Consider the following 244,313-nt stretch of genomic DNA (forward strand, 5'->3'; position numbering starts at 1 on the left):
CCATTCAAAATGCCCATAATGTGAAAAAAGGGTCCCCATTAAGAGCATGTTTTCGCTCAGACAGTCCCAAAGGTAACTGGGAGGGAAACAAATTTCTACGTATCTGATATTGTATTCCTTGGTTTTCTTTAAAAAATATTTGGCTGTGTAAATTCATGACAGTTTCTTCACCAGGTTTATGTTTCTAATACAAGGTATATAGCACTAACCAAAGGACCATTGCAAAGATGAAAAAAATTCATCACTTTAACGTTTTTCATCTTCCTAACAAATACGGAATTCTACACCTGCTTTTTCCATTAAGAGACGGCCAACAGAGAATAGCCAATATTATCTAAAATTGTACACTATGAGAGTTTTACTCCAGAACTCTGTCCCTAAATGTCTTAACAAAACCGAACCGATACGCTTTGCCCTTAAAGTCCCAAGATTTTTTCTGCTTCTGATTTTGTTGTGTTTTAGGCTCATAGCAAGAGCTTTTTTAACTCAAGTTCATCAGCTGCCAGAGCTGCACTTATATGCCTGTGGGTCAACAATGCAGTCTAAAAGTAGGACATTTCTGCAGCACTTCAATCTGGTCCATCTTGCACTCAAACAGAAATGGTACTTGAATCCACAGACAGACTATGACCGTATCATGTCTGGATAAATTCTGAACTCTCTCTCCAAGTAACTTTATCAGATCCAGAGCTCCAGAAAAATGCTCACTGGGCAGAGAATTAAAAGGGTTTGGGCTACAAGATGATGGAGTGTTCAGGTCTACCTGAGCACTAAACTGTAAACACTGATGCAACAGATCGACAGGATCTTCTTTATGTCCGATCATCTCAATTTCTTATGCAAACAGATTTTCTTCTTCCTCAATTTCTAAAGGAAAAGGGAGGGAGTGAGAATGGGTGATGTACGTTTCCCCAAGGAACCATCAGGACACAGCCGGGTTGAGTACCCTCACCTGGGAGCTCGGAGCCATTCTCACATCACACAGGACAGTCATTACCACCTGTAGCCAATTCTGTACTTTTGCCTTTTTAACCTACAAACCATTTGTTTTCCAAGAGTCTCAGTCAACAAGTTTTACTCAAAATTTTCAGAAAAATTCTTATTTCCTTGGCAAAAGTTATCCTCTCTCAAACCTGGAATTATTTAGACATCCCACCTGTTAAGTAAGCAAGTCTGCTTAAGACTTTTTTCCCCTGGAGAAGACAAACATTTTCCAATTTCATGTACATTTCTTTCGACCATCATAAAAAACTTCTTCTTGTGGGGTGCAGAAGTACTGACATATTAAGGACATCATTTGGCAACTCTGGATGACAGTTTTCACTTTTTGCAAGGCATCTCTGCATGTAGCACATAGCATCCTTTCCTACAGTTTATGAGTTATCATGACTCTGTTTCTTATTCATGGCCTCTGAAATCAAGCTGTGGATGCTGTCATGTCTGGCTGCTGCCTTCCTGATCCCCTTGGCTATTGGTGCACCTATGGACAGAAGTTTCTGCAAAGGTTTCCAGATGTTGAGCAGCAGCAGAGTTAAAGGTCTTAGTGGTGTTTTTCCTTCTCTGATTTTTGCTTGTGCATGAGTGTGTGCTGTGTGAGTGTAGGGTGTGAGCGTACATATGTATACACATGAAACACGAACACAGTAAAGCTCAATGGACTCGGGTGTTGCCAGAACTGCAGTGATTATCTTACTATGTATAAGTAGATCTCAAATAATAAAACATATAGAATAGAGTATTATAAACTTTCCATCTGGAAGGAAAACTTTTACTACCCCTCACATTATTTATCACCCAGTCCTCAACAGAAATGGGAATGTAAAAACACTTGAAAAAAATGTACCATCAGCATTTACATCTTTACAGAAATGAATGTAATAGTCTTCTTTTCCCTTCTATTGAAGCACCCATGCACATTTCATGCATTGTGCCTCTTACATTCCTTCCAGTGTTCCTCCTCTTATTTAAGCCTTTTGTAATAAATAGAGTATAATGAATAAATGACAGAATAAATGCTACCTGTATCAGCTGAAGTTTCTGTAATTTTTCAAGTAGCATCAAAATGCTTGACAGTTTCAAAACATGATTGCAAAGTGGTTTTTCTTGCAAAGTCTGTTATGAGGAAATTTGTCTATCCTGGATGATTTACAGAAGATCACTGGCTTTCATCATTACACAGAAAATTCTATAAGCAAGACACAGACCCTAGTTATTAAAAGGCATATGGCTGAAACAGAAAAACGGGCATGCTCATTTACCATTATAAAATAATTTATATCTACTTCATGTCTGTAATTGCCACTCTGTCCATGGGCTTTTTACATGAAAAAAAAGGTTAAATTCTGATGGTTTTATGTTTTTATTTTGTTGCAATTAAATGAAACCTTAACTTTATATATCACATCATACCTCCTACTATATGCAACACAAAAAAGAACTATTTTGCAACATTACAATGAAATGAACATTCTTCCAACAACAATTTTACACCAATGTACAACTGAAAGTTTTCTCCTCTTCCTTTCAAACCACAAATTTCCTTTCTTACAACTTCTAAGAGCAAACATGAAAACACACTTTCTGGAAATGAGCCTCACGTTCTGTTCATCTGTTCTGAGATTGGATTTTCACTGTCATCATGGGAGCTTGAATCTTTCTTTAAGAAAGGATAATTGAGGTGCTTAAAGTCACAGGTGTCCTGAACCTCTGGTAAAGGAAAACAACCATTGATGTCAACAGCACACTCCATGTCAAAATGTTAGTGGTGAAGTGGTGGCAGCTGGCAGTCCTGCAGCTGCTCCCTAATCACCCCTACTAGTTACCTGGGGGGATCGCTTTGTGCTTTGGGATTACACCACAAAGCTCCCGTGAGCATCCTAATATGCCATGCAATGGCTGTGACATCTGTTTTTACATTTCCAGTTAGCAGAAGACATGCTAGAAAAGATCCCTGTTTGGCTTCCATTGCAGATGCAAGACACTTCCCCAGCAGTCCTGTAAGAGAATTCAAGGCCTTGTCAGACAAAGAAAAATGATAATTTAGATCAGTGATTGATGAGATCTCTTTACATTGACAAAAGCATTCGAGTCCCCTCTGTCTCATAAGCTCACGGCTGTCTGCTTTCAGTTGTTTATTCCTAAACACAGAATTTTAATTTCTATCAGAGTTCTTTCACAAACACGTCATCTCTTACTTCTGCAAAGCCCTTTCTGCGCTGAAAATTCCTTCATGTTAGGCACACTGCTTTATCGTTAAAAGATTCCTCTCTGCCTTTTCCTGCAGCCAACATCCATCCACATCTTTTATTAGGGCTGCATGCAGATTTCGGTGTTTGCTACATGTGCCTTCATAGTTTACACAGCATCACAATTTTCTACCTATGTTTTTCACATATTTGAGGGCCTCAATCTAAAATATATTACCAGAGCTGAGTTGTGAATGGTACAAACTAATTTCTGTCAGACTTTAAATGCTCAGACATGTATTATTCCTACATAAAACCTTCATGCAGCTACCCCAGTAACAAAAATATAGAGTATTTATAGAGATAAAATAGAGAGCCATAGAGTAGATGTCTTCAAGTGATGATGTAGGACTGTGGACACTTTTTATTATGTTACAGCTTGCATGAATTCCTCATCACCTTCCAATTTTTATTTTTATTTTCATAAACAGCTCTTTAGTTTAGAAATGTGTTGCAGTCTATGTCACAAAGCATTCATTCTTCACCCTGTATTGATGGGTTATCAGTCTTCTGGGTTATGCTCATTAAAAATCATGAGGCTTTTGCAGACTCTTACATTGTATCTAATAGGGAAATGCCATGCACTAGATATTTTGGGGCCAAGCAGATGGAGTGTATAGTGTAGCTGTCAGCTGCAGTAATAACAAATGAACTTTCCAAATACACATCGGTGTGTGAGGTGGGGAACATTATGGTTCATACGGGTGGTGGCCCAGAGCTACATAATTCTGGGGCAGGGACACCCCCTGTACAACTGTTACAGTCTCTCTTGTAGGCAATGATTAACTCTGTAAAGTGAAGGCCTGGGAGACAGAGGTGAGAGTTAGCCTTTGCTAGTTACACAGGCAACAAGCTCCTAAAGACGAACGGCATTCATTAGCATTGCTTAAGATACTGTCTGCAGAGCATTATATTATCTCAGGAAAACCAAGCTGGGCCTCTTTTCTCTATGTCTGTTAAAATCACTGTCAAAGGTTTACCTCACTTTATCTGTTCAACCCACTGTCAAGGAGCCTCCAGAAAAGCTCATTCAGACCCGAAGAGATCTTGAACGAGAAATACCAGCGAGTCATTTACTTGTAGTTTGTTCTAGTCCTCAACGCAGCTGCCTGTGCCTTGCAGGACACGTCAGCAGGTTGTATCAGTCCATCCAGGCTCCGTCATCATGGTGTTGGCTCTGCAGAGGGTTTTCTGCACCATTAAGAACAGCTTTCCTTTAGCAAGATACGAAGATGTTGTGGGTCTCCCAGGCACGTCACTGCCTGTTTTCCCCTTTAGACCTGAGGCCGAAGTGTCCTTAGGTAAAAGGTCTGTCACTGGTAGGATGTTCCTCAAGCCACCCTGTCCACTTCCTGGGGTCAATATCAATGAAAACAAACAGACTTTCTTTTCAGACAAAGTTGTGGTTTTCCACAGAAAGCTGAAACTTAGGGTGAAAGTATTTAGAAACATATTTTTCCACCAGAAAGAGTCTGAAAACTCGCACCCCAATTTCCTCCAGTTCTCCTGCAGTCGCCGGTGGGAGTGGGCGTCCCGAGGGGTAGTAGCGGTGCTGGGGGAGGCCTGTGTGTCCTTCGCCATTGGTGGGTCTTGGACTCAACCTTTCCATGGGTGCTGACCCTGCTAAAGGACTGGCACCCAGCCGAGGTGGTTGAGCCACGCTGGTTGAGGGCCATGTAATGCTGGGAGAGCAGAGACAAGTGGGACTGAAAAAGCAACACATTGAGCTGTGTCAGTATTTGGTCATCCTGAAGAGGAAGACTGTGTTTGCCTCAGTGTTTAAAAAAAATATCAGGCCCTGGCTCCCCTCAGAAGCTGTCACCATTGCCGCGAGGAGGCCCGGATCGTCATTACACTGGCACCACACTGTGGACACTTCCTACCACTGCAAGAGCGCTTGAGCTTTTGAGACATATTTTATCTTCAGGGGTAAAACATGCTTAAAAAACATATTTATCCTGTGGGATAAAGTAATCTAGGGGTTCAGAAATGTCAGCTTGAAGCTCCCACCTGACATGCCTGTGTCAGGCAGTGGGTAAGCGACATTTTAGGCGCCAGGCCTGGGAGGAAGCAGGAGGCTGGTGGCACCCTGTCAGCGCCCACTGTCCCCTCAGTCAGCCGAGAAGGAGGGGGACTCTGAAGGGGGAGAGTCAATTCCGCGAAAAATTAAGTGCTTCCTTCTCTCCCCGGTGGAGGAGCTTGGGCCAGCACCTTCCCAGGAGCGGGGCCTTGCACTACAACCCTGGGCCTCCGTGGTGGCAGCGGCAGCCATCCCACACCAAGCTGGGCTGGGCTGCTGGTGTCCCGTGTTACCTCTTCTCACCTCTCTTCAATAGTTCACCATTGGTAGCCACCACTGGTGAAAGCGCCTTCGCTTCGTACCAGTTAACACCTGCGCCAACATGCGTTCACCTCTTCATCGTGACTGTGGCGGAACAGAGGGACTTCTGGAAGTGTACCTGCAAAGGTCTTCCTCACCTTTTCCAGTATAAATACAGGTTTTAGGGCAGGACAGTAAACAACTAAATTAAGCAGGATATATTTTTCTGTAGTGTAGCTTCACCAAGTTTGAAATGCTAAAATGTGTTAAGAAGTTGTCTCTTGAAACTGAAAGTTGCTGTCGCAGACCACACATCTGTTTTTGACTCGCCAAATATTTGCCATCGAGACCTATTTGGGACCTACGTGGAGTGCTAGCTATTTTGCAGGTTTGAATATTTTGCTTTCCTGGCTCAGTATACACAATTGCTTTCTAGCAACAAAATGGAGGTAGGTGCTGGTAGGCCTTGGTTATTTAATCCTTTACTTATTTTGCATGGTACACTGTGGGAAGGGAGGTCTGAGCATCCATTAGCAGCTGGTTTTTGATTTGGCTTCCTCCGGGGCTAGTGAGGCTGTGTAAGCTGCAGCCGGGCTCTGCTGGCCTCGGTCTCTCCATCGGGGCCCATGGAGCCGGGTGTCAGCCGGATCCTTCAGCATCTGCACCTGAACCTGCAGCAACCTGAACACCTTGGTCTCATTTTCACGTGTGTTGACTCACCACAAAATTCAGGATCTCTAAACACTTGTGCATTTATTTGGGAGTATAAATATGCATTCAGACATCGGACTAACAAGGTTGTGTTGTTAGCTTGTATTGGTAGTTAAAGAACATTAATAATGCTGATTTTTGTAGACTTTTTTGGTAAGATATTGTTCTTTATTTTCCAGTCTAAATTGCTACAATATGCCATTTTTGACCACAGCATGGTATAGGTAAGATGAAAGAAAAATAGGAGAGAAGAAGCAGATGACAGCAAATCCCATCAAGGTCTAAACACTTCACCAACCTGTGTTTAGAGACGATGGGTGCCTGTTCTTTCCCCCTCTCCTCAGGAAAGCATTCCCAAGGCAGTGGAGGACCAATGGGCACCTCCCTGCTGTCTCCGTGGGGCTGGCAGATGAGAGCTGGCTCAGCAGCTGCTGCAGGAGAAGAGGAAAGGACCCTCTCAAACCCAGAGCCAGAAGTTTTCAGGAGTACTATTTGAAAGGCCTGAGGGCAGCTGGCTTTCCAAGAAAAGGTCTTCCCAACAGAGAGAGCTGCTCACCATCCCTAGCATTTTCAAAATGATCCCTAATTCTTTTGCCATATGGCACATGCTCACTCCCATATTCAGACATGCACTAGACTGTGACTTCGGCTGTCCATATAATAACTTTCCGCTCCCTGTAGTCTTTATGTATATCACAAATACCACATGTAAATAGCATATACATCCTGCACACTACCACCTAACAAGACATCTATCAAGCATGAACTGTTTACGAGTTTCCTTTCTGTCTAAGGCTTGTCTTCCTTAGATTTCTGATATCAAAACTATCTCTATGAGAGACAGTGCCAGGCTCCTTAATGCCAAGGTCTGATCTTTTAAGACCAAAGTCTTTTCTTATTTCACTAAAATTTATTAAAATCAGTTACTCATTGCTGAAAACTCTTGTCACTTTAAGAAATATCAGTCTATTGTAATTAAACACCGTCTGGCTGCCGGTAATTTAGAAAAATGGTAACCGTCTGTTTCAGATCACATATTACAGCTAACTGTGATTCACGAGGGATTTTTTAAACATTGCTTTCCAGTGACTGATCTTGCCATGCGCTTGCAGGTACGTCAAACACTTCATGTTCACATATGCTATACTACTTTCTGGTGGAGTAGATATTTTATTGATTGATATATGTTCTATACAACTGATACCTTATTTCCCATAGTTCCCATTTACTCTTGATATTATCCAAATATTGATTTAAATAATGCACTGTAAGTAAGTACAACAATCCCCCCCAGGTCGGTAACATCTGATTCACCAATCAGTCTGATATCTCTGCATTTTACAGCTGGGGAGATGGAAGTGCAACTAATGCAAAACTAATCTCAAGGTATGTTGATAAATGTGTGAGCATTGCCAAATAGCTAATTATCTTATCAGTTCATGAAGCATAAACTGAGGAATGAATTCTTGATATTTGAGCAATTGCTGAGCAGATTCAAAGGGAAAACATGGAGAAATTTCCTAGGACGCTGCTTTCCTTTCTTGACGATTCTTCACAGTTAGAGGCTGTCTTTGCAAATTTGAATGAGTCACAGAGATTTTTTCAACAGCTGAATATTTTTTTTTACACGGGGACTGAAAGCATCTAGGCTGCTTTAAAAATGAAAGCTAACTCTGTGGAAATAAGTGGGTTTAGAAAGTAGGTTAAACAAGACCAAGTAAAACTCACTCTCCTCTTGAGTGCTCCCATGCTCGCTCATGTCATAGGAGCGTAAAACTGGACATAGTCAGGTCCCATCTACTCCAGAACTCTGTTGTGGGCAATAGCAATGGTAGATGACTAGGGATAAGTCAGAAGAGCTGGCAAACATGTAATGATCTCTTCCCAATGCAATCCCACAGCTTCCCCCAGTCTGTAGCTTGTAGGCCTCTTCACTTGGTCTTATTATAATGATTTATCTTCTAGCTTACATTTGTTGTCTCTTGCTAATGTGGTTATGTTCATTCAATGCACCTGGCTCATTTCAGCTCGCTGCCCCTGCCAGGCAACACTCTCACGGACAAATAAACAAACAGGAGCAGGAAGAAAACAAGGAGGAAGGAGAAGGAGGAAAAGGCCTCATAACATAATGAGGAAAAGCTCTCATCTCGTAACTGTTCATTTAGAGCCCTTGTAACAGGGTTTAAATATTAAAGCTCATTACAATGATATTGATAGAAAGCTGCTCCATCAAAATCCCGCTCCCAAAGGAGTCTGATGGTTACGGTGAAGTACAGGCGAAACAGGCACTGATTCATCTTCATGTTCTTGTTCCACTTCCAAACTGTCCAAATAATTGTTATTGCTGAAGCAAAATGTTAAAAACATTTTGGAGGGGGAGAGAAGAATTATATGCAAGCTACAATGAGCAGAAAGAAATAGCATTATTTAGTTAAAGAATTATAGTTTGCCTGTCTCAAGACTACTTACTGAATTGTTTTTTTCTGAATAAATACTGTCATATGTTTCATATGGCTTAGTAATAATATTTTGTTTCTGTCTCTGTGTAAAATATATAAATGCAAGCAAGATCAATAAAGTTTTTGGTGATATTTCTTTGTTAATCTATAAATCGTTCTTTTTTTCTGTGACACACACTGAGATAAGGCTCACAGTTGATATGGGAGGTAGAAAAGAGTGGTCTCAACAAGAAACTGGCTGAAATGGCAGTGCTTTACTGCTTACTTGTATTCCTTTTTATTCAGTTTTTAAAAAATCATAAACCAGTAATAGCCAATACAGTAAGTATTGTTCTCACACTGTAATTTTGTCAAGGTCCTGGCATAGTAAGGACCCCGTGATTAAATATTGGAGGGCACATACCCGACTTGACAAAAGGAAAAAAACAGACTCTCCCCACCATTTCTTGTTAACTAAGTGATCCTGATTTAATAATATTTGGAATAAAATTACTTGATGTTTTTGTTTGTAAATTCCCCTTTCTTCCTTACACAGACAATCCTCATGCCAAAAATTTTTTGCTGCTTAAAGAAGAGCAAACAGAATCTAAGATTGCGGTCTGGAATAATTGCGTCAGTCGGCAGGGAATAGACTCCTCCTGCTCTTCCTCTTGAGATTGCCCTTAAAAGCTGCTTATAGTCCTAACCACTTAAGTAGAAGAAAGATGTAAGTACCCTGAAAGTAATGGAAAGAGCAACAGGGATTAAGGGGCTGCAGGGATTCATTTACAAAGAACTATTTTTAAAGCATTGCACTTCATAGACAGATGATTTTGTCCTGGGTGGAAGTGCTTTACATAACCACCACCGCTGTAGTCAGCCAGGGAAACCACTTCTCTCACCATTTTCTGTAACCTCTAGGTGATTCTCCCGTTAGATTTTGTGTTTCGTTTTTGGTTTGTTTTTTTTTTTTTTTTTTTTACTTTGCTGCATCTCTGAAGTGTATAATGTTTGTAGGCCATAAACATCAAGGTGAGTGACAAATTGCTGGAGCTACAAGGCAAAGTGCACACATGAAAATGTGCCTGGCTATCTCAGGAACTGCCTGGTGCAGGGATTTATTAGACTATGATACAGCCTCCCAAAGGAAGCAGTGTAAATTTTATAATTTAAGATATTTTAAATAAGACCAGACATTGCTTGAGGAAAGGTACTCCAGCTGTTTACTTTTATGTAGTATCCTTCACGGCTGGGTCTCAGAGTGCTGAACTAATAACTCCAAAATAAAATTATCAGCACTTACTCTGCAGGGAACCAGTATTTCTTTAGTCTTCTTTTAAGTGCCAACATACAGACCGAGCGGTGAAATTCATAACTTAATTCAGAGTGCAGAGTTGCCACGTGCCCCTGTCTCTAGCTGACCTGAGTTAATAACTGAGGCAAAGCAAACATGGCATCCTGCTGCTTCGGACCTTAATGCACTGCCCTCAGGAACATAACCAAAGAGCGGATGAGCTAGAAACTGCTCTGGAGCCCTGGCTCGGGACTTTGAACGTGAATGAAGCAGACTGTGAAATCAGTATGTAATCTGATGGTAAACCAATGAAAAACCAACAGGACTAACGGTACATGTCCGGTAAAAGAAGAGCTGTTGTATTTTGACTGAAGATGCATCTTAGACACAGTACAAAGCAGAAATACAGTAAATAAGCATCACAGCTACATACAACAAACCCCAAAGACGTTCTGTTTAGAGTTACGTCTCTTTTCCTGAGAAATTAGCTCAGCACTGGGGGGTTTTGTAGGCAGTAAAAAGGACTGTTTACAAGCAGACCAGTGCATCAGAAATCTGAGAATCATAACAAAAAAAGAATATATTTTCTTCTTGGTGATGTAGGCACTGAAACATGGCTGAACTAGGGGAGAAGGGACCACCTGGCCTGAAATTTTTTTTGGTTGATATAATGAATCTACAGTTTGAGCTTGGCCAGTATCCCTTCAGGTGCATGTTTGCCTGAATGCAAGTACCTCACCAGAGCACAAGGTGAATTCTGCAGACTCTGCTTTAAAATCCAGTAACTGTGGAGAGTCTGCAATAGGCAACCTCCAACATGCAGAGACTTAGTGAACATGCCATGATGACAGGTAACTGGAGCTGGTCATTGTTTAGAAGTGTTAAAACTGTACAAAGAGCTACAGAAAATCATTGTTTCTCTACTATGGTACTGGTGCTGGTTTTCTTTTGCTTTTCCTCATGCAGAAGACTGGGACCAAATTGAGGAGAAAAGAGCGGAGTGAGGAAGTGCAGTGGGCTTTGCTGTGCTTGAAAACCCATGCTGCTGCGCATCTTGCTGCTGACCAACTTATCATTTTGCTCCATCCAGGTCTGCAGTCCCAACACAGTAACTTGAAAGAAGAAAGAAACACAGCATAGGTGGCAACCGATGGCTCCATAAACTTTACTCCTGTGACTCTGGTCATGTCCCATTGACAATATCATACAGGGAAAATTGGTGATACTGAAAACATGAAGCACTGAAATGGGCAACCCCAGGAGAAGCTGTTTCTCTTCAGCAATTTGAAGAGCACTTTTAGAAATCACAGACAAACTTCCACCCTGCTGACCAGAAGTTAGAAAGGTCAAGAAAATCAGCTATCTTGTCTCGCCAGAAAAGACGACTTCTCTCCCATCAGTCTTCAGAGGCCTTGATGGTTGGCTGAGCTGATGCCAGGCCCTGTGGTAGCATTGTTTGTCACCAGGGGAGGCACTGCTTTAGCACAGTTTAAAAATGCAGTGACCCAGCTGGATCTTGAGAACCCATTGCAATATCAAAAGGACATTCAACCTGTCCCTACACGGCATGGGGACACGGAGACAGGCCTATTCTGCTGCTACCAATATCACACACCAATGTGGATGTAGCAAAGTTTCAGCAATCACAGCATGCATGGCTGGTCCCTTGCCACCTCCGAATGCCAGAGACTAAAAGTAGACATTTACAGAGCAGAGCTGCCCTCATCAGAGGAGGAGCTCATTTAGTCTGTGCATCCTAAAGCTGGTGTTACAAAAAGGTGAGAAACCTGCACCCTAAAAACACCTTTGCTGACTCTTTGCTGACTTTGCAAAAAATTCCAAATGACCCACTCATTTGAAGAGGTCTGTACTGTAGGTTTCTACAAGTTCTGTAACACCATCACTATATATTTGCAAGGAAATTATACTTCAGTGAATGGCCGTGAGGATCCTTGCTAATGAACAGGTATTAGTTTACCTGTGGGATCTGACGTGGGTAAGCAGAAACCCATCTGCTGATGTGTGAAGCCACCCATCTGTGAAAACATGATGCTCAGTGAAGGGCAAAATTCAAAACATGTGATCTTTTGTTCCCCTTCTTTCCTTGAGGATGACACAGGATCTCCAGAACTATGTTGCCAGCATGTTGCTGACTCTAGAAAGCAGTCAAAATAACTGATAACTTGGATATATGATGAGTGATATTTTGATAAATGCGGGGGATGTTAATCCCTATGTTAAACTGCTTTATCATATGATCACAGTTTTTGCCACTTTAACTCGTTAATATACTGATATAATAAGACACACCTATATCACATAGAAAAAAAGGAAAAAACGTTCTTAATGCTTTGAAGGGCTTTATCTCAAAAATAACAAAAGTGCATCAACAGTTGAGGGCAACCTATAATTGATTGTCTCATTCTGACTACGCAGTTAAACCTTCAAGAAGAAACACAATATTTTTCTTAGAAAAAGATGATTCATGTTAGAAGGCATCCAGCTATTGTGCATAATTTTTATCCCATTTTCAATTGTATTTATCCATCTATTTTGTAATCTTTTCTGCCTGCTTCCTTGGCAACAGGGTAATACCTTATGAGCCATCACCATAAACACAAATTATAACTTCTGATTCTTTGGGCTAAGGGGCATTAGGCAGCAGATGAATGGGGGGGTCCCATTGGTGGCTATTTTTTAGCAGAGGTGGAAATGGTAGATGAGGACTGACCTGCCCTTTGCATGACCTTGATAGGGAAAATGCAGCTTGCACTCAAAATACTCGCAGCTAGCTAGATCCTATAATGATATGAAGCCTTATTTTTAATCTATTTTAGTCCAAGCAAGTTAAAATGGCTCCAGTCTCCCACTAGCCTCCTCCTTTGCCTGCAGCCAGGGGTCGGCAGGATGGAGGGGCTGACAAGGCACAGCACTGAGGTGCCTGGGATTTAGTTTTGCAGTTTTGGTCACCAGAGGTCAGAAGAAGCCAGAGCCTTCAGAAATCCTGCTCATGATGCAAAACTCACCTCTTCCAGTCCAGATTTCCCATATGAATATTTTGTGAAAGTGCCCAGGTAATGTGCTTATATGGTAAGCCTAATCTGTCCGTAGGTAAACAGTTCAAAATTGCTGAGGGGAACTGCTTCTTTCCCATTAGCAGGGCATGCAAAACTGATTAAAAACCACTAAGCCAGGCACTCCAGCTTCTTGTCTTCCCTTTATCATGCTAATTACAGGGAATGGGAAAGTGACTGATAATTTACTCTCACCTTCCAAAAAATATTATTCAGCCCACCTGAAAGAATAAGTGATTCTTTCTCCACCAGAGCAGGAGACATGTTTTTGAAGTTGGAGTGTCTTGACTCAAAAAAAGCAGCAGATTCTGAATGTATTTTTTTTTCCTTTTAGTGGCACATTTAAACAAAAGGTGGAAGATTTTAATTTAGCCATTAGAGGTCAGTAAATCCCAGGTTATTCATCGGTTTGTTTAATTCAATTATTGAAGAAAATTGGAAACAAGGGAAAGATAAAAATAATTACAGCATTTCTGAAGCTTTAGGGTTAAATGCTGAAATACGGTCCTGGAATAGAAATTTTAAGAGTAAAATTGTAGTTTTCAGCTGAAAATGAGCACAGCTGAAAATTAGTCTACATGCTTCAGAATGTGTTGGTGTTCTCTTTGTAAGCCTTATTTCAATCACTTAAAAATTTATACAGCTGACTGCCCAATAGAAGATGCAGAATCAATCCAGGGAGCAGGGGGCTGGAACTAGAGAATGCTTTTCTCATACGTGAGTGCATAACCACTACGTTACGCTGCAAAGTTACGTTCTTGTGTACTGCAGCCCACTCGGCCCAGGGATTTGTCTCTCCTGCTCCACAGCAGCCCAGCTGCAGTCAGAAAAATGCAAGGAAATACTGGCTTCCACACACATACTGGGTGACAAGAAAGTTATATTATTCCTCTTATACTACCACCACTAGCAGGAAATTGTCTTAATCTAAGTAAGGTTAACTGCACATGATTTAATAGCGTCTGATCCTAATCAATGCAACTTAAATGATGTTATCTATTGACCAGCTAAAACTAAGCTTGCTTTCTGACCCCTGCCAGAAAAAAACTTGGGCTCATTTTTCTCCTGAACCTTCTCCCAACAATGTTTTCCTGGTGTCTAATTTTCTGTTAGCCTATCTGAAGCTAACTTGATGTATGCTGCCTCAAATGATTGCTCAAATTTTGTAAACAGCTCTTCATATTTTACTGTTCCTGGGTGCCCAGGTGCTAAGCTGCAGGCTGGAGGCGTCTCCCTGCTCCATGCCGGCATATGCCTCTCAACCTTACGTCTTGCTGTGCCAGGCTGCCGTGTTACCTGGTATGAACCTTAACCTTGATGCCTAACTCCCAAAATATTTGAAACAGAGGGAATGCGAGCACCAGTCTGGTGAAGCGTATCCCCTGATGTGCACACTCACTTTCACGGGAACGTGCCAGGAGAGGAGACAGACACAGGTCTCTTACAGAGTTACAGGAAGACTATTAGGCTGCCAATGTGATGTTCTTGTCAAAAAGACAAAAGCCAACCTGAATGGGATATTCTTAGTGAAAAAGCGATTATAACATGGTATATGGCCAAGGTGAAACTTCCTCTAGAGTTGCCTGCAGTCCCGTGTCAGACAGTGTGACTTCCAGGCAAGGAAGACCACCCAAAAGACGAATGGATATAGACAGGGCCACAGCAATGATAAACAGAAAAGCAAAGAAGCTAAAACAGCACAGCTTGTTTAGCCTGGCAAAATAAAGGCTGGGGAGAGTTATGACAGTTGACTATAAATACACTGAGGGGTGAGCGTAGAGGAGGGAGACAAGCTATTCAGGATGAAGGATATACTTGGCACAAAAACAGATGGTTATAAATTGCCTGTAAATAAAATTTAGGCCGGAACTCAGGAAAAGATTTCAAACTCCTGCATTTCTCATGGGCAACAAATAATTAATTTAAATGTAGATCTTTCTTAATTAAAGAAATGAAAAGACATGATTGCCCATGACAGCAGGGGACTGGAACTGGTGATCCAGCAGGTCTGCAGGACCATAAGCTAGCCAGATCCCTTTAAAAGTGCTTTACAAATAGGTCATCAAAGAATAACTCCATGGGGTCCAGTTCTGCCGTGTGTGCTCACACAGCGTTTCATGGAAATCCCTTATACTGATGAAATTAAGGCTTCCAGACACTGACTGACAGGTGATTGCCAAGGCCTGCATGCAAGACAATGTGAGATGACAGCTTGTAGATCATGCGATCTTTATGTCAACAAGGAATATGGACTTTGGATGGGTGGAGAACCCGCTTTATTTGTGACTCTCAGATATTTGCCTTGAAAACTGTGGTCCTGGGATGAAGGGGGGGAAAAAAAAGGATCAGTCTTCTCTAAACTCCAAAAGGAGATAGGCACAGAGCCAGGTTTCTGCTGAGCCTGTGCTCAGCACAGAAGGGAAAGACATTGAGGATATGTTCAGCATGTGCTCAGAAGCTTCTTCTTTTATTCTGAAGAAATAAAACTGAAGCAGTAAAGTAAAAGGAACTGAATCCTGTGGTTGAGGATTTGAACTCGGGCTGGTGAGTCAGCTTTGTGGCATCCAGAAATAGTCTTCTGCTTTGAAACAAAATGTGTGTCAGCAAGGGGTTCTTCCTTCTGAGGAGAGGCTGGGCCACCCCACTGCGTCGGTGACTGTGGCATTGGTGCAATGAGGAAAGACTTTGCCATCACCTCTGGGGAAGTCAAAGGGAGGGTAGGGGCTTCCACAGCCCTGCGATGGCAGGTCGTGCAAAGATTAGGCAATGGGGTTGCTGATCTTACAGAGTCACAGCAAGCGGCTTGCGCAGCCCATGTCCCTCAAGGACAACAAGCTAACAGATTGTATTCTTCCAAAGTAGAAGCTGAACTTCATGTTCCGCTGACCAGATTCAGGAGCAATCTGATTTATGCAAGTCTTGAGTGTTCAATAACTTTTTTTAATTTCAGTGTTTTGTTTTTTTTGTAAATAATGTATCATTCTGTGTTAATAGAGAAGAATGCTGCAACACTGTCAAAATAATAAACAGCTTGGTGTATGTGACATTTTAATAATTCTGCTCCTTAAGTATCATGGCTCTTATCATCATCCTAACTCAATGACAAATGATTTGATCTTTCATTTTCTCTAATCAAGAGCTCTGGAACTAAATCATTTTACTTAATGGGAACAGCAAAGTCACTTGAATAATACAGGTTCAGAACTCAAGTCAGATGTGACTTTTGAGCTATGTGCTATCTGGGTCAAACTGTGTAAAAAAAAAAAAAAAAAAGAAGAGTAGAGACTAGGTTGAAAAAACCAGAAAAATAACCAGAAACAGGAGAAAAAAGTTCATCTGTTTTGGTTTAGAACAGAGCACATCACATTAAAAGGCTAGAAGATAAACACATCATCAGCTCTGTTTTCATCACTTAGAATAGATATTTTAAGAAACTTCATCAACTAAGTAGGAAGTTGCTATGTGGTTGGCTAATAAGGAAGATTGGATGCGATAACAACACAAACAGCCTCGGGAAAAACCCCATGATATAAACCGATGTCTACAGCTAAAAGCTGCTATTTAAACATTTTTTTATTGATGTAAGAGCTATCATGTGCTCTTCATGCTGCAGTATCCACCGTGAAGGTCATATTTGAAACAGTGCATATTGATCTGAGCCTATGTAAGAGAGACATTGTAGATGCAGAATAACGATGTGGTCCCTGCACCATGCTCTCACGCGCTGAGACTGTATGTATGGGCACAACACAAACCGGTTCTGACGTCTCTCTGCAAACTGCCCAGCCCTTTTCCCAGCGCTGTGACATGAAGCAGGCTGATGGCCTTGCAGAAAGAAACTTTCTGCTGGGGGTGTGCAGCAGACGTGATTCCCCATGCATTGCTTGTGTCCGGCTCTCACTGTGCTGGGGCATTAGAAGTCCAACAGTACAGTGTAAAGCGATGTGAGCAGACCTTAGCAGCAAGAGCTGAAAGCTATTATTCATACCAGCCTTCCTATTGATTTAAAAGCAATTATTTGCTTGAGTAAGCCCTGCTCATCTGAGTTAGAGGTTACAAAGTCATGGCCAGAGGCTTATGAAAGCTCCTATCAGCCCCAGATCTGTGTGTTGTGAGACTTGCCCTTTACTTTCATGAGGTGCCTTTACAGTCCTGAGTCTTTAACTAAGTCTTCTGTGCCCTCCTGTTTTGGAGTTATTCTACACGGCCATAGTATTCCTTCGTGTATTTTAGAAAGATTTGGGATGTGTCTAAGTTTGACAAACTTTCTAGATGGTCCTGAAGTACATAGCCCTGCCAAGGGTCTTTGCTACTAGCCAGCCCTTGACATGGTCTCCCAAACCCAGCTCCCAACTTGTGAGGGGTTGAGGAGAGGACAGCCCTGTGTCCAGCTTGGCTGCAGCTCCCCAAGGATGGACCAGCCCTTTTCCAGAGTGCTTTCTAGGGTCATGACTCTAGGGTCATGAGCTGAGAGGCTTCCCCATCTCTGGACTCTCTGGCCTGCCCCATGTAGAGGAGACAGAAGCAGCCTGGGTACACTGAGAGAGGGATGAATAAAGAGGCAGCCCAAGAACTGGTTGTAATCACAGCAGCCTTCTCAAACAGACATGTCCAAGCTCAGCTCTGGGCACATTTTAACCTGAGTGTGCTTCATTTGGACTGCAACCGGCCATCAGTTTGTCCATCCCTTACTGCCTACAGAGTGGAAAGGGCAACAGCATGCATTTTGCTCCAAGCAATAACGAGTCTTTGGTCTAGGAGGGAAAGCCTTGAGGAGCAATTTCCAGCGTATGATTCCTAAAACGCTACAGCTGTGAAGAGGCTGAGTGAGTCAGTGAACTAAGGTTATGCAGGCAATAAAAATTAATTCTATTCAGCTTCTGGTTTAGTACATAACTTTCGGTCAGACATTTAATCTTTCCCACTCTCCCTTATGTGTAATACTGCAGTGATAGGTCCCAGTTCAGGGCATACTTTGATATTCTCTGGAGCTGTAAAGGTGATATAACTGCTGAGCAACACTTGTGTCATGATAGTTATACACCTTAGAGGCTTAAATGGTAGTGCTGACAGACCCTCAGTAATAGCAGTGTTACAGGCATTAGCACGTCTATAAGTACAGGTAAATCTTCTCTTCGTGTTTATTTTGTCCTCGGATCATAAAAATCAGTCTCTTGCTTCACACACATTAAATAACCTGTCCTGAATCTTAAGAATTTGTGGCTTTCTGTAGCACAAATCCTCTGCCAGAGCTTGCAGATGGCATGAGGTAAGCATGATCTCATTTGCTTTCTTTCTGTTTCTTTTCAGGGGTACAGGTCTATATGCTGAAATCATGAAGCCACATTCTCGTGCCGCACAGTTTTTCCTTTCTTTCATATACTTGGGCTGTTGGGTGCCATTAACATTTAAAGTATCGTGAGTATGTTCAGTCAGTAATGAAAGTCTTCACAGCTTTCTTAGCTAGTGTTCATCATCTAACTAGTACTGAAATATGAAGAATGCATACTGCTTGAGCTTTGCCATTTATTTTTAAAAAAACATTGGTTCTCAAACAGCGTGATGGAAAATTCTGTCTTGGGTGATACATAGAAAGACAACAGTCATGTGGTCCTCCAGCATCTTTTTTCCAGCTGCTGAAACCGAGATGCTGATTTTTATCTCCATAACACAGATCATGAAAGAGGACAGAAGAAATGGTCTTTATAGTAGCAGAATAGCAGAGAAATAATGAGAAAATCACTTAGGAGTTATCTGCTCTCTGGATACATTTGAGAAGCCCATAATAAACTCTTTTCATTAGAATGCTTGGGGTTTTGCTAAAAATGAAATGACTGGAGATAAGGAGTTTGTGGCTGATGCAAGGAAAACACTAGATATTCTCACAGATTAATTGCAGTCCTACCACTGCAGATCATAAAAAATAAATTAATCTGTAATCACAAGGTTCTTGTACTCTTTTTGAAATGGTGGGGGAAAAAAGAAATGTAATTCTTGACATTAAGTGAAAATGAAGTATGCAATGTGATACTTTGCATTTATGAAGGTACCTTGAGCGGTCTTCTAGTAAGACCAGCCCAAAGCAAAACCAGCTCTGTTAAATAACTGCGGACAGACATGCGTTTCATCCATTCCTAAAAATCTCCATAAATAAAGATCCTCCACCCTTCCATTGTAATCTTAGATTTGTTTTCCACACAGAGAAATTTAGCAGTCTGGACCCATTTCACTGGAACACCAACTTTTATCAGAAAAAGTTTCCTAGAAGTGGTTGGTGCTCTCTCACTCCACTTTGCTGAAGAAACTGCCTGCATTCAGAAACTGTCCAACCTCACGAACCCGTATGTTGTCACTCCTAGCACTGGAAAGCCTCTTGATCGAAGTAGCCACTGCATAATCCAGAGAAGCGTTATGGGCTAGAAACCTACACCAAGTCAAGATCTATACCAAATGGAAACCCAAAGCAGATAGTCCAGGTATTAAGACCCCCCCTCTACTTGCCAGCATGCTGTTTGTTACTTTTCCTCCTTTTGCTTTGTCTGTGATGGCCTTCCTCTACTCCTTCCCTACTTAACTCATTCACACTGATAAATCTCTCTTTCTTCATGGTCCCTGCCCTATTGTAGCCCACCTAAATGATATTTCTAGACCAGATTTTGCAAAAGCCATCTGAACACTGAGGGGGATATTCTAATATACTCGGGTACTCCTTCTATACCTCAGAAACTCTTCTGCCTATGCAGAACATGGAGAAGTAGCAGGTAGATATGTCCCACTGGATGTGTCAGTTGCCATGACCACAACTAATCCAACAGTTAGCCGAAGAACCTGCCTGTTCATTTTATAACTTCTGCCGACGCAGTGTGATTTTGCCTGCTGTGACAGTGATTTTGCAGCCACTGCTGTATGCCACTGGGCCCCCCAGGTCCCCTGAGAGGCAACTGATAGACCAGCCCCAGTATGCTTTTGTGAAAGCATCAGTCTGCGCCCGGTCTCAGCGAGGAGGAGCTGCCACGATGGACCTAATCCTCGCGGCAGAGGGGAGCCAATACATGCGGGACTGCAGAGAGCCTCACTTGCAGACCGTGCTTTTGCTTTCTGAAGGAACAGCTGTCAATAGCCATTTGCCTAAGTTTTTGCTTTTAGGATGTTGAAAATCCCATCCGGGGATCAAAAGCAGTCCACTGGTATGGCTAGCTGAGAAAGGCAAAGCCTCTGAACCCTGATGTCCATTATGCTTATCTATGAGGTGTCCCACACTAGGCCCTCATACCTAAAATTTGGCCCATGTATTTTAAGTCCTCATCATCCATTAATCCCTTGATATTTTTTTCCTAGAGACCAAGGCATAAGACATTTCATCCTCTCTTATTCCGTCCCTAAGATTCATACTGGGATGGAAAAAATGATGCATTTTCTCCTGACATGTAAGTGTTACAGCTGACTCACAAGTGTTTCTGCTCCTCCAGGACTGCGGCTGCTCTGTCCCATTCTGCCTTGGATATACAGCAAGGTTTAGGAATGACCTTCCCTTACATATGTAAGTAACATAATGTGCTAGCTTTAAAATACTCGCCCTTCTGTCATGTCCCCCCATTTATTTAATTCCTTCCCTTTTTCACTCCAATTTTTGCATCATGAAACGCTTGCAAACACAAATCCCTCAGGCAACTTTCAAAACATCAGCCTTTAGCAAGATTGTTTGTTCTGCCGATACACCTTTTCCCTCATTTTTTTTTCCTTCTCTACCTTCTCTAGACCGATTCTGTGCGAAGAAGGAGGAATGCATTTTCCTCCCCTGCCCCTCTTTTAAGACTTTGCAGATGGCCCTGGACTCCCTGCACTGTAGAACAGCCTTATAGGGACAGGAACAGAGATCGCTTTGCGCAGGGCTCCCTGCGCTTCCCTCCTATTCCTCGTTATCCCCTTTCTCCAAGGCCTTCGCAGTCCTTTCTGTCCCCTTTACAACGTTTTACCTCTGCTGCCTTGCTCAGCCAATGTGACTCTGTTTGTTCTGCCTCAGACCCCACACACCTCTTCTCTCCCTGTTCTCTCAATTAGCACTTTCTTTCCCCCACAAGCACCCAGAGAACTTCTCCTGTTCCCAGAATTTTTAATCCCTTCGGCTGCCCCTGCATTTGTGAATTTACTCAAGGCCCAGGAAGACAGTGACTGTAGTTACGTCCCCAGTGAAGAGCCTGCAAAAAGCACCAGTGTCCCAGGTCAGCTCGGTGGGGACCCCGCTGAATTCTGTTTATTATTGCTGGCCCTCGGCCAGGCCAGCCCAGGCAGCGGGCTCACTGGCCACGCTTGTTCTGGTTGCTCCAGTTGGATGAAGGATCCCCCTGAGGAAAACCTGGGGACTGGAGGAGCAGTGTGCCTGCGTGCCTGTGTGCGCACACACGTCCATCTCTACCCAGCAGCAGCCCTGGCTCCTTGTGCAGGCTCCCGCATCCCTTTTATTGCTAAATTTCCATTTTCCTGCAACCCTGAAGGGGCCTCTGGCTCCTGCGTATCCGGCTGGAGCTCACTGGAGTCTCCTCCGGCATTCCTCCATGTTTCCTCACCAGCTCTGGGGGAAGAATAGCACTTACTGAATGGCCCATTCACTCCCTGGTAGACGTACAAACCACACAGAAAACAGGGAGGGCTCCTCTGCGGAGCCGTCTCAGGCACCAGCACCTGAGTCCGCAGGAGACTCGAGGCACCGCTGCTCCCGCTCAGGACTGAGCGGACATCACTGAACACCGGGTTGGTGCGGCACCATCAGGAGGTCATTGTCCCCTGCAGACCTGGCAGCAAATTAACAGGTGGCAATGGCCTCCGAAAGGAGCCTTGCGCTTCTCCTTCAGCTCCAAGCGAGGAGCTGGATCATTTCCAAAGGCAATGTTATGTGTACTCATCTGGAGGTTGTGTAAATAAATCGGTTCAAGGAATTAACTGGGTTTTCTGAGTAACTGCAGCTTCTTCTTGCTGAACCCTCGGCACAGCAGTGATCGGCTGCCCTCTCTGCGGCCCCCGGTCCGGGCAAAGCTCTCTGCTGCCCAGGAAAAACTGTCCACAGGACTAGTGGCTTCCATTAACCACGGAACATTGGTACCTTGTTTCGTATGGGATCCTTTTGTGCCTGGTTGTATGCAAGGAATTTGTAGCCTTAAAAAAGGCTGGGAGTGATTTTCAGCCTCTCTAGACAAAAGTTTATATGATAGGCCTTTAATTACTTTTTCTGCTGGCTCCACCGTTGGTGGCCCTGGTACCTAGCCTCTTGCCATGCTACTGGTCTCCAGAATCAATATTGCCATGTATATTAAAAGGTGCTTGGGGAATTCCCCAGCCTGGGAAAACAGGTGAAACATAGAAATGGTGCCAGCATACCGGGCCCAGTATCCCGGGCTGTACAAACAGCTGCCTTGTCTGCCTATTTTGACAACAGAAAATGTTGAGGAAACATAAACACGAGCCTGTCTGGTTGGTGCAGTGTTCACTTATGGAGTTCTACACATTATACTTTCATATCATGCACTTTTTCTTAATTTAACTGAACTTCTAGTTTTGGCAAAGGAAAATAGTGTTTTAGATACAATCTATCACAAGAGTGGAATGAGGAAGTTTTGTATCCAAACCTGACTGGACTTCTGTAAATTTTGGTAAAAATCCCTTTTCACATTTTCATTTTTAAAACTGAAACAAGGTTGTTTGGGTGCCCACCTCACAGGGGATTAGGAGGTGCTTCAAAGGGCTTTTGAGACTGAAAATACTTCACTACTCTTTAGTCCTCTTGCCCACTTACGTATTGCTTGGAGGCTCAGACCATCAAAGATGTTGGGGTGACTCTTGTTATTAACAGGGATTAAGCTGGGTAGGAGAAACCCAGGGGATACAGGGGTCCTATGTTCATAATGCTCCAAGGCTATCGGCAGTAACTGGTGACATCATTGATGGCAACTTCTCCCTGTGCATGCAGTTCAGTGAGGGTGTGGGAATCTCTAATGCACACATCCATAGAAACACAGATTCAGATGCACAGATGGATAGACATGCAGGTAAAAGGGATTTTGAAATACCCAAGATATTGCTGCTGTCGCTTCAGAATAAAAAACAAATTAGTAGCTTGATCTTGCTGTCATTACACAGGTAAGAAATTCATGAAATCAGTGTGACTAATCCTGTGATTAAGGACTGCAGACCAGGTTTGGGACTTAATCTCTTCTGAGAAAATCCCAATTTAACAGGAGTAAAGTGATCCTAGTATCAGGCCACGAGGGACAGTGTTTCAAGCATGTGAAAGAAGAAACTATAATTAATTTTCAGTTTGGAGGGATATTTTTGTGTTTAGATAAGTCTATTATACATGTGAAGCAATTGTGTGTTCGATTCTGCAGCTGTAAAATAATGATAATTTCTATTAGAAAATTAAGATCATCTGAACACAAGGCTCTTTCAGGACAGCACAGTGAAGCATGAAAGGAAGAACACGGTTGTTTGCAGAAAATGCAATGACAGAGAGGGGATGCAGTGTCCTTTTTCAGGAGTCACATTTAAAGGGTAAGATTAGAAGTGCATTATCTTGATGCGGGATTACAGAAAGCCCCCTTGCACAGCTGGTGCAACTGGCACTGAGAGGAAGACAATCTGCCTGCTCTCCAGCTTCTCAGCAGCCATACCACGCTGTTTTCAACATACTGTAGGGTAACGCTGGGGAAGGGTCTTACTGAATTTTAAAATAATTGCTATATATGTGTATATATATGTGTGCGTGTGCGTGTGTCTGTGAGTGGTTTACCATTGTCTTTTGCTATTTCCAGTTTCTTAAATATCACACAGAGCTGTTCAATTCAGTGCAACTTTTTTTTCACTTCTTTCAACTCTTATTTTTGAATGTCCTTCTTTCAGTGTGCTTTCCAGGAAGGGAGGGAAGAGGCAGCAGAATAAACATCCATAGCTAGGCCTTGTTTTCAGAGCAGTTCGGTACATTCCTGCAGGCCGGGTAGAAGAGGAAGAGTGTCTGCTGTGTTTTCTCAAAGTTACGGGCAGTCCAGACATTTCAGAGGTTATTCATTTTGGGGAGAAGGGCATATTTTGACCATCCACATATACTGAGTGAACCCAGGAGAAGATGAGGGGGCAGACAGATGCAGCCAGCACACCCTCCAGGTGGGACAGGGCGGATCTACCTGCTTTGGCAGGGGGGTTGGACTAGATGATCTCCAGAGGTCCCTTCCAACCCCTGCCATTCTGTGATTCTGCGATTCTGTGATCCATGAACTGAGCCTTTAGACAGCACAGTTTGCCCTCACGGTTTTACAAGAGCATCATGTGCAACCTACACGTCTGGGACAGAGAGACCTTTGCAAGTTATTTCTACAGATAGCCTGAAACTGGTAACCAAATAGTTTATAGTCTTTGTCTCTACAGTTATTGGGTTTGCAGGTACCTAAACTGCTCAAATAGAAGTTGCATCTGTGATTAAGCATGTGCAGGGTCAGAGCGTCAAAGGTCAGGAGATAGCTGGGATAAATTCTTAGCCTAGTCAGCCCACGCCACCCATCCCTAAACGTACATCTAGAAAGCATAAGCATTCAGAAACTAAGGAACCTGTTTTTGTAGAAGTGTCCAAACTGTGGAAACCTATGTCTTTTGAATGGTGGATTTGGAGTATTTGTTGGAGATTTTCTAGCATGTTGCTGCCCCTTTGTAACAGTGCAGTCCCCTGTGATGCTGCAATGTCAGCAGCAAGTCCATGCTGGCTGCCGAGGCAGAAGAACTCTTGGCCTGGCAAGACAGTTTAGATGGACAACTGTTCCTCCTTTTGTCATATAAAATGTTTTCCCTTTTGTAGGCCCTTAGTACACGCATTATTTTTATTTCATGCAACCAAATTATAACACTCTGAAAATGTTTTTTCAACCTGTAAAACCTCTCATTAGCAAAGAAAGCTTGTTAGTGCTGGGAGCCTGTCACTGCTCGACTTCCTTGCTGTTGGTTTGGGTTGCCCACAGGCAGGCTCCCAATATGCTTACAACCAATAACGGGAGTTTGAAGAGATCAGAAGGCATATTCATAATCACTCATTACTTGGTGCCAACTGGGAGCATAATAAAAGCTGCGAAGAAGGAGGCCACCAATTTCTTATTGCATTCAGTGAGTTACTGAGAAATCAAACCAAAAGTCATACTCCAATAACAGCTAATGTCTCTGCTGAGCTCCCAGCTTATTTCATGCTCACAATTTCATGGAATCAGACTGGCTCAAATAATTATCTCATGAGTCAGGCCTCCGAGGAGCAGCATTTGACATCCTGGCAGGGAAAATATTGTTTTAAGTGTCAGCATTTCATAATCTGAAATTTCAAATTTGAAGCTGCTGATCCATCCTGATAAGATACATATTTTCCTTATGAATGGTATTTCTTTTGATCTTTAGGTTTTCCCCGATGCTTCTCTGGTAGCAGTTAACAGGGGTTATCACTCACTTGCTTATTATTTTCTTTTTGTCAAGTGCTCCAGCTGATTTACCTCTTATCATCTTCTTTTCTCTTGAAAATACAACTTACTTGTATTTGTTTAATTCTTGCCCCACAACAAGCTTCCTCATTATCCATCAGTCACCATCATCATCAAGCAATGCAAAAAAGAAAAAAACCAAGCAACAACAACAAAAAACCCCACTAAATCTTTAGTGTCATTTGATATGCCCGAGTCTAGTTATAACTGAAGACACAAGAGGGAAATATTTTGTCTAAAGAACCTGCAAATTACAGTGCTGCACAGATCCGGTTATATGTATCTGGCAGAAATCCCTTTCCTGTCTCCAGGGTTTTGTTATGAGGGAGAGTGACTGAATTTGCTTTTCTGTATTCAGTCTCTTTTCTTCCCTAAATTGGATACTTTTGCTTGCTGCTTCTTCCCTGAGAAGAATTACTGGCTGGCCCAAACCTCCCTGATTTGTTCCACTTAACTTGACATACAGAATCATTAACATTTCTCCTTTGGCTGTGAAGCAAAATCTATCAATCACCACAAGCAGTTTTTGCTAGTTTGGGCAGAAGAAATGCCTGAGTCCTCTCTCCTCAGTTTTTAGAGGACTATCATAGAAAACATAGCTCATTTCAGTGTAAAGTATTAAAGATGAAGTTTGAGCTTTTCAGCATGCCCAAGGCCGGGTGAGGACCTAGTTGCGCTGTCTGGGAACAAAACTCATCCACAAAATCAAGAGCAGGTTTCAAAGCAAGACCACGTGCATCAAATCCTATTGTGTGGTTGTTGCAGCACCCAGTGCTACAGCTGAAGGCTGGGGTCGAAGCCTTATGTCCGGGCTCCAGAAGAGCTGGGTTCAGACTGTCTGGTGGCTGTGAAAGTGCCTTTTTCCAGCGGCACTGGAGGGACTGGGGTCTGCCCAGTGGTGCCAGGCACTCATCTGTTCTCCCCGTGGACAATGTCCCCGAGCTCAGCTGCAGCATGCCCTTGAGCGCGTGGTTGCACACAAATCATGCGAGTGAGAAGCGAGTCAGGCTTGGCCTCGTGCGAGCTGCAGTTTAGGCAGACACGGCCGTGACTCATCCCTCGGACTCCCCTTGCCGTAGGTCAAGCGCCCTGTAGCCAGCCCGTAGCTGGTCTCCTGGCAAATCTTCAACCATTTAGGGGCATTGTGGCCAATGAGAGCTACTTGAAAGCTGTCTATCTAATGAAAAAGTCACTAGGCCCACGGGGCAAACTGGTTGTCACACGGATCACAGCGACAGTAAGGAGGAGCAAGCATGCTCCGCCTCCCAAAGTACGTGCCTCCACAGCCTGACCGAGGGGACTCTTCCACCCTGCATGGCACCACTCAGCTCTGACACCTGTAAGCAGGTGCCCGTGACAAACTGGCTACCCAAAATACTACAGTAATTGATTGGGAGCCACTGAGTGGCCAGAAAAGTCATATTATCCTAAATGTAATGTGAAATGTAATGTGAAAGCATCCTTACACCTGAGCAGCAGCTCTAATTTAATATGCCATCGGATGCAAGGCACTATTAAAAGGGTAAACAATCAAAAGGAAAAACCTTATTACCCGCTCACTTAAACTAATAAGTGGCAGAGGTATTATTTCAACAAGAAGAATTGTATGGGTATATGAATTCTTCCAGTTTACCAGTCACGGCACAAGAGAGCAAATGGAAGATGCTCAAATGAGGAAGTCTGAGTCCTTCTGGTGACAACAGCTGCTCATGGAAAAGGCAAGTTTTGGCCTCCTTGCTCATGACATGGGCTCACCATAGGCAGACTGAGGAGGGGTTAGCCTCTCGTAAGCATTTTACTCACTGCAATGACTTTTCCAGTGTTTTATCCGTTCCCCTAATGAAATGTTTGCCAAACATGCCACTCTTGAAACACTTCTTCATTCTCCATAGGTAAATCACAAACTCGAACCTGGTGTGACACTTCTGAGCTCTAGTCACTCACTCCTTGCCAATGGGCAGTCTTGTGGAAATACGGACATCTGACAGTTTGGAAGAAACAGCGTCTATAGCTGAAATCACATGTTGGCAATAATGAATTGAGCAGCTAAAAATTACCTCCCAGTAATTGTGAATGGTGAGGATGCAGCCCTGAGCATAGCGCTGTAAAAAGGCATCTAGAAATGCAGCAGGACACGGTTTAATTCCAAACTGTTCATCCCCATCTGTTAAGAGCTACATCTTAGAGAAGAAAAAAGGCGCCGCAGTATGAATCTTTTTTATTTAGAAACACTAAATTTAGGATCCAGAAGGGATTTGTCTTTTTCCCCAGAGACTTTTGTGCTTGTTTGTGTCTGGATGCGGCAGCTTCACCTCTCTGCCTCCGCCGGTGCTGCTGGGGGAGGGAAGGCGAGGAGGTCAGCGGTGCTAAATGACAGCATCCGTGTCGCGCTCGCCTGCATCAGCTGTGCCCGCAGCAGGCGGTGCGATGCCATCCGCTCCCTGCCGCGGCCACTCCGATATCCCTGCTGTCATCGCAAAGGAGGATGGAGAAATGTGTTCCTGTTTCAGCTTTAACTTGAAGCGGACCAAAGAAACCACTTATTTCTTGGAGCCTTGGGCACGAAGAGTTCAACTACGGCATGTTGTGGCAACAGCAATACCATAGTGAGAAGCTTAATTTCTCATTACTATATGGCAAAAGCACCTTCCCTTGTGAAAGAAAATTTCTCCAGCTGCTTTCCTGTACTTAGTGCAACTGTTTAAAAGGTTAAATACCAAACTCTAACCCAGTAGGAATTTGCTAGTCACCACATTAAGCGAAGCAGTGTTTCTGAATGATGTATGCTAACAGTCTTTTGAAACAGAAATCAAAATCCAAGTTGATATTAACTATTTTGCAGTGCTCGGTAGCAGCCTGTACAACTGTTCAGAGGCTCATGCTCAGTTTGCCAGGTGGTAACAGTTTTGACTTCCAGCATTTTGCGTCTGTATCTTTGCAAAAAAAAAAAGCAGCCAGCACAGTTCTCTCCCACACGTATATACCCGGCAACCTTAGCATCAGTTTTGGGTACCCACAATGATCCCAGCTGCTTAGCACAGACACAAGGGGCTGTCAGCTCAGTGCCTTAAACAGGCCTGCAATCTGCCTTGCCCATATAAATAACAAAAAAAGCATGGCAGATGACAAAGGGGTGGGCTATACAGTAAATCGTAATTTTTGGTGAATATCCTGAGTTGTTAGGGCCTGTCCTTTGGTCACAGTTTGCTTTGGCCCCAACAAGAATCACCCAGCAGCAGGAGGCAGTTTTGTAACTTTCTTATTTGTGCCAGTAGTGGTGAGATGTGACTGCTGCCAGAGCAGATGCTGTGCCCAAACCTGGACATTAGTGTCAAAATCTGTAAGAAACAACTCCACCGTCAGTGGGGACAGACCAGTGTAAAACCAGTCAGAAGGGAAGAATTAGGACACTTTGCTCATGAGAGGAATTCCAGGCCATGAGAAATCTGGGCTATTACTCCAAATACAATTTTTACAATACAGAGCATTTGTTCTTGGGAGAGCTGGTTATCACACCAAGTCGGTGCTTCTCCTTGTATTGAGCTGCTCAGTCACAGTAAAAGCTACAACTTTATTGTGAGTACTTTATAGTATTATTATCCCATGTAAACAACTGCTGCAGCTGCTGTAGAGATTTTTATGATTTTATATGATAGCTGTGATATATGAGCGGCGCTGCCACGTGCTGGGGTACTCGAGGGAGACCTCGGCTTCATCAGCTTGGAACAAGCAATTTCTCCCAGGGTTGCTCTTTGCGATCTGCTCTGCTCTGTTCATTAGGAGGGACCGGGCTGCTCCTCGTGCTACATGGCCTTCTTCCAGCCAAGCAGGGCGGAGATGGAAAACACCAGCCAGTTCCTCTTTCTTCGTCAAGGTCTTTTACACTGGGAACAAGAGGCAACCCATGAAAACGTAAACAAGTAGAGTCTTCTTCTCCATCCATAGTCTTCCACTGCAATTAATAGGTGGTGGTAGTATTTATGTTGCAGGCACCCAGGCCTTAGAGCTCCATATCGAGCTTATGGGTTGCCCGTTTGCTTGTGAGGTTCATGTCTGTTACCGCTGAAACAAAAAGGAAGCCCCTCTGCCTATTAACTGGTTCCTTTCCTCAGAAAACGAAACCTAATTTAAAGTACTGTACACCTCCACGTTGCCCAAAAAGCTTTCCTCATGCAGAGGGAAAAACCAATTAACATCTCCAGCAGTTTTTTTATTACAGCGAAGCAAAGAACAAAATAAAAAATAATTAAAATTCGTTTTGAAATTGTACTTAGATCATCCTCATTTTGAAATACTGGAGTAATATTTTGGTGCAATACTCCTTCCCCATGGACATTTCTAGGACTTGGGGAAATTTAGGAACGTAGCAGGGTTATTTTCTTTCACTTCAATATAGTGGATTTCCCTTGAGCGTGGCCTTTGGTTTGATTAAGGTATGAGAAGACTGGTACTGGCTGATAAAACACCAGTGACCAAGGCAGCAATAAAAATGCCTCTTTTTTATTTGACCAAGAATCTAAATAACTTAATATAGTAGCTTAATACTTTCCAAGTGAGAGTGAGGATGATGATGCATAATTATGAGAAATGCTTTTCTGCAGCATATACAGTCTAATGATGGCCCCAGTTCAGCTCCATGACTAATCTGAATTACTTCTGCTCATAATGTTACATTAAACTCCTGCTGAGGGATTCTGCTTTCACAGCCAGCTGTCCAGTAAGTGGCCACCAAGATGAATGTGACTTCACAATGCTGGCATTTATGTAGGTTATTCATTGCTCTTATTTTATTTCTCTATTTGTCTCAGGCAGGCAGGTAAGAAAATAAAACAGAACAGAACACTTCATCTAATGGTCTCTATCCTGCAAACATTTGCCACACATACTTGGCATGGTGGTAAGCCCAAACAGCTCAAAATCATTTGTCACATAATTCACTTTCAAATAAAAGGATTTTTTAAAAAAAAAAGACAAGACAAGTCATAGCTCTTTCAATTTGCTATTTTGCTGCTGAACTATGAGGGTGCACATTTCCAAGTTTCTCTCTGCAATCATAAGGAATTGCTCAGCTTTTAATCAAATTTTGGATTCTCACATAATCTGAGATTTTCAGAAACAAAGTTCAAGAGAAAAACTGTTCAATACTGTTGTGGTTTAACCCCAGCCAGTGACTAGAACCAAGTCACTTGCTCACTGTCCCCAGCTGGGATGGGGGAGAGAATAAGAAGAGTAAAAGTGAGGAAAAACTCATGGGTTGAGATAAAGACAGTTTAATAAGTAAAGCAAAAAACACGCACGCAAGTGAGATGAAACAAGGAATTCATTCACCACTTCCCATGGGCAGGCAGGTGTTTAGCCATCTCCAGGAAAGCAGGGCTCCATCACGAGTAGTGGTTATTTGGAGAAACAAAATACCATAACTCTGAACGTCCTCCCCTTCCTTCTTCTTCCCCCAGCTTTATATACTGAGCACGACGTCATATGGTATGGAATATCCCTTTGGTCAGTTGGGGTCAGCTGTCCCAGCTGTGTCCCCTCCCAACCTCTTGTGGCTCCCCCCCCACCTCCAGCCTAGTTGCTGGTGGAGCAGTGTGAGGAGCACAAAAGGCCTTGACTGCTGAGCAACAACCAAAATTATTAGTGCGCTCTCAACAGTATTCCCATCCCAAACCCAAACCAGTTCTATGGCAGCTTCTAGTAGAAAGTCAACTCCATCCCAGCTGAACCCATGACAAATACCTTGTAAGTTGGAATGAAATTCAGACTTGGTAATAAGATCAGTTTTGTTCAAACCCATGGCTTTCAGGGTATTTAGTAGCACAGATTACTTTTTTAATAAAAGTAATTCTACACATTGCCATTTGTCTAGACTCAGACGAACAACAGGCATAAGTTCATTGTTTAGGCATTCCTTTTTGGCTTTGGTAGCTCAGTTGGGAAGATTTGTGTTTAGAGTTAGACACCCTGCTGAATCAGGGACATAGAAGTGTACTCTGTTGTAAAAACACCAGTGACATGACCATTGGCAAGAAACCACTCTTGTGTTGATGAAAGCTGGGAGGGTACAGTGTGGTTATGGTGTTATTGCGTTGTTGGATTTTAATAAGATTCTTCTGCACAATGTGCATAGCTACCCAGGCTCTGCCTTGGTACCGAGTGAGGAATCATCACTAGTAAGGTTTGAGGACAGTCATACTTTATTAGTCTAAGATGTAGAAAACCAGCAGTCTGCCGAGGAAAGAGGCCGAAGGGGACAGAGATGTCCGTTTGTGGATCTAACCTGACATCCCAGAAGAGCCTGGATCGGAGCTGTTAGAAAACCTCTTCCATTAAACGAGCCCCTGGGAAAGCTGAGAGTGGGCACTTTCATGCGGGACTTGGGGAGGAGGCGTGAGGATGGCCCTACCCAGTCCCCCCAGCTGAGGACGAAGGCTGGGGCAGGGACCAGCATCTGGAGAGGATGGGGTGGTCAGGAGACAGGACTCGGCAACAACTGCAGTTTCTCAGTGAGGAGACAATAATACCTGAAGAAAGAGAGAGTCCGTCTCACACAGAGAAGTGAGAATGTTATCAGGCACAGACAGAGCAAACTAGTAAAGAGGTGGATAATGCACATCCTGAAAGCAGGGCGCTAAAGCCCCCTCAGGAGTGAAAAGGGATAAGAAAGAAAATAGTGGGATGACTACCTTGGAGGTCTGTAAGCTAATATAAGAAACATGAAAAACAAATTGGAAGACTTTTATTCAATCAACCAGAATTATTACTTAACTGATTTGATAGGTTAATGGACATGATACATTTACGCTTTATTTTGGGCAGGGGGAGATAAGAGGCATGTTTCCAAGGTGTGCATGGTGGTTGCATATACCTGCTGTGAAGACCAGCCATTGAAGGCAACAGAGCTGCTGAAAGTCTTTGAGCATGAAAGAGGCAGGGAAGCAGCCCTGCTGCAACGGAGGTTATTATATGGTTCTCAGGGAGGAAAAAGCTTCTTTGGATCTCGTTTCTGCCGAGCAAAGGGGAGTTGGTCCAGAGGGTGAAGGGAGAAGGCAAACCCTGTGACTGGGATCATAAAGAATGGTATTCCTGACATCTAGCCAGGGAAGAAAGGAAAGCAGTAAAATAAAAATAAAGAATTTAATAAGGGAGCATCACTCAACTTGGAGAACTGAGAGAGAAGCAAGGCAGGAGGAAAAAGGGAGTTTAAAGGAAGTTCTTAAAAAGGCAGCCACAAAAAGACAAGCACAGATTATTTCATATGTGGGAGATAGGGGAAATATACGTAAGAAACGACTTTTGCTAACTCAGGAGTTTTTCGGTGACCTGAAAATTATTCTGCGTGGAAAGTAGGTCAAGTTACTAAGAAGATATATGTAAGACTAGCAGAAACCTACAAGGACAAAATCAGAAAGGCCAAGGCATAGAATAAAACAGAATTAACACAGGAGTTAACAAGAAAAAAGAACAGAAAAAATATCTGGAAGGAGCATTTGCTAGAACATGAAAGCAAGGAAAAAAGTGTTTCACTGCTAAGGGCAAAAAAGGTTAGTATCGTATATAGATAGGAGATGAGGGAAGAAGCAGTAGGTTTCTTTATATTGGCTGTAGCGCTGCTTTTGACTTGGCTTCCCAGGGGAATTTCATAAGCAAGTTAAGGAAACAGTTTTATTGATAGCACTGTGAAATCGTTGTACAACTGGCTGGAAAACCATACTTGTAGAGAAAAGGACAAGTAAATCTGTGCTAGGATTTCTCCCGGGTGCAGTATTATTCAATATTTAATGGTTTGGACACTGGACAACGTAGCCCTCTTGTACAGGACACAAACTGGAGGACACGACTGGAATTCAAAATTATTTCGAAAAATTGTAGTGGTCTGAAGTAAACAGTTTGGGTAGTAAAATTCACAGTATGAACACAAGATGGGAAATGGCGGACTGAGCAACCGCTTTTTCAGTAAGGGCTGTGGGGTGCACAAGAGCACGTGGGTGCGTATGACTTGAGTCAGTAATGTTGCGCTGCTGCGAAAATACAACTTCACAGCAGGATGCATAAACAAAGGAGCTGTGTGGAAGATACATGCTGCCTTGTTTATCACTGGAACATCTCGGCTCTAATTTAAGAAAGACGGGGTCAGTTTGAGAGAAACCAGGGCAGGAGCTGCAAGATTAAAGGCCGAGAGTCCATGGTCTCGGAGGCGAGACTGGGAGCTCTGGGGCTGCTTAGACAAGAGAAAGCGGAGGAGAAATATGGTAACAGCTTTGACGACTGTAAAATTGTTCTGCAGATCGTGGATCACAGGATGAGAAAAAACGGTCTTAAAAGGTGCCACATGGAGCATTTAGGTTAAACAACACAGGTTTCAAATAACTTAGCACCAGAGCTGCCTGTCTGCCAGGGGAGCTGCGAGTTGCGGGCATGGAGAGATCTCAGAGGCAGGTTAGACCAACCTCTGCCGGGGATGACCTGGCAGAGCTGAGCCTGCCTTGGGGCAAGGGGTGGGCTACGTATGCTCTCAAATACCCTGCCAGGTATTTTATACCCTGCCAGGGATTTTTTACCCTGCCAGGGCTGTTTTCCATATTTCTGCGGTGACTTAAACATTCCCTGCAATGAGAAAGGTTGTCACAGAGAGATTTCACAGAACTGACATTTTCCCTGTTAAAATCATAACTGCATCTGTAAGAGGAGTGACCAGAATACCTAATGACTCATCCCGTTAAAAATATCTTAAGGAGCAGAAAAATGAGAGCACTTATCATCTAATGCAGCCTTGAGGGGGCATAGGAGCAGATTTATTTTCCAAATGTGACATGTGTAAAAATGGCCTGTTTCAGACACAAACAATATGTCTGCTACACTGGTATTTCAAAGATGAGAAAAAATTTATCAGAACACCATTTTAAAATGAAAGTATTGGCTCATCAAGGTTCATTCCAATTAAATATAGGCAATAAACAGAAAAGACAATCATCAAAGCGTCTGTTCAACAAGGCTTTTAGATCCGTGGGGATCCAAATTCTGCTGCATCAAACCCACATCAAAACGGTGCTGCCACTGAGCACTGAGCCCGGCCTGTCTCCTGTGTAGGACCAGACGAGATGGTGGTGGGCACATACTAGAAAGGAGCTGGTTGGTTTTGTGCTTTGATTTTGACTGAAATTATATTTGAGTCTCATAGTGAAAATTGACTGGAGCAAGAATTTTTTTCTGATGTCCTGTTTACTCTGTATGTGAAAAAAAAAAAAAATCCCCTCTGCCTCTTTTCGGTTATGTGGTACATACGCACATATTGGCACTTAAATGCTTACACAAAATATTTTGATAACTCTCTGTATTAAAGATCCACCCAAGTTTAGGGAAGGCAAGTGATTGAATGATCAAAATCAGTAGACTAAAGCCGAAAACGTGTCTTGGACTTCGATCATGTGTGAGTGGATCCTATCTGAAAGAAGGGATTTATTTTTTTTTTTGTAAAAACAAGCTGAGAAAGACAGATGGAAATCATGTCCCTGCCTTACTATGGCATTTTGCTACAGGCAAATATTATTACCATGATTATCTATACCAAAGCAAAATGCAATAGCTTGTGTAGTTGCAACAACTGAAACAGAATTCCTCATTAGGAAATTATCTGGAGAGTTGTTTTAGGAGATGAAAGCCATCATCTTCACGATTTATTCTCATTCTCTTTTCCTCTTGTCAGCTGCGTAGATGGATAACTTCAAAGATAATCTCTTAAACTATATCTGCTACAAGTCCAGATTTGATAAAAGCACAGAGCATTTGTAAATTTAGGCACAGCAAGTATTCCCATTGATTTCAGTACCCTGTCTGGTATATAAGGATAAGCGTAACACAGCTCCTGGTACGATTAGAGCCTTAGAGTGGTTCTCATCCTTACTGGAAAGGAGAATAAGGTCTTTTCTTCCCCAAAGGTTCATCGAGGGTCATAAACAACAAGTTAGCCTTTTATTGCCTTGTGTATTCCCTGGGAAAAGAGATGATCAAAGGCAGGCAAAGGGCCGGGAAGCACTAGCTATAGCCATGCACATTATTTATAATGTACACATGTGAGTAACCTAACAAGAGTCCCCCACTAAGAGGAGACTGCTTGATTGCTTTTTTCTAAAGCTCTGGTTGGCAAATTATTCCCAGCAAACCACTCTCAAACTCCAAAAAAATGCAGGTGTCCTTACAAAACACAGACTCGCACCTTGATGCCCGGCTAGGGGCAACCTCACAGAATAACCTTCATTTCTCAGGCGTGGAGGAGATGCTGGCAGCCTCTTGGGAAGGCAGCAGAGATGAGGGGGCACAGGGTGGGCAGTGCTACATGGGGCTTACTGCTCAGGGGGCTGAGACCTTCCATCCCAGGAGGCCCTCGGCAGAGCCACAGCTGAGCTGGTCACCTCAGTACGGGAGTCCTGCCTCAAGTGAAGGGTGTCTGTGTGACACCCGGGGCCCTTCCAACCTACACGTCTGTCATTTTGTGATGAATATGGGAGGAAGAAAGGTCATTTGAACCAGATCCACAAAGAACATTACCTTTGCACTTGTGAAGGGTTGTGTGTGTGTGCTTGACAAGGTTATCAGCTTCCCAGGGTGGCTGTACGTATGTCTGTACTTTGAATAAATGCAAGGGGACTATTACTCTGTGCCCTGAAATATAAGAAAACATTTCTGGATTGTCATGCAAATTCTAAGGGCTTCAGACAGCAGGACACATGTTGATGATTGTTTGCTTCAGGATTACTTGTGGTTCTGCCAGGATCGTTGCTCAGTTGGGTCCATCCTCTTGCCAGGTGGTCAGTAGGGGAGGATGAAGCAACGGCCAGCATTATCTTGGCCCCTTGCATCGTTTGCAAGGAGAAGTAGTAATACTAAGCCCAGAAAGTTTGGATATCTATTGAGGCTGATAATATCCCAGCGAAACACATGTATTAATTATTGATACAAATGGCATCAGATAGCAAAAATTCATGCATATAAAATTGACTTATATTTACATTTGAAACATTTCTGTTTTCTCCAGCATGAAAGTTTGTCTTTAATGGCCTATTAGTGTTTAGTTAATGCTACATTAGCTGATTTTAAATGTACTGAACTAGCAACAAAGAACTCACGATCCAGACATTACCTCAAGAAGAAAACGCAGAAGGAATCATGCATGGGAAAGAGGTGCTTGCTTTTTTTTTTTCACTGTCTGTCTCATCAGACAAAATTCGTTAGAGATACAGTCTATAAAATAATGCTCAGCCCATCACAGAAGATCATGCCAAGGGTAATTTTGTAGTGTGATAGCAAGGGAATTACACCAGCCATTCACATTAACAATAATAAGTATTCAACATCTAATCACCTATGTACCATCTGAAAATTTTCCTCTGAATGAGCACGTTAATGTTTCACCCCTTTTTTGTAATGAGTTTGCCCACGCAGGAGAGAAAAAGAATTCTAATGAAATGCTGATGCAGTACCTGTAGCTTTATCTGCAATTTTACATCATTTAAAAAAAATATTAATTTAAGATAGCTATACATAGGTGATATAAATATAGTAAACATTTATTAAATCTGTGGATGGCTGATAGCCTCAAGACTGCATTGAACTATTTAGGTCTCCATAGAGAGGGTCACATTAAGGTTATGTGATGTAACAGCCTGGACTGATAGAAGTAACAAGAACTTGAGTAAAGGGAAATTCTAAGTGGCAAATCATGTCAGAAATTGTAGGTATGAAGAGAATTTCCTCCACAAAGCCTGGCTAGAAGTAGCCTGATCACAAAAACTGCTGGCGGTGCATGGGCTGGGGTGGTGGCAGAGTTGACATAAGAGCCTGGTTGAGGTGTTCCCCCAGAGGTGCCAGCGCCGGGAGCAGGGAGAGGTGCTGCACAGCCGGAGCACCACGGCATCCTCCACAATGATGTCCAGGATGGGTGGCTTCCAGCCAGCAACTGAGCAAACTTAGAAAGCAGAATTCACGAGCAGTAAGGTATTTTTCTATCATACTAAAAAACAGTGTAGGTGAGTAGTGTACATATAGGTACTCTTTACTCCTTATTTGTATGCTTTACTCTTTATTTCCTTAATGAGCTGTATGCTCAAGATTTTCATTAACATCCTTTAAAGTACGTTACTTCTTAATACTTGTTTCTCTGGGGAAAGGTCCTTGATTTCTCCTCATTTATATTTTATATTTCATTTTTCCTGTATGTCTATGTTATGTCTTAAATGATTTCCACTGAAACACAATCTTTTTTCATGAAAGGTAGGATCTCTGTCACTTAATTTCAGCCTCACAGAGTTTAGCAGCTTGCCTGTGCTTGTTATCCTGGTTCCCTCTATGATCAGTGGAGAGACAGAGGCCTCTCCAGGAGGCAACTCATTTGATTTGTCTCAGATGCCTCCTTTAGACTAGGGTGAATCAGTCAATCATGGGAGGGCTCACATCTCTGAGCTTTGATTTAGAGAATACATGTCTAACTCCTTTATACCTGGTGCCTAGCTTTTAGATGACTGAAGTCAGGGGAGCTGGATTTCATCTCTTCCTACTATAATGACATTCCTCTACACAAATGGTTGGGTTAGGCAGTCATCACACGCAGTTGCTGAAATAAGCCATGATATGCATTTGCTCAGAAGGGGACATACAGCTAATTTGGACTCCTTGATTTTCCCTGGTTGGATTGGCTTGATAAAATCTGTGTGGTGATCAGAACCCTGGCAGTGCTCAGATCCTATTTAAAGGACTTCTTCACAGCCCTGACTACTAACATCTCCAGGCATACGACCACATGAAGATGCAACATGACCTGCGATGCTATCAGGGAAGTAGGTTATTTCTGTAGGAACTGCTTCTCTTTGGAGAGGCTCTGTGAGAGGCTGGGTGGGATCTCCCTCCGTCCAGAGCCTTTCCAAATGCTTCAGCTTCACCATCGTGCCACGTGCACAGAAACACACCTCACAGCCCTTTCTGGTAGTTTAAATTATAACCTAAATCATATAATGAATGGGCTCCCCCAGCTGATAAACAAGCGTGAGTGAGTTGCAATTAAATGATGATCCTTCTTGGAGCAACTTCTGCCTGGCAATAGCAAAGTATTTCATGGATTTGAGGGCAAAATTCATCGTGTGCAAGGGTGTTAGGTAAGGTCTACATCCTGCTTAATTTTCACCCATGCTTTCTAAACAACACCCAAGGAGCACTTCAGACATGCAAAGGTCCTGGCCTGGCCTTTTGACTTTCACTAATTAATTTAGGATCAACCTACTAAATGAGGGCTTTTAAAGTCATTGCAAAGTACAAGGAAGGTCTGAAAATAGAAGCCAGTTCCTCTCAGTTCCTAAACCCCAAGACCTTTGGTGTCCTTATACATGAAGATATTCACTTCCTATGCCGAAACTGTTAAACATCTTCTATAAAAGTTTTTCGGATCTCTTTTTTAAAGCACTTCTACAGATTTCAGGAGGTCCTTAATACCTTGTTAGCAATTTTGCAAATTGATCTCTGATGACTTTCTCCCTGGTTATATATTCCACAGCTGCTGCTTTGACAAGGCAAACAGCAGGAATCTGCTCATCTTTGGGCTCCTTCACATCTTACAAGGTGCATTTCATTCACACAGAGATGTAATTAGCAACCTTCTGGCTTCTCCACGCAAACACACCTTCTAACTGATCATTACCAGAAACAACAGGGTGTTCTCCCTAACAACAATTTCATTTGCATGTAATTAGCTGTATCAGGTGATATTGAAGGTGACACAAGAAAAGGTAAAATAGTTCTGTATTGATTCAGGAAGATGGTAGCAGTTTAGTTGTTTTTAATGAGGGATATTGTGCTATGTGGATGTTTCCAAGTGCATATGTAGTGCTTCTCCTGAGAAGTGGGAAGTTGGTTGCATTTCACTTTCAGTGTAACCAGAATGTTCTAAACTTTCTCATTTGCAGGGACTCGCTCTGTTTGCCTTACTCTGATCCCAGGTGGAGTATTTTTTCCAGCCTATCTCTTATTTTCCTAAGCAAACATTACTGTGTGACCCTATAGGAGATACTCTTCATGCTAACTTTCAGCTGATGATGCTTTTGGTCGGATAACTTTCTTCAGTAGAGATGTAAGCTACAAAGCAAGGTTTCCTTTAAAGCAGTTCCTCTCTTACCTTCCCTTAATGACTAGTGATCCAACATCCCTCTTATTTTGGAGCCTTATCCAAGGCCTGCTAAAGTCAATGAGTCTTCCCATCCATGTCAGTGGTCTTTGTCCCCCTTGCCTAATGACTCAAGTAACTTAGTGCTTGAAAACCCATGAAATCAATGACTTTGTACCAGCACGTCATCCCTATTATTTGGTTATTACAGTGTCAAAGATCTAGAGAACCCGGGTGCTCCAGAAGCGGCATCCTACCAGGCTGTTGGAGTCTGTCTGCCCCATGACAAAGGAGCAGTCCTTCACCACCGCTCCCCCCACAAGCTCCAGCAGAACTTACCTCACTGATAGACATTTGCCCCGTCAGAGCCACAAATTCAGTTATTGACCTTCGATGTCCTTCATGCACCGTATGGTGGGTGTCTGTAGTGGAAGGAGAAGCAGAACCGCACCAAAGGGTGTATGAGCACGGAATGCAGCTGTAGAAGTATGGTGAGCTTGCAGGATCTACTGTTTGCTGCTATTTCTCAAACACTGCTTGTTACGTACTATTCCCTGTTCCCAAAGATAAATAAAATGGCAAACTACTTTAAAAAGTAGTTCCACTGAGTATTGCTGTTGCAAGAATAATTTTTAAAATGTATCAGAAGGGTTGGGATCCAAAAACAGTCTGTATTTTTGGTGATGTGAATACGAATGAGAAGTCAGGAACAGAGCAGACTGTATTAGGAATGTTCATGCAGGAAAACGCAGTGTAATAAATGAAACAGAAAATATTTTCTCCTGTGAAACAAACAAGAATTCTTTCACAGTTTATAATCCTCCTCTCTACTGAAGTCCATGATCGAGTGCATGACTGAGTATTACTCTGTACATGAGCTTTTAAATTTCTTCGTACCATTAGCAGGGTAACCAGGGGTGCATCAGGTAGAAATGTGTTACCCTTTTGCTTTTTTATGAGCTGTGGTGGCTCAACAAAGGAATCGGGAACAAATTCTATAGCTTTTTCACACAATGTCAGGAGAAGCTTTCTTCCAGCTAGTTCTGGCCTGGCATTTGCTTCAAGAAAGTACTTATCTCCAGGAGCATACCAGGAAGGAAACTATAAAAATACATTTGAGGATCTTGTCAAGTTAAAAGTGGGAGACAAAGAATAAGCCTCTGCTGATACTTCAATGCATTCCAGAAACTCACTCTGTTGGCCAGCTTTGTGCACCCTGTACCAGAAACAGAGAGAGATTATTCCTTACTTTTATCTTTAAATTTATGGGTCTATTTTCCCCGTAGCTTTCCTGTCACTGCACTTTTCTGTAAGGTTCAGAGGGAAGACTTTGCCACGTATTTCAAGCGAAGAAAAGAAAAGCCATCCAGTTCTTTCTTAGGAAATATCTGGTGACCTCCAGCTGGCCCAGACGTATGTGCACAGAAGAAGCGGGGTTTTACAGCGCAGGAAGGCAAATCAATAGAGAGTCTGTTTCAGAATTAGCAAACAAAGATTTAACTCACATAAACTTCAGTTCTAGAGGTATTTGTAGAAAGGAAATGGAAATTATTAGACAGCTTTAATGACAACAGACATACAGTCTTTGTATGCCATAATCACATGTACATGCTTATACTTGGATACTTCACATTCTTGCTCACTTATTCTTTGTGTGGAAAGGGAACGACACACGTAACTGTGTTGCAATAGCAATGTGTGAAAGAGTAAAATCTGCGGTCTGATAACCGCTCCATGGCATTTGCCCAGAAAGCTGTGAGCCAGAGAGACTTGGTGGAGGCGGCAGCCCTGAGGGAGCTGGGAAATGTTCTCTGCACCTCCTGGACTGACTCGTTGCCCTCTGGCCAGATGCAGCCCAGCTCTGACATTTGAGGGAGAGGTTCTGGCCACCTTTTAAAGAGGCTGATGGTGAGATGAGAAAAAATGATACAACACCTGGGTGTCCACTGTGGGGTGACTGAATTGCTTTGTAGGCCGCCTCTCCTCTGCACTGAATAAATGCCCGCTGACTTCAATGGGAACTTACATACCTCCAGGCTGATTCAGTTGCTTAAATACAGGCATCAAATGCAACTCGTGTGAGATGCGCTAGATTATTCCACCCACCTTCCCCTTGCCATTCCAGTGGGACATGGGGATCCCACGGGTCACAGCTGCCCAGCCCACGTGGGTGGGTGGCTCAGATAACCACCGCTCAGCAGATGAGCTGCTCTGGTTGCTCCAGGAACATGTAGTGGAGCATCTGCACCGTGCCCTTAGCTCACACGCAGATGCTAAAATTTGGAAGTCGTAAGTTTGAACAGAATTAGATGAATTCCGTGTTTTGTTGCAATAAACCATACCCGACTCAGCCTGTTTCTGACGTGTAGCCAGGGAAATGCCAGAACACTGTTAACTAATGAGGAGTTTTCATTTCAGTGCCTACTGTGCAGAACTAGATTGGGTTTACTCAGGTTTCAATGCAAACCAAACGTAGGTGCCACACAGATTTCTGGTGTGACTGCTGAGCTTTGCGGATAATGGTTTTTACTCATTTTATAGAGTAGAATGGATATGACATGATATTTTACAGGGACTTAGAGACAAATCCCTGCCCCAAGTAGCTTAAATGATGTAAGGAGTTTAAAATGGATTAATTTCTATCGCTCGTGGGAACCTTAAGGTGTATAGCTTTTGCTCCTCTCTTCATTTTCTACCCAACTAACCCTTCTCTTTCTCTGAGATCTGACACATAACGCGCTCCCACTTCCTGGAGAGGAGAAGCTAGTTGCAGCCTGCATTGCTGCAATCCACTGTGTTGAAGCAAGCTGTGTCTTTTAAACACAAGCCAGGTGGCAGAAGGTTGTGGGAAAAGAAGTAAAGCAAAAACTGGAACTTTACTGGAAAAAAAATCCTGAAAGTGACTGGGAAAGAACTGCAGATGGGAGCTCTCACGTGCTCATGCAGGCTGCAGTGTGATCCATTCCTGTGCTGAGCTGACAGTCCTCTGCAGTGCCTGTGACTGCTGTTACTTATGGCTGAAGATGTGCAGAGCCATAGGAGGAAAGTGCTCTTTATTCACCTGCACAGCTACAGAGGGCTTCGGCACGTGGCGTGTTACTCTAAGGTCTGGGTAGCAGCGAGCCTTTTAAAGAACTCCATAAATAGACCTTCTCGTTCAAGCCATGAAAAAGGTACACTGTGGAGGTACAGTGCCTAGAGAGATTCAAGTCAGGCACGTGGTGGGGAAGCTTCAGCCAGCAGCAGCCAGTCACACAACCATTCCTCAGATTCACCAAAATGGCAAGAGTATTGTAATTAAAACGTGAATTTTCAGTTTGTGATACTTACCATTTGGATAATTCAGATAAAGTTCGGATTTAAATAAGTGATGCAAGCAATATGTACCTCTACCTCACAGCAACTGCCTTTCCTCTCTCCTCTCCCTCTTAAAGCAAAAGTAGCCAAAGGCAGATCGATGGAAGCATTACAAAATATTTCCTAATCAAGTATTCACCATGGGGGTGGTGAGACACTGGAACAGGTTGCCCAGAGAGGTGGTGGAAACCCCATCCCTGGAAGTTTTTAAGGCCAGGCTGGACAGGGCTCTGAGCAACCTGATCTAGTGGGAGGTGTCCCTGCCCATGGCAGGGGGGTTGGAAAGAGATGATCTTTAAGGCCCCTTCCAACACCAACAATTCTACGATTCTGTGATTCTATTCAAATGTCTTTAAAAGTTAATTTGATGAACGCTTATTTTAAGCCACTTGCTGTTCAAGAAATCAGGTTTTTATCCCACAAAATGCTCATTTGAAGTGAATTAAAACCTTTCCTGCTTCAATAGAAATAAAAAGTAGGTGTGAGGAGCCCAGCAAACATCGCAAGCCTCTGACAGCACTCTTCAGGACTGGGAACTGCCTACAGTCACCTTCACCTTCACAATAGCCTTGAGAGGAATTTGCAAGCCAGTCACAAGTGTACTTTCAGAATATTTTGTATGGAGAAACATACTTTTCTCCAAAGCCCAAGGTGATCATGACCTAAGCTGTAGGACACCCCCAGTGGGACTACATGCACGCACCCAATTACCTTACGTGTAAGTTATAAGAAATTAAAATTTCATAAGTAAATAAAAGAAATCTGACAATAATCTTCTTTATTTCAGAAATAATTCTTAGAAAAACTCTTATCTACACAGGATTTTAGGGGAAAATGTTCTGCTCTTTTTTTTTTTGGTTTCTCCCTCAACTCTTACCCTCTGAGCAAAATTGTCTTGACATTTTTCAGCATCTTCTGTCAAGAGAACAGAGAAAACACGATGCACCTTTATCTACCTACACAACAAAGTAATGGCCCTAGAAGTGGAGTACTGCATACCAAATACTCACATAAAATTGCTCATAATCAATCCCCCAAAGTCATTAACATTTTGAATAATTAATAAATTCAAGAAAATTACAATCTGTTCAAAGAGGATCCATGAAAAAAGCCTTAGACTGCCAAACAAGTTATTCTTTGTGAATTACTGCTCTGCTGATGCAGTTACATCACGTAAAATGAAGCACTCAACCCTTCAAGAACCAAATGTTTCCCTACCCTTTCGAATGGGTGGCAAACAGATGAAATGAAGCACGCAGAGAGAACTAGCGGAGAAGAAACCTTGCAGTGATGGGAGATTATCCTCAACGTATATGGCATTTCATATATCTGGAGCGCTGAGATTCCTTGTAAGTAGAACAATAAAAAAATAATAAGGTAACACCAGAGCAAGGGGGCTGATGCGCGTCAGTATGCATTTTCATTAGGCACAGCTGGAAGGCCTGAGAATGCGTTGTGTAACCAAGTCTATGAAGATTAAACACTGTGATAACTGCTGACACAGCAATTGGGCTGCTTACACCAAAGGCAGTCCCACAGCTGGTGCACAACAGCACACATCTCCACACGCACCAGTGAACACCAGTTGATTCAAGAGGTCATCAGAAGCATTTTTTTAAAGAATTTTCAGACACTGAAAAATGGGCAACGTGGAAAATTAGCACCAGGTTTATAAACTGCTGCCAGATCCTTTGTGGCATATGAATGATAGACTTTAATGAAATGTGGCGTTTTCTTCCACAATACACTATCAAAAATATCTGATACAATAAAGGTAATATCTGAGAAGCTTTCATCCTCCCAGTCTTCTGTTAATAAAACACAGACGCTAATCAGATGTTGCCTTTAAAGTGCAAATCAGAGCAGAGATTCACATTCTTAAGGGTATTTTTACAGTGCTTTGTCCTACTGTCAGATATGAAATGTGTGCAGGCTGTAAATGGATAACTCAAGATACTTCTTCCCTGGGATAATTTCAGTATGTTTCTATTATTCAGACCAGATTCCAGACATACCTAGCTACCTCCCCGCACTGGCTTTATGCATCAGAAAAGTAGGAGTTTGCAGAGGGGATCAACATGTTAGGGGGTGGCCAAAGGGCCTTGTCCTCTCTTCGCTGTCTGGTGAAGTTACAGCTCTGGAAAACTCATCCGGCTTTTACTGCTGAGAAAGGGGTGGACAGGGTGGAGAGGTGCTGGTGTAGCTGCTGCCCCCACTCCTTCCGTCTCTTCAGTGGCAGCAAACCCACCTCCCAAAGGCTCTTCCCCCTAACTTGGTTCACCTTCCGCATGAGGTTTATCCATAGGCTCGTCCATCTTCTCCCCTGGGAACTGCCCTGGCCCGGGCTTGGATCACCATCACCACTCCTCTGCTGTGCCTGTGCTGTTGAGGAGCCTTCAGTGCTCTGTGCTCTTTGACTGGACCACAAAACAGAGTTGGAAGAGGTCCTTAGGTCTCCACTTATGCTTCCAAATCTTTGAAAAAAATAGGTTAACATCCACTTTTCATTTCTACATTTCATTTCCAAAGCATAAGACATCATTTTTGCAGTGGACTTTACCCCGACTAATAAGATTGCACCTGAAATAATTTCTCCAGAACAACATCAAATGCATTAAAACCAAGAAAGAAAGATTGCTGGCTTCTTTCCCATCAAACATCAGGAGTAAATCCTTTTATAAAATTTTGCATGGATGCAAGATAAATGGTTGATTCTTCCACAGGGAGAGAGTTCTGTGAGGGTTATGCCTCCAAGTGAAGGGAAACTGAAGTCACAGAACTCAATGATCTTCATTCCAAATAGACGTGTCTGCACTGTGTGGACCAGAGACTCTACTGCCATCCATCACGCCTTCCTCATTGCTGGAGTAACCAGATTTCTTTCCAAAATCAACTACTGGGCACAGAGGGATGGTCCACACCAACACAGGATGCCATCATACAGGCCAGATGTTGCCCATTGCCACCACACGGGCCAGATGTCATCCGTACATGCACCTCAGCACTGCACTGAGGGGCACCTCCTACAGCAGGAGGGACGCAGCCGATGTACCTGTCCTACATCTGGAAGCAGCAGCCATAGAAGACAGCACACGGAGATGAAGGTGTACTTCAGAAGTTACCAAATCAGAGATTTCAAAGAGCTCTGGCAACCAGGTTGGGCAGTGAGGAGGAGCAGACAGCACCTGAACACGCCACAAACCCAGCGGTGCTTTAATGTGGGTACTGGTTAGTAAGTTAAATACCTTACTGTATATAAAAAGGAAACCTCTTTACCTCACAGCATTCTTTCTGTTAGCAACTTCTCTCAGCACCTGTCACCATCAGGTGGGTGCCTCCATGGCCCAGAGACAGCCCAGTGTTGTTGCTGGAGGCTCCAAAGCTAAACCCTTCCTGTCTGCACATCTCACAGAAAGGGATTTTCCACTCTCCCCCCCTCGCCCCCACCCCAACCAGTTAGCACTGAGATGGTAAACTGATATACAAGAACCTTGAGGTAGTCATATGTTCAAATGTTTCCTTACATAAACATTTTTGAGGATTTTAAATTACAAGGAAGCCATTTGCCAGGCTGTGGCAAAGGAGGCTGTTGAAAAGAAGCAAATAATCAGAGTAAGAAACGTTTTGTTCTGCTGTACATCTTTCTCTTCATACATTGCCAGAAGACGGTAATGAGCAGTGAGTCATGACTAGAGTTTCGCTGGAACAAAAAGGGGCAGAAATAGACCAGAAAGTACACCCTAGCCTTTCAAGATCCCCCATCCCATAAATATCCAGATCTTTATTAATTAAGGCCTGAATGTAAATTATTGTGATTATTGCAAATTAATGCTGGGAACCGGTCCAACAGCGCCTTCCAATAGATGTCACTGAAATGCCGAGGCACATATGCTTTTCCCCACAGTGCCACTGGGAGCCTTATCTCCTTCCATGGCTCCCCAGTATGTACATGCTCCTGGCGAGGCGTTTAACATCATCCCTCCAGCAGCTTCCAGGCCTTAGGGCATAGAAAGAGTGAGGTGAAGCAATTCTTAGATTTATTCTAAATGTAGCAGGTCTTCAGAGCCTTAGAAATAGTTGTTTGAGACTTGGCAAAACCTTTTCCACGGATACAAAAGACTCAGACAAAACACTAGGAAATGAGTTGCAAGAATAACTAAAAGAGAAGGATTTCTGCTGCAGTAAAATATCCTCTCTTTGCAGTCTCACCCCTGTAGTTCTTATATGGGCAAAGTCCTGTCTCTAGGGAACAACAGCAGCTACAAAGGCCCACCAGAGTCTTTTCTAATTGCCTTTTATCATTAACATTGAGACTATCCAGATGGGAACGCTGCAGCTATCTGAGTAACACTGAATGGCGTATTCCTCACTACTTCTATAGTGCTTGGATGTAAGTCTCCAGCTAGGTATTCCAGAAGAACTCCAGGCTGACCGGAAGCAGCAGCACCTGAAGTTATTCCCATTATTTGTGTTATGATCGCAACAAGAGGCCAGTGATCCAGGATGCCAGAGGCTGTAGGAATAAACAAACTGTCCCTTCTCCATAGCTTTGCCTCCTACAAGAAATAAAATGTACTCGGGACATCGCAGGAAGGTCATGTTCTGTCTACAAGGCCAGGAGTGCAGAGGGGGCCGGGAAGTCTGCTGGACAGGCACTGGCTTCTCAAGCCCGGGATGTTCGAGATAATCACCCTGGTTTGGAAAGAGGCATCCCAACTTCCAGAGCTCAGGTATTTTCTTGAAAGGGTCACACTGATCCTTAAGAGCTGGTCACATCCAAAGTGTTCTTTGGGCCAGCATGGCAATCTTTCTGTTGCCAAAGAAACCTGACCTCTGGTTATCACCTGATTTAAAAGGGATGTACAAGGCTTCCTGTCTACCTTATGTTGCCATATGCATTTATTTTTGCTCAGGTGTGTTACTGACAGGGCAGTTAAGTAGCCTGAGTTTTCTGCAATGTATCTTTCACATATGCCCATCACCACGCAAGGCATCCTTCTGTTGCAAGTGCCTACAAAAGCTTCCCAAACTAAATTTGTCACTGTCAGCTTCCCTGAATGCTTACATGGCAATCTATTTTGTCCCATCAGGACCCAACCCCACACCTCCATTTCCCCCACTCTTCCCCATCTCTTGCACCTGAATACCCCCATCTGAACTCTGTACTCTTTCATTCCTCCTCCTTTACCTGCATTCCTACCAACCAGGACACTGCCCCTTCTCATCTATGCAAGACAAGCTGCAAGTCCTCAAGCCTTCCTACCCTTCTTGTCCTGAGCTGGCCCACATCTGGCATCCTGAACCAGAAGCACGAATACAGGCTTCAAAGCGGCGTGTGCGTGAAGCAAGAGCAGCCACAATGGCAGCTCAGAGCTCTGACTGTGCTCTTCTGCCAGTGGATGGAGGTGCCTGTGTCACGTCTCGTGAAAAGCTCCCACACAGCGACCTGGGAGAGGTTGTGGCTGCTGCTTTCCATTCAAACATCTCACACAACACTTGAGCAAGGTCTGGTCAAATGTGACAGTTGGAAGAGCCACCAGCATGTGGTTTGTATTTCCTTACCTGAAATGAACATCTGAATGTGATCTGAGGGGAATCTCTGCTTCTTGACTCTGTGTAGTGATTGCTCCCACCTCTGAAGGGACAGGCTGAGAAATCGCACTCTGCGGGTGACCCTCTGGTCACCTGTACAAGCAATCTTATGTGCTTAAAACAGATGGCCGCTGTGAAAACATGGCATTTTTCTGGAAGCTCTGTAAATCTCCAGGGAATGAACAGAATGATGTGGAGAACCATGCCAGCTTTGACCCACGTGCCTGGTTCAGCAGGTTGCTGACTGTGAGCAACTGGTGGCCTCTTTTCAGCATCCAGGGGTTGGTCCTCTGTGCAGGACGCAGTCTGATGTGTGGCTGAAGCAGCATCAGAGCAGTGTAACCTGCAGCTCACGTCTCACTGGGACTGCCAACACCCAGGCTCTGAGACCAGGCCTTGACTCAGCTGCCACGCTACATCCAGGAATACTCTTCAGCCATCCTCAATAGGCACCTTTGGCATCTGAATTGCCAGCTGAGACACTGTTTGGAGACACTATTGAGAAAAACTGGTAACTGGTAGCAGAGAAAGGCCAGTTCTCACAAAGTCAGACAAAAATTCACATTTTTGTCTGTTCTGCTCTGTACTGTTGCCTTTCCAAGGCCAAGTACACACCTCCTGTGCACACTGGTCAGCCCAAGAGGCCTTCTCCTTCTCATGGGCTTCACCCTGACTGCAGGCATGAGGCATCTGCAGGATGAAAGGTTTCAGATCCTCTCTTGAAGTTGAAGAGAGAGAAAATCCAGAGTTTGTTTACCTCCATAGTCTTTTATTTTAAGCTCAACTAGGTCACTTTCAGAGATGGACAGAGTATATTTCCTCAGTGTTGTTATTTTTTAAAATGTGGTACTTTCTTTTTTATATATAAAAAATCTGGCTTTATCTTCTGGTCTTAATTTTATCTTAATTTTGGTCTTTTCATACACTTTAGCTATAAGACTTGCTCCTTAGATTCATGATTTTGGGGAAGGTTTGATCCCAAACTTTTGCAGAACTATTTAGAAACGGATTAAAACCCGAAAAGAGAGACAAGCTGGTTAAACAGCACACTCCAAAGTCAGCCATTTGTTGTGACATAGGAAATGCAGATTCTTTCAAACCCATGTTGCTTCATCATTTTGACCCATTTGATCCTACAACTATCATTACTTTAGTGCTATTAGGGAAAGAAAAATTATGACCAGGCTATGATGTGCTGTCAGCGTGATCCAGACACCCATTTGTGGCTTCATTGTGCTAATTCTCAGTGTTTCTAATAGTTCGGTTACAGTCATGGATTATGATAGCATGTATGAACAGCATAGCGATCAGAATTACAACAAAATTTTACTGTGAGGGTGGTGAGGCACTGGAACAGGTTGCCCAGTGGAGTTGTGGATGCCCCATCCCTGGAGATGTTCAAGGCCAGGCTGGATGGGGCTTTGAGCAGCCTGGTCTAGTGGGAGGTGTCCCTGCCCATGGCAGGGGGGTTGGAACAAGACGATCTTTAAGGTCGCTTCCAACCCAAACCATTCTGTGCTTCTATGAAATTTGAGTTGAGTCTTTAACTGCACTATTCCAAGTGTTCATTAATCAATATGCTTATCAAGTTGTTTTTTTTAATGTGCTCTTATTCTTCTGGCAGCAAGTGCAGTTTACTTGCATATGGAGTGAAAGATTTATCACTGTCAAATAATATAAAAGCAAGCGAATGACCTCCATTTCCATAACAGCCAAATAGCCAATTTGGCTTGCAGTCCTTGAGTAGGACTGTGATGGAACAATACATACGATAGCTATGAAATATACACCTAAGTGCACGATGCGGAACAGGGAGCACTGGGAATGCCACACGGAGCCATTCGTATGTGAAACAATGCTCAGCCTTGCACTTTCTTGCTTGCTGGATGTCTGCAAGCAGATCCAGTCTCTCGGCGTAAATGCAAAGTAACTTTAAGGCTGCTGTAATTTTCATCTGCGCTGAACAAGTGCAGGAAAACCTGTAGAGCTTGAGATTTGCTGGGGTTTGTAATACAGGTAGGTTTTCCCAGAAGAAATAACAGAAGATTAGCGAACCTAGGACCAAGCCCCTTGCCAAATCTCATATTCCTCCTCCAAACTGGAGGGTTGCTACAAGTACTTTATAGTGGAAAAAAATATTAGGTGTTGTGAAATCTGCCTCCTGTTCCTAGCATTCCTTTTTGTTGCATCTGAATTTTTTGAAATCACATTTGACATTAAAATTCAGTGTGAGGTAAAGATGAGATAGAAAGTATGGCTGAATCAGTTCAATTTTCTCAAAAGAAAGCAATTGAAACAGGAGGTAGTATGAAAGGCTTAGACAGCCATAACAAAGGCATCTGAAAAGCACAGTTTAATTAAGTAGATAAATGCACGATTTTCTCAGTACAAAATTCAGTCCCTCTCATCCCGTAATAATCAGTTTTCATTTCAATGGAAAAAAAATGTTTGTAACACCTCCATCACTGCCTTTAATTCCTGTGTAACACAAGATCAGTTGCACTCTTTTCAGGCAGCTGTTCTTTTACTTCATATTTTGCTTCAGAAGAAATCATTAATATCTTTCATACAGGCATGCGCTCAGTAGTGTTATAACATTGTTATCCGAAACAGATTACAGAAGCAGGTCCATCAGTTGAACAATCTTGGCCTCATAATATCTTTTTCAGTCTAGGGGAAAATGGTCTGTTTTATTAATGGCTGCTGTTTACCCAGAGTTTTTCTGCAGAAAAAAATAACGCAGCTATTTTGTTATCTCTGTGGCAATACACAGGATTTTTTTCACAGAGGTATTCAAGAAAAAGGACTGTTCTTTTCTTTATCATTTATTATATCTCCATTATCAAGTCAAGTCCCAGCTGAAGTAAGGACCTTGGCGTATTGGAGTACAACCATGCAATAATATCTGTCTCTCGTGGATTATACCCACCTGCCATGTATTTTCCCTCTCAGGATTAGAACTGAAAGAACAGATAATGGGCATGCATTCAGCATCTCTATTCAAAAGAGAGATATATAAATGAGCAGCTATCCCATTAAGGAGTCGTTTATTTTGAAGGGATAAAGACGAGTTTGCATCAAAATTTCCTTTGCCTTCTAGTTTCCTTTGTTACCCCTCTATTTAGGCAGAGACAATAGCTTCTAGTAGTTTTTATAGTTAACATGGCAAAAGCTTCTATTTTGGTTTGAAATGTTCATTGGATAGCAGCATTTACTAACATACCCTGAGGCCAAAAAGAATATATTTGAAGCACTTGAATAAAATGTACTTTATTTCCTAATAATCACTGAAAGGTGATGGCCAGATTTTACCAGGCTGCATTCAATTCAAGGTCAAGTACGTAGTGTAAAGATCACTTCAGGCCACTCCTATAGTCATTTTGTATGAATATAGCATTTTCCAACAGAAGTTCAAACAGATTTAGGGACAAATGTTGAAAAATATTGTAAATAGACACTGATGTTCTCTTCAATCTGCTAAGTCATGCTTGTCCCACTGCTATTTCTCTTTCCACTAATTTTATTTACAGTTTCACCATGTAGATATTTGCAGGAAGGAGAGCTGAGCAAAAAACATTATCGTTCTGGGGTGATTCAGATATTTTCGTATTTTGTCCCAAATCAGATTGAGGCCAATTTTTATGGGAACAAAACACATGAAGATTTTCAGCTGAGAAATGCAGAGGTGTTTGCTGGGGGCGCAGCCATGTAACAGCGGGGATTTGTTACGGGACTCCGCAGAAGGGATGCCCTGGTGCACGATAACAAGGAAATTTATCCCAAGGACCTGAAGGACCAAGACTGTAGTTCAGATTAAGCAAACCCAAACCAATCTATTTTATTTCAGTTCTCTCAGTGCAACAAGTTTGCAAATGTAACACTTTCTTGTGAAAATTTGCCATTTTGCAGGACTTAATGGTTAAAACCCTGTTTTTCTGGGAAAATCCCTAGCCAGGGACCTAATCGCGTCCAGAAGCAAGTGGATCCTAGTGCTGCACACTGACATGTGCAAGGAAAATTAAGTTTTGAATGAACCCAAGGAGGTTAAGTACACACTTGCTCAGGCAGTGAATAGTGCGTGACTCGCCTCAGCAACGGCAGCGACTCAGCAGAGTGAGAAGCTGAGATCTCTTCTCGTTCACTCGATGGGATAAGGCAATTTGCACAATAAAACAATCGAGGAGATTTCACCAAACAAATTGGAGGAAATCATTATGCTCATAAAAATTTCGTGAAAAAAAAGAAAGGCTAAATCTGTCACAAAATGCATATTGCTGCTATCCCTTCTATTGCCTTGGCTGTAAAATAGTTTCTCTTACAAGATATCGAGGATATCATTAAACCCCCTTCCAGAACAGAAGTTGCTCTTCCTCAGCTCATTCGACTGTTTTTGCATTATCATTTAGGAATTCCAACACAAATATTTAGCCATAAGGAAATGTTGCAAGCAAAATGCGGCTTGTGCGCAAAATGCTTCAATCTAAAATAGCAACAGTCCTCCTTTGACAAGGTTAAACACAACTTTTAACACCCTAAGGATGCCAGCAGATAAAACATGGAAATAAAAAGCAGGGAGCCAAAAGACGCATATGGAGATAACAATGCTCTTTAAAACCTCCGCGGAGGGCTGAGATTCACATTTGTAAAATAGTTAAGCCTGAGCGGGAATATCAATGTGAGCGTCTTGTGAAACCGGGGCTGGCGTTCTCACACATGGGAGCACCTCCAGGGAGTGAGCCCTGCAGGGGACGGGACCACAGCTCACGTTTGTGGGATGGAAAACAGCAGCTCCTTCGCCCTCCCTCTGCCAGAGGACCTCCCTTCTGCATGGGCTGCTCCCAGGAAGACGGTGGGCATCGGGATTCGTCCTTGAGGCTGGTGTGATGGGTGCTCCGGCCAGCTATGTGAGCAATGGTTGCGCTGAGCGTCGTGCAACACGGTGAGATGAGATGATACGGCTCACTCTGTACACCAAAATCTTGGCCAGCACTCGAGGCAGTACTCTGACCTCCGCTCTTCACCTTCCAAGTCATTTGCATCCCAGCAGGACATGGTTTAGCATTCACTTGGCTGAGGAATTTGAGGGCTAAACACAGTTACAAGAAACTGTTGACATCATTTGATCTCAAAAGTCTCCTTTGTAATTACAGCTGAGTCATCTCCTTTCCACTCTGGGGGAAGCCGTACCTGTAACTCTGAATCACAAAAGAAGAAGATGGATAAGGGGCTGCAAGGAGCTGGGAGTGAACCCAATTTTTTCCACAATGCAACAGCTGTGATTTTTGTGACAGCCCACACTTGTGGGAACTTCCCTGCAAATCATACTGCTTTGCTGGCAACACCACCAGGGGAAATCAAAACACCGCACCCAATTCTGACCTGCTGTCGTGGTTTCACCCCAGCCGGCAGCTAGACCCACACAGCACTCACTCAGCCCCACCAGGTGGGATGGGGGACAGAATCAGAAGGGTAAAAGTGAGGAAAAACTCATGGGTTGAGATGAAGACAGTTTAATAGGTAGCGCAAAGGGGGCGCACGCAAGCAGAGCAAAACAAGGAATCCATTCACCGCTTCCCGTGGGCAGGCAGGTGTTCAGCCATCTCCAGGAAAGCAGGGCTCCATCACACATAACGGTTACTTGGGGAGACAAAACACCGTAACTCCAAACATCCCCCCCTTCCTTCTTCTTTACATGCTGAGCATGACCTCACATGGTATGGGATATCCCTTTGGTCAGTTGGGCTGTGTCCCCTCCCAGCTTCTTGAGCCCCTCCAGTCTTTGCTGGCAGGGTGGTGTGAGGAGCAGAAAAGACCTTGACTGCTGAGCAAAACATAATGAGCTATCAATGCTATTCCCATTCCAAATCCAAAACATAGCATTACACCAGCTGCTAGCAAAAAAAAAATAATTAACTCCATTCCAGCTGAAACCATGACATTCTCCACCCCTATTCCATACCATTTACGTCATGGCCAGGTGCCACACCACCCCCCCGCTCTCTACTTGTGCACACAGGCATTGATCCACTTGCATTGCTGGATGTAAACCATGGCCAGTTAAAGAATTGGGCTGCTTATTCAAGCTCTCTGCAAGACAATGCGTTCACCAGAACAGTGCCTGGACTGGTCCAGTTACTTATATGCTGAAGGGGCACCTCCATGTCACCTGGCAAGAGGCAGGACAGCACAGCAGTGAGGGGACACCAGTAGCCTGGAAGGTGGCCCTATCAGCACAGGGCAGGACACCGGCACGCAGAGATGACTCTTTCAGAGCAGGACAGACTCAGTCATACCGCCCAGCCTTGGTATTCAATTCTTGGTATTCAATTCTTCCACTTGAATTCAATTCTTCCACTTGAATCTACATACGTTATAGTGTCATGTACCAGCTACAAAAGCTTAAGGTGTTTTATACGAACCATGTATGCAGGCACACGAATGCTTGTGCATAATACAGCTATTTTAACTTTTCTACAGAGAGAATTCTTTCTCTGTACTGGATAAGAAGAAGCTGCCAGCCTTGGGGCAGCTTTTTTTCTTTTTTTTTTCTTACACCGCATTAAAACATAGCTATTCAGATTGAATTTTAGTGTGAATCATATGATCACATTGATGCTTCAGGACGTAAGTGCAGAATTCCCTTTTCGCATTAATGGCGTTTATGAAAGAAACCAGAAGAACTTGTTCAAATTTAAAATCTGGTAATATTTTGCCTTCTGGCTATTTTTAAATTTTTATTTTATTTCTGCTAAAGTCTAAGAAAAAAAACAGTCTGAAGAGATTTACATGAAAAAATATCAAAAGACCATTGCACCACCCTGAAGGAGATTCTCACATAAAGTTTCTCTCAACAGTTTTCCGCATAGATTTTGTTGTTGTTGCTGTTATGGAATTTACATTTTATTAAGAGAATTCTGAGCTTGTACGCACTTTTTATTCTACAAGATGTGGAACCACTCTGTTAATGGCAGGCTGGAAGTGAGATGCAGAAATACTGAGAACTTGTTTGGAAGAGACTGAAGAGGGAGAACACATGTGACTCATACAAAAATGTATTGAGCATTGTATTTCTACAAAAGGTAACTGTCCGCAGGCCTGAGGAGCACAAGCTGCTGGGATCTCATGTCCCCTGTCACAGAGATGCTGTGCCGGGTCTGCATCTGGGCGGCGTGATTTCATCAGGGCAGCCCCTGCCGAGAGCGATTCATGTTTCACTGGGGAGAAGCAACGGCCTGGGCTTCCGCGCAGGTTGTGGGGAGATTATTAAGAATAATGCTGGATATTTCCTCTGGCACCTCTGGCACGCTGACATCTTCATTATTTCATTTCGCTATGACCATTGCTGTTACCCAAGCTATCAAAACTAAAACTGCATGCACTGCAACTCTCCTTCACTGCTATCTTTGGTATAACGATTATCACCCAAAAAAAAGAACAGAAAATATGATTATGTCCTAATCCTCTAATGTTGGCACATCACTAATTTTACATGGGTAAGCAATTCTGGCAAACTGTCTCATAAAAATGTAGCTGGGTTTATGCATTCTTGCAGTATTACTATTGATACCGTAAGTTTATTTTTCCAAATCAGTGTTCAAGACAGAATTGATGATGCATGCATAGAAAACGACAGGAAAAGTCGAGTGTCGAAGGGAGCAATATGAGCTCCTATTTTGATGAATTACAATCACCAGGACTTTTTATAAAAATTACTATTTAGTCAGAGTGTCAAAGCCAAGTGCTCAACTCCAGATCCTAAACGCAGCTCTGGGCACCTGATGGAAAACACACAGTTTCTCAGAGCTGCTAAGCACGCACAAATTTTGCTGAAGCTAAATGGTGGCTGCAACAGAAGCCAAATGGAAGAACTTTCTAAAAACCAGGTTTGCTTTCCTTGGCAGCATCAGGTGCAGTTGGAAACGAGTTATACCCCTGTAGTTTCCGCGAAGCTTTCATGGCTGTGTTGTGGAGAATAACAACATCAAGGTGGCTCAAATGGCTATGAATTTCCTGCAGCAAGGTCTCCATAACAAAGTTTAATACATGGCTATAAAATTACAGATGATGTTGTTTACATCAATAGCATTTACTGTGACCTACCAAATTACCCTTTATTCATTAAGTCAATAGTTTCCAAACTTGATTTTCACCACAGAGTGTAGTCTTTGCTGAAATGTTATTGTGGAACTAATAATGGTATTATTATGATAATAGTCCAAAACTATCATAATCCGTATTACTGAATTAATGTCTTCATGATTTTCCCACTTCACCCAGACACATCTTTGATTCCTGCCTTGCTTCAACCCTCCAGTGCCCCATCTCAACCCTTTCTCCCTATGGGGTAGCTGGTTCCCCCCACAAATCACTCCTCACCGTGTCTTGAACATCTCATTCCTTTCCCAGGAGAGGCAGGGACTTGTGACCCCCTAGGGGTACTGTTCCCTGTTTCCATCCTCAGGGGGATCTCTGGTCATTTGCAAGTGTATGCTTAGGGAAGTGACCCCACCTTGGGACAAACCCCTCCAGGCAGAGGTACCACCTGAAAACCCAGGGGCAGAGTCACTGCTCCGCTCGGGTGAGCCCCCTGCGTGCTGCCAGAGAGGGCAGCAGGCTCAGCATACTGCGGTGCCAAAGACCAGTTTCAGTCCCTCGTTAAAAAAAAAAAAAGAATGTAGGCACTCACTGAATGGCTTTAGGGCGTTAGAATAAAAGGATAATTGTACGTGTGAGCTACAATCCCATGTCACAAAATCCCCCACGAGGAGCACATGAAAACAAGCTGGGGAACAGAGCGGCACAGTTCTTGTGCTGTTTTCCTTAAACAGGTTTGCTTAAACTTCAGGGAGTGGCTGGTTTTGACTGGAAGCACCCACAGGCCAAACCTTCCTGAGAAACCTCTCCCAAAGAACTTCACCCTTGAAAACCCGCTACATCGATGTAGCTGCCAACAGGGTCAGAAAGATACCTGCTTATCAGCATTTTTAAATGCTTCCTATGCAGTTTGTACAAGCCTTTCCTACCAGCTTTGAATTTCAGGCTTCATCAGATTTAATGGAGCACCGTAGCTGTCTTTGTGGTGTCAACAATTTTCTTCGGTCTCCTCTTGAGCTGCAGACTCTCTCCCTGCTATCACACCACAAAACTTTCTGACCCTGCCTTCCAGACCTGCATCTCCCATCAACTGATGTTGAATCGGGGCTCTGGCCAGTGCCGGGTTTTTTTGAGCAAACTGTCAGGGGGAATATTTTACGGTGCTCCCCACCCACCTAAATCCTTTATTATTAAATGATGCATAAATATAGATGATACATTTCCAGATTTTTATTAACCACGGGTCTTTGAATGGGACTGCAGCTCAGTAAGTCCTGTTATAAAGGTGTAAATGGAGATACCACAGCCTTTGATATACTGAAATCCATGGAGAGAACCACTTTTTGGTTTGGGATAGCAAAATGCAGGCACAAAGGACAAAGGACAACGAAGTGCAGCTGAGACCATGGTTCCTGGGTTTTGGCACGGGCAGACGGTTGTCTTGAGGGCTGGAGGCACCAAGACTGGGCTGAGCAGCCCCCAAAACTGCCCCACCACCTTCACTGCCAGCCCCATGCTGTGCCTGGTGGGGGAAGGCAGCAAGCAGCAGCAGAGTTATTTTTACTCTCGTCTTCAGGAAGGCCAAAGTGGTTTTTACCACTGCTGGTGACAAATTTGGACCGGCCATTCGGTACCATAACTGCACCATAGCCTCGGAGGCTGTGGGGTTTGTTCAGGGCTGTTGTGCTGGCCGTGGGCAAGGAGCCCTTGGCACCTCCCCTCTTCAGGCAGGGCTTCAGGCAAGGCCTCAAGCGGAGGGGAAAGGTGTCTGAAAACACGGTGCAAAGGGAACTTCTCTTGCACCACAGTGAGAACTGTTCTCAGTGGCCAAGCTGAGGAACGACTGGCAATAACCAGCGTTAAGTTATGGCATACGTAAGTTATTACTTAAGTCATTACTTAAATGTATTTGAGGCGCACGTATCACTCTCAAAAGGGGCTACAGCTCCATAGAAATCATTGGCAATTTTTTAAAAAACACTTTATATATAAAAAAACTTGTAAACACAGATGTTCAATCACAAATAATTGTATTTCCAAAAGGTCAGCATATTTATTCTATGTCAGTTATTTAGTGGAAGGTTATGATGCTTGCTTTATTGTTTCAAATCTGTTAAAAAGTATCATCTTTATCTGGTTTCTTAGGTTGTTGCACACAATAGTTGAAAGGCCATGACCCATGAAAGTCAGAGGTTAATTTGATTTTCAGATACATCAGCTGGAGCAAGCAGAAGGTCGGGCAGATTGCCTATTGTTGTGGACACGTGTTTGCTTAGGGCATTTCCCGCGGCTGCCTCCGCTGCGGAAGCAGAGATGTTTGGACAATCCTGTTTGCACTTTTTCCCCATCAGCCTGCTCCAGAGCCGAACGGACTTTTCCCTGACACAACTTTTTCAGTCGGATTTTAGGCCTCCAGTTTATTCTTTTTTTTTCTTTTTTGAGAACATCTGTAGAAGCCATGGTTTCTGCGATCTCAGAAGGGCCTTTAAGTTAGCCCGATGGGTGTAATGCAACACAACTGAAATGGGCCCAGTTCCCAACCACTGGAACTCCTCGGTGTCCCTCTAAGCAGGATGGCCATAACTGGTAAATCGCTAATGCTTTCTTACGTGCCTGTCCCTTGGCCGGCAGCACGGTAGTACTGAATGAAGTCCTGGGTTTTAGTCACTGATTCAGTTCAAATCAGGAGAAATGAAGCAGATATAACTGTCATATTTTTGTGCCTTGAGCAAGCTAATTAGGAAGAAGCATGAAAAACTTATTCCTTTTCTATTATTATTATTCTCGTCATCATCATCATTTTTAAATCCACTTTGCAGAAGACTCTCAAAAGCCATAGCTTCTAGTCCTTAAATAAGTAAGTAAAAAAACCCAAACAAATCAAGCCAAAAAGCCCTCAATAAGCAAAACAAGGTGAGGAAGAATCCATTTAAGTAAAACTGTCATGAGCATTAATAAAAGAGTTATAAAAGTAAAGAAGTTATAAAACATATGTAGGGGAGAAAAAAAGCAATGTGCTTGCCCAAGCTAAAAATGGTTTAGGTCCCACATTACTGACATAGACAGAAAAAGCAGCAGATACTATAACAAAAGGCCTTTGAAGGATTCTGCAGAAGAAAGGGCAAAATTCATAGTATCTTATTACACAACTAAACCAGGACAGCTCTTTTTTTACTCTAACACAACATGATAAATATTTATATACCCACTTTTACCTCTTCGTAAGACTTTTGAAAGTGCCAGTAAATTCTAAATACTTGCTTTTGCCTTGTTTTTTCTTGTTTCTTTGACTATTGACAAGATTCTGCATATTATTTGTCGCATTCTGAACGGCAACATGTTAATATCAGAATGTCACATATTTGGGAAAGCAGATAGCCAGGCTGACTATGCAGGGCCACAGGCACCTCGTGAGCAGTGCTGGAAAGAAAAAAAAAGAATGAGAAAAACAGTTTCTGTATTCCTGCTTACAGAAGATGAGCAGAAATCCAAGCGCTAAATAGAGAAGTAGCATGACTTCTTTAACTTTCTCTGCCATCATTCAGTATAGCCAGGACTGTGATTTCTGACAGCATAAAACATCTGGTAAACTCAGCCTGAAGTCTAGGAGCCCGGGGTTTTGACAACTTGCTCCAAAATCCCACTTCCTTCCTTGGCAAGGCTGGCTGAGAAGGAGTGCCACGTAAGGCACCCGGGATTTCCTATGCCCAGGCTGACTTTCAAACCTTGAAGTTTTCCTAAACTGTTCATTTAATTAATATTAAAAAAAAAAAAAAAAAAGAAAGAAAGAAATAAGCCCAATCTGTCCAAAATAAGAAGAAGAAAGAAAAAACAAGAAGGGGGTGGAAAAAAAAAGAAGTATTGTCTAACTTTAAGCAAGGCATGATGGTTCAGGCTCGACTGTGCTGCAGACAAGACCCCGGTGGACACGCAGTTGAAAGCCAGTGCCTGGCTGGCCCGAGCTGCGGCTCGTACAGCCAAAGCCGCAGCCCAGATGTAGGGAGAGGGTCCTTCTCGGTGTTCGCCATCCACTCCCGAGCCACTGTCGGCAGGCAAGAAGCCCCTCGCCCACCCATCCCGCTTACTCTTGAAACAGCCCCATTTACGGAGCATCTGCAGCGAAGGCAGCTAAGCAGGTTACTCCAAAATTCCCCACCACTTGGTACATACAAAACACTGCCCTGTGTGTTTAACCCCTACTTAACTAGGCATGAGTCAAGACCATCTTATACTCTGAAACACGCTCCAACTCAACCCGAAATGTTGAAGCAGTTAAACCACGTGTGCCTGTGCTCAGCCAAGCTTTTAGTGCTGCCCCACGACTCTGAGCACCTACAAATACCCACATGTCCTTTTACCTGCTCGTTTTCCTCTTGTCTCTGCATTGCAACCTATTCGATTACATTCAGGGTGGGGTTTTTTTTGCTGAGACTGCAGCGGAAGTGTTGCCATCGCTGACATTTTGAGGCATCTCACAACATCATCAGGGCAAGATGTTCTTTCGCAGGAGCCAGGGCAAAGGAGCCCCAGAGAGGATATAACCATTTTGCTCCACCTCCCCTATGAGAAGCAACCAACGGGAGCACATAAACAAGCTAATCCCTGTTCCATCCCATTATTAGCAGATTTAGCTACAGGCATTAAAAAGGTGCAGATAATGGAAAGTAAGAAGAGGCTGCAGAAGCCAAAATTGTGATGATAATGTTTATTGTGAAATTAGATGTTTATTTTCAGGATACTTGCAGATAGATTCTTGAAGAAAAAGTCATTCTGTAGCTTTTGTCAAACATGAAATTCTTACAGGTTTATGGGCAGCTTATGTCAAAATATTTATTTATATTTATACAGATTGCAAGCAGCTAGAATTTTTAATGTGATTGCCAGTCAACTAAGACCCCTCTTTTGGGCCTTTTTCCTGCCTGGGTACCTAAACCAGCACTGCTGTCCCACAGCTCAGGATGTTGCATTTTTGTTATTCTTCCATCATTAGAAGGGATATGAACCCACTTTTCTGGCATGAATGAATGCTTTCACCGCTCAGCTGTATAGTGTATTTTTGAGTAAGGACAAGGCTGTGACAGTGCTCTGTTTTGCATCACCTCCTAAATATTTCTGGGAAGGGGCAGGAAGAACGAGTCTGCAAAAGCAAGAGGGAGAGAATCTGCTGGGGAATGGGACACCTGCGTTCCAGCCCCTGCTTTGCTAAAGCCCATCCTGATTTGGTACAACAGTTGTGTTCTGAAAATACCTTCTAGATTAAATCCTGCTGGTGAGAGAAATCTCTGGTTTTTGGATCTCTAAAAGCATAGGTTTTTAGCCATTCAGCATGACCAAGAATGAAGGTAGTTCTCCATGTACATTGAATTTGGTGGGGGTAGACAACTTCTGGCTCCAATTACTGCCTGCCACCCCAGGGGTCCTGGAATATCCATGTTGCATATCAGCATAAACCCCATGCTTACAACAGTTTTATCCCTAGTTTCATCCTAGTCTAAACGAAACCTTGGATGTTTGCTTGCCCATCCCATGGCCTCAACCCTCACTGTTCTCCAGCAGGTCTCTGATACAGGCAATGCTCAGAGGAAGACCCACAGATGAAAGGCACCATGCCATGAAAGGTGAATCTAACTACAGACCCTGCAGCCTGTCAAAGCAAAAATACTGATGGGTTTTGGCCACCTTGTGGTTAGGACAGCACTGGAAAAAGAACAGTTTTCCCTAAATTTTGTGCTTGAGAATGAAATATATGGGGGTTGGCCCCAATGCCATGGGATTTGGCCTCTTTGTGTAGCCTGCAGTGGGACTACTCAAGTCATGCTCCCTGGAGGACTGGATTGGGCCCCAAAGCCTTGGGACCACCACAGTAACCGTGTTCTGCTGGAGACGCTCTCTCTGAACTTTAGTCCCAGAAGTCTCTCAAAAGGAACTCCTGTGTGTGGAATTAATATTGACTAGAGGGTGGTGCAGCAGAAATCAGGTATAGCAGAGGAAACATATCACTCCAAGTATGGCTAGCATTTAATTATTTTTAAATGTACTTGGTGCTCTTGCTTGCAAACTGGCAAGAGCACCAACGGCTTTGATCTTGTCAGCTCTGATAAGCCTAGAAATGCTGGGGGTTGCTGCAGGCACGGTGGGGAGATATGGTATTGGGAGAAGTAGGATTGATGTCTTAATAAGTTATTAAGACATTTTCTCCTCTGCATCACTATGATGCCTCAGGCACCATGCTTCTGAAGGGTCTTTCTCAGGAGATAAAGAGCTTCCTCATGCTTATAAAAGGTCACACAGTACTTTTGAAAAGGTAAGAATAACTTCATTGGTTGCCACATGACATGGTGATCTTCCTCAGTAGAATCATATGCAAAAATAAGGCTCTAAGTGTTTTTTGTCTGGGGGATTAACAGAGAAAAACTACCAGTTCTTCCTTCAAAACTGTTTTTTTTCCCCTGCAGATACAGTCTCATCTCCATAACGTCAGACACCTATTCTGACATACTCTCTGAATTAATTCAGCAGCAGAGCTCACACCTGTGGATATTCTGCGCTTCTGTGACAGTATGACACAGAAGTTCATGCCAGCAGAAATAGTACATTCATCTCACATTAGACCTACTTCAGCTCTCACTGACGTCTTTGGGAGTTTTCCCATTGCTTTTATTCAGAGCATGAAAAACACAGGAAACAAAACTTAAAGCAAGCAAGCATCACAAACAAGGTACAAGCAAGTCAGAGTCACGCTGCTGAAATAAAATCCATATTCCTATGAGGCAGAGCCCCAATTATTTCCACGTGCTGTAAAAGAAACAAAAAAGGGCCTGCAGCAGAATTAATGTGTAAATACGTGCAGTCAATGCACTTTCACTGGATACACTTAATATACCCTCTGCTTAAGTACTCTGTATACTTGAGAGCCAGAACCAGAGTCCTCACAGACAAGTAGATATTTCATCTTGCAAGCTTTTCCTTTTTTTAAAGTAAATTTTGTTACAGTTCTTTAAAAAGTGGCTGGAAAGGCAGAAATATATAAACAGTATATTTATATTAAATTGTATATCTAATTATTTTTATTTTTATTGAGACAGAGCCTCTAATAGCCATGAGTTTCCATTGACTGTAGGTATTTGTCTCCTTTCCCCCAGGTTGTAGGGGAGAAGTTGACAGCTGGAGGGCAGGGCTGCCACTCAGAGGGATGTCAGAGGGCTGGAGAAATGGGCTGACAGGAACCTCCTGAAGTTCACCAAGAACATATGCAGAGTCCTGTTAACTGGGATGGAATAAACCCGTGTTGAGGGCTGACTGTTGAGAAAGCATCTTTGCAGGAAAGGGCCTGAGGTACCTGGTAGACAGCAAAGCAAATATGAGCCACCAGTGTGCCTTGGCAGCCATGAAGGCTAACCGCATATTGGGGTGTATTAGGAATAGTCAAGGGAAGTGATCATACCCCTCTAAATGGTACTTGTGAGAGAATTGTGTCCAGTTTGGGGCTTCCCAGCTGACCTACTGGAGCAAGTCCAGCAGTTGGCCATCAAGGTTGTCACAGGAAGATGCTGAGAGAAATGGATTCGTTCAGCCTTTAGAAGGCAAGGCTAAGGGAGAGAAACCTTACTGCTATCTTCAACTACCTAATAAAAGGGTAGAGAGAGGAAAGAGTCTTATTCTTTTTGGAAGTGAACAGTGATAAGAGGCAACAGACACAAACTGCAACAACAGAAATCCCAAATATATATCAGGAAAAAAATTTTTATGGGTTGCTAGTTGAAGATTGAAACTGGTGCCCAGAGAGGCTGTGGTATCTCCATCCTTGGAAATACTGAAAACTTGACTGGACAAGATTCTGGACAACGTAATATAACTTTAAAGTTGGCCCTGCTTTGACAAAGAAGTTGGAACGCATGGTCTTCAGAAGTCATCTCCAATCAGAATAAAAGTTTATTCTCTGTGTCAATCTGTTTTCATCATGATTAAAATGCACTTGAATTTCTTGAATGCTGAACATGATGCATGGCAAGGTGGCATAACATAATTCAGATGCTTCAAAGAGCTCATATGAATGCGTTTCTGGCCCACACACAGCTCCACAAGCTCCATGGTGTGGTTAGCCATTCAGAGAGAAAAGTATATTTATCACAACATCACAAATAAGTTTATATTTAAAAAAAACCCAACTTGTCATCTTTCCTTTGCATCAGTCGTGGGATTACAGAAGGATACAGAGTCAATTTTCAAACATTTGCATAGAGAATTCAGCCTCAACATTTTATTTGAAGTCAATATCCAAAGCTTTAGATATCTACCCACCACCAAAGAAAAATGCCTGCCTTGGACCAGATGGACCACAGGCTAGGAGATTTGAGTAACTTGCTGAGCTCTGCCAGACCTCACCATTACTTCCTTTGAGAAACGGGGCTTCGCCTTTGACTCAAAAGTGAACAACACGATCCTCCTTCCCAAAGAGAACTGAAATCAAAGCATCTCTATACTTTTCAGCATGAAGAGGCCATATCATACCTGTTGTATCCTTGCAGCATTCTTCTGCCAGAGGCAAGCATCCACAGAATTTCAAACAGCGCACAGATTTGTTTTGAGTGGTGAGCTGTTAAGCTGTCTCCCCATATGTCTGATCTGAGCTTTTCCTTGTCGTCTTGCAGAGATAATCATTTAAACTCTAGCAAGCCTATATATACTCCCTTAATGTTTCTCCTTCGCATTTTGTGCCAATCAGCGACCGCAGGTGGGGCAGGAGGACAAACACTGCATCCTCTCTGTTTTAGTTAATGGTATTTTTCAAAGTCTTTGGGTCAAATAAAATGCAAAGTTTCGTCTGCTGGCGCAGCCTCTCCAGAAGTATATTTGATAACCAGTGAGGGGCTCTACTTTTACACAGAAAAAATGAGCCTCTCCAAGATACATGTCAAGTTCCACTCATGCCCCTCTTCTCACTCCTGTCTTCTCCAGGTGGCAGATCCATAACAGCGGTAGTGAGGGAAACGGGCGCTGGAGTGCCTGTCTGAGGAAAAACACTGGCCATCTAGCAGACAAAAACAGTATAAAGACATTGTCCTTTGGTGGAAGAGGCTGGGAATGAACTGGGACCGGACAAAGCAAACATGCTTCAGGCCACCGAATAGAGTAGCCACTGGGCTTTGGGAATCCCACCACCTCAGGCTTGCTTTCCCCTGTGACATGTGAATCTGGATGAACGGCTGCCTGTTACGGCACCCAGACACAGGTCCTGTGAAAAAAAGCCCGGATTTTTTTAAAAAGTCTTTTGTTTCTTTTTATTTCTTAGCATTTTTCTCTTAAGTAACAACCTCTGCAGCATAACCAGGAAACAAAGCAAATAGCATGAAAGGAAGAACTACGAGGTTTCCATTATATTGTAATCAAATGGTGAGTTATTAATGTCAAGTATTTTTTGACCTAAGAGAGGTTTACTGTTCCTCAAAAAATCTATAATATCAGCCCCGGAAACGACTAAACGAGAGGAAAAATAACCACCTCCTCCCAAAGGAGGTATACCTCTAATGTTTAATTCGGGGTGGATATTTTTCCAACTGTACTTCAAGTAGCACTTAACACACTCTTAGCATCCCTGTTCGCTAATCTACTTTTGGCTCTGTAGATGTTATTAATAGACAGTTTTATCATAAAAACTAGTAAGTGTCACATCATCTTTCTCACACATTACTCACATCTGTACATAATTACCTGGAGCAAACACAGGCATTGTTGGAAACTCAGATATCAGGATGTGCTTTAATAATCAGAAATTGAACGTGCTCGCAGGGTTTAGCCTCCAAAACTGTAACTGCGTGTTCAGTGCTACGCCAGCTGGTTCCTAGTATGAGCCAGTGAGATGACAGCCCATCATCCCCACTAGCCACGCATGATGACTAACCAGCTTTTCCCTGCTAAGTCCCAGAGCTGTGCTACCCTCACGGCTTGCTGTACCGACAGGTCACTCTGCCTTTTGGTGGGACATAGAGCTCTCAGGAGTAATGCAATATCCCAGGGCATGGACACAGCCTTGCTGTGGAGGACACGCTTCCTACATACTCCTGCTACCTTCCCCTCACCCCTGTTTTCCTGAAGCTTGGGAGACCCAAACCTGCAACCTTTCCCTGCACTTGGGTGACTACCATTTGCAGCGGACCTGCCAAGTTGTTTGGTTTTCTTGTTGTGTGCAAGAGTATGACATGGTCAATACGACACAGCCAGGGAAAGAGGGTTTAACACATCTGTGCTTTCAAATCTGAAGATATTCAGGCTTGTCCTTTCACCCTCGCTCCACAACCGCATCCTAACGGCCTGGCTGTGTGCGGGGGCACCCGGGGGCTGCCCCACTATCTCCGGGGCAGGCGGGACCCCCGGCTTCCCCAAGCGGGCAAGGGGGAGCCCACGGCCGGCTGGCCACCAGACTCGTTTTAGGCCACTGCCGCTGGCCCGCCCTCACGGCCAGGTGACTTATACTTCTTTTACAGCAAATTGTTTTGTAAGAAAAATACCTTTGGCATGTTTAAGGGGGAGAAGGATGGAAAACCCTTCAAACGGCACCTGCGTCCCACAGCATCAGAGCTCTGCCGGGGGCCGGGCCGGCGCCCGGCTCAGCCCCAGGGGCGACAGGGACGGGGCGCACGGCGGGGCGGCGACCACCCGCCCGCCGGTAACGGCACCCCCCCAGCGCCCCGCCGCGGGGGACGTCCCCCGGGCACCTCCTCCCGGCAGGGCCGGCCCCAGCCCCCGCCGCACCGCCGCAGGAGCAGCCGGGGGCGGCCCCGCCAGGCCCCGCCCGCCGCGCACCTGCCGCGGGCCGTCCCGTTCCCGCCTCCCCCTCCCCAAGCCCGGCGCAGGAGGCGGGCGGGGGCGGCGGTCGCCAGTGCCCGGCGTGTGCCAGGAGCCCGCCGGTGCCGCAGGAGGAGCAGGAAGCGCCCGGGCACATCCAGCCTCGCTATCACATGACTCAGCAGCGGCAGCCGCCGGGCTGAGTTCACCCAGCGCCGCGCCGGGAGGGGGGAAACCTACCGCCGCCGCCGCCGCTGCGATGAGCCCGCGGCCCCGCGGCTGCCCCTGAGCCCGTCGTTCACACCCCCCACCACCACCCCCGCCCGGTTCCCCCATTGCGGAAGCGCGGCGGGGGCCGCCGGAGCCGCCGCCGCAGCAGCAGCAGCGCTGCCCGCCGGCGCCCCCCGCTCCCCGCCCTGCGCGGCGGCCCCGGCGCTGCCGCCGCCGGCGGGGGTACTATGCTTACGCGGGTGAAGTCCGCCGTGGCCAATTTCATGGGCGGCATCATGGCTGGCAGCGCGGGGGCCGACCACGGCAGCGGCGCGGACTTGCCCCTCCGCTTCCCTTACGGGAGACCCGAGTTCCTGGGACTGTCGCCGGACGAGGTGGAGTGCTCCGCCGACCACATCGCCCGCCCCATCCTCATCCTCAGCAAGGAGACCCGCCGCCTGCCCTGGACCACGGGCTACGCGGAGTGAGTACGGACCCCGGCTGCGGCGGGCAGGTGGGAGGGCGGCCGGTACCGCCGCCTCTGGTCGCCGGTGCGCCCAGGAGCTCCTGGGCGCACCGGCGACCAGAGGCGGCGGTACCGGGTGACCCCCCACCGCGGCGGGTGCCGGCGTTGCCGGAGGCGCCGTCCCGGGCCTGCGCGGCGCCGCGGGCAGCGGGAGCCGGGGGAGGGAAGGGCGGGGGGGGGCGGGGGGTAGCCGTATCCGTGTCGCCCTGTGCCGGGCCCGACCGTAGCTTTGCACCTGGGTAGGTCTTTTTTTGGGAGGCCGAAGGGTGCGAAAGGGCAAGTGCCCTTGGAAGTGCCCGCGGAAGCGGCCGGTAGCCTAAGGGTGGGAAACGGGGGGGGGCGTCACCGGGCCACCTCCGCCCGCAGTGGGGGCACCGCGGGAGAGGATGGAGCCCCCGCCGGTGAACAACTGTCTCCATTCTTGACGCGGGAATGAAAAGGGCCATTGATGGGAAACCCGTGTTGGTTTGTGCGTGTGTAACTGCTTCCCGCTGTCCAGAAGTGGTGAAACGTGTGGGGTTTGGGGCACCTTCCTGTGGACCTGGCAGGGCAGCTGGTCGCTTGTTCCCCAGGTGCTTTCCAGTTTGGGGGGGATGCTTGAGGAACATGAGCTCCAAACGGAAAGAAAAAAAAATAATCCATTGGACAGCCCCAAAACTGGGCTTTCCTAGCAGTTTGTTGCCCTGACTCACTCATGTCATGGTATTTACTTTAGAGGGTGTCTGGTTGTAGCCTTGAGCGCAATCAAACTAAGTGATTGCAGGCAGCACCTTCGATACCAGCCAGGCAAAGGGCAGCATTCGTTTGGATGCAGATCCTTATCCCGCTGGCAAGTGGGAGTAGCTGCAGAGGCAAGGCATGTCCTTGCACTTCATTCCTGTATCAGTACACATGTTTTCTTCAGTGATGCTGGGAGCAGGACTCAGAATTTGGTTTCTCTCCGCTGCTGTTTCAAAGCCTTGAATGTTTCTGGCCATCCATGTTGCTACCAACTCACAGGTTACACAAGTTACGCTAAACAAGCTCTTCCAAGCTACAAACTGTTTTGCTGTTGAGTCTCTTCAGGCATCCATGAATTCCCAACAAAGCTACTGCAAAAACTACTGCGAAGGCTTCACATTGTTAATGAGCAATCACTAGCTTTATTTAAAAGGTTGTTACATCATTGGGGACACTGAATTGGGAAGAGAGATTTAAAGAATTTTAAATTGGATTGTTCTCTTCAGATTATTAAAGAATTTGAGTAGACTACTGAGCATATTCCCTGGGAGCAATAAATTTAAATGTTTAAAAGTAAGCTCTAATTGTTCTGCTACTATAATAGTCCCTTAAAAAGCAGTGCTTTACCAAAGCAAGTAAGTGCTGCTATTTTTAGCTTAGGTGAGGTGCTGTGGCTTTCAGCAAGTAACTGTAATTGCAGGTTGGTGACAAGGTGGAAGGGAGGATCTCTGGCTCCCAGGTACACGCATCCACTGCTGCCCGAAAGCTTTACCCAAGACTGTCGGGGAAGAAAAACATGTGTGCCAGAAAATGAAAGCCCAGGTAGACCCTGTAGATGAAACCACCTGTGAGGGAGGGTTTGAAGATAAAGTAAATGGCTCTGGTGATCATGAAAGGAGAAGAACGTGCCAGGATCGTTTTCGTATACTTATTATTCTGAGCTTTGAGCAGTTCGGTTAATCGAGAGGCGTGATAAAGTCACTGGCTTTCTCAGTTCCTATTGTTATCTGTGTGAACAGAGGTTGGCCTTTTGCTTTATCTCTGTTTTTTTTTTCTTTTGTCTCATCCCCTTCCATTGCAGTTGCTGGTTCCAGTGCTGGTGGAGCAGACCTCAGTGAAAGGTTCTCCTTCTTAGAGAGAGAGAGAACTAGTGAACTTGTTATCAGGCTCTTCCCAGAAACATCTATACGATCTTCCAGAATGGAGTTTGGTTGTAACTGGAAGATGTTAAAATGCTTGCTGTGCAGAAGCTAAGAGGAAAGCGGTGTTACCAAAATGGCACTGTCCTCCAAAGAAAGGCAAAGCAGTGCAACAGCCATTAATGAATAAAGAAAAAGAAGGAAATAAGGATGAACTTTGGTTTTGCCGAATAAGACTTTTTTCTTAACTCCTACTGAGCTATTACCAGGCTTTCTGAAAATAATTGTGAGACTTGCTTGAAGATATACTTTCAAAATACCTGTTCTCCTTCTGGAATGTATTTGAGTTATATAGAGAAAAGAAATGGAAAAATACCAGGAAGGTCAAATTACTGTTATACATACTCTGAAGTCTGTTTGCTTGGAGGAAGCGGGGGATGAAGTACTTTTATGCTATCATTTAGCATTGTGTTAGTGTCTATATTGAGGAAACTATCAGAGCAGTGTTTGCCTTTTGTTACAGTACAAGTGAGCGCTTGCAAGAATGTCAGGAGGAAGTTTGTTGTACTCACAAGGCGCTTGTGACATAACACAAAGATCAGCCGTTTAATTCACATGTTACTGGTTTGCTTTGGTATGAAGGAATTGGAATATACGTGTCGTACCCACAATGCTGCGAGGGCCAGCTTCCCTGAGCTATTTCTTTTCCCTTGTTTCCATGTTGCAGCAAATCAGCAAAAGTGATTCCAGTGTTTTGTTGCCTTTGGGCACTGCGATTTTTACTTCTTGAAGTTAAGGAGAGGTTTGTTGTAGACTTAGAAGGTGGGGACTTGGCCCAGAAGGTGTAAGGGGAGAGTATATTCCACCTCTGTTGTGTCTGCCCTGATGTCATGGGCCGTCCGCACAGCGGGGTTTGAGTTGGTGGATTTATGCTCCACACCCAGCACCTGTCTCACTGTCCTTAGGAGGAAATTTTGGCTCTGAGAACAGATCACCTGGAGGCTTTGGCTCAGGAAAGTGTTTGTAATGTTTATGTTCTTTAGTTGTAAAACATGTCAGTTTACAGATGATACTAGAGCTGCTTGATGTTGTCATGTTAGTGTTTCATCCAAGCTGGGTAAGGCATTTCGGTGTTAGACCTGGTTCCCATGCAGGACTAAAGCAGTCTGAGTCCACAAAATATGTAGGTTTTTTCATGGACTTCTTGTTCCTTTGATTCTTGAGGTTAGGAGTTTCTTACTAACTTAAGTAGTGATAAAGAAGCCCACCCTGTTGACTATTTCTTCTCTTTAGCATCTGTCGTATATGCCTGTTCATCTGACTTGTTCCCATGGAACAAGGACTTCTCCCCTTTTCCCTGCTTCTCTCATACTGAACTGTTTTTGTAATAGATATTTTTGCAATATTGCTCATCCATGTCATATATTTTAACTTATTTTTAAAATTACCTACTTATCTCTGTGGTATTATGCAGTGAAATGTAAATTAGCCTTTATTTTTTATTATTAGCTTCCCCTCTTTTAATAGTGTGATTATTATGCAAAGCATGTAGGCAGGCAAATGAAATCTTCAAAAACATACTTGATGCTGGGATAAAACATCATTGCTTCCTGAAATTTCAGTGGGAATCCCATAGGGACTTGGCTTTCCTTAATTGGTGAGCAGCCTGAAAATTGTCTTCGAAATGACTCCCCTGCTGTCTCTTCCTTGCGTGGGAGACCTGAAACCTTGAATTTCAGTTCACCTCATGCTACAGGATGGCAAAAAGCTGGTAGATGTTTCCAAGAGTTACTCTTACACCACAGACACTTTTCTAACGGTCGTCAAACTCCATACAAGCAAAATGAAAATTGTATGCCACCTCCAGTAAGCTTTTTAATTGTCTTTAAAGGTATCACTTTAGTTTAGAAATAAACTTTTCCTTTTTAATCAAGGGGATCCTTAACATAGTTTTACTGCATGCAGCTAGCTGATGTGTATCAGGAATGACCCAGGGAGAGGACAGTCTGTTAACAAACATTCCTTTAAGTCTGCCTTTAATCCAGAGGGGTAAGGAGATTTGCTGCTCTTTGAAAAGTTAAGTGATTTATTTGAGTAAGGGGGGTGGGGGGGATCCTGCCTGACACTTTATTTACTCGTTGCCCTCCCTCCCCTCCGCGGGCAGCTCCCAAGGCCACAGGGCTCTTCCAGACCTTTCCCTGTATGAGCCACAAGCTGGTTTCTGAGGTTCTGCTTGGCGTGTCCTGTTACTGGGAGGAAAATTTCTTATCTAGACCCTTTCTGTGCTGCTTTCGGTGTGTTACGACCTCTTCCCTGCAGAGCTTCTGTGAAGCTGCCCGCAAGCCCCTGCCTTAAACTCTGAAAGTAACTGGCAAAGCGGAGGCAGTAACATAGGTGGAGTGTGTAACATGAAATGACTCGGATGGTATTCACCTGCATCTGAACTCTGCCCAGAACATTTTCACCTTTTGCTCTTTTGCTTTATCTTGTTTCCCCTGTGAAGGTAGAGGATGAACAAGGTGGAGCAGAGCCTTCCTCTCCTGGTTGAATTCCCGGGGCTAGATTCGACATGACAAAATAGATGCTAAATTTGCAAATGACAAAGGATGAGCCTGCTACTTGTGCTGGTGGAGTTGCATTTTGTGGTAGTCAAGACTACCACATTGCATTTTGTGGTAGTCAAAGTCAAGACTAGTCATTTTCTGTCTATTTTGAAAGTGTACTCCTGGTAGTCTAGAATTCAGTACTATTACCACTTTTCTAAATTGCATGAATCCTGGGGATGGGATCATAGCTAGCTGCTTCTGTGTTGCATGCTTTCCTCTCTTTACTGGTACCTTTCTGCAGTTTCTTTGGGGAATATCAAAAGGTGCTATTAAATACATTTAAAGGAAATGGGGAAAGTCATAATCGTATGTTGTCTGTGACCTTATGCAAAGGACAGTTTTGCCTGCCTTTTCCTATTAATTTTTTAAAAAATTTCTAAATGACCCTTTAGATACCTTTGCAGTTCCAAGTTATAATGGGTAGCCAGAAACTTGACTTTTGTGCTGTGTGTGTGTTCCTTGGCTTATAATGTCAATTTATTATCCCAGCAGTGCCTTTTGTTTGATGAGACACGAAGTCCTGGCTCTTTTTCCATAATGTTACATTTCACAGATAATGTGGTTTCTCTGCTCTGCAGGCCTGCAGTAGCAATTACATTTTCTCTGTGGTGTGGTGACTGCTGACCCGTAATGGATGCAGAGTTGTAGGTGAAGTATGATGACTGTGTCCTTCTGCAGCATTATTACAATGGCACGTTGTTACAGCAATAACTTAAGTTCAAAATGAAAAGGAGCGGGGGAAGCTTTTCTTTTTCTACTCTAAGTACTCGTTGCTTTGTAAGGCTGACGATGTTGCATCATATTTTCTCATGCTGTATTACTTAGCTTGTAGGAAATGAATGTACGTGAGAATTGTCTGGAGGTTTTTATTAAAACAATTTTCTGCCTTTCTCAGCGATCATAAATTTTAGGTTGGCACAATCAACATAAAATTTGTTGATTTTTTTTTGAGTTAAGGTAACACAGAAGTATTTTTCCACCTGAAGTACCTTTCATAGAATCCTAAAATATCTCAAGTTGGAATGGACCCATAAGGATCACTGAGTCCAACTCCGTGCTCCTCCCAGGACTACCTAAAACTAAACCATATGACTAAGAGCGTCATCCATATGTTCTGTCTAGACCAAACTATTTATTCAAATGTTAAGCATTGTAATAACAATCCAAAGCAGGTCAAAGCTTACCACTTCTGTGAGATGAGGTAAACCAAAGCACTTGCTTGTCCTGAGTTGGTCAAATGTTGTCGGAGGATAGTGTAGGGCTTGCAACTACTGATCGCTTATTCTAATCTCCTTTGCCTCCTATTAACAGGAGATAGCACTACCAATGTGCTCCTGTGAATTGAAAGTAATATTCTCATTTCTGGGAGCTAGTCTTTCGAACCGTCATCTGGGAGCATGACTCATACCTCGTCGGTAAACACAGTTCTTTTATGTGTTCTGTTTGGTACAAATTTCAGGAGGATGGTACGCCTGGGAAAAGAAATACCTTTTTTTATCCAGTTCTGTTTGGCTGTCTTCTCAGGTTAAGTACACAGAAATAATAAATTACTTTCCATTTTAAATTTTTTAAAAATTTGTTTGTGCTTCTCTTTGTCTGGATAAAATTATGTTTCTTTATTCCTTCTGTAGTTCAGAACGCAAGACTGAGTAGGACCTGATGAATGAGCTAAAAATTCAAATCCCATACGTGTACCCAAAGACAACTGAACATTCTTCCTGTGTATGAATTATTCTTCTATGCATAATGTAACGTTAACTTTAATATACATTGCCAGACTCTTGTTTAAGCCTGAGCTCATATAAAACAGCCTACAGAAACCTCATGATAGTTTTAAGAGCTTCAGAAATCCTTTTCCTTGTGTAAGAGCTTATACTATAGCATCTAATATTTATGTAATGTCTCTAATCTGCCAAGTGTCTTGCAAATAATGATATCAGAATAACCTTGAATAAAAATGTACATGTGTAAATGTGCTGGTTCCTCAGGTGAAGAAACCAAGGCAGTGATGATAAGCTTTGGCAAGAGGTTTGGTACAAATGCGGAGAACAAATCCTGAGTTTAAGGTTCTGCGCTTGGACAACACAGTTGTTCTTCCTGCAGTTGTGTGCTTGTTCCTATGTGGTCTCTAATTTCTTATAACTAATAGGGGTAAAAGGAGAAAAAGCGGGGGGGGAAGGGTAAATCATGTGCTCTGGTATTTTTAATGTAGTCTAAGTTGCACACATGATTCCTAACGACGCAAGTATGAAATTCATCCCTCTAAGCTGTCTGGTATCACTAGTCCCCCAGAGGCTTAAGGCTAGTGCTGTCTCATGTGTTTCTGAAAAGCTCACTTGAGGACGGTCCTGGCTTCTGAAACCAGAGGGTGACTGTGTCCTCCCAGGCAGCTTTCCTTTGGCCCCTTTTGGCCTTGGCACTGGTGGCAGTCAGCAGATGTTACCTGCAAACACTCCAGCTTTCTTCATTTGTCTTAGATGCAGCTACATCGCTTGGGAAAGATGTAAGTAGGATAGCTTGGCGGAGTTATCGTCATGCTATAAAGTAATCTGACGGGGCTGTGCCCCTTGGGGTTAACCGCTTTGAGCCTGTGAACGTGATCAAATGGACATGCTCAGCTCGACCTTGAAAGGAAGCTGCGCTGCAAAGCACAGGTTGTTCCTGCCGTGGGATCTGTGTATCACGTGAGGAAGAAATATGGTTTGTGGGTTTAAGGACAAGTTAAGTCATCTCTGTGTTGAGCCGCATCCTGAGTTAAGACTTGGAATAGGGGAGCGCTGTTAATGAGTGGAGGGAGACGTCTTTGGGTGGATTTGTGCTGAGCAGACACAGTAACTTTGCTGGGGTAGGAGTAGGTGCTGCGTGTGTGCTGGAGCAGCGTTTGCAGGGGAGATAGAGGCTCCTGGATTCATTCCTATCTTGGATCCTTATCCTCGCCCTTTTGGATTTGTGTTCTGATTGAACTAGCTGCTCTAAAATGCAAGACGTCCTACTGGGCAGCAGTAGCTCGGTATGAATTGTGCATTTTGTTGTCTCAACTGTCTGAAAATTATTTTTCTCCCTCCTTGTTAAACAGAAGGAGGAAGGTGACTTTTAAGACTTGATTCCCACTTGGCAAGTTACATTACCTGGCAGGGTATATGTTTGTGATGGCCAGCTACTGTACAAGCTATTATCCAGAGTGGTTTCCTTGCTCATAAGTTAGGTAGAGTATAAGGGGTCATGGTTTCAAGTGCTCAGAGTGCAAAACATTTAGCACAGCTGGTGAGAGAAATCCCAGCTTGTGTTGAGCCCCTCCACCCCTCAAATGCAACAGACATGGTGTGGGACTTTTATTGCATACTAATTACAGAGGTTCAAGCACATAGGAGGTGGCCAGTAGGTCCGTTGCAGCCATTTGGCTGGCTTCACCGCTAGTGTCTTCTGCCCAGCTCCCCCATCCAGTGGCATGCTTGCCGTCTAGTAAACACTGCCAACTGCACTTGTGGCTGTAAGTGGCAGGGTGCTAAATGGTTGATGCTGCGTGAGCTGTTCAACAGATGAAGCTCATAAAACAGCTGGAGGCAGGTATGATTCCTCCTCCCAATCCTGTACGTAAGGCAAATGTTTGTCCACAGAGTTTAGCATTCTCTAAATAAATGCTGCACCCAGTATTTCTTCAAAGGAAAGCTGTGCTGGAGTAAAGCCAGTCTAAGGGACATCCCTTGTTCTTGATCACAGCATGGTTTTATCGCTGCAGTCTAAGAGGGGAAAGGAGAAAAATAAGGCTAAGCTGAGGCAGCCAGCATTGGCAAGTGCGGTGGTTGGGGGAAGGCTCTGAGCAGGAGGGGTGTTGGCAATGCATAGTTGGGGAGCACCAAAATATGGACCCTGTGCATGACTCAGCACTTGTGCTGATTGAGGTTGTCAGTGTGCTGGGGTGGGGGGGAGGGTCCTTTCTGTCATGAAGCAGGGTGGCAAATCTGGAGCTTGGCTCCTTGTGTGGGATCTGTATTCAGCATGGTGCTGGGGGAGTCCAGGGCTGCTGAGGTACAAGGCTATGGGCAGTGCTGTGTCCCTAGAGATCCTCTGGCTTGACAGAACTGAAAATGTATATATTTTTTAAAAAAAGAGAAAATTATAGTGGTAAGCTCTTAGTCCCATTCACTGAAGTGATTATCATCTGTGTTTAGCTTAGTTTCCTTCTTTCTTTTCTTTGATACCAAGGGTAGCATGAACACCTGAATCTTGTGTGGCCACAAGACTTGATGGCCAGGGCAATGCTTCTCCTAAATGGTCCCCACTCCCAAGAGGGTCAGGAGTCAAATGGGCCTGGTCCCTAAGAGGAAAGAGAGCAGCATTATGTCAGCGTTTGCCTGCTCTAGTGTGGGGAAATCTGTCTGTCCATCGATTTTGCTTGTCATAATGTCAGGTTGTTTGTAATTCTACTGGGCATCTCCTCTGCTGGAGGAGGAACAGTGTCAGATCCTGTAGGCTCTGCACCTTTCCTTCTCGTGAAAGCAGGTCCTGGATCCTGGTCGTGACCGTGACTGAAAGGTGAATAACTGTTTCCAGTATCTCTTTTTTTTTTTCTTTCCCTCCTGTTTCTTCTTTTTGAAGTGCTACCATAAGATGTAGTCAATCTTGACTGATTGTTTTCGATGCTGTTCAGGCTCCTTTGCAGGCAGTGATAATGACACTGATACCACCAACTTGAGGTGATGAGTTTTGTCTGACTTAGGGAGAGAGGGTGGGGAAAAGAGGGGGAAACCACGTACTGTCATGTATATGCTTTCCATGGTGATCTCCTGTTACGATAGGAGGAGAAACGTCTTTGATTGCATCTTTTCCTACTTTTATTTTGCACTGTAAACTATTGGGTCTTTTAAGGGGGAGATGACACAACAGTGTATGTGTGAGTTGGAGTGGAAGAAGAGCAAGCACTGTTTGGGTGTTAGCTTGCGGTGATTTTCTAGATCATACTCTGACGTCCTGCTTACCACTGCTTCAGAAATCCTGCAGCAAAGTGTCCTTGGACTGGTGTTAGAGGTCTGTGAGATTGTCTAGGGATCCCTTTGTAAGTATAGCTCTGCTTCCAAAATCTTCCCAGTTAATTTCTCCTTCTATTCAATCTGCCAGTCCCATAGCTAAGTGCCCTTTGTGGTGTCCTGTCTGTGTATCTGCCCCATTGCTTAAAGGTACCAAGAGGCGAGATCTTTCCTTCCCTCTGTGAGTCCTTCTGAGTTTCCCTGATTTGTTCCTCTGTCCTTTATGTCCTGTTATGATAATTTCCACTATCCAAACTCCCTGGAGAGAGGAAAAAGAGATCCAGCTCCATCCAAGCTCTGCAGCAGATCTTTTTTATTTTTTTTGGCCAACATGGATTCATTCAGGTCAAGTATGATTTGTCTATCTTTAGGTATGTTTTAGAGACCTCCTCAGAAACAGATGATGTGTAGTGTGTGTTTGTAATGCTGTAAAATACTTGTCAGCTAGCACTAACAGTCCTAGTCTTTGGTGGAGTCTAATGTTGGAGGTGGGACTGAGGCTGGGTCTCCAGCTCTTAGAACTTGAACAGTGGTCCATTTTGTGGAGAAGTCTTGCAAAGAAAAAAAAAAAAAAGTTACCCTGTTGTTCTTCATTGATCTCTGTATTTTTCAGTTGTAGCAGATCACCATGTGGACAGACACGCTGTGGGTTCTCATCCATGAAACACTCCATACCCATTCCCTGGGGTGAAACAGGATCCTTTCCATGGCAAACTACCTAGGCAGGGAATTTGTCCTTTTGTTCAGGTGTGGTGTTAAAGATGCAGCTCTTTGAAGGCTAGGAAAATACTACAGGCATAGCTGCTTTGCATTTGCATGGGTTTTGTTAGGTTTTGAAACAGTTTGAATGAATGGGAGGTTAGTGCTGGAAAAAGAAGTTTCCCAAAGTGCCACTGTTTGTTTTTTTTAACTATTATTATTATTTTATTATTTTTTTATTTTCCCTTTTTGCTGTGAGGGAAGTTGCTTTTTATCCTAGGTTGTGGACTTTATTCTTTTTGATTCACAGCCCGTGCTGCCTGTCTATGAGGAGGAGAAAGTGAGAAACTGTGAGAATTAATAGAGGGAAGCAAACCTTCCTTTACTTTCTGGTTGGGAAGAGTGCTCCTGAAATCGCTTCAGGCCCAAGTGTTGTAACTGAGAGCAGGGTCCTCTCCAGCGGGCTCAGGGTTGTGTTGGATGATCTGTTTCAAAGGCGAGAGCCGCCACATCCCTGCCTTGCTGACCAGGCTCACAAAGCAGCTGAGCAGCTCTGCTCGTACCCAGGAGTGCGAAGTGTTGCACCTTGATTGGTTTTGGTGGCTGTGCAGGGAGCTTAGTGCCAGTTCCCGTGTCCCATTCTGTTTCCCCCCCTGCTGTTAATTCCACTGGCTCCATGTCTGTGCAAGTGCCTTGGCAGGCTGAGTGTGGGTCTTGGGTTATTGTTTTTTTTTGTTTGTTTATTTGTTCAGCAGTATGTGATACTTTGCAGAAGCCTGTGCAGTAAAACTAGGTTCCTTAAATTGCTGGTTAAGTGCTTTTAAAACAGCATTTGGGAGAAAGTGCTCTTTCTTCTGAATTTGTATTAAGGGTCTTTGTTTCATGAGTGAATGCTAAATTTTGGAGTAGAGGTTAGATCTAAAATCCAGTTTGAACTAGTTTTCGTTTCTCTTTGCTGAGGTGTCTTGACTGAAAAAGGAAATTAAAAGGGTGTTTTTTTCCCGATTTCCTTCCAAGGACTTGATCTAAGTTCAAACTTGCAATATTTATCCTTTAGAAATTTTAAGAGCCGTACAGTGAAACCTGCATTGTATGTGTGGTGCTGCTGGGGATGGAGTATGCCTTTAGATTCAGGTATTTGGTTAGGCATTTAGAAATGAAAAATACTTATTGTAAAGTTAACCTCAGTGAATATTGTTGCTTATATCACCACATAGACCATACATTTTTATGGACAGTTAGTCTGAAATGAGTGATTTCCATTTTGCAGAATGTAAATAGAATTTTTTTCCCCTTTCACCTGCCCTTTGCACAAAAATTAATTGTTTTTCAGGCATTTTGTGTATTTTGAAGCTGAGAACTTATATCAGTTACATATACTTTCGACCCATAAGGCAGGAATTGGTAAGGCATTAAAACTTACACTGATATTTTTAAGAATTAAAGAAAGGTATGTCAACATTAGGCTTGGAGGGTGATTCCCTCTCGTTTACATTGTCACCTCTCTTGTTAATCACATCTCCAGTCCTGTGTTTTCAGTTCATTTCTTTATTCTTCTCAACAAACTTTAATTAAGATCAGTGTCTCCATGTCTCTTGCAAAATGCAGATGACAACTTCTTCGCGCTGGGACTCCCTCTGGCGTACTTCTCAATGTCATTTTAAGGTCTCTCCATCCCTCTCTGGTAGTGCAAAGCTGGGAATTACAGCCCAGTGAGTTCCTTCAGCAACCTCTCCAGAGTAATCCCTGAAAATCCCAGGTCTGGGGATGGTAATTCTATTAGCCGTTCAGCAAGCCGAGTCTGGAAGAATGCAGCTGGTGTGTGGTAATGTGGGAAGTTCCCCATCTCTGCCTTTAATCCTGCTTTTAGAGGGGGAAAAAAGTTATAGGCTAATGTGATTAGCTGTAATCCCATTCTTGCTTGGTTTTAGAGGAGTGTCTGACTCCTAAATCACAAGCTAGTTCTGTGAAGTGCTTTTGTGGAGAGGACCAGGAATTATTTTGGTAGTCAGCCCATTTGTCTTTGGAAAAAACATTGGAAGCAAGAGAAAAAGAAATTCTCATAGTCGGCAGTGAGTTCCTAGCTGTTGCACAGTATGATTTAGAAATCTGAAACCAAGAGCATGTAAATAGAAACACAAAATGAGCATAATCCTTTCAGGTATCTAGGTATATGTATAAACACAGGCAAGGAATAACTTACCTGTTCACTGCAAATTGCTCTTCAGGGCTTTGTATGCCCAAAGGTTTACGCTGGGATCTTGTTATTTGCTGAAATGTTGCTGCTGAAACTGGTGGTGTGGTTGGCTTAGTGCAGGCCGGGGACAGAGCTGTTTCTAATAAAAGTCACAGCTTCTACCTGAAGTGAATGATCCGGGGACTTTTTTTTTCCTCCCATTAAGGCACTTGTTTTTCCTTTTAGTCCTAAGGGAATGAAAACACTAACTTCAGTGGAAGTGCTGGTGTGAAGCGTTAGACGTCCTGTTGGCCGCTGGAGCGGGGCAGAGGCAGGACCCTCCATGACAGGAATGGAACACGCTGCTGCCTGTCCCCGTGTGCGCACACAAATGATAATACGCCGCTTTGGGGACAAAGGTCATCATCATCTTCTTGCGTGAAAGGCAAAGTGGAACCTGAGATCAAGGTCTTTCAATGCCATTGTTTGCTAGTGGCAGATCAGTTGCGTTCAAAGGCTTGGTGCTCCCCGCGGCCTTTGTCTGGGGAGGAGGAACCACTGCCCTCACAGGCGCGGCCCGTGGCCCGTTTTCTGTTTCCAGGGGAAAGGAGGGAGAAGGCAGAAAAATACTTCGTTGGTATCTTGTTTGTTTGCTGGACAAATTGGAAATAAGCGTGGCTTGTTTTGGAGTCAAATGCTGCATGAAGCCTCTGGTGTGAATGGCTCTGGAGAGGGATGAGGTCTGAGGACTGAATTGTTGCTGCTTTTTTTTTGAGAAGCAAATTTGAGATACCGCAACTTAGAGAAACTGTGTGAATCGAGGCTTTCCCTTGTCTTCCCGTCAGGTTCCCCCTCCTCTCATGCCCTTCCCTGGCAGCATGGCGGCAGTGGTGGCATGGGGACCCCGGGTGGGGGGGTCGCTGTGGCAGCTGCCCCCAAGGGATGGCCACCTGGCCTGAGCTGTGACACAGCTTTGCAGCTCGGCTCCCCGAAGGACTGCAAGGTGGGAGCAAATTCACTGAAAAGGAGTATTATTCGCTTTTTGTCTCCTGTGTCAAGTTGGCCTCAGGTATCGGTCCTGTCACAGTAGTTCAAATGCTTCGGAAATGTGGGAGGGACAGTGCTGTAGTGATAAAATGCTGCAATACTAGTCCTATAAATGTATAGGCTTAGTCAAGCTGGTGTTTTGAGAGGTTGTGTGGGACTGCCTTGTGTACAAATAAAAACTACCACTTAGTTTAATTAGGGTGTAAGACACACTGCCTCTCTTGCGCTTGTTTACAAGCCTGACGATTTGGTATGTGGTATAACTGCTGTGCTCCCTCACAGCTTTCTCTAATGCCACGAAACTTCTTTAGGCTATCAAATATATAACTGAGTGCCTTTAAAACAACAACAAACCCCTCGAACCTCCCCCTGCTATCAAATAATTGAAGGGAAAACTTTTATTCTTGTTTCCCCTTTGAAATTGTATCATGCTCCCTGGAGAATTTGGAAACACTAGATGAGTAACTAGATGGATTTAATCCTGGAGAATTGTAGTGGTGCTTAGCACGGATAATTTGAATTAGCATCACACAGGTACATGTTTTAAAATTACTGTACCTCCTCTAGTATCCTTGTAGCGAGCATGCCAAAATGGCTGCTTGGTGCATAGTCAAAAAGCCAAAGAAAGTATCAGTACAAGGGAAGTGGGATGCGATAGTGGAAAATGGATTGCCTCTGTAAAAGTCTACATTTAAAACACTGTTGAGAAGACTGTGTTCACCCTTAATTATGGGCAAAGCTAAAGAGGAAGAAAAATGACTGTGGAAAAAAACAAGTAGGAAACAGTGGAGTTGGAAGAGAGGGAATAAAAATGAAGTCTACAAAACCAGGACAGAGCACGCTGAAGGCAGGGTAAATATTTCAGTATTGGAGGAAAAGTTTAACAGGAATAGAAACCTCTATGACAGAAAATGAAAGGCTGTAAACAGTGATAAAAGGTAATGCTTCCTCATGTAACTTAAGAGTATATGGGCAGATTTAATTGCTTGAGGGCATACAATTGTGAAAGGCTTCTTTAGTGTCTCAGGGTCTTCTGTTTCAGGGTGCTCTGAGACCTTGGATCTAAATGTATTTGAAATTGTTAGAGGTGTCACGAAAACCTGGACTATTTTTTTTCTCTTTAAAATAGAGAAGATAAAACCATTTGTGCTTTGCTGCATGACAGAGGACTCTACTGGGCATTAAGGGGATCACTCTGCTATGGCTGGGTTCATTCCTGAATTAACCTGGTTATTATATATATTATATATTAACCTATATATATATATATAATATATATATCATATATTAACCTGGGAGTGTAGCAAAAGGATGAAGGGTAACAGTTTTAAACTGAAAGGGGGTAGATTTAGATTAGATATTAGGAAGAATTTTTTTCTGCGAGGGTGCTGCGACACTGGAACAGGTTGCCCATGGAAGTTGCGGATGCCCCATCCCTGGAAGTGCTCAAGGCCAGGCTGGATGAGGCTTTGCGCAATCTGATCTAGTGGGAGGTGTCCCTGCCCGTGGCAGGGGGGTTGGAACTGGATGATCTTTAAGGTCCCTTTCAACTCTAACCATTCTATGATTGTATTCTATTTCTCACACTTCCACCTGGAATACCTGGATTTATCCCTGCAACAGAGAGCAGTGCAATTAGTGGGGCACAAACTGATCTGCTGAGAAAATTCTTGCAAAGGTGGTTTTTTTTTTTTTTTGTTATTTGGAATGATAATCAATCCAGAGCGTTGTGGTTTAACCCCAGCCGGCAACTAAGTGCCACACAACTGCTCAGTCACCTCCCTGCCATGGGATGGGGGAGAGAACTGGAAGGGCAAAAGTGAGAACTCGTGGGTTGAGATAAAGACAGTTTAATAGGTAAATCAAAAGCCACACATGCAAGTAAAGCAAAACAAGGAATTCATTCACCACTTCCCATCAGCAGGCAGGTGTTCAGCCATCTCCAGGAAAGCAGGGCTCCATCATGCCTAACGGTTACTTAAGAAGACAAAGGCCATCACCCTGAAAGTCCCCCCTTCCTTCATCTTCCCCCAGTTTTATATGCTGAACATGATGTCATATGGTATGGGATATCCCTTTGGTCAGCTGTCCCAGCTGTGTCTTCTTTCAGCTTCTTGAGCACCCCAGTCTGCTTGCTGGTGGGGTGGTTTGAGAAGCAGAAAAGGCCTTGGCTCTGCGTACTCAGCAGTAACTAAAACATCCCTGTATTATCAACACTGTCTTCAGCACAAATCCAAAACATAGCCCCATACTAGCTATTATGAAGAAATTTAACTCTATCCCAGCCAAAACCAGTACTCAGAGGAAATACCAAAATGTGGGAGAAGGCCCTTCTGTGGAGAGCACAAAAGAAATTGAGAAAGAGAAAGGCACTTGCAGTACAAAACACCTGGTGCTTGCAATAGTATGTCACACAGCATAGTGAGGGGTGCAAGTCTCATACAGAGCTAACATAGCATTTTGCCAGAGAGCTTATCTTAACCAAAATTTAAAGGATGTTTGTGAATGTGTAGACAGAGATGGGGGTTTTCATATAAGAGGCATGAAGTCAGCTTGTTTGGGAACGCTGCTGCTAGAATATCTCCATGAGCTATTACTCTCCTACGCCTAAAACAGTGAAACAGGCGTTACGCATATCTGCAGATAAGAGCTTACACAATATTCTTCATCAAACTCAGTTGTGAAACAAATAGAAAGTAAACCTGGTAAGCTGTGTGAGTTTAGCTATGTAACAAGTAAATCTGTGGGGATATGGGAGGAAGCGTGATTGCAGACTCAAAAGTGAAGGTGGGAGAATTCCAGCTTGTTATTTTAGGAAACAGCATGAAATCTGAACAAATACCTGAGATGTAAGAAATAACGGCATCCTGGCTTGTATCAGGAACAGTGTGGCCAGCAGGACTAGGGAAGTGATTGTCCCCCTGTACTTGGCACTGGTGAGGCCCCAACTTCAATACTGTGTCCAGTTTTGGGCCCCTCACTACAGGAAAGACATTGAGGTGCTGAAACGGCTCCAGAGAAGGGTCTAGAGAACAAGTCTTATGAGGAACGGCTGAAGGAACTGGGGTTGTCTAGCCTGGAGAAGAGGAGGCTGAGGGGAGACCTCATTGCCCTCTACAGCTACCTGAAAGGAGGCTGGAGAGAGGTGGGGGTCGGTCTCTTCTCCCAAGTGAATAATGACAGGACCAGAGGAAATGGCCTGAAGTTGCGGCAGGGGAGGTTTAGATTAGATATTAAGAAGAATTACTTTACTGAAAGAGTGGTCAGGCACTGGAACAGCCTGCCCAGGGAGATTGAGTCACCATCCCTGGAGGTATTTAAGAAACATATAGATTTGGTGCTTCAGGGCATGCTCTAATGGCAGAGATTGTGTGTGTCGGGGGGGTTGTATGTGTATGGTTGGACTCGATGATCTCAAAGGTCCTTTCCAACCATGAAGATTCTATGAATTCCTATTAAGGTAGAGTAAAATGTGTCTGACACGAGTCTGTCAAGGTACTTAAGAAACTTTTCCACTTGTTCAGCTCTGAATAGGAATTTGGTCTAGAAATCTGAAAATAAGAATTTGACAACTCATTGAAGTCTGGGACCATTACTGGTGTTGCCCCATTACAAATAGAGGCTTCGTGCATGAGCAGCTGCCGTACCTGGTGTTAGCAGCTGGGGAACATGTACCACAGCTGAGAGTATAGGTTTCATTTGTATGTGTTGGCAATGACCTATTAATGATGTTTTGAGGAAAGGCATTTTAGACAGGTTTTTAAAGAAAACATACCCACGACCTTTCTCTGAAACAAAGCCGTTCCTTATTCAGAGCGTGCCCAGCAGGCTGCCATACTGGGAGGCAGTTGTGTTCTTGAAAGTGTTTTGTTTTCTTTTGCCTATTACTTTCCTTTGGCCTTTCCTATCAAATTGCTCTCTTGAAATCCCCTGCTGTTTGTTTGCAACAGTTGAATGAAATGGAAAACTTCTAATTATACCCTTATCTAGGAGTGCTGTCGTTCTTTACTTAAGTACTGTTTGAGATAAAAAAGCCACGTTGCTCTACTTTTCAGCTGGACTAATCTTGCAGTGTGACAGATAAATTTTGTGAATTATGTTTCTCTGTGATCATTGATCCTTTTAATTAATTGTGTGGCAAATCAGCATGAAACGGAAGACTTATGTCTAAAAAGAGCCAATATTATTATTTTTCTCTGCCAGCTTGCAGTCAGTGATGTCCAGTGTGGCGGTGGTGTCCATTTGACCTGTGGAGAGTTAGGGGACAAGAAAGTTGTCATCACGCTTTGATTGCTCAGACCTTGCCAGACTTCTGAGGTCCAGCCCACAGACCAAGAAACCCTCATCCCCCAAACCAGCAGGCATCTGAAATACACCAGCAAAGCGTTATGTTCAACTCGGGTGCTAACGTAGCACCCTAGGGAGAACCCCGTTTCATCTAAAGAACGCTCTTTGTTGTTTCTCTGGACAAGCCATTCCCACATCTCCTAAAACATTTGGAACAAAAATTCTCATTCATTGTTTATCCTTTTATTTACCATCCTATTCTGTGACGATGGTAGATCAGTGTGCATTTTACAGCCACAACTGGAAGACCAAACCTTGAAAAAAATTTCTTCATTATCCTCAACCCACATTCCTTTTCTGCCCTCACTTCTTGAGCTTTCAGAATAGCCATCAGCCTTACCAAAGTCTTCACAAGCAACAAACTTCCAGTGGACTAAAAAAAAAATCAAACCCCGCTGAAACCAAGCTGGGCCAAAATAGCACGTGTTTATAATAAATGCTTTGGACCACAGAGCTGTAGGAATTCCTGAAACCTGTGTATGCTTTGAATACAGTAGACTCTGTCCAGAGCAGTAGTGCCATCATGGGAATTGTGTGGGTGACTCTACACCCAGATGCTTTCCTGCAGACGGTTGGTGAAGGGCTGGAATGCTATGTTTTTAGCAGGAAACATCTTTCACATCTTCCGATCATTATCTTCCTGGCCTTGATCCTTCCATGTTACTTTAAAACAAAAACAAAAAAAAATAAATCTAGAACAAAACAGATAAACGAAAAGCTTTACAAAGATGAACCTGGGAAATCAAACTACTTGTAACTCTCCTGGATATACATAATGGATAATGGTAGAGATACACATATGCATAGTGGCTGGGATATCCCTAGATATGTATAATGACTTTATGGCCTGACTTGTAATTATCCTGCTCTCCTGCTTCTCTCCTGTCGTTCCTAGTGTCACCTTTCTCCCATTGTCTTACCAGCCAGTGCCCTTCTTGTCTCATGACATGCTTCATGTTCTGTCGACGCTTGTTTCTTTATGATTTATCTGCATTTAGTTTGAAGTTTTCTGAATTTGTTCATTTCTGAAGCAGTTTGCAGATAACCTGGGTGAAAACATTGGGCAGAGTTTCAGCTCTGTCAGCTAGTCTCATAAAAGATGCTGTTGCTCTCTGGAGACCTGATCTCCCTAACACTATTTTGATAGTGGGCTATTTTAAGCCACGATCAAAAATGAAATAAAGCCCTCATTTGATTGTTAAAAGGAAGGCATACCACAGATTTACAGTAAGTCTTTTGGAAAAAAGCCAGTAGGATTAAGTGCTGTCTGTGTATTCCCAGATGGTGAAGCTAGCAAAAGATTACACTTAGAGATTTTGTGAAATTCTCCTAGTCGCCCAGAAATAGTTATAGTATGTGGGATGCTTAAGTAATATTAAAACAATTATTTGCATAATACTGTAACTTCCATTGTCAAATGTAATTGTCATAGCTCCAAATTTTAGTGATCCTTATTTATGCTGCATCTTTAAGATCCTCTTAAAACCATCAGAATTTCCTAATTTCAGAATATGGTGGTATTTGTTGAGAATGAAACACTAATGTGGTTCTTGCAGGTTCTGTATTCTGATACAAAAAGAAAATGGGTATTTTCCTCTTTTATTCCAGTTTCGGAGTCTGTTTCCAACCATTGCTACTGTGCCTTCTGTTTTTCTCAGGACCTGGCAGAGGGATGGGAAGTGTAGGAGGACAGGCAATTGATGTTTAATCCTTCATATGTTTTCTAATTTATACTAGGGCTGATTATACATGCATCTAGAGCAAATAGGCACACATGCATATTCTAAACAGAGATACATTATGATGTTCCTGCTATGGATAAACACTATATCATCTTCCATGGCCTCCGTGGTTTGGGCCTGGTAAAACTCCTTATTACGTATTTTCACTTCTGCACTGTTCTTGTAGATGAGAAAGCTTTGATAAAGATTCATTGCTCGAGAAGTCTAGTTTCTTAGGAGATCTTGTCAAACTGTCACTTCTTAGATCAAATTTGGGCCTTTCTTATACTAAGTAATTAAAAATGCTGTATAAATGATAGAATTCCCTTAAGTGGTTGTGATAATTGAGTGGTTGAGTGATTGTTTTATATGAAGGTTGCAATAGACCGAGTGCTCTTTTTAAAAAATAAAAATAACCCCCTGCGGTGTTGTGAGAAGCATTGCTGTCGCTAATGCTAAAGAGCATTGCTGCTGCTTTGTTACAGGGCTGAATTTGGCCCTTGTGTCTCTTTGGTCCCTATAGGCAAGGTATCGAATTTGCAGAATTGCCCTTTATTCCAGGATTAAATGTCTGGGCAAGTCTGATAGCTGCTCCCAAAGGGTGCTTTGGGGGCCCTGACTCCCTGGTGGTGTTTACCAGCAGTGGGGAGTACTGTGTGGAGAGTTTCATGCAGGTCTTTTTTGGGTGAAGGCTTCTTGTTTTTCTGTATGGTATTTTAAGGAAAGCGTAAAAAGAAACATTTCTATCTTCACATGAACGATATGCATCTGTAACGACAGTGAATTATTTCCGTATTATTGAGCATTTCCTGCTTTGGTAATTATGGTTATGTAGCAATGCTGTCACTGGAGTTGCTGCCAAATTGGTTTATAAATCTGCAGAGACTGCAGCTAGCAAGGAAAGTCTATTAAAATAATATAGTCTTGGTTTATAGGGTTTCTTTCACAGCTTGAAATTTCCAGGTTGCAGAGTACAGACACAATGCTTGCTGCTTAATACTGTATTTTGAAGTCACAAGCTACTCTTTATCACCTTGACAGAATTTGAGGTGGCATTGTGCTTCCTGAGATGAGAAGGGGAAGCTACAGGGACATACCCGGTGGGAGTGGGTCGCTTCCAGTGGAGACTTTTCAGCTCATCTTCCTGGGCAGAGCTGTCGGGGAGTTCAGCAGAAGCACGGGGATATCAAGCTGGTCTGCTCTGAAAGAGGAGAGTGCAAAAGAGGAGACAAGGCAAAAGGTTTTAGAGAGGAATCACTGCCCGGCATAAGTGGGCAGAGCTGAAGGCTTTGGGGGTTTGATAGCTTGGGCCTTGCTTTTAGGGTTGAGATGTCTATGAAAAGACACTCTCTGCTTTACAGGCAGCCTGGCCGTATCTCTTTGTTGTATCCATAACATGCCCCAGAACTGTTGGGCAGATAAAGTTTTGCCTCAGCATCTCACATTGTGGGGGCACTGGGTGATGTTCTGATGTCAGCATTCTTTAAAGGATGTTGGAAGAGCTGCAGGGTGAAAAGGAGAGCTGTGGAAGTTATTCCAAAAATGGAGAAAGTGTCTTACAGCAGGGAACTTGCATGTAATCTAACTAGATGACCAACAAAAGGTTGATAAATAAGCTGATTAGAGTTATGAAAATATTTATGGGAAAATGCATTATGAAGGGACTCTTTTATCTAGTGAAGAAAAGCAGAAAAAGAACTGAGGCCCGGAAGCTAAAACTGTTAATTCAAATAAGAAATGGAGCACAAATATTTTTGTGGGGTGGAAGGTAATTCAGGGTGCTGTCAGGGAAGCGGGTGAAGCTCTCATCTTGCAGTCCTAACTTGACAAGTGAATACTCCAGAGACACCAAATGTTTCTACAAGCACAAATGTCTGATGTTGATCCCAAGATACTTCAATCATATATAAGATTCTGTGGTAGATTAGAGGTGTAACTAGATAATGACCTTCTCTCTTCTGGCTTCAGAACTTTTTGTAAATACACTTTTTAGAATATGTATTAATAAATAAAACTGTAACATAGCGATTGCTATATTGGTTATAGCACTTGGCTAAAGTCTGTCACGTATAACTATTCAGTGTTGCTTACACTCCTCTGATTAGAGATTGTATCAGCTTATTAGTGGCTATGGAGATGCCCTGTGCTTTCACCCATTTAGAAAAGATTATCTCAGGTGGGTTTGTAATTAAGCAGGTAGCCAATTGGTTGAGGAGTGGCTGTATGCATGCATACCCCAAATGCTGTATGCATGCATGCAAAATAGGTGTGCTAGGTAGTCCTTGTACCTGGTGGCAGAGCTGTAAACGCCTGAGTTGTAAATAGCCCCAGAGAAGCAGCTGGGGAGTGATGTGGTGGCACTTGCAAAGTGGCAGCCTTCCCACTTCAGAGGAACAGCAGCCCACAGTTGCAGACTATCAATTCTGCAAAAGCATATCTTTGGCAGTTTACAGTCTTGAAAAAAACATTTTAATAAGTCAGTGCCTGTATTTGGAGCATGTGTATTTCTGCTGGGTTATTTATCTTATCTTCACATTTGCCCTGGTGCTGCTTTGACTGCTAGAAGAACACTGACTTGTATTTTGATTAATTCTGACTAATTAAAGGCGAGCGTTTGCGTCACCACATTTCCTTCTGTCTTTGATTTCATTTTATTCATCCCCCAAGGAGTTATAAAATATCTACCAGCTTTCTGCAGTATCTACATAAATACTTAATTGTGAGGTGACTGTATTAATAGAATTTCTTGTTCCTCATTTTAGTTTAATGTATACATGTAATTTGGTAACAAGAGCAATGAAAAGAGAAGCATGATAAATTTCATGTATAAAGCAAGCAATGTAAACAATGTGTAGGGATCTCTGTCATTGTGTTTCCCTCTCTCTAAATATATATATATATATGTAAGTATAGATATATAAAATATATCTCTGTGTGTGAATATCTGTATATCTCTATTTATACATAGAGATACAAGCATGTTTTAGAATAAGTTTTCATCAAAGTATGACAGACCATGCGAAACAGCTATTTGGAGACTTCACGTGTGCTGAGGGCAGAGAGAAACCTTTGAGGACTTGCAGGGCTAACATTTTAACTTGCCTGCTCTGCTTAATCTTACCTTTGTGCTGTCATTGTAAATACTAGTGTTTTCATCCCTAGTTTTTCTTCCCATTATCTTACTCTAGATAACTGGGGTTGGAAATACCATAAATGGGGTGGAAAAATCCAAGTGTAGTATCCTTCGCCTGTTTCAAAATCTGTATTAAAATGAAACTGATTTTACAAAACAAACAAACAAAAAAAGCCATATAACTTTATGGGCAAGACGAAGCCCAATGTTTTGAAGGACAGATGCACACTTGTTTATCCTGTCTCTCAAGGGCTGATCCATGGCTTGAAGTTTTGTAGAGGAAAATTTCATCCAGACTTGTCCGAGGAGCAGGGCTCCTGAGTTGAATACTCACAGACTTCTTGAAAATACCTTGATTTATCTGTTCTCTTTGATCAGGCCCGATTGTCAGTCAGGATGGGCATATTGGCCAGTGAGTCAGCACAGGCGTAGCTGAGAATTGAGCATAACACAAGCTGCCTCTTCCCCTGCAAGGAAGGATGTGCAGAAGGAGCTAGAAATAATCTTGGAAGATCAAGTGCTGTTTCATAAGAGAAGGGGAGAACATAGGGGCTGTGGTGATAGCTGGGACAGAGACAGATGTGGCTTTACTGTGCTTCAGGAGGCATAAGGATATGAGAAACCAAGTTTCAGTAGCTCTGCTGCTATCATTCCAGTCTTCTGAAATACAGAGAAGACAACAAAGCCATTTATTGACCTTCATGGGAGCATCAGTGCCCCACTTCCTAATTATTGACGTGTTAAAGCAAGGGTCAGTTGATATCACAGAGCAGAAATAAAGCATATCGGAAGTAAGCTTTTTTAGTATTATGTTAAAGTATAATCTATTCTTAATGGAATTCTTTTTATAACTTGCTAGGCTGTGCATTTAAAAATATTGATTATGGGACTTTAGCAGTTCTAAGTGAAAAGATGCTTTATATGCTACAAGATAAGGAGGAAAGAGTACCCATTTTGTGTCCTGGTTTTGTTTTATGGTGTTAAGAAAATGCAGAGATTGCTGTCTCCTTTATCTTTCTTATAAAACACGTAGAAATGAAGTTATAAAAAAGGGGGGGAAAAGTCCCACAGAAGTAAAAAGTTAGTGATAATTGGTTATAATTACTTCTGTTAAAATACTTTATGTTCCAAAATGCTGTTTGCAGCATTTATTTCTGAACTCGGACATCAGCTAGTTACAAGCCTAAACAGTTTTGCTAAGGGCATTTTTTTCTTTTTAGTTGCAGTACTTATTTCTTGTGGGCCGTGTCGATGATTTTGAACGCTAATGTTCCAGTTGGTCCCAAAACCAAATGTTCCATGCAGCACCAAGCACCTTTAAAAAGATTAAAAAAGATTTTAAAAACAAACTAACAAAATATGCAATAAAAGTCCATGCTGTCTGTACTAGTCTTTTAATCAAAATTTACCAACGGTGATGACATCCATCTGCCAACACAACATAGTAGGGCAAGCATTTCAAAGTCTGATGTTGCCAGACTTCCTTCAAAAGTCTGAACATCAGGGATGTTAGGTTAAATCTCATCTCCTTCAGCGGGATTTGGCATTCATGGCATCTCTAAATTTCACAAAAGCTGCACATCTAATGTTGCCTCTTTAAAAATTCACTTACACCAGTGAAATTGAGTTGGTATATGATCCAAGGCAAAGATGTTGGTGTGCTTTTCTACATTATCTTGCTATTCTTTGCATCCACATAAAAGACCTGGGATATGACTTTTGGGGGGTTGAGGGACTAGCCTTTTTTGTGATAAACTACTGAGGTATCTCAGCTCGCAGTCCAGGCAAAATATTAATTGTTCATATGAGTTGTTACCTTAGGGTTTAATTCTACTTCTGTTGAAGTCATTAAGCGCCGTCCCTTTGGTTTAAGCAGTTTGAGAAAGTGAGTCTTTGGGAATACATGTGAATTGGAGGTGGCGGTTCTGAAATAATGAATCTCTCCTATGTGTGTATCATTAGTCTGGCATAAAGGTGGTTTGACTTTCAAATAGGAGAAAATAATTATTTAGATATGTATTTATCATTTTGATCCATGCAAGTAAAAATTTTATTAAGATGGGGAGATCTGGGAATATATATTTTATACCTGTATTACCTGAAAAATCAGCGCAGGAAAAAGTGTTTTGCGCATGTGGTAGCATCTCTTTTAGTCACTGTACATTAATACTTGGTGTTTCTTTTTTTTTTTTCCCCCTAATGGATTGCTATTATAAAGTGAATGTTTAATCATTAATTTGGAAAAGGATGCATGTGGCCTAATATTAAAGTCTCAAAGCTATACAGGAGCATAATGTTAATTGTTCCATAAGGGATGCTCTGTCTGGTGTCACCGGCCTGGCTCATGTGGGGCTATTCTTGTTCTTTAGGGATGTTCCCTGTTGTTGGGGTGCTGTATCTTCCAGCAGGGCTTTGAAACCAGTCTGCTGTGCACATTAAATTACAGTCTGGTAACACAGCCTGCCATTTGGTGTGTGAACGCGCTGTGTGTTATGTTGCTGGAGGGTTAATTGTGGTTGTCTTTAGAATGTCAGAAGCCCATCCTTTTTTTTTGTCCTCGCATCTCTTTCCTTTTAGTAAAAGTGGTAGAAAGAGTCTCTTGAGTTGTGAACAGAAGAGCCACAACTGACTTGGAAAGGATGGTGTAAGGCAAGTGATGCTGGGACATGTTTGGGAGGACTTGGGTGACAGATGGCACCCTTGTAGCTGCTGGTGGCTGAAGACTGACTTGTGGCCATCAGAGGCTGGAAATGTTCCAGGTAAGTTAGGCTTGTGTGTCAGCTGTGCTGTTGTGTACTAGCATTTTCCTTCTCAATGCTTTCTCCTTACTGGTTAAGTAAATGCTACCCTGATGTGAATGTGAGGGTTTCTCCTGGGGGTGGAGAAGGTGGAAGGCCCTGTCCAGCCCAACTGTCGTGCTCGGTTGGAGAACCGGTGAGAGGAAAAGCTTCTCGTAGGAGGCAAAACAACAAAACATGCCTGAAATCTTAATGGTTCATGCCAGAGACCAGGAAGGGTTCATAGGTGGGACTAGCGCTGTGGTTGTGGTGGGGAACATAGCACGCCTGATGTGAGTGAGAGGAGATGATGAAAAGTGTGGCCTGAAGGGGCTGAGCCCTGCCCTCCGGATTCCCCGGGATGGCTGGGTGCCTGCATGGTTCCCCCAACAAGCCTGGAGGCTGTGTTAGCCCCTGGGAGCCAGCACCAAGTGCCGTAGTAACCATCTGGTAGACTTTACGGTTGGAGGCTAGATTTTAAAAACAAACTCATGCTTGGAAATATTCTCCTTTCTTTCTGCTGCACATCCAGCTGACCTGGTATTTTGTGTCAGAGCAGAGATGTGTTTTGAAATGATGCTTCAGAATCCACAGGTGAGCCATACCCAGCCCAAAATGTGGTTCCTATCACCTGTTCAGCTGGAGTAAGAGCTCTGACTAGGGCTGTGGGATGCAATGTGCAAGTCAACAGGAAGAGAGGCAAAAAAAGTTTCCTAGAAGAAATGGGCCATGTTTCTCCTAATACAGAATGAAGACAAGTAGTTAATAGTAACTAACAATATACGTAGATGTAACTAATAAAAAGAAGGGAAAGCTGGGCAGCTGCAGATGGAGGAGATAAATGGAGTGGCTCATGGAAGCCTTGCTTTGGTCATTAGTGTCTGTGGGAAGGAACATGATGGCCATGAGTGGTGGTGGCGGCTGACAGAAAGCATAGCAAGCAGCTGTTATGTGGGGGTGATCCACAAGCTGGACTGATGGCCGCTGACTGCTGGATTGATTTGCTAATCACTGTTTTTGTTCAGTCTGTGCTGGAAAAGTGTGTTTCAGAGCTGTTGCAATCTGTTATTCTTAATAGCAAATGAACCGATTGGTCCCTTAAGACTTCCTCTGTACTACTTTGCATGTGCTGCGCCAGCTGAAAGGAGAGGTCGGGCTTGCTGCAAAGAAGTTGCATCTATTTATCCCACCTTGCTTTTGAGGGTGAAGGGGTTGTCCTTCAAATTGTGATGCACAAATTAAGCAGTTTGCCTGGCAAGAGATGTGTGATGAGATGGCAAAAGCAAGCAGACACAGAGGAGCAGTATGATGCAGAGCTATATGACAAAAATTAGAAATGATCTGACTGAGGTTGAGGTGCTAGAAACTGAAGTCTGTTAATGCTATTGCAAGCCTGTAAAGCAGGCTGGATGGAGGAAGAAACTGTGTTTGCAGTCAGTATAGAGCCAGGGAGAGAAAAGAAGGAAGCAAGTGGATGCGGAGCAGAGAAAGCATGAGTGGCCATGTGGTATGCATTAAAATAACTTGAAGGTGATGCACACAAACAGGGAGGCAGCTTGGTGCCAGGCACAACCAAGTCAGCACTGATGCCTTGCAGGCACAAGGCTTTTGCTGTCGGTGGTTTGTGCTGCTGAGTGGAGTGGTGCCACGGCACAGACTCCAAGCCCAATGCCACGCTTGTTCGGAATGCCTGAGAGGTTTGTGTCTGGTGCTCTTAGGCAATGCCTTGGTGCAGTTTGGGACTGTGCACGCATTAGGCGTTGTTCCCAGTAGCCAGGATGGATAAGGCTATCCTGAGGTGAGGTAGAGGTTTGATTTAGGTGGAGGGAAGATTTAGGTGTACAGTTGTGAGCTGCGCTGTTTCAGAGGAGAGGCTCTGCATCATCATATTCACTCACATAGACAAGAGTTGTGGGGAAAAAAAAGCCACCAAAAACCAAAACAACAGCAACCAAAAAAAGACACAGAAAAGAAGAGGAGGGAAAGGCCTGATCTACAGCCTGTGAAGGGAGAAAACAAAAGGCTCAACCACAACCTAGGTATGAAATGAAAAAAGAAGTATTCAACTTGCTGTACAGCATCACGAGTCAAAAGAATGCTTTTATTAAAAAACCAAAACAAAACAAAAAAAACAACAAAAAAAACCCCAAAACCAACCAACCAAAAAAACCCCACCACCACAACAACAAAAAAACCCCAAAACCAACCAAAAGGACATGCTAGAGTGTAAGGGAGAGCATCTTGATGTCAAGCATGTTAGCTTCATGGTAATGATTAACAAGATTTTGGGGAACAAGCATAAGATGACCACATCGGTCAGAGAGATATTTAGGGATCATTCTCCAAGGCTCTTCTAGGGTGTTATGAGAAGATGATGGCTACACACCACTACAGGAGCTGCTGAGCCTGCCATGTTTTGAGGCTTGCTCATTTCTGGGTTTAGTTGAGAAAAGCCATATCCTCCTCATGCCTTGTTCTTGCCTTGGAATCCCAATAAACTCCAAGAGCTTTGAGGTCAGAACAACTGCTGCAATACCATGCCTAGATGACTGGGGTAACGGTGGCAAAAAAATAGACAAAAGGAGCGGAGGGACTCAAAAGTCTATGCAGTCTCTGATGGAGGACGGGGAAGGAATATCTTTCATACCTTAGAAGTCCAGAACCCAATAGGATTTATCACTTTGATCTTGCAGAGACCTCGTACAGGAATTTCAGATTTATGTGGTACTTACAATCACTTGATCTCAGTATGATTTTAGAGTGTTTAAGAACAGATGTTTTTACTCATTCAAGACACTTAGAATAACCTTTTCAAACTCTTGTTTAGAAGAATACAGGCCACAGAGAAATGTTCATCAAACTGTGAATGAATTGTTTCTTGTGTAAGTCTAACAAATACTTCAGTGAAGTGACCTGAACACTTTTCTGGCTGTTACTAGAAGTCAGAAGATCAGCTGGTCAGTGGCAGCAGGAATAGACTTACAGTATGCCATAGATGGTAAATCCTAGAGTGGGGACTGTTTATTATGGAGAGGCTCCTATTGGATGACTTGACTTGCAAATATCTGTAATAAATATTTAAAAGAAGAAAAATCCTTGTTTGAATTTAACAGTCTCCTCTGAGAGTTCAGTTCCTCCAAAAGGGTCATTTCTGTCTGTTCTCCAGCTGAAGAATTTGAAAGGCATCGTGTCTTCGAAACACTGTTAATTTTAAGTAGGAATAAGTCTGAGACAAAGAATTACAAAAACCTTTTATTCTCATGAAGCAAACTGGTTATGAATAGGAATTGTAAACACTGATACAGACATAAAAACCTTAGATGAACTTCTGTCTATCTTCTTAGCATTAACTGTGCAGACACAGTTCTCTGCAACAGTCAGGCACTTGTCCCAGGGTCATCAATTGCTGTTCGCTAGCAGTTCTCACTGAATTTACTTCTGTTTCCTTAAATGTATTTGACTAGTATTGTTAGTTTATGGTTCTTTGACTATCGTTTCTGTGCTTGCTTCTATAAAAAGAGTTTTCTCAGTTGTTGAGTTAAAGGAAGCTTTGCCATTTGTTTCAGCGGAAGCAGGACATGGCCAAGTCTAGTTGTGCATGTCCAGAATGTCAGCCTGCGCATGCAGTTGTTACATCTGAAGGTCAATTTATGTAGTCGGCTAAAAATGTAACCTAATTATATGGTTCAGTGAGAAATTGTGTAGTACAGCTGTAGCTAGTGAAATCCTATGTGAAAGGAACAAGCAATTTGAAAACAGAATCATCATCTGTAAACCCAGATGAAAAAGAACTACGTGAGGATTTTGTTTTTCCCAAAAACTGCAAATACAATGATGCAGCACTTCAAACATGGACTCTGAGTACATGATGTGTTTTTGTTTGTTGTTTTTTTTGGCTAGAGAGCAGTGTCTAGCTTAGGGGTATTGGCCCTTTGCTGGAAAAACTTTGGTCCGATATTTCAGTTGAAGAGTATAACATTGCTGGGAGTCAAAACCCAGGAACCTGTGCTTTGGGGAGAGCCTGGGTATAGGTCCTATAGGAACTGGTTATCCAGATGTTTAGGCAGTATTGCAGAGGAGAGAGATGAAAGTTTGCTGGTTTGGGTGATTCTGGGGACATCGTCTTTGCCTGTTGGTGTGTCCTGGGAAAAATCTTTGTAGGATCAGTGTTTCTATGTAGATGCTGTGAAAAAACTGATATGGCTCTAGAAAAGGTGTGCCTTGTTAGGTACATTTTCATCATAGTATGTGATATCTTTGGAAACTCTCGAATAAGTGGCTTTTTGTAAAGCTCCCACTACTATTTTGGTCTCCAAAATTGTGTGTGCAAGATGATCCCTTAGGGTGCAGGAAGATAATACTAGACCTTTAATAGTACAAATGTATAATTTGTAAATAAATATACATATATTGTGGGGGTGTGGTCAAAACTTTTTTTTTTACTGATGGAATGCACAATCAGGGTGGAGGCCACTGTTCTGGAGGGTGACATGTAATTGCCTCAATTAGGTACACAGAAATAAAAAAAAAAAAATGAAGTCCTGTCAAAGACTTTCCTCCTTGTGGGGAGTTTGCATGGTGTCCATCAGCTTGGTAGTCAGCTAACGGAGTAGGTGCTGTAGTTACAGCAGTATCTCCTATCTTCTTGTTCTTATAGTAGACAAGCTCTGAATTAGAGCATTTATTGTTAGCAACAAAAGTTGAATTCAAGGGAAGACTTTAATAGAAGTTGGTTAGGGTTTTGTTTCAGTTATCTGGGACCCATCATGTAGAGTGGCTCAATAGCGTGGGTGGGTTTCAGCATCAGCTCTAGCATATAGAGAATTGTCTTTGGTCCAAAGTATTTCAGTGTTGGTCGTGATAACTGGAAAGCCCATGTGAGGAGGGGAGTGGGTGCTTCCTCGGGCACCATGGTGGGTGCTGCTGACCTCCTGGAATGAGGAGAATGTCTTGCCCTTTTGCCCTGAATCATAGAACCATAGGGTTGGAAGGGACCTCTGGAGATCATCTAGTCCAACCCCCCTGCCAGAGCAGGGTCACCTAGAGCAGGTTGCACAGGAACGCGTCCAGGCGGGTTTTGAATGTCTCCAGAGATGGAGACTCCACCACCTCTCTGGGCAGCCTGTGCCAGTGCTCTGCCACCCTCAAAGTAAAGAAGTTCCTCCTCATGTTTAGGTGGAACTTCCTATGCTCAAGTTTGTGACCGTTACCTCTTGTGCTGCTGCTGGGCACCACTGAAAAGACCCTGGCCCCATCCTCCTGACACCCACCCTTTAAGTATTTATAAGTGTTGATAAGATCCCGCCTCAGCCATCTTTTTTCCAGACTGAAGAGACCCAAATCCCTCAGTCTTTCTTCATAAGAGAGGTGTTCGAGTCCCCTAATCATCTTGGTAGCTCTCTGCTGTACCCTCTCCAGCAGTTCCCTGTCCTTGAACCTGGGGGCCCAGAACTGGACACAGTACTCCAGATGCAGCCTCACCAGGGCAGAGTAGAGGGGGAGCATGACCTCCCTCGACGTGCTGGCCACACTCTTCTTGATGCACCCCAGGATGCCATTGGCCTTCTTGGCCATGAGGGCACATTGCTGGCTCATGGTCATCCTGTTGTCCAGCAGGACTCCCAGGTCTCTTTCAGCTGAGCTGCTCTCCAGCAGGTCAGCCCCCAACCTGTACTGGTGCATGGGGTTATTCCTCCCCAATTATAAATAAATTAATTATAAATAAAACCCCAAAGAAAGCAAAATGGCTATGTGGATGTCAGTACAGCTGCCTTAAAAAATTTAATTTTTAAAAATGATTTATTAAAAAAATATTTTTATCTTTTTATTTACTGGACCTTACAGGGTTTCTTCTTCCCATCTTGCTCTGAGGGTGCATCCCCCTCTGTACAGCCATTGTTCTTAGTCTCCTAAGAGCATCTCAACTGCTTCAGGTGGCTGTCACCTATACACATTTATGTTCCAAACCAAGAACTTAGTAAAGCCTTATGTTATGCTTTGGCATATTACCGGGTTAACAAAAAAGTAAAATGCTGTTTCTCTATCAAGGATGAATCATCCTGACCCCTCTTCTGTTGTGCCGGCGGAGGCTATTGTCACATCAGGGGATGCTGTTCTTCCTGCATATTTACTCCAGCCCAGACCTTTGTGTGGTCAAAAATGTGGAAGGAAGGAGACCAGGGATTAATCATGTTGTTTCACTTGCCCATCTCCCTTTTGAAAAGCAGGCGGATGAGCCAAATCAGACTTTCTCTTCCAAGGCTCCCGTTTGTGATTGGAGGCAATGTTGCGAGCATCCTGATCACAGGTGGCAATCCTGTTACAACTGGAAACTTGCTTATTTTCCAGAGCACTTGTAGTTAACAAAAAGTCCTAGTTCGTGCTTCTTGTTTTTGTAAAGTTATTTCCTTTACAAACTTGGCACCTTCAGAGTTAAGAGTTTTTGATCTAGCTCTTGTGCGGAGAATTTGAGTGCATCGCAGAAAAGGACTTCAAAGCAGGTGCATCTTTGTACTTCTGAACACTTTTTTGAAGGTGTAGAAAGCATCCATTTTCGTAGCCCTTTCTGTGGATAGACGCCTGCTTTGTCTAATGCACATTTCTTCTTTTATGCTGCTCCATCCCTTCTTGCCCCGCAGCCACAGGCACCCGGCAGTTGCAGCCAGCCTCCATCCTCACGTGCAGGAGCTCACAGACAGTGAGCTGTGCTGCGCTACCCTGGGGTGCATTTGTGATATTCAGGAGGCTCAGATTATATCCTTCTTGGTAGTGTAATGTTTGATCGCTTTGCCTAGGACTTGATAATAATGATTAATTACACTGCTTCTTCAGATCTCTAGACTATGTATTATTTTTTCCCTTATGTTGGAGAACAAGCTTAACAGCAGCATTTGAGACTGTTGACCTCCCCACTCAATTAGCGTTTGACACTGATTATAGAAATCTTAATCTGGGGTTTCCAAAATGATTAGAAAGATGACTTTTTATCTGGAATTCGCGTGCTAGCAGATGTTAGCACTGGCAGGAGGACTGTGGTGGTACCTCTTTCTTTTCCATGCTTTCAAGGGAATAATGTACCATGTATGGTTATTTCAGAAATCATAACGTTGTCTAGGGAGGAACATGTTACCCTCACTGAGATCCACTAGTTTATTTAAGAAAACAAAAAAGGGAAGTGGTACAAACTAAAGTATGTCAGTACTTTTTAAGTACCTATTTTGAAGGCCATTTTTTAAAAAAGAGAAGGTGATCTGTTGCTTTCCAGCTGGAAAGCAGCTCTATAGAGAGAGACCTTGGAGTCCTGGTGGACAACAAGTTGACCATGAGCCAGCGGTGTGCCCTTGTGGCCAAAAAGGCCAATGGCATCCTGGGGTGCATCAAGAAGAGTGTGGCCAGCAGGTCGAGGTCATGCTCTCCCTCTACTCTGCCCTGGTGAGGCCGCATCTGGAGTACTGTGTCCAGTTCTGGGCCCCCCAGTTCAAGAAGGACAGGGAACTACTGGAGACAAGTTCCAGGGATTCTTTATCAGGGAGTGTAATGATAAGATGCGGGGTAATGGTTTTGAACTGAAGGAGGGTAGATTTAGATTGGATATTAGGAAGACATTCTTTACTGTCAGGGTGTTGAGGCACTGGCACAGGTTGCCCAGGGAAGTTGTGGATGCCCCATCCCTGGAAGTGTTCGAGGCCAGGCTGGATGGGGCTTTGAGCAACCTGATCTAGTGGGAGGTGTCCCTGCCCATGGCAGGGGGGTTGGAACTAGGTGATCTTTAAGGTCCCTTCCAACCCAAACCATTCTATGAATGCATCCAGGAGGGTTTTAAATATCTCCAGAGAAGGAGACTCCGTTGCCTCTCTGGGCAGCCTGTTCCGGTGCTGCATCATCCTCAACATAAAGAAGTTTTTCCTCATGTTGAGATGGAATTTCCCGTGTTCCAGCTTGTGCCAGTTGCTCCTTATGCTGTCACTGGGCACTGCTGAGAAGAGCCTGACCCCATCCTCTTGACACCCACCCTTTAGATGTTTATAAGCATTGATGAGATCTCCTCTCAGTCTTCTCTTCTCTAGGCTAAAGAGACCCAGGTCTCTCAGCCTTTCCTCATAAGAGAGATGCTCCAGTCCCTTGATCATCTTCATGGCCTTCTGCTGGACCTGTTCCAAGAGGTCCATGTCCTTCTTGTGCTGAGGACTTCAGAGCTGCACACAGTACTCCAGGTGGGGTCTCAACAGAGCGCACAGTTCCTGTCCAGCCTGCTCTAGGTGAGCCTGCTTTGGCAGGGGCATTGGACTAGATGATCTCCAGAGGTCCCTTCCAACCCCTACCATTCTGTGATTCTGTGAAAAGAAACTTTATATATTTATCTGATGAACTTTTTTTCGTAGCTGGCTGACTGAGAACAGACCCTGTAACCCAGCTTTTGTATTGTATGTCTGACCTGATTATTGAATATTTTGTTTTCTTTAATTCTACGAAGTTGCATCCCTGCCAGCTACCTACTGACTTCACTAATGACATTCCTCTTCTCTCATTTTTTGTGAAATCTAGATAAGTGATCTCTGGAAAAATTGGCTATAAGTTCCAGTTGTAACTGTCACTGACCTTGCCAAAGTTATTCTGTAGGATTTACCCTGGTTGCGACTGTCTTGTAGTACCACGTCACTCTGGTGTTAATAGGTGGGTACCAGGCCAAAAAAAATGGGGCAATGGTAGACATTTACTTTAACCTGCACAACTATTAATGGTAGCGGTTTTATGGGTTAACACTGGCAGTTCAGTATTTTTTTCAATACAAATGAGTTCCTTGCTTATCTTATATCTTTAACTGGCTTGAGCCTGTTTAACTGCATAGTGAAGGACCCATCAGAGGAACTGGAAAGCCTTCTTCAAAGAGTCTCTGGCTGATGTAATAAGCTGAGCTGGGACCAACCAGGCTGAAACATGGGCCACCTGTACGTGGGGTCACTGGCCTGCATTTCTGCAGGAATCCGAATTTTGCTGCTGCTGCCTGTTTGATCGTTAGTGCTTTTCTTGACCAGCTGGCATCTAGTAGTGTTCATTGTTGCTGTCTGCTTTGTGTTGATTTCTAGCAATGATACTAATTTAGCTTTGAAGTTGAGCACTTCTTTTTCCAGCGTTAACACCATCGTTTTTGGAACAGGGATGGCTTAAAAAAAAAAAAAAAAAAGGAGAGAGGAGACAACAAAAACCTTTTTCCCCCAGTATTTGTTTTCCCTTGGAAATTTGCAGATGCCCTCCAGGACGGCTCTTCCCCAGTGTGGAAGCCATCCCATGCAAGGCATGAAGCTTGCAGCCTCTTTGGTATGAGCTCCTGCCTATAGCCAGCTGCAGGCTTCCTGATCTGGGCTGAAATTCAAAGGGAATTAGGAGGCTTAGTGATAGATCCAGATCATGTCAGCCCTCAAGACAGGTCTTCCTGAGTTTGTATTTAAGAACCCAATTGTCAGAACTAACATCTTGTGACTGGGCATCTCCAGTAAATTAATAAAATGTTGATTCATCTGTTTGGATGGGCATGGAGAGGGCAGACGGATAAACTCTGTGTAGCCCAAACTTGAAAGAGTAAGTTCCACGTATCCATTTTTCTGTGGCTGATGCTGTCGGCTGCCTTGCTGGCCATGCCCACCTGCAGCTGAGAATCTGTAGGATTTGGTGTTTTTACACTAGGATTCGGTTCTTCTTGTGTGCCTCTTTGCAGGGTGAAGTGCTTGAGTGTCAGCTGCTGTCCGCTCCAGCGCGCTCCTGTGTCCCAAGCAAGAATTGTTAGACTGCAGTTGGGGTGTTTGCAAAGGGCATTTTTCAACCAATTTTACATGTTCAGAGTGGGAATGTATTCCAGCAGGAAGAAATAATCATAGTGAAGGAAGCTTCTGGCAGCTCTATGCTTGCATCATGCCCGGGCCTGTGTGTGGGGTGGAGGGGCAGTGCCATGGCGGTGGCACGTGTTCCCAGGCACAGCTCGTGGACTGGCCCAGGGAGCTCCCAGCTACTTTCTTCTTCTTCCCCAACAGATAGATATAGAAGGGATACTAAAACGCAACACTGAAGTTTAGGCTTGGCTTGGAAGGAAAGAAGGAACGCTGCCCTAAATAAATTTGATTTATTTATTTATTGCTTTATTCTTATCTGTGTTTTTGCCTGCTGTCCTTGCACGTGGAAACAGTCCTGAAATTTTTTTTTGCTTTGCTATATGTAGCTACTGTGTGGGTGTTGCTGGGAGGGACAGAAACATGGAGGGGGAGAAAGGATCCACAAATGTTTTTTTTGATTAAGATAGTTGTGTCTATTGTTTGGCTGATTTGGGGGACAGATATCGGCGGGGGGGGAGGGGGGACACACATGTACATTTGATTCTTCCCCCCCATCTTCTACATTATTTCTACTCTGATCTGCTTTTAGCATGTGAATGTCTCTCTTAAGTATTTATGCTTATTGTATATAATTTATTTCTTGAAACATCTTGCCTAACTTCATTATTGGAAGAATACAAACGATAAAGTTCCCTGTTCACAGAATCACAGAATCTTCGTGGTTGGAAAGGACCCTTAAGATCCTCGAGTTCAACCAAACAACGTACAATCTCTGCCCTTCAGAGCATGCCCTGAAGTGCCACATCTACACGTTCAAGTCCTTATTCATTACTTATTACTGAAGCGTTTACGTGTCAGGCTGCGGAGTGTGTATGTGTGTTGGGCGTTAGGGGAGAAGAGGCTTTTTTCTTCAAGAACAAGGATATACCTGCAAACAGGTACAGAGATCTGGGTGCTTCTCTGTCTGAGCTCAGAGAGTCACGGATGAAAGCATTACTTGTGCATCATGTGGAAGGGAGTGGGTGTTCGTGCAATTACTATGGTGCACTTATAATTGGCAAGGAGAGGCCATATGGGCAGCTTCCATCAATTCTGCTCAAATTAATGAAATCCTTCACAGAGGACCTCTTGATATTTGAGTATAAAGTAAGAGCTAAAAGGCCTTTGTTCGTTAATTTTTAACAGCCTAAATGCCTTCCAGGCTTCTGATTTTTAAGGCAAATCATAAAGCAGTAATTCACATGGGAAAAATTTGTCAGGTTTAAGCAGCGGCAGAATCCTGTGGGACTTTGCAGAGGAACATGTTTCCTGATGCTTGATGACTTCTAAAAATTAGTATTAGGAGGTGTGGTTTTCACGCTCACGCTGCATAAACCTGGGACACCTTCATCATCAGGTATGTGTTTACAGATTGGAAAATGCTTTATATTGTACTAGATACAATGCAACAGTGGTAAAATGAGGTGACTGTACTTTAAAGTTTTGTAAAGCTATATTTTTTCAGGGAAAAATGCTTTCAGTTTTTGACGAGGCTGTTTAGCCTGATGGCTTTGTGAGATAGCTGTCCTATTAGGCCAGGCTTTGGTGGTATAACCTCATGTTGCTTTTGAGTCCTCTAATGTTTGTCCAGAAGTGTCCCTGGGACTGTGAAACCCAAATTCCCCATTGTGTGGGAAGAAAGAGCCAGCTTCCAGGATAACGATGCTGTATCTCTTGGACGTGAGTACTGGAGATGAACTGCCAGGATATGTCATTCTCTACTGAATGTTTTATATTCAGTGATAACCTTAAGCTATTAATCAAGCAGTAACATATGTTGCATAATCCAATATTCAGTTCTACTGGAATTATATCCCTTCCTAATTGTTACTTAGTACCAGCAAAGAATGGTTTAAATCTTGTGCTTCTCTGTAGATTTAGATGAAGCCTCTCACCTTCTCTGTGTAAAATTTCTGTAATTGTTAAGATTTTTCTCATTATGATTTCAACAAATCTAGAATTAAAGTCACAAGTCTTGAATTTGCTTTACTCCTTGATTGTAAAGAGAGGAGAAATACACCATCTCTCATAATTTGCATTTAATTGGGTGATGAAGAACAGCACAAATTGATAACCTCTTAAATGTTTGCTTCAATAACTTTGAATCTTTTAAATGAAACCGATATAATCGGACAACTCTCCATTTAAGACAAAGCAAAAATGACAAGCCATTGAATCACTAACTATGCTCATAAAGTAGTTCACAACTTTTCAAAAGCCTTCAGATGTGACTCCTGTGAAAAGCTTGAGGTTTAGATGACTTTTTCGTTCTTAGGACTGTAATCCTACAGAGTTGTAAAGCCCACTTCAATTTTCTGCATGTGCAGTCTGAATGGACATATATGTCTCCATCATCACAGGCCTTACAGAATCAGAGAGTCATCTAGTTTGGAGAATACCTTTAAGATCATCAAGTCCAACTGTTAACCTAGCACTGCCAAGTCCACCATTAAACCATGTCCTTGAGCACCACATCTACACATCTTTTAAATACCTCCAGAGATGGACGCTCCATCACTTCCCTTGGCAGCCTATTCCAATGCTTGACAACCTTTTCAGTGGAGAAATTTTTCCTAATGTCCAATCTAAACCTCCCCTGGCGCAACTTGAGGCTGTTTCCTCTCATCCTATTGCTTGTTACTTGGAGAAGTGACTGACCCCCACCTCGCTACAACCTCCTTTCAGGTAGTTGTAGAGAGTGATAAGGTCTCCTTTTCTGCAGACTAAACAACCCCAGTCCTCTCAGCTGCTCCTCATAGGACTTGTGCTCCAGACCCCTCACCAGCTTCATTGCCTTTCTCTGGAGTCGTTTCAGCACCTCAATGTCTTTCTTGTAATGAGGGGCCCAAAACTGAAAACAATATTTGAGGTGCAGCCTCACCAGTGCTGAGTACAGGGGGACGATCACTTCCCTAGTCCTCCGGGCCACACTATTTCTGATTAAAGCCAGGATGCTATTGGTCGTCTTGGCCACCTTCGCGCACTGCTGGTTCATATTCAACTGGCTGTTGACCAAGTGAATTCTCACTTCAAAGTTGTATCCTCCTCAGGCTTAAAAAAAAGACAGTTGCTTAGAAAGTGTTGGGTCTTGAAAGCGTGAATAGAGATGAGTCATCTATGTTAGAAAAATTGGGAGTTTTTGTAACAAAACTTGAGTTCACTTGTTATCTGCAATCCCTGGGTTAGAAGTTTGTTTTGGAATGAAATACGGGGTTATTATGCAGGGGTGCCACTATTCAAGTTAAAAACATGCAAAGTATGCACACTGCTTGATTTTTTTGTTTTCTCCCCCACAATATTAATCTCTTTGGTTCAAAGAAATTAAGCTGTCATAGGATTTTGACAACAGTAAATGATGCTAGCTGGATTTTTTTTTTTTAAATGCATTATTTAAAGATAAGATGATTAGATCAGGTTCCTCTGCTTGTTGAAGTGTTGTAAACAGGCATGGAGGCTTCTTACTGTTCTAGGTGTGGAAAGCTTGCATTTATCTCCTCAATCCAACATAGGTTCGGGGCGAATGTTAAAAACGGAAACCCGATCTAAAGGTATTAAAAGTAACCTTCAAAAGAAGGAGAATATTTCTTTATTGCCCTTATCTGTTATGACAAACAATCAATATGTAAATTCTACCCCCCCACTCCTCTGCATTTCTTGAACTTAGTCTTCTTGCTTGATGGCCAGGCCCTCTGAGATGATTTTGCAAAGCATTTGCTTATTGCTCTGCTCTCCTTCCTTGTGTCTTAAAGCACTGGGCTTTCAACATGCTTCCCCCCCGAAAAAAAAAATTAAAAAATAGAAAATTGAGGGGCAGAGAAAAATTGGGGAATGGACTTCCCTTTTTACCCCAAGACTTAAGGTTTTCTTGCACCCTGTCAGGTAATACATATTCATCATCTTCAGGACTGAGAGTGGAGTGTCAGTGGGTCTGTATTTACTTGTCTCTTTTGAACAGTTTTACAATGAAAAAGCCTTTTTGCTGACAAGATAAGCCTCATATGTTGTCTTACACTGGATTTCACATAAGCTTGTCAAATTATTTTTGCTACGTGTTTTAGGAGTAGATCCTGCTTTCTGGGAACATTAAGTATTGATACAATTTTCTTACTGTTTTTAGGAGGAAGTGTACTACTAACACTTACAATATCTAATAGTCTGATATCATCCGATACTGCCACTTATCTTTAAATTCACAGTCATTTGATTTATTCTCCGTTTTACCCATCTTACGTGTTTTGGAGCTACATTGTACTTCTTGAAATGACAAAGTTGTGTTGGCACTCATGATAAATCTGCTCAGGTACAATCTTGGCCGCACCCTCTGAATGGTTGTTTTCTATCCTGGAAGTGGAGGTGGCTTCTCTGGGTTTCTTGAGGGAGCGGGTCATCCCAGTATGGACAGGATTAGCCCTCTACTGACCTGACTTTGCTGTGTGACACTGCAGCTCCCAAATTTAGTATATTTATTTTAAAACAGTTTCCGATGGAGAACGGAGGCATCTGCTGCTAGTCCCACCACGCTGGGTCTGAGGTGGGACATGGTGAAAGACGGCTGCTGTAATCACTGCTGTCAGTCAGGTGTTTTCGTGCAACTTGATGGCTCTGTTTCTCTCCAGCCTCAGCTGTGTTTTCTTTATTTTGATTTAACAAGAGGATGGAGGGAGGAGGAAAGTGGAAGAACATTTGTAAATTAAATGGGCATCCTTCTGGATCTGGGCATAGCTTCAGTGAGTTCCCAAGAGCTCATGGTAGAAAAGGGTTGTGTTTAAAGTAAGCCTTTCTCATGTTTGGATCACGGTGAGAGTTTTGCCTCTTGTTTTCTTCACTGTGGATGAGGAAATCATAACGTCCAGGATAACTGCATGTTTCAACACTGTCAGTTTGATGCTGTAAATTCCTGCCTGGGAGGATGCCGTTCTGAACGTTTGGCGGGTGGATGGTTATGTATCGCCTTTGAACGTCCGAGGGTTTTTAGCTTCTCATCAAATGAATCCATTATGACTTGATCTAACGATGCTAATAGTTTCCCTTATCTGTCTGGCAGGGGGTTGGTTTTTTTAATGTGATCTCATTGGTATTATTAGATGAGTTTGAATGCTGAAACTTTTTTTTTCCTTTTATTCCAGTGCCAAATATATTTATGTGGTTTTAAGATGGACCATATGCATCAGAATTACAGTGCAGTATAAACAGCAAACACTTCTCAGCTGGCAAGTGAAAATAATTCTATTCAGCAGTATGCAGTGTCTTAATAATTTAAAGCATCCTATTTTTGCAGGACAGATTTCAGCTATAGGTGGCTGAAGCATTATGGCAAGTTCTGTTACTGTCTGAACAACACCTTGGTTTGATAGAAACATATATTGCTTTATGATTACTCCCCAGTTTTAAATGTTAACTTCTGCAAAGAGTTTATGTACATTACTATACATAATTTGTGTATTAGTAATTCTGTTGAATGCAACAATGAAACCAAGAAATAGGGAGGACTGAAAGCAGGATTGTACACCTCCTTGCATAAAAGGTTTTTCATTAAGAATTTAAGAAAATCACTAATATAGAGGAATTAGAATGAGATTCTAATCTGGGTTTAAAACCTGGGATTTATCCATTGTTCTTTGGGGTTCTTGTGCCTTCTCTGATTAATATCTTCCTCGTTTGTGTCCAGTTAACGGGCATGAACGGCCCTTTCTCAGGTTCCTTGGTATTGCTTGTGGGGCTCTGTAGACTAGGCCTTTGGCAAGAATTAAATCACACCTTTATAGTAGGAAATTTTGTCAGTCAGGAACTTTGGTTGTCTGAATGATTTTTATGTGGTACTGGATAATAGGCTAGGTTCTTTCCACAGTGCTAGATACTGCAAAAATCTTGAAAACCGCTTTTATCTTTGTCCTGGGGCCTGCTTTAATCATGATTCTATTGCTTTTGTTTCATTTTGTTGTGGTTTTGGGGGTTTTTTGGTTTTTTGTTTTTGTTTTTTGTTTAAGGAACGGCACATGGTCAGCTTTCACCCTCCTATTTTGAACACCAGTTAATTTCTTCTTTTTTGATCTTTGTCCTTTATCCAACATGTATTGCCCATACTCCAGGTTTTATAATTCCATATGAAAATAGCTTTCAAGGTCACTGGGACAAGCCTTCCAGTACATCATGGTGCAAGCATCAGAGGAGGGTTTTGACTAGCAGTGAGGGAATCTTCTTGCAGAGAGGAGGTATCTCCTCACCAGCTGGGATGTGACTCTGCTGCCACTGACCAACCACTGCTCATCTGCAGTGGGTGTTAACATGCTTGCCCTTTGCCACGATATGGTATGAACCCCAAGAACAGAAGAATTGGGATATTTTCCTCTTCTGCCAGATTAAACAGTTTGTTGTGTTCAGTCAGTCTATGCAATGTACTTAACATTTGATGCCAACACCTGTTAAGTTCCTCTAGAAAATATTTTAGCTGTTATGGAGAGGAAAAACGTATGTGCTTGTTTTCTGTAGCCCAGAAAGGAACTCGGTGCTCAAGACAAACGTTGATACAAATCATCAGTAAAAGCGCTTCTTGGAGGGGGTGGGAAATCCTCCCTCGAGTTTTCCTGCTGTTGTGATTGCTGTGCCATTCTCCTCAGCAATTTTAAATATAATTAAATATGACTAAAGACAGACACACTACATCTGTCTCATCAGTGTACACTGATGTACATTTGTGTTTCTGAGTAGGCCCTGGGATGATTTTTTTGCTACAATCTAAATGTTATCTCAAAACAAAAATTTTCCCTTTTCCCTTCTAATTTTTTCTAAACTAACTGTAATTTCTGGACTATGGCAGTGACCCATTGGAAACATAAAGCTATTCAAGGTAAAACTGATATAGATATTGGTCAAAAATACAGCACAACTTGCTGTGGCCACCAAAGTAGAATGGCATCTCTGTCAGTTCAAATCAGGCTGTACCTGAATTTAAAAGTTTAACTCCTGCCCTGTGTTTTGATGATTCATATGCCAACATCATGTTCATTGCTGAATTCCTTGAGGACTCTCGAGGTTTAGACATGCTTAGAGTGAACTGATGAGTACAAAGGAGGTGACCTGCCCGAAGCTTGTCACATAACCCCCTTCTCCACTCGGATCCCTGCAATGACCCGTGCAATCCCTGAGTGACTGATACAGTTTAGTAAAGGAGCATGCTGTTATCCTCCGAGAACCCTTGAACTCAACTGGGACTTGAGCATCACAGGAATCATTCGTGTCCTTGGCAGTGGGATGCCTTGTTGTACACCAGATGGCCTGAGGCCAGACTGGTTCTAAGTAAATGTTTAGGGTAAAAAATATGTTTGTTTGATCCACTACAGGAAAAATTTGTTTTGAAACTTGTAAAAAGATAACACATTAAAATGCATTTTTAGAGTTATGCTTAGACATAAGTTGTTTTTTTGTTAGTGTGGTTTTGTTTTTTGGTTTTTTTTTACCATGAGATTTTTTTCTTAGCTACTTCAGCATCTTAACTAGCTTGCAATGGTGGCTAATGAGCCCTGCAGCTGGGCTGTCGTGTCCCAGAGAGTCCCTATAGCTACATCTTCCTTCTGTATCCTGTATCCTTCTTCAAGGTAATGTGTCCTTCTGAAGGCACTTGCTAGGGCTGGTCAAAATGGCTGCTCTGAGTTATTTTCCCCTCCCTGCCTAAAACACAAGTGTCCCGACTTTCCCATGCTTGTTTCTTTCACTAGACACTGGCTTGTTCTCTCATGGTGTGGGAGATGAAGTCATTTCCCTCCACGTTCTTAGGCTCCTTTTGTTAAAGTTTCTATTGAGTATCTCACCTAGCATGTTTCCCATTCTGGACCTCAGGTGCTTGCAAGGCACAGCGTGTGTTTAATGTTTGTCATCACATATTACGTTTCAACAGTATAAAATGTAAAACAGTACAGTAGATGTAGAGAAAGATTGAATATATTAAATTCAGCTTAACGTGCCTGTAGCTGTTTTCTTTGTGAGCATCATATAAAAAACAAACGTGTTACTGCAGAGCTGAATTTGAGTGCTTATATTAAGTAACTCCTTCTTCCTGCCATGTGTAGGGTTAGTTTTGAAAAGAGGAGGAGGATCTTCTAGGATACTGTTAAAAAGTATTTTTTAAAAGTTGGTAGTGTGGGAAAAAAAAGTGTTCCACTCTCAGGTGGCTTTTCCCTAATGAGTTATACAAATCTATTTTTGGTGGGGCAATATTTCTACTTTGTTTAATTGAAGTACAAGATAGAGTCTGTACTTGTTTAGGAGTATGTCTTCAACAAGGAGGTGTACAAATGAGTACCAGGAATTTAGACAAATTGTATCACACTGAATCTGCTGTAGTACTAGTTGTATCTGGCTGTGTGCAGACATCAGATTTCTGATTGAAAGCTTCAAGGGAAGGTGAAAGCAAAGCATTTTTAAGCTTTTTTTTTTTTTAAGCTTCAAAGGAAGCTGAAAGCAAAGCAGTGAAACCTGGTGTTTTGGGCATTTTCTCTATTACGCTGCACTGGAGTTACAGTGCAGCTTTGTATGATTCTTCATTCTGTAGTTATCTACTGAGTAAAACCACATTGTTTCCCCCAGTTCTTAAAAACGAACAAAAACAACTGCAAAACCCACCACAAAGAAATCAATGTGCCATTCGTGTTGAACTCTACACTCTGGTCTGCACTAACTATTCTTTTTTTATTTAAATTTTGTCATTGTTCTGATCAATTATTTACTGAGTTTTCTATGGAAACAAGGTCTGCGTGAATGCTCTGTGTATATCTCCTTTCTTGATTGAAAATAGCTGATGGGTTTCAAACGAAGTTTGACAGTTACTACATGTTTTGTAGAAATATTGACTTGATCAGGGGTGTTTATTTGTCTAATGCTCTGGGTACCAGATGTTGCTGGTGTCACATGTCTTTCAACCCTGTGCGTTCCGTGGCACTTGCATATTTGTTTTGGGGTTGTTTATTTCTAAGCATCAGTATGGCCTTTTGGGCAGAGACTATTGCTCGCGCTCTGTTGATGAATGACCCCAGAAAACAGATGCAGGCTTACTCTGAGGAATTGTTCAAATTCCTTAGCTTGCAAAATGGCAAAGCCATTTGCCGTGTCACCTCTCCTCGATCACCTCTTCTAAAATTTGAAAAGTACCCTCTGAAAGAAGCTGCTGCCTAAAGTGAGGACCAGGAAGCTAAAAAAGACACTTTAACCACTTCAATATCTTTCTCTCTCAAACTTGTTTTCTCCTATGGGTATTGAAAAGTTTTCTCTTGAAATTTCTTGAGAGTTGGTTAATATCAAAGTTGCACACAAGAAATCTTGTAACCGTGTCTGGTGTGTGCCCTGCGCTGCTGCAGCATTCGGACCTTCAGCCCGTGTTTTGCTGAGTGGAGAAACCACATCAAGGTTTGCATAGATCACACGCAGCGTGCGGCTGGCAGAAGGCTAACCAGGTAAATGCCTTGTGGTCAGGGCAGCCTGCAGCTTAGTGCAAGCTGTAAAACCTGCCTGCAAAGCTGAGAGAAGGCTGTTGACTTGAACAAACCCTCAAAGCACAGCTAACAAATTGGAAAGAGCTCCTGTGCCTTAGCGGCTTTCATTTACACTTAAACATCTTAGCATAAATGTACCTTCATAAGCCATCTACACGGAGCTGAATGCGAACCAGAGCAGCTGAGGTATCAGCAAGTGCTCCATTTTTTGTGGACTGTAAAGTGGGAGATGGGATAGCATCCGGGATAAGGGTGCAACAAACCTAAACCTTTATGTTTCAGCTTAAAAAAGAAAAAAAAAAAAACAAAAAACAACAACAACAAAAAACCAACCTAAAAAAGAACCTAACCCAAATATGGAGCTTCCTTTTCTTTTGTATCGTCTTTAGCTTCTCTTTCTTCATGCCTTTCTCTGCTTTTGGAGTCATTGATCAGACACTGAGTTAACATTACTAATAGCCTAGTTCACTTTCTCACATCCTGAGATCTCACCAGAACAACACAGGTGCTTTCTGCTACTGAGTGCAGCTGTGGAGAAATAACTGTGGAGACAATACATGGAAGCTGTAGTTTCACCTACTGAAGCCATGTTATGGCAGAACTTCAAGGAGGAACAACAGTTTTAAACCACTTCTTCCTTAATTACCTCTTCCTGTGGTACCTACAAACAACTGCTGTCCAAAAAGACAAAGGCAAAATAAAATGGCAGCTATTACGTTATCCTTATGTGAATTTCTAGGTGATGGAAAGGAAACTTTTGTATTTGATCTGCTGACACTTTTACTTAAAGGTCTTAAGAGTCCTCACTGGGAGTGAGGCACTGGAACAGCCTGCCCAGGGAGGTGGTGGAGTCACCATCCCTGGAGGTATTTAAGAAACGTGTAGACATGGCTCTTCAGGGCATGCTCTAGTGCCCAAGATTATTGTTTGTGGTGGGGTGTTGTGTGTGGGGTTGTGGGTGTGGAGTTTAGTAGGTGGGTGCTTTTTTTTTTTTTTTTTTTTGCGGTTGGACTCGATGATCTCAGAGGTCCCTTCCAACCACTAAGATTCTGTGATTCTGTGAGACTTTTCTCATGACTGGCTGATACAGCTTTTGCCCATTTTTGCTAAGATTAGAAATTGGACATTTGGGCTGAGTAGAAGCAACTTTCTCAAAACCTCACATGAGGGACCTGGGAATGGAAGCAGGTCTCTGAATCCAGCCTAGCGTTGTGCTCGCACTGTGCTGCTTCATGCTTTGCTGGGTGAGGCAAAAGCCTTCAAGCATCTCCTACAAGAAAACTGGCATATCTAGCTAATGTAGTTTTAAGATAGCCTACTTTGAGCTACCTGCTTGCAGTGTCCGTCAGAATAACCATCTCTTTGTAACAGTCATCGGAATAGCGTGGTGTCTGTGGCTCGGACGCGTTGGTTGGCAGTTCGGCATTGGTCGCTGGAGGAGGCTGGCTTGGCTGGGAGGGAGCAGGCAGCAGGCTGGAGGGGGGTTGTGGAGTGTCGGCAGAAGCAGTAAACCCCAGCGGAGAAGATGGTAAAGACACCCGGAGGGTGGTCGAGGCTCAGCTGCCTGTTTGCTCAGCTGATGAGTCAGGTTTGTGAGGGCTTATTGCTTGAGCTGAACCCTGAGCCTTTGGTTCAGTGGAGTTATTTCTTTATTTGATGGATGGATAAAAGCCTGACATACGGGCTTTTATTGACAAAAAATTTACAGTTTGTCTGATCCAATACCTGGGTTATCTCTTTGCTGAGGCAAAAAAGGCAGTTGCCGGAGGCAATCAATGTGTTCAGTGTGATTGCAGGTTGTGATTGGTAACCTCTGTGGGCTTGACTGATATGACATAAAAAATTACGTTGCCTTCTTCAGTGCAGTGCTGGTTGCAAATACATATGCATTTTGCTGATTGTATCCTGCTTTGCCAATGTATGTTCAGAACATTTGTGATCACCTAAAAAATGAAATGCTGAGTGGTAGCCAGCCTTTCCTTTTTTAAAGATAGTGCTAATATTTGTTTCTGCTGCTTTGGAATTTGTCCTGGGTATGCAGATAGAGCTGGATATTGAAAAAGTTTGCTGTAATCCTTTCTTCCCTTGGCTTAACTACTACAGCTGAAGGCCAGAGGCGAGAAGGGTGAGCAGAAAGTGCTATGTAAGCCACCCACGTGTCCTTCCCAGGGAGCGGGGCATGAACTCCCTGTTTGGAGGTATGGGGTGAAGCAGTTGACCCAGTTCATGTCTTGGGCATATGGAACTGCACCCAGGAAAAGCAGTTGCTCTCCCAGGTTTACACTAAGTTGGTCTTCCATTTTCTTGCAGAAACAAGTCCAATTTGGGTACTAGGGACGTTCTGGAGGTTGGGGGTTCATTCTGTCAGTCCTTTGCCTAGAGGCGGTCTTTTTTGAGATGCTGAGCTGTCCCTACAAAATTTATGTTTACTGCTGTGCTTCTAATTATTTTTAGTGATAGTTGTGAGAAAGGAAACTTGTAAATAGATAAGCAGCTGTATATAAAGAAACACAAAAGGTTGTTCTTGTACTATGCAGGAAAAAGGCCTAAACTAAAAATACAGTTATCGCATGTCCTCCTCTTGGCTTTTTCATCTCTGCCTTTGAGGCTGTTGAAGGTTTACCCCACAGTCCTCTGCAGCTTCATCTGCAGAATCATCCTTTAACACCGACCTGTGGAACTGGTTTCCCCAGTCTTGAAAGCATCAAACCCTGGTTTTGGTATTTGGAAAACTGCAGTGGGCTGAGCATCAGCACCATGTCACCAGCCCCTGTGTGTCCTTGCTTGGCGACAATGGCAAAATGTGACAGCAAAGGCTGCGGCCGCTGTCAAGCTGGCGCCTAAGCTGCTGAGGAGCAAAACCCTAGTTGCCCTTTCCCAATTTGGCTTTGCCAACAAACCCTCAGGGCATAGGAGCAGCAAGTGGAGATCTCCAGCCTCGAAAGATATGTTCCTGAAAGAGTATATTTGGTTAAACTGCCTTTCTGGAGGTCTCACCACAGATGAGGGGGAGCTCTGGGTAGTGTAAAGCATCCTTGCTAGTTTCGTATGGGGTGGGAGGGGAGGAGAGGTTGGGAGGTGGGATTTAGAATAGGGAAATATTTCCCTGACCCTTCACCTAAGCCGGATGACCTTCGTGTAGGCGAAGAAGGCATTTTCTTAGTCTGAAAGAAATGTACATTTTTACAGTTCTGTCTCACCTGAGAGATGTGAGAAAGGGGTTATTTTCTGATTACTACTGTGAATTTCAAAAGTAACAAAAAAATACCCATTGTTAAATGCAAAATTGCTGCCTATGCTAGTTCCTGAGATACTTTTTTAGAGATGTACTCTAAATCAAAACCTGTGACTAAATACTTGGAAATATTCTGCTACTTAATTGTTGGGGATGCTGATAGATGGCACTGGTGTAAAACTTACTTTCCACTTCAAGAGACCTGTAAAAGCTGGAAAAAATCTTTTAAACTTTCTCTTCTTCCACTCTACTTAATGCAGTGTCAGATCCATTCACCTGCCACCTTCCTCCCCCCAAGCTGGAGTTCCTCACGCTGTTTGTCCTCCATACTGTGCTAGCTTTATTTCAGAAAGCTCTATCTAGAGGCTGATTTTACTGTGGCAAAACGGACTTGTGTATGTTCTGCTGCATTTTAGCTGACTGGGAAGTTTTTGTTACCGTGCGTGTTACCACTGAACCATTGCTTCCCAGTAGAAACCCCTGTAGGCGTGTGTGCCATCAGTAAAGCTCGACTGTGGTGCACGAGCAAAGCTGACGGGGGGCTGTCCCCAAGCTGTGGTGTGAGCTCCTGCAGGAACCTCGCCATGACGGATAGCCTTGGTGTCGGCTGTGCTTGCAAGCCAGCTCCTCTGGTGTTCACCGCCTTCTCTCAGCCGTAAACATAAATGAAGCTGTGGTCGGACTGTATATGTGAGAAAGAGTTGGGACACAGTCTGAAATCAGAAAAAAAAATAAAAAATAGTATATTCTAATGAGCAGCAGTTCTACCTGTGTCACTGCAACCTGCATCAGTCAAAGCGCTCTGAAAGCTATTATAGACTATACGCCTGCATAGCTGGACTCCTTTACAATAAGCTCATATAGAAGAAGGGAAATGTTTTATTGCCATTTTTTAATATATAGGATTTTTTGCATTTTTTCATTTATGTAATTGCCCATGCCAGTTTGTGGGTTTTCATTATTTTCTCTATTTAGCTCACAAAAGCTTGGAAAATTCATTATTGTAATCTGCCAGAGCTGGAAATAAAAGCTTTTTGTCCCATTAGGCCGGTTCAGGCTTCTGTACAGTTTGACTTGCTTTTAAAGATATGAAGAGCTGTCTGAAAGGTGAGGAATAAGCACAGCACAGAGCTGACTCGAGCTCTGTATGTATGTTTCAGCTGTTGCTTGTTTCCATTAACTGCTGACCAAAGTGATAGTGCCTGAAAGCATGCCCACCCCTTCACTTGCCCACCCCTTCACTTGCCTAGACACGCAGGAAAGTCTCTTTCCTCAGGTGGTGACAGAAATAGTCCTCTCTCTGATTAAAACAGGCATCATAAAATACATTGGAAGCAAAGGCAGTCTCCTTATTTGTCAAAGAGCAATTCTTTAGGTAGATGAACTTAATAGAATCTCAGTGGTTTTGGAGAAACAAAACCAACCCTTTGGGTTGAGGAGTGTTCAGCTTGTGACCTGTACCTATAGATGTTATGCAAAACAGCCCCACAAACTGAATATATATATATTTTTTTATATATATATATTTGACTCTGTTATAATCCATTGAGTCTCATAAACACCTACAAAGACTTGATGATGCAGGGAATATTCTTAAAGCAAATAAGCTGAGTGTGAACCTTATCTTTTTGCTTTCTTGTGCTGTTGATAAACTGATCCTGCCTTTGTTACAGAAGATAACCTTTTTTGTGTTTTGAAGAGAGTTTGTAAAGGACGAAGCCTGACATGATTAAACAATTTGGGGAGTATTGTTCCCATGTCCAAATAATGGATGTCTGTGTTCATATAGAGTAAAAATCGTCAGTCTTACCTTAATCAAAGGTATTTTTGAAAGTCTGTGTACTATTGAGAATTAACTATAATGGTGTTCTTGTTTAATTTTTTTATCGTGATATTTAAAGCCCAGTTGAAGGCCACTGTGGAGTCATAGGCAGATAAAAGATGCCTGAAGCACAGAAGTCTAATGGATACAATTATCATTATAGTGTTCTTTGCAGTAGTTATTGAGGCTATTCAAAATGTTAATTGGGCACTAAGTTTCATCTCTAGAGAAAATGTCTACTAAAATGTTTGGGTCATGTTCAAAATATGCTAGATCCCAAGAGGATATTAGTTGCTACGCTTCACAGGACATTATACCAAAGATGTGTTATCTGATGAAGGAAATGCAAAAAAAAAAATATATAATATACAATGATGCCAACTATCAACTGGAATGTGTGATGGTTTTAATTAGGTATTTAGATTAATATTTTTTTTCATGTAGTTCAGTTTTTGCTGGTAGGCAGGATATAAATCAGGGGTGGGGAAAATAGAACTGTTGTCATAGAGGTAAGAAAATAAGAGTGCAGTGAAGTTTTTGCATGTGTATATAAATGGGAAAGATGGGATGCTTGTTGCTTAATCCTCTGGCCTCTCATTGATGTCTTTATGGCAGAAATTCAGTTTATATTCAATGGGTAGTTATGGTCTAAAAAGTACAGTAAATCCTGAAGACTGTGCAAAGTCTTATGCATGTGGAAATAAGAGGATTAAACAATTTTAGTACCCTTTTTTTTTCCCATAATTGAAAAACCATGCCTTCATAAGCAGAAATACTGCTTGCAAAAACAAAAAAGACAGGCAGTTTCCCTTCAGCATCCAACCTCCTGGAAAAGCCTGTCTTCTTCATAAAAGGCAAGAAATGCCAGCCAAAATAACTTTCCCAAGAAGAGAAGGAGTCATATATGTGGGAGCTCAAGTCATAAAATGTGATTAACGCTGGAGCAACTGTCGTGTACACTAGAAGACCATCGAGCAGGTAGTGGGCAATTCTTTTGGCATTTAGTTGGAGGTGTCTGGTCCCTGGACTACAGTGGGAAGGTAATGTTCCTTTATAAAATGTTCTGCTATTAGTAAAGTGCCTAATTGCTCTACCCGCTCCGTGCTTTCTACTCCAAAATGCTGCCTCAGAATCCTGAGGCATCAGGGGGACAGCAGAGCTGTGCTGAGGCAGTTCTGAAGATGCTCCAGAAATTGATTACTTTTTTTTGTTCCAGTTTATATATGGAGATAGATTATAAGGACCACGGGGCTGTTAGATTGAAGGTTGGCATCTTTCCTTTCCCATTGGCACCACCATCACCCAGTGGGTAGAGGAGCAGAAAGACATAGTCACTGCTGATATCTGCTGCTGGCTTGTTTCTCCGCAGACCCAAATGCCAGCTTCTTCACTCCTGAGTGTGTCATGTTGCTCTGGAGGAAGTCAGTTAACCCACCTCCTCTCAGGTGCACTTCTTTCCCTTGTTTGACACCATGGAGCCACACAATTTTTAATTTATGCATTACAGGAGGGAGGGTAAGGGCAGGTAATGCGGCAGGAGACTCCTTTTCCTCTGCTGCAACCACCGTCCATTCACCAGCCACAGAAGGATGTATTTCTTCTGTTCAGAAATGCATTGCTCAAAATCTTTTCTTTGTAAGATTGAATTTTGTACTTACTGATATAATCAGTATTTCAGAGGAATGGGAAATTTTTTGCTTGCTTTTTTTTCTTTACGGTAGAGGAAGACTCCTCTGTGTTTTAAAGCTTTCTTTTCTAATTGCTGTGCTGATTACTCCTGTATTCTGTGGGACGTTTTATCTCAACGCTCTGAGAACTGCAGAGATTGGATTTCTTAATCTTAGTGTGGTAAATAAAATCTGTCCTAACCAGGTAAGTTTATCCCTGTTTAAAATATACATGGGTGGTGTGTGTGTATATATATCTCCAAAGAAGATGGCGGTAAAGGAAGTATGGTGATTTAACTGCTCCCGAAAACCCCATTTAAACTCATGTAGTAGTGGGTATGATCGTATTTTGTGGCTATTTGAGTCTGGAGTAAAGGATCTCCTTTTTCTCAATTGAAATATTTCCCCAACCCCTAATACACACACACTTTGATGGGAAAAGGTGGGTATTCTGGACTTATTGATGGGTAAAGGGAAGGAAAATTATATTAATGCCACGATTTCGCCAGTCAGAAGTGAGAAATCCAATGCAAAGATGGAAGGTTCTGGCTGCTTCACTAGTTACTTTGAAGATATATTCATGTGTTTGTATATTTGTATGGAAGATACAGTATAACTCATTGATTATATAAAGATGCAGTATTATTTAAAACAATATTTTTTTTATTAAGCAGTTGTCCCTTGTGCTTAAAATATTCTTTTCTCTCTTTTTGTTCTCTTACTCTGGAGGTGCTTCCAAGTTTTGTTTGCTGTGTATGTAAAAACCATTGGATGTTATACCATTCTACTGTCTTGTACAATGCATTAAGAAATTTGGAGGCAAGAAGTAATGTGTTTTAAGCTGCTATAGTGTCTTATATTAGGAGACAATCTTGTGGAGCTGGAGGATAATTTTAAGAATCGGTTGAAGAGTACTGAGTATAATGGTTTGCAATGAAGTTTCTGTTTACTGCTGGTTAATAAACTACGTGACTGGGAGTTTTTATTTTTCTTTCTTTTAGTAGCAGTATCTTTGGACAGTGTTGGCTGAAAGTAGGAAATATCTCCTTCAGCTTCCTTTCAAGCAGGTTTATGCAGAAATAGAAAGTTCCTCGTAATGAGAAAAGAGAATCAAGTCTTTTGGTGGTGTGCTGCGAACCAGCTGGAGAAGGTTGAAGAATATGGTCAGAAAGCTTGATGCCATCCTGAGGTCTGGGGGAAGGGATATGGCCTTGCCACAGTATATCCCCTTTAACCAAGGGGCCTGGCAGGAGCAGAGGAACCTGAGACAGAGCGAGTTTAAAGAAAAAAGGGAGGTGGGGGGAAGGGAGGAAAAAAAAAAAAAGACTCAGCATAACATTGCAGTTATATCTATCAGTATCAGTGAAGAGAGCTCAGGAGGACTCCACTTGAACCCTGAAGAACTTGCCAGGGGACTGGAGAATGTGAAGCAGGGTTAGGCTTTATCAGGTGTGGTTTAGCTAGTAGGCTTGGAGAATCCGTTCGGCTAGATCACTAATTATGTGGACACCTTAGTGCTGTGTGTCCCTGAGGAGGGAGCTCGGGCGCAGCACGGGAGCATGATGGTGCAGAGCCCAGCAGCAGCCAGGAGAACACCTGCGCTGGGCTGGCAACAACCAGGGCTTAGAGCTGCCCAAGATGAAAAGGTGCTTCAAGCATCTCTGCCAGTGCCTGAGCGATCCAAAAGGGTGGTGCTCAGAAAGGAATGGCTCTCTCCCTGTGTCCTGGTTTGAGGTAAAACAGAACTAATTTTCTTTCTAGTAATTTTACTTTTCAGTTAAGCCTCTCCTAGCTTTCTGAAATTAATGGCATATTCTTCAGACAGTGTCTGCTTCTAAAGTGGTATGGTCTGATGTTTACAAGTAATATGGAGGAATGGTACGCAGAGAGGCTCTTGCTTATACTTATTACAATAAAACCCAAGGACAGCTAACTTGTTATGTACCAAGTTGGAGGGGTGGAAGTGGAAGAGCGTAACAGGGTCACACCTGCAGCGAGGAGTGGACAGGACAGGTGACCCAAAACTGACCAACAGGGCATTCCATCCCATCTGCATCATGCTCAGTATAAAAGCTGAGGGATCAAAGGGGCAGCCTCTTTCTTCAGTGGTCGGTGTCTGAGGAGGACTCCGTCTGTTTCTGTCTTTGATCCCGATCTGTGCATTCCTGAATCCAGTTCCCATCCGTCGCCGAGTCCAGTTTGGGACTTTCCCAGTGCCTGCCATGATTGTCAACCTGGGAGGTCAATACTGGTTTTGTATATATTGTATGTATTTCATTATTTTCTTATTTAATATTATTATCTTATCTTTTTATTATAGTATTAGTATTTCATTAAAGTAGTTTAGTTTCTTTTTCAACTTATAAGTCTGTCTCTCATATTCTCTCTCTCCTCTCCGAAGGGAGAGAGGTTAAAGAGAGCATTGGTTGGTTGTCTTAGTGACCGGCCCAGCCCAAACTGCAACACTCTGCCATCGCTGTGACACTGTGGTGCTGATGCTGTTCTGTTGTCTCCCCACAGAATTTGGACTTGCCGATTCACTGTCCTCCTCAAGTCTCTGGGACTTGTCATTACCAACATTCTAGTTAGCTAGTTCTGCACTACGAAACAGTCATTGTATTAGTAAACACTCTTGCTGCAGAAGAATGATTAACTTCATTTTTCCCTGAGTGCAATATCAGTCTTTACAATGAATAATACAACACACTTGAAGCTTTGGAGAAAGATCTTTTGAAGATGAATGACTTTTAATTATGGTGTTTGTGGTGCCTAACAGCAGCTATCTGTACTCATCTTTCATCGCAGAATTATATTTCGGGTGGATCATGTGGTGAAATAAGAGTGGGTTTTATTTTTCTATTCAAGAAAAAGTGCGTAGGAAAAACGAATTCGTTTTTGTTGCTTTGAGGTTCCTGAGAACTTCTCAACTGGAAAGGCATAGTTGAACATCCCATCTGACAGTGTCCAGCACTGGAGACCTTACAAGACCGCAGGAATTCCTGAGTCTGCAGGTTGAGATAAACTGCCCTTCATTGCAGGTCTTGTTCTGGCTGCCAGGACAGCATTTGTACTGGGAAATAGTACTGAAGCAAATGTTGGCTTCAGTGCTTGTCCTGCATTTGTGCATGTTGTTTCTTAGTGTGTCCCCACCATGGCTGTGGCCTGTGTAATCTAGTGTTTTTCCAGATGGTACTCATGAGCAGCCTGGGCAGCTCTGGGCAGTCTGGATGCAGGCACTTAGTTCTGGGAGAGGAGGATGAGTAGCCCAAGCCCCTCGGCCCCTGGGCTGGGGAAGGGCCAGTTGTATGTAGTAGTAGAGGTGTAACCCAGGATCAGTCTTGCACAGTGGAGTAGGTGCAGAGTTTCCTGCTGCCTGGCCAGGTCAGCTGTGGTGCTTCCCCTTCACCGGGCTCGAGATCTCCAGCTTTCTGCTGGGCTGACTGAACTTGAGAAACCATCAGGAAATGGATCTGACAAAAATGAATTCTGTTTGGGGGTGGGGGTCGTGTTTGTCTGGTGGATGAATGAGCAAAAAGTCGGAGTGATGGATCTGAGGCAGGGAGAGGGCAAAACCTTGAGGCAAAGGATGGGACCAAATGTGTCTACAAGCTGCCCTTGGAGCCTTTTGCAGCATGGTCTAGTCGTAGGGATGGATGTAAATGTTGGGTAGGGAGCCTAGAGGAATTTTGCCTTTCTTCTATCAGGCCATTTTTTCAGAGTCTGACTTTTTTATTCTTTAAAGTCCAGACTTAACTTTAAAAATATTTTTTTTAATATACTTTTTGTAAAGGAGAGGATGGAAGCTGCACGCAAACTTACCAAGCAGAAGACTTTTGGTCGCACACCCACATTCTAAGCCAGGTCTGGGTTTTGCAGGTTTTCAGTCAGGAGAGTCATGTTCTCAGATGGGTTAGGTAGATTTTTTTTTTATTTTTTTTTTTCCCCTGCCTTAAAAACAAATTTCTTGTATGCTGCCTTTACTGCCCCCACCCCAGCTAGCATGAACACTAGTTTCCTCAGACCATGTTGATGAATGGAGGACAGCCTGTCCACTGCTTTGAAGATCCTGGCGCCACCTCTTCGTGGCTTTTCCCAGTCTAACAGCCGTCTCTTGATGCCGCTCTGGAGGTATTTTGTCCTTGGCAAATGATTTGCAAATCCTTTGCCACCACTTGTTGATCATTTTGAATTGAGTACGGATTAGTGATTGTTTCTTTAGTGGCAGTGTTGGGCTCTTAATAACGGTTATCCAGCTTTCTTGTGCCTGTCTAAATATCATGTGCTCAAATGACTCCAAGGGAACATATCTGGGTAGTGTGCAAGTGTCTAAATATAGCAATAATAATCTCTAGCTTTCTTCTTTTCAGTCAGCAGAATAAATTATTGGATACACTTCCACTTGTGTGGAGTGCATGCTGAGATAAGTCTATGTTGACATCTGTTTCAATACTAATTTCTGACGTCTTCCTGGTACTTCCGGAAGAAGAGAAATTCTTTTTCTGTAAAAAATCTCTGAACTTGTCTTCAGTCTCTGGTTGTGGATTGGATTTTTTCCCTGTTATGCCGGAGAATTACACAGTTTTCAGCCCCCTTCGAAACTGCCAACTTTCTGCTCCGCTGAAGTTACTTCTGGCTCCAATCCCAGTATTTTGGGGGAACAATACATCCTATTTTAGCCTATACAGATTTAATTGCTGTGAATAAGGTTGACAATTATCTCCTTTTGTGTCTGAGAGTCCCACCAGCTGTTTTAGATGCATTTAAATTGCTGCACCGTGCTAAACACACTTGTCGCATCAGAAAATATAATGCCAAATTTCAGGCACATGGTAATCTGTCCATGGCCTTTATTTTAAAAATAATTTTTGCTGCATTTAATTCTGTTTCTTCTGCTTCCCCTTCAACCTTGGTTCTCTGCACTGGGCGGCATTATTAGTCATACCAAGGGACTTCTATATCAAAGATGCATTTTGAGGAAAATGCATTTCAAATAGCAAGAAAACCTATTGAAAGAGAACTTGGTGGGGTTTTTTGTTGTGTTTTGGGTTTTTTTTTTTTTTCCCTCCCTCCACCCCTCTAAGCTCAGGCACATAAGGCGGGAATCATCTGACCACACGCTGACAACCTGCTGTGTAAGTGTCTAGGCTCAGCTTTATTGTCCACGAAGAGGAACAGACATTTCATGCTAATGTAAACAACTAAAATAGGTCAGATGAATCATGCCCCCAAATGTCCTCTTTCTCTTTGCTTATAAATAAAGTCTGGGTGATTAGCCAGACTTAGCTGTCTGCGCTGTAGACATCTGACTAGATCTCACCTCTGGGGAGCATACTTGTAGAAGCAGTCACATGTAGGTGACTGTAGACTCATGTGGACACCTAAGAAGATTAGAAGTACTTGGCTTCTTGATGCAGAGATGCTGCAAGTGCCAAGCTGAAGGTGCTCTGGGCTTGACTTCTCAAAGCTGAAGGCAAACTTGAGTGGATTTTCCCAAGGAAGAGACAGATCAGGGTTTGATGTCCATGGTTACATAGCATTAAACTGTGGTGCACCACCTCTTTTTCATTGCTAGCTTCCTAGACTTGTAAAATACAACTTCATAACTTTTTCTTTTTTTCAGAAATTTTAGTTTAAGCAGGAGCTCTCCTCCCTATCATCTGCTATTTCTGCCTCCATATTGTCTCTTCAGTCTTGCTGTGGCAATATGTTAATTTGGGTTTAAAAAAATATATTAATTTCGCTGCACGGGTGTCCCTGTGGGGCAGCACACTGGCACATGAAGGTTGGTTACACTGGGAAAGGGGGTACTTGTGAAAGGTCACCTTTCATCCTTTGCCTGAGAAGTTGGCTCTCTTGCTAATTTTCTGAATTGTTGAACTGTTGAATTTTGCAGGGTTTTCTTTTCAGTTCATATACAGCTTTGTTTAATGTTTATTTACAGTCTTGTCAAGGGGTTAATAAATTCCTTTTGAACTTCCAGTTTCAGTCACTGCCTTAGTGCATATTTTGCATTTGTGGAACTGTAATTATAATTTCTGAAAACAAGTTGTTCCTTGGTGTAGCAGGATGCAGGGACCCGCTAATACTTCATTACTTCCTGATACATATTTTTATAGATCTTGACATGATTTTAATTTCCCAGTGGTCTGAGAGGAATGGGGAGGGTTATGTACGAGTTACAGTAGTCAATTGGTTCTGGTGTTGACTTTGTTCTTGTGGAGACCTCCCTGGGGTTGCAACTGCCTTTGATCGTGCCACACAGGATCCATCCCATCAGTGCTGCTCAGGTCTGTTTGTGCTGGGCTACCCCATCTTCTGTGGGCTTTTTCAGACACAATTGACTCTTCTTAGCTATAGCTCTTAAAATGTTTCATGTTGGCCCTGCTTACTATGTTTGTGCTAAGTATTTGCTGGCCTGTAGGTTTTCTGGTGTGTGTGGATGTGTTTGCAAGTGAAGACTTGGATTGAGGTTTCACAGGAGCCAGTGGTGTTTTTGCTATTGACTTTGGAAGGGGTAAGATTCATAATGGAGGCTGATTTGCAGCACAAATAGAAGAAACAGTACTGCTAGAGAAACTAGTGCTAGAGAGTAGTGCTATAGCTGGTAGTAGCTGTGCAGCTGCTCCTGCTCCCATTCAGACCAGAGCTGGGTCCCAGCACAGAGCCCCATTCGCCTCACAGGGTGGCAATGAGCAGGTCCTGCTCTGTGACAGATCCTGTGCACACACCGGGTAAGGCATGTCTCCATTGCTTTGTGCTTTGCTACCTCTGCGTTCTCATATGGACATGGTCCTGGACAATCTGCTCTAGGTGACCCTGCTTGAGCAGGGAAGTTGGTCCAGATGACCTCCAGAGGTCCCTTCCGAGCACAACCGTTCTGTGATTCTCTGGTACTGCACCTTCCAAAACTGCTCCTTAGCCTTGCTGTACCTCCTCTGCTCTTGGGTTGGGGGCACACCTCTTCATCCCTAAACCGCTGCAAGGGCAGCAGAAACCTGTGGGGACAGTTTGCCCTGAGGTTCAGCCCTGGTGCGTACCCAGTACTCGTGTCCATGCCATCTGAGGCGCAGTGGGACTGGTTGCAGCACACCCCTAAGACATGTTGTGGCATAGCATGGTAATAGGTGGTGTGCAGATCACAGAGCTTGAGTACCTTCCCTCTGGATAAAGGTGGCGGATGGAGCTGGAAAGGACACCCGTGTCTTCAAGCCCTATGCACAGGCGCAGACACTTTTTTGTTCACTGCTATGTGCCTGCTCTTGGGTAGAAATTCTGCGTTTGGCTGTGATTCTTCTTTTTACTGGTACTGATTTTACCAGGGTTTCTATGCTGACTATCTACAAATTATCACTGCACTTGACATTTTGCATGTGTGATGCCTGAACAACTGAGCAAAGATATTAAGCACTTTGACCTATATTACATGAAAAATAGATGTTTTAACATTTAATTGAACTTTGAATAGGTTGCCTGAGAAATACAATAGGTTTTTGTACAGAGCTCTGTGTGTGTGTGTATATAAAATATATGTTAAAGTATTGCAATATTTTCTTAATCCTGGTTTGCATTAAATACTATGGCTTTTTTTTTACCTTAAGTTTGGGAAAGCTAATTTTGGCTTTGGTTGTTACTCCCAAGCAGGATGAATGAACACTATACAAATTGTTTGATGGATCATCCAAGATCTGTCAAGATTAAGGTAGCCGTCATTTTTCTGCAACTTTTTTTTTAATTCTAAACTCAGGATTGCTGATACTTCATTGGCTTGCATTTAGCTGATATTTTAACAGCTTCAAAGATGAGGTCTATGAAAGTAATTTTAATAACAGAAGTAAAAGACTGGGTTTTGAGGCACGTTTCTATGGCAAAGAGTTATTGTAGTGGTTTTCATATGTGGTCCCTTCCTGCAGATCTGCCATTTAATGTTCTCCGTGAGGAAAAGTGATGGATGTAAAACTCCAGCAGCAGGGTGTTGTTTTTCTTTAAGCTATTCTTAAAAATTACCAACCTACAAGTGGCATTGAATTAATTTTCTACTCGTGGATTCTTGGTAATAAAGCTGTATGTAGTGTGTTCTTTTTTCTTTTTCTCCTTGCATTGCATATGTGTGCTTTCATACGTATACAGTTTGCTATAATGACTTTTTAGGAATAAATTAGCAGATTGTCTTCTTTCAGGTTGTAGGGGCTTCACAATACCTGCTGCAGTAGAGGAGGGATATTGTGCATAAGGCATTAGTACTTATCTGTGGAAATGTGTACATTCTCTGTCACACTTGCAAAGATTAGCTCAGGGCTAATTTAAGTTGACAGCTGTATAAAAGGGATTAGTACCGTCGCCACAAACTCTTGGGTTAACTTTCACACATGCTAAATACAAGAGATAATATATTTATTTTTTTTTAAAGCTTGGACTAGTTTTGCATAAGCCGTTTATCTTGATGTCTCTTAACCCTGAGAGAGCTGAGACTGCAGCCTACAGCATCATAGTCTAATGGTGTGGGATTCACTGAAGTACTTTAAACACATAACTTGCTTCATTGTAGTCATAAGGAGACCTTTATTTGCATATAATTGGCATTGTTTTAAGAAGAAAGGGTTTATATTGGAGTAGAACTTTGGGAAGGAAATCAGAGGGGGAAAAAAACTGGCATTTTGTTTTCTTCATGCATCCTTGCCATGTGCAAACACTCATTATGAGTCTACAATAAAGCTAAAATATTTTAATTCAAATTGAGCATTTGGTTGGGTTTTTGTGCAGTAATAATAGTTGGTGTAGTAGTAATAGCAGTGTTAAGCTTGTAGGCAAAGTGAGTATTTCTGAGGCTCAGGTGGCCCTTGCTGTAGAGATTCCGGGCAGGCTGCTGTCCCTGCCCTTTCATCACTTTAACTAGTGTGATTTGTATATTTCTGTCACGCAACTGTGTGGGAACAACTGGACCTCACAGGCAACCATTCTTTCTTCTATCAGACTTGTGTGTCTACTGTGTCGTCCTTGTGATGGATGCTTGTGGTCAAGACTCTTCTCAGCCTCACGTGCACAAGGAGTTGTACAGCTCATGGGAACAGGCATGGAAGCAGCTACTTTCTCCCTGCATTAGAGGGAAGGGAATGGCAGAACTTGGGTTCTTGTCTTGAATGTGAGCTCAAGGATGGGTCCTAAGATGTTTCTCATTTCAAAACAGCTCAAAACCACTATCCATGGATGTGTTTCTCAGGGTGCAGTGAAAAGCCAAATATTGCTCATCAGTGAACTTTCAGGATCACCCTTCAAGGCCAAAGCAGCAAAGTCACATGTGTGATGAAACAGCTGGGAAGAAAATAAAGAAAAGTCACTGTCATGATGTGCATAGTGTGTTCTCTTAAGATTCGACCAGGTGTCTCAGTTTTTCAAGACTTGTTATTCCTAATGTGTAAAGTGAAGTCAAAGGGCTATTCACAGGCTAATGAACCATGATAAAGTATATTCCTGTAGAAAAGTTCCTATTCTTTTCACACCTGTTCTGTTGTTTAACGTTTTCTGCTTCAATTTGAAGCTCTAAACTTGTCATATTAGCTGAAGCTGATAAGCGTTCTTTGCCTTATAAACAACAAAGATCTAGAGAAATGTAACGACGCATAAAAATCTTAATATTTTTGTGCAGATGTACCCATCTGAAGGCTGACTTCACCAGGCTGAATATGCCATAAGAAGCATCACTGAAGAACTTCCAAGGCAACTTTTTCCTGTATAGCATGGAAATAAGTTTAGACCTATTTTTCTGAGATGAACAGGAAACAACTTATTTGAAAATTCACCTATTAAGGAGAAGAAGAAAAAGGTGCAAGACAATGTGTTAGTGGAATTTAGGCTAGGATGCCGGTCAGCATGAAGTTATTTGTCCCCATTATCCTCCAGGTCTCTTGCTTAGTTTTTTCAGCAAGCTTTAGACAGGCAGGCAGTTGCTTTAGGTAGGCCTGTGAGCAGTGTGACCAGGCTCCCTTCGCAATTGCTTTGTGTGAAAGAAATGGTGGTTCTCTTTTACAGTGTCAAGTTCATCTTTGCTTTTGCAGCCTTTTCTCCCCCCATGCTGATAGCCAGTACAGAAGGAGCAAGGAGGGAAAACTTGACAATTAGTATTGCCAGCTGTGGCTGAGATTGCTCAGCCCTGAAGTGAGATTGTGCTTAACCACATCTGTGTCCCACCACTCTCGCTCAGCATCTGCTCTGGGCTCACTGTCTGTTGCTTTTCTCACGTAATACCTGCAGGCTAATTATCAAAAGGAGCTGCTCATCCCTGTGTAGTGATCACAGAGCTTGTTCCATTACTGTCACCTACAGCTGTCTTGTTCCTTGTAGTCGCGTAGTATTTCATCTTTTTTGGAAAGTGTAGATGGATGCTCTGCCATGCAATAGCATTTCAGGAAATGCATATGAATAACGTAAAAGTGGACTTCCCTTCCAAGATGTCATCGACTTCAGTCCAAAGACAAGTTGTGTTACAGTTTATGTTCATTTGCACTGAACTTGTGGCAGAAATTTTTTAGAACTCTTCCTTGCATTGTTTCTTACTTCTTCAATGTATTTTAAATTTCCAGCATAATGGTATTCTGCTTTTGGGTCTTGCCTTTTTTAATACCATATTTAGTCCTTATCAGCTTGGCAGGTGTTGTAGCTTCTAGCTGACTCCTAAAGTGAACTTGTCCCAGTATACTGGTGTGATTGCTGGTATGAGAAACCATATTTTCACACTGGATCATCGCAAGACTCATCTTTATGGCTAAACATTCACTTCCTCCTCAGTTAAGAAAACCAAAGGTTTTATTCAACCCCATGGATTTAGAGAAGCGATTCAGGGATGGCTTTAGTTTCTGCCCGCAGTGGACAATACTAGTGGGTGGTTTGGTTTTGATGTGAGCAATATGACAGCTACTGTAGTGAATGAGTGAAACTGTTTAGGCTGCTTGTAAAGCTGCCTTTCATCTGCGGGAGGAGGTGAACAACTAGGAGGAAATATCTTTCAAGTCGATTCCCAGCGCAGAAATAAATCTTGTGTGGGTGAAGGGAGGGAAACAGCCACCTACCTGGAAATCTAAGACTATAAATGAGATGTCACAGAAAAAGGCAGTGATATCCACTCACAATGCTAATCCATTAAGGGGGGGAAAAAAAAGAAAAGGACAGGAGGGGGAAGAAAAGCCAGTAATACTTGTATGAAAGGGTTTTTTGTAGTGTCTTTAATCATTATTCTGAGACTGTTGGAATTATAACGCAGAACTGTAGAAAAATAACTGTCTGTTGTTTATAGGTATGGTGTTCATTCAGCTGGGTTACTTCTGTGTTATTAGTTGGGCTGGATGCAAGCTGGTGTCACGCTCATGGCTGTGGGTGGCACGTGTGGCCCACAGCTGGAATGAGAGAGGCAGGCTGGCTGGAGCTATTGCGAACGGCTGGAGCCTGCCAGGCTGGCAGGGGGAGAGAAGGGCTCTGTGCCACCTGATAAATTGATTTATTCAGTGTCAAAACAACTACAGGTGCCCACTGCTACTCTGAGCCCCCAGCCTTAAATGGAAAATCGCAATAAACCATGAATCTGCTTTTGCCTACCTCCTTTTTCCTAAGCCGTAAGGAATAGATGAAGAGCTTTAGCATTTGCCTGGGGTTAACAAATCGAAATTTTTGTAGATCAAGTGAGAGAGGTTTCCACAAGTAAAGACATCCTGCAGGACATCGTGCAAGCAACCCTTTCATCTCAACTAATGGGCTCCGGTTTAATTTTCTGTTGTGGGCCAAATTTTCCTCCAGGCACGTAAGGCAACTGTATTGGGATGTATTTTTTGTTGGGTTGGGGGGGGAGGTGGGGGGGCATGTGATTAAGGCATGATATTTTGCCATTATTCTTTTTTCACCTTGTAAACAGCAGGAAGGTTGATGATACTTACATTTCAGAAACTTATATATGCCAGAATTGCAGAAAGTCACCTTTATCCACAGTAAATTGAGAATCTCAGCAGCAGCCCTTGGTTGTCATTGCTTAATTCTTATGATTATTGAATTTTCTTTTTCCTAGAAAAACAATCAGTTACTTTCCCCAATGAGTGGTATTATTCTTTGATATTGTTAGTAACCTGAAAACTGACAATGGAGAAAAAAGGAGCGTGTTCCAATTTGTATAGTTCAGTAAATGTTTAAGATCATAAGTCTGCTAATTAGATAAATGGTGGAGTTAGAAAATTTCCTTGGGGAAGAAAGATAAAAACACAGGAGAAAAATTTTGCTTTGGTGATTGAAAGATTTTTTTTATTTTTATTTTATTTGAATTATTTTGAAGTAGATAACTTTGAGGGGGGGCTTTTCTTTATATATTTTCCTACTGTCTTACGGGACTTTCAGCTATTGTTTGAGCAGAGTTGGGGTCTTTGCAGTTACAGAGAAAAGCATTTGACAGCATCTTTTTGTAAGAGATCTAAGAAAGCAGCAACTTGGGATCATCAACTGGTCTTTTGTTTAAGGCTTTACTTTTTGTTGCTTTATCAGAAGTGTTTAGGGCGCTTGCAAGCTGGTTTTGTGTTCTTTCATTCCCCCTCTTCCACTTTCAGCTGACCTTTCCTACCGGGATGGCTTCCTGCCTGGCACAGCTGCTTTCTCACCAACAAATGCAAGTTGCCAAATCATCCCCTTTCTCTGCAGCACTTTCTTTTTAGAAACATTTGTAGGTATTTTGATGTTCCAGTGTCGGACCCTGTGGGCTACACAGATGATACACACGGCCTCAGCCTTAACCTACATGGTATAAGCAGAGGGGGCCCGGACCCTTGCTCTGGAAGAGCTTGCTTAGGATGTCTTGACCCTTGGAACAGATCTTACAGAGGAGGTGGAACTGGGAATGCTCTCCACTACCATGGAGAGGAACTAGGCCTTGGTGGGGGAGAAGCAGATAGGTTTTGTAGTACCATCCCATGGTTGCAGGTGGTTGTCAGTTACCCCACGGCTCAACTAAACTGAGGAGGTGGGTCAGGCTCCCTGCTTACAGGTTTTATTTTTTAGCTTGGGCAGGTCTGGAGTGTGTGTGCGGCCAGTTCCCATGCTTCTCCTGGTGCAACACAACTCCCCAAGATCTTGTAGTGCACTCAGCCCTTAAATTTCAAAAAGCATTTTTTGTGCATGCTGTTGTTGTCGTGCATCATTCAGAATTTCTGCTGAGCTCTCTGCCTTTACCTGTTATTTTTATCTAGGTATGCTACATACAAAATTTTGCTAGACTCGTGAGTTTAAAAAATACAAGTACTTGGATGACTGCTTCAATTTTTTTCAGAATATGAGATCTAGACCTGAGTAAAACTCTTCACCTCCTACAGCACAGCTTGGAACTTTCACTGAAGCAAATACAACTTGCTGTAATCTTAATGAGCACAATATAGGGAGGAGTAAAACAGCCAAAGAGTGTATGTTCTGATATCAGTGTGAAAAATAGAGGGCTGAATAGAAATGTTTCAAAAGAGTCGAGCTGTTTTTTGGGTTGGTTGGGTTTTTGTGGGATTTTTTTTGTTTGTTTTGGTTTGGGGTTGGTTTTTTTTTGTTTTTTTTTTTTTCAGGAAACTATTATCAAAACCTGTTTTGGATTTGTTCAACTGGCCTGTTTTGGTTCTTTTAAGATAAACTTGGGATTTTGTAATCAGTGACCTTGACACAAGAGTTTCACAGCTGCTTGTTGAATGAAGGATAGAAGCACAGTGTGACCTACATTTCCATTCATTCGGATGGGATTTAGGGTCTCGCGAGATACCAGCAGAATGCTAATTGTGAGCCAAACAAACTAGCTGGCTCCTATCTGGGGGATTTGCTTTTGGCTGAGGACATGTCAGAGATTAGTCTTGTAAGGTACTGAAGTATTGATCAAGATTGATGCAAATACCTCTTCAAATGTGACTGAATCCCACCGCCTCACTGTGCAGGCTTCAGGAAGCTCCTGTTTGCGAAGTAGGGTGTATTTTTACTAGCACTACTATACCGTGAACTAAACCTTAGGATTATTTATTTATTGCTGAGCAATGTGTTTGACGCAATAGATACAGCTAATAGTGTAAAAAGAGGAGCTTCTGATCCAAATTAGATATGTTATTTGGATTGAATGTCATAAAAGATTGGATAGGAGATAAGCGGGTAATGGGGGAAAGAAGGGAAGGGATGGAAAGGAGTTGATCATGAATAGGTCTAATCAAACAGCTCCTGGAGGAACTGTTGTTGGGTGAGAAAACAAAAGCAAGAATTCCCTTGAAAATATGTCTCTGAGTAAAAGCTAGGGAATTATGTAGATCTCAGTCTTCTTTTTTTTATTATTTCGTCTCCAAATGTTGTTGTTGTTATTTACATCCATGATAAAATGGAAGCAAGGACAACAACTGGAGGGTTTTTTTTGATGGGGGAGGGTTGTTTTTTTTTCTCTCAAGCATGAGAAAGTAGAGCTTTATCTCATTTCATTCACTTCACTGGAGGATAACATATTTTTCGAGGCAGAGAGAAAAAGAGATATGAAGGGGAACTGAAGAGCTTAGGAAACTGAGGCACTTCCTCTGTGGAAAGAGGGAGGGGGATGGTAGGTTTTCCATAAAAAATTTCAGAGGTCTAATTAAGGGTTACCTTTTGGAGATATGGACATCTTGTTAGTTCTGCTTTGTTATTTGTATAAGCAGCTTAGGTGTGAGTTTTGTCCTGATAAGTTACAGTCTGTGAAAGCAAGGAGGAAAGACAACAGTAAAATCAGCATTGGAAAGCTGGTTGAAAGAATTGCCTCGAGGAGGAATTTAAGAAGCTGCAGAGAGAAAGGGATTTCAAAAGACAGCAAAGACAGAAGCTGAGTGGAAGGTGTTACCAGCTCTTGTGCTGGGCATCAGGCACCAACACATAGCTCAGGCTTTGAGATTAAAAATCATAGGGCTTCGCTGCAGCCCTTTCACAAAGTTTGCCTGTGAGATGGGATTGAGGGGTAGAATAGTACCCTTGCCAGGAAGGGGGTACCTCTTGGCATCTAGACGGTGTTACCTGGTAGCTCCCATAAGCACTATTTGGATGTTATGATTAGTTCCAGTCTTCACAAGGATTTAAAAAATAAGCGTAATCCTCTGCTGGTGAGAGGAAAACTGGATTTTTGGGAGACAAAGTGAAATTCTGGGAGGGAACATATACTGACACCTCAACCCCCACATCTTTTCAGTATTCAGTCTTGCCAGGTTCCTTTTGACCATATCCTCGTCTAGCAAGGTGTTTGGTACACAGGTTCAACTCCAGGCGTTTCGCGGTAGCTCACTGCCAAGCTACTCTGTTAGGTCACTTTGTTCTTGCAGCCTTTCTAATGTATTCAGTGCCTTGACAAATTTTCTTGGCAAGAGCTTTATAAAATGATACCATATTGTGCGTAACTTAACACGCCGTTAAACATCAGAACATCTCCTGCCGTACAAGTCCTGAAGTCCATCATTAAGCTTAGAAACCAGAGCAACTCCAGTACTTGAGTGATTTTTTTCTAAGGAACAATAAGTGGTAAGGAAGGTAGTGATTTTTGTAAGGAGTTGATTTTGTCTCTGTTTGTCTTCTGCTTTTTTTTTTTTTAAGTGGGGTTGCAAACAGCTAGCAGTATCAGTGAGGGGACTGAATCAGTGAGCTAAACTGAATATTAATTAGCTCTTCATGTGATAAAATTACACTTTCTGTGCTGCTGCAATATTTTAATCATGCTTCTGGCATTTCAAACTAAAGAGGTGTTGGTCAGCTGATTTAAATCCTTTGCTATTTGTGCTCCCCCCACCCGCCCCTATTTCTGAATATATTTTTTCCCAATATGGCAAGAAAATGTCGAGTTTTCAGACTGGAAGCTTATTGTGTCTCAATGTTTGATCTCCAGTTGCTCAAAGGTTAGGCACTGCAGGGGGTGAGTGGTTAAACTTCTCACAGGTGCCTTCCAACTAGATGCTCTTTCATCTTTGCTCTCTGCGTGTTTCACAAAATAATTTTATCCACAGTTGGTGTTTATTTACAAGAAATACTTGTAAACAACTGGTGGTATTGTGCATACAGGTGTCAGGCTGCAGTGTGTGACATTTGGCACTGTAAGGAAACTTAAGAGTTTCTGGAAGCAGTTAACTGTAGTGGATGCACGTTTTCTTAAGAGTTAGACTGTCTCTTTTTTTCTAATCCGAGGCAGGAATAGTCATTTGCATGTCACAGTATCATGTTGCTCTTAGAAAATCAAAAGAATATATTACCTTCAGCAAGGCTGACCTAGAATTGACATTTCAGCAAGAGCAGGCAAACTGGCGCAGAGTCCCCTGCAGACCTTCCTTTGGTTTTTATTTTCATTTCAACAACCTTTAGCAAGTGTTTTCTTGTTATGTAAAATTTTACTGTAATGAAAACATTAGAGATCAAGAAGTCAGGTATGTCTTGAACTTGCCACCACGATTATGATGTGCCTTCTAGCTGGTTTACTTTCTGGGGAAGCAGCAGTTGTTTTTAAAGACATCAAGTGCCTGATGTGAAACTTGATGTTTGTCTGGTAGTGGAGAGGCTGTCTTTGATTAGCGGTCAGCTCGTTAGGTGACTTGCACCTCATAGTAGAGAGGAGTGGTTAAATATTGTTTGTGGAAGAAGACACGCTTGCATCAAAGTGACAACATCTTTGCTTGGTGGGAAGAAGACATGGTCCCAGCTTGCTCAAGTTTTTCCCGTGTGAGCCCAGGACTGTCAGAGCATGTGTCTTACTGAATGTGGTGTCGACTGATGAAAAATTAGTCAGTTTGTGGTGAGGTTCTCATGTAGAAAGTGGAAAACATGTTTAAACTTGGTTGTTCTGAGACAGATGATAGTAACCATGGTATCTTGGATAATGCAAACTTCTGGTTAGGGTTCGAAATGTTGGTGGTGGAAGAGCTGTTATTTCAGGTTCCTCACTGATGGAAGGAAGATAAGCAGTTGTGGTGCAAATCTCAGGGTACCTTTGGTTTTCCGAAGATTGTGCTGAGCTCTTACTGCTGATTTCTGCAGCTCTTGGTGCAGATCTTCTCTCTATGCTGCAGGTGGGACAGAGGTGCGAGGGTTTGAGGGTTTTTTGGGGAGGATTATGCTCTGCAATGCTAGAGGGGTGTATTTAGTATGGATCTCTGTGTTGCTGTGCTACAAGCAAACTTGACTTGCATGTTGGAATATTAAGGCAAAGCCTTTCCTTTGTATTTCTGTTACAGCATTTCTAATATATGCCCTTTAAACAGACTAATAGCAGTTGCACATTTTTCTGTGCCTTTAGCAGTAACAGCTTTTTAGATTTATAGCAGGTGTTTTGTTTGTACAAGACTTGGAACTTGACAGAACGCACACCCTTAGCCAACAGATTCGTTACTCGCTGTAGCAGAGAGGCTGGCAGGTAGAAAAGCAACTGGGGATCTCATGTTTCAACTAGGAGGCATAAGTGTTATCAGCCGTGACCATCAAGTAGTGCCTTTCTTTAGAAAAGTATGGTATGCCTAAGGGTAAAATACGCTCATGATACCATTTGTTCTTATTCACATAGTTCTGTGAAACATGCTTGTTATGCCATGGGTAGGTGTATAGAAACAAGCAAGTATGCGTGTGTGTATGTATGCATACGTATGTGTGTAAGAAAGTCAGGTATTTTAATTCGGTTGGTGTTTGCAATACTTCTGGGCTATGGTTCTGTACATCTTGAGTCACATAGGAGGTACAGATGAAGGCTTCTGTGCTTTGCTAACTTGGACATGTGCCTTGTTTTCTCGTTTTGTTTCTTCTCAGGGTAATAAATGCAGGGAAGAGCACGCACAATGAAGATCAAGCCAGCTGTGAAGTCCTCTTTGTCAAGAAGAAAGCTGGAGGTGCTAATTCTACACCAAACAAGAACTCAACAAAACGGAGGTCGTCGCTGCCTAATGGAGAAGGTCTCCAGCTGAAAGACAATTCAGTAAGCAGACTTCTGTATCTTGTCAGTGAAGAAATACAAAATAAATATAAAAGGATGTGGCAATATGACACTAAAAGATGTTTACTGAATGTTTCATATATTTTCAGTTACCTCATTAATTATCTCTGCTTAAATACAGAATGCTCAACTTTATTTTTCTTAGCTCTACTACTTGATTTTTTTATTTCGTGCATTAAAAAATGCTCCTTGCATCTAAGATGTTTTAGTTTAAAGGTGGGGAGGGGCATATTCCTTGACTTTTCCTTTTTGTTTCATTTCTGAAAATATAATCCTGAAAAATTTATTGCTGAAGAATTCTGTGAGTTTAATGGCTGTGGTTGACTTGTCCAGTGATGGTCACTGGAAGCATGGCAGTATCACCGTTTGTACACTCATACAATTTTATTAAGGGTTAGATAGTCATGTGGGTTTGTTGTGGTTTAACCCCAGCCAGCAATTTAGTACCACCCAGCTGCTCGCTCACCCCCCCCATGGCGGGATGGGGGAGAGAATCAGAAGAGTGAAAGTGAGAAAACTTGTGGGTTGAGATAAAGACAGTTTAATAAATAAAGCAAAAGCTGTGCATGAAAGCAGAGCAAAATGAGGAATTCACTCACCGCTTCCCATGGGTAGGCAGGTGTTCAGCCATCTCCAGGAAAGCAGGGCTCCATCACACATAACGGTTACTTGGGGAGACAAACACCATCACTCCGAACATGCTCCCTTCCTTCTACTTCCTCGATGTTTATATACTGAGCATGACCTCACATGGTATGGGATATCCCTTTGGTTAGTTGGGATCAGCTGGCCCGGCTGTCCCAGCTTCTTGGGTGCCCCCTACCTTCTTGTTGGCAGGCCTCTGGGAAGCTGAAAAGTCCTTGACTGCTTAGCAACAACTAAAATATGAGTGTGTTATCAAGATTATTCTCATCCTAAATCCAAAACACAGCAGTATATCAGCTGCTTGTAAGAAAATTAGCTCTATCCCAGCTGAAACTTCCACTGAAGCAGTATTATGTGTAGCAAGGTTGGTTTATGCAGGTAGGGTAAGGTCATCCAGCACACTGAATTCAGCTGTTTTTGCGGACTATGGCTCCTCTCTTTATGTGGATACACGTCATGCACTTGTCTACTGGCAGTCATCTGCTATTCTTCATCTGTCTTGTTTCCTGACTGGCTAATTACTTCATCTGCTTTTTAAGCATGAGCTCAGGCTCCAGCAATAATTAATAGTGTGCGTTCAATTCAGACATTTAGCCATGTAACACGAAATGCCCTATCTGAATGTTGGAGTTTGACAATGTGGATATGCAGTCTTTCTGCTGCTGGAAGAACACAAGTTCTCCCTAAGTGATAATTAGTCGTTCGGTGGACTTTAAGTGCCGTTTTCTGTTTGGTTTTTGTTTTAAACCAGGTTGTGAATAGCAGTCTGCTTCAGTCTCTCTCCCAAAATCCCCTGGCTTGGTACACCTGATGGCTGCAGGGCTCATTGGGGTCCTCAGCCACAAGCGTTCCTCTTGCACTGTGTCCCTCCCCACCTCTTGCTCCTCCTGTTCTGTTTCCTGTTTCATTATTGCTGCAACATTTTCAGACTCGGACAGATTTTCCAGGTTTGCGAAGAGCCCCGTGCTTTCCTCTTTGAAATTTTTCCTTAAATCACCTGTCCCGGTTCCTGTGTGCTGATATTCCTCATTGTGTTCAGACAGTCATGATTTTTTTTTTAAGTCCATATTTCCACACTCCTGGATAAAGAGTTGTGCTGTGTACTTGCTGGGACTGAGTTCTGTGTAGAGTCATGCAAGGCAAAACAGAATTTGTTTTATTAGTCTGTGTTTTAAAAAGTCTTTCTTAGAAAGTCCATGCAACTGTCTGCTATTTGCTCATGCAGACACTTGGTTCCATGAGTGTACTTAATTTTCATATGCATTAATTACGTTTAGTGAAGCAAGCATTTGGCCGCAGTACTTGTTCGTGTATATACAGCACATCAAGGTAAGCAACAATGTGCTTGGTCCAGGTGATGGGTTTGTTTGAAACAAAGGGCATCGCTGTGTTGTGCGCACAGGATGCAAAGACCCCTGTGCAGACACCAGCCTGGGCAGACACATCTTGGTGGTGTGCAGAGGTACTAGCTTTGGTCTAAGACCACATCTAAGTTCCAGGCCTACTGTGTGAGATACCTGCTCGGGGCCTATGCATCTGGGATGTGGATGAATGTAGCTGCAGTGAATTTGCCTATGTTTTCATATTTTGGGGGCATGCGTGGGACACTGAAGGCTTTGTAGCATTGTTTCACAAAGTCCAGTTAACTTCCAGCTTTGAGCAGTATCAAATGCTTCTCAACAGCAAAAGCAGGCTATGTTTTATATATTACACTGTGTGTTTAATCGTCTTCCTCAGAAGACACTTTTTTCCAAACATTACATAGCTAATATGTTTAGATTGCATTAAAAATACAGGTTATAAAACTATTCTGTTACTGGAAGGGTGTCTTCACTAACCGTGATGGTATCCATCATTATGGTCATCATACTGTTACGGTATCGTAATGGTAGGGTCTGTCAACTGATTGCATATTTTTGAAAGCTGTTCTCTTTATCCATTTTAACTTAATAATTGTCAGCCTTGCTAAATATCCAATTACCCTGCGTTATGTGAAGTATCTCACAGAACTTTCTCATTTCTCTTCCTTCTGTATCTTTCATCTCGATTTTGGAATAAACAGCCACTCCCTTTCAAGCTTCTTGAGAGAAACGTTTTTATTTCAGATCTTCTGTTCGTTCTTCTATTCCTGACATATTTTGACCAGAAATGAGCATAATGTCTGAAGTGAAGACCCAGCTGATCTGTGTAATATAGTATACTATTTTCATGCTGCTTGTTATCGTGTTCTTTATATGTTCTCTTCTTATCTACAGATTTACTTCTGTTTTCTACGTGGCATTTGAATGAGTGCTATAGCACTCATTATTTAGCTGTGTAAAACCTATTCTACCATGTTATTAGACCACAGCTTGTGAATTTAAATTTGTAATATATTTTCCCAAAACAGGCAGTATATATCTGGAGAAAGTTTTCTACTAGAGGGCAGTCTTACACTAGCAATTAGTAGGATTTTGTGCTGGTTGAATATATCTAAAAAGGAAAAAAAAAGATGTACATGTTTTTATAATGTGTCATATTTTTATGTTTTCATATTTTTATCCTGTGAAGTGTAATGTGTTTTGCCCTCACATAGCATTGTTACAAATATTTTTTTAAGGAGTGTATGAGTTCAGTGTTAAATGTGATGAGGGTGCAGCACGCTCTATATGAACAGGATGTAGAAATACAGGCTTGAGACACTCCAGTGAATGGTATAATATCGTCTTGGCAAGCATTTAGTAAGAAAGCCAGAGGCTGAATACTGTAAATGCCTCATGGGGAAATCCCACTGTAACACACAGTCTGAAATTGTCTCTGAGTGAAGAACCTTGTAGAAATACTGAAGGAAGAAGGGATGAGGGAAGCAGCTTATTGAGCATTTGTCTGATTAAAACAAAGATTTTTTTTTTTTTTTCTGTTCTTTTTTAGTTTTTTGAAGTGTGGAGCACAAAGGCAATAGGATGTGCAACTTAAACTGTCTCTTGATTTACCAGAGTCCATTTCATGATCCTCAGATTTTTCTTTTTTTCCACAGGATCTTGAGAAGGCCACATGCCATCTTTGTTTTACCCTGCTTTCTGGGAAGTTTGTGAAACTTAAATGGCAGCTGCATCCGAGGTTGTGTGATTATTGTTGTTTAATGCTTACCCCATCAATGCAGCCCTGTGTTTCAGTAAGGCAGCATAAGGGAGTTGGAGATCCATGTGTTGTCCATGCAGGTTGGATGCTGCTGTCATGGCCTTGACTCTGTGGGTGGATTCTGTAGAGTTTCTGGGAATGGGAGGAAGGAGGTGGTGGGCCAGAAATTATGAGATGGAGAAGCGAACAATTGTTTAGCCCCGACACACACACAAATCCAAGGAAACCTGTTAAATAGCATAAATATGTTTTTCTTCTTGAAAGAGCAGGTGGTATACTGAGCAGAGCAGTGAAAGGAAAGACTCTGCAAATAAAACCCTAAATTCTCTCCCCTTTCCCCCCCCCCCCCCCACTCCACTGTTGCTTGATTAATCATATTTGCCCTCTGTCCCTATTAAGGAGCATTCACTTTATAAATTACACAGCTTTTTCACTGGTACTATTTTACTACGGGGCCTTTAACTACGGGGTACCTTGATGAGGAACGCTGAAGACCATCCGTAAGTGAAATGGGAATCCTATGCCAGGATATTGTCATAGTGACAATCAGGTTGCAGGACTTAATGTGATGCATTATTGATTGCCATTGTAATGTGAGGATACATAATTATTAATTCTGCAGTTTTCTTTGCAACAAAGATGGGACGGAATATTTGTTTTGTGTGACACAAGGCTGGTTGCCTACTATGGGTAGCTGAGCATATCATCAGTTACACGAGGAGGCTTTTCTCTGAGGATGGGGTGGCGATTGTCCACCCAGTTCAGATTTTATGAGCATTAAAGATGTGTGTTAGTGCATTTTGTGAGTTTAGTTCATATTTGGAACAATAATAGTCAGGGTGGGTTGTGGTTTTCAGAATAAATCTTTAGTGGCAACATGATTCATTTGCCTGTTTGTAATTAGCTTCATAAAAAAAAAAAATTCTGAAGGTTTGCAGTGTAGGACCACTGTCTAGCTTACCTGAAAAAAATTGTCCCAAATTGATTGCTGTATATTGGTAAGGCTGCCCTTTTTTCTTATTTTTTTTTTTCTATAACTGAGCTCCCATTATGTGTGTGTATGTATATATATGCATTTTCTGTCATGATTTCTTATACCTTACTTGACCCAAAATTTTGTGTGTCTTAATTATATTTTACAATTACAAAACCCAGGAGACTGCTGAACCTTCCTGAAAGCTAGGTCAGCAGTTGAGGAACCTGAAGCGTATTAAATTTCCTAGTACATTCTGGAAATGAATTGTAAGGTCAGTGCAGTGAAGGGTTTGTTTGCTCATCATGTATCTGGTAGCTATTCATAATGTTGTTAAATCTGAATCTTTTGAAAGCAAATCTAAAATAGATCAGTTTGTTGACTGATCATACTCCCACTTGAGGGCTCTGTCCAGTTAGAACAGATGGAGACTGATATTTGAAAGACTGCTTTTGACAGAATACCGCCAGAGCTAGTAGAAATAGATGTCTTGTTCTCCAAGAGTTTGCAGAATGTAAGTACTTTTGGGAGGAAGTTCAAGCTCCCAAATGTGAAAGACAGAGAACAGCCATACATATGCATACCGAAAGAGGTAATTGCTTGGTGGCTACAAAGGTCATCTCAGCTATGGGAGGAAAAGCAAGGACCTTTTTGTGCATTTTGTCTTACGTGTGCCCTGACTGCTAGCCCTTGTTCATTCTCTGAGTCTCTGCTTTATTTGCACCCTATACTTAATTCTCGTCGAATTGGTATGGTTTTGGAGAATTCATCTCTTTCAAATAGAGGAGCTGTTTTTATTCTCAAGGTGGGGGAAAGGAATTTGTTTCTTCCTTTTTTAGACAGCTAATAGGTTATTCGTGGTTATACTCTCTCTGCTAGTTCAAAAGTAAATGGAGCTTCGTAGGAATATATAGAAGTTTTTGGAGACTAATATTTAGGTTACAGTAATTGGTTGCAGATCCCAAATGAAGTTAAGGCCCTAGAGCATCTCACACAGAACATGTGTATAAAAGCAGCGTTGCAGTAGTCATCTCCCCTGACTGTATATGCTTGTAATACGGACCTCTCGGTTATCTGTGGTACTTCTGCAGTTGACAGGGAGAAATAAATCCACTTTGGAATGAGATGAGCGTAGTCTGAAAGCACAGGATTTTTTCTCTCTGCTGAGTATAGAGGCAATTTAGAGAACTATCTTGGACGTGTGCAATGTAGGTGTCTGAACTAAGCTGACCTGGTAGCAGCACCCTCTTGTTTAAGAATTACTAGTCCAAAAAGGACAAGACTGGTGAACTCCAGAAGAACCACCATAGCTGACGTGGCCATGCTGTGTTCATGTCCGTGACAGCCTGAGAATACAGCTCAGGCCCATGTGAGATTCTCTGTCATAATTTGTGCTGCCCATTGGCTTAGAGGAAATGAGTAGTAACATTTAAATTTCACTTTTTGTCATGGGCCATTGTTCTGGTGTGTTTTAAAGCTTCCTGGTCTCTGATAGTACCTTATTTGACTGCCAGGTTCACAAGAGACTTGTATGAGTGTTGTGCTCATAATAATGAGAGTGAATTGTGTTAATAACTGTTCTCCTTCTATCTTTTGAAAAGCTCTAATACAGACTTTGGTGGAGGCTTTTTTTGGGAAAACTTAAGATGGTGGGGGGGTTAAACTTGTTCTTAATTTTAAATTTCTGTTCTGGTTTGGAAACAGGGAGAAGGCAATGTTAAAATACCTTCTTCCTCTAGGTGGAAGGTAGAATATTTCCATTTCAATCAGAGGTGTAATGCCTTTATGCTTTTTCCCTCAAAGGCAGCACATCTCCAAAGGAGTAGCACCTTTCGAATGACATGAGGACGTAAGCTGTGGAAGCATTATCCATGGTGCACGATGAGGTAGATTTTGGCCAGGGAGCCCAACCTTAAGAGAAGAATGGGGGCAGAAGTAGTTTGATCTACAACTCCCAGGAGACACAGTGTTGCCGTTTTGACTAAATGGTTTCTGTTTTCACCTGAACTACTGTCACTTTGGGGTTCTTGTTTCTGTTGGCAGAATACTTTACCTTTTGCATTAATAACAATCTATTTTTACAAACAGGCTTTTTAGTCAGTAATCCTGTCATCCGTTAAAAATAGCTTAAGCAGAATTTTACAGCCAACTGTTGTGTGAACTTGGAGGGATTCTGAGCTCAGAGCAAGCTAGCACAACTGCCAGTCATGCCTTCAGGGGTGAAGTTTCGGAAGAGGTTTTTTGGTGAATTTACCAGACTGGGTAAGTGGGTGGGTCTGGCTGAACAGCTGCATTTGGAAATGTGGACATTTGTTGTTTTTTCCACCATTATGGGATGTATCCTATATGATCCCTATGGTTGTAAGTAATCCAGTACCGTAGAACAATACTTCCTTTTCTCAGCATTTCAGTAACAAAATGATGAGTGCACAATAGACTGCTGAATTCCTTCTCTTGGAGGAACTCTCCGCTATGTAGATGAGTATATTGTTAATGCACTGGTTAAGAATATTTTGGACTTTAATACAGCAGCAATGCTATAAGCTAAAAAAACCAAAAAGACTTTTATGTAATTTTATAATCAAGGCTTTTAAATATGCATTTCAAGAAAGTAAGTTCTAAGTAATAATGATCATTCAGCAATGAGTCATGCCCTTTGAACAGCATGAACTTGTAGTGATGGTCTATATACATGTTGCTAAAAGAGACATTTTGCATCAGGTTTTGGATTTTGTAGCTCAGGGCAGCAATGAATGATGTCTTTTGGATCTGCAAATGACAGTTCACGGTGTTCTTACTCTAACTTGTCTGTCACCTCCTACAGCCAGTGGTTGGCACCTTTGTGGAGCACTGGAACAGCAGAGAGTAGAAGGAACTGCAGTTCATAGCCATGTCCATAAATTTGAAATAAACAATGCTTCGGGCATGAGGTACTGGGATGCAGGTGGTGCCTAGACTATGTGCTCATCTGTTGTGTACAGGAGCAGTATTCAGGTGAATGAAACAAATCATGTCTGTCATCCTAAATTAGACCACAGTCAGTCTGACGTGCAGATACAATTTATAAGTTCTTTGATTGCAGGGAGATCTAGGTTATGCTCCTTAGTATGAGGTGTTTTGCAATAGTATTGCCTGATTCCTGCCCCTTGCAAAATGATTTGTTTCAAAGTCTGTATTAGTCCACGCACATCTGACTTGCAAGGCAGACCCACAAGCAGTTGTTTCAGCATAGCTGGGAGAAGGTGCAGGATTAAGAAGAAATTAAGGGGAAAGGAGAGACTGAAAAGACTCTTCCCACGTGCTGCTGCCAAATATGCTGTCATGCAAAGACAGGTATTGTTACACCTTAAATGCTTCCCTGAGGATCTCTAGGTGAATTTCTCAAAAAAAAAAAAAAAAAAAAAAAAAAAGTGGAGGTTATCTAGGGTATGGCTCCTTGGTATTTTTCAGGCAAATCAGAACTTGTGCTCCCCAGAATTTAGTCTGCCTCCAGCCATGGGTTACTGGGCCCTGTCTGAGTGATAGGGCACCCCAACACAAAAACATGGTTTCTGTTCAAATTGGAGCAATAGTGGAGCTGACTTACACGTATCAGAGGAGACTGCATGGAGCAGAAAGGGAGAAATATTTGAAAATCACATAATTGATCACTAACTGCTGAACATATACATGACATTACCACATATACCTTAATTTTAATAATTATGTCTACAAAACTTACTTTTTCTGGATACTCTGCCTGTACGAGAGTGGTTGTGCTGACCAGCACGCTAGGTGTTGAGCTAAAATATAAGATCTAAAAGCATCCTATTATGCTGAAGGCTATACTAAAACACTTGCATGGCTGTTCTGGTCAGAGGGTATATAACTCCAGTACTGTACAGGAAACTTTTCAGAGGACTGGGAAGAACTAGGCAGTGAATGTGTAGGCTAGAATGGGTGGAGCGCAGCTGATCCCACTTGGGTCTGCCATCCTTCAGGATGTCTGCGCTATGCACGTTCCTGGACTGGCACAGGCAGGGAAAGGCTGAGCTGTCCCATCTGCCAGCATGGATCGACCTTATCTACTAGTCATGGAAGTGGGGATCACGTCTTGTTACTAGATGTCAAACTGAGGTCTTTCATATCTCATGCCTAGTGAAAAAAAAGGTCTGTCGCAGAAGTATTGGGTGCTGTCTTGTGTAGAATTTTGGTCTCCGTGGCAGTAGGTCCATCATTTATCAATGATGTGATTTTTTTCAAATGCTTTTCTTCTGATCTGCACAATCATTAGGAAATCAACTTAGTCCCACAGTGGTAGCTGTGCTTGGTCAGTGCGTCCTATGATGGCTGTAAGGTGAGAAAGACTGTAAGTTCAGCCTTTTTCTTTTTTTTGAGGGGGTTAAGGAAAAGAAAAAAAAAAAAAATGGTGTGTGGCAAAAATAATCATCTCTCCTTCCTGCCAGAGCTGTACTAACACAGTGAGTATTTCTCCATTTCAGAAAGGTTACCTCTGGGAAAGTTACCTGTGTTTCACCTGCTGCCCCTGTGCCACCAGCTGCTCCATCATCTCACTTGTGGCTGTGTAACGCTGATCGTCTCTTTTCCTTCCCTTTCTTCCCCTCTGCTTCTCCAGGACACAGATGGTATCAACCTCTACTACTGGTCCCTATTTGATGGACATGCTGGGTCTGGAGCAGCTGTGGTCGCTTCCAAACTGCTGCAGCACCATATCCTGGAGCAGCTGCAGGAGATTGTGGACATCCTGAGGAACACGGCCGTCCTCCCGCCCACCTGCCTGGGAGAGGAGCCTGACAACCCGGCCACCAACAGCAGGACACTGACGCGGGCGGCCTCCCTCCGTGGTGGTGTGGGGGCCCCGGGCTCACCCAGCACACCTCCAACACGCTTCTTCACCGAGAAGAAGATCCCACATGAGTGCCTGGTTATTGGGGCCATAGAAAGTGCATTCAAGGAAATGGTATGTATATGTCGGGACTCTGAAGTCCTTGTTGCATACGTTAATTAGTCGCATGGCCTGGAGAAGATGAACATTTAGAGATATTTTTTTTTTCCATTTTTTTTCTTTCCCCTTCTTAAACACCTTCTGAGTGTGGATAAAATTATTTAAGAGCCTCAACAGCTTACCTGGTACATCCCTGTGAGGCAGGAACTGCATTTTAACTCCCAGGGAGCACCATGGCCATGTTTGTGGGTTACTTGACTCATGGAAGCTTTGTGCTCTTTTCTTTTTGATTTTTTTCCCCCCCCTCCTTTTTAAGATAAAAATTAGTATTGCCTCACAGTAGTAGATTTCAGTATTGGCCGTTGTCATAAGGCTGTAGGTACGGAGACGCACTTTACAAGGCCTCATTGACCTACCGAAGCAGCAGCAAAGGGTCTCAGCATTCCTTGCACCACAGACCCTTGTTCATGTTGCCTGCAGCTACGTAAACGGGTCATAAAAGGTCACATCAAGGACATGGATGAGGGGCAGCATGCTTGATCCAATGACTTGTAGTTCACGTTAGTGTTGGGGTGGCTCATAAAGCACAGCAGGGACTGCAGAGAGTGTATGTGCAGCTCTTGGCTGAGGCAGGTTGGGTGTGTGCGCGTGGGGCATCAAGTGTGTTCCTATCACCCACTTGACTGTGTACAGCATGAACAACTGGGAGAAAATCATGACCCTGTGGAAACAGAATATCCATCAATTTCCCTATGGAAGGCTGTTTTTTCTCTTTCATAATTGATGTAGCTGCTATGCATCTTTACTTTTCACTTCTCTGTATTATTAAAAATAATTCTTGTCAGGCAGAGCAGAGGCTTGGCCTGCCTATGAGTACATGTGGATCAGGTCTTGGGAGATCTGATCTTGTTCTTTTTCTACTTTTTTGTTGTTGTTTTTCAAAAAGGCTCTTATTTAAGCAGAAGGCTTTTAAACAAATGAGTGTTTCCCAGAGGTTTTATTTGTTGTCTGAAAAGAAGTACTTAATTATTGTTCTTCCTGATACATGTGAATTTTGTTTAGTATATGCATCTAATGAGAGACTAGAGTTGTTTTTATTAACAAAGCGATGCTTCACTTTGAATTCTGAATAGCAATTATCTTGCTGGATTGTCCTTTCTCCCCATGGAAGGGCAGGCAAACAGACCCACCAACTGTATTTGGACTTTAGGTCAGTAGGTCCAGGAGCGGGTTCCATAGCCGTGGTTTAGGCACCACTCACCATAGGGCATGCAAGCGGTTTTATGCACTGTGGGTAGTGGGCTCAGTTTCTGCTAGCTGAAAAGCGAGAGGAGGACGCATGAAAATTTCCTGTCAGTTTAGCATGCCCTTTTCAGAAAGGGAGGACTAACTTCTTCCCTTCTTTGTCAAGAAAGAAGAGAAAAGATTACACTGTCCATCCACTGCACCCTAGTGGGCTCAGAGCATGCTTAAAAGAGGGACACCAATTTCATACTTCAGTTGGGGCAATTTTCAGACCAGAAGAGTGCCAGGCTCTGCGTGCATGGCATGACTTTCTCTCCTCTTTTGAAACTGGCTCCAAGTGCAGGAGAGATGAGAAATGGAGTTCCATGAGGCTGGAAAGCGAAGGTAGGAGAGCTAAAGAAGGGCTGTTTCAAGTGCTCTACCTTTCTTTTGAGAGCAACGTGAGTATTACTCATCACTGCCTTCCTTCAACACATCTGAATAGGCAGGGCTGTTACTGCCCTGCTTTATTTTGAGTTCACACCTCCAGTAGGTGTTCACACAGGAGACCATCTCAGCTCATGTCCAGGCACCTGACTGCGTGGGAGGGCTTCTGCGGATCGAATATGGCAACTGCAGAAACCCTGAATAACTCGCTATAGATACGATGTCTGAGTATTCCATGTACAGGTCACAGTAATCTCTCTCCCCTTTTTCTAAACTGAAGCCCAGGGAATGTTTTATTTTCCTCCCTGTGTCTTTGTTCATATGCTACAGATCAGATACCTTAATTCTGACTTTTGCTCTTTATCAGAGAGCTGAAGTGCATTGTCTGTCTTTGCTATATAAAGGACTACGTGTACCACAATGCGATAGAATTTCAGCATTAAGTTTTACATTACAAGGAAGACTTAAAAACAGTCAGATTAAGAAAAGCAACAGCTGATGGTATCTGCTTTAAGCTCTTGGGGGAGTCTTGTGCTTATAATTGATTTGGGCAAGAAGTATTTTCTTTTGTCCGTGTAAGGGAGTGTTTCATAAGATCAACACTGCCGAGTCTCGTCTGTGCTTGCAATGACTGACCTCTGTCAAACTTCTGCTAGCTTACACTCCTGGTAGTTTTTGGGTGAAGATTTTGGGCCTCCTCCACAGCACGTTGTGTATTCAGCCCCGTTTTGTACTGGAACGTCATGGATGTTGTTGAGTTAGGTCAGTGCAGTTGAGATGTGCATAATGTATGAGGGTTCATGCCAGCAGAGTGTATCGTTTTACCTGGCACTCGGTCAGAGCTCATATTTCCTGGACATGTAGGCAGACTTCTTGGTGGTGTTTCCTGAAACACCCAGCGCGGCAAAGGAGCCCTTTGAACCTGGTGAAAATGCTGAGCGGATACAGATACCTTATGGTTTTCTGTTTGGCTTGTTTTTTGGTTTTTGGTTGTTTGGTTTTTTTTAAACAGTCCAACCTGACTCGTTTATCTAATGATGGTTTTGTCCCCGTTTCCTGGGAGCATTTTGCGTACCATTACTTTTTTCCTCAACTGCCCTTTGAATTCTAGTTAAGCTCTCACCATTTTTGCCTCAAGTGTCAAATAAAATGCAATTCATTCCTTTCAAAAGGCTTTTTAAAATTACGTTTCTTTTACTGGGTGTGATTTCTTCTGGACAGTGCTTGTCTGACAGCTACATCCAGTAAAACACTGTGGAAAGCTGACACAGACCAAGTCATTGCTTAACTCTAACTTAGAAATTTAACAGTTAAGTCGTCCCTTTTTGAAGTGCTTCTAGGTGGTGCTCTCTGATTGTGTTGGAACTGGGATTAGCAAGTTTCTTTGTTGTGTTCTCTGATAATTGACTGTCCTGTTTAAAAAATAAAAAATACTCAATGTCAGTAATTGTCAGTGATCACAATTATTCCAGCTAAATGGAAATCAATAAGCTTAAGTTCTGAAGGTATAATAAGTCAAATCCTCTAGTTTTTATCTTGTGAATTTTAAGATGTGCACTTATAGATTCAGTTCTAGGAGCCAGGTGGGATGTTTCCAAGTGCTCTTCTGTACTGAATAGAAGCATCAAACTATAATACCTTCCTTGTATTTAACCTTGTATACATGTGTGTGACATATTATGTATTTTAAAGAAAGGTTAAGGGGAGAGAGCACCTATTCCACACTGAAATCCATTTAATTTTGAATGTGAAAAAGTGGCGCAAAACTAGTCTGTACGATTTATTGGAAGGTATAAGTTTGTATACATTGTATCATGATTTTCTTTTTTAATGAGATTTTTTTGACTCGGATGAAAGCTAGACAAGTGCTTTTGCAAGACTGGTGCCATTTTAATTTGAACTATCTTGAGACAGTAAAATATGTTGTAAGGTTTTCCTTTTGAAAAGCTTCCTCTGATTAAATAGCCAGTAGAAATCAGGAGGAATGAAACAGCGGTACAGGCATTTCAATGCCTTTTTCACAGAATGGCAGGGGTTGGAAGGGACCTTTGGAGATCACCTAGTCCAACCCCCTGCTAAAGCAGGTTCACCTAGACCAGGCTGGACAGGAATGCGTCCAGGCGGGTTTTGACTATCTCCAGAGATATCTCCATTTTGACAGAGGTAAAGCAGATTAAGGAGTTAATTTTGACTTTATGACTTCTGAAACATGACTTTTTTTTTTTTGCATGCTCTAGTGACAGAGATTGGGGGGGGTGGGTTGGTTTTTTGTTTGGTTGGTTTTTTTGTGTTTGGTTTTTTTTTGTGTGTGTGTGTGTATGGTTGGGCTTGATGATCTCAAAGGTCCTTTCCAGCCATGAAGATTCTATGATTTTTGGTTTGTTTTTGTTTTTTTTAAGCAGATACCTGATATCCTGTGTGTAGGCAGTAAAGCTGAGATTTCCTGGATGAAAGGCCCCTACCTAGAGGATGGATATAGATGAAAAATAGTTATTTTAGTTGTTGCAGTATGATAACTTGTTATAATGATGATACTGCAATTTGATGAATGTACCCACTTCTGTTTTTGAGATCCTAAATTTCTAAAACTTGGCACCGGCTGTAGCTGCCGGGCACTTTCTGCGCCTCCCCGCTTGCCGTGCCCTCTCCCCGCGCCCGGGCACCGCCTGCCCCGGCTGTGGACCGGCGGCTGATGCTGGCGAGTGGCCGGGGCCGGCGGCAGGTAAAGCTGCGGCCCCGCAGCCCCGGTGCCCTCCGCGGGCTCTCCAGCAGGTGGCAGGAGCAAGCCGCCGTCGGGGGCCCGGCAGCCTCCCGCCGAGCGGATGGTGATGGCTTTTCGTAGCTCGATCTTCCTCTTTTTTTTTTTTTTTTTTTTTTTTTTTGGAAGAGATTGTTAATTAGCGTGATTAACCTGCTGGTTTTGCTCTGGGAAGGCCGGGTCTGAGCCTTAGCGAGGCAGGGCGCTGAGGAGACCTAAGGAGTCAGGACGGCGGGGATGGTCTGTCCCAGGGCTGATGCCATGTCCTCAGGCTGCTTCTGTAATCCGTGGAGAAAGCAACCCCGGTGCCCGCTCTGGAAGCGTACCCCGTGGCACTTCGTGGGATCCTCTGCAGGCTTTGCTCCATCCTCCCAACACTCCCTCACCCAGGGAAGAGGGACAAGGGTGACCAGGCATGAGGCAACTCCTGTGGGCCCCCTTCTCCAAAAGACAGAGTGGTTTGGGTTGGAAAGGACTGTAAAGAACACCTAGTTCCATCCCCCTGCCCTGGTCACGGACACCTCCCACTAGACCAGGTTACTCAAAGCCCCATCCAGCCTGGCCTGGAACACTTCCAGGGATGGGGCATCCACAACTTCTCTGGGCAACCTGTTCCAGTGCCTAGAGGTGGTGATTCTCACCACCCTGACAGTGAAAAATTTCTTCCTCATATCTAATCTACATCTCCCCTCTTTCAGTTTAAAACCATTACCCCTCATCCTGTCACTACACTCCCTGATAAAGACTTCCTCCCCATCCTTCCTGTAGGCCCCCTTTAAGTGGGTGGGGGCTGCGATAAGGTCTCCCTGGAGCCTTGTCTTCAGGCTGAACAGCCCAAACTCTCTCAGCCTGTCTTCATAGGAGAGATGGTCCAGCCCTCTGATCATCTTCATGGACCTCTTCTGGACCTGCTCCAACCTGCTTCTTATAGGCTCCAGAGCTGGACACAGTACTCCAGGTGGGATTTCATAAGAGCGGAGCAGAGGGGCAGAATCACCTCCCTCACCCTGCTGGCCACGCTTCTTTTGAATACAGCCCAGGATGTGGTTGGCTTTCTGGGGTGCAAGCCCACATTGCTGGCTCATGTTAAGTTCTTCATCAACCAACACCTCCAAGTCATGGGAGGTCATGCATCCTAAGTCATGGGCTGTGTCATGCATCCTAAAAAGAGAGGCAGAACACAGACTAAATTAGCTGCTTCCTTGGTGTGAAACGATAGCCTTTTGAACAGAGGATGTAGAAATCCTTCCTCCCCCTCCCTCTCAGGTTCTGAGTGAGTGGCACGTGCTGCACTTTGGGCTGAAAGGTGCATCGTTTGATTCTGCTCAGCATTGCGCAGCTCTTCCCCTGCACACAGATTGTTACATGGGAATGAGCTGTATGCTACAGAAAAGAAAGGAAAAAAGGAAAAAAAAAAACAAAACAAAAAAAACCAAAAAACTTGCTCTGAAATCTTTCTCCAGGTGGAAAATGAGGAAAGATTTGTATATGCTCAGACTTTGTCTAGAATGAGCCCCTTTATACCCGTAAAGACTTCAGAGGTGTTCTGGTTTTTCTGTCCTTGTTTGTGCTGCAGTACTTTTCCAGCAGCAGTGTTATAAAGTATTTCATTAAAAGCTAATGTCTCCACATCAGAATAACTTAGTGGCAATAGTGGGTTTTATTTTATTTTGGTTTATTTTTTCCCCTCAAATCTTGTTGAGCTGTAGGAAAGCCGCCTCTTTTCCTCCCCCTAAAAAAGGAAATGTCAAATGAAGTATGTAATATCAAATTAAACATGGCACTGAATATTCTCTGGCAAGTCATGGCAGTAAATTCAAGTTCTGAACAACAACTAGACAGAAGAGCCCATGAACAGCAATGATTCAAAAAAATCCAGTACACAGATCTAGTTTAAGTCAAGGAAACTCTGAAAATGAGGCCCTAAGAATTATCCGTCTTCTCTCCTATAATAGATGCTTCTGAATTCTGCTTATTGAAAGAAATAAATTTTAATTTGGGCATTCCAGCACTTGCAAAGTGTATGTATGATGGAGCTGAAACCAGGTGAGGAATTGTACATTGTTTGAAGGTCTCAGAGGATACTCTGAGCTGTGGAGATGAAGGTTTTTTAAAATTCCTGGCAGTGTCTGGAAAATCCACTGTAGTATTTGTAAGTTTAAATTATTTTGATGGTTAGAAACGTCTGCTTCCTTTGAACTGTTCTTTTCAGCTTAATTTAAAAATACATAGAAACCATGGGGAGGAAAATCAGCTTCTCTATGGCAAGATTAGATAAAGTGGCATTTATAACAGGCCCACGTCTGTGACCAAAGGTTCTGCGAGATTTGATTTTTAGCTTGGAGGTGTTTTCCTCCTGGTCCTCACGCCCTCAAAAGAAAAAACAGGAAGAAACAGGAAAACCACAAGTCAGTCAGTGAGAGCACAGGCGAAAAGCCATCAGTAAAACCCCAGATCTCTCTGGCAGCAGAATGCAGTTCCCGTCTGCGGCAGAGGATGGCCTCGTCGGGCAGCGCTGATGACTCTTGCTGCCCCTGCCACACTGCCAGCCTCAGTACTGTATTCATGGCACAAATGGGATGGGGCTCTGCATACACTGGCCAGCGAGGAGTCACCTTATTTGTGACAGACACCTCTGCTCAGGCCAGCGGCTGAGTGCTGCTGAGCATCCCCACCGCTGCCCCGGGTCACCCCCCGCCTGAAATTTGTGGGAAGCAAAGCGCAGTCCATGGCCGCCTCCAACTCTGCAGATTTTCAATCAAATTGCAGCCGTCATGGTTTGCATTTGTTGTGGTGCTTTCCCTCAGATAATTTTAGCTCTAAAATAAAGCTCTAAATCCCATACCCCAAGGCGTGGACAATTTGAGCTGTTTCTTGCTCAGTGCAAATATGAAAATGGCTGAAGTATAGCTCTGCGTGTGTATGCACGCACACGGCAAACAAATATGTTCATAATAAAAAACACATACAAGTAGGCAGGGTTTAGCCGAAAAGATCTGCCAGTACTTGCAATAGCAATGTTAAATGATGCTCCCTGTTTGAATCCAGTGTTACAAGGAAAGACCAGTTTGAAATTGGATTTGATTCTGGACACAGGAGAGGAAGGTAATTTGTAATGTGCTGTGTTATTACCCCAAAGTAAACTAAGAGGCAGCAGGATGAATTCATTGGCATATACTTAAATTTTTGTTTAAAATGTATGGAGTTCTGGAAAATAGCTCATTTTCTTGTGTCCTTTATGTTCTCCAAGCTTTTCTGGGACTATATGTATATATACATGTATATGTATATATTTATGGGTTGTTTCATTCCTGGGCTTGATTGATTGTTGGTGACAGATGTGACTTCTGTTCTCTACTTCTATTAAGCAGGAGGGCTTTTTTTATATGTAATATTTCTTACAATCAGAATCAGTTGGAAGCTAAACACAGGAAGAACTATTTGAGTAGGTACTTACCTCCCTACATTTGGGCCTGTGCATATGCATAAAAGTTAAGTCTTTTCAGGACACCATAAAAGCAGTGAGATGAGACACCGAGTTAAATACTGGGGTTCATCCTGGAAAGCCTGTGAATGCCTAGTATTTTTCTGTAACTACTGTTCTATTGACCTTCCCCTGCACCCCCTTAATAATTTTAGCATCCACCCGTTCCCTGTGTCTCTGAAGGGCGGCCTTGTGGCATGAGTGTGTCTTGCTGCTGTTTGTAAAGGCAGATGCTCTGCAATCCTACCATCCTTTTTGGAGAGCAGGTAGTTCATCATGTCATAGCTAAGTCTCATTAATTATTTTCTGTCTATGTAAAGCACTCTCCAATTATACCACCAGGTACCTGTTGTTAAGCTACATTTATCTTTGCCTTCATTGTGCTTTTTCCGTAGCAAATTGCCTTGCATCCCTCAGAGTTGCCATTTGTTCCTTAGTGCCTGATGTTTTACAATTTCCTGTCCTGATTTTTCCCAAACATCTTTCTATCGTAAGTAATATGTACTTCTCTACTTCCCATTCTTCTCCCTCACCACGTGGCCATAGCTTCAAGAGTAAAGAAAGCCAGTGGAACATGCAGTTTAAGAAAGACTCTATTTTTTAATTTTTTTTTTTTTAGGGGAATCTTCATTTTCTAAAACATTAATTAGAATCCTGTCTTTATAAATCTTATTCTCTTTTCCCATAGGATTTGCAAATAGAACGAGAGAGGACCGTGTATAATATTTCTGGCGGCTGCACAGCCCTTGTGGTGGTGTATTTATTGGGGAAGCTTTATGTGGCAAACGCTGGTGACAGCAGGTAAGTGTTGTGTCTCCCCAGCTATTCCTTCATCTCAGACTCCCCAGATCTGGTGTAACCAAGTTTCCTTAGTTGCAAACAGTATCACAAGAGTGACATATTGTTCAATATGTTCATCCACGACCTGGATGAGGGGACAATGTGTATCTATCCTCGGCAAGTTTGCTGATACAAAACTAGGAGGAGTGGCTGACACACCAGAAGGCTGTGCTGTCATTTAGCAAGGCCTAGACAGGTTAGAAAGTTGGGCGGTGAGAAACCTAATGAAATTCAACAAGGGCAAGTGTAGGGTCCTGCACCTAGGAAGGAATAACCCCATACACTGTTACAAGTTAGAGGCTGACCTGCTTCAAAGCAGCTCTGTAGAGAGAGACCTTGGAGTCCTGGTGGACAACAAGTTGACCATGAGCCAGCAATGTGCCCTTGTGGCCAAGGAGGCCAATGGTCTCCTGTGGTGCATTAAAAAGAGCATGGCCAGCAGGTCAAGGGAGGTCATCCTCCCCCTCTACTCTGCCCTGGAGAGGCCACATCTGGAGTACTGTGTCCAGTTCTGGGTCCCCCAGTTCAAGAAGGACAGGGAACTACAGGAGAGAGTCCAGCAGAGGGCTACAAAGACGATCAAGGGACTGGAGCATCTCTCTTACGAGGAAAGGCTGAGATACCTGGGGCTGTTTCTCCTGGAGAAGACAAGACTGAGAAGGGATCTTACCAATGCTTAGAAATATCTAAAGGGCGAGTGTCAAGAGGATGGGGTCAGGCTCTTCTCGGTGCCCTGTGACAGGACAAGGGCAACGGGCACAAGCTGGAATGCATGAAATTCCATCTCAAGATGAAGAAAAACTTCTTTACTTTGAGGGTGACAGAGGCTGCCCAGAGAGGGTGTGGAGTCTCCTTCTCTGGAGATACTCAAAACCCGCCTGGATGTGTTCCTGTCCAGCGTGCTCTAGGTGAACCTGCTTTGGCAGGGAGGTTGGACTAGATGATCTCTGAAGGTCCCTTCCAAACCCCTACAATTCTGTGATTCTGTGAAGAGGATTCTGCTTCTTTAATGACCCTGTGGAAATTAAAGCAAATGGCAGTGATAGGCTTCTGGTATCTAGTCAAGTGGTGGATGCAATCACGGAGGTTGATGACACTTCTGTCCCTGTAGCAGTTTCTGAATGACTTGATGGTTGCAGAGAAGTGGAAAGGCACTAAAGAGCCATTGAAACAGAAGAGGTGTTGGGTGTGTAGTAGAACTGTGCATTGGGCACTGACAAGGTGACTGCATCTGGAACAGCTGATAGGGCTGGACTGGTTCAGGAGGAAGTCCTGCAGCTCCTGTCCTCAGCCTTAGACTTGGAAGGCCACCTGGCGCTCAGATTTTGATATCATTAAAGGTAATCATCTGTAAGCAAATAACTGCTATTCCTCCAACAGGAAGGAGGGGAGCAAGAGGGGCTGTCACAGGTTAGGATTTTTACTGTGTCCTGTTCTAGCTCATGTACTTGTCTTGCTTTGTTATATTTAGAAGTTGGATGCTTGGAGACTTGTGACGAGAAGCTTTTTCTGTGTATTCTGATTTAGCTAAAGCTAGGAGTGAATTGGAAATCTCTTGCATTCGTTTTCTCTGTCTCACTCTCAGCCCATAACACCATCAGAGGCAGATAATGAGGCTGGTCTTGCAAGACTTTAAACCTTCACGTCTTTCTTTTGGCAGCGCTCTGCATAAACAGGCCAGGGAGAATAGTTCCCCGCATGATACAGACTGCTGTTGTGTTCTTTTAGTTAGCAGCTGAGAAATTAAAGTCTGCAAAGGTACTGAACCACATTGTCTTTAGGTGAAGGCTGCTACCATTACGCATTTGTGTTTGAGGTTTGTGCGCACACAGTTCGTGTTTGTACTGTGTGTGTACAATGTATCTACAAAGGCAGCGGTCAACCGCAAAATGTTTTGTAGTTTAAACCTAACATTTTTATTGCCTTTTGCTGCTTTAAACTTTGTAGGAAGTCAGATAAATCCTTTGTGCATAGATTTCCTATTCTTTTCATGTTGGTGATTATTCTTAATATGCTGCATTTGCTGTTTATATTGCAAGTTGCTCACCCAGTTCCTCTTGATAAGTGACATATACAAATCTTTTTTGCATCAAAGGGGTCCTCACAGAGGATAGCTGCAAACATGTTTGAGTAAACCACCTATCTAGTCATCAGAACCACTAGCTGCACTAAATTTTAGCTCTTTTGCCATTAAATTAGAAATAATCATGTTTTCCTGTGCTATTGTACTTGAGGTACAGTTGAGTCTCTTCCATTGGACTGGCTAAATTGCTTTATTCTCTCTTAAAAGTGTGCTGTGTAAAATTGGCCATGCAGGACCTACTTTTGAGTAGTTGAGATCTTTGTTCTTAAATGACTGGCTGCTTCCAGTTCCCCCAAGATTTCTCCACTGGTTCCCAAGAGCAGCCTCAGCTCCATTGCAGCCTCTCACACCCAATGGGAAGAAACTCATTGTTGGTGACCTTGAATTAGCCCAAGTGTCCACTGTAGTTAAAGCCACAAGGTGTTCAAGAGGCTTTGAATGTTCATCAAGCCAGTCAAAAACATCTTTTCAGAAAAACAGGAAGAGCAGGAATTAGAAGGGAAGCCATCATCAAGGCTGTGTCTTGTTTGAACCAGGAATCAAATTTTTTCTACTTATTCCTCGTATCTTGTAGATACCAAGGTCCCTCCAGATCCAAAATAGTTTGGTTTGGCACTTTACAAACTTTCCGCATGGAAACCTTTCTGATGCTGAGGAGAATTTGCTGGATTCACAAAATTTTTTGCTTGCAAATAATCCCACTTCTAGATTTTCGTAGCTCAAGAAAAGCTTTAAAGTGTAGAAGATCAGTTGATCTGGGCCTCTGTCCCACCAAATCCCCACTTTCCATGTTTCAGAAAGGGAGAAAAACTGCTATTGCAAAACATCTAAGTTGCTTCTCACACTTAAATGTCATTTTAGGACTAGAATAGCAGTTCTGAGGTTGTCTGCCTACTGCCAGGGTGTACAGTGTATTCCTGTATTTTTAAGAGCCCAGTCACGTAGCCAAGAAGTTTTATTTGTGTCAGTTGGAAAAATATGTTCCTTTTTGCTGTCTCATGCCTTGCATGGTCGACTTTACTGTTTATACAGATACAAATGAGTTCAGTGAGAAATAAAATAAGGAAACTACTTAAAAAAAAAAAAAAGTTTGTCTGCTCTTGAGAAGAAGGGTGAGGTTTGTTTTTTCACCCAAAAAGGGGACTTGTGCTTGTTGCTTTTGGAACTGAATGCCGAAACCCTCAGTTCTTCAGTCAAGCTTTAGTTTCTTTGAGTTCACCTACTCGTTTGTGCCTCTTCTCTGTCATCATTCTCCTTCTCCCCTCTCCGCTCCCCCACTGTAAAAAGCCTACAAATAAATCAAGCTACGTTTCCCACAGACGAGAGTCTGTGAGAAGAGGTTTCGTGCTGCAGGATTGGGAAATAAACATTTTGGGTTCACGCAAACATCATTTGTACTGCCTCTGCTCAGAAGAAGGTTAGGTCTTTTAATTCCAGGCAACTTAAAAACAACAGAAGCTTTTAAAGGTGGGTGTTGAACAGCTTCTGCTGTCACAAGACCAAGGTACGTGCAACAAAGTGTTACTATCACAATGAGACTAAGGAAACACCAAGTGTGAGACTTGAATAATAATGTGCTGTGCAGTGCCAGCTATACCTCAGACTTATGTCTGTGGTATTCAGTTTAACCACCAAAGCCTCTCAAATCTAATCATTTCATGCCACGTACCCTGGCAGTGTTGTATAGCAGCTGTCCTTTTGTAGTTGATGTGTAATTACATCATGAAAAGACTTTAATTACCATATTACTAAATTACCAGCCAGCAATCCTTTCAGGTTCAGCCCTAGCTCACTTCTGTATGGACTATTAGGCTTCTCCAAGCTGAACACTTTTGGTTGGTGTAAAAGGGAGGAAAAATTGTGCTAATTGTAGGTTTTGTTGTGAACTATTATTGAGCTTGATGTTATGGCATCACTAATGTCAATGATATAATTAAACTTCTGCTAACGATGCAGTCACAGTTCTGTAATAATTATATGTTAACTGCACATGATACCAGAACACTACTAAAAATGAGGTGATGTATTCAGAGCCTGATGAAAACATCTTGGAGGGAGCCGCTTTCATTCTCTAATGGCTTGTCTGATCATTCTTGGACTCTGCCATAAATATACCTACTTGTACAGTCAAAATTCATGTCTTAATATTGGCCAGAGCTTTTTTTTAATGTTCCTGGAGGTATTTAAAAGATGGGTAGACACAGCGCTTAGAGATACAGTTTAGTGATGGTTTTTGGCAGAGTTACGTTGATGGTTGGACTAGAAGATCTGAAAGGTCCCTTCCAACCTAGGCGATTCTATGATTTTCTCTCTCTCGTTCTTCCTCTCAGTGGTTGGGATTGTCCATGCAAGGTTATCTAATTAGAGACTGATAGTGCTATAGTCAGCTGTCCAATATATAGTGCTTGTCTGGTGAGCATCGAGGCACTGTGCTTTGCTTACCAGTTTGACATACACACTCTGGTAACTAGGCCAGACCCTCTGAATAGCTGGTTTTTTTAATAAGGAATAGTAAATCTTCTCTGCTCGTTCTTTTAAACAGTATTGTTCAATTTTATATTGCTAAAGTGACTTTTACTTCTAAACTGCCATAACACGCCTTGTTAATCTCAGCTCTTTTTGCATTTGTGCTCTTTATTAGGATGTTGTTTTATAGCTAGTGATGAAGCAGTAGTAAAACAGGGACTTAATGCTTTTACTGATTACTGCCCAATTATTGTATAGCCTCATGCAACATAGCATTTGCTCAGTATCACTACAGTGACTGTAATGCAATATGATCATATTAACTATCTTTGGCACGAGCATTCTTCTGGCTTTCATGTTGTCTGGCGAAGGAGCTGCTGGGAGGCTGCAGGCACTGCCATTTTGTGCTGTGCTTGGAGCCATGTAGGGAAGCTGTGCTTTTATCATTATACAAGAAGCAGAACACCACAAGTTGATTTGACTTTTCCATGGGCCCTGAAACACTCACTGAATCTGCAAATGGGTTCTTGGGCTTTTTTGATTTATTGGCAGAAGATGGGATCAAAGCAAAGGGTCTGATGTTTCAGAGGCTTCGCAGACTTGCAGGGTCACTGGATTTTTTGCTCTGCTTCATCAGCTTTTTTTATAATCTTTTTGCTTCCTTGCTTTTGCTCCCCTGTGCTTATGTTTTCAGGGAATATTCACCCTCTGCTTGAACATATATCTTCATGTCCAGCATAGATTTTCTCCTCCTTTTTGCAAGTGTAGAATTAACGCTAAGGCATTTGGTACTGTTAAATGATAGGAGTTCGTTCAGTGAATGTTTTTTTAGCGCTTCCATCTGACTGCAGGTTAAACAGCTTCATTGGTGCTTCAGGTGCCCAGATGCGGGAAAGTGTGTTTATAACACCGACTTCTCCCAGTGTAATAAAGTAGTGAATTGAAAATTGAATTCTACTTTGTTTACTGTGTCACTTCTTTCCGGATTTGCTGCTTGTGTTGAATCTCACGACGTTTATAGTTCCTCTTCTTCTGTGTCAGGGTGCTTGTCAGCTGCCTGTCTCATGCATAGTTCTCATTGTAGGAAGTAAAATTTGGGGGATTAATCTGCTTTTATGAAGTAAATGAGAGAGGCATGGAAACAGCCACGTATCTGCTGACTGGCAGTGTAGCTTAAATACAATTTCCGAGAAGTCAGAATTGATGATTCTGACCCACTTTTGTGGTTCCATGGTATCTGACCTCTTCCTCAAGGCAATTCAGCAGAGTGACTTTTGCCAGAAGCTCTAACACTGTGGAAGGATGGAAACCAAAAAGTGTTCTAGTATATTACTGTTGTAGAGCTAGTTTGCTTTCATCTTTGGTTTACGGTATTTTTAACAAACTTTAAATTTCTGATTTTCTTAACCACCTATCTTCAAATCTAAAGGGTATATATTTTGCCTGTTTTCCTTGAGTGGTCTGCCTAAGCCCTCTGTCTCCTTACATCTGTGTCTGCATAAACAACAATAACTGTGCATTGTACTTAGAGGTCTCTAGAGGGAAGACTAACTCAGTTACTGAGCTCTTCCAGTCTGCAGTATTTGGAAGAAGCGTTCTATTTCCTGTCTCATAAAGATGGGACAAAAAGAGCTTCAAATCTCTGAACCACATGCAGGGCCTTTTCACCCTTGGACCACACAATCTGTGGTGACTCTTGTTTGTCCTAAGTTCTAATTCCTCCAGATCCTCAGAAGATGCCTCCCAAGAGGTGAGAGCAACACTTACGGAGTGTATTTTGGGCAAGCTATGTGCACATCCCCTTTTTAGGTTATTATTATTTATTTGACAGAATCACTTGATAATAAATGCTTAATGGTTTCAAGGCAATGGGTAACGTAAGCCTGGTCTGCTCAGGAGCCTGTGTAGTGAGGAGAGACTTGAATTCAAGACGAAGTGAGTCTCTCCCACATGCATTCTCCTTCACTGACTGCAGTTTGGTAGGTAGAGAAGTCTGATCCTGCCTAGCCGAAAATGTTGGAAAAGAGTGTGGCATTTTAGTCACACTCAGGAGATATGGCCAAGTCGCATCTTTCTGTTTCCCCTGTTTCCTCTTTCTTGGAAGCCTGACTTGCAGGCCTGCAGAAAGCACTCCTGCTCCCCATCTGCCTGGCCTCTTCCCAGGGAGAAGCAAGAGCACAGGATTCATAGAAGTAGCAGCAGCCTCAGATATTGCCGGATTTTTGTGCTGGGTAAAGGCTTTGAAGGCACTTCAAGAAACACTTTAACTGAGGTGTGCAGAAAAGGTGTTGGATCAGAAATAAGTCATTGCACTCAAAGTGCAGTGATAAGGGAGAGCATTTTCTAGTGATCCAGTGGATGACAGGTTCCAGGGTACTGGCACGTCATATCCAGCACTGACTTGGCAGAAATTATTTATCTGGCAGTAAATGTTCCTAGGCTTTTGAAGACAAAACAAATGTCCTGCCTCTTCTCCAAACTCTTGTTTTTCCTGGGAGACCGTATGCCTTAGCAATGTCTATGAAAGCATTGTAAACATTTTCGATGAGTGATAACATTCAGCCTTTCGTCCTAATCGCACAGATGTCATCTACCCATTAAGTCCTTATGTTCCAGATTATGAGGAAGGAGAGGATTTGGGGGTATTCAAGTAATATCAGTAAACTGGAAAGCCACAGTTCATTGGTATTAGTTTCCAGGAGTGATGAATTCTATTAACTTTCATTCTCGTAGGTTTTCAACCTTTACAAAAGGGGGCAGGGGTGGGCAGAGGTAAGAAAAAACCAAAACCAACAAAAATTAAACTAATCAAACCAGACAAAAAAGTTGGTTGCTGACACTGCAAGTAAAAACTCCCCTGCTGCCTATTTTTATTGGCGAATATAAGCACTGATCAAGGAAAAATTCCCACTGTAATAACATCTTTGCATGTACGTTGCATATGGAGCTTGTAGAGCTCATAGCGTCTGAGGCAAGATCAGCAAAGGGTGCTGAGATGTAATTTTAATCACCCTCTTACTAATACTTTACTGATGCATAAAGAGCTGTGACCTCTAATAGAGACAGCTCATGGTATAAGCATGTTCACCAGAGTCCAGATCTCCCTGTGCAGTGCATTAAGCTCAAAACCATCTTCTTAATCTGTGCCTTTGTAGCTGACCACAGAGACCCACCCTCAGGCTCTTTGTTCTGGTGTTACAGGGCCAAGGCACGCCGAGCAGGCTGGGTGCCTTGGACCTCTAGCTCCTCTCTGTACTAAGGGAGGAGCACCCCAGGCTTGTTGGGTGAATGTTTCAAGTCTGCTGCAGTCCTTACAGTGCTGGAACACTTTTCTCATACCCTGAATTCAGCGAGCTTGCCAGGCAGCCCAGGCCGTTCAGTCTTAGCAGCAGCTAGGCAACGCAGCTTGAGCTCTGCTCCTGGGGCTTTTAGCGAGGGCTTCCCTTGTCGCTTCTGCAAGGGTAAATGAAGCAGAGCTTGGGTAAAAATTCACTGATGCAGAGTGAGCAGAGCGTGACTTTCAGTCTGCTTTTACCTCTTGGTCCAGCTTATTCCAATATCCAGCAACTGCCACTGAATTAAGCAGAAAAGCTGAGATCAAAGTAGATGTGATGCTTTAGGTGCTAAAAGTCATTCTGACTTCCTCAGTGGTAAGTCTGTGAAGAGCAGGGGAAAAAAAATCCGTGCTTCTTCCATCTTACGTGGTCAGCCATATCCCAGCCATATTACTGGCAAAATAAACACTGACTTGCACAGCGATGCCTTCATCCACTAAGCCCAGGTTTAGTTGCCATAGTAACTCGTCCTGGAGATGAATGTGATATCCTGGACAGCAGGGAAAAAGACTTTGATTCCATAGATACCAGTCCTGAGGCTCAGAGCTGGCCACAGAGATGTGACTGCCCTTCTTTGTTCATTTCCCTGGCACGGCCTGAGTAATTGTTGTTCAGCCATGATACAGAAACGTGGTGGTGTATCATCATCGCAACCCTGGACTTAGCTGTGTCCAAATCAAGAATACATTGAAAACATCATGGGCAAAATTAATCCCGTGAGGGCTGCCAGTCTCCAACCTAAGGATGCTGGAACCAATGGTGGGCAGTTTTTGTGTGCTAGCAGTGTCACTATAAACTTGCTATAAACTGGCTTCTAATAGCTTCCTAGCTGCCAGCGGACGTCCTCGCTGAAAGATCTGTGGGTTCAGATGTAAACCAACAGGGAAGTACACGCAGTTAATTACAGAGCATTTTAGTTTAGTTCATTGCCTTTTGGTTTAGCGCTACAGGAGCCAGAGTAGACAATACTAGAAGTACATAGGTAAACACATAAAGTCACCACTGGCTCAACAGCAAAAGTTACTTTCCTGATTAAACAAACAAAAAAATCGCATACAGATAGCCAGTGCCGTCCCATTAGTGATGGGGTGGGAGTACAAGAAAAATGTATCATTAGCCCTAAAATGAAACAGTGCTAATAAAGCCAACTGCTAATTATAAGCCAACTGCTAATAATAACTCTGTACTTAGATTGCATCAGACAAGCAGTACACCTGAGGACCTAAACTAGAGCAGGGAGTTCACAGGAGAGTCCCACAGGAATGGAGCTGCAGCCTGCTAAAGAGGCACTGAGAACTAAAAGCATGCAGCTCCTGGGGCTGAAAAAGACCGGGCAATGTGTCTTCTCCAAGCTGTCTCTTCTGTGGGCAACCTGCAAGCTCAGTATTATATGTAATTTAAAACTGTAGTATGAGAAGTGATGCAGAAACAACTGAAATAACTTAGTTATAGTGTTGGTGACGGCCAAGTGCTTCTCACCGTTGGATGCAACGTGTAGAAAATCCCTTTAACTGCTGCTTACTAAGTTGTTAATTGAACACATGGGATGGAATGTGAGATCAGTTCTAAAAATTCAGATTTTTATTATTTTCAGTGGCAGTAAGGAAGATGATGACTGGCTCGGGTGCTAGTGTAGATGAGAAGTAAGCCCTCCGTGGAAATCTATGAATATTACTTTGCTTTGAGAAACAGCTTCTACTTGCCCATTCATGATTCTTTATTAAAAATAATACAATTCATTTGGTAAAAACAGACCACCAGAACAGTGGCTTTAGAGTATATCAGCAGCTTCATTTTGCCCAGAGGCCTTCTCCACAGGAATCACTAAATAAGCTTTAGAAATGTAAATATGAATGAGTTGGGTAACCGGAAACAACATAAAGCTCTACGTGTGCATGAACAGGAACAGCTCGTGTGCTTTGTAGGTGCCTCTGAAAGATGACTTTCAGGGTTTCTTGCAGGGACTGGATTTAGAACCATAGAATCATAGAATTGTCTAGGTTGGAAAGGACGTTTAAGATTGAGTCCAACTGTCAACCTAACACTGACAAAACCACCGCTAAGCCATGTCCCTCAGCACCATGCCTACCTGTCTTCAGGGATGGCGATTCCACCACTTCCCTGGGCAGTCTGTTCCAATGTTTGATAACTATTTCGGTGAAGAAATTTTGCCTAATATCCAGTCTAAACCTCCCCTGGCGTAACTTGAGGCCATTTCATAATTTTTTCCCCTGGTTCTTTTCATAAGCAGGAGGAGGTTCTTGTGTTGCCACAGAAGAAGTGTAGCACACTTGGCTCCATGCTGGCGCAAGGACATGAAGAAAGGCCCTTGAATGAAATACCTGGGAATGCCCTGTGTCGGTGTCCTGCCGGAGCAGGGCTGTACTTGGCAGTTGTGCTGCTGAGATGTTAACCCTCAGAGCAGCCAGGGTGGCTGGCAGTCTGCAAAAGGCCTTTTGCAGAAGTTTGGGAGGGTTCTTCATTGTTCCTGCAGGACATGCACGCTCCTGTAGGAAATAACTTTAACCCAGCCTTTGTGCAATACATCACCAAGGCAAGTTCTCCCACCTTTTATTGGCTTGAGGCAGCTGAAGTTCCCCCAAGTGATGAATGAATGAACGCGTACGAGCAGCCTGCTGTGACCACCTCATACACAATGAGGCTGCGTTGTCACAGGAAGAGCCACAAGCAGGGAGAGCGCGTTCCCCCTCAACATTGGCTTTGTTTGGCTGAAAGAAAAATGATCTCATGTTTCTACTCTGTCACAATATTTCTGTGGACAGCCTGATGTTTGTGCTGAAAAATGTGAAGAAACCAGGGTGGCAGGACTGTTGAGTGGCAGTAGATGGAAAATGAGGACAGAGGCAGTTTTCATTGGCTCTGTCCCCTCCCCGGTTTGTTGCTTGTTTTCTTCTTGGTAGCGATGCCGAGTAGGAGTTGGGGCGTTTTTGAAACATCTCTTGGGTATTACGGGTGGGAGGCAGCCAGGGTTTTTTTCCATTGGTGTCGCTGAGGGTTGCTGCCTTCACCTCTGAGTTTTATGGTGATGGATATGTCATCACTGGGACCGGTTTTAATGCCAGCTAAACATTATATAATGGTTTGTTTCACTATCCCCAGCCTGCCTTAATTCATAAAATTAAGGAAATCATTTAAAGGCTTTGCGCTATAGTTCCATGATTATTGCCAGTGCAGTGAGGTGTTTGTTCACCTGGTTTCTAAAGAAACATTGAGAAATGAGCCTGCATGGGACTAGGGGAGAGTAATTCAGTTCATACTAAGTGAAACCAGGGTGCCAGGGCTGAATGTATTGAAAGTCATCAGTAATCATAACGGCTGTAAGTTCTAGTACTTCATTTAGAAGGGAGAGGAACACTTTTTGAATCTTTTTATAATCACTTCTTTCACTTCTTAGCAATTAAGAAAAGGTAAATAAAACTCACCAGATATTACATTGCTCTTCCTTGGCTTCTTTAAATATATGCATTTAGTTACCATAGTAAACAAGTACCCATCTAGACTGATTCCACAGTTCTAGCATTTACTTTTTTTTGTCTCAGCTATTTTGTGACACACAATTAAAATCTACTGCTTCGTTCCCCTTTGAATGTAATAAAACCCTGCCTTATTCTTTCTGTCAGTTTAATCCCTCTTTCTTTTCCATTGGCACATTTCTAATACCTCTTCAGACAGGCCAGACACTTCTGCTTCATCTGTACCGAACCCACAATGCTTAACACCTCTTGACAAAATGGATACATCCTCCCTGTAGCTTGGAATTGATATACGCTGTCAAAAAGGGTTTTCCGAACAGTCTCTCTTTGTCACCTTTACCAGATTTTTATCCTCTGTTGTAGAAATGTGCAGTTTAATGTTGCGTTTCAAATCATTTTTGGCTGAAAAAGTGTGTAATGGAATCTGGGTGTCCCCTGAATACTCCTAACGGTAGGAGATGCCTCTTTGTTTTGAACACCAGAATCCCGATAGACCCATGACAGCAGTGAAATTACACTCTTGACCTTGTTCACTAAAGTGTTTCTTTCTCTGTATGATTAAATGAGAGTAACCAACAATAGCTTCCTCTAAAACGTATGAGTTTCCCTCTGTTTGTTTCTCATAAGAAACTCAGAAGGGATGCTGTGCAATTCTCAGTTGATTGCGTTCTCCACAAAAGAAAAAAAAACCACAACAAACCCTATTTGATTCAAGGAGAGATGGCTCTTTTATCCATATTAAAAATGCAAAAGCAATTGATATATTGATATTTTCCTTAAGCCAGTGTTGTTGCTACATCCTAAGGGTGAGAGCAGCAGTACAACGCAGTGGCGGATTTTTACCCTTTCGTTGCTTCATTCATCACATATTTTAAAAGGGGATATATACTAAAGGACCAAATATAGTTTTAAAGTACTGAATGAATACACAAAATAATCATATACTTAAGGTTCTGTGTGAATTTAGATGATCACCGTGGACTACACAGTTACGTCAATCCAAAATAGAAATGTAGTATTTTCTGTGGATTTACATGCAGCCTTTTAAGCTCCTGGTGTTTCTTTTCATTGGCGTGTGACTGGGTGGACCTAGCCTGCTGCAGGATTTGCTGAGATTGCCAGTCCCACCGTACGCGCCGAGCCACTGGCACATCTCTTGCTCCACATTTAGTTGTTCAGGACACGGCTCCTCTGGATCAGAAAATACACAGTGAAGTGGACAAAAGAGAGACACAAAATGAGATTTTTGTTTCTTCTGTTTTAGGCTACTTCAGCTGTGTTTTGGGAACTGTTTTTTCCCCAATATATTCCTGCTTTCTGTGAATATTTACCGCCTCCAGATTAGTGAACGTACTTTCTTTGTCGTGCAGAGCACGTATCTGTGAAATGCAAGGGCAAGTATGATCCGGCAGTTCATGTGGGTGGGCAATTCGGTAGCTGGGTTCAAAAGAGGGGAGAGGACTCAGGGAGATCTATAGTTTGTTTTTTGGAGGGGATCAAAATAAGTGGCTTAATGGCCTCCTTGGCCTCAAGACTTAGGAGCGGTTTCTCCTGTTCTGTTTGCTCGCTGTGAACGATGCTGCGTGGGGAGGGCGTCAGAGCCATAGAGCGTGGAGGGCTATTCACCAAGGGGGCTGCACATCTGGGACTCCTGATTTCCTATCCTGCCAAAAACCCCATTGTTTTTTAATTACTACGTCATTGGTGATATAAATTAATGATCGGTACGGGTCTGAAGCAACCTTGTCATCAGAGAATATTTGGTTAGTGTTGACATACTCGTTCCCTGCAAACATGAATCATTCGTCTGCCTTTGGCAGGCTCACCCTGTGGCTTTGCTATTATGTGTTTTACCAGTGTGGCTGAAATGAAAATGTCACTATTAAACATGGCAGGATCAGATGCTGTCTGGGCACTGCATCTCTTCGAGTTCTTCTTTGCTTCCTGTGTAGCTATTTCTGACAGTTTAATAGGACAGCTGTATTCTGGTATAAAATAATACATTCATGTTTCCACAATGCGCAGGGAGCTAAATGCTTTCAGAGCACTATTTCATTGTGTACATGCATCTCATGCATGACAGACGCAGTAACGCTCAGCATAACGCCACGTTGCTGCTTCGTCCATTAGGAAGTGTAAAGTCAAAATTAATTGTCCTGCAGGACTGTATAGAGTGGGTCTGTAAATGCAGTTGCTGGGCTGCTTTGCGGCTGCCGGGCTCCCTCCCTGTGAGCAGTTATTGACGCTGGGCTATTGAATTCAGGGCTCTGGAGGTTGCTTGGTGGGAAAAGCCTTCAGTTGGTTCTTGGCAGCTCTGTCACTGTGAGGTCATGGAAAGGGCAGTTCAGTCTCCAAACCCAATTAGGGCCTGATTTGGCACCTCTTCAATCACAGGGGAAGAATCCCACTGAGCAGGGTGGCTCCCGGGCCAGGCTTTCGCACCCAGCCTCTCCAGTGAGACGGCTGACGAATGTGTCCATTTTTGTCACTTGGGCTATCAGAAATACCCTTTGCTGTCATGCAATGGCTAAGCAGCTGGTGTGGAAAGGTAAAGAGACTGGTAAGAGGATAATGAGCCCACCAGAGTTGAATTCAGACCAGTGACCTGTATATGTACATCTGCGTCCCTCCCGTTACTCATATCTAGAGCCGTCTAATTCCTCGGATCAAGTCACTTGACTCTTATGAGCAGCTGTAACTTTCAAGTTGAATAAAGTCCAACTGCTGAAAACATTAATGAAAAACATAAAACTGAGGCTCTGTTTTATCAGGTATCAACAGCATTGCTTTAATTCCCCCCCTCCAAAGGCTGCTTTTTTTTTTTTTTTTTTGTGTGTGTGTGTGCTGGGTTGTGCTTTTCATCCCAGGTGGCTGCTATTCCTTGTGAAAATAAGTTGAGCCATGAAAGGTTGACCCATTCGCCTCTGAATTGCTTTTTATGATGTGAGTCCCTCAGGGCCCAATTCTACCCATAGAAGTGAGAATGATACCTATCAACGTATATAGGAAGTATGTCACCGTGTGCACAAAAAAAAAAGATGAACCCCAGACTGGTCTGTATGGTCTTTAAAATATGGAATTCCTGTGAAATGGTGATTAAAGGGGAAGAAAAGGATAATTAAAAAATTAGCCTGATGTGCTAGCAGTTATATCAATGTGTGTTTTTTATACTAGCTCTTTCAGACAAGCACAGGATCAGTAGATCCCTTATGACTCTCTTAAACTAGTGTGTAAAATTTGGTTAGTGTCTGATCAGCTCCTTTGATCAGTCTGGTCTAGACTGTTGCCAGAGTACTTACCACTGTACTAAACCGCAGTCCCCTTAAATGGAGGCCTACTCAACTGAGTCAAATTACATATGAAAAGGTTATAAAAACTGTCCGCTGTCTTTGAGTAAATGAGTCTGGTTCAAAGCTGAATACCTTAGGAACTACAGAAATAAAAGCAAAGGTGTTGTTGCAGAAAAGGTGTGGTAGAGTTCTTAACTCGTTTTTAAATGACTGTCTCGGAAATCCAAGGGAAAAATTTTCAGCAAACCTTTATTATTTTTAATTAGACCAGCATTTTTGTAAGCCTGTAATGTATTCAGACTGCATACAGGGGAAAACATTCCATAAAAAATTCTGTACAAATTTCTCTTAAGAAATTAATGAGTTACAGCCACCATGTCTGTCTCATTTCAAGCACACAATATTGTTTTTAATTGCAGCAGTGGAGGGCCAGTGGGAGCCTTCAGTATGTACGTGGCACTCCTGACATGTCTAACTTTTACATAGGATTATTTGCAAGGGAGTGCTGGAAGTCCAAGAGCAGTAAATTTGTTATTTATCAAAACAGAGCTGGTTTTCCCCTCATCACTAGAGCCTTTTGTAGCGCTATCCTGTACCTGTCTGTTCTTTGCCAAATGAATCTCAGAAATGTGAACAGTTCCTTTCCTCTTTGATAATGCTCCTCCCTTTTGCATAGTACCAATAGATGATCATTCGGAGACAATTTTAGTCCAATATCATATCCAGAAGACTTGGAAAATTATTCAGTGCCACTAATTTTACAAAGCTGGTTTGTACCTGGGCTGGTTTTCTCAAGATGCCAGTGTTTTGAATTTGGAGGTTAAGTTTTCAGTCTTCATGTGCCTACCGTATTTGTTGGTTGCATTGCAGTGCCGTCAGAATACCTGGCATAGAAGCAATACCAGCAAGTTGATCAAATTATCAAGAGAAATGAGCTAACACGTAAACATCACATCAATAGGATGAGAAGATCACACAGAGGAGACCATTTAAAAAAGGAACTGGAATCCAAGCGACAGTTGCTTGTTTTATCTACACAAAATTCTGTGCAAATTCAAGAGGATAGCTGGTACACTGCTACTATCCAAACACTGAATTAATCTACTGATGGTTGAGAAACAGCTTCAAAACAGGCATTAAACTCTTTGGGATGATACATGGTTCATCCAGCTCTTCAAAAGTGCCAAGTGTTACTATACTTACAAAGCTGTGTAAATAACAGAAAGATAAAAGAACTCAATTCTGTGAGTGCGTACATGACCACGGAATGCGGTAGCAAGAGTGGGTAAATTCTTCCCTCTCGTGACTGTGTTTCAGCCAGTGGCCTTACACCAGGGGAGAATCGGACCATATTTTGCATGCAGCATAGCAGATTGTTAAGAGGCAAGAGGCAGGTGTTTGAGAGAATTTCCTCCCTGCCGTTTGCAGAAGTGTATGCAAAATCTCATGGCTGATCTATAGTCATTCCATTACCTGTCGTCTTTTGGCAGGTAACTAGTTAAATTTGTATTAAACAGGATTTGCTTTGCCACTTCCATTTGCTGGTGGAGTAGAAATGTTCTGACATGACATATGACCAATCAATAATTGGAAAATGCTTGCATGAGTCATTTGAAGCCAGTAGTTTAGACAGTGTCAGCCACAACTGGGATTAAAACCTGCAAAGAGTTGTTCTACAATCAGTGATTCTGCTGCATCTCCTCTGGGTGTCTGCATTTCACTTAATAAAGATACCCTGTAGACATCGACTGAAATAACTCTTGCCTTTGTTGCTTGGATGTTTTTGTGAGCTCTGAAACGAACTTGGCATATACAAATATACTTTGTTATCCACCCTAAAGGATGCAGGGCAGGAATTATTATCCTGTTCTGCTGACAACTTCAGTAGAAAAGAAATGTCTTTATTTTGCTGTGACTCTGAAGAGAATAAGAGTGTGACTGGGTATTTCTTACTTTTTTTTTTTTTACTTTACTGATGATATTTTATTACTGTTACAGGGCTATAATAATCCGAAATGGCGAAGTGATTCCAATGTCTTCGGAATTCACTCCAGAGACCGAACGCCAGCGACTTCAGTATCTGGTAAGAGACCTGAGGGCCAAGTGCTGCTGATGACAAGTATTCCCTGGTAATATCTACGTTCAGACCTGTACCACTGAGTTACTGTGGCTCAGTGAAGGACCACATGTCCGCTGAACACCAGTGACTGACCATGTATGTCTTTCAGCAAATGTGGAGAAAAGCCCAGTGCTGCAAATCCCAATGAAAAGATTCTTATCTCTTCTGTGAAGGCCATCGATTAGCATGGCTGTGCTTGTGTACCTTGTTCAGCTGCAGACCTTCAGCAGCTCGTTGGTACTGGATAATGAGAGCTTAGACATAGAGCTAACAAGCCACAGAGGTATTCAGTCCATCTCAGGGTTTACTGTGTGACAGTATAAAATACCACAGACTGCTCTTTCTGTGCGTGTGAACAATATTGCAGGGTTTTATTCATTTGCTCTAATCCTACCCCAATAGTGTATCAATCAGGGAAAAGTTATTCAACTTAGAGGTGATCTCAGCGAGCGTTAGTAGCTGCAGGATAGGACGGGTGAAGAAAGACTAGCTTTATTTAGTGTAGCAGCGCTCATAAAGCTGGAATAGGGTGTCTAGCTGAGTAGATGTGGGATGCTTTATACACCAACTTGTGCTGAGTGATAAGCTGCCTAAGAAACATAAATCAAAATGCATGGTGTTATTTTTCATGCAGACAATCCTGTTATTTTTTAAGTTTTTCATCGATGGTCAGATAGGTTGATTGAAGTTGATCGGCTGTTTGTCAAAACATCATTCCTAACATGGCCAAGAGATTCCTTTTATGCTTCTTCTGGTCTTCGACTTTTTCCTCTTAGAAATTTAAGCTTAAGCCAAAGCAGGCTCACTGTCAGCTTTGCCTGATGCGAGGTGGATGGGCCAAGGCTAGTGGCATTCCCTGTTCTTAAGGTGTCTTTTATCTTCAGCCCGATCCAAGCACTGTGGTTTGAAACCCAGCAAAATGCCGGTGGTTGAAGGCAGGGCTGCAAGGTTTTAAAGAAAAGTTGTAAATGTTTTGGCAATTGTCACATTTGATTTTTAGTCAGGTTTACTGACTTGAAACTGAAAATTTCAGCGGAAATACTACTTCGGGAGTATTCATATTCAGAGAACCAAATGGAAAAGAGGCCCAATGAATATTTACAGTTCAGTTACATTTAAAATAATTTGTTTGTCTTTAAAATAAAAGATACCTTTAATATCTAGGAAGTCTGCTACTTCTGTAGGAAATAACGAGATAAAGCGTTGCCTACAAGATATTTTTTTTTGCTTTTGATGTCCTTTCTGGCTTATATTTGAAAACAGCAGCTGATCTGAAAAGCTGTGTCTGCTGTTTCCTTTGGAATATTCCGTTACCTTTGTTTATTTTATTTCTATAAGTAACAAATATGTCAGGGTTATGGGTATCATGTTCAAAGAAAATCCATGCAAGACAGCAAGAGCGTGAAACAAAATTAGAGATAATTTCAAACATAACATTCTGTAAGTAACATTTTTACTCTAGAGTTTAAAAAAAAAAAAAAAGCCCCCAAATTTCTTAAAAGGTTGGCATAAACACATAAACATAACACTCCAGAGATTGCAATTGTCCTGCTGATTAGATTCCAAATAGTTCTCCTTACTCACCTTGGCTCTTCCCAGGTTCTGCTATCAGTCTATTGCAGCATCACCATCTCTCTTCTGCTGTTCTTATCTGAAAGTTATTTACTTTGGATTTATTTTCTTATTTGCAGTTAAAGCTGAGCTTCTTTGTTTCAAACATATTGCACTGCTCTTCCTGCACAATAGGAAGAAAATCACTTAATCATTTTAGCATTAATATTTTACTTGGTAAATGCAGGGATACGGTTCACCGCAGGGCTTTTCTGCCTGGGGAAGTTACTGCACAGGCAAAGGGAAGGTGTGGATTTACAGCCCACAGACTGCTCAGTGTTGGCTCCCTGGGCAGTAGGTACTGTTCGCACAGTCAGGGCGAAAGGAACTTTCCTCTGCCTTTAGTGCCTATTGATTGCTTTGGCCACAAGGGACTTTAGGTTAACTGGCATCTTCTGTATTCACACCCTGTTTTCTGGATCCTAATTTCCATGTGCAAAGAAATCTGCAAGATAATGAGTTGTTTGGGTCATGTGAGCAGCTCTATATGAAGTCATCCAGCCTAGTCTTAGACAAAACTGTGCTTCGGCTAGTACTGGTTGAGTAACTGAGGACGGTGGAAACAAATGTTTTCCCTATCCAGCTCCCATTTTAATGCAGGTTTATTGCCATGTATCCAAGAATGACCTTGGGCATAGGCCTCTGGTATGGCAACTTCAGAAGAGCAAGTTGACTACCCAGTCGTTCTGACTTCTGAGCAGCTCTGGGCATGGCCATCGCTCCATCTCCGCCTGCACCCCCTATGTTTTTTGCAGTGGGAGAACAGCATAGAGCTGCGGATTTCAAGCAGGCTGTATGGCAGAGGCAGACTTCTGTGTCAGGGGACTTGTGAGAGTATTGCAGAAGGCAATCAACCCCTCAAACAGAGAGCACTTCTTAAGATTTAAGACGTGAAAGCTTTGCACCAGTATTCCCTTGGTCCTTTGGCTTCTGTAGGGGTTCAGTGCACCATATTGCTTCCCTTCCACTGGCAGGCATTCATGAGCCTCTGAGTTCTCGTGTCTATCTTTTCTTTTTAGCACTGTGGCAGGAGAGCTCACTCAGCACCTACTCCAGGAAAGCCCTGGTTTCCCGTATCAGTGCATCTTGAGGGAAAACAAAATCCAGTATTGACTGGGAACTGCTCTAGTACATTAGCAGTTGTGCAGGCACTGACTGCCACAGGCAATTTTCCTTTAATCTTCTGAGGAGACTATTAATTTCAGTCATGATAGTCTAAATTGCAACAGTAAATGGCATAGATTTTGTTACTTACTCCCTTAGAAAACGTGTTTAAAATGAATAATGAATGAGTGTATTACAGATGGGTGTATTTCTATTAGTTATCAAAGTTGCGCTTTGAAGATGTGATGTGAGGTCAGCATGGTGTTTCTGCATACCGTGTCCATCTGTGTGGCCAGGCAATGCCCCAAAAGTTCACAGCTCAGACCAAAGATGGTGCACTGCTGCTGCCAGGCCAGGCTTTACTACTAGTAGAGACTGGGTAGTCATCAGTAGCAGTGAGCTGTGGGTGCTCTTTGTGTTTGGCACCATTTGAACAAAGGTTCATGAGCCCAGAAAAGCATGAGTTCAAAGAGGACCTATTCTTACTTAATTGTTCAGGTGAGGATTAAATGCAACTAACTTATGTGCTAAAGGATGCTTGGGAAACCCAAGCCTGAAGAGGAAATGAACCTGGATCTCCTAAATGTCAGCTCAGTGCTTCAATTACAAGTCTTAATTCTCTTACAGTGTGTGGCTTCTTGCATCACTCAGCGTAGGATTGCTTTGGCCATCTGACACATTACACGATGCTGTGGTAAACGAGATGTGCGGTTTTATGGAAGGGATCCTGGCCTTTCATAAGAGGAGAGACCAATCCAGGGATGGAATTGGCTCCCGCTTCCCTCTTTCCTTGTACCATGACCTCCCTTAGTTTTAATCTCTGCTTGGCTTAAACGTGTCCATGTGATAATGGCTGAGTAATTTGCAAAACTTCTGGATGCGTTGTCCTGTGCATGCTGTTGTGAGCGGCAGTCCCATATAGTAGAATATCCTGTTTTAAAAAATGTCGCAACATAAGAGGATAAGGTTCTAATATGTAGTTGACGTAGGGGAAAACAGCAATTCTGAAAAAAACACAGAATACACGCTAGTGCTAGTGATGTCGCAGAGCAGCACGTGCTGGAGGAGCTAGAAAAGGCATCAGCAGGCCTTATTGAGGTCCGATAAGATGCATGCAGTGTTCCCTGCCACCTAATTAACTGGCACACTAGAGTGTAAGTCTAGGTTTATCTTAATTTCGTGTTTGCTTTGCTGATCACCAGGAAACACAGCAGGCAGTAAATCGCCTTTTGAAAGAAACGTGACTAATAGTTCCTTGAGCGGACTCCATTTTAAATAACCAATGTTGAATGTAATACATCCAGCCACAAAATGCACCATAAAATGGCAGAGTACCAAAAACACACAACGCAGACTGTGCCAGATACATGCCAAAAAACTGTAATATCTTCTGAAAGAAAAAGGATGGAAAATATTGCAGTTCCATAACACAGAATAATGATGTTGTCTGAACATATTGATAGTCACTCTTTTTATTAAATTTTAAGTTCTCTGAATGGTGTTTCTGATCTGAGGTTCTTGCAAATCAAGACTAAAAAAAAGAAAAAATGGAAAATACAGTGGTGCTTCATCACAGATGAAATTCTGGTAATCAGTTCACTTACTGTTTTTGTTTCTTGTTTGATCGCTTGAGGGGATTTCATGGTGTCTGCTTGTATATCTACTTGAAAGATCTGTATATTTTTAAAGCATTGCTGCATTGCTTTTTTACTTTTTTTCTGGTTCTGCTGCCCAGCAAAGTTTGATTGGGCTGGAGAGGGAGAAGAGCCCTGCTTTGTATTAAATGGAGAACAGTTCTCAACAAACCCAACTGGAAGTTGCAGCTGAGTTTTATAGTAGAACATTGTTCTCCCTGTAGAATTACCAGTGAAGCATCAAAAATAACAGTTAAAAAGAAAAGGGTAAAAAAAAATAGAGAAAATTAAAAAAAAAAAGAAGTCCAAGAAAAATCCCCATTTCTTCACATAAGAATTCAGCTCACAGGCACCAGAAGCTTCCAAATTGCTCTTTTCCCTCTGTTCCACTGACGCCAAAAATATTAGAATCAAGTTAAGATCCCTGGATTGTAAATCAAGCATTGAGGCTTGGCTGCGGAAGAGAAATCTTATTTGAACATTAGCAGTCCACTGGTAACTCTGCCAGCTTTATTAATCTTATTTCACTTGTGACCTCAGACTTTCCATGTGAGTAAATCTTTATGAAATGCAGTCTCTCCCAATCGCTTTACCTTTTCAATAAAGGAAATTCTTGTTTTCGAGGGGAAAAATGCTAAAAGCCTGTAACTTTTTTCTTCTGGACCTGTGATCCAGCCTAATAAGTAATCTAATAATCTAAAGGTTAAATAACTTCATTTTGATGTCAGGTATGAGTTTTTCTGCTTTAAATAAGGTTTCTTGTTTTGTAGGCAGGCGACAGTAGTCTTTAGCTAGAAGTGGTTTCTAATGATTTAATCAAGATAGGCTGTGCATTTTTAAAAGTGAACTGAATTGCACTTTCCAAGCAGACTGACTTCATTGTTTACAATACCATAGACTAGAAAGAATTAAAAAATACCAAAAAAAGAGTTCAGCTCTCTGCTGTCAGTGTGTAGCAATACATCAAATAAATCATTAGGGATGTTCCATCTTTTTTGCGACTGGAATGAAAATAAATAAAAATAAAAAGTTTACATGTACTTTTAAATAAAGAATCCAGAGTGCTGGAAGTATGGAAAGCCTCATCTGGGCTAATACTGCTAGACCTCTCAAAAGTCACTAGTGCTTCGCAACCGTTTCTGTAATGAGGAACAGTGATCCAATTAGAGGGTCCTTGAAAACAATATTTAGGTGGGGGAGGGGACCTTGGCTGATGGTAGACTGCAGGAAAAAAATGTATTTCCCTTAACTGTACACGGAGAGAGAATTTGATGGAACTCCTGTTCCAGGAAGGGATCACAGTGTCAAGATCACACTTGCGTGCTTGAAAGCCGCCTCTTGAAAGCAGAATCCAATCTTGTTGGCTACATGCAGTAATCTCCCTCGGCCCCGTTTCAGCTGAGCTCGAGGTGTTTTCTGGAAGGATGTCTGGCGACGGGAACGGGAACAAGCTGATGGAGGGTTAGCGCTGTGATGTGCTGAGCCTGATCCAACCCCTATTAAATTGAGCGGGAGCAGGCTCGGCCCTTAAATGCAGGAAATATTTTATTGTGAACTATCTGCATGATAGCTGCCAGGTAGATCAATAAGGGCTCCCACTGCTTCCTGCTGCTCACCTTTGATGAGCGCTAGATTTATGACAAACCCACAAACTAAAGCCAGCTCATTTGGTCTGCCCTGACGGCAGCTGCTGCTGGAGATAAGACCGACTTTATTGCCTTAACTGGCTGGATAAGGAAAAGGAGTTATCTGTGGAAAGGTTAAGAAACACAACTTTTTTTCAGTTCCCTTGCCAATTTGACTGTGTCTTCAGAAGAGTTCACTCACAATGCAGCTTTGGGGAGGGAGAGAGAAAGGCTCATTTATGCAAATAATAAAAGAAAAAATGAGTGAAGTTTATTTCAGAAAGAAGAAATACAGTATGTTTAAGGATTAACCTATTGTGTCAGCTGATCTGTGCATAAATCCAAACCAAAAATCTGTGTGGTGGACAAAGAGCCTCCTGATGCTCTTGAGTACAGTCAGCTCTGGAGCGCATGAGCTTCAGGCATGGCTCTAGCAAAGAGGCATCCCAGCATCTGCAGAGCAGCACTCCAGAAAGGGCAGCACCAGTCAGACGTTAACACAGTCAAAAACATTAGTTGTGGTTGTGACACATAACTGCTGCTGCTTTTCTTAAAAGTCTATTCTGTGCGAACGAAGTAGTTTTTAGAAAACAAGAAAATAAAGTGCTCTGCAACTTCTGTTTATTTGCAGTGTCTTGTGCGATGGGGTGCAGCCCACTGCGCAGATAAAATTGTTCTCAAGGCAGTGAAAATTCAAGTGTGGTAGTAATATTAGGTTTTGTGTGTTGTGGGCATAGCTGAACTGCGAGTCAAAAAGCTTGAGCTTCACTCTACAGACACCCCTCCAAGTCTCTACTTGCTCCACGGCTTTGTCCGTTGATCATTCCCTTTTCTCAGGTCACTGACTTACAAAAAGGAGATCTGTTCTGTTTGATGAAGCCCTGCAGACTCCTTTGGGGTCAGTGGATGAGGCATACTTTAGAGATAACAAATGTTGAGGAGCAGAGAGAAGTAGTGAAGGATTTTGAGGGCAAGAGGACTGCTCCCTGTAAGGCTGCTGCCGGACACCAGGCGGTGTCAGAACTGATGTATGTGCACATCACTTGCTGAAATGGAGTTCATCATCTTCCTTGTTTAAAAAAGGTGGGGGAGAAAAAGTACGTGTGGGAAGGGAGCGGGAAGGGATGGTAATGCTACCTCATTAAAAATAGATGGTGTCTTGTTTTATGATGTTTGTGTGGTATCTGTGGCTTGGTTTCTGCCCACAGGCTTACATGCAGCCCCACTTGCTGGGAAATGAGTTCACACATTTAGAGTTTCCACGGAGGGTGCAGCGCAAGGAAGTTGGAAAGAGGATGCTCTACCGTGACTTCAACATGACTGGCTGGTAAGAATGTGTCCTTTTCAGCGTGGGGTCAGCCTTCTCCATAACTAATGCCTGCTTTGTACGTGTCTTCGATTAGTGTAAACTGCATCAAACATGGAGGTGTATGCCTGCATATTAAAGAGAAAGGTATTTCCTTCTCTCTAATATATGAAAAATACATTTTAGAAGTTAACACTCTAAACCAGGACTTTGGTTCATTTTAACGTGGGAGCATTCAAAGCAGAGCAAACACGTGAAGGGGAAGATATGCCAGGGGATCTTCCTGAAAGCTAAACAACTTTCCTATGTTGGAAGTAGCTTTTTATAGAATCTGGATCAGTGGGCCATCATGCCTTTGGCACGCTGAAGAACGCTTACAGAAGGGAAGAGCTGCCTCCCATACTCCAGTGTAGCCGACCCCTGATTTGGGTAACCCTTGAGGAATTGTTTTAGAGATGGGCCTATCTGAATAGAAGTCATAGCCACCCTAAAATGAAAAGGCTTGAATGAACAGCATTAACTTAACGAAGTGAAGACAGGAAGAACGATGAGGTTTTTGTCTCTGGCTAAACGTCTTCATTGTTTTGTGTCAGTTCAAGAAGCTCCTTCTCAAGTGACTCCCGCTCACTTAGAGAAGCCCTGATCCTTGCTGTTGTGTGCTCTGTGCGTGACCTATAAAAGCAAAGGCCCTATGTATGCAAATGGTCTTCACTTCCATGCTGTTTGTTGTTTTAGCATTCTTAGGAAATGTCCTTTCAGGAAGGGAAGAGTGGAGGGAGTTAAAAAGCCTGAACTCTTGTTGGTTTGGAGACTTGGATGCTCACATGCAACTACAGCTCCACATGCTTCTGATTTGTTCCATACTTTATAGACCATAAATATAATGATGTTTTAATGGCAGAATAATGATCTAAGCTTAATATTATCTGGAGTGCCTGTGCAGAACATGTTAATCTGGGAATAACCATCATTGTCCATCATCTTGAACAGCTGCTAGTAGAGTACGCAGTCTCACCCTAAGAATGATGACTTCACTTTTTAAAAAGGCTACAGGCATGAGCAAAAGAATAGGAACAGAATGAGAACATTGGATCAACTGAGGACTTAAACAGCAAAACACTTGGAAGATCATGAGACGCTCTCCCAGTTTCTGCAAAGGGAATTTTCTGATTAAGCTCCCGGATGTCTCTGAAGGCATCAGTAAAAAATGACTTCATGTAGACTTCTAAAGGCTCTTTTTCGAGATGTGAGATATTGTTGGGAAAAAAAAAAATACCCAGACCAAAAAGCAAAACCTCCTAATTCAGGGGAGAGCTACAGAAGTATCATGGGCCAAGAACTTCCTGAGAGGAGGGTAAGAGCAGAATTCTTTCATCATGGTTGGATAGCAAAGAGGGTTTCTCCAGGTCCGCGGGAGTAGTTTTGCATTTCCCTGGTTGGTTAGTGGTCTGGAAAGGAAATGAGGTTAGAATGGTTGAAGTTGCAGCATTGGCAGGTGACACCACAGGTCTTTTCCTAATAAACAAGAAGGACCATGAGGAACTGCAAAGAAGTAAATTATTTACATGAATGTGCATCACAGAGACTGAATTTGGTGTTGGTAAATACCAAGTAAAGCATGAAAAGGGAAAAATAATTTTTTTTGCACACTAGAGGTTCCAAATGAACTTGAGAGCCATGTCAAAAAGCTCAGCGGAAGTTCTGCTTGCTGTGATTTTTTCCAGTCAAAAGCACCGGGGGGATGTTGGGATGCATACCAGGTTGGAATGGTTAAAAATTAAAAAAGAGCTGATTCTGTATATCAGTTTGTACCTCATTTGTGAACCTGTGCATAGCACTTTACCTTACTCAAAATGGTTATTGTATAGCTAATACTGTTTGGCATTAGAAAGAATGCAAATTTTAAATATAGAATAATGAGTAAGGTAAAAGAGCTTGGGTAAGTCTAAATGGATGGCAGATTTGATTCAATGTATTGTTTTTCAGTACTGGTGTGTGAACTCTGTTAACTCTAACATATGGCAGGGGGGAGAAGAGAGTTGATTTTCTTGTTGATTTTTCTGAGTTTCCTGGAGTGTAGGACACAAGTTGATCCAGTTACAGATTCTAATATGGTCAATGCAAAAATTGCCACCAGTTTAGCACAAATATGCCTAGCTGTAAGCAGTTATTCCGGAATAAATACTTAAACTGTGACTTGAAAATTCAAGTCTGAATTCACCTCAGTGCTGTCCCAGAACGGGGTGGCCTGTGCCCAGCAAAAGCATGTGGAGACTGTGATGAGGCTGCCTCTCCCTGCTGTGTTCCTTTTGACTTCTGGCTGGAAGTGGAAAACAGGGTCTACAGTTTTGGCCTGAATAAAAGAATCAGACTGTTTTAGCTGCTCTGTATCCCACAGCTAGCGCATCAGTTACCTCTTTGTTTGCCTTGGGACAATAAAATGGTGAGGGAATTGCTCTGTCGCCATACATTTATCTAAATCAGAGCCTTTCTAAATAAGGATCCATTTCTTTTTTGCAGGGTGTTTGCCCCAGGGAGTCTTATTTTCCATTGAACTGTGTGCAGTGATCTCCTAAGCAGAGGAGAAGCAATTTGTTTCTATTTATCCAGAAGTCTGGGTCAATTTTGGTGTTTGAGATTGTGGACAAGACATTAGATTTCCAGCTTGATGGGCCCTCAGAGGTGATGGTTTGAGGTGGCTGGTGTTTCACAGTGGTCATTCTCCACTTCAAGGATTTTGCTTCTATTTTCTTCCCTTTCTAATTCCTAGATTTAACTGATGCATCAGGACACAGCGGCCGAGGGCGTGTCTGTTCTGCATTTGTTCCTAAGGACAATATTTATCATGGAGAATAAATTAGCATATATATTCCTTTTCTAGAAAATGTCAGATGGAGCTTTGGCCAGCCAGAGCTTGATATGGTAAAATGCTGCCAAACTTTTATTACTTACAATGCAGAAGATCAATTGTCTGAACCTTTTTTTGGTCAGTGACTTCACTGTCTGTTGACATTTGCACGTACACGTAGAGAGGTGCAGGTGATGTTAGGACGAAGCAGCCACTCTTACACTTAATTACTTGAATCCTTTAGTGAGAGGGTGTAAAACTCGCTCTGCTCTGACATTTCCTCATGAAAATGAACTGTTTTATTTTAAAATTCAGAACGCTTTGTGTTTTCTATTAGAAGCTGTATGATTTTTACTTTTTTTTCCCCCTTCGTTTTTACCCTTCTTCTGTGCTCTGGAGCTTTTCAGATTCTCAACAATGGCTTGGCTTGCCCAGCTTGTTTGGATTACAAAAGGTTATTGTCTTTGGGTCTGTCATAATGCATTTGGCCTTTTTTTTTTGCTTTTCGCTTTTGCTTTTTTTTGCCTTTTTTTTTTTTTTTTTGATGTGAAGTTTCCACACTGGCTTTGTCTCAGCGCTGGTAGCAGAGCTGCCAAGTTTCCCCACAGCATTAGGACAACCACTGATCCAGCAATGTGTACCGCATCACTAGTCCAGGCTGCCTGTAACTGCTTTGAGACCAGCCTTTCCCTGCTCCCTCCGGATCTCCCACCCTTTTTCCTTTCTCTGCATTGGCAGTTGGGGTGAGAAAATCTGCTGTATTAAATGTATCTAAAATAAATCCCGCTTAGGTGGGAGCTGCCCCTCCTGCGCCCTCGCCCCACGCATGTTGTGGTTGAGCAACCGTTGCAAAACGTGTACTGTAGCTGGCGAGGAATCTTAAGAGCTGTGTCTCCTGCCGAACAAGCCTCCGAGCTGTCTCGAGCTGTAATTTGCTGGCAGACATCTGTGTTACTGACAGTCTTTCACAGCTGGGTCTCTGGGCTGGGTTTTTCAGGCCCATGGCTTGCAGAGGTTAAACTTGTATCGGAGAGAGGGTAGTTCAGGTGGCTTTGACAGGTCCTGGCAGCAGAAGCATCAGGAAAGACTCGGTGGCCACGGAAGCAAAGTGCTGCCAGCGCTAAAAGGGGGTGCCTGAGGTAGAAATACATGGGGGGAAAATAAGCAGGCCTGATGATAACTTCATCTTTAAAGGACTGCACAGAATTAGTAAATTAGTATTCTCTGTCTCTGCCTTTTAAATAAAAGTTAAGACATGGTTGGTCAGGTTTTCTTTACTCAGGGTAAATCCAGTGTTGAACAATTTTTGAAGTACTTTGCTCTGACAATATCCTAGACACCTTCCCAACACCTGGTTTTCTGGCTTACTGTGTCCCTCGCTGGCACAGTGGCTCCTTACAGGGTTCCCCTCTTGGCCTCCCGCCGGGCCGGAGGGGCCGTACAGGGCTGCACTTAACCAAAGGCATCCGGAAGGCGCTACCAACTGACATCAGCTTTTGTGGTTTCAAAATTAATTTTTTGCTCCTCCCTGGAACGAAAACAGTGGCCTTTCTGCTGCTCGCATTGAGGTGGAGTTCTTCAAATGCTTCTTTCCAGATCAGAGCTTTAGATTTTTGACTTGATTTTAGGGTGGCAGAAGAGACCTAGATAACAAGTTCGGGTTTTGACCTGATTTGTTGGTGGCTTCCTCTGCCCTCCAGGAGCATGCAGAGCCGAGCTGCATCCCGTCAGAAATAGTTCGAGCTGGTGTGGTACCCACCACCTGCCAGCTCCCTGTCAAGGGGATGCTGTGGCACATGGTGAGCCACCCAAGGGTCAGCCTGTGCCGGGGAATCGCCTGCCCGTGCGATTTATTCCAAAGCAGGGAGGCTGGTGCCCTGGGGCAAGCGCTAAGCTAACCCCATTTTATTCTAGAGTCAATATTGTCTGCCACCTGGAACGCCGCCAGCCTGCCCTGCGTTCGCCCTTTTCTTTCCATCAGGGAACGTCTTTCAGCCTCTAAGCGTCTGATTAAAAAAGCAACTTCACTTTTCAAGCCGTTTTATTTCGTTTGGGATGGATGCCTTTTGCTTTCATTGTGCAGCCCGCCTTGCCGTCTGCGGTTCAGACTCCGGCTCACAAAAACCAGGCTCTCATTAATCACTTATTGGGGATCCAAAATACCCCGGTGAGAGCCAATGTACATGTTTTGCTTGGTAATGCGTGAGCTGATTTGAACAAATATTGCCAATGCGGCTGCTATCTTATGCTTTATTGCCGGGCTGGATGTCCTTTGACAGCGCGTTCAGGTAGCCTGCCCGAGGAGTGCCTGGGCAGATTGAGAAATGCCACAGAAATGCTTTATGGAGGAGGCGCCCGTGCTGCGTGTCGTCCACCCCCCCTTAATATAAATTGATTTATTGAATCAAGCGCAGAAGCCCTGCTACAGAAACCTCAGGCTATATTCTCTGGAGAACCACCTAATAAAACAGCCCCGACTGACACTCCTCATTAGCTTTTCCACCGATCCCAAGGCAGTATTTAAAGTGACAGTGTCCCTCTTTTTGGCCTGAATTTATCTGCCGGCTAATGCCTGTGGGTCTAATTAGCTTAGCATTATTAGTCTTATTCAGATAAGCTGCATTTCCTAACAGCTTGATTCCAACTTGTAAAAAGTAATTGGAAGTCTGCAAACTCTGTGCTGTAACCTGCTTGATTGTGCCTTTTAGCCAAATTCATGTAATTTACAAAAAGTCATCCTTTCTTCCTCCCCCCTCCCTCCACCCCGCCTTTTTAATTGAGCTTTTTTGTCTAGTGAAACCTTCTGTGCTTCTGTTGAAATCCTGGCCGTATTGTTGTGTTCGAGACCTCAGCCGTATCCTTTGTACAATCACCAGGGAGAGATCAAATTTTAATTTCATAATTACTTCACAAGAAAGCAGCCTTTTCCCCAGTCATGCCTGGTATTAATTTCCTCCCAGCAACTTACATTTTCATAATTTAATGATTATGGGCCACCTTTGCAGCACCGGGCCTTTCTGGAGAAGGGAGAGATAGGATGTCATTTTTGCAGCAGAAACTGTAATCCACAGCCACTCGCCTTGCCATTATTTTTTTTTTTTGGTTTTTGCTCTCATCTCTCATTGCAAGGTAGCCAGGAGCGGGAGGAGACGTGCCCCTTCGGTGTGCGCGGCCAGAGCAGCTTGCTGTGGCGTGTGCCTAGGTGTCTGGGGCACGGCTCTGCCGTGATGAATGGCTGTTTGCAATGTGCATGTTATGCATCTTTTCCAAGATTTGCAGCCCTCGCTGCAGGAGCAGCAGGAGGTGAGAGCTGACCTGCTGTGTACAGCACATCTGTGACAGTGACGAATGGCTCTGTTTCCCCCAAGCGCACACATGCCACAGGAGCTGAGCCAGTGTCTTCAGGGCAGGAGAGAGCAGAAACAAGAAAGTAATAGTGCTGCAACAAAGGAGAAAACTTTGTAAGTCTGGGGTAAACCTCTTTGTAAAGGGCCTCTCTGGGGCCAAGTGAGCCCGACAAGAATGAGGTTGGTCTGAGTCACGTCCTGCAGGAGCATCTCCTTCTGGAAGCAGTGTGTCTAAGGGCTGTCCCCGCGTGGCTGTGCATCTCGCATCTCTGCGTGGGCTTTGCCTTGGCACAAGATCAGGTGCTGCACGTGCAAGTGCGAACAAAAGGCTCCCGGTCTGTTTTATCAGAAAGAAACTAAACTGAAATGAGGTAGTCTTCAATCTGAAAACCCAAGCAAAAACAACTCTTCTTCCTGGTAAGACAAAGTCTTTTCCCCTGCTCCTGCTTTCTCTGGCTTCCCCAGCTGCACAGATTTGACATAACCTCGGCTGGGTCCCTAGGAAATCCTCTGTCTTTCTGTTGCCACCCAGGATTGACTTAATGGCTCTGCTCCTGGCTGAGAGGGAGGCCCCTTGCACCTCAGAGGAGTTTCCAGCACTGCTGTGAGATGGTGAGGTCTGTGCTTGCTGCTTCTCACTGCCTGCCTCAGCCTACGCTACGGCGATAGTTTGCAGAAGAGTTTGCTCCACCATTCCTCCTTAGCAGCAATCTCCTTTCCTTCCAGAGGATCCCAGCTAGCAAGTGTGGAGCAGGCACTGTGAGGTTAACATGCAGTCTTTCTCCCCTTTGCCTCGCCACATCCTTTTAACAAGAAGTACAGCAAAATGTGAATTTACAAACTTTTTTTCTGCCCATCACAGTGCATTAAGCCCATAGGGTGTTAACAGCCCACTTCTCTCTTACCTCTCTATCTCCAGAGAAAATTGCTGACAAATCTTCCTTTGTCTTTAAAAGTAGAAGAGATGAAGTAAATTTTAAGAAGCATTCAAGACAACAAATTTGCAGGGGAAAAAACCAAGGCTTGGCCTGGTGAGACTGTTGCAGAACATGGATCCACTTGATGTGCAGCTGCGGTATCCGCACACAGTTTCTGTCACTTAGTAGTGGAAGCTCAACTGGTCACAAGCAGTGAATGAAAGCACTTACAGTACAGTTGCTCTGTTCCTCCCAGCCTCCTGAGCACAAAAGCAGCAAGGGAGAGTGGTTATAGATACCACCAGTTAATTTTTTTCCTGATTTGTCCTTTTTTTGGGCAAGGACCTCTCTAGGTCACCTGGCCACCCTCTCCTCGACTTTTCCTCCACCACTTTCTTTTAATGCTCCATTAGAGGTGAAAGGACTAAAAAAAATCAGACGCGCTCCAGGAAGTGCCTGAGAGAAGGTGCTGGTGCTTGAATCTTTAAAATGGGCCAGCCAAGATGGATAGAATTTGTTTTCCTTAGGAAAACACAGCACAGGGGTGCGTGGTGCTGGGGGATACATCCTTTTCAAAGTCAAGACTCTGTCTTAGGACGGTACACGACAGTGAAGGCTCCCTGGAGGTCCAGAGCTGATGTTCCAGTTTGATTTGACCAAGGCAGAGATTATATATATATATATACAAGTCATGCTGAGATACTTAATATTTATTTTTTTAATTTGTAGATGTGTAGACAGAACTAGGATTTGCATAATGAAGTGTTATACAGTTTAAGGTTCAGAAAATGGGGTTTCTGAATTTTCTGGGCAGAACACGTGTTTTAAAACTTGCATGTTTTCCTCTTTGCCTGAAAGATACCCTATGAGAGTATCTTGGTTTAGAGTACATCTTTCCCTAAAAACTGTTCTGTGCACATGCATCAGTCGTCTCTAATTGATTTGGTTTTGCTATCATCTTTTCTCTTAACAAACATTACTATAGTTTGTGTGCTTTTATTATCTTTGTTTATCGTAGTTTTGCCTCATTAAACTGTATGTCAGACGAGTAATAGGGGAAAGATACTGAGGCACTGGAACATTAAAGCTAACCTACCTAGAGGGTACTTAGTATCAGACAATGCTGCCTGGATTTGAGAGATCCTGACTCCGCAGAAGCACATATGTCTAAGGACATTTTTAAAAAATTATGGCTGGATCAGGACAGAAATTGCATAATTTTCAGTGGCTCTGTGCCTAACCTGCAGTACACATCTTTTCTTCTTGGTAGTAAGTACACACGTATACTGGTTTGATGCCTGTAGTTCAATAGACAGTAGAGATAAACAATTCCTTTTGGGTTTGTGATTTAAGCTCTGTTATCCAAAGGGTGTGCTCCAATCCACTGATTCCTTGTGTGGGATGGGGAAAAAAAAATACCAGTTTCTGTCAAGTCTTGTGTTGCTTGAAGATTAAAATCTGGGTTTTTTTGGTATGACCAAACAAATCTGAGCTTGGGGGAAGGGAGGTTGGTTGGGTAGCTGGGGTGGTTTTGTTGTGGGGTGGGTTTTTTGGGGGATGAAGGGTGTTTGGGGGATGGTTCAGGGTTTTTTACAGAGTGGTAGCAAAGCACTGCTAGAAATACACCGAATCCACAGACCGTCTCAAAAGAGAGTCTTCATCCTTGTACTCGGTATGAACTAGGACGTTTCTGAAGCTGTAGTGATTTTTCTTGCTTGCTTACCACATGTGGATTTTGCACTGTGCTTCAAGCTAAAGCCCTTTGATGATGACTTTTTTTTTTTCTCTTCCTTAGATTTAATTCTGTTTCCTATCAGGTGTCACTAATAGAGATATGAAATACAGAGAAACTTTCTAAAGCCAAGTATGGCAGAGTATGGAGTCTGGATTCCCCTATTCTTCACAGAACTGAGCAGTCCAGGTCAGGGTAGATTGTGTTTTCGCCACCATCTGTTGTGCCTGGGGATGCCAACGCTATACTTTTCATCACCAGTAACCTTACACAGGTTACTGTAAAAGAAAATATAATGTGGATCTAGGTGCTGGTCATCAATAACTTCTACTCTTACATGAATTTGTATGTGCTTTCAAAAGGCCAATTTTAAGAACAAATTATATGGCAGGAGAATGCATAACACATGTAAGAAATTATCTAGGATTTTGGCTCTGAAATCTGTATTTGGGAGCTGACCAGTTTTTCAAGTTCTGACCCATCAATATGCAGGTAACTTTGATTATCTTTTATTTAAAGCGTGCCTAAAGCACTGCTAATGACCTCGGCACTGTAGGAAATTTCTTCCGTAGATTGTCTTGTGCATTTAGCAGCTTCTGGTGATTTTTTCACCATGTATTTAGAGCAGATTCCTGTTAGCATATGAGTAACATCATGTCAGTCCTAGTTCTTTCATTCTGACATCTCTCTTGGCTCCCGGTGCGATTTGGCCCGGTTTTCCAAAATGTTGATCCTGAGTCCAAATGTAACTTTGTGGGTGGTACATATGTCAAGCCCTAGTTCAGTATTTTTGGACAGCAGTAGCATTTCATAATTCTTTTGAAATGAAAAGAAGAAATGAAGTTAACTGAAAAAAAATGCAACTAGATTGAGCTGGGCACAAGCTTGCCTTTTCTACTCCCCCGTCCGCCCCCCTGTTTTTCCATTTGGAAAAAAAGAGGTTTACGTGGCAGAAGCACTTGCCGGGATTTAAGCTCATTCAGACCAGCAACCAATAGCATAGCCTTGTCTTTATAACCTGTCTTGTCATTCCCTGGTGGCCACTGAGACCTCCTGGGATGCAGATGAGGAAGATGGGGAGAGTGGAGGGTTGCAACCCTGTGTTTGAATTTGTTAAAACAGTGAGCTAGGCTGAACTACGTAGATGGCTGAATAAGGCCATGCTGGCACTAAAAAAGCCAAACAACCCCCTCAGGTTCTCCGTATGTCTGTGTTTGATATACCTACTGCCATATTATATCTTTATATACAGCACATTCTAAACAGCACAGGAAGGTATAAATGCAACTTTATTACATTAAATCAAGTGAAATAGTCCAGAAGTTTGTAGCCTGTGTGAAATAAACACATGTCCAAAGTACAGGAGGTTTCACAGGGCATAAATCAAAATGAACTTCATAGCTTCCTTCCTTCCTTCTCCCCAGTGCAGTTGCTGAGCTGCTAGATGAAAAGCTGTCCTTCATCCTTCTCTTGCAGCAAACCACACGCTCATATATTATTTATTCTGTTTCACTAGTAACACAGGACATAGGTACTTTTCTAGAGTGTCTCAGGTTGCTTTTCAGTGTGTCTGTGCCAGCTCCTCTGCTGCGGTGGCAGTTCTGAGCATTGTTTTTTCAAGTGCTGATAATTTTTCAAGCAATAGCAACATCAACAGAAAAAACATGTTTGTGATGAGTGTTGACACCCAGGTTTGGAGCTCAAGGGGGGATTTGCTGTGAGAAACCACAGAACAAATCACTGTATCCCTCTGGTCCTCCCTTAGTTAGTCACAGAGCTTCAGGAGGTTATAGGCTAGCCAGCTGCCCTTCCTAATCTGCTGATGAAACAAGTTAGCTTCAGCCCTTACGACATGGCCTCTTCCAGCATCCTTGCACCGTCCTGTCATAGTCGAAGGCCTCAGGGACGGTAGTCCTTATGGTGGTTCCATAAAAGATGCTGAACTCTATAGTGGGAACCCTTCTTTTTAAGGACACCAGCCTAAATGATGCCTTTTTCACCCCTTCTTTTTTTTTTTCCTTCTTCCTAAGGCGCAGTCAGTGTGAGGTGCTGTGCAGGACAATATAAGGAAGGAGGAGAGAGAGAGAAGGAAACTTGGTCCCTGTTTTTGGTTACTTACAGGACAGTGTAAAGTGAAAACTTCAATTTTTAAGTATTTGTAGTTACCTTGCAGACAATATAGTTTGTGGGTAAAGAATGGGTTTGTTTTTTTCTTTTAAAAAGGGGATTGCCAATAGTTAAGTCACATCAACTTAGTCTTGTTTGCTAGTTGTAACAAATATGCAGAACAACTTTGTCTTGCTGGGCTTGTGGTTTGATTAGTCATTTGACTCTGATGCCCAACGTGGACTCAGCTGATACCCTTTTTCTTGGTGTCAGAGCACAGCTGGCTTTATGCAAGGAATAGGGAAGAGTTCAGACTTCTCAAGGAGGTCTGACCAGGGCTTCCTGCAGTGTAGGTCCAGCTGGAAGCTCTAGGACATGTTCATGAGCAGTCAGGGTTGGTAAAATTCCTCCTCCGCATTCAAACCAGGATATCCAAGCTGGTGAGTGAGGCAGAGACGTTAGCTATTCCCTGTTAGAAATAGAGGAAGGAACAAGAGCAAAGTCCGTGACTGACTCATCCTTCCCAACAAAATGCTATTCCAGGATTTAAGCATCAGGGAAGTATTATGATGTGGGCTGCTTGTCATAATATGTGCCTTTTTGTTTGGTTTAAGAGCAAATCCCCAGTACGCGATGCCATTTAAACGCCTTCTCTATATCATCTCTTATAGAGATGCCCAAGTATCATGGTTATATACCTAAGATATTCTTGACTGCATGGTCTCCCATGGAGCACCCGCTGTGTTTTGCAAACCTCACCTGGTTCCCTTTGGGGATTTCACACGTAGTAGTGTTTTGTAGTATGAGAGCGGAGTCCTCCACTACTGTGTCCTCTTAGCATTTTGGTTGCTTTTCCTTTTTTCTTCCCCTTCCTGTCACCCCCAAGCCCTAATATGAGCCTTACCAGTGGTTACTGGGAAATGTAAAGGTGGGGCTTAAATGTCTATGCTACTCTCTTTAAGAGGCTTGCCTAGGTGATGCAGCATGTATAGCTGTGTAATACAACAGTATTTATTGATTCCAGGTCTGTGCCATATTTCAGTGAAGCAGGAGTCGGTTCGATTACGATATAGGATTTCACCCTTAATTTTTAATTTCCTGCAGGTTTGTGTCACAGCCTTAACATTGCTTAAACCTGATCGAATGCGACTCCCCGGAGCTCAAGCAGCCAGCCCGGCTGGAGTGCCAGGCAGCAGGGGCTGGCAGGGGATGCGCCGCGGCGCTCTCCCTCCTCCCGCTTGTCCCTTCTGCTTTGGTGGGGAGCACTGACTTGTGTGTTCAGGGGATGATTTTGGTATCACCCCAGGGGCTGGGGACAGTGGTGGGCTGGGAGGGAAGGACAACGTGCGGGGAAAGGCTGGGGAGGGACAATTTTGTGGTATGAAGGGAAGCGCGTCCCTCTGGGGCGACGTGCTTCAACCAAGGAGGCTTCCCAGCACCTCTGCTCAATCATGTGTTATGGAAACCAAGGGACTCTACAGCTGATGAGAATGGCAGCCATCTATTTTTTTTATATTTTTTTTTTCTTTTATTTCTCACTGGCAAAATTTCTCACCTTCTCACCTCATCAGTGTCAACAGCTGGAAGTGTAAAAGGTAGAGTAACACAGGCATGTGGTAAACAGAACCAGAGCATGAGCATTTACTTCTCTTGTCTCTTGGCCATGGGAATACTGCTGTGAAATGTGAAATCTCTGACAACCTTGACTGTTGCAGTCAAGGTCAAATGAGCACTAAATATCCTTCAGCACGTGAAGCTTGTCTTGGTTTAAGCGGTCCTGAAAGGTGAGAACGGGATCGGAGAGCTGTTTCACACCTTGACTGTGTACACGTCCTGTCGTTGCTCACCGTTTCACGTTAACAGTGAATCTAGTCCTTGGTTAACTTTTTGGTGGGTTTGGGGTGTTTGTGGATTTCTTTGTTTTGTTGGGTGGTTTTTTATGACACCGTATTATAGTATAGCTGCTGCCTTAGCCAGCAGTATCTTACCCGATTAGGATGTTATTCCAATACACTTCTTTTTCCTTGCAAGCAATAGGAGTAGCTTGGCATGTTAGATGTTTCCTCGTGTTCACTGTTCCTTTTTGTGAAATGGGTAATTCTTTAGAGAAAATCTTTCCACAGAAAAAGAAATTTACATCTTGGTCCCTAGGAAAAATGATGACTTTTTTGTTTGTTTAGGGGTTTTTTTGTTTTGGTTTTTTTTTTTTTTAATCACAGCTGCTTGTTTCAGGGCACTGGGTTGCTAATTGAGTGCAAACTTTATAAATGTTGCTTGTCCTCCCCCCACAGGGCATACAAAACCATTGAGGAAGATGACTTGAAGTTTCCCCTTATATACGGAGAAGGCAAGAAGGTGGGCACGTTTGCTTTCCTCAGACCAAAGGAAGAAGGAATTCTGTGCTGTTTACCACTCAGTTTAGCCTGTGGCAGTCCAGTGTTTTCCACTCAGTATCTCTTTATTTTATCGTTTTGACAGCTTGAATATCTTGGTTCTGTCATAAATCAGTCTCGTGTCTGGGGGGCTGTGGGGAGAGCTCAACATACTAAAAAGCATTTTTGTAGCAAACATAGTCATTTGCTGTTCAGTTTGCTTTTGTTTTTCTGTCATTGTAAGTAGGCTACAGTGAGACAGTCTTAAATAATTGACTTAAAATGTTTCTGGTTTCATTGTAAAATATAACCTGGCTGGATGAAGATAGCAAAATACCTCATGTTTGCTGAAAACAAAGCAGGAACATATTTAATAACATTTTAGAGTGCTTTGAGATGCAAAACCCTAATTTAGGAAGGGGAGGGATCAGGGCAGGATTTGGGAAGTATGACACTCCTCAATTGTATCTTCTTCAGCTAGTAGTGTACATGAACTCATGGTTGAATTTTTCTGATGTGTAAATGCTGATAGTTATTCTTGAAAGGGAGAAACGAACCATTCTGTTTGGGTGTACTTTGTTTCCAGCTCTGTGATTAAGAACAGTGAGATCATTAGTGCTGATCCCAGCAAGCTTAGCTGGATGCAGCAGTAGGATCAATATAAGGACGCAGTGGTGTCAGTTTGCCGATATTGGTATGCTCGCTGTGTTTCTAAATAGTGCTCCCCTGCTGCATTAGGTTCTTATCTCAATGCAAAAATACACGCTTTTCAAAATTAGTCCAAGTTTTGAAGGTTCAGACCTGCAGCTTATCTCTGAATTTGGTTAGGTTTATAATTATTTGCAAAATGTTTCATGCACATCTTTTTAATTTACTTTCTTATTGCTTTATGGAGCCAGTTAGTTACTTGCTGTTATTGGTGCTGTGAGCTCTCTTGTTCAGAAGCTGATGCAGCTAAACTAGAGTTTGGGGGAAGTGATATGCAGAGAGCGAGGTTCCTCATGAGGTATACTACCTGGTCAATCTTTGGAGAAGCGTTAGTGAAGAAGAGCCCAGCACCTCTTGGAAAACAGCTCATGTTGCAGAGGCAGGTGCTTGGGGAAGGAAGTAGTAGACCTGAGGTAACAGCAGACCTGCCCTAGACCGGCTCTCCACAGAGGAGAACATTGCGGTCAGTGCCACAGTCACCTGCGTGTTTAGCAATTTAAGGGGGCCTTTAGCACTTTTCCTTGGTGGAGGGAATATACGGCAATATGTCAATAGAAAGAGGCCACAGGTTCCTTAGGTGAGTAATGAGGCTCCTAATCCTTTTTATAAAAACCTGTTTACTAACAGTATAATTTACTGAAGGAATTCTGTCATAGACTGATGTGGGACAGTGAGGTGACTGGGTTAGGTTTCCGTAGTCTTGGTCTCTTACAGATGGTCACAGTCTAAGATGGGTGTACACAGACTGGGATGTGGATGAATACAAAGCTTGGAATAATGAGGGAAACCAAGATGATGTGAGTGTCAAAAGTTTTGAAGTTGATTAGCTGTGTAAAGTCTAGAGTTTCTGGGAGAGAAAAGGGAATTTATCCCTAACTGTAGCAGTTATGGAGTTAGGAACATTATCACTTTCCCTGTTGATTCAGTACATGTAACAAGATTTGATCCCACTGCTTTTCTTTATTTCCAGGCTCGGGTTATGGCAACAATTGGAGTGACCCGAGGACTGGGAGATCACGACCTGAAAGTGCACGACTCCAATATATACATCAAACCTTTCCTGTCCTCATCTCCCGAGGTAAAACAGCCAAGATGTCTGATTAGTGAGAGAGAAACAGATATACTTAGTGTGCTTATTTGTTCTTCATAAATTGTCCATTCTGATTGTGGTCCAATCCAGGTAACATGCTGCCCTTCCCAAAGGTGCATTATGTTAGTAACATCCACATAGTAGGAACGGTGTAAGTTGCCCAGCTGTGTGCCCTGGTTCTGGATGCTCCACATCCCTGGCAGAGCATTGGTGCCTTCCCACTCCCTGGTCTACGGTTATCCCATAGCCTCACCATTCCATGTCACAGGCACCCATCTCTCCCCACCTTCATGTGCTCCAGCTCCCCTCGAGGCTTAGATCATGCTGTCTTCACAGAAGCTGATGTAAATATGTGTTCTCCAGAAGGGAGCACTGGATGTCTTCCACAGTTAACGTAGTATCCTGCATTACGCAGAGGATACCAGGTCAGTCTTTAAGCTGGAAGATGCCAAGAGTGATTGGAAAAGTGCTTTATGCTTCCATGTGTCTGCACCTTCACCTCCAGTTCTTAATTCTTTATGATGGTTTTGTACAAACGCCAAATAATGTCAGGAATGACAGCGTGCATTCCCAAATGATGGCATAACAAAGGGATTATGTGGTATTTGTGTTAGGAATAGTTTTAAATTCCTTCATCATTTTGACTTGCCTCGCCACAAACAATTCCCGTTTTTGACCACCAGAGACCTTGCAGTGAAGGATATCAAGCCTTCCAAAGGGATTTGAATGCATTTGTTAACAAGAAACATGCAAACCTTGCTTTTTTTTTTTTTCTCTGTAGCTGCATTCCTGTTCCTATGTCAAGGAACAGATGACACATATTTTTTAATAAAATATTAAGCAAGGGCAAACCATCTGATGACAGCACAAAAAGAGGAGGCTTTGATTCCATGGCCCAAATGCTGAGCCGTCCACTGTCAACTGGCTTGCTGGAGTTTTAACCATACCCAGTGTTTGACCTTGAATTTATTGCTTTTTATAGCAGTGCGAGAGAATGAAAATACAGACATGACATAATACTGCTAGGACAGAACCAAATTATTAAATTAACCTTAGAAAGTCTTTGAGACTTTAAAAATAAAAATTTTTTGAGAGATTCTGGCCCTGAAGAAAAGTGGGAGATCTACAGACAGCCCCTTTTTCATGTTTCCTTGCTGTCAATCCAGTACCTTCTCTCTCCCCTCTTTGAATGTATGGTATCCCTCACCTGGGACCTGTTCCCATTCTCCTCAGCCAGGCAGGCGGCAGCTCTGCCCTCATCACTGTGATGGATTTGTTTAGTGCCAGCGAAATGATGCAATTCTGCCTATTTATTTTTCTTTCTGGCATGCTGAGACCCAGTGTTTCTGGGGTACGTAATGGCTGCAGCACAGTATCTCAGCAGTATCATCTCTGCCAATTGCTGCTGCAGTATTTGTCTGTGTGTATAAACCAAAGCTTCTCATGGGCTTTTCTGATTTGTGTGGAGTGCGTCTGTACGTGTTCAAATTCTGGAATATGACATCCAGTTCATATGCTATCCACGTTTCAGGATCTCTTAACTGCTTTGCAAAAGGGAAGCAAAATTGGCTTTGTTTCCACATTCCCTTCGCAGCTAAATTCAGCAGAAACGTACGAGGGCAGGAGGAGGAAAGACAGAGCACCAGCCACCTCGATTTAGAGATACTGGCAAAAAAAGCCCTGAATTTTATTAGGAAGTAACATATGTTCCAACTGGCTTTCCATTGCACCTCCTTCTCTTAATCATCTCTTCCTTCTCTTCACAGAGAGATCCCCAGTGCTTTATCTCCTCGTGTTTTTCCCTGACTTGTTCAGTCCACACGTGGACAGTGCACCTTGCACAGAAACCAGCATTAAGAAACAATGTCTTTATGCTGCCATCTGGGAAGTTTGGCACTTGGAAGTAAAGGCAGTGGCGTGAAGCAGCAGTCATATTTGGCCCTCGCGCAGCATTGGATTTCAAATTGTTTATATAGAGGTAGGGAAGCACAATGTCTGGTTTCCAGACCTAGAAAAAGGGAGGCACAGGAAATTAAGGCGCACGGTGAGTCGTCACAGAGGGGGTGATCCAAGTCCTCTGGCTTCTGTTTCTGTGCCGTAATTGCAGAATCCCTTCCCAAGTTGGGGGCAATGTGGTGAGTTTTCAGAATATTTTACTTCCAGCATGACAAAGCTCTGGTATGCCATGTCCACCAAAATTTAGCTGAAGGAAAGGTAGGCATCCCGGAGACTACATCCAGAAATAGGCACATAAAAGTAATTTGAGGGTGGTGTGAAATGATGCTTTGATAGAGTGCCAGGCTATGGGAGGAGAAGTCATATAGCCAAGACTGACAAATGTAATCAGGATTCAGTGGCTCAGCTGTTACAAGACCAGATTTGGAGGACTTCTGCAGGTTGATGAGCTCTAGAGAATTGAGCCTTTTATAATGAACTGGAGTAGCACAAAGCAGGCAAGCCATGGCTGAGGCTCTCTGGCATGGAATTAAATATTTATTTTTCATAATGGAACAGTTCATTTGAAAGCTTTCAGCAGGAAATTCTGATTTTTAAAGCTCAGCAAGATCTGCCTTGTTGCAGCTGAAAAGCAGAATTTCATCCCGAAATTTTTCGAACAGCGGCTCAGCCGTTTGGTGGGAGAGGTGTGGATCTCACGGCAGCATTTGGCCCCTGCCAGTGGTGAACGTGAAGCCAGCCACCACAGCAAATGAGAAGAGGGTAATGAAGGAGAATTTTTCTCCTTCCATTATGTTAGTAAAATCTTTCTGACAACTCCACAAATACGTCAAAGGAGACCATTTTGGATTCACATCTACCTTCTGGAGAAATCTTTAGGAATTACACCATTTAAAGGAACGAGCAAGGCAAAGACTTAGAGAAGTACAGTATGATCAAAGGGAGTCAAGGTGGTTTCAAGTAGCAAACGTCACACTTTAGTGGCATGAAGTCCTTCAGGGTTATGTCTACCAGAGAATTAAAAAAATAATAATAATAAATGCAGTAGATGGTCTTGCATGAGCACTTTGATTTCTCAGAAAACGTTTGAGAAACTGTTCTGCATCACAGGTTATTAATATAAAAGATATGAAGCTACAGACTAAGTGGAAAGTTGGCACAGTCTACTGGAAATTGGCTAAAGGGCAGGAAACAAAGGGTGGCAGTAAAAAGCTAAAAGGAGATTAATTGGTGAGTGCTGCAGGGAGCAGTGTTGGGACCCGCTTTTTATTATTTACATATAAATTACTTGGAGGGTGGGATTGAAAGATCTCGTCGTTTGCCAGCGAGGCTGTGCTGGATAACACTGTGCATAAAAAGGGGCGATACAATTAAGAAAGGACCTAATTTATTGAAGTAGCTGAGTTGATCAATAGTGCAGGGGAGTGAATGCGGACTGTTGTTTGGCTTGAATCCCCCCGGGGCTGGCTGCTGAGGAGCACCTCAGGTGGCCGCAGGCTCGCGTGTCGCTCTGTTGTGAACGGGTTTTGAGCTGCAGGGACTTGCGTTGGCTGCCTCTTAAAAACAAACCCGGCAAACAAGCCGCAGTGCCTTCGCAGAGCTGTAGTGGTCCTTTTCGGCAGCCAAACGCAGGTTTTGTCTGGTGGGTAGATCGGTTTGAACTGTAAATATAAAACCAGCCCACCTGTTTGTTCATTGCTTGCCCAGAGCGCATTTTTCTCAGTGCTCTTGACATACATGTAGGTGAGCAATATGAGAAACAGCTATCTGGATCGAAGAAAGGCATTATGTGACAAACTGCATAACGCATGTTCAGGAAGATGATGTGTGTGACTATGTGCTCCAGCGGTGTGTATCCGCTGTTACCTATCAGCAGGGATGTGTAAGTACCAGACAGGATAAAATATAGTGTAACCTAATGCTTATTGTCATGGATGCCTGTGCTACCGAGGCTCTGGTGCTCCTTCCTTACAGTTGTTTTTTTATGTTTTCTGGTGACTAAAGTCAAATTTAGCTAGTTAATAGGTCAGCTACTCTACATCAAGTAAGACATCAGTGGATGGTAGAAGTGTGGTGACCAAAGTGGGCTCCTTTCAAGGCTGCTCTGATGCTCCAGAGAGGAGTTAAAGAGTGAGAGGGTTTGCCAGGGCAGCACAGAAGGGGCTAAGTAGGCTCGGGGCGAGTTGGTGGCGAGGCTCTTGGGACAGCCCAGCAGGCAGAGGACAGAGCACAGGTAGCCCACGGTGTTTGGGGTAGAGGACACGAGTTCTGTGGGGCACTGTCAGGATTGATGTCTGGCTGCAGTAGCAACGAGTCATGAGGGAAAGATTGAAGATTCAGGGTGGAATTGCTAGGAAATTTGTCAAGGGTGCAGCAGTAGTTAAGGAAACTGCTGCGCTGCCGAACGGTGTCCGGCCAGCCGTCATCTGCACTACCGGGGGTGTGCAATACCGATTTGCAGTGCATGCAGCTTTGTGCAAACTTACGCCACAGACAGAACATACTTAAACCTTGCTGTTCTTTCATTCCCTGAAATACAGCTAGGGGGAGGAGGCAGTTGTTAGGTAGGTTGGCTCTGGAATTAAAAAAAAAAATAATTTTGAAAAAGTAATAATTTCCATTGGAGGCAAAGAGCTGTTTTCGATCACATAAGATTTACAGGGCTGTGGGTTTGCTTGCTGTTGCAGGCACTTAAGAAGCTCCCCGGATCTCTGCTCGTCTTTCTGAAACTCTGGCGTATCACACCAGCATGTGTGGAGTATGCTATGGGGTGTTGCACAGTGTGGGGGTGTGGGGTGGATGTTCTCTGAGCTCTGCTGGTCTGAGCATCTGTTAACGTGTCTTGGAGGTACTGCCCAACCTGTGTGCCTCCGGGAGCTCTGCTGTGGCGCTGCTCCGTGTCCAGCTGAAGGCACGTGTGGCTGCTGCAGGAGAGCCGTACTGAAAACAAGAACTAGAACAAAGCTGCTAGCCGAAAAGCGAAGAGTTTCTGTGCCTGGGCAAGGAGGTCTGTGAGCATAACCTGAACCTACAACAGACTGGACAGCTCTAAATTAAGTCACTTTTTTCAGCAACATACTAGGGGCCCCTGCAGCTGTGTTTTAGAAATCTGAGGAAAGACAGAAAGAAAAAGCTTAATTTTCTCTTCAGTATTGTGTGGACATGGCTGCCTTGATATGTGGCTGCTGCAGTGGTTGGAAGGCAGACAAAGCTGCATTTCAGTAAACATTTTATTGCATGTGCTGGTCATGGTATACAGAATCTTACCTGAAGTTGCCCCAGGCTTGCCTCCTGTGACCTTGACACTCTCTTTTCCTTAGCCTGGGTACCAGCCTAGCATCCCTTATTCCTTATTACTCACCCCACTGCCCTTCTCTGCACCTCTTCTGACATCTGGTTCCTTCTCAATAGCACCCCTTTCTGGAGGTGCTCAATTCACAAACCTTTTGCTTTTAGGAAGTAACTACCTTGTTTGCAGATTACCCATAAAATCAGTAATTGCAATTATATTTTTTTCCTTTTCCCCAAAAACTAAACGTGTTTTTGGTAAAATGATGTGTTCCTGGTGTTGCTGTAGCATTGTGCTACAACAAGGATTTGGACCTTTTGAGCTGTGGATTGCCTGCAGGTAGCTTTGGCAAGTTTCCTATCTGTCCCAGTGCTGTTCCCCAGTCAGACAGGATTGTTCATTTCAGGAGGATTCAAATCAATGATGCATGGGTCTTGGTTTTCTGCCTTGTCCCCCAGCAATGCTGCAAAAATTGCTCTTGTGGTGTAACATGTGCTTTGCCTGGGCGGGAGAGCCATGGTAGAATCACAGAATCATAGAATTGACTAGGTTGGGAGGGACCTTTCAGATCATCGACTCCAACCATCAACCTAACACATCACCTGGTAGATGTGTCTTTTCCTAGTGCTGATGTTTGAAGTTGGTTATTCCTACAGTGAGCTTGCTGCTGAGTGCATCTCTGAGCATTAACCCCGATGCTCTCTCAAATATTTGCCATTACCCAAGAGATCTGACCAGAACATGTGCTGCTTGTTGATGGCTGTGTTGGCTAACTTGGCCCCCACGCCCCAGCGATTTCTGGGCTGTTAGAGGCTGAACTAAATTTTGGGGAATGGGGACTATGACAACTGCTGGTTTCTGTGCAGTGGGCTTGAGAGAAGAGCTGTGCTGCATATAGGGATCTTTTCTATAACAGTATTCCCACTCAGTCTGAATAAAGAGATAGGCTGTAATGAATAGAGTATCGTGCCTTGACTTTAATCCCCTCCAAAGTCCTTATTCAGCTGCTACCTTAGATAATGAAGTGAAGGTTACATTTTACAAATGACCTTCTTGTGCTTTTGAGTGAAAGGCGAACAAGTAAGGATTAGCAGTCAGGTCTGGGTGATTTTTTTCTTTTTCCTCCAGTACTGGTTGCAGTCCCATAAAATCATAATTACGTTAAAAGGTCCAGGCATTTTATGTGCTTTGCCTGCTCCGTGGCTCCTAAAGGGAGAATGCATCAGGAGGGAGAATAAAACAGCTCGTATTTTCTAGTTATGCCAAGTGCTTGTCCCGACAAATTTCCCGACTGCGGCTGCTGTTAGTGGAGCCCGAGGCCGGAGCAGGGTGCGTGACGAGGTGCACCGTTTCCAGACTTCAGTACAGATGATCATTTCCTCCTGTCTGCCTTGCCAAGGTTGTCACACTTCTTTCAAACTGTGGTTGTTGCTGTGGTAATTAAAGTGCTCCATGAGCGCTTCCTAATGGCTCCCCATCACAGCCTGGGAATTGCAGGCGGTTTGTCAGCTAGAATGCTGCGTGTGCTGGAGGGAGAGTTACGCCCAGATAAAGGCTGATTTTAAAGCGTTTACTGTGACATTTGCTCATATTGCGGCTCAGCTGAAGGCCTGATGGCCCCCCTCCCAGTGTCTGCCCCCTCTGCTCCCAGCTTTCCCCAGCCTCGTCGGGAAGAGGACAGTGGAAGTCGCTGTAAAGGCAGGGCGTTATGGAGATGCCAGCAGCAGTGGTCAGCCTGACGGTGGCTGCAGACTGATGAGGTGAAGCCAGTGGGCATTTGAATAGTGTGGATAACCTTGGGGGTTCACTCTTGTGCAGATCTTGAATTGGTCTCTACCCACTGAACTCCTTACAGATAAACGTAACTGGCAGGTAAATAGTTTATCTCCATTTCGTCGAACTGCTCGCTTGTGCAGGCATAATTCTTGAGTGCAGTGGCTGCCTCGGGTCTAGAAAAAATGAATGCGATGCCTTCTGCAACACAGGCATTTCCAAACATGTGCAATTTATCTGACAGAGTTAAGTGGATCTGGACAAATAGCGAAAACAATTATTTGTGAATATTTTATTAGAAAATATCAAAAATTCATCAAATAAATTATTCAGCTTCCATATGACTAGTCCTGCCAGTGATAGGGAAGAGCCTCACGTGCCGAACCAAGCTTCTGGGTGGGGGAGGCTCCGAGCACTGCTGGCAGCAGGCAGTGCGGTGCTTTACAGCCTTGCTCAGGAACACTTGCTTCCCTCCTGGCACTTGAGCCACGCTGAGCCAGGTTGGGAAGAGCTGCTGGCTCAAGGGCTAAACTGGAGACAGACCCCAGCAGTGCTGCGGGAGAGGTATTTCAGTGCCCTGGCCAAACCTGCTAACTCACAGCTGAACTCAGCAACGTCTCACAAACAGCTCTGACGGTCTCTTCCTTCATGAACGTCTCCTGGGGTTTATTTTGTTTTAGGTTAGAGTCTACGACCTCCTGCAGTATGAGCATGGGCCAGATGATGTCCTGATCCTAGCTACTGATGGACTCTGGGATGTGCTGTTAAATGAAGAAGTGGCAGAAGCTGTCACTAACTTTCTACCAAACTGTGACCCCGATGATCCCCACAGGTTTGTGCTCATCTCTGACTTTCTAGCTTCTCCGTGGAAGTAAGAGTGCTTTTTGGTAACGTAGTTTTGTAGAAAGTATGATCTGAGTAACGTTCAGTAAAGATGCAGCACTTAAAAGACATTTTTATATGTTGGATGGAGGCTCTACAGCAAATGTGGCGTTTTGGTCTTGCTTTTTTTTGTCTTTTGTAACTCAGAATTGCCTACTTTCAAAGGAGAAGTTGTGGGGTCACAGTATCTTGGTATGGGATCCGTTTTGTTTGCTTTACTAGCTTGTGTGGAAACTATAAGAGGCTGAGGTCTTAGAAGAACATGGCAACGCTTCTCTGTCTCCAGCAGTTTTCCACTCAACTCTCCTCTGGATAGTCCATTAACGCTAAGGATTGTTTCTCACTAGGACATCATCAGCATGTATCTCCCTCTCACTGTATGTATGTATGTTTAAATACTGTACAGTGGGGTTCCCACTCGTTCCTGGTCATGCTGTGACCTTTAAACCCGCCTTCAGTAGGTGATGCTCAGTGCTACCAGCTGCAGGAGAGGGGGGATGACAAAATAGGTGGAAAGTCTGACTGTTTCATTTAGTTGGATTCTGTTTCATTTCACAATTTTAACCTACCTTATCATCTTCATTTTCCTGTCTTTATCACCTCTTACTTGATCAGTTGCTCTCTTTAAAATATACCATCAAGCAAACAAACAAGTTCCCAAACAACCAGCTAAAGCACTGCCTTGAGTGAGTCCATCAGTCTGTCTGCTGCTGAGTTCAGTGTCGCCATGAATTAAAACATTACGCTGGAGATCCGAAGTCTCTTGCTTGTAAAAGGGAGGACTGTGAAAGTGGAAAGAGCTTTATCCTTCCCTAGGGACTCAGCCCTGGCCATCACTGTCTTCTGCCCTCGCCCTGGGCTGAGAGTGAGGAAAAGAGCTTTTGCGCATCCCCAGTTGGCGTGTGGAAAGCTGAGCTTCAGAGATGAGCTCTGGGATATCTTGGCATCCAAGTGAAAACATGTGGGACGGTGTGAGAGCTCAGGTTACATTTGTTTAGGTGTGACAACTCTTGAGGACATGGGGAAACCCATCTCAAAATGCTTGGTGTTTCTCATGTTTCTAAGTGGTCATCTTCACAGGGTCAGCCCTGTTCTCCATCAGCAAACAAGGAAGATAACTGGGACACCCTGACAGTCACTGGGGTTTTAAAGTGAGAGCAACTCCAAAGGTAACTCACAAGTGGTATTTTCTTGCCCTGACACTTACAAAGATGGAATGTAAAGCAACATTTTGCTGCAAGCACTGAGTCTTCAGGTGAATTAATGGTTAGCATGAAGCTGAAACTGCAATATTTTGACCTTCCCCACCTCCTTGTGCTGAAGAGGAGATGTGGTACAAATGACAGTCGGGGCTGTCTCCACTTCAACAAGACGTGGAAGTGTCTCTGCCCTTCTCTGGGAAGAGATCAGGCAGGATTAGGGAGAGGTAAGGAGATGACCCACCCAAGCTACTTCCCATTATTCCCGTTCAGAGGTGCTTGGGAGCTTTTGTTCTCTGAGCGGAATTTTTGTTTTGTTTCTCTTTTTGTTTCTCTCTCTCTCTGTACAGCTTTTGTTCTGTACCCCTGAGTCTCCCCTTGCAGAGGCACCTCGTAAAAATGTAATACCTCTGCCCTGCTGTGTCTCCATTCTCATCTAGTAATGGGGAAAGGTTGACTCTTCCTGCTGTCCTTGCTGGTCCTGCCTGTTATGCATACAGTCTGGCTGTGTTGTGTCTGTCTTTTTCCTTTGGGTCTTTCCAAAGCTGGTGATGGCCACCACGTTTGCTGTAGCAGGAATGGAAACTCTTTGTTCGATCTGTTAATTTCTTAGGTGAGTAATTTTTCATCCGTTATAAAACACTCATAGAAATCAGAGACATTAAAGGGAAAAAAAAGAGATTCTCTTTGTTTCGTTTAGATTTGATTGTGCTGGTTTAGCCCCAGTAATTGTGGAGGATTAGTCCCTGTTTATGCCAGAGTGAGTACAACACATGCCAGGACTGGGCCTGCTGTATTATGAGTTAGAACAAACATGTTTATTAGTGTTTGACCTACTGGTCTATGAATGGACATCTGAACTGAAAATTAATTTGTTCTTTTAAGTAATTTTGTGCCAGGTCATTTAGAGGCTTACAAATAGTGGTGGCAAGACATTTCTCATGCCAGCTTGCAAAAGGTAATTAGAACAGTCCCTCATATAGTTTACAATGATATTTATGAAAACTACCTTTGTGAAATTGCTCTTGCTGCTTGGTTGTAAAGAATATTTAAAGGGTTTAAAGTACTGTGTGAGAGGTTTTACGTAATTACTTCACAGTGGTCCAAATGAGGTATAACTAATGAATTTACAATAGCATAGCAGCTCAGACTGTGGAGCTGCGTTCATTCCTCTCGCTAGTCAGTGACAGGAAAATCTTGTTTGCCATATTGTCAGTGTTATGTTTAAAGGAAATGTTATCCCACTAAATGTCAGGTTCTGTGATGGGTGTAGTGACATAGTCTGTGGTGAGGTGATCAGCTGGAAATGTGAAATCTCCAGGGATGTAGAAAACTTGTCAGAATGTGAGAGTCTTGCCCCCTGGGTTTGGTGATGCTGTGGTCTTCTGGAGAACCTACCTGTGGAGCAGACTCTGGATCCGCCTGACCCAGTAGCCTGCTTACTCCCTGACAGCAGCATATTTAAAAAAAAAAAAAAAAAAAAAAAGGCACTAGGGAGGAAGATTTTAGAGCTGCACAGTACTTCTCTGCTATGTAATTAGCTCTTTGAGGGAACAATATCCCTCCCATTTGAATCAGAAGTCGTTTTATAGCCTGATGGGTAAGAGCTTACAGCCCTCGGCAAAGCTCTTGGGACTTTCTCCTGCTGATATTTACTGTCAGAACTGTGAGTGTTTGTTACCCACAGAAAAACATCTTTGAATCCTGTCAAACATAGCATGTGCCTGGGCATCACCAAGTGCAGAGAGAGCAAAATCCTCGTGTCTGTCTTCACCCAGACGTGCACACGCAGCCTCAAGGGATTTGGGCAGCAGGTGACGGGCACAGACTTGATTAGAGAACAGTTCCTCTACAAGGGCTGCAATGGAGTGAAGAAGCTGGGGTGGAGCTGGATTTCTTAGCTGGCTCATTTCTTGCGGGTGTTGTGGCAGACGAGCATGAAGGGGACCCCTGAGTGAAGAACAGGTGGTAGCGACACACTGCTGCTTTCCATACATCATCTCTCTGAAGAGGTATGAAGATGGAGAAGCGCGATTCTTGCCCATTTCCTTTGGCTGCACTTGTGCAGGTTTACCCCCTGACCTTGGGAATCTTTTATTCCTTGTCCTCCCACCTGTCCTTTCGCATTCCCTCTCACTCTCTCTCAAACTAACTAGAGATTTACGAGGATGCTGGTGAGTTGCTCCACCGCTGCTGGGTGTGAGAAGATAAGGAGCTGCTCAGACAGCAGCACGTTTCCCCCATTGTCACCATTTCTCCTGCAGCACTTTCACTGATCAATACTGAAAGCTTCAGCAGAGGGGGGAAAAAAACCCAAACATATATATTTATTCTTAAAACACAGAAGTTGTATTCCAGCGAGGCTGTTCATTAGGAGGAAGTGGATACTTTAAAACTACTTCAGCAGTTCTCTAATGCTGTCTCGACAGCTGAATCCCAAGTTCACAGCGCTGGAGAATAAAGCATTGGGTAATGGACTGCTGCTGCTATTCATCTCCAGGTACAAGAGACTCACCCTATCTCCTCTAGTGCCAAGTTGAACAGCATCGCTTCAATTCAGCTCTACAGAAGGAGAGGAACATGTTACCTCGCTGCTGCCTTCACCTGTTCCTTTTCCTTTGCTTCCATGTGCTCATTTTCTTGTGTGTTTCACAGTCTGTCTACGAGAGAACTTCTGGTTTATTAAAATTCTTTTTATTTTATCTTGCCATCTCCAAACATGAAGCAGCAAAAGCTTTACACAATCAAGAGCAATACTCATTCCTTTGTACTCTTTAGATGTGGGGAGCCCTTGTTAATTAGAAAAAAGAGGAAGGCAAAAGTTTTCTCCCAGAGTGATGGGTGTTTTCTTCTCTTAAATTCCGACAATAGCTGAGAAATCCTTGGAAAAGATGTTCTAGCCAAAATTCACTCAGCATCACACATGCTGTGAATAAATATTCCCCTTTCTCCCTTGCCACATGGAGTCCTTTTGTTCCTTAGCCCTGCATCTGATTTGGGATCTGGGAGTGCAAGAATGAATGCTTGGGTTTTTTCCCCTTAGAAAATAAATTTCATGTTGCATTAGGACAATAGGGGCAGTGCTTCTTGGTACATCCCACCGTTACACCTCGAGGTCGTCGGTACAGGCTGATCTGGAACCTGTGGACAGTTTGCACGTGTGTGTGCAAGCGCGTGAGTTAGAGTTCATGCCATTCTTTTATCACTAACAGTAAATCCTCTGTCAAAACAAGTGAGGGCTTGAAATTTTATCATTCAGTACCATTAGGAGCAGAGGGGTGCATTGCTTCCATGCAGCGTTACTTGGATTTAACATCAAACCTTTTGGGTAGTCAAATGTTGGTATATTTGCATTGAAGAAATCTTTCTAGTAGAGCAAATAAATCTATCCCTGGTTCAAAGGAGCCATTTGAGCTTAAGGCACCAGAATTGTAGAAACAGAACATAATTGGGGGTTTTCTTCTTCATTAATCCCCAGAGAAGAAGTCTCCACTGACAGAAATTGCCATTTAATAATGCTTTCTCTGGTGGAAATTTCTGGGGTTAGAACAGTCCTGGATACTCACTTAATAAACTTCCCCCCCACTCCCCCACCTCTTCTGATCAGTGGAGCTACTGTTCTTTCCCGTTCCTCAGATGGGATCTGGGCAGATCATTTCTGGCCAAGGATCCTCCCTTGAAAAGGGGGTCTTGAAATGCAAACCCTTCTTGTCCTTCCTGGTTTCTGGAAACTGCAGAGGTGTGCTTTGCTTCTGGTGGCCCGTGTGTTTGGCTTTGTAGAGCCCCTCATCGTCTTGGAGGCTGATACTTAACGCTTCAAATAAAACACAGGCAGACACAATATTGAACTGCTTTTTCGTGTCAGGCTTGTAACTGTTCGATTAATTTTTAATTGTCAAGTCACAGAAAAGCTTGCCTCCACCCAACCAAATTCAAAACATCTCAGCCAGGTGTTGGACTGATGAATTAAAACACATGACAGTAGCTGTTCACCCATAATGAGATTTCTTTCAAAGGAAACTTCTAAACGAGTCCACAGATGTGTTGATCTAGTAACAGCAGGTAAAGCGATAAGGGCGAACATGTCAGAGCACGTGACAGAGCACTGTCAGGTGCCACCTTTTGGACTGTGACACCCTTCTGCCCCTGAGCAGCATCTGTTATTTTTTCAGGACAGAAAATAACTCCCATAAATCCAATGCCGCTTGGCCCAGCACAGGCTGGGAGTTTTGAAGCAACATGAAACTTGGGTTTTTCACTAAATTAAGTACTCGACAGCTCACACACACGCAGTTTTCCTTGAACTCATAAATGTGAGAGGACTGCGGGACTCTGTTAATCTGGCTGTATTCACTGTAAATTTCCTTTTCCAGTTTCAGAATAAAAGATGATTAAAAATCATTCCTATGGTCAAGGAAAACAGACAAGTTAGTCTGCTTGGTTTAAAGTGTAATTTGGATTTTATTTTTAGTGCTCTGTTAGTTTCAAATCACTTTGTTATGATTTGTCTCTGAAATAGTGGACCCATGTTTACCTTCAGATGTTTCAGTCCACAAGTGTGTAGTTTTCAACAACAAGTAGTGTTATTTTGGTTCTATTTTTTTCAGTCATTTTTTTCAGACTGCTAAAAAGCAGACTTGTTAAGGCAAGTATTTTAATATTTTTCTGCAAACTTGTGAAGCCGGGCACCCAAAACAATGGGTGACTTCTTGATCAATTGGTGCCTGTCAGATACCTTCAAATTCCACTGCAGGAGCGGTCACTGAACTGGAAGGGGCGTTGCTTTGCAGTTATGCTGTGGTTTGTGTTTCTCCTGCCTGCTTTGAAAACCCTGAGAAGCTTGACCTGGTAGCTGACAACATAAAACGAGCACTCCCTGGCTGTCTTCTGCCTTTTCCACAGGTACACGCTGGCGGCGCAGGACCTGGTGATGCGAGCCAGGGGAGTGCTGAAGGACCGGGGCTGGCGAATATCCAACGACAGGCTGGGCTCTGGAGACGACATCTCTGTCTACGTCATCCCTTTAATACACGGGAACAAACAGTCGTGAAAGTAGCATCAAGAGTGGTTATGGGATGGGGATCTTTTGGGGAAGGGACTGTAAGAGACAATATGTTTTTGGTGATCTGACCAGGACACTTCCAACTGATGTAATCTATTCAAAACAAATGCTGGAGGGATGTTCTTCTGCCCGAAAGGTAGGGCTCTGCACATATACTGTATATGATTAAAGATAACCCTTAAGATTACAATTTCCCTATAGAAATGGTTTTGGTGCTTAACAGGAATGGGATTTAAATGCTGCTAGCATATTCTGGATTCTGTTATCCCTCCAGGTGGGGAATTATTTTTTTTCCTCCGTTTACCATGTAGCTTGGAAGAGCCATTTCAGTTGTGAAAGTAGAAGTAGGTATCAGAAGCCAAGGAGGCTCCTGAAATCTACCCCCAAACATTCAGAAGGTGACTTGGGTCACATCTCATTTAAAAATAGCTATATATACACATATGAGACTCAAGAGTTTTCTTTTTTCAAAAAGTTGCATTCATGACTTATGGACAACTTCAAACTTGTGTAATCCTTGGAACCCCCATTTTCCTCTCCTGTCTCTTCTTCAGTAGATTATGCTCCTGTATTTTAGTGGGAAAACTGAAATTGTTTTCAGTGTGACTATGCCTGTTTACTGCAGCTAAAACAGCCACCTGCAAAATTGTCCAGGAGAAATAGTTCACAGTCCTGTATGGCAAGATTTATTCTGGTGTGAGGAGTTACTTGTCAGGATTCCCTGTTGCGTGTATACTATGATTATACAGAGCACGCGAACTCAGCGCTATGTGATGTTTACCCTGGAGGCCATGGTTTCTTTGGGATCAGAGATTTTCATTCGTTGAATGGTTCTGCCTGCTTTATCCTGTTGAAAGGATCCCTGACCGTACAGCTTTTGCACCAGTTGGGATTCAGTAAATTGATTTGGGCTCCTGACTGTATTTTTAGTTGGATTCTTGCTTAAAGTGGTGGTCGTGGTGGTGTTCTCGTTAGCAGTTTGGATACCCAGATAGCGATCTATTTAAAAGTCGTTTCACTTCTTCCTGCCTCACTTACTATTCAGTATGCCTTTGCCTGCTTGACTTGGTGACCAGAAAGTGACAGCTTATAACTTTGTCCTCTTGGTATCGAGGGCTGTAGTCAAGGATCAAAAGATCACTGTGATAGATAGCAGCCCTTGGCTAGCTTCAGCACCTTTTTTTCTTAGCAGTGATGTATCAATTTAAATAAAGAAAATCTGAGTAAAACATTATCAGAGTGAAAGCGATAGTCCAAGAGGGAAACAAGTGAGCAAAGCTGCAGCTTGACCTGGGTCCCTATTCCTCATTGGCGGGAAACGAAGGAAAAACAACATCAGGAGGCTGTAGCATGTAGGCAGGTATATTGGCTGGGGAGCCAAATCCAACCTGACTTTCCCCCAGTACCACGTTCTTTTGGAGCTGCAGATCTGGCTTGTACTTCTTGGCTAGCCAGAAACTTGGGGGCTAACGCACTTGTAGGGCACTGGCCAGGCAGCTCACAAGTATTGTGTCCTTTCTGAAGGAGGAGGAGGATGCCGTGCCCTTTGCCGACTCTCTCCCGAACAGGCGTGGCCAAGAGCTTGCCAGTTTTGTCATTTATAATGTGCTACGTAAACACCGTGCAGCGCGTGGTGGGTACAGCTGCCCAGGTGCTTTATTTGATTGCATCCGGACATACCTGTGCAACAGTCTCAGTGGGTTTGAACCCCGCCTTGCTCTAAATCTTTAGACCCAGTAGGAGTTTCCGGTTGAGAGGGGGCAGTGCGGAGTGTGTAATGGCTCAAACGTGCAGCAAACTGCATGATTTTAGCCTGGAAACTGTTCCGTGCATTCCCCGGTGCCTGCATGTGATAAAGCTGCGCAGAACACAGACGTTTTATATTCTAGAGCTTCAGCATAAATCAATGGCGTATCTGATTATGTGTTGTCATGCTTTATCTATTCTTTCCTTATTTTTTTCCTTTACCTCTTTTTCTGTATGCAGCTGGGTGAAAAGAGAGGTTTGGAGTCTAAATATTTTCCACGTGGCCCCTCATATGTTTTAAAGTTTAAGCAAGAGATCTTCTCTTGCACTTTTTTTTTTTTTTGGCCTAATAAACTTGTAAACATGCTTTTCATGCTCTGTGTAACTCCTGTTGTCTCTTCACAAATGCAGTTGTGTAGTCCTCTAGCGATTCAGATCCTCTTTCACAAAGAAACTAATGCTGGCAATTCCAGGGGAGTCGTCTGACCAGCAAAGAACCTGGTGCTTGCTGGTCCCAGCTGCAGCCCTGAGTCAAGTATTTCAGTGCCCATGTGTTGTTAATCTTCGTTATTTGGTAACATGGTGTCAACACACACACCAGTCGTTATAAAACCACTGAGTACAATGCGGTGGAAATAAATTTCCAGTGTAGCATTTGCCAAAATTTGAAAGTGTAATTTCAAGGCAACGGACGATGCACCTTCTCATTCAGGGGTGTTTTCAAACATAACCCTGGAGAGTTGGGTTAGGAGCGTGCACGACTTGGTGGGAGCAAACCGACTGGTGACTTCTCAGAGCAAAATCTCCTGGGCGCTGGCATGGCTTCGAGAACGGGCCTCCAGTATGTTTGTTGGTCACCCGAGGTATTGCTGTCCGTCACCCTGCTGCTCTGCAGCGGCCGTGCCCAGGTGGAGTAGCGGTAGCTATCACAGCCTCTCCTGGAAAGGGTGGAAGTACAGTATCAACAATTAATATCAATTAGCATCAATTAATAAATTCTGAGAACTTTAAAGGATAATTAAAAAAGCTTTCTACCCAGATGTATGTGACTGAAAGTATGCTGTGATGCTTTTTGTTTTGCTTTTTTACAAAGTATCTGTTACCCAGTTCCGTGCTTGCCTCCCTAGAGCATCTCTGGTACATCTCCGATACGCTGCGTTGGGACTTGGGCTTTCACTTCTCTCCGCTTTCACTAGGGGCTTCCTACGTGCCTGCGCTGTGGTCTGTGCGCTGCTTCAAGGCATGGTATAAATACAGATACACACCAAAGCCTCGTGTAGATAGGAGGCAGGAGTCACTTCTTGGGCAGGTGTTGTGTGAGAAGCAAAAAAAAATTAAAAGCATTTCCAATTTCCTTTATAGGTTGAATTATTTTGGGAGTCACAACATTAGAAACCAGTGATGGCAGGGAGGATCCGTGGTGCACAAACCCATTTTTCAGGTAGGCGGGGGATGGGTATTGCCATGTGCAGACTCGCAGCTGCCCTAGGGCTGAGTGAAGCGCCTGCGTGAGGAGCAGACGCTCGCCGCCTCAAACTGGAGCAAGGTGGGCACTAACTCCAAATTTTAGATCCTTGGCACATCATCTTAGTCAGTGCCTGTTGCCAGCAGTACTATGGGGGTTTTTGCCAGTGAACTTCCCTTAGTATCCAAAAGTTGTTTAAGGCTCCGTTGCAAGGAACCTCGGTCCCGCGTTACGTCTGTATTCGTATTGCTCTTGCACAGTGCTGTGCCCTCGCCTCTACCCAGACACTGCTTAGAAAGTCAGGCAAGTTCTTGTCCTTCCTTGGCCAATGGCAAGGAGAGGAAAGCGTGTGCCGTATAGTTGAGGTTATCCGACAGTGCGGCGTAACACTGTTTTCTGGTGCCCAGTCCAGTTTCTAGAAACTCGAAACCAAGAAGCTTCTGCCATTCTCCTGTGAATACTGTTGCAGAAGGTAGCACAGCCATTTCCGACATTTTTCTCTTGCACTACAGCCTAAAATCTTCTTCGTTTAAATTGATGAAGAAGGTAGGTAGAGATTTCATTTACACCTTAAGTGAGGCACACAACTGTCTTTTGGTACGTTAATGCAATGATGCTTCCCTCATGAACACAAAAGTGTATTGTCTGAGGGGGCTGATGTTCAGGGGCCTCATGCTGGAGAGAGGTTTGATTCCCCCCCCCCCAAAATTCAAAAAAACAACAGGGCTAACAAGCTGAAGGAAAAGTGCTCAGAGTCTGCTGTTAGCAGTGGATTTCTGTGTTAAAGTTACTTCCATGTTAAAATCCGAGAAGAGAGGTCTGGGAGGTATGGCCAACTCTGCGCCTCCAGGATCTTTTTGAAGAACTGCACTTGATGTTTGGGCACAACTTTTGCTGGGTTTTTAAAGAACACTACGCACTCCAAGCAGATCTGCTGTCTTTCGTCCTGCCTCCGTGTTTTGCTTTTATTTTATATTTTATGTACAAATACTTTCAACGTTTTTGTATCGAACATGACTTGCAAACTGTGTGGAATTGTTCCTCCCTGACACTTTTGGTGTGTAAATAGTTTTCCTCCACGTGTCTTAGAGGGAGACATAGTGAGGTGGCTGCCATAGAGAGAGTGACCAAACAATGCTGTAACTGCTGCTGTATTTCTACCAGTGATGTACTTGAAGGAGGATGCCCTTGTCCACCTCCACTCTCATTCTTTTTTCCTTCTTTTGTTTGTTGTGTTGGTTTTTTTTTTTAACCATTGCTGGTGGTGGTCTTTCATAGGTGTCTTATTTTGGTTTGGGATTATTTTTTTTCAATAGCTGCCACCTTTTTCTTTCCTTCATTGGACAAGTCGTCTTGTTTTGAGATCTGTACAACTCTCTGGGTGTCCTGAAGAATGGACGACCTGCTGGAGGAAGATGTTTTGGACCAATGTACTTCTGCTTTGTGACTGTGAAATGTTAACCTTTTTGTAACCTTAAGAACAAACAAAATGTTTAGTAAAGGGATATATTTTGTGGTTTTTGAAACTTTTCAGTGCAATGAATAAAAGAGGAGGATGCTGAAGAAGTGTATGCGCAAAGTTTTAAAATAAAATTTTAAATTATATATTATATATATCCCTCTATATCTATAACCATTATTATTCTGCCTTTGTCCTGAAGTTTACCTGAGTGAGTGTTTGTGTGTGTATTACTAATTGTGCGATACGGCCAGGTAGCACAGCCTGCTATCGAGGGAATGGCCGATTCACTGACAAAAGGTCTCACTCTTGATTTAATGAAGGAAATCCCTGTGAGGTGCATTAGCGTCTGGGTTGATCTGGAAGAGTTTGGCTGTGGGATAACCGTGTGAGCTGTGTGCTGCCATGAGATTGTGATTCAGTGCCCAGACTGCCAGTTGCCGCATTCTGACTCAGTGAAGAGCTATGCAAAGTGATCAGCTGTCAACTCTCCGTGACATGAGAAACTGGGTGTAAGTTTTGAAATCACAACACAGTTGGAATAAGTTTTCCCTCCTCCCCAGTTTCTTAGGAATCACAGTCTCAAATTCTGCTGTAAGTTTAGAGTAAAACCAAGGGTGAATTCCTAGATTCCACCGAAGCAAGCTGTCACGGTTATTTAGTAACCAAAGATGTATTTGAAGGTACCAAAGATCATAGAATCAGAATGGTTTGGGTTGGGAAGGACCTTAAAGATCACCTAGTTCCAACCCCCCTGCCATGGGCAGGGACACCTCCCACTAGACCAGGCTGCTCAAAGCCCCATCCAGCCTGGCCTTGAACACTTCCAGGGATGGGGCATCCACAACTTCCCTGGGCAACCTGTTCCAGTGCCTCTCCACCCTCAGAGTGAAAACATTTTTCCTGATATCTAATCTAAATCTGCCCTCTTTCAGTTTAAAACTGTTACCCCTTGTCCTATTGCTACGCTCCCTGATAGAGTCCCTCCCCATCTCTCCTGTAGGCCCCCTTCAGGTGCTGGAAGGGGCTATAACATCTCCCCAGAGCCTTCTCTTCTCCAGTCTGATCAACCCCAGCTCTCTCAGCCTGTCCTCATAGGAGAGGTGCTCCAGCCCTCGGATCATCTTCGTGGCGCTCCTCTGGACCCGCTCCAACAGGTCCATGTCCTTCTTGTGCTGAGGGCTCCAGAGCTGGACACAGTAGGATGCAGGAACTAACACCAGCCCCTTTGCATTGTACCAGCACAGAGCCACGGGCAATACCCATGGGGGTCGCCAGCAAGAGAATGAGAGGTAGTCTCATACCTGCTGTTTACATCTTTGAAATATTGTATTGTAGCACAAGCTGTTCTCCCGATTCCTATTTCACCTCACACTCAGTAGAAGAGCAGAGAAAACATCTGTTCTAGTGTCACCCCAGTTTTTAAAATGCTGCATGTGCCCGTTGTGTTCACCGAGCATAATGGAGGGTGCAAAGAGAAGCGATTTGCTGTTTTTGCTCTGGTTCTTCTCACTCTCCTGTTAAGTCCTACTGTTATTACTGCAGTCCAGCCTCTGAGTCAAGTTTAAAATTGCTGTGCAAATAAACTTCGGCCCAGCTTTGCCTGGCTCGCTGGTGTCAGCTGAATAAATAAGAGTTGGTAGCATGCAGTGATGCACGTCAAGTGAACCTAAAGGAGCTTGCTCCACGGCATCCTATTGCTTTTGCATCTCTTACGCCCTTAGTTCTGTAAGACTGTAGGCCAAGTAAGGCTTGTTGTTTTCATTTTTTTAGGTAATAGATACAGCTTTTCAAATGTGGGCATCAGTTTCTATAATTCCTGTATGCAGTAAATCAGTGTGTAGCCAAATGATATATTCATGTTATTCTGCTGAAGGTACTCAGTTAACTGAAGCGACATAAGGGAACAATCCCAGTAATTTATTGTATTTTCTACAGTTACTGTAAAACTGAGGCCCGAAGTTTCATCTTATTAATGTATCCTCGTGCGGCAGTGTACCTTCACAGAAAGTTTACTTCTTTATACTATTACACTGCAGCTTTTATTGATTCCAGAGTTTCTCTCGTGCTTTCCAGGAAGGCTTATATAAACCAAAGTTATTGCACATCCTGTTCTTGTTAGAAGGAAGGACGAAGGCTTTTTTTTAAAATCCTCCACTTTTTGCAAAACAAAGGCTGCCATAACGTTTTAGGGACATAAAATGATAAAAGGAGTATGGTCAGGGTAGACAAAATGTGTCTACGGGTAGATAAAGAACAGATGATTTGGAGACTCTTTTTTTTTAACAATTTAAGAACAATTAATCATAAATTTGAAGCTGCAGGAATAGTCCACAGCACTCTGCCACAAAATACGAAAGGGAGAGGGAGGAAGCTGGAGTAGAAAAAATAATCAGATCTTTATTGCAGCTAATTTAAGGCTGATTATTTAGATGCATAGCCAGAGGGAGATCTCTGAACCTTCATGAATTTTAGGCGACCTAAGATTAGAATTACAACCTTTTTCCTGGGTGTATAGTGCATAATTTCTCAGGCTCTAAAGAGTCAAAAATGTCGCTGATCTTTACTCCTGAGCGTTTATTCCCTTATACAATAGAAGGCAATCCCTTATGGCGTTCTTCTGTAAAGACAGCGTTACATCCAGCTGCAATGGTCTGGCATCGTCCCTGAGCTTCGCGGGCACCCCCGCATTGACCAGTCTGTTGGTCAGGGGTTTTTTTCCTTCTCTCTGGTAAATCAAGGCCTTTCCCAACCGCCTCGACCCCAACAAGAGCATCTTTCTGGTTCCTTTATGCTGTGGGTGGTATTTTTCCTTCCTTCTCGTTGCCGTGCTCCTCTCGGATTTAAACCATTTTGGCGTAGTTAACTGCTGTGTCAGGGGTGCCCCTGAGTCCTGGCCATCCACCTCCACCACGGCTCCCCTCCTGCGGGTGCTGGTGCAGGCGGCATCACCAGCAACGCAGGGATCGCTGGTAGCCAAAGGGAAGCCCCATAGAAAGGGAAATGATTTCTTCATTAACCTAACATTGCTCATTACCTCAAAAGGAAAGCTTACATGCATGTAGTATGTGAATTCTCTTATTTGAAAGGGGAAAACTGGCTTTAAGTTGATTTTAGCAGGTTCTAGCAGTCCCAGTTATTTTCCAGGGAAACTACTTCTTAGAAATGAGGAGCTGGCTGGAAGATTCGAAGGCGATCACACAAGCTCAGATGCAGCATTGAGCTTCTGATGTGATGGCCGTTGCTTATTTCTGTAATTATTGCTACAACTTTGGGGGAGGGCTAAGCAAACAAACCTGAAATTTTGCTATTTTTGCTTTAGGAAGGTAAAACTTAAGAATATGGAAAGTCTGCGAGATATCCATGAGTGAAATCAGAAGAAAAGATACTGTTTTCCCATGAGAGTAACTGTTGAAGACAAATGACTAGACGGACGCCTCATCAAGGAGCTCAAATTGCCCCTCGACAGAGAGCCTCTCTCTGCCCACTGTGATGTCCAGTAAAGCTCAGGGATGTAAGAGCGACCGATACGCCTGCAGCCACCTTAGCCTCTTCAAAAATTCCGACTGGGTCTGTCCATCCAGACGTCTCCAATGTGTCCTCAGTTTAATTGTTAATCCTGCGGCCCCGCGCAGCCGGAGCGCCGCAGCGGCTGGGGGCTGGGGCAGCTGTTGGGCGGAACAGCGCGGTGTCGCAGCACGGGCTGGGATGGGGAAGGGGAGACAAGAAGCCAAATCCTGTTGCAGCTCTCCAGGATCTAGAAGCAGACAAGCCAATTACTCAAATAGGGAATTGCCAAAGAACGTACAAAGGGCGGGGAATTGCTGCATCCTCAAGCAGTTTAAAACCTTGGTTCTGAAAGAGCCTCTCCTCCCCACTTGGTGCCTGTTTACTTTCATTCCTGCGTTGGTTCTGCAGCTAATTGCACCAAATGTCTTATTTCTTACCATCCTCCAGCTTTCCCTAGAGCTTTGTCAGCCAAATGTCAACCGCGTCTCATCTAGCTGAGATCAAGGCACTCCACAAACAAGCTCCTAATACAAACTTCTTATACTGCATTTTCGGAGGATTGAGTTCGCTTTGCTCCCAATTAAAAAAATAAATTTACTTTGCTGGTCTTTGCGCCCCCTTCTTAGTGCTTGTTTTTCACCAGCACTCAGGCAATTGAATTTTACATCTGGGAATTCAGACTATGTTAGAAGAGCTGGAACATCATTCTTACCCCTTCTCTGCTTGAGCCCCAGCGCAGAAGCCGTTTAAATGAGCCAGACAAGAATCAAAACACACCCTTCAAACTGAGTCTCGTGTCCAGACATACAAGTATTTTATGAATGGGAAAAATATGAAACACAATGCTTAGACAGTAAATCTTGCTGTGGTTACAGTTTTCTAAGAATCGTGTTTTAGGGATGGTCTGTTTAGTGCCAAAAAAGAAAAAAAAAAAGGAGGAGAGGGGGAAAAAAAAGATTTATGGTTATGTACAATTTCCCAGTTGTGCTTCTCTGCTACCGCTCCTGCAAGGCTTCCCTGGTGCTGGCTGCACTGGGAAAGCCGGTAACGTGGGGCTCACTCGGGTACTCGGTCAAGTAGGAAATGGGGAAGACAGCACCCAGCTAACCTGCACGCCGGGCGTTAGCCATACGGCACAGACTGAGTTCTAATAAATAAACTGGTGTAGCATATTGAACTTGAATTCAGAACTTTACAACTATATATATGTATGTATACAGGAAAAAATTGGCAAGGGACTTTGAGCAACAACTAAGATGTTGGAAGATGTGATCTGTTTGTGCCTGTTACAGGAGCCAAAAGCAAGCAGTGGTCTGTAAATACACCTATTTTTGCTGTAAGTTACCCAGAATACAGCTAAGTATATGTCTGTGCTTTTGTTAACAAACCCTCCACCTTTTAGGAGGATTAGTGGGGAAGACACAGCAAGACGCCCCCTTTCTCCAGGTGCCTTATCCACAATGGAAACAAAATTGAGTTTTAAAACTGAACTGGGAGTAACTCATTTTTTTTCATTCTTTGGAGGGTTCAACATCTATCTCTGTATTAAAAAGCATCCGATATTTGCAATTCCTGGGAATGCACCAGCCTGTGGCCATCAGACAGCCTGGGCCTGTGAAAACGCCCATCCCTGGCCCACAGCAGGCAGCTGAGCATCACGGTGATCAGCGGAGACAACGATTCCTGGGGACCTGCAAGGTTAAGCAGTGGCTAAACAATGGTAGGACACAACCATCTAAGTAAAAGAATAAATCCTTCAGGATATATATATATTTTTTTTTTTTTGGAAGAAAGCTGGTATTTGCACACCACCCAAAACAAGGCTCAGGAGCAAGAACATCAACTCTTGTAACCCCCTCGGGAGGGTCACTGCTCCTGCACTCAGGGAAAGGCAAAATAAATAGACTCCTCTCTCCTTCTGCCCTGGAAGCAGGCAAAGAGAAAGAAAAGCAGGGCTGTGCTAGCCCTCAAGAACCTGCACGACTCCTGCACATACCGTCATGGTCGGCCTCGTAAATGGAGCTTGGTACTGAGGCTTGAGGTTTCCGGGTCTCCTTGCTGTGCTGGGCTATAGCTGGCACTCAACACCATCCATTGTTGTCTTGCGGCAGCTGAGGTGGATTTTGTTGCTTTTCCCCAATCCCGTGTTGCGCCTAAAAAAAAAATGTGCTGAGGTTTCTGGAGAAATAGTTATTATTTTTATTCTTTAAATGCATCTAGGGCCGTAACACACTGATTGCATGCCAGCCTCCCCCCGCAACCGTTCATGCTCCCCCTTGCTCTCCCCCAGTAACGTAACACACGATGTGCAAGGAGCCACTCGCTCCCAGGAAGGTGATTCATTTCTGAAAGGCATATTTGGGAAAAAAAGCCCAACAAAACCATACTTTGAGGGTGTTGCTGTGGCTCTGTGTGACCTGCATCGGGGAGGAAGTCGAAACCTCAACGTCGCAGACAAATCCCAGGGTCGCGTTCGCAAGGCGCAGGGAAGCCGTGGGGGAAGGATGCGAGCGGAGCACGAGCAGCTCCGTTGCTCCATCTGAAAATAAACTCTAATAGCAATTAGGGGAAAGGAGTAGGAAATTAATAAGGCAGTAAAGATTTTTTTCCAAATTGGTCACAAACCATTGGTTTATCCCTTGAAAAGCTCAGCTGACAAGGATTCTCTCATCCCTTTGTCCTCCTATCTCTTTCAATAATCATCCTTCTTCATGCAAATATAGATGGAGAGGGGAGAACAGTGAAAGGTTAAAATGGAAGCAGGCTATCTTTCATCGACATGGTAATTTTGCTGCTTGGCTCGGTGCCAAACGCTCGCTGCAGCCACTCGCTGCCATTCCAACGTGAGTGAAAGGATCTTTAATAAGAGTGTAAATAAAAGCCAGGCTGAGAAATGAGTTTTCCATCCCAGCAATCGCTGGCCTAACCTCTGCTGTAAATAGTCTCTGAGAGCGGCACAGATGGAGTACCAGCACCTGGGGATCAAGGCAATCTCTGCACAGTGCAATTTAAACAGCTGGGTACAATTGAAACACGAATTAGCAGGGATAGACGGAGGGATTCCATTTTGTGCGCTAGGTAAAAACAAATCCTTCACTCCTTTTTCCCCTTTTTAAAAAAAAAAAAAAAAAAAAGCGTGGTGTTGGGGAGGGGGAGAACTTTTGACATGATCTGGTGGGAGGTGCTCTTCAGTGCAGCTGTTAGATTAATTTAACCATGAGAATTTCCCACAAGGCGCTGTAAAAACAGAGCCCTAATTTATGATCATTGATTTAACAGCTTGAAAGTGATTTATCTGACCTCAGTAAAGATAGCGAGGACACCAAAAGAATGATCGGTCATTCTGGGCTTTGTGTGGCCGTGATTGGCCTTATTAATTTAGAGCAGAAGGTCTGTTTCAATGTCTTACTGAGGCAGTCAAAGGCAGTTGGCAACTGAACCATTTTAAATACTTTTTTTTTTTTTTTTTTTGGAAGCATTACTAATGGTGCTAAGTACTAAGAATTTATCCCACATGGAAAAGATCCTCATTAGTTAAGAAATGGTAAGGCTTCATTTAGAACTGCACACAAACAGATGCCTGGTCTTGGATTTGCAAGTAATTTTATTATATTTTTTTTTTTTAGCTGTTGTTGGGAATCTAAAGCACAGTGTGGCATAGAACTGTTAAGCATTACAGAACATAAGAGATGGCTTTGGAACAGATAAAAGAGGTTGGCACTAGGGATTGCTGGCTCTTGCTCTTTTTAAGGGTAGATTTCAGAAACACCTAAACGCTTCACGTATTTTACTATTTTTATCATTGAGTCCTCTTTATGGAAGTTATAGAGCGTATCTGTTGACAAGTAAATATGTCTAGGTTTTATTTCAGAAGAATATGCTTTTGGTTAAAATGAGCGTAGCTTCCACTACGGAAATGTCACAACTGAGTGATGCAATTTCTTTGCACAAATAAGAGGAGAAAGGATGAAAGGCAAAGGGAGAGGCGAGCGCTCCCTCTCCAGAAGGGACAACTGGTTTTAAGAGGAGCGTGAAATGAAATACAGGTGCTTTAAACATTTACCAGAAAAATCTGAATACAGAATAAAGTGTGTTTGCACGAGCGCGTGCACATGTACAAAAATCACATAGGAGGTGCCAAAACTGTTTCTTGTATTCTAGAGCACTAACCAGAAAAACGGGCTGGAAGGAAGTGAGTACCAGTTTATCTTCCCACCTGGACTGACGCGTGGTTGGGTTAAATGTCACCGATTTCGATGGCTCTGCATTTCATTCACCGCTGGATTATGCCCAGCTTTAAAGTCCATCTACAGGGATCTCCGTTAATTGTCTTGCCGCTTTTCAAGGTGGGAGACAGAAAGAAAGGCTGCAGGCCAGGATTTCATCCACAGGGGATGAACGCTTACAGTCATTTTGCTGTCCTGATGAAATGCTGTCTGACCTGAAACTAAGATAGTCCACTTAGTCTCCACACGATGGGGGGAAAAAGCAGAAAACAATATTTCAGCCCTCCAAAATATGAAATAAGAACAATTATTTTAAACAGTGAAAAGACAACATAAGACAACAGAATAAATTATGAAATATATAGAAAAAATCTCCCCACAAAATCTCGTACGCGTTGCCAAGAGCTTGAAGAATAAATGCATAAACAGCTACTTATCTCACTAAAAGTTTTGGGGGGCCAACAGTAACTGTAAAACCAAGCCCAACCCCCCTTACAAATAAAACAAAGCTGAATCCCACGTTATGGGCCCGAAGAATACAGAAAGCTGTGTGTCAGCCTGCACATCGTCTTGCCATCATCTCGCCTTGCCATCGGTCTCAGGTTGTTCCCTATAACACGCTATAGAAACATGAGGAGAATCTGATCAATTACGTGCGGTATTGCTTTGCTTAAATTCAAATTTCTGGGGGAAAAAAATAAACAATAAGGTGAGCAGCACGATAAAGTGTTTCCACACACTGCTTTTATCCACGACGAGTCTCCTAAATAAATAAAATAAAGCAGCTTCTTCAGAGTACTGACCTGCATACCAACAAATCTGTGTCCCTCTCAAAATAACACTAGATATTTCTTCCCACTTAAAGCCCATTCTGGATGGGTTCAGATCTAATTCTGGAAAATTACAAATACGCATCCTCAACAGCATAGACGTCACGAACACTTCTACAGGAATGACTGCTTTTTAGCAAATAGGCTGCCTTTTTTTTTTTGATCCCTGATTTTACCAGTGACACTGAACACGATTACATACACAGGTGTAAGCGAGTCTCACAGGTTAGTTTAGAAGCACAACTATTTTTCAGTTATCATCACAGGAACAACAATCTAAAGACATTCTCTTTTAGGGGCCAAAGCCCACATGACGTCCTGGAATAGTGTTCATCTCAAGAGTTCTCCTGTTTAAAATTCCTAAGGATGGTTTAGTTGGCATCTCAGGGTCCAAACTGTGTGACTCATTTACTGCTGAAGCACCAGCAGTTCTGGACTAGAACATACAGAATCACATTTGGCTTTTTTTAAAAAAAAAAACAAAAAAAAAAATCAGTGACTATGTTTGCAGACATGTTCCTGCTTTAGCAAGAGCCAGAGAGACCATTTGAGATGACTGAAACTTTCAAAAAATTCTAATAACCAACAAGCCTGACGAGGTGATCTTTTACGCGTCCTCCTCCTCCTTTTCTTTGAACTTCTGAGAACCATTTGTATGAAAAGGTGTCTTTAATTTCTGCAAAAGCGATCTGCAGGCAAAGACGCTTGAAGTGCCAATGTGTTTACCATCAGAACAAGGAAAGGGACAGCCCCTTCCTCAGACGCTGCGCTGCCCTTCCGAGCTCTGGATCAACCCACAACCCTCCCGCTCCTGCTGATGGTGTGTCTGCTCCCAACAACAACGACCAGAAGCAGACTTCCCTTTAAAAAACTCTAGAAGGAAATAACTGACTGCCCAAAGCTGCAATTAAAGCTACTTTTAGATATTTACATACAGAACACAACAAAAAAATAGCGTTGCAAGTCTCTTAAATATGTCCATAGCTCAAGAAAGGAGAGTGTTTGGGGGGTTGCTGGGCTCAGACTATGTGGTGTGACCAGGAAAAGCCCAGTTCTGCCCTGGGAGTGGACAGCATAAACGGAACAGGCTTCGTGAGCGCCCCTCCACCATCCACTAGTCAAAAACGCTACATGTCTTACAGCAAAGTATGGTGTCCACAGAAAAATTCATAAAATGCATGTGAGAGTTAAAACCACGAGCTCAAAGTACTGCATTCACGGATGCGGAGAGGACTACAGGCAAGAGGTTAGGGGCAGACATGCTGGGAAGCAGCTCTGAGGAGAAGGACCTGGGGGTCCTAGTAGACAGCAAATTATCCATGAGCCAGCAGTGTGCCCTTGTCTCCAAGAAGGCCAATGGCATCCTGGGCTGCATAGGGAAGAGTGTGGCCAGTAGGTCGAGGGAGGTCATTCTCCCCCTCTACTCTGCACTGGTGAGGCCACAACTGGAGTACTGTGTCCAGTTTTGGGCTCCCCAGTTCAAGAGGGACAGGGAACTACTGGAGCGAGTCCAGCGAAGGGCAACCAAGATGATTATGGGACTGGAGCATCTCCCTTATGAGGAAAGGCTGAAAGAGCTGGGACTCTTTAGCCTGGAGAAGAGAAGGCTGAGGGGGGACCTGATTAATGTTTACAAGTATCTAAAGGGTGGGTTTAAGGAGGACGGAGCCAGGCTCTTTTCAATGGTTCCCAGTGACAGGACAAGGGGCAACGGGCACAAGTTGGAACATAGGAAGTTCCATTCAAATACACGGAAAAACTTCTTTACAGTGAGGGTGACAGAGCACTGGAACAGGCTGCCCAGGGAGGTTGTGGAGTCCCCTTCTCTGGAGATTTTCAAGACCCGCCTGGATGCAGCCCTGAGGGATGTGCTTTAGGCAATCCTGCTCTAGCAGGGGAGTTGGACTAGATGATCTCTAGAGGTCCCTTCCAACTCTGAAGATTCCGTGATTCCGTGATTTGGAGCAAGATCGGTGCCCATGAAAAGCTGAGTGTGTGTTTGGTGGCACCCACCTCTGTGGGATGCGAGCCGTGGCATGAACCCACCCAACACCAGCAGCACCGCAGGCAAATACCAGCGCGGGAGATGAGCCACCACCGGCAGGAGGGGAACCACACAAACCCCAAGCAGATCTGGCTGTTACAGCAGGTCTCCACGTACCACGTTCTGGAGCTCACTGCGGCAGCTGGAATGAACGCTGAGTTCATGTTCGCTTCACTGCCAGGAAAATTGCTAGAACGAAGCTTATGGAACTGAATTAAGATAGGGGTTTTTTTGTTTGTTTGTTTACCTTTGCAGATTTAACATGACTCGAGAGCTGGAGAAAGGATCAGTTCCAATAACGTAGCCAGCCAGATTTGGTCCTCATAAAAAAAGCTGTTAATTGTTAGTCAGGTGTACAGCGTATTGCTTATAAACGCCGAGGTAAGAGAAAGTCCCCGAGCAGAGTCTCGAAGCTGCAGGACCGCAATAAGGACAGTCACTCGCGAACCTCAATTTTGCTTCCATGGAATGCATCACAAAGTCACCGGCAATTTTGTTCAACGCTGAGTGACGCCATCAGCAGAGAGATGAGAGGAGGGGGAGAGGAGGGGTCACGGGGAGTTTTGCTGGAGGGAGCGTCAAGTCACGAAGTCATCGGTTGCCAGTGTGCGAACGCCCGATGCTGCAACAGCTGGAAAGCTGCACTCCGCTGGCTGGGGATTAGCAAACAAAGTGAGGGTTTGTGAGAACAAAGATGTGTGATGGGTCTTGTCGATCTTGAGGAGGAAGGCACTGACTCCACCTCATATGCAAAGCACCATCCTCTGGATTACAGCTCTTACCTACAGGTGTAAATGTGCTGCAGAACATACGCGTGAGTTACGCATAAAAGCAGTCTTTTATATGGGAAGGAGGAACTAGATTGTCCACACGGAAGGCGCTTGTGTAACAGAAAAATGCTGAATACGGTGTTACCTGCTTTCAGTCTCCGTCCTATCGAAAGGAACTAATTGTTCATTATCATCAGTGATAAATATGGTCAGAGCTATTTAAATTTCAGTCTTTAATGGAAACATGCTTCATCTGTAATGTTATTACTCCTACCATCATTGCATCCACAGTCATTTCTTGTGGCTGCCATTAGGCCACCTTCCGTCATCTGCATCGACAGGCAAAGGTAGACACACAGGTTTTCAAGAAATTACTCGGAAGAATAAAATTCCCAAAGTCGTAACTTCAACACAATTACCCTATGTTCTTAAAAAATTGCACTTCATGAAAGAGCCACCATGAAATGGTCTTGTTCTCACCATGTTCTGTTTTCTACTAACAGCAGAATTTTTATTTTTGAATGGAGACTGTGTGGATATACGTCCATCACTCAGTATTGCTGAGAAACCCTATGCTAGTTTTTTAGCATGCTTTCTGTAGATACTTTCTTAGGTGGGGGTGAGCAGTAGTCCTTTAAAACTGGGACCAAGAATGATTCATGCATGCATCCCATTAGTTTCATATGTTTTTCTTACATTGTTTTTTTCTGTCTTCATCATCTGCCCCATCAGACTAATTAAATTTGGAAACCACAGAACAGTGAAACCAGGATTTGCCAGGAAACAGAAGAACATGAAAAAAGAGTATTGTTATAGTAGCAACATTTCTGAAAGCAGGAGATGAAAACCAGCAGAACGTGCGGGACAACAGCAACAGAAACCACAGAACAGCTGAAGAAGGTAACAGATGCTCAAAAGCACAACCACAAAGATTTCATTTTCATTCTGTGTCCCACCATTACACGGTATCTACACTAGCATTACAGCAATAGTTAAGTCAGGCTCCTGTCTGTCAGCTGAGGTTTCTCAACCATGTCTCGAGAACACCAGTTCTCCTAGGCTACAGTCCTATGAATGCCACCACCAGGCACCACTGCATGGCAAGGACTGGGAAGTTTGAAAGATCTGAGGATCTGAACCAGTAAAGCCTGGTTTCCTCTGGATTTGTGCTTATATAATGCATTCTCTTGTGGATTTTAAGGTAACTGATAAGAGTTCTCAGTCTTTCCATTAGTAGGCTCTCTTTATCCAGCTGCCTAGACAAAGACATAATTTGGCATAATTTTTCCATAAACTTAGTATTATTAATTTCTCTTCCTATTGGTCAAATCTGGATGAAATAGGACAACGGATTCAAGGTTCACAAGGAAGGATTATCAATGCACAATCACATAAACCTTGTTTTCTTAGAAAGTTGGGTTAAAAGTGTTTAGCCATAGAAAAGTAATTAGTAAAAAAGCAAGTGAAATTACCTGATAAAGCAGAACAAGCTCTTGAGAAAGAAAGAACAATAAAATAGCATGTGACTATGGATTTGTTTTACGTTCCTGTTTCAAGAGACATGGGGAAGGCTGAAATGCTTAAAAACGACTTGGCTGCAATGTTAAGTGCGTAACAGTGGCATGACACTACAAAACGACGGCCAACAAAAAGAAACTTGTCATGAGACGGGATCAAGAAAAACAGATGGAAAACAACTCGATAAATATTTAAGAGCATACAATAGGAAGGGGGTTTGAGAACCCAGATTTTATTCCTTGCTGGTTTTGCAACTGTCTCCCATAGGCCTTCTCATGAGTTTGTAAAATGCTCTCTTAAAACTAGTCTTTTTTTTTTTCCCTGATCCCAGAAGTCTATCTACGATGACTATTGCTTGAACAGCACTGTCCATCTTTCTCCATGCCATGCTCTGTGATGAGCCTTCATATCCTATGCCCTTCCTCCCTCTTCCTGTTCATGTAGGCATGGATTGTATGTAAATCTAGCTCTATCTCAACTTAAATCCCCCCTGCATGGGTCTAAATTGAATCTCAGAAAGTATCCATAATACTCGTATATCCATTAAGAAATAGCCTCTTTCTGTACTGTTCTCAGTGATCCATCAATCTTAGCACCGACTCTTGAGTCATCTGTTGACCATCACACTTTTGCCCTTCTGTCTTCAGGAAATGGGAAAATTCCACTGAAGTTTGTAGGAAATCTGTACACTTTTGTTCACTGGATCATTAGCGTTTTCAGATCCAAACCTATAATTTTTACCTTAGCAAACACACTTCTGGATCCATTCTCATGACAGCCTACCCATTTTTTCTTCAGAAGGGAGTACCAGTTACATGCCTGTCCTCTTTCTGATGCTAATTGCATCTTCCTTAGATTCCCCACCTTTGCTTTCTTCTGTCTGCAGACCATTCTGTCATCTGTTCTCTGTCACAGTCCATTTATCATGCTCACTGTTCCTTGAGCCCCAGACATTATCACCTCAATTTTTTCTTCTTTTCTGCTGATGCTGCCTTCTCTCCTCAACTCATCTGCTACTCTGTTTTCTTCCTTCTTTCTTTTCTCTCCTTCAGTAAAGGAAACTTGTTCCACAACTTTATTTTTCCTTCACTAGCCAGTCTTGTCAATTTGAATTGTGCATCAGTTATTCAAAAGGTCACTTCCACAATTTGTCTTTTTTTCCAAGTGTTCTATTTTGGTAAATATCCACAAAAAATCACCCATCTAATATTCTTCTCCTTCACTCCCATCTTGCTGTTGTCTTCACGAATCCATTTAAACTTATGTTGCTGTCATCAAGCTGTAGCTAGAATTTCTCTTCTAAGAGATATGTGCTTATAGAGAAGTAAAGGATATAGCAATATTTAACTGGAATCATCCACCATTATTTCTACATAATCAGGTTAGGTGAGCTGAGGGAGCTTTGGCAAATGGCAAGTACAGAAACTATTTCAAAATGCATGTATAAGGACTTACAGTTCAGTATTTCTCATGAAATACTAAGCTTACTGCCAGAATTCCACTGCCAATAGGACAATAGTTAAGTAGTAGTCAACTCGGTCATCAGAATTCAAGTGCAACTAACTAAACTTGCTTTCTTTGCTAGGGAAACAAACATAATGGAGGGAAGAAATGCCCTGGTTTTCGTATTACCTGGAAGAAGATTTGGAAATGTGTTCTACCAGAATCCATTCCTGCAACGCACTTCTCTACATATTCATTAACAATTGTGGGCTGGTGTAGGGAAAATAAGGTTCTTACCAGCATTGTTTGAAATGGAAAAGAGCAAAAGTCTAGTCACTGTGAATTCAATATCACGTTGATAAGTAAAGAAGTCACCTTAAATAAACAAAAGCATCATGAGATGTGAAGCAGTGCTGATAAGAAGTAACCGAATTCAGAAAAGGAGGAAGGGGTTAAGTTATAGGAACGTGGAATCAGGAGATGGATTTTACGTTCATTACATAGCGAGGTAATACTGTTCCAACAAAAATAAAAAACATGTATTTTATGCAAGACAAATGAGGTCATTAGTTTATGTTTGAAACTGGTCTGATTTCAGTCATAGACCTAGGATTCTCTCTCGTACAGCACAGTTTTTGAAAAAGCTAATGGAAATTGTCACATGGGAAGGGTCAAAATAATAATAATTAAAAAATGGAAAATAAGATCCATCAGGCAAACTTGTGAAAAAGTCCTTGAATAGATGCATTCATTTGAAGAACATTATTTTCCACATGTATGTAAAGATCTGTCCTTTTTTTTTTTTTTTTCAAACTCTAAAATCACTTGAAGGAGAATGGAAGTTACTTTGTAAAGACAAAAAGAAAAAAAAAGCCAAAATAGAAACTCAATAAAGATGTGGAATTATTGCTGGAGAAAATTATCATACTTTAATCTTACATTTATGTAACTACTAGAGACTGGCTTATTTACATAGTTCTTGATATGAAATAGCATGTTCTTACATGAAGCAGTATTCATTCGCTATCAAGTTAAACAGTGTAAGAACTCCAATTTCTTTCCATCATCTGCAAATATCAACAAAAATGCAGTGATATACAACCCATCCCGCAGACTGCCAAATTCAGGTTATATTGGATAAAGAAGGTGGGGGGGGGTGGGGCGCGGAGCAACCACATGTTGCTTTTCAAGCAGTTCCTTCTTTTGTCGTTGTAGTTACCCAGCACGGGCATTTCTGATAACCTCAGGTACGACAGGGAGACAGAGAGTTTGTTTGCTCCTTTATCTTTTTCCTGTAGGTTTTAAGACAAGCAGAGCTTTACAGGCACTTACTGGAAATACAAAGGCAGCCAAACAACTTGTATTACACGGCAACGCATCTGAACTACAAAGGGGAAACCATGTCCTGGGTCAGGTTCAATATCAGGATTGTTTCAGAGTAACCACCTAACAATACAGCCTTTGCACCAGTCTGTGGTTTAGGTGACAATACCGTGGCAGGTGGCTGCAGACTCCCCAAATAAGTACTTACAGGTTCTATAGAAAAGGTTAGTCATTTTTGGCATAGCTTCAGACTACTTCTTCCAAACCCCCAGGCCCATCTGTGCACCATCTTGTTCGAGCCCTAGTTCTCTCACTGATTTCCCCAAGTTCACTTGGGGCAGCTGAAAAAATCTCAGTCCGTGTTTCCTGAAAAAATTCTGTAAATGGCTCCTTTCAAGTGTCGAACAAGGCAGAGATTAAGTTTAGCTGGTTATGCTGCAGCAGACCACAGAGAAGTGTCCTTGGAGAGGAAAAGCAATTTCTCAGCACCAGCTTAAAAGAAAAATCTGTTGGCACAAACATGGATGCTTAAAAACAACTATATCATACATGTAGAAAAGAATGAGGAATCTAAGGAGATTAGCCTTTATCACAGCTTTTCTTGGGGTTTTTTTGTGAGAAGCAGCCCATAACGCAGACTGATCTGATGGCCCACATTAAGTGATAGCTTCTTGCTGCAGCAATCGCTCAGATGCTTCTATAAATGGAGCATATGATCTGCATTACTTCAAGGGGATTCTGAGCATATCCAGCAGTGGATCCGGTAATTCTCCAGTTGCCGTCTTCAGCCAAAAAACACCTAAGTGAAACACACACTGTTGAATGAAGAGTGTTTCTAATGCTTTTAGTAATTTGGAAAACAAAACCTGCTGGAATTGAGAAAAACAACCAACCAACCAACACACCTCCCCATCCCCCCCCCAAAAAAAAAAAAGTGTTTGAGAAGAATAACTTTCCTGTGCAGAAATCTTGGGTTTGGTTCAGGTTTTTTTCACACCAAAGTTTAAAAATTAAACAAAGCCCTTTGCAGTAACAGTAGTTGAGTAAGCACCCAAAGAGAAGCAAAATGTGCTATTCACAACCAAAGCCAATGACGATAGCAAAGGAAGGGAAGCTCCAGTGAAAGCAAAGGAAGTGTTCTGTTACAGCTATGTCATAACACTAAAATGAGAGTAATCCACTTGCCAAAGCAGGCAAGCAAGTTTTTCTTATAGCACACAAACTCTCCATTTATAAGTATTTTTAAATTATAACACCAAGAAGTATTTACACTAGGTATTTGCCACTATCTGTGTTAAAAAAAACAATCAAACAAAAAAAAACCCCAACCCCTGAAAAAACTCACCCCACCTACAGTCCAATTACTGCCAATTAGTGGTGCAAAAACTGTGACTTGTAGAGTATTTCTGAGTAGCCCTTTTCCTTCAATATGGGAGCACAGCACCTTCTGAGTCTGCTCACACTCCAACATAGAAAACAAAGCAAAAAGATCTGTGGGGTTGTGTAAAAACGCACAGGAGGGGTGCCTTTCAGCTACAGCTACTGCTCCTCACCCTTCCCAGGCCACTACAGCAGTAGTTGTCTGACCTTTTGGGTAAGTTTGCAGCAACGAGTCAAGAACGGGGCGGGTAGTGGGTTTCACTCGTTACCACCTTATTAGGGTAGACCAAGCCTGGCTTTTGGTGACAAGCAGAGGACAATGAATTCCGCAGCTGCTCAAGGAAGAAAATACCTATCTCTGTACAGGTTAGGACCGGCAGATGTTGCTACAGCTAGAAGGAAAGGAGACCAAAGCACCCCGCACTTCTGCAGACAAAGTTATGGCCGGGTGCTCTTGCCAGTAGGAGGGCAGAAGGCTGCCCAGATGCAGGGAAGGAAGCGCTGGGCACATTCCATGTCAGATATGTTAAGACAAGCATCAGAAGAGTTACATCCAGCAGAAAGGATGACACTAAAGAGGACTCATTATGGTCACAGAAAACAGCAACTTATTCACATAATCACAGAATGGCAGGGGTTGGAAGGGACCTTTGGAGATCATCTAGTCCAAACCACCTGCCAAAGCAGGTTCACCTCAAGCAGGCTGGACAGGAATGCATCCAGGCAGGTTTTGAATATCTCCAGAGAAGAAGACTCCACCACCTCTCTGGGCAGCCGGTTCCAGTGCTCTGTCACTCTCAAAGTAAAGAAGTTTTTCCTCATGTTGAGATGGAATTTCATGTGTTCCAGCTTGTGCCTTTTACCCCTTGTCCTGTCACCGGGCTCCACCAAAGGCCAAAAGAATGTCTGTCCACACGTGCCTTGTGAACCAGAACCAGGAACATAAGGTTCATGTGATTTCTAGGAACAGTGAAGGCAGCAGGATATGAAGCCAAGGAAACACTAGTGCCAGGCATGCAATAACTGCATTTCACAGAGAAAACAGTGGTGTGCAATATTGCAACAGTGCATTGTTAACGATTTTATTTTTCTTGACCATGAGGAGAAGAGGAAGGAAAATGCTGACTTTGAATTTTCAATTAATAGCCATACTACAGAAAGAGAAGAACCATTACCATGGTCATTGTCCTTTTGGACTCACTGGAGCTGAGGAATTTAAGTACAGTAAGGACTGCAGAATTACTGACTCCTAAGAGAGGACCATGGCCCACAGCACCAAGTAAAAAGGACTGACTGTTTTGATAATTAGGCTTTGAAATCATTGCAAAAGCTTAGCCACTGAGTAGACATGGAGTTTGATGCTGAAGAGACCAGGTACTGTTTTGGCCTAGCAGTACCACTGTCATCACTTACTCTATACAAAAGTCATACTTTTTTTTTTTCAAATGTCAAACATCAAACATGGATCAGCGTGTGTTGTTTAGAGAGACAGCTCTAAGACCTAAAGCATGTTTCAATTCTATCGCTTTTCCCCATCAATTGTTCAAATGTTTCATTATTCCTAGCACTCAAACTGTAGAAATTAATGGCATAAGACTGAACTGCAGCTTCTGTGCTTCTATGTATTATTAAAAGCTCCCCACAATGCGTTTACTTTGCCATACGTAAGTGCTATGTTACCTTCCATCCTCTTATCTGATCTGCTGAGTACGTATATGGCTTGCGTCTTGAGACTTTTTCCCCAAGCGCTTCAGTCTTTGAATTCTCTCCAATAGTCCCATTTTCCTTCTGAATTAAGATGACCAGTCCACCAATATACAATAATCAAGTGATATATGAAGGGAAGATCACTTTGTTCAGCTTAATAGCTTGCTTTCTGTATACTGAAGCACTGTAGCAGAAGTCCACTTCAAGAGGACTACAATGACACCAGCCCCTTTTCTAAATCTTTGCTTAATAAGATGTAGTCCTGCGTTGATTACCCTGGTCCATGTATACTGCCAAAACCAGTACAAAGTGGTTAATATCTTGTACCATATTAAATGTCAGGGTTATGAGCCCAGCAATCTCATCCTGCTTAATTCTATCACAGACAACCATACTAGAAACAAACAAGCCCTTTAAAAAGAACGTGGGGGAGGCAGCAGCAAATCCTACCCAGTTAAATCATTTGAAGGGTAACCTAAGTCTTAATTTTATCTCTTTCCCATTATTTTAGATACACGAAACACTCCTGTTTTGACAGTCTTGACAAACCAAAACATTGATAATAGTGTTAACAGTGTTCTTAGGGATGGGAAAAAAAATACAAATCAAAATCGAAATAGCCTAGAGATTAATGTCGTGAAGCCAAAAGGGAGGTACAAACATAACAAGCGTGAAAGGGAGAAAAAAAAAAATCTAAATGCTAAACAAATAAGAAAGTGTCATTTGATCTTGCTAGGTTCTTCCGTATCAGTCACTACTAATGAAAAGTTAAGTGTCACATTTCAGTCACTTCAAGCTCCGCCAAAACTATTATCGCATCAGACACTGCTTTTTACCTGGTCACAAAGTTGCAGAAGACAAGCTTTTTAAACAAGACATGATTAGCATAAAGGCAAAAATCAGAAGGACTAGAAAAGAAAGAGGGAGAAACTGAAGCACAAAGGGGCAATCAAAAGTAGCGAAGTCATCTTATTTCAGGTAATGGTTGGGACTAGAGCAGAGTCGGTAAAGATGGTAAGATGACCTCAGTCCTTGCTGCCTTGGCTTGGCCTGAGAACTTTGGGATTTCAATGTATCGTGATTGAACCCAGAAATCTTCGGGGGTGGTGACTCACACTGGTGTTGGCTTTGCAGGTAAATGTTGCACACCTTTTTACTCAAACAATGAATTCCAAAGAAGACAAAGAGAGGGGAAGCCCTCCTCTTCTACCATTTAAGCTTAATTTTCAAAACACCGGGTCCACTGCAATCGTTTTCCTGTCAAACACTCCTATTATCCATCAGATATAATCTCAATATGTTCTTTAAACCAGCAGGAATTTTTGACTGAATTAATTCTATTTTTAATTTTTTCCTGACGTTTACAAATAATTTTATATAACAGACCGAGAGTTGCCATCTGTTACCTCAAACTACTTTTAGGTCTCTATACAACACATCCTGCGGATGTAGCCTACTTTTTTGCTCGTAGATACGGTATTTCATGATTGACAGTATTAAATATGTTAGACTGTGACTAACAAAACATTTTGGATTGCTTTGTAACAGTAAATGCTCCATGTGTACTGTCCTATCAATCACTGTGTCACCTGCAGCTATTGTTATGGATGGTATTTTGCCTTGATCATTGATAACTGGATTGAACAATACTGGCATCTAAACACAGAATTGCAAATTTTGGCCTTGGGATGCACGTGCCAAAGTAGATGAGCCCTGGGAAACAGCCCCGTACACAGCTCAGTTCCAGTGGTTCCCTCTCTGCCTCTGCTGATTCTTCTGAAGGTGGGCCCTGCTGCTCCACAGCTGCCTGCAGCCCCTCCTGCCACACAAGTCAATAGCAGACTGTGGAGGGTACCACAAAGACCTCAGAATTACCATAAAGGATTTTCTGGGCCAATGCCAAGTCCAGCCTTGGCATGAGCTGACCACAGCCATCTGGCCAGGCTTACATATGATCACTGTGACCAGCTGAGCCACCTGCATTAGGGCTTCCTGAGGCAGAAGATCCTAACGGCACCTGAACTGTTTGCATGCCGCCTCCAGATTCAACTTCAGCTAACTGCAGCTCATGTGGTGGCTGCTGGGGGTTGTCAGGAGCCGCATGATATCCTAAGCACTCCACCATCGTGTTGTTACAACAGCAGGACTGTAGGTAGTACAAGACTGTGGAAGGGAGGGGAGAACATACTGCATATTTAAGGACCTCTGCTCCCACTAGACCTTGCACTGATTATTTCATTTGGGTTTTGATTAGCATCGCTACTGTTTATCTACTTTAAGCCTTACACTTTGTTGCTTTATTAGACTATTTTTACTTTTCAACCATTAAAGAAAGGATTGGTAAACTTAAGCACTTGCTTCCTCTGCCATCCTTCCCTATTTTCTTTTCTACTCTAGCCTGTAACCATGTACTCAAGTAGCAGACAGCAGCTGGGCACAGGATGCATGACAGACCACGTGTGACATCAGGGACTAAAATGATTAGAAAGCAATCTTTCAGGTGCTGGAAAGAAGATGTTCATGAGGCTGGGGAGTACTGGAAAAGCTAGGTCACAAGAGAGGGAAGAAGCCTCGGGGATCTGGAAAATAATGGCATCGTAGCTGGCAGAGTGGCACACCTATAAACATTTAATGTGTATAGCAGTGCTAGCTCTCACTGTGCACATTTGTATACACCATTTCAGACCTACCTTACATCTAGGCATTCTACTACATGAGATTATACAGAAGTAACCTATGGCATCCTTGCTGACAGAAGCATTTCTTAGGTCTGTATTCAGGTTTTGCAGCATGAAAGGCCACCATGATACTGATGGCACCAGCAATGAGCCTAGCTCAAAGGATTACTATTACACTGCCACCCTAAATCTCTAGGCTGACAAATCCCAGCACCTGACTGAAATCACTATGTAAATCAGACATGACACAGAGCATCACAAGATAGATATGGACAGTGACAATGCATGTGTACATCCTGATAACAGTTACAATTTTCACCTTGGGAAAGAAGACCTCAGAAAGCACAGACATCGCATATTGAGTACAACCCATTGTATACATAGATACTGGCCCCTAACGAGGTAAGTCGGGTAGGTAAGTGGAGGTAAGGAAGTGATTTATTTTCTGCTTAGCCTGAGAACTCTAGAGAAGACATCATATAGTAAGTTTTTGCATCACCATGATACAGACCACCCAGTAACATGGATTCAGACATCAGATTTACCCATTCTAAAGTAATTGTCCACCAGGTGACCAGAATTGGATGCAGCAGTTGACCGAACAAGAGGTGCACTGATGCAGTTGGGAAAGTGACAGCTCTCAACCCACAGTCCTGAGAAAAGGCCTACTCATGCAAGTGTCCTAGATCTGCTGGTAATTTCTCCATTGTTCACCTAAGACAAAACCTCTCCTCGAGGGGTAAATTGTAGTTTGACCTAGACTTGTAAGGAGGTGCAGGCAGCTTTCCAGACAGAAAAGTTTTTGAAAGCTAGGACAACAGAAAAATCTAAGGTCCAAACTCCAACCAGACGTCCTTGTTCCATCCTGTGTAACACAGATGGCCTTGAAGCAGTCCTAGCTAGCTGCAAGCAGCAAGAACTAGATGCAGTACAGCATAGAATCGACTTTGCAGGACATGTTGAAGGGCTGTAGTTTATATAAGACCCTTGTATAAATTATGCATGCTGGTGTAGCCCTTAGGTATACAATAGATGAACAGTCTCCTCACTACAGCCACCTGCATTGCCAAGAAATTTAGGAATAGGTTTCATACTGTAAAGCATAGCTGCTGACTTGCAGTACAGAGGTGACCTGTTAATCTGGAAGAAGCCCAGGGCTTCACGAACAAGAGTGAGACTGCATCGTTTACCCTGTACACCTATTGCACAGACACAGTGTTTCAAGGACTGTATTTTGGCCTTACATCTCCCTCAGTTTCTAATACATGTGTTTGATTTAGGAACAGAGAGAACAAAAGAACGCACACCATTGAACATCTACCTCCTTGGCCTCATCTTCCTCCTGGCATAATTGAGGTTTCAGCTACAACACATCTAGAAATCATTCAAGGAAACACACAATAGTGGGATCTGTCCCGTCAGCACAGCGGGAATGGAAAAATAGATCCAGGTGGTGGCTTTCTTACCTGAATTAGTACCTATTACAGAGGTCATTGCCACAGCAATATGTTTTTCAGAAGGTTCTGAAGCTCCCATGCTCCAATACGAGGAATGGAAACACCACAGAGGCTCTCCAAGAAATGTCTCAGGTTTTGAGTTCACTTTTGACCTGTGTCATTTATGTTAGGCATACCACCACACTTGCCACTGCACGAGACATTAACATGTCTGTAACAGCTACACACATCACTACCTGATGAATCCCATGGTACTCTACAGAAACACAATTCATTTCAAGTACCACTTTATTGCACGAGTGATATAGCTTTTGCTTACACCTACCTAAGAAAAAAAGCACCACTTCATACTTCAAATACCAAAATGTCATTCACTATCATAACCAAAGCTCTCAATGATAATTAAAATGTACTATTTTTTAGGTTTATTTTAAGGTTCCAGAAGCTTTCTTCTGGAAGCTCCTCAACTGGACCAACTTCCCCTTTAAGAGCATAGTGTAGAAACTCGGAGCAAAAAAGATCTGCTTTAGACTGAAAGCTTAGTTTTCAGTCTAAAACACAATCCTCAGCAAAACCACACACGTAAACCACACTAGATAAACGAGAAACGAGATTAAAAAGTAGATTTCAAAGCAGTTGGAAGTCTGTCACCATACTTTTTTTTTTTCTTTGCTTCCACACCTTCTATTTTTCTTTGCAGGTGGCATACGAAGGAAGCTCTTGCCTTTCCAATCAAAAGTCTTAGCATCAAAGTAACGTACCACAGGTAACACTAGGTCACCGAGCTATCACCTGAACAGTCCCTCCTAATGTGGTACTTCAGAAGTTAACCAACAGCAAAAGTATCCCCTCTTCTCCTCCAACACTCACAAACCTTCACACAGAAGGTGGGATAAGTATGATCTCACCTCATTCAATGCCAGCATTTTCACACCAATTCCTTAAGGCTTAAGACACATGTAAGGCAAAATCCTTGCTTCTTGCAAAGGATGAAACAGAGGGCAGAAAAAGCACCTTTCAGAATGGGATGAGGCACACTCTGAGATGTCTTCAGATGTAAGGGGGAATTGTGAAATATCACAACACTTTAGCAATGAAGTGTTTAAACATATTTTCATGAAAGTTAGAAAAACATAATTTTCTTTTAAAATTTCAATCATCTTTCAAGTGGCTGAAGACAGTTCTTGACTTCAAATGTTACTTTGGAGAGGGTGGAAAGAAGGAAAAAAAGCGATCAAGGACCAGGAAGGGGTCTGATAACGAGATACCATAGATGCTATTTTCTATAGCTGGCCTAGAATAAGAGACTTACAGCGTTTATGAAAGAAGGTGCAAGACTGGATGTTTTTCCATTTGTATCCTGACACACTGGCATCACTAAGTTCTAGACAAACTTAATCGGTTGCACCAAGACTGTTCTTTGTTGCAGCCATCGCAAGCTTCACCAGAAGCCTAAAACAGACAGGCAAACTTCAAACGCTATTAATTGCAAAGATACAGGCAGTTTTGCCTGGGTTGCAGAGGCAAGCAGGGTACACAAACTAATAGGGCAAGAATGAGAACTTCAGGTGCAAAGAAAACGTAAAGACAGGAGACATAGGTAAATTTGGGAAGAGAAACTGGAAGGCAAGGTAAGAGAGCCCTTTCTGCAAGCGAAGTCTTGGATAAGGAGAAGAAACAGATGTTCACTTCCAGTCTTCAGACTCTCTTCCCAGACAGAACACAGCAGCAATCTTCATTGTGATGTAGCACTTTCCATGCCCAAGGGCACACTCCATCCCCTTCCCATTAAATACCAGCCTTTCACTTCAGCAATGCCACTAAAGGTAAGTTTTTCTGTCATATTTCTCATCTTTCCCCACTTTTCACGCTTTCAGTGGCAGGGCACGTGTTCTTTTATAACAGAAATTCACAAAGCCTGTACGTTAACGTAGCTGAAGGACTCTCAGCTAAAACCTCAACTAGCTCAGCTCTGAAGGTTGGTGCTTTCTCAAAAATAATAAATTTGTATCAATTATGATCCAAATATATATTAGAAGACTGACATTAAAGATATTCTGCATAACTAAAATCTAGGTATTTAAGAGTTTCCCAAACATTCACACTTATGTTTTGAATGACACTTCTATTTCTCCTACAGAAAGAATCTCTCTGGAGGCATATACCATGAAAAAAAAAATACATATAAATATATAAAACCTCCTCTAGAAGCAATGTTCTAAACGCAGTTTCTATTATTTCATTGAGTGACACTTAAGCACAGGACAGTGGAAGACGCAAGTAAACCATTTAAATATAAAGAATGCGGTCCGCTTTCTGTTATAATTACTAGTGTAAGCATTTCCTTATGTTAATTTAGTACTCATTCTTACAGAGCAAACAAAGCATCCAACGAAAAGCCGCACATATAACTTGTTAAATGCATTGAAGTATTTTAAGTAAGTGCTTATGTATTTATAGACATAACTCTCTAGAAACTGGCATTTCCTTTTACTGTCTTAAGCTGCTTCCCAGTGTAAGTGGGAGGTCTCGCTCATTATGTGCATGGCCCAGGATCTATTAAAGTAGAAGAACCAAGCCAGCCCCCAGTGAAGAAAAGTTCTCAAACATCAATTTTGCTAGCATGGGAACACAGCACTCTCCTTGGTGACAGCGAGGGCAACTGCACCCTGCAGGGAAGCAACTATCTTGAATCTAAGATTTTTAGGTTGATGCGTGCCAGTATCTTTAGAAGCAGCATTGACAGACAGTAGCTGGAGGGGTGAGCAGCTGGTGACTGTTCTTCACAAAATAGGTAAGACAATAGCGCAAAAAGACATCAAACCAGGGAATAAGAGCATCTAAAGCTTAATCGACTATGCCGTGAATCTCAATGCATTTTTATTATTCCATGAGTCAAAAGAAGTGCTCAGAAAAGCTACAGAGGAACATTTCTTGCAGTACTTTCTCACCCAGCACAGCAAACAATACACAATAGGGATACTATAAACTAAATAACTTTGCACAGAAATTCCATCAACTCAGCCATGTGCCTATTTTAATATTTCTATAACAAATTCACACAAGAATTTTGACTGAGTAAAACCTCTGAAGAATAAAGGAAAAAAAAAAAACTTCAGCAAGGGACAATGCCATAGACAATAACGTGCCAGCAGTACAGCTTTTTAATTGGTATGATGCAATTTTTCTTTCCGAACTAATTCATCAAATCACAATAAAGGATCACTGAATTTGCAAGATATGAGCTTTCCATTTTATGTTTTCACAGTATTTTCAGAAATACCAGCTTCAACTTTTACAACATTGCTAAAATAAGGCTCTCCTTTCCACTGAAGAATTAATCTTTTTGTCTCAAAGCACAATGTTGCAGTCTTCTTTATATAAAGTAAATACCTAAGTTGGACAGTTAAGCAGTAAAGACCGAGTAGGACAATGCTGAGGATGGAACTTGTCTGGACTAATTTCTGTAGCTTGAATGCAAGACTGAGAAGTGTTCTGAACTGAGAGGTGTATGCATATCCCTAAAGTAAAGCTAAGCATCCTGAATGCAATTCCTCAAGGAAAGAATTCACATGTATGCACCTAAAAACCTACCGAGCAATACATAACAGACCTACGTGGACACGAGGACAAACCACCTCACGCATTACACAACACCTCACCAACAGACCCCACACCTGCATTATTTCAGCAGCACCATCTTATTTTAGTACAGGGTCTTAACATTCTCCTGAACTCTTGGTTGCTCAGGTGGCAAGTGAAGTTTTAGGGGGATATTTTACACAGGAAATAAACAACTAAGTACTTAATGGTAGCATACTTGAACACATCATCTCCCATTGATTCTCTCCCTCAGACCCAAAAAACTACAAAGGGAGCCAAATTCTAGTTCTACCCAAGTTGCCTGAGCATAAGAAGGGAAAGCAAAAGAGAGGACAATTTCACACCACCCACCTACAGGCACTTAGCTCAGCTGAAGCTCCTTCACCTCCCTTACAATCAACACACAGAGACAAGCTCCTTGAAAGGATAATTCAGACCAAATAATGCAAAAGGCACTTGAAAGTGTGATTTACATCAGGGATCTATTTTTGCCTCCTCCACTGAAGAGAGAGGGACTTGTGGATTAGCCAGCTATACAGAGATGCCTAAAGGTAGATGGTGAAAATATCACCCTAACTTCCAGATCAAACCTCAAGGGTCTCTGTGTGAGATGTGCTGTTTGTTAGGATGTGACAGGCAGGCAGTATCCTTTTTGCCCCTTCCGATTAAGGTGGGGGGAAAAAAAAGGCAGGGTATGTTTTAAATTTGTGGACAGTCAACAACTATGACAGCTATTTTACTTAAAAAAAAAAAACTACTAGTAAGAACACTTAACATAGCAGTTTATTAGTAAGCATGAGAATAGAGAATACTTAGCTTTTAAAAAGTTTAGTTTATGATAGAACTTGAATTACCAGAATAACACATTGCACAGAGCAGAAATGAAGTATCATCAGATTAAACCTGTCAGCAAGTACGATGTCCCCTATGTCCTGCAAGGCACTTGACCCTCAGCAGAGATGCAAGAGCAACCTTTGCATGTCTTCTAAACACATGAGTTCAAGCAATTCAAAAAAGAGGGAAAATTAAATATCTGCAATTTTGTCCAACTCTTCCCAATATTACAGATACATTAGAAGTGTGAATTAGAAGCACCAACTTATTTTCAAGTGTCAAAGCTTTAACTTTCACTACAAGCTCAAAAGATTAACTACAACATGTTCATAGTTAGGTCTTATAAAAGACTGAAAAATTAACTCTCATTTTTAAAAACATAAGAGACAGTTATGCGTATTTATGGTAAATGTTTTAATATATTCCAAGTTTAAGCCATTGTATCAACACAGCAAAATTCATATCAAGAAGATACCCTTAGCCATTACTATAAATGTACTAGCAATTTTAATTAATTGACAGTAGCAGATTCATGGGTTTGCTTTTCACAGTAAGTCAAAATATACAGGAAAAATATCTCAGAAGTTCATCTAAACAATTGTTAGCCCCAAACAGTACAATTAGTCAACTCTACTGGCAAAAAGACTATCTTATCAATGTAAGGAACGCAGAAATTACATATTTTCACTTTGGTTAGATAAATATTCAAGATTTTTTTTAACCATTCAAACCATAACACTTAGTATCACACACACAAGTTTTGCATATTCAGAACACAGAAAAGTACAAGTCCATCATTGATCTGTCTCACAAAATAGAAAATCCACCTCTTTCAAGGGTGCCACGAGAATAATAAGGTCTAAGCACGAGAAGAAACGCAGACACTTGCTCTTCAGCCCAAATTCAGGCACCCTCCAAACAGTGTGAAACTAATGGTTTTCCATCCAGCTCTGCGAAAGAAGCAGGGTCCTACTGACGGGGTCGAACCCCGCTGCTCATCTCAGTGGCCAAGGCTAGGGCTCCTTCTCCAGAAGGAACGGTTGCCACCTCAGCAGCATGCAATCCCGGGAAAACAAAGGGGATTCCCACTGTCATTGTCTTCATCTGCAGCTGATCATCACCAGCACTAGCAAGGCAGTAGCTTGCGCAGTTATCTCCACAGCGGGCAATGTCACAACCCGACCAACAGCACAAACTACTACCTCAGCCAGGGCCCTGGTGCACCCGGCCCCCGCCGAGGGGGGAAACCAGCAGACAGACAACGCAGCCACCATAAACGAAATTAATGGGGGTGGGGGGGGTAAACAGCAGAAAGATAAAAGGGCTCTGGGGTCTTTTGATGATCCTCTTGTCTCCTTTATCTGCTGCAGACATCAACCAGACTCCTCTCGCCTGACGGTGGAAAGCAAAGGGAAACCCCGCCCAGCTCCCTCCCCAGCTTTGCCCTTTTCCTTGCATGACCTGAAACCGACGGGAAGAGCTTCATTTATCAGATACATTACAGACCCCAGCTGGCACAGTAAAGATCACGTTTAATTTCAAACAGCCACAGCTCCGCAAGCCTGTAACAGATGGGGCGGGGAGGGGAAGGAGGGAGGGAGGGAAGAAAGGAGAGAAATGGGGTGGGGGGGTGGGGGAGAAAGACACGGCAGACAGACACCCACACACACCGACGCCCCCCCCTCCCACAACCGCCCTCCTCGCCCACCCTCCGCGGAACCTGCCCGCGCCGCCCCTCCCTGCAGCACGGCGGCCCCGCCAAGCCCCGGCCCCGGGGAAGGGGGTGCGGGGCGGAGAGGCGGCAGCCGCCGCCGGCAGCCCGCCCTGCCCGCCCGCCGCTGCCCCCCCCACCCCCGCCAGGCCAGTCCGCCCGCTCCCCGGAGAGGCGGAGGCGATGGGCCGTGGCGCTCCCGGACCCAGCCCCGCTCTCCCCGAGGAGGCGCCGTGCCGCCGCCCGCGGCGGAGGGCCCGGGGAGGGACCCCCCGCCCCGGTCGGGAGCCCCCGACGTCTCTCCCGGCGGGGAAGGAAGGAGCCCAGCCCTCAGGCGAGGGCGTCGGAGCGCAGCCCGGAGGGTCGGGGTGGGGGGAAGCGCTCGCCTTGCCGAGGCCGCAGACAAAAGGAGGCGCCGGGCGGACGCCGCAGCCCCGCTCCCGCCGCGGCTCCGTCCCTCGCCGCCTCCGCCGCCTGTGTGTCCGGCTGAACCATAGAGATCATTTAAGGCGGGGGGAGAGAGGGGCTCATCCGCTGCCCACGTGACTGGACATGTCACTCACCCGGCTGGCGCCATCTTGAAGAGGGAGGGGGAAGGCTGCCCCCGGCTAGCAGTCAAGATGGCGCGGGGCGGCGGGAGGCCGCTATTCACAGACGGACGCTGCGCTACTCCGCTGCGGCTCTGCCATCGATCCCCGGCGGACTGCGCAGGAGGGTGTTACGCTCTGTCCGGGGGGATGCCGGGAGTGGGGAAGAGTCTCCCGCTCTCGATCCGGGACTCCCTGAGAGCCGCGGGAAAGGCGGCGGCCTGAGCGGGGCCCACGGGAAGCGGGGGCGGGGCGGGGCGAGGGGGAACAGGAGCCTTTGAGCTGGGGCTGTTTCACGGGAAAGGCGTTCCGAGAGACGCACAGCAGCAGGGACGGGCTTTTCACCCCTTCAAGGCTGCGGGGGGCGCCTGGTGGCGGGGCAGGAGAGGCCCCGGCGCTGAGCGGAGCCGGGGCGGCCCGGGCAGGCCGGAGGAGGCGCTGAAAGCTGCAGGGTGGCACCGAAACGTCGTCGTACTTTCTGATTGCGTTGTGCCTTTTAGTCACAGGA

General features: G+C 43.2%; 1 protein-coding gene across 1 annotated transcript; it reads left to right on the top strand.

The window, feature by feature from the left end:
• The first annotated feature begins 67,974 nt into the window (after positions 1-67,974).
• Positions 67,975-214,294, top strand: PPM1H (protein phosphatase, Mg2+/Mn2+ dependent 1H). Its single transcript, XM_054185263.1, has 10 exons — positions 67,975-68,256; positions 137,547-137,712; positions 147,084-147,428; positions 156,015-156,127; positions 172,833-172,917; positions 180,136-180,254; positions 193,475-193,538; positions 195,234-195,341; positions 203,052-203,203; positions 209,355-214,294. Exons 1-10 carry the CDS (start codon positions 68,021-68,023, stop codon positions 209,500-209,502), a joined length of 1,536 nt encoding a protein of 511 aa, XP_054041238.1. The 5' UTR covers positions 67,975-68,020; the 3' UTR covers positions 209,503-214,294.
• The last annotated feature ends 30,019 nt before the right edge of the window (positions 214,295-244,313 follow it).

This window comes from Rissa tridactyla, chromosome 1 (assembly GCF_028500815.1).
Source record: "Rissa tridactyla isolate bRisTri1 chromosome 1, bRisTri1.patW.cur.20221130, whole genome shotgun sequence".
Classification (NCBI taxonomy): domain Eukaryota; kingdom Metazoa; phylum Chordata; class Aves; order Charadriiformes; family Laridae; genus Rissa; species Rissa tridactyla.

What these genes read in the sequence shown, in the direction of transcription:
- PPM1H (XM_054185263.1), top strand. Translation starts at nt 68,021, where the DNA reads ATGCTTACGCGGGTGAAGTCCGCCGTGGCCAATTTCATGGGCGGCATC. An exon ending in TGGACCACGGGCTACGCGGA is followed by an intron (nt 68,257 to 137,546) that starts GTGAGTACGGAC and finishes GTTTCTTCTCAG; the next exon opens with GGTAATAAATGCAGGGAAGA. An exon ending in GCAAACGCTGGTGACAGCAG is followed by an intron (nt 156,128 to 172,832) that starts GTAAGTGTTGTG and finishes TTACTGTTACAG; the next exon opens with GGCTATAATAATCCGAAATG.